Source organism: Aquila chrysaetos, chromosome Z, assembly GCF_900496995.4.
Source record: "Aquila chrysaetos chrysaetos chromosome Z, bAquChr1.4, whole genome shotgun sequence".
NCBI lineage: Eukaryota > Metazoa > Chordata > Aves > Accipitriformes > Accipitridae > Aquila > Aquila chrysaetos.
The window spans coordinates 29,968,102-30,256,459 of record NC_044030.1 but is presented as its reverse complement, the minus strand read 5'-3'; the positions used below and the strand labels follow the sequence as shown (position 1 = coordinate 30,256,459).

General features: G+C 42.1%; 6 protein-coding genes and 3 long non-coding RNA genes across 34 annotated transcripts; 4 read left to right on the top strand and 5 right to left on the bottom strand.

Annotated features, from left to right (window-relative positions):
* The first annotated feature begins 21,478 nt into the window (after positions 1 to 21,478).
* GNE (glucosamine (UDP-N-acetyl)-2-epimerase/N-acetylmannosamine kinase) lies at positions 21,479 to 55,659 on the top strand. Of its 14 annotated transcripts, none has more exons than XM_030004969.2 (12): positions 21,479 to 21,636; positions 35,899 to 36,107; positions 39,003 to 39,454; positions 40,595 to 40,747; positions 41,214 to 41,426; positions 42,123 to 42,210; positions 43,339 to 43,549; positions 47,075 to 47,204; positions 50,290 to 50,511; positions 51,501 to 51,683; positions 52,350 to 52,466; positions 53,196 to 55,659. In XM_030004969.2, the coding sequence occupies exons 1-12, from the start codon at positions 21,586 to 21,588 to the stop codon at positions 53,429 to 53,431; spliced, it is 2,265 nt and encodes a 754-aa protein (XP_029860829.1). In that variant the 5' UTR covers positions 21,479 to 21,585; the 3' UTR covers positions 53,432 to 55,659. The 14 variants fall into 14 exon arrangements, with proteins under 14 accessions (XP_029860829.1, XP_029860833.1, XP_040977034.1 ...); XM_041121100.1 differs by lacking the exon at positions 21,479 to 21,636 and adding an exon at positions 28,041 to 28,059; XM_041121101.1 differs by lacking the exon at positions 21,479 to 21,636 and adding an exon at positions 31,037 to 31,055.
* On the bottom strand, positions 32,187 to 76,260 carry CLTA (clathrin light chain A). Of its 10 annotated transcripts, none has more exons than XR_005931655.1 (7): positions 75,971 to 76,258; positions 68,608 to 68,645; positions 66,615 to 66,732; positions 65,524 to 65,635; positions 54,272 to 54,426; positions 33,756 to 33,846; positions 32,187 to 32,333 (listed from the first exon to the last, which is right to left on the bottom strand). XR_005931655.1 is itself a non-coding variant. In XM_030004977.2 (7 exons), the coding sequence occupies exons 1-7, from the start codon at positions 76,179 to 76,181 to the stop codon at positions 61,545 to 61,547; spliced, it is 741 nt and encodes a 246-aa protein (XP_029860837.1). In that variant the 5' UTR covers positions 76,182 to 76,253; the 3' UTR covers positions 61,272 to 61,544. The 10 variants fall into 10 exon arrangements, 9 of the variants coding, with proteins under 9 accessions (XP_040977040.1, XP_040977041.1, XP_040977039.1 ...); XM_030004977.2 differs by lacking the exons at positions 32,187 to 32,333; positions 33,756 to 33,846; positions 54,272 to 54,426 and adding exons at positions 61,272 to 61,716; positions 62,749 to 62,784; positions 64,046 to 64,099 and having other exon boundaries at positions 75,971 to 76,253; XM_041121106.1 differs by lacking the exon at positions 33,756 to 33,846.
* Positions 76,261 to 84,644: 8,384 nt separating this feature from the next.
* On the bottom strand, positions 84,645 to 86,039 carry CCIN (calicin). The gene is given in 3 exon segments (XM_030004976.1): positions 84,645 to 85,214; positions 85,217 to 85,656; positions 85,659 to 86,039. Coding segments are annotated over 3 exon segments (1,005 nt in total). The 5' UTR covers positions 86,005 to 86,039; the 3' UTR covers positions 84,645 to 84,995.
* Positions 86,040 to 96,639: 10,600 nt separating this feature from the next.
* On the top strand, positions 96,640 to 106,963 carry NANS (N-acetylneuraminate synthase). Its single transcript, XM_030004224.2, has 6 exons — positions 96,640 to 96,823; positions 98,023 to 98,238; positions 102,226 to 102,325; positions 102,586 to 102,740; positions 103,801 to 104,067; positions 105,188 to 106,963. The coding sequence occupies exons 1-6, from the start codon at positions 96,692 to 96,694 to the stop codon at positions 105,395 to 105,397; spliced, it is 1,080 nt and encodes a 359-aa protein (XP_029860084.1). The 5' UTR covers positions 96,640 to 96,691; the 3' UTR covers positions 105,398 to 106,963.
* Positions 106,964 to 107,728: 765 nt separating this feature from the next.
* TRIM14 (tripartite motif containing 14) lies at positions 107,729 to 121,937 on the bottom strand. The gene is made up of 6 exons (XM_030004223.2): positions 121,587 to 121,937; positions 116,943 to 117,038; positions 115,795 to 116,028; positions 114,176 to 114,338; positions 112,835 to 112,927; positions 107,729 to 108,581 (listed from the first exon to the last, which is right to left on the bottom strand). Exons 1-6 carry the CDS (start codon positions 121,770 to 121,772, stop codon positions 108,046 to 108,048), a joined length of 1,308 nt encoding a protein of 435 aa, XP_029860083.1. The 5' UTR covers positions 121,773 to 121,937; the 3' UTR covers positions 107,729 to 108,045.
* Positions 121,938 to 145,423: 23,486 nt separating this feature from the next.
* Positions 145,424 to 284,374, bottom strand: RNF38 (ring finger protein 38). The gene is given in 13 exon segments (XM_041121078.1): positions 145,424 to 147,065; positions 160,698 to 160,797; positions 162,672 to 162,793; positions 164,284 to 164,368; positions 165,931 to 166,037; positions 168,571 to 168,732; positions 170,641 to 170,811; positions 175,391 to 175,558; positions 177,859 to 178,072; positions 183,096 to 183,289; positions 211,433 to 211,503; positions 283,843 to 284,153; positions 284,155 to 284,374. Coding segments are annotated over 13 exon segments (1,986 nt in total). The 5' UTR covers positions 284,373 to 284,374; the 3' UTR covers positions 145,424 to 147,002.
* On the top strand, positions 206,122 to 223,988 carry LOC115336740. Of its 4 annotated transcripts, XR_005931647.1 has the most exons (4): positions 206,258 to 206,481; positions 206,761 to 207,182; positions 207,537 to 207,645; positions 212,031 to 214,864. It is a non-coding gene; the product is annotated as an uncharacterized LOC115336740 (long non-coding RNA). The 4 variants fall into 4 exon arrangements; XR_005931648.1 differs by lacking the exon at positions 212,031 to 214,864 and adding an exon at positions 223,480 to 223,988 and having other exon boundaries at positions 206,122 to 207,182; XR_005931646.1 differs by having other exon boundaries at positions 206,122 to 207,182.
* Positions 228,633 to 230,174, top strand: LOC121232709. The gene is made up of 3 exons (XR_005931649.1): positions 228,633 to 229,104; positions 229,902 to 229,907; positions 230,163 to 230,174. It is a non-coding gene; the product is annotated as an uncharacterized LOC121232709 (long non-coding RNA).
* Positions 263,819 to 266,578, bottom strand: LOC121232710. Its single transcript, XR_005931650.1, has 3 exons — positions 265,496 to 266,578; positions 265,309 to 265,312; positions 263,819 to 264,102 (listed from the first exon to the last, which is right to left on the bottom strand). It is a non-coding gene; the product is annotated as an uncharacterized LOC121232710 (long non-coding RNA).
* Positions 284,375 to 288,358: the final 3,984 nt, after the last annotated feature.

Below are 288,358 nucleotides of genomic sequence, written 5' to 3'. Positions count from 1 at the left end.
CTGAGTAGTTAGCTGGAAATTTCATGCTGCCTGCTATTGCACAATATTGGGAATGGATTTTGGCAAGGAAGGAAATATTCAATGCTGTGGACACGGCATAGAAGGCTGAGAAAAAAGGAACAGCAAGCCTTGCTTGAGTTTTTCTCTCTTTCAAAGGACTTCAGCCTTTCAGTGCATAAAACTGAAATCAGCATCAAGTATTTCTTGCAACATGCAGCATTTGTGGCAAACATGCTGCTGCTCTACTTCTAAGCGCTGTATGATGAAGTGTTTCACTGGACCTTCATTCCTAGGAAGGCAGGTAGATTTTCAGGGTACCCTGCTGTACTGACTTAGATATAAAATAGGAAGAAAAGCTATGAGAAACGCTTGACATTTCATATTTCATATTCATATATTCATCCCAGCTTGAGATGGAAAACATCATTTTGGAAGCCAGTTTTTGTTGGGTTTTTTAGTTTCTGTGGATTCTAAGCACTTTCCTGCAATACTGGTCTGCTTAGTCTTATTTCTTCAAAAGGACCCAGTCAAATAAAACTGATTCACATGGAAGGTCACAGCTTTTAGGTCAATTTTTATTCAGATTTGGTTTTCTTAAACTAAATATTGTTGAAACTAAAACAATTTAGTGGATCACTTTGACTCTTTAAAAATTATATTTCCCAGAGGGTATTACTCAAATGGAAATGTTCTATCCAGCTCTGGTCAGTGGTCTATCAGTAGAAAAAAAAGCCACAAGCAAAGGTATCTCTCTTCCTGTCTAGTCAACACACAGTGACATTCAGCTGGAAACCTAAGCCACCAAACATACTGATTTGATTCAGCAACATAACTGATTTCTTAAGGTGTATATGATTACAGAGGCTTCAGACACAACCTTAAGACAAAACCATGGGGAAGCATAGTTCAACAGAGAGGGTGATAACTGAAGTCTAGAAATGCAGGACATGCTCCTGGTGCGATCACTAACTTTTGGGGCAAATGGTTTAATCTCTCTATGGCTTGATGCCCCTCCTACTATTCCTCTTTTTTTTTTTTTTCTCTTTTGAATTGAAGCATTTTATGAAAAAGCTGGTTATGCATATTTATAGCAGCTGGTACAACAATGACAGACTACTGTTGCAGGCTTTCAGAAAAATATACTGTAGCATTGGAGATGTTCATAAGATCTCATAAATGATTTGCTGGACTTGGCTGTATAGGTGTGTTCCTGGAGAACTCCCAATTTGATTGCTAATCTGGTTTGGTGAAACCATACAAAATGCACAACTGATTTTGGAGACAGACTTCTTGGATCACTGTTTATTTGCTGCAAATTCAAAGACTTTACTGTTTTTCTTACTGCAGTATCCAATCCCAACATGTTCTGGTAGACTGGATGCAATCACAACCTACTGTGATAGAAAGGTTGCTTTGTCCCCTGTTACAATGCCTGGATTGCTAGTGCAGGATGGGTTTGCCATTACAGGAGGGAAAACTATTTCCAGATATTTCCCATTGCCTGTTGTTTGACTGCAGAAAGGCAGGGAGACAGGCAGTCTTTCAGCTGGAGTCTCCTGCTTATCAGGGAGGCCTTTGCTAAAATTTTCCCTTCCCAAGGAGAGCTGTCCAAGACAAGGGTCACAAAGAGAAACAGTCCACAGGCTCCAGCAGGGAGGTTCAACTCTGGCAATAAAGATTCTTCCATCCACATTCCAGGTTCTGTGATAACCGGAGTCTTGGTCTTAACCTCCGACAGAGAGACCTAAAATTTCCCACACACACACTGGGCAAAATTTTGAAGGGAATCCCACTTATATTCCTGGGGAAAAGCCCATTCCTACTCCTTCTAGACTGAAACATGAATAGGGTTGTCGCTGAAGAATGTAGGAGGAATGGAGGACAGGAGCAAAAGGTCAAAGAGTCTAGTACTTCTTCGATACCCCTGCTAGCCTCTGCCCACCATCCCTAGGCTGTGTCTGCAACAACATAGTACCCAGGGGATGATAAGTGAGTTATAGGAATGAGGCTTAACTTAGAAGAGTGGATTCCTGTCTCAGCTGATGTGAAAATGTACAAGAGAAAGCTGACACTATTCTCAAATTCCACTACAGACTAACAGCAGGGTTACCTCAGCTTTCTGTTCAGTGAATGCTGCGAATGTGGCCGGGTTTAGTTGTTTTTCACTACAGTCAAACCGGAATTTCTGCCCTATATATAAAAAGGAATGCTTTGTGCAGTCACTTGATTTGTGGTTTACACAGCCAACTTCTGAGGCACATTGCCCACTGAGCAGATAACTCAGGCTGTTCCAGGAGCCTGATGTGGAGCCTCAAATACACAGTTGTGTTGTCCCAGCAGTGGGTTTCGGTGCCTGGTGTGCAATGAGCCAATCTCCCACACAGAGGCAAGATATTGTTTATTACAAAGTTGCGCAAGTTTGGGTGCCCGGTCGTAACTCCATAAAGCTAGCACACCTCAGTATTCTCCAGAGTTCCTTTTATATACATTCTTATCAGTTGGTAGGTTTCCACAGACTTCTCTCTAATACCAACTGGTTAGTAATTTGCATACAGTTACACAATCTTCATTCTTACTATGCGTGCTCTATGAGTAAGGGTCTCTGTCTGGGCCAGGGTCTCCTGCCCAGTGGATGTGATTTTTAGTATTATAATAAGGGTAGTTCACTTAAGGATGCAGTTTAGCTAACTATCCAAAATTAAGTATGAACATGATAATTAGAATATGTATATTTGATGTATTTTCCAGGATGTTTCCTCTTCAAAGATAGCCAACTCCTGATTAGAAGTTCTCTAACTCATCGCTTCTAACAACCTCCGGGATGGTCATCCTGATCCTAGACATTGTGTACATATTTGGTTTTGTTAGTATGTGCAAAATCTAACTTCACTAAATTATTCATCAATTTTTATCCTTCTACTTGCTTAGATAAGTCAGTACTGTTTAAAGACAGAAGACCCAACTAACTATACTTGTAAACACTGTTTTTGCCCAAAGTCCCAGCTCCTGAAGTCACATCATCTGACTTGCTCCTTTTTATCCAAAAATGAAGGTTCTGACCTTCACAGTTGCAGAAAAAAACCTTGAAAAAAATGGCACCCAAAAGACTCAAAGACCCAAAGAAGACAGTAAGAAGGCAAAATATATTGCTTTATGATTTTAAGTAAATATCAGTATTTTTGAGTGCAGAGGACTGAAAATAATTTTCAAAGCAAAGAATTTAAAATTACTTTCCAAAATAACTGAAGTTTTCTGAACTCTTGGGGATTAGAGCTGCCCAGTTTTGCCCAGTTTCTTCTTAGTATGAACTGAATGTTAAATGCTACCAGGAAACTTTGTAAACTGACTCTCAGTTTATAGATAATGGTTTCTAAGGTGAATTTAGTGATATGCTTTGAACAGAATATGAGAATGAAGCACAGTTTAGATGCCCTTTTCAGAGTGCTTTAAAAGTCTGTCCTCTGCTGAATGACAGACTACAACCCATTCACAAGCTTTCAGCAATACAGTATTTTATGGCATGTGCTCTCTGGGTTAATTATCGGTATTGAATGTTCTTGGAGCATCTGATGTGTAAACCAATCCTAACACTAAAGAAGCATAAACTACACTGAAACTCTGAGTTAAATTATTCCCTGTCCCATCAGAAGGTAAAAAACTCTAAGACAGGCTTCCTACTGGACTTGAAGAAATGAGAACTAAGAGAATGGTGTTACTGACTGTAATCTCAAGTGCTTGAGATTACAACAGTGTGATTCTTTGCCAGCACTTGCAGGACAACAGCTGGCTTCTGAGACCGCAGCAGGGTTGCAAACCTCCTGCAGGTTTTCCACTGCAGGAGCATGCAGTATTTCTTGAAGGAATACCAGGGTGCTTGATGTACCTTTTGCCAGATCCAGCAATGACAGTGGAGCTCATTACAGCTCCTACATGACACTTCGCACTGTCTCCCTTGCCATGTTACCTGCTCCTTTGATTCACCAGCAGAGCTACTACTCCAGGACCACTCCCTCAATGGAGCAATCACAAAGAGCCAAGTTCATCTGTTTCACCAGTAAAACTTTCCAGCACTTGGTGCAAAAAAGCACAATGTTTCACACATCTGTTTCCCCTCAACAGTTCCTGGTTGCTACCTGTGAAAGTGTAACCAGCATTTAGCCAGGATTTGACTACAGGAGGAGGAAGGAAAGACCTGTGGGAGTATCCTGGCTGTGTACTACGAACCCTCTATCATTTTTCCAGTCTCAGCCACTGGAATTTTCTCAGACCTCCCACTGTCTCACTCTATAGCTTTGTCTCCTGGACAGCAAATCCTATGAGATAACTGCGTAGGTTTGGTTTGGTTAATCACACATGGTTCTTCTCACTGTTGAGAGGGAGCTTTTTATATGGCATCACCCTCCTTGAATTTAGAGAGACTAGAATATAGCTCTAGAAGCCAGATGTGCCATGCCAGGCAGGATTTTAGCAGCTGTTCCCAGAAGGAGCTCATGAATGTTTTCTTAAGCCCCAACTGAGAAGTGGAATGGAACAAAAAAATTCAACTGGCATTTTTTTGCAGAGAAAGGAAAATATTTCAGTGAAACAATTAATTTGCTCAATTGCAAATCTAACTGGTTAGCAATTTTTCTCCCCAAATGTCAGATATTCATGGTTCAAAACAAAAAAAAAAGTTTCCATTTTTAATCTGTAACAAGAATTCATTACTTTAGTTCAGCTGAATCTTAAACAAAAATGAGAGACCTGTTTTGCTTTTGACTGAAACTTTTTGTCCCTGAACAAAACTCTCAAGGGCTTTGCATGCTCAGCAAGACAGAAGTTTTTATTTGGTTGGTGAGCTTTCAGTCAACCTAAAATGAAAACATTTTTCAGCTTTGCTGACATATTAAAATAAAAATCTCTGTTGATTTGCAAGGATGAGTAGTCATTTTGCTATGAAATACTCTGTTTCTAGTAATGTACACCAATCCCAGGTCCACTGTGGTTGGTCGTATACAAGTCTGCAAGCTAAAAATAAATTATTTGCTCAGGAACTCTATTCTGCTAACTCCCGGAAATATTATGAGGACCTCAAAGGAGCTGGAGCAATTACAGTGAGGATCCAAGTGTGAACTGAAGACAGTCCAAATAAAAAAATCTCATCAAATGGCAAACCAGCCATACAAGAATTTATGAAATAATAGATGAAAAGGGAAAAATACATGCCCTGGAGCTTTAATGACATAGTCTCAGCCAGCTCTGAATACCCCATCAAGGTGTAATCCAGCCAACATGGGAAACAAGCAACATGCAACGCTTCCGTCTTCAGTCAGGACATGCCAACCTGGGTGTTTCCCAGGCACAGGCAGCCTGCTGCTGCATATGGCCCTTTGCTCTACTCGGATTGGCATGAGAGAGGACCTGTCACACTCCTGCCCTCCTACCCCCAGCACAGGCACAAGATGTGAGAGGGGACTGTTGCTTGTAGGCTGGCACAGGCAGGCTGACAGCTGAGGTGCTGCTGCCTGTCTAACATAGGCCTGAACACCATCTCACCTCTCTGCACAGCCAGGAAAAAGCTGACAAAGAGCCAGATTCAGAGCCGGAAATTACACTTAAACCTTTAAACAAATATTTGCACAGAAATAATGACCTTTAAAGACCAGTTAAGATGGGCTTGCATAGAAATTTGCATGCATGACCACCATCGATTTGAGAAACACATTTAGTTACCTTGTGTAAAACAGATGGTGTTCTCAGAACTACTGCATTGTGTTTATTTTTAACTCACAGAGTTCAATAATTGACTGGTCTGAGCTGGTGGTTAGAAGAGTGGAAAGCTTCCCTTCACTAACAGTAGCAATCAGGAGTATTAATTAAACATTCCAGAGACTGGAGCAGCATAGCCTGCTGAATACAGCAAGTACTGTAGAACCTGCTCTTCAGACAGCTGTGACTCTGACCTAGATCATCTTTGTAACAGTTGAACATTGCTTGGAGGTGGAAATGAACTGTACAAAATGTAGCATTTTGGGACCCTTTCACACTATTTCTAGACAATTAGTCATTGTCCCCATTGCCTCCTGCAGAAGAGCTAAGACTTTTCCTGCCAAGGTCCATATGTTATTTCATTCTCCTGTCCTCACTCTCTGGCCTATCCACATGACAGTGGCTCTGATATTGAGTCTGTTTGGTGTCTGAGGTAGGAGCTCTGCCCTGAATTTCCTATGTATACCTTGCACCACAGGACACCATCATCACCTTCAGAAATATAAGACCAGTAAAACCCAGAATGGAAAACAAATATAGCTCTACATTTACAAGTGGGACTGAATAATCAATGTGAAAAAGATAGGGGTAAGTACCCATCTGAAAACATCAAGGAAAATAAATTTTATGGAGGAGGAAACCATTTATTGCCTCAATGTATTGCAGTTTTTAGCACATGCTAAGCAAGCAAATGGCTCCACAGGCTTGAATGCAGGTTTTTTTTCATGAAGCACTCTGCTTTACTAAAAGATAAAGTGACAGTTCTTGTTTGCCAGTCCCAGTTCCTCAGGAGAGCTGAATTTATCACATATCTCCACAGTTCCATCACTGCTTTGCTCATTAACTGTCCTGGAAACAGTAGGAAGGTGCTGAGGAAAAAACCCAAGGCCTTACAGCCCATCAGCTCCAAGCACACATTGTTACACAGAGAAGCATCCTCCAAGCCCTGAACCAGTATCACTGCAGCTTTCCTGTTGTGCAGTGCTTGCAGCTGGAGATGGAACAAAACCTTGGACTGGCAGACCAAAGAAGCAGCATTAGAAAAATGCTTGAGTTAGTCCACTGTCAGTATGCAAGTGCCATAGCAAGCTGCACCTCCCAGCATACGAGGCTCTGAGCCTCATCATTCTGCCAATGAACAGAGCTGTTGTCCACCTAGACTGCATGATGTTTCTTCCATATCAGAAGTATATATGTCAGAGGTCCAAAGGTCCAGCATGTGGATTGTTATTGTTATCTTTCAGGTTAACATTTGCTTCATTCAAGCCTGGAACATATGAATAGGAAATGAGGATTAGTCACCCAGGGACACAAACAGAATAGGATCACAGAAATGCCAATCCCAGTCAGATTTTTTTATTATTATTGTTTTGAGTCCTTTTAAGTCTCATCTTTCTCCTTAACTTCAGACAACATTTCTCATATCCCAGTCCCAAGAGCTACAAATTCATTTTGCTGCTTCTTTAAAGTCCAAATTCAGACACCAAGTACCATGAGACTGCCACTTAGACTTCTAACACTGACAACACTGTGCTTCTCGGTGACTACCCTTGGAAGCAGCCCCTCACCATGCCCAACACAAATTTCCCCAATGTGAAAGACTCAGCTTGATTTAGGTGAACTTGCCTACAGCTTCCCTTGATACCTGGCCTTCCTGTCCATAACCTGTCCTTTGATCTTCTGGGGAGGCCATGTTTACCTTGATGTGTCATAATACCTATGTTGGCTTCAAATGCTGTACCCATAGCAGTGAGACAAAGAGATATGATGACCTCTCCCAGGAAGACCCCATTAGCCTATGTTGAGCTGTGTTCAGCCATGTCAAGAAAGAGGTAACAGTGCCAGAGCTAGCCAATTTAAGGGGGACTTGGCTTTCTCTAATTAAAATCACTTCTTCCTGGTCTCTTCATTGCTGCTGCAGATGAATTCTGGACATCTGTCTACAGCTCTTCTTGGTCCTTTCACAACTCAGCTCCACTTTGACTTCTTACATCCTGGCACAGTCTATTTGGCAAGACCTGAATAAAACACACCACGAAGCTTCACAGAGTGAGACAATGGAGCTGACGCATGTGAGTACTTCCCCTGTTGCTTTGCACCAGTTTTACTGCACTAAACCAGTTGTTGTGACTAGTTACAAAGCACTTCGTACTGACAGAGAAGTCCCCACCTTATCCTGTCACACAGCATTTCACAGAGGCAATCTTTCCCTGCAAAAGGCCATAGTAAGATGTTCATGGCCTTCCTAACTGTCCCTAAGCTTAGTCCATTATAGAATCACTGAAAGACTCCCTTGTTCTTGCAACTGTAGGTATGCAGACTTTCAGGATACAGCCACAGGTTTTCTCTGACAGTATCCTTAGATCATAGGGTCCTTGTGGTCTCAGGAAATGTATTTGTGTTTCTCCTCCCAAAAAGAAACTGGGCTCAAATTAACTGAAAGAGAGCAAGGGAAAGCAGAGAGAACCCCAGATACTTTATTTTTATTCTGTTATTCCCCAAAAAGGTAATAGAGGATTTTGACACATGTATTTTAGATTTTCTTAATTTCTAGAGGGAAAATCCCTCCTGATCTCTGTTAGAGGATGTAATACTCTCCTGACCCCTTCTGAAAGATGTACTGAAAGAGACACAGGTTAAAGAACAAACACAGCCTATCTTGATTAAGGTATTGATTGACTAACAACAAACATTCAGGTACAGATCAGCTGGGTCTCTGCTGAAAAGGAAAAGTCAGTCATTTTCTGTTGACATCTTTGGGGAAAATAAAACAAGTCCCTGGAGACTAGGTAAATAAAATATAAATAGAAGGAAGTTTCTAGTGTCAGTGGATCTAGGAGGTGGAAGGGAATGAAATCATTCCTTTTCACCTGTCTTGAAGAAGTAGCATTCATTTCTTTCCGACAAAAAGCTAGTATATCCTGCTCACATGGTCATGATTAATTATTTAAGCAAATTTGGGTTCAGGAGTGAATTATTTTTCCATTTGAAATGGAAGGGAACTATCAGGACTTGGAGGGGGGTGTTGCAGGGAGAAGAGTACAGCATCACCTGTAAAAGTGTGTGGAACAGTTCTTTGTGTTGAGTCTCCTGGGAGATTTATTCAACAGATGTCCCATTACCTTCAACAACTGAGAATCTTGGGCTTAGGTATTAAATGTTCTATGTTTATAAAAGTGTCTACAGGTATAAAATACTGCTATTAATTCTGACATGAGTGATATCATCTACCAATACATTCTTCCCTGTGAACACACTGATAAAATTGCATGAATAAAGGAATGTTATGCCCATACTTTCTTGTCTGTGGTTTTCAAAAGCCACATCCTACAGTCATCAAATGGCCTTAGGAGAAGAACCCCTAAGGACTGAGAAAGGCATACAGAATTAAATTTGTAAGGTGTTCACACACTGTAGCTTTTCAAAGCTCTCTCAAAGAAGAGAGGCCCAACAGTATAGCTAGAATGAAGATGAGTGAGCAACAACAGTCAGCAAAGTAGCAAGGTGTGGGTTCACTCCATACTGATTTCAATAGGGAATAAGTATATACTTAAATTCAAGTAGTTAAATTCAAAAGGCTTCTACTCATTCTGTCTGGCCAGCACAACTTGCACGTGCAAATGCCTACAGATGGGTGTCACAGTGATCTAGGGTTAGCTTAAATATGTCTCAACTGGGTCATATGTATTGGCTATGCCAAAGAACAACCACTTATGTAGTGGTAGTGGACATCCCAGGTCTGATGGAGAAGTGGCTGGAAGTTACCAGATCACCAGCAGCCAAAGCAGGACATCTGATCACAGCCCTGCCCTTTGACCTACTCACTCCTGAATGTTTGAGGCAGGTTCTGTGAGCTATTTTTGACTTGTTCTCAACTGTATTTTTCAAGAAGGGAAAGACTGGTCCATGTCAGCTATTATGTGCTACAGATTTTAGCCAAATACTGACAATCTTGCGTTGTTTGGGTGCTAGGCATGCCATTCTCACACAAGTATTACAGCTTTCTCTCCCTGACTGCAGATTTTTGCCATAGAGCAAAGCTGTGCTTATCCTTTGCTGCTCTTTCATTGAGAGAACTATGCCCCCTTAAGTTTTGCAGCTTAAACAGAGCCCTAAGAAAAGCCAGTCATATGCAAGGAGTACAAGCACAACACCACCACCCCCTGCGTTTTTCTCTATGCCATTAGACTGGCTACAGAATATATAGCAGCAGTTTGCTAAGCACAGTCCTGCTGTGGGACTACATACCCAAGAGGGTGGAGTTGGGGTTTGGTGTCAGAACTGTACCCCTTAGTTAAAACAACTATGTGACCTAAAGGGAAGAAGGAAGCAAAAGAAGTGCTGCTCACCATGCTCTGCCTCCTGCTGTGCCTTATCATGCCACACCTGAAAGTCCTCTGACACAGAGGAAGAGGCAACAGTGCACACAGGTGGTGCCAAGTCCCAGAGTCCTGCCAGCCTTCCTGCAGATTTGTTAATACTTTCCCTACCTTCAGCCAGGGCTGAAGTCCAGAATGACTGTACTGTCAATTTAACAGCCTCAGATCTCTCTGCTTCATGGCAAAGCTGGACATCACACAGTCAGCTTCTCAAATACACTGCAGTCTCTATGGATGGAGGAACGTCTTGGTTGAGTTAGATCCCAATTGGTTAGGTACTAGAGGGAAGGAGAGTTCTGAATCTCAATACCTTCCAATGCATATTCAAAAACCCCAGTGGTGTCTTTCTATATTTTAAGTGCCAAAGTAGCTTTAAAAAGTTGCCCTCCCTCAGCTAAAATTCAGCAAGACCTATCTGTTAAAAATGGCTTTCAAAACTAGGCTGAGAAGAATTCAGCTAGGCCTACTATGTGTTTCAGCACCTCAGACTTTCTTCACTGTGCATAACTTGCTCAAACAAAACCTTTCAGTCTGAAATGTTCTAGTCTACTCTCTCAAAGGTGATTTATTTTCCTCCATTATGATGTATTTCAGTTTGGCTGTTTTGGGGTCATTGAAATACAAAAAATAAAACATTTTCAAAAACTTTTCAGATACCAGAAAGCCCATACATGAGTAATTGCAAAACATATGAAGCACTAAAACTTTTCAATAGGTTTAGTGCCAGGAATGCTTGAAACTTTTGCAATCTACACATGCTTTCTTATCCTTTCTAGAAGTATGCATGATAATTATGAAGATGGACACCCTGGGGCACTGGGAAAAGAGTCTCTTCTGAAGGCTTAGAGCCAGATTTACCTCAGGACTCTCTGTGTTTGGGTCTGTACAGAAGTGAATGTCAGAGAAGCTTGGTGAAATCAATGAGGTAGGCCTTCACTGCAGAATTTGTGAAGAGGTGTCACATACCCTACATCTCTGCTTCCTAAACCCTCCGTCTACATGAGGCCTGCTGGCCTCACCTGAAGAAAGGAATCTGCTAGGGTCCTCACTTGGACTAAAAACCCAGTGAGGACAGACCATAAACCAGAATGTCCTTTAGACCCTTCCTGTCTCTCTGTGGCACAGATGCGTAAGATCTCCCTCAGCTCAGCAGCGCATAACCACAGAGCATCTCAGCTGCAGAGCTAGGGTTTCTTCAATTCTGCCTCAGGAACAGGTTACAGCAGAGGTTCTGAAGAGGACAATGAAAACACTGGACTGAAATGCTGCAATGAGGAGCTGTACTGTCAGTTTCTGACATAGGTCTGCACAGGAAGGACCCAGAAGGAAGCTTCAGACCAGCACCTCTATCAACAGAGCTCTGAAGTGCAGGAGTGTGCCAAAGAGCAGTATTAACAAAGCAGCACTCACAAATACCACCGGAGGGGTTCAGCTGTCTCACAGGCCTGGGCTTTTATTGCGATACCACATCTTGCTCTTGCAGCAAAAGTGATATGAGTGTATGACATGTTTACTCACAGAGCTGCACTGCTGCCAAAGCACTTTGCTGGTGCAGCATCCTGTAATCCGGGATGAGCAAAAGTGCTGAAGTAAGCAGAGACCTCACTTTTTCTTGAGATGAACTCAAAAAACCTATCCTTAATACATATGCAAGTTTTGTCTTTTCTTTGTAGAAGAGTGTCAGCCACACAGCTCATTGCAAATGCTTTTGCCAAGAACCAAAAGACCTGCTCTGTCCCCTGTTCATCTCAAACATAAAGTATGAACTCACCTTCAGGGCTGCTCTCACACAGTATAATCAGTGTTGCTCCCCTTGCATTTAATGCAAGAAGATGGCCCTGCCTTTCTGCCTTTAAAGGAAAACTTGCTTAATAAATACTCCTTTGAGTTTGGCTCTATTATATGTCCCCTTCTGCATGATGCCAGCAAATATGTCTACTCTATCCATTATATACAGGAAATCTGCATCATCTAGGGCTTGTTTTCTCACTCATAGATTTTCAAAGATCTGTTGGAGGTGTAGATCCAGTACATTTCAGATCCCACACATTTCAGATCCTCACTTAAACTCTGATGAGAGAATTAGGCCTTCTGTTTTGGGGACTGATCCAACAGTAAAAAATGGTCATGAAAGCAAGGCTGTCCTGTCAATCGTAGTTTGCACCGGGAAAAAGCCCAAATAAAAGATCTAAATTTCTCCACAGAGAAGAATCCAGTACAACGGTATCTGTTGCAGTAGCTTTCCATATTAGTCTAGCTTATAGTCAGAAACAGGCAGGATGAGATGGTAGGTGATCTAGGATGGAAAGATTGTGTGTCTGTAGGCAACAGTAGCACAATCCTGAAAATTTCCTCTCATCAATAAAGGGGGGTTTTCAGCACATCTCTGTCCTGGTTTGGCTGGGATAGAGTTAATTTTGTTTCTAGTAGCTGGTATAGCATTATGTTTTGGATTTAGTATGAGAATAATGTTGATAACATACTGATGTTTTTAGTTGTTTCTAAGTAGTGTTTATACTAAGTCAAGGATTTTTCAGGTTCTCATGCCCAGCCAGCAAGAAGGCTGGAGGGGCACAAGAAGTTGGGAGGGGACACAGCCAGGGCAGCTGACCCAAACTGGCCAATGGGGTATTCCATACCATGTGACATCACACCCGGTATATAAAGCTGGGGGAAGAAGAAGGAAGGGTGGGACATTTGGAGTTATGGCATTATGTCTTCCCAAGTAACCATTACCTATGATGGAGCCCTGATTTCCTGGAGATGGCTGAACACCTGCTTGCTGATGGGAAGTGGTGAATGAATTCCTTGTTCTGCTTTGCTTGAGCGCATGGCTTTTGCCTAAAATGTCCTTATCTCAATGTCTGAGTTTTCTCACTTTTTTACCCTTCTGATTCTGTCTCCCATCCCACCAGGGGGGAGTGAGCGAGCAGCTGTGTGGTGCTTAGTTGCCAGCTGGGGTTAAACCATGACAACCCCAAATCCCAAATGGACCCCAGGCCTAGACCCTCAGCTTAAAGACACCAGTGACCAAGCCTGATTTCAACTTTTTCTGTCAAAGTCTCCTGGCCCAGACCTCTCCAAAAGCATGAAGTCCCAGGCACTTGGCTCAGAGCCGCCAAGACTGTAATCTCCACCTTTGAAGTATCAAGCAGCAAGGCCCAGATCTATAAAGGAATTTAGGCTCCCAGAACTTTTCTACCTTGATACTTGAGGCCACATGTTTCAAATTGTCCCTTGCCACCATAAAAGCTAAAAAATGTATCTGGTCCTACAAGGATCCAAACTGCCAAACAATAGAATCAAAACCTGACCAAGAAAAAAAAATAAATGAATAAACAACACTGTAAAAAGTTCATGCTTGGGAAAAAACTGCAGGAATTTCTGCAATGTGTCATTTGACACACCAAATGAGCCAACATGTGTAAGTCAAATATCTTCTTCCTCTTCAACAGGATCCACATCCTGGCCCTGCCCTTCCAGAGATACAGCACTGAGTGGAACAGGTTTGCTCTGTGGAGAAGTTACTGCCAAGACACACTCAAGGAGTAATTCAGGCATTTAAACACAGATCTGATATCATTTTAGAGACCTTTAAGTATCCCTCATGGCTTTCAACTGCCAGTACCCGACCTGTAGGATCTTTTGCATGTCTTCAATACTTTACAACATCTATCAGAGAATTATAGAATGGCTGAGGTTGGAAGCAATCTCTGAAGGTCATCTGGTCCAACCCCCCTGTTCGATCAGGGCCACCTAAAGCTGGTTGCCAGGACCGTGTCCAGGTGGCTTTTGAAAATCTTGAAGGAGGGAGACTCCACCACCTCTCTGGGCAACCTGTGGCAATGCTCAGTCACCCCTACAGTAAAAAAGTGTTTCCTGATGTTTGGAGGGAACCTCTTGTGTCTCAATTTGTGCCCGTTGCCAGTCACTGGGCACCACTGAAAAAAGCCTGACTCCCTCTTCTTTACACTCTCCCATTAGATATTGGTGTACATTGATGAGATCTCCCCTGGGCCTTCTCTGAGAAAGTACCAGCTCTCTCAGCCTTTCTTCATATGAAAAATGCTCCAGGCTCTTAATGATCTTTGTGGTCCTTCGCTGGACTCTCTCGAGTAGCTCCATGTCTCTCTTGTACTGGGGAGCCCAGAACTCGACACAGTGCTCCAGGTGTGACCTTACCAGTGCTGAATAGAGGGGAAAGATCACTCTCTCAGCCTGCTGGCAACACTATTCCTAATGTAGCTCAGGATACCATCTGCCTACTTTGCCACAAGGGCACATTGCTGTTTCATGTTCAACTTGATGTCCACCAGGACCTCCCATCCTTTTCTGCAAAGCTCCTTCCCAGTCAGTTGGCCTCAAGCATATATTGGTGCAGGGGATTATTCCTCCCCAGGTGCAAGACTTTGCACTTCCCTTTGCTGAACTGTATGAGGTCAAGAAACTGCTAAACAGCAGCATGACCCTCTGGTGTATCAATCACTCCTCCAAGTTTGATGTCATCAGCAAACTTGCTGAGGGTCCACTCTATTCCATCATCATTAAGGAAGATGCTGAAACAGTATTGGACCCAGTATTGACCCCCGGGGTGCACCACTAGTTATTGGCCTCAAACTTCGTGCCACTGATCACTACCTTTTGGGCCTGGCCATTCAGCCAGATTTCAATCCACCTCACTGTCTGCTCATCAAGCCCACATGTCATCAGCTTCTCTGAGACATATGGGAGACAGTGTCAAAAGCCTTACCGAAGTCAAGGTAGGCAACCCGCTCTCCCCTCATCTACCAAACCAGTCATTTCATTATAGAAGGTTATCAGCTTCTTCATTAAGCAGGACTTCGTTTCTGTAAATCCATGTTGACTAATCCCTTCTTTCCAGGAATGAATAGTTTCCAGGATTAGTTGTTTCTCCACCCTTTCAGGAGTCAAGATGAGGCTAACTGGCCTGTAGTTCCCTGGGTACTCCTTCTTGCCTTCTTTGAAGACAGGAGTGACATTTGCTTTCCTCCAGTCCTCAGGAACCTCACTCAATTACCACAACCATTCAAAGACAATCGAGAGTGGCCTCACAATGACATCTGCCAGCTCCCTCAGCACTCATGGGTGCATCTCATCAGGGCTCATGGCCTTAGGTATGTCCAATTTACTTAAGTATTCCCTAACCTGAATCTCTTCTAACAAGAAGAGAACCAAGTCCTCCTTCCTTCAGACTTTCCCCTAGTCTCCTGGACATTTAAACAAATCCATTCTTATGGTGCTTGATAAGCAAACAGCCAAACTGAGGCCAAACCATTCCTTGCAAACAATGAGGAAGTCATTGTTTAGTGACAACAGACTGGGGGGTTGAAGCAGCAGGCCTGCTTTCTGACTGTTGGTAATGCATGAAAGGCATTTTCAGTCTCCTGTGACCAACTCTGGGCTCCCTGGTTTTTTATTTGGGACCAAAGCAAAAGTGTTTTGATTGTTCCCAAGTGCTGGGAACTGCACAAATCCACTGGCATCAATAACTTGGACACTTCTGTGCATGCACATAGAAGAAATAAGGACTTAATGTTAAACAGCTAGATTAGGAGAGTAGGGAGGGCTGTTGCCTGTCTATGCCTGTGTTTACTCAGTATGACACTTTCCAGATAGAGCTGGGAGGACGCTTGTTGCTAACTGTGGAGTGACCATCATTCTTCAGAGAAAAGACCCATGTGAATTTGGATCACTTTTTATCTGACAGGATCATGTTTTTTCTCTTGCCTATCTGCTATTAACCAAAAACCTGCACACCTCGATCCTTAGCTGTCCTCTGCTGTTCAGGTATTTTCAGCTGTGGAAGAAAACCTCACATTTCCCCTGCTCTGACCAAGGAGAGGGTCATACCAGAGCAGCTGGCTAAATCTTCCCAGGGCAACTTTCAAGCCTAGACATATGCTGCCACAGGGGTGAGCCACCTTCAGAGCAGGCACCTCTCTCAGACTTGGGACAGGAATGCTCAGTGCCTCTCACTGCTCTGTCAGGGAAGACCTGACAGGTAGCTCTGAGACCACCAGCCAGAACTCTGTCATGCTCAGATACCTGACCATGGTGCCCCCTTCATAAACAGCCAACTCTGTGAAGAACTGGGTTTTACTGGAAAGTACCGGATCTTAGCTGGTCCCCCTGCTAAACCCCATCACAGCAGTGAGGTAGAAGGCAGGTAAAGGTATCTTCCCCAAGTTTGGTTAAGGGCAGAGGTGTCTGAGAACCATCCTCTAACAGTGGTGTTCTCTCTGTAACAACCAAGTGCTCTTTTCTGCATGCTTTTTCTCACCAAAAATCATGGGCGAGCTGGCCTAACAGTCACATGGATCTGTTTCCTGAAAGATTAATTAGAACTCATGACTCCTGCATATGGTCACAGGCCTCCTCAGAGAACTTTGAAATCCACATGGCTTTCCTTAAGCTAATCACTCAACTCCCTCAAAATATTTGTTGCTCTCATTTGCCTTTTCTAGGACCAGAGCAAGAGTCAATCTGAGTCACCAAGTTATATGGGGATCTGCAATTTTCCCAGGTAAAAACCTGTAAGCAAAATGTGACCCTTTTTTTAGTACAGGACACCAGTTGGACCCTTCTTGTTTTCTAGGTAAACATCCCATGCCACCTCCAATGAAACCTAGCTCCAGCCTGCTTCCATACATATTTAGCTATACAAACCTAGTGTTCCCAGACTCCTGCTTCACAAAAATATAGCAGGGATTGTAGTTCAATGCTGTCTGAACAGTCAGAAGATAACCACTATTACAAATACTTCCTTGAACTCCACCTATGCAGGATCCTGCAGGTCCAGCAGAGCTTGAAACTTTTGAAATTAGAAAAGCAGGAGTAAACATGCTTTCTTCTGGCACTGCAGAGCTTGTGTACTAAACCATTACTCTCAGAACCTTATTACATATAGCCACATTACTGGGGTTACAACGGAGGACTTTTAGGCAAAACCTAACTGATGACTAAGATCTGATTTCACTGAGTGTTGGAACAGGCTGTGGACATGTAAATAAATGTGATGTTTTGCTCCTGGTAGCAGAGAGATGCTATCATATTTCAGATGCTATTGATTTTACTTTTAATGAGTTGTGGCTAACTAAATGTATTAACTATTCAACACACTGTATGCCACTAGCTATAGAAACTCAAGTGCCTTTACCATGTTAACACCCTTGGACTTTTGGATGGAGCTTTGATGTTTTTTTAAATATGAGAGAGATAATATTCATAATCCATTTGAATCTGAACAGAATACTGTGTCTTATTAAGCCTGCAAGCCTAGGGATTTTCCAAACAGAGATTTCCCATTTGCCTCCCTCTCAGCCCAGAGTCCCTACTGTTGTGGGCCCAGGATCCCCTTTCCACTCCTGTCAGACAGTCTAGCCCACCTCTTACATAGGGGATGAAAAGGGCCAGTGGAAGGCCTCAGCTAGCCTAAGGAGTCTGCAGCCCCTCACTGCAGTGATTGGTAGAAACCACCTCTTTTTCTGTCATTCTGGAAGTTCAGACCCTTCCTTTCTCCTTTGGTAACTTCACTGTCCTAATTGTTATACTGAATTCCTGCAGTGTTTGTAGTGACATTTTTGTAAGTGAGCCCGCATGAACTACATAATAGTGTCTGCTCTTTTCTGAGTGGATTTTGTTCACATGCCATTTTCACAGGAACAGCCTGGAGGCAAATAAAGGGACAAACAGGAGTGTAGAACAAGAAAAGCTAGTATAGCAAGGTTAATTGTTTAATCAGACATTGCTTGAAAAGTGCCTTCTATCCCGCCTTGCCCCAAAGCAGAGAGAAGTTAAGTATATCCTAGAAGGGGTCAGAGGAGTTAACAGTTACTCTCAACTTCCTGCAACACCAGCTCATGGCTCTGAATTCCCACACAGGACAGAAAACACCTTCTGCAAAACTTCCAGGTCCACATTTCAGTTTCCTCCATGGCCAATGCCTCCTCACTTCGGCAGGGCAGATGACTCCAGACTATAAACTGCAAAATGGAGATCAAGTGAACCTGTAAGATGTTGTTGAAAGTCCAGGCAAAATTAGCAGGGAAAGATTGGTGCTATCTGACTTCCAATAGGAAAAGCCGGTGGAGGAGTGTGGAGAACAGGCACAGATGTCTGAAGCCATCAGTGTATATCCTATACATCACTATACTATCCCTCATTTTAATATCCCATACAACTGTGCAAAGGCAAACCCTTTTTTTCTCCCTTCTCATTGCCAGACAGCCGGGCTGCTGTCAGCTGTGTGCCAGCTGCCCAACCTGGCCAGCAATGCAAGCAGCACAGTTTGAGTTCACCATGCAGCTTGTCCCTCAGAAGAACACCCCTCTTCACTGGGGTTATCTCCATCCACAAGCCACTGGTCTGATCAAATGTAGGGAAGAGGGGGAGGAATTGAAACTTCTGCCAAACTGATAAAAATTGATCAAAATGCTATTAAAAATGTAATAATTTTTTAGACTGTAGACTGAGTGGACATTGGGCAACAACATTTTACCAAGACTTTTTCCCTAAAGGAGAGGGCAGAAGTCAAGGCCAGATGTGGCACCTGAAAGTCTCATTTTGTGTGAGAAGATAGGCACTCAGTTAGACCCAAATAACTTGTACATCCTTAAGTGACTCACAAGCCCAGTCAAGATTAGGGAGAATACAGCCCTCTCCTATGTGTGTCATTTATGCAGAGAAGGAGTGGTGGACATATCACAGAAATTACCTGTTGCTACTCTGATCCAAGGGATAGTGAGGGAAGACTTTGTCAAAGGTTCACTTTATGCATCCCCCAGCCACCCTTCCTGCATAGCCTGACACTTCAGTGTTATCATGCCTATACAAATGTGTCTGTAGAGCCTGCCTGAGAGTAAGAGTGACCTTTCAGCTAGGGAAGCCGAGACAAAGGCACATAATGCTGAGCTGTTCATACAAGTTTGGTGCAGAGCCTTAAACACTTGAGGGTACTTTACTGCATCTCCAAAGCCTATGGTCGTGTTTTGCTGCATGCTGGGGAAAGTACCAGTACAGCTCATATGGTACAAGTGACCAGGACAAGAACACTTGACTGTCCCTACAAGCACTCAAGTGTGCTCATTTGTCTGAAGGTGTTAGGTTAGTTTTCAGAGCAGACTCAAGAATGTCTCAGACTGACATCCGGTACTCTGGGGCTCCTGCTTTTGCAGAGTTTCGGGAAAAGCAAAAGACAGAGACCTTATGCTGGAAGGTAAAGCTAACACGGAAGTGGCCCAGCAGACACAGTTCCTGGCAGACTTAAATTTTCCACAGTGCTACATAATAGAGTACTAAAGGAACAACTGAGTTAAATAAATGCACTTACATTAGCATTAATCCAAAACAAAGGTCCATCATTCTGGAAGTGGATTAATCATCAGGAGAGTAGGAAGTAAAGGTCCCATGCCAGACAAATGAATGACCAGTGAGATTTGGAGAAGCTGGGTGACAAATGTCTGCTAAAGTGGAAAAGTACAGAAAGAAGGGAATTGGGCTTGGGGAAGCCCAAGGGAATTGGGGCTTTTCTTTCTATGTAGTCCCAGGAAAAAAACAAGCTCCAACTCTAACGTTCTTTTTTGTCAACAATGGAGAAATTTTTAGAAGCCAGGTATCTGATACAGGGAAATTGAATACAGCTTGTTTTCTGAAATCTCCCACAACTGGCAAACATGTTTAAAAAACAGGTACCTGCATGTATGTTTATGTGTATGCACACACATATACACATGCATAATGCAGCCCTGGGAGACGAAAATCTGTTAAGTGAATGTTTCAAGGCTGAGAAGCAGTAAGAGCTGCAAAAACTTGTGTGGAGGATGTGACTTCAGTAGAACAGTGTAACACTTGTGGGTTTCAGATTACACTGCAGACAGAAAAAATGAGATTTTTCTGAGACAAAGCACAGAACAGCAAAAGAATTCACAGTTAAAATACATTGTGAAAGAAGACTCACGCAGATATGTAAATATGTGGAAAACAGGGAAAAAATATTGCAACATACGGTTCACAGCAAACTAACAAAGTATGTCCTTGTTCTCTGATTCTACAAGTGCCCACTCTTTTGAAGTCTTTTGTTGCTGCTTTATTGTGCTGCCTTTTCTTCTGATGCTTTATTTAGCAGCCTGCCTTGTAGATATATAACAGGATAAAATGGGCAGCTAGAAACACACTGTGCTAACAGAATGCAAAAAATTATAAACTGCCATGGCTATAAAGGGATGAATTAAAACATATCAGCATAGCATGTTGATCCCAAGTTAAGAAAAACTCTCAGCAATAAGTCATGGTCACTACTGTTGAATCGTTTGTGTATAGGCGTAAAACTGGTCACAGAGGAAGCGCCAATCAGTAAAATTTGCAGGTGCTGTGCAATGACCTGCTTACTGAGGTGCTATAAATTTATGTGTTAGATTGAATGTGTGTGTTTCAGGAAAAACAAGCAAGAAAGGACAGAATGGCTGGAGACAAGTAATTTCTCTGCAAACACTAAGGCCCACTTATCGGAAATCAAAAGACGGTTAGGAAAGAACTGCAAGTACCCCAAGATGACCCTGAAAGTCAGGGGTCACAGAGGTGCCTACAGCATCTCGGGGCCCTGTGTGAGAAGAGTGACTGCAGGGCTCCCTTGGGACAGGGCAAATATGCAGGCCTCAGGACCTGAAAGGGGTTAGAGGTACAGCTGCAAATAAGCCATAGGAAGACACAGCCTTGAAATGGTGTATGTGAAGGCAAGAAGCTGGAATCAGGCTTCTGAAGTTCTGGCTGCAGCTGTCTTCCCGACCTGTGCTTAGAAGACTTGTTTGTTTGATGCAGGTGCCATACACGCTTCCCGAGCTCCTTGCCTTGGGGACAGCTGCAGGTTCCTGTTGTTCTGAATGGATCTGGGTAGTCTTGGCAATGTTAAAAACACAAGGTGTCATTGATACTAGCTGGTAATATCCCCAGAGTAGGCTTAGCAGCAGTAAGGCTGCCTGCCTCTCCTAACGGCTGTGCGTGCACAGGCGCTACCCAGCAGGGAGATGGCTCCCTGAGACACAGCGGCACCCTCGGACGAAATACCGCCTTTTAGGTTTTAAGGCGGGGCACCCTAAGTTCAGACCCCCGCTTCCCACGTTGCCCGGCAGGACCTCTGCGAACGCAACGCTACAGCCGCGGCCCCCAGCACGCCTGGCGACTGCAGGCGCGACTCGGTGCGGGCTCGTCCCACAGCAGCCGGCAGTCCCGGCAGAAGGCCAGCAGCCCGCGCCCCTCCGGCGTCTTCCACCGCCGACCGCGGCCCCCGCCCCTCGGCGGGCAGAGGCGGTGCTTGCGGCGCGGGGCGGTCCCGGCGTGGCCCCGGCACCGGGTGCCGCTCCCGCGGCGGCCCGGCGGCCCCGGCTTGGTAGCGGCAGAGCCGCCGGGGAAGCGGCTCAGCGCCGTGTACCCGCCGGCCGCCATGGGGACCAACGCGCCGCCGCGCCGGGAGCCGCTCGCCCGCGGCCCCCACGTAAGTCCGCGGTTTCGCTCGCCGCCGGCGGGGGTCCCGAGGGGGGAAGGCCCGGCGGTGCGGGCGGGGCACCGCCTCCCGGCGTGCTCGCCGTGCAGGGGACTGCGGGAGCCGCCCTTCGTCGGTGGCTGTCCCCCAGGCGGGTGAGCGAGCCGGGGCCGCGGGCAGCGGCCCGGCGGCTCTTGCCCGCCCCGGGGGAGGCAGCGTTCCGCCGAGCCCGTGCCTGCAGGCGGCCCGAGCGAGGGCAGCCCTGCGGGGGAGGGCGAGCCGGCGCCCGGCGTGTAGTGATCCCCGGGAGGGAGCTGCCCTGCCCGCTCGGCGAGGGTGTCGCCGCAGGTGCTGTCTCCAGGGCCGACGCGGGACCGGTCTCCGTACCTCCGTTTCTCCTTCTGGCATGTGGGATTTGCGGCCGTGCTGGCTCATGTGCTGGGCATTTAGAAGTTCTCCGGAGAACGGTGCTAAATGATTGCCCGTTTGAGCCCATTCTCTCTGTATTCTCTTTTCATTATTCAGTCCATAGCAAGCTACGGGGAGCTGGTGACCTCCCCAAAGCTACCACTCTATCCCTTGTCACTGTGACTTCCTTGTCTATTATTCGGGAGATGAGAGATTAGGTTTGGATTCACCCATGTTGGGGTACCACCTGGAGGGTGGTCTCAGCAGGGGTTTAGGATTATTAATCAGTTTTATTTTGCTAATGTACCAGTGGCAATGAGGAATGGCCCCACCATGCCATGTGCTGTACAGGCAGAGTGGGAAGAAAGGCATGGACCCTCAAAGGATTCACATCCAAGCGGGATATGGACAGGGGTTGGGAGAAAAGACATGAATGCAGGCAGGGTAACAAGGGGGCTTGAGCACTGTGGGGTAATTTTTTAGGTAGGTTTTCTCAGAAGGCATTCAGCTAACAAGTGAGCACAACACTGAGGGAAAGGCAGGGGAGAGGCATACAGCAGGGAGAAGGACAGCAAGTCTAGAAGAGTTGGGAAGGTGGCACTGGAGAGAGGGCCGAAGAGCCAGCCAAGCCCCCTGAGGGTGGTCCTGATTCCTTGCCCCTTGGCCAGCACTCCCGCTGCAGAAAGTAGTTCTGCTGATGCTGTTGCCCCAGGCTGTTCACTTTGCCACCTGCAAAGCAGGTTTTGTGGCTGCCTGTCAGCTGTTTTAAGCTACCAGGGGATATGGCTCTCTGCATGCAGGATTAGTGTGGAAAAGGCATTGGAGGTGAAGTCTGCCAAAATACAAAACAAAAGGTGTGTGCCTATTATGCAAAGAAGACTTGCCCCATTTGAATCTGAATGTCTTACCATGTCAGCTGGAAATGCCTCTTTCTCTGAAGTGTTTCTTTACATATCCTCCCTTTCCTCTTGCCTCTCAGCCAGCTTTGAGTTCAGATTTGGCTGCAGGTCTCCATGAGATCTGGAGGTGCTGAGAAATACCATTGCCTTGGATATTCTCCAATGAAGGCATCCTTCTAGGACTCAGATTTAGGCTTTAAAGAAATGGATTTCCAACAAGCACTGAAAATATGTCTGTTTTCCTTATTTTTAAGTAAGAAGTTAAGTAACAACATTTTTTGCCCTCTTGTAGCAGTATTTCTTTATGGGCTCTAAGTCCAAATGTGACACCACTGTGTCAGTGCATCAGATGCTAAAGAGTAAACCAGCTTACGGACAGAAGTGAAAATTAACAAAGCTCCCCATTCATATTAAGGAAATCAAGGACACTGATGGAAACTATAGAATGTTTGCATGTCTCCCAAGGCTTTAAATTGGAATGTTAGTATACAAAAAATAAATGGACATTTTTACTTGAGAGGACTCTTCTGCTAGAAGATTTCTCACTGCTGCATTGCTTGTTTAGCATATCATACTTAACAAGTCTGCCTGCAGCCTGGAGAACTTCAGCTAGTAAGAAGGTTGGCAGCCCACACTAAGGGAATAATTAAGGAAAGGAGATTCCCATCAATGCTGTGCTGCTCAGGGAAAGGGTGGGTTTTTGGGTTATGTAAAACTGAGACTAGGGCAGAGTCAAGGATCCCTGTAATCTTTTCCATAAACCAGCATGATTTCATGTGGTAGGAGCCAATCATAGTGAATTTCCCACTAAGTACTTAGCTTTGAAAATATAAAACGTCCTTTGAAAATCCTGTTCAAATTAGATGCTTTTTCTTACAATTTAATTGTAAAAGATTGAGATGGATCATAGAACATTGTATAAGAAAATATAGGCATGAGAGCATGCTACACAATGTCAGTATTTCATGACTGCCTTTCAGAGATTCACAAGGAGGTTTCAGAAAGCACAAGAAAAGTAAGAGGGAGAGCCTCTCACAACATGGAGTCTCACTAGCCAAATGGCAGGGATATTCTGGCTGAGTTTCTAATAAATACTGCCTCAGCAGCCAGGCCAGTGAGAAAGTGATCTGTAACCACATGATTTTGAGTAACCTCCTACATCCTGGCACATAGAAGGCCTTGGGAAAATAGACTGCTAGTCTGTCAATGGTGTATGGTCTTTCCCAGAGGGACTCGGCATAGCCTGCAGACATGTCTGTTGAAGTTAGAACATCTATCGGGAGAGTTTCCCTTCCTGCAAAATCAGGGAATATTTTAGCAGTTGCTTTTATTTCTTTGTAATTCTGGACCATCTTTTATTAAAACATCCAGTACTAAATCAAAGCTTTAATAAAAAACCATGGATAGCAAATCCAGCTGAGAAAATTAGACTATCCTGAAAGTTAAGTCAGAATAACAGCTGACTCAGATGCTCTTCATATGACTTTTTTTTCCAGATAAGTGTCAAAAAGAAGGAAGGAAAGAAATAAATGGCCATTTAACATGTGGGGTTTTTTTTCTTTTCCTAAATGTCATCCTGAACTCTAAAGATTTGCTCTTCATTATTTATAAGGTCCTGGCTTCCTGTCCAAGTAAAGCACTTTTGCAGAAGGTTTGTTGGTTGAAGGCTTTCTATGCACTCTTTAGAGTTAGTACGTCTTTTAAAATTGTGTGTTTGTTTTTACTTTTCCTTGACTTTTGTTTCTTGCTTGGAAAAACAAAACTCTTTCTGGAGATTGCAGGTAATGAAAATAAGAGCTGTAGATACTCCAAACAAAAAATGAGGACATTTTATTCTTGACCAAGAATTAAAAACAAAGACATACTTTCATGTAATGCCTGATATAGAAAACACTGTGCTTTTGACTGGCATTTGTCCCTTCCATTACATCTCTGCAAGCTTCTTCAAATGAAAAATCTGAAATTGTTTCAGGAAATTATAATAGTTTAGGACTTAAGATTGCTCTAAAAGTCACATGATTAAAGAAGACATTTGAATAACTCAGCTAATGATACCTCGTGTGTTATAAGCTTCCAAGACAGGAGGATTTACCCTTTGCTTAATGAACAGCTACAGCTACACTTCTTTGCCCATTTTATATTCTCCGTCTCTCAAAATTTCCTCATCTCTCTTTGAAACTGTAAACTGACTATATGCTTTGTACAATAACCATCTTTACAATTACATTTTCTTCTTTCATCACATTTTTTGTCTTAGTGCAGTTAATAGCCAAAGTAGAAGTCCATAAACTACACACAAAACAAATTTTTAATACGTAAAAAGGTGGAAATACATGTTTACTATTATCATTCTTTAGTCCTGATGTTAGATCTCTACTTAACAGATATTTTTTGTTAAGTATTTAGTAGCATTAGTACCCCTTAAAATTAGAAATTAGGAATTACCAGTTAAGACATAATATTTCAAATATTTGTCAGCCAACAGTCACATTGAAAACACAGCTGCATGCAAGTAGGATGCCATGGAGCCTCAGAAGGGATAAGAAAGATGTAAAAAAGAGATACTAGTTGGACAAGAAGAGAAATAGGAACTCTAGACCTGTTCACAAGACAGGAGTTATTTATTAATAGTGGCCAGCCATTTTTTGGCATATTAATATTGCCAGCCATTTAACTTTCTTTTCAACACAGTATGTCAATTTTAAGTGGAAAAATTAGGCAGTCTTATCACCAGATGATCATTTCTGGCTCCTCCCCTCCTTTTCTCCCAGCTTCTGGCCTGTTCGACCTCCTGCTCCAAGACAGTACAGCTCTTGCACCTTTGTTAAAGCTCGCAAGCCTCCACAGACCCACACGCACAACTGCTCCTGCCTGGACAGACAACACAATCCACCCTTAGTCTCTTTGCACCCACTGAAAGGAAGATTGGATTGAGGGCAGAGGGCTGCATGGTGCACAGGAGAACACAAGATTAGAACCACAGCACTACTGGAACATGGTGATTTTGGTATCTTCCATCTTTAAAATTGCAATAATACAGAGGAATGAAGCAGAAATGATGTAGGTTTAGCTTCCACTGAAAGCTGGATAGAGAATTAAGCTCAGTCTTGCAAACTTGCCTCTTTTTTTATCACTCGTGATAAAAGCCCAAAGTGAGAAAGCTTAACAGAACTTGCTTTCTGGTCTTTCACATGAGAGCCATTTTCATCCATTGGCTGTTTCTTCTGCATGGTTTCCTCGACCAAGTATGAATAACAAAAAACTCTCCCACCTGTAGCTAAAGTGGAAACTGCGATCTGGTATTTGGCAGACTTACTCACTGTTCTTACCTCGTGATGACAGCTTCCAATCAAGTTGATTCCTCGCTGTCTTTTGTCCAACTAGAGACTCTGAGTATGTACAGCAGCTCTATTCATTCCTGTTTGAATGTACCCAAGCTGTTTTAAGTAAACCATGTTGTCTGCAAGGGGTTTAGAAGCATAGCACAGGCATCAGCACAGTAAGAAGAATTCCACCACAAGAATCACCCCAGCCTCGGCTGCCATTGTTGTTCAAGACCAACTGGTTTGAAGCCAGCTTATGTTGAACTGTGTCATATTCCCCAGTGGATGTTTGATGTGTGTCAACAATCAGCAATAGCAATCAAATTTACTCCACCAGGACTGAACAGGAGTGGAACTTCGGAAGAGACAGACAAACCATAACCTTAAAAGCTTCTAATCCAAGTAAAGAAAACAGACCCTTTTGAAGGATTAAACAGATCACACAAGCAGAGGGAATCACATGATGCCAGCAAAAAAGTGGGTCAGTTCCACTATTTTATTTTTAGAGAGAGGGAGTTGGAAAGAAAAGTTTTGTGTTTTTTTTCCAGCTGAAATTAAGATAAAGGCTCACATTGTTAGAGATTGAACAAACTGAAAGAAATCCTACTGAGGTTGCCAGCACTCTTTCCAGTGCTTTGCATGGGTTTCAGATGGATAGTATCTCACCCCCACAACCCTGAGTAAGGAATCCCCTAGAATGGAGGTTAGTTTTCATACCATACTTCTATCACATCCTACAACTCTACCTAGTTACTGGAAACTTGAATAAAATTTTATAGGATATAAGCAAATGCAATTATATTGTAATACACCAGACATCAGCATATGCCATATTTCCAATAAGAAGAGGCTGTTAATCTGTTATGGAACATTGGCAGCTCTAAAGAAAATCCTGTGATATTTTTTAGCTAATTCCTAGTTATTTCAATGAGATTCATAACTCTGCTTGTTACCTGGGGTTTTGATGCACCTGATTTTAACATAGAATCATAGAATCATTTAGGCTGGGAAAGACCCTTAAAAGCATTGAGCCCAACCATTAACCTAACACTGCCAAGTCCACCACTAAACCACATCCCTAAGCACCATGTCTACACATCTTTTAAATACCTCTAGGGATGGTGACTCAACCACTTACCTGGGCAGCCTGTTCCAATGCTTGATAACCCTTTCGGTGAAGAAATTTTTCCTAATACCCAATCTAACCCTCCCCCGGCGCAACTTGAGGCCATTTCCTTTTGTCCTGTCACTTGCTACTTGGGAGAAGAGACCGACACCCACCTCACTACAACCTCCTTTCAGGTAGTTGTAGAGCGCAGTACGGTCTCTGCTGGCCCTCCTTTTCTCTGGGCTAAACAACCCTAGTTCTCTCAGCCGCTCCTCATAAGACAGCTCCCTTCACCAGCTTCATTGCTCTTCTTTGGACACATATCCTCCTGGAGACAGGGAACAAATTTTCACATAGTCTTGGATTTCCTCTCCCTTGGCTGGGAATTCTGTGCCTAACAATCTTACCTACATACAGGTCCTCTTTTTGTGTTAGCATAAGACACCGAGCAAAGATGTGAGAGATCTATGTTGTGGTGAGGAGGGAATAAACACCCAAATTTCCCTTAGTATAGCATGTATGTTGTTGTCTTATCCTCCATCTCTTCTCTTTCTCTTAAACATCAGATATAAGCTGCAAGACCATGATGTGATACTGGCCTAGCTAACACACTGCTGTGGTTGCTTACAGTTACTATTAACTGCACAGCTCACCTGGTAGTTTTAACTGGGAATAACAAACAGGAAAATGCAGGAGGGTAATAACTTGTTATGTTTTCCCTACTGTGTCTGTCTGTTTATATTATATCATGTAGTATGCGTTACTTGGTCTTTTCCTGTAAGAATATATATTAATAATGAAGTGCATTCACAGGAGTTGAGCACTGCTGTCCCAGAATCTTCAAAAGTTATTAGTTTGGCAGTGTCAGAAGGACCTGCTCTTCTGAAAGCTCTATGATTCTTACCTTTAAAATTCACATTGCTTTCAAGTGGTTTAGGCTGGACAGTACAGAACTGACATGGACAGCTCCTTCTAGTTGCTTCTGAAAATCTTGGCCCAAGTTTTCACTTTCTTACACTCAGCAGCTGGTTTTGACGTAAATAAAATGGATGTAAATGAAGAGTTAGGGAAAGAAGTAGTTAAAGCTCCACCTCATGTAGATGTTGGTTTAAAAAGACATATTCCTTTGCTTTCAGGTGGGAAGGAGTAACACGGTGCATAGCCCTAGTGCAGAAGATCACAGTGCTACTGACTGTCCACAATCTCCTGGACACAGTCATGCACTGACAAACCCCTTGTTCACCTCATTCAGGATGGGTTTCCAAAGAGTCTGATCTTTGAGCCAGCTGCAAACCAAACCAGATGATCTCGGTCCTTCTGTTCAAATGTTAAACAGCATGACCTCTCTAGAAAGAAGTAAGCTCCTCACCTCGAGCATTTCCCAACCCTTTGTGTATTAATGTCTGTTTAGTCCCTGCACTGCTGCTACCATTTCTGCATAGCTTTTTGATGAGGAGAGGGCCAGTGAAATAATTGTAAACACTGAGACCCTACTCTTCTAATAAGCCCCAGTACTGCCTCAGGGCTTGGCAAGGACAAGAGGCCATCTTCATGGTGTCATTAGAGCTTTTGAGCAGCAAAGGGTAAGGCTGACTGGAGCAGGCAGATTATGGCCTGAGGCTTCTCCTCCCATCTCATCCTTCTGGATAGCATTTGTCTCTCTGCTGGAGAGACTTGGGGCAGGACTCAGTAACACAAGATAAATTTCATCCTATTTATGTAGTATGTGAGGTGTGTGGAGGAGAAATAGCCAAAAGAAGCATAAACTTTCCCCCTTCTTCTGCAGCTTGTGGTGCAAGATGCTGAAACACCATTAGAACATTTCTGGAAAAAAAACACATCAAGAGATGCACTGATGCTGTTGTAAGAATAATTAACTCTCAATGCAGTTGCTTCTAGCTATATAAGTACTAGCATAATTCAGAATTCATAAATATATACACACTCATACATACACTCATGCTCAAATATGATTCAGCCTCTTCCTCAGCATTTTGTTTCAGTGAAACCAGCTGTAGATATACTGGTGAGCTTATCATAACTGGAAAGCATTTACAGGAGACGATTCAAACTTTCTTATAACGACATTTCCAGAATGCACATAGGTTTTTAAGCAATGTGCAATATGCATAAAGAAAATCTAGTGATGCAGAGAACAATGAAAATAACTTAAGCGAGACATGAGTTTAGCCTAAGGTGCCTTCCAGTTGCTATTAGTACCTCTGGTCAGTATTTCAAGTTAAGATCCCTGGTAATTTGAGAAATGTGTGTGCTGCAATGTTCTCAAAACACTGAGGCTTTAAGGAGCTATGACTCATTGGACCACAGCTGCCTGAGGACTCTGAATGTCACCATAAGATGTTCTTTCCGTCTCTTTTGGGAAACAGTCAATTCAGAATTTTAAATTCCCAAGGGCAAGTCTTAAAGGTTTTTTACTTTACTTTTTAAATTACATTGCCATAATTCCTATTTAAGATCTTTTTTTAGTTGAAGACTTCAGTATTTGTTCCTCAAAGCCTTTCTAAACAAGTATGTGTAATGGCTAGAAAAGTCAACTTCCTCTCCCTAGTAAAGGACAGGAATGCAACCATTCCCATACCTTGCATCTGTTTTTTTTAGGTATGTCAGACACAGGAATCACTATTAAGACTAATTTTTCTGAGAAATAGAGGGCAAAAGCAGAAGGGATTTGAGACACCTCAGTTATTATATGATGAACAAAGATACAATTTGGACTGAAAAACTATGTCAGAGTGCAGGTACCAAACAGTTGAATGGGGCACAGGCTTGATGAGATGGATGGCCCTACCACATTAGACTGTCAGGTTTCAGCCACACAAATACGCAATCTATCAGAGAGAGAAAAATGGGTGAAGAATTCTCATTTTACTTGGATTGTGTGACACCTGCTACCAAAATGTTTTATTTAGCTGCTTCCACAGCAAAATATAGTGGGCATAGGTTGCTGTTGTTGCACATCATGCCTAGGGTATTGAACTGGGATCCAAGTCGCAGTAATCTCACTAATGAGAGACCACTTTGACCCCAAAACACATCCACTGTGAGAAAACAAGACACATCTCTTTTACAATGAACTGAAACACGCAGATGATCAACAATACTTGACAGCTGATTTAACAGCTTTCTTGATTTTGTCACATGCCAATGAACTCAACAGGATTTAAGGAAATGCAGGCATTCTTTGCTGATTTAACACCAAAGTCATAGAACTCTGCAGCACGAACAGAAACTCTGCATGACCTACAGGCAGGTGCTCTAACTGTAGAGGGCTATAGTTCCTCACAGCCTCCAAGATCAGGCAACCTCCGTATTCTTCCATGCATTGCTGTGGGCCGTGTCTGTTCCTGCTTTGCATCTTCTGCCAGCAACCTCACAGTTCATAGTTTTCAGACATCCCTCATTTTAAAAGCTCTTAACAGGATGGTGATCCCCACTGAAGCTGTAAGATCATTCGGCAGTTTTAACTGGGTTGCTCTGATGTGTGTTGCATCAGGTTATTCCATATATAAACAGAGAGTAAGAGGCTGTCCTGACGCAAGGATACAGTGGTTCCTTGTTACGAAGACAGGCCAGCGTGTGACCCTACAAGCTCAGCCCGTCGTTAGGGTGGCGTCCAGCTCGACGCTGCTCACAGCTCCTGCTCCGTCACTCTGCAGACAGCCACGGCAGGAGGTGCGCGGTGCGTGCCAGGCCACGACAGAAGGCCGCGGCCCCGCGACCGGCCCCGAGCCGCAGGGCGCGGGGGCAGCGAGGCGGTTCGCGGCGCTGGGGGACGCCAGCTCCTCAGCGGAGCCCGGCCGCCCCTCCCCCAGCCCTCGGCAGAGCGGTACCGCCCTGCCGGGGGTGGGGCCTTCGTGCTGGCTCGGCCGTGGAGGCGCTCGGCTTCAGCGCCGGCGCTGCGGCCTGGGCGCGGGGCGAGGCGGCCGCGGGGCGAGGTGACCGCGGGGCGAGGCCGCGCCGGCCTGGCCCGGCTTACGCGGGGTGTCTGGGCGGCCGGAGTGACCGGGGCCGCTCAGGCTGTGCTGCCGCGGTGGGGCGGGGCGCGGTGCGCGGCATCGGCTAACAGCCCGGGGCGGGTGGTGGCGGGAGCTCTGCGGAAGCGCCAGTGGCCGCGCCGGGGCGTCGTCGGGCGGGAAGAGCCGCGCCGGCGGTGGGGGGGGCTGTGTCGTGCGCTGCGGGCCGCGTAGGGTGGGGGTGGGCGCGCGCGCGCGCATGCGCCCGGGGCGCTGCTGTGAGGGTGGGTGTTGGGCGAAGCGGGCGGGGCGCGTGCACACGCGTGTGGCGGCGGCGGCGGCGACGGGTACGGGGTATGAGGCGGGTGGGCCCGCGCCGGGGGTGCGTGCAGGGGCCGGTTGCGGGGTTCGGCGGGAATGGCCTCGCCAGGGCACGAGTGCACGTGTGTGTCTTGGGGGGCTGCAGGGCTCTGTGATGCCCGCAAACGGAAAGGCGCGCGTGAGTCTTTTCCGGGGAAGATCGAATGATTCCACAAGCACACGGGCATATGCAAAGTGTAGAGATTGTAAAGAGGAGCGTTCGAGGCTCTGATTTTGAAAATCATTCCTTTAGAAATGTGAATGTAGACTATACAGGTGGTATCATTTTTCTGTGAAACACTGGTAAAGGGGTGTCTCACGCACTTGAGACTGCTAACAGAAATGGTAGCTACTTGGTTGCTGTAAAATCTGGCCCAGAATTCCCCACTCTTAAGCAGTCCTTCAACCTCTAATAGTCTAAAAGCCTTATGATGGGATACAGAGGAGCAGGAAACCAAAACAAGTAAAGATTAATTATTTCAAGTAGTCCTTCATGGAGCACTGTTTTATTTCTTTTCCTTTATGCTGAAGAGTAGTAGTCCCAGCAAGGTGGAAGAGGTGGACCTTGGAACAGGAAGATCCCAGACTAGAGAAGGCTGTGTAGATCAAACTCAGTATATCATCAAACACCTAGAAACTAAGAGGCAACTGTTAGTGATTAATTACTTAAAAGAATTTCAGTGAGCAGTTGCAGTCTAATCATCTCTTTTCAGAAAAACCTGTTAATAAATTCTAAAAAGACAGTGGTAACAAACTTCAAGTGATGTAGCTAGGACATTACAGCTCTGCTTGAAGGAATATACTGTTAATGGTTGAAGGGACTTTGCCATTACTTGTTGACAGTGAATGCTATCTGAAAATACAGAATTATTTTTGCATTTACAGGCTCAGAATAGGTCGGAGTCAAGATAGAATTCTGTCTGGTTTTAAACTGATGTAGTAATACATCACATGTTTCTTTAGAAATTACCATAGAACTTAAGCTGAAGAACAGTAAACTGGTTTAATTAGTAGTAAATTTCCCCATGTAGTTAACACTTACATTGGATTGTTATCAGTCCCTTAACTAGGGTAAATATTTCGGTTCTTCAGAAAAACGTGTGTTAAAACTGACAGCAATAGAGAAACTGTGTCGGCACCAAGGCCTCTGTGTGGCTTACTTGCAACTTTTTGGAACTGTTGTGTTACAGAGGTTTAAGGCAGTACTCAAAATAATTCTGCTTTGGGGCTTACTGAAACCTAATGTTAACAGAAGTTGAAATGCACAAATAGCACGAATTGCTTTTGGTTCTGGTCAGTTCATATGCCTTTGAAGTATCTCCACATCTATCTCCAAATTATTTCAGGAGACCATTATTGCAGCCAGTAGCAACTGTAATTAAATGTGATCTGTGTGGCCAGAAAGATGTGTGATCTAGCAATTCAATTCTGGTAGATCTGTAGTTGTGGTGAATCATGAGTTTTAATTTTTTTTACAACTTACTATTTTAGGAGATGGTATTTTCTGGATTTGGATTGAAGGGTTCTAGAATTTTAGACACTGCTTGAAGATCAAGGAGGACAGAAAACTATTCTGCTTCCTAAAAGCCTGCTTTGCATAAATGAAAAGATAACTGCTTAGTCAAAGGGGAAGTGATGGTTCTAGCTCAGGCAGGTAACTTGGGAGTAAGCAGACTTTGCGTAAGCTCACTTTGTCACTTACTTATTCTGTGCCCTTTTACTTTGGCTTCTTAGTTTACATAGTATAGAATATGTATGCAGCAGTGGCTGACTTGAAGAGTCTTGTGAGAAGTTTGCTCCTGATTATACTAACATTATTCATGCAGTTTCAAAGACAAGCTTATAGGGATGTCAGAAGTGGCCTTCACATCTTGAACATGATTTTATTTGAATTAGTAGCTGTTTTTACATATGCAGTGACAGGATGTCCTGCTCAGAACCATCTCCAAAAAGAGGTTGTTTTAGAAATGAGAAAGCAAGGGTTCTGTTAGATCTGTGTCTAGCTAATGTGGTTTCAGGTTTCATTCAGTGATACAGGATAATGTGCTCTCTGACCTACCTTTATACAGCATCTAAAATCCTGCAAAGTACTCTCTACATTTTCAACATGAGGTACTGAATTTCTTACATGCATTTAAAATATTTCAAGCCTGTTGGACAAAAAGAAAGACAAGATTAAATTTAAAAAGCCATCATATATTCACATAACTGCAGATGTTTTCAGCATGAAATAATTAATTTGCTTGAAGGATTATCATTTGACCCTTTGAAAGTGTAAAATGGTAATTAATTAACATGCTACTTTTGAAGTAAGGTTCAAATGAAGGGGCTCAATGTAAACCAAATAATATCTATTACTTTACGGCTGAATCCATAGAACTCAGCTTAATTTGTCATTACAGTACTGAAATGCTGAAATTCCAGGCTGTGTCTATTCTACTGAAGTTGGTTGGCATAGCCATAGAGCTGCTTTGCTCGAGAAAGTGAGAAATGCCATTTCTTATGAGCTTAGCCATGGCAGCCATCTTTGCTTTTTGCCACTTCAGTTTTATTCCGAAAGGTAGTGTAAACTGCTCTGTCAGGAATCATGGTTGTTGGAGTTAAACTAGAAGAAACATCACTGCCAGTCATAGTTTTGCAGAGCCATAAGAGATTGCAAGTGGAGAATAGAAATGTCTCTTACCTTTGACAACTTGGGATAGGTTCCTGATCACCCTAGCATTACTATTATACCAAAACATTGTTTCATTATGTGTTGATAAAACCTAAACTAATCTGTTTAAAAAAAACTTTGAAAAGTTGCTGAATTTTCTAAGTTTCATAAGAGTGGGATGTCACAATAGCCTTTCTTCTAAAAATTTACTGAAAACAATTAAACGTAATATAAACAGAGCATGAAACTGTATGTCAATATTGTCATGCTTGCATAGCAGCTGCTTAGAAAGAGCTTCCCTAGCTGTCAAAACCAGTAGAGAGATTTATACTGCTCTGAGTCAGAGATGAGCAATCCTTGTGCATTGATCTGGGAAAAGTTTACTTGCCATTAAACTGGAGTAAAAAAATCTGACATAACATTAGATTTAATACCAAAAGGGTGGTACTTACTTAAAATACAGTTATTTTCAGAAGGAGAACAACAAAAAACTTATAATAGCTGGTCTGATACCCTCTGCTACCAACTTTTGTTTGGAGGGAGAGGAAATTTGGGTTATTTTCAGGGAGTTATTGCTGTATCCTTTTTTAATAGGCTTTTCTTTATCTCTCAGATTTTTTTTCCAATTGCTAAATTAAAAACAAACAAACAAAAAACCCACAATAAAACCAGCAAGGCAAAATAGTAAACAGAGGATAGGTAAACTTGAAAAATTATTACATAGTTTAATTGGCTACTAAACAAGCTGCAAAATTGGATTAGAGAAAATATCTTGTTACAGTAACTGGTGATGTCACTTGTAAAAATATTGAATTTCTGTGGCATTTCAATTGTGAGAAACCCTTTATTTTTTTAATGGCCTCCAGACTGCCTGATGATAATCATCATCCTTATTTGTGTACTTGTCTCCAAAATTTGTTGTCTTATTGTAACCTAATATTGTATTATTGAATATCTTGATGTACTTTGGTCTGCGAAACAGTATGGAAAGGTTTAGAAGTCAATGTTTAACTCACTTTACCTCAACAAAGTGTGTTTAACAGATATGTAAACTGACTCGGGCAAAAACTTTCTCTTTTTGTACACAGAGTCTGTCAGTGGATGTATCTTTTAGCAGTTTGTTCCATTCTGTGGTTTTGGAATATGAGGTTTTTTTTTTTCTTTCATTGAATAAGGCACCAATAATTTTTTCAGAAAATACAGAACTTTCCATCTGAACAGGAAAAAGTCATTTTACTGTTTAATTACAGTTGAACTTCATAATACTTAAATATTGTTTATATAGAATTTGTATATATTATTTATAGAAATAGAGGTATTAAAATTAAGTGAGCTTTAACTAAAAAAAAAATTTTAAAAATCTGTCCTTTTCTAAATCTTCTCATGGTAGGTACTGTAAGGTATCAGGTATCTGTTATCAATGGTTGACTTAGTATGTGTCCACAGTTCTGGGCTGCACTTGTGTATGCTGTTCATGAAGTGTACCATTTACTTGCTATAAAGGTTATTTTAAATGCTGCTGCTTTTTTTTTTCCTCCTCTTATTTCAGGAAGTGTATTTCAAGAATCTTTCAAAACAGAAACAAAAGGAAGTAATGGAGAAGAATGGAAACAACCACAAACTTCGTGTTTGTGTTGCTACTTGCAACCGTGCTGATTATTCAAAATTAGCTCCCATTATGTTTGGTATTAAGGCAGAACCACAGTTCTTTGAGCTTGATGTCGTAGTACTTGGTTCCCACCTGATCGATGATTATGGGTAAGGTGAATTTTTCTGTCTCTGCCAATCTGTTTCTGGGGTGTTAGCAATAACATCATGGATGTTAGGTAACAAAATCCTTGTCGTGGTGAGTGTACACAACAAAATTTTTAATTTATTTTTTCAGATTTTATTGCATTTTGAAGCTGCTTCTGAGATTGCATATTTCTGGTATTTTTTACAACCAGTCTTGGAATTTTGGAAAGTTTTGTGTAAATGCTGTAATTGAGATCTTCAACAGGATCACAGACTGTATGAAGTGAGAAACTCAGTTCACTCAGATATCCATAAGAATCTGGTGATTATCGAGTGAAAATGTGCTACAGTTTTTAAATTTCACAGAGAAAAGATGATCTTCAGTCATTTGAAGTTGCGGTTCTTCTACTTTGCATAGTTATCGGAGAAAGTACTTACATACTCCATATCCCAGGGGAATACTGTTTGTTCTTAGTTCCAGGATTGTGGAGGAAGGAAAGGGTTGTTGTCTCTTTCTGACAAAATGAATAACTGATAGATATATTAGGTATGATTTGGCAGGAGAGATTAGGGTCCCCTCCATAACACCCTATAAGTAAGCAGTCAGATCACCTGCCTGGGAGGATGGAATGTCTTGCTCCAAATCCCTTCCTTTCAAAGGACTTCCCACATCCAGGGTGAATATTTTCCTATCTGCTGGGGAAAAGACAGAAGGAAACAGCATGCATATTCTTGCTGGTTGTTGGTTGGTTGGTTTAGTTAGGCTGCATTTACCAGATTGGGCCCGGTAAGTGACATAGGTGGGAAAACGCTTACTTGGCAAGTCAAAATTGGACTTTAGCATAAGGCTTGCAGCATATTAGCATCGTTGAACTTTTAGAAATGTTATGCATATCTTCAAGTAAAGACACTTTTTGGACTTCCCAGTGAGAAGTTGTGGCACTTTATAAGTTAGGGTATGAGGAAGTTATATCATCTCAAACTACTAAGATAGGAAGTTCCACTGCTGCCCATTCTCAGCGTAGTGCTCTCTTCCTTGCTTGGTACTGGACATTGTTTCCATCTAATAGTATTGCAAGGTGAATTCAACACCACAAAATTAACCTGATTTTAAAAAAAACAAACAAAAAACCCGATCAAGCTTCTTGCCAGGTTAGCTTGTTGAACTACATCCTGTCTGATTGGAGAAATAAGGTAATCCCATTTCATTTGCTGAAGAGGAGAAACATGGCCCTGATTTTTCTATAGTCCTGAACCCTTTGCTGACTTGTGCGAAGTAATATGAAATAGTACTTTTCCAATTCCAAGGTGTTTTAACACCTGTCTCTGTGATATAAATGATTTGTAATGCACAAAGCAGTGGAGATTTTGATCTGACAAATGTTGCTGCTGTTAGTTGCTTTGTGGTAAGTATTCTTGAACCTTGGTACTGCTTGGGGTTTTTTGGGGGACCCAGCCCTGCACTCCTTAATCTCAGGGATCCTAGAGAATTAGTGGGTCCTCAAAACATATGTGTTCTAGTGATTTGAGTAGGGTAATAAACAGTAACAGTATTCAAAGTATAGTGATCCAGCAAAATGTTTCTTACTGAAATGTTTGGAGGATAGTAGAAGAAACAGAACACCAAAAATGCGCAGTCTTGTTTGTTCCCTAGATTTTGACCTTTCAGAAGGAAAACAATGTAGGCAAGAAAGAGATGAAAGTTTTTCAAGATAAATGCACATAGTAGGGAAAAAGGGTCTATGAAGAATAATTGTAAACGGAGTTCAAAATGTAGTGCAGTTTATGCTATAACAATCTGGGCCACTTCAGTCACATGAAAAGAATTTGCCGTTTAAAAAAACCAAATTACCTGAGAAGCTACTTGTAGGAATATATCCTGTGTGTGTTACAGCAGTGAGTGGAATTGAATACATAGATAGGGTTTTCTTTAGTTACGCAGAATGGAGATTGCTTCTTTACTTGAGCTGGAGCACTTTCTAGTCATTGCTGTCTTTGCTCAGCTTGCAGATTGTGAGATTGTCATTTGCAGAACATGAGTAGCAGAGTGGGTTTAAGGAAAATTAAATCTGATTTAAATCAGTTTAGAAGTGTAGTCCTTTGAGTAAGACAGTGAATGTGTGAGATGGGTTGAAGACAAAATTGGAAAACTTCTGAGTTTTGTCTCTTACTCCAGACAGAGCATGCAGACTAGTTAGGTCACATTTAGTGAATGTGGAAGACAGGTAATCTTACACAGATGTGTCATCTTTTGTATTTCAAATATGTAACTGTAAACAATTACAATTCTCAGTATTCAAGGAATGTTTTAATTTTCTCATTATGAAATGAAGCTGGTAGTATGTGTGGAAAACCTTTTTTCTTTAGTGCAAAAGCCTGTTTCCTTTGAACTTAAGGCCTCTTTGTGCAGTGATTTCTCAAGTCTATGAGTATATAAGTCTTGACACAGCTCAAATACAGAATCCGAAAAATGGATGCTAGCTGCAGGATGTTTTCCTTGAACTTACAGGCCTCAGCTTTGCATCGTATCTGTTGTATTTGTACATTTGTCCAGCAAAGCCAATATATTGGTGAGGAGTTAACATACCTTTCCTGAAAGGAAATCATGCGGTATCTGTTCTCTGAAAGGCTCTGCAAACACATGAACAAAGAGTTTGATTTCTGAGGATTTCCAGAACACGTTCAGCAAAGCTCCTCATTAAAGGTGTCTAAAAAAACTTGATGCTTGGAATATGAGGGAAGATCTTCATGTGGATGGGAACATTGTTAAATTGTTAAAAACTAGTTTCCTCAGTGAAGGAGGTGTCATAAGCAGACCTTTGTTCAAACCCAGCTACTCCAATATGCCATTATTTTGTCAAGCTATGTTGCTGTAAAACCAAGTTGTATTTACTCTAACCCTTTTCTTTTTACTTTCAGTAATACCTATCGTATGATTGAACAAGATGATTTCGATATTCATACAAGATTGCACACCATTGTGAGAGGGGAGGATGAGGCAGCTATGGTGGAGTCAGTAGGCCTTGCATTAGTCAAGTTACCGGATGTCCTGAACCGCCTGAAACCTGACATAATGATAGTTCATGGGGACAGATTTGATGCTTTGGCCCTGGCCACATCTGCAGCCCTGATGAATATTCGCATTCTTCACATTGAAGGTGGAGAAGTCAGTGGGACCATTGATGACTCTATCAGACATGCTATAACCAAACTGGCCCATTACCATGTGTGCTGCACGAGGAGTGCAGAGCAGCATTTGATAGCCATGTGTGAAGACCATGACCGCATCCTTCTAGCAGGCTGTCCCTCATATGACAAGCTTCTCTCTGCCAAAAATAAGGACTACATGAGTATTATACGCATGTGGCTAGGTGAGCAGTCCACTTTTTATGTTTTTCATATGGCTTTCAACACTAGACAAACTCAGTAACTAGGTTATCAGTCTGTGGGATCTGTTGATCAGTGGCTCTGAGAAAAGTACAGGAAAGAAAGAGACAGCCTTCTTGCTAGTGAGTTTAAGTTCACTTAACTGGAGATTATTTTCCAGCATCCATCTGCTTCTTCTCAAAAAACTAGTATATTTGGTAGTTGTATCTAGTATTTCTTTCTTTCTACATTTTCTTTTTCTTTTGTTCTGTGTTCTACCATGTATAGCTGGAAAGCTACAAATCTGTCCTAGTAAACACATTTGGTCCTTTTGCCAAATCAAAAAAATAACTCCTTAAATGCATAATTTCTCTGAGCTGAACAACTTAAAAATAGAACAGTCTTACATGAAGTTATTTTGGTGTAAAGAATGTATTTAAATGGAATCAAAGCTGTTCAGGGCTAATCTATAAAAAAATCAAAGGTAATTTATATTATGAATGCACTGCAACAGGGCAACATGCGCCAAACTCTTTTGGTGTTTCATATTCATTGACTTACAAATAATTCATGTAAACAATGGGGTTTTGTGTTGCTTTTTATCTTTGACAAAGCAGTCTCCTATATGGCACATTAACCTGTGTAGTTGGAAGCTGGAATCTTCTTAGATCAGTAGGTGAATATTTTGCAGATAAACTTTTTTATCAAATGTACTAAAACAAGCATGACCGACTTTTTTAAAGCAATGGGAATTAAGTCTTTGCTTGAGGATGGACAACTGACAGAAAACTTGAGCAGCTTCAGGAGTTTCATATTACTCCAGGTTCACACTGGTGTGAGAACAGGCTCTTGACCCTAGTATAGTTTTGCAAAGCTTTAAATGTAGCCCTGCAAGTTAACAGTTTATTGGGGTTTAGGTAGTGGTCTCTAAAGTTATGAGACTTGCTTGGAGAGGCAAATAACAAGCTAGATCCTCCTGTTACTCCCTCAAGTTTTGTTGTAGCATTGAAATTCATGTGTTGGATACATGCCATTCAGTGCCTTGACTGTTCAGGCTTTCACATCAGTAGTTTCAAAAGTACGTCCTCCCTTCCTCTTACTATTCTATGCCAATAAAAAATTTTTCCTGGGCTTCATTTGGACAGGTGAAGATGTCAAAACCAGGGATTATATAGTTGCTCTTCAACATCCTGTAACCACAGATATTAAACATTCCATAAAGATGTTTGAGCTGACACTAGATGCACTCATCTCCTTCAACAAGAGAACACTTGTTCTGTTCCCTAATGTGGATGCAGGTGAGGAAAATACTTTCATGATACAGGGACACATAACAGATTGTCTTTAAAGCGTACATAGTTCTTATGGAGTGCTTTTATCCCAGAACCTCCAGCCAGATGGCAATAGCTGGATGGTCTCAGCATCACACATGCATCTCCTGCAGCTCCACGTTCACAGTGATGGAGGACATTTCAGCTTTGTAGTGTGGGGAGGAAGATGGAGGGAAACCATGTGACATCTAGAAGCAATATTAGTGCCTCTTAAATTAACTAAAAACTACAAAAATATTTTTGCAGTGGATTTTGGGATAAAACTTGGGCTTATGTGCCCAGCTCTGCAACTTAACACTGTGAGGAGAAAAAGAGAACAAAAACAACTCTGAGCTGGCAACTCAATGAACAGCTGTTAGCTTCTTTGCATGCTTGGACTTTCAGTTTAACAACAGAACTTCAATCATTTATTCTACTTCTTGTTTTTCTGTAGGAAGCAAAGAGATGGTTCGGGTGATGAGGAAGAAGGGCATTGAACATCATCCCAATTTTCGGGCAGTAAAGCATGTCCCATTTGACCAGTTCATTCAGCTAGTTGCTCATGCTGGTTGTATGATTGGTAACAGCAGTTGTGGTGTCAGAGAGGTGGGAGCATTTGGTACACCTGTCATTAACTTGGGGACACGTCAGACAGGAAGAGAAACAGGTACATGTTTGTTTAACTACTTTAATTTCTTCATGGTTCTGAGGTTTTTTTTCTCCCACAAGATAAAGTCAAATGAATGCTTGACAGAGGCTGTCTTGCAGTATCAGTGCAGCATAATTTTTGACCCATTTTAAAGCTTCACTGGCTATTCCTTTATTCTGTTAGTGCTGCTTGTGTGTTTTTATGTAATATAATGAGGCTTTTATCTATAGAAAAGTTGAAATATATCTCCATTTGCAGTGGATTCCATTTAGCAGAATAGGCAACTAATTGTCTTCCTTTATAGCTAGTTTGATGTTTGACATGTATTAAAATTTCACTTTAAAAAATACGAACTCTTCACCACTTCGGGTAGTAACTGTATTGTGGTATTTCACAGATAGGCAGATATGACACAAATAGCCATTTACCCCCTGGTTTCTTTTGTGCATTTTTTATTTAATAATAGAATTCTGTTGAAGGCTAATATTCTACTCTCTCGTGTTTTGTAATGCATGAAAGCATCTCATAGGAGTCACCATTGCTTTATTGGGAGGAAGGGGAGGCACATAAGTGATGAAGAGTGATGGCAATCTGGCTGGAGTCCTGCTCAGAGTTAAAAAAAAAAAATTATTTCTTAATTTCTAAAGCAGTTCTTATCCTCTAATGTATTTTGAGGAGCTGACCTGTCCTATTATGTTAAATTTTGTCATCTAGGTGAAAATGTTCTTCATGTTCGTGATGCTGATACACAGGACAAGATTCTGCATGCTCTACAGCTGCAGTTTGGTAAACAGTATCCATGGTAAGTACATTCGTATTGCTTCATTGGAGGGGATGTTAGAGCAGTAGAGTAAAAGGCATTTAGTCCTAAAGTGGTTCATCATATTTGATTGGACTGCCTTTAGTGCACTAATCTGACGTTACAAATTTTTCTTCATTTCCCGTATCTCATTCAGAATCATAGTGCAATGTCTGGTATGCAGATTAGTATTTGCAGAGCAAAATGTTACTAGTAATGTTTTGATATAACTACTACTTTAACATCCAACAGAAGGTCAAGAAGACAAAATTCATATGTTAGCTTAGACTAGCATGATTAAGAGAGCTTGTTCTATAGGAGCAGCACTGGGAGGACATCCTGTCTGCCTACATCTGACTTGTGCCTGAAGGGACACACTACTTCATAGCTGGATTGACCTCAGGCATGATACGTAGAGAGTTCTGAGTGCAAGTTTCCAGGGGAGCTGCAGGATTATAGCATGATGCTTTTTGTTATTCTTCAGCCATACAGTATTGACCCTCAATTATTTAATGTATAAGTTCTTAATAAGCTTCAAGAGATAGTATTTGTCTAATTAAAGTCAAGAATCAAAAGTGTATTTCTTAAGAACCTCAATAGAGTAATAAAAATGAATTCAGTAATACCAAATGTCTGACACCATGTATGATGGTATTATAAAACCGACATGTATGTTGAAAACTGATAGGAATGTACAGTTTATTATTACATAGTTGCTATCAGTGTGGTAAGTACATCTTGTCTGGACTTGAAGCACATACATAAACTTTCCATAATTTTGGAGCTTTATTATGTGGGTCCTTTCACTAAACTCTTAAATTTCTTTTTTTTTTTTTTTTTTTTTTTTTTTTTTTTTTTTTTTGGCATCAGTAGCTTTCCAGGTTTCTACATTCCATGTTCATATTCCAAAATAGAGCTAATGCCAAAGTTGCACTGTCTGTTGTGTGATCTTCAAACTAGTGACACTATCTACCATATCCCATGACAGACTCAAGTACTGCTCTGCAGTATTGTTACAGTAGCCATATCATCATTTTGTAATGACACATTGTTACAGCCTTCTGTCATATAAAGAAGTTTGTAGATTGCAGTGTTATTTCCAATTAAATTGATTTTTTTTCCATATTATAGCTCAAAAATATATGGAGATGGTAATGCTGTTCCAAGGATTTTGAAGTTCCTTAAATCTATTGACCTCAAAGAGCCATTGCAAAAGAAATTCTGTTTTCCTCCTGTCAAAGATAATATTTCTCAAGATATTGACCATATTCTAGAGACACAGAGTGCTCTGGCTGTGGATCTAGGCGGAACAAATCTCCGAGTAGCAATTGTCAGTATGAAGGTAAATATTCTATTGTGCTTTTAGATACTCTGCAAACTCCATTAGGCTTTGTGGTTCTGTTCCTACAGTGGAGATATGCGCTTATGACGCAAAAGAGCTCCAAAACAAAGCAGTCTTACTGGCTTTTGCTGTTGAGGGGTAAAGTAGATTTTTCTCATTTGTTGCACCTCTCATACAGTTTTGATACAACTTGCCTGCTGGCTTGCTGCTGTTAAACTAGCAAAGCCCGTTTGCTGGTCCATGGTCCTTGCTGCTCCCTGTCTGTGGGAAGTCATACAGACCTCGAAGAACAGGACAACTTTCAGATGTGTTGGTTCCCTGTAAAAGGTGACTCACTTCACCCTGCAGCTTTTTATATGTCAAGCAAAAAAGGGAAAGGCTCCAAGAGCACTTTTTTTTTACTTCCCTGCTGCCTTACACGGCCATGTTATGGACAGCCACGACCATTTTGAGAAACAACCAGCATCTAGCATAGCAGTTTACTGAGGGAGAGTGGTGGGTTCATGGTAGGTGGGTTCAGGGTACAGAAATTTGCATCTCTTCTACCAAAAGAAGAACAGACAGTAATAAAAAATTCTCAGTACCTTCCTGCATAGAAGCATAATCAGTAAGACAGTACTGAGCCTTAGCTGGAGCAGTGTTCGCAGTAATCCATCACACCACAGAGATGTAGACCAATTGGAGAGAGAATCAGGAGGAAAAACAATAATTATTACAGACATGGAAAACAGGGAAAAGTTGAAGAAACTAGAATTTAGACTAGAGAGGAGGAAACTGTCGCGGGGGGGGGGGGGGGGGGGGGAAGCCTTTAGATATGTAGAAGCCTCTTCCATGAAGAGAAAAAGCAGATTCCCTTGTGCCTGAGCAAGTAATAAAGTGTTAAAACAGTGGAAGGGAAAATTATTGTAAAGTTTTTCTTACTATCCAGCTTAGCTGTCAATACAAGAGAAGGCTAGAATAGATAGTCTGGAAGGGTATGGTGTCTTCATTGCCCAAATGGTAGGAACTGGTTTAAAAAGGTCTCTTAAAAACAGCTGAATTATCATTTGTTAATCTTGCATTGGAAAGGCTAGTGGATTTGAGTTTTATGATGATCTTCTAAAATTCCTATCAGGGTTTTTGGTTTGTTTGGTTTTTTTAAATTGTGTTGACTGTGTCCTTTCATGTATGAAGGAGGTGCTTGACGGTTTAATACCATCATCAGAATAAGTAGAATTTGATACATACACTAGAATTCATAGAGACTTTAGAATTTTGAGGCTGAAGTGCCTCTCTTCCTGTAAAAGTAACCCATTTGAAATAGGCTTGAGGTTACAGCCTTGTAAAGGCTGTATGGAGAGATGTTCAGGTTTAGGAATACTGCGTGATTTAATGGTCTCCATGCTTAGAAGTTCTTCAACACATTTCTCTGGTAATGGCACAGTAGGAAGCTTTCTTTTGCCTGTGTCATAGCATTAATAAGTATGCATTGCTTGCATAGCTCTGCCAGTCATAGACAACATATTACAAATATTTGACAGCTAACTTAGAAAGATGAAAGTTCATGCTTGGCAAACATAACAAAAACTGAAGTCTTAAAAAACAGCAGGTGAGGCTACCAAAACGGCATCAGTATCAGTCTGGTGCCAGATCACTTGCAAAGGCATCTTATAGTGAAACAAATAAATACATCCATGACTGTCAGCTGATTATCCAGATCAACAAAAACCCCACAAAATTTCTATTTAAACTTGTGAGCTTCAAGCTTATGGGATAAAAATTACTTGGTGATGGTGTAAAAATATTTGAAATAATTCTTATCCAGGTTGATAAATGAAAGGACAGTTAGGACTGAAGAATTTTAACTTGTTTAGATACCCATCTTCCTGTCTGCGGGAAAAAAACCCATAAAAATCCTAAACTCTGCAGCACTTTAAAGATGTGAATAAATCTCATGTTGAGAAGTCTTTGGCTTTTATTCTCAACAGCACTGGACAATTACTTCTAACATTACACTGCATACTTCCAGATAACTAGATCAGTTAGACAGAGTTACCCAGAAAGAAAAGTTGACAATAGAGAGATGAAGCGCTATGTAAATTGACCTGATATGGCCCAGAATTTTTGCATTCATTTAGAAGTATAGCTTTTTTCAAAGTAAAATTGACACCACATTTTCTGCCAACACAGCCTGGAAAAAAAATGAATTTTAAAAATCCTGTCCCATTTTGCAGAGTGTAGCTTGGGGTGGCATTTATGAAAGTTGAAATGTTAGCAAATCAGAGTGAAAAGGATCAGACTTTCATAATTAAAATTTACACAACAGATGTAAGCATTTAACAGGAAATGGCAGAGTTGAAGGTGTAGTTTTCTCTTCATGAAGAAAGTAAGTTGAGTTTTCAAAAGCTCCTTCTAAAAGCTGTTGTGTCTTCTGATAATGTTTGCTGCAGCCTTGTCTTCCAAAATAACTTCCTCTGATTCTCCTCCCCCTCCAAACCAAAAGCAAAGAGGAAACTAAACATAAAAATCCCTGAACCCTATTGCTGATGTGATGCTGAGATACTGGGATATAATACTCAAACCATTAATGTCTTGGAATTTTCTATGTTATTTTGGCAACAATGACTCAGCCATGTTGCATATAGACTGTCTTTGTTACTCCTTTTTGCTTAGTTGTATTAGTACAATGCCATTCTCCTAGATACCTTGTAGAGTACAGGGAATATAATAGGGAGAATAACATTGCTAAGAAGTTTCCTGGCCTAATCCTGCAATAGTAACATTACATTAAGATTAGTTCCTTAGTACTCACAGATTCAGGCATGCATAATGAATACTTTCATTACCACTGCATGGTTCCTAGGGTTGAAGATAATCCCTTCCTCCTGGACTGTCCCTCCCACATACAACATACATCACAGTGGATGGTCAGAAATACTTCAATTGACTCAGCAGTATAATTGCTTAGGAAAAAAGTGATTTCTGAAAGGACAGTAAATTTTGCATTGAAATTTCTACCATTTCGCTCTGGCTGACTCTCCTCCTGCTGGTAAAATAGCAGTGTCTGTGACACCACGCAAAACTTTCATGTAGTTAAATTAGAAACATTTTATTCTTAAAGCACTATGGGTTTTCTGTCCTTTTTAGCAATTGTTACTCTCTGAGTTTTTTTAACACTTTAGTACTGAGCTTAATAAGTGCATTGTGGTATCATGGTTTACTCCTAACAACAGTTTCAGTAGCTCCTGTGATATTTCCTTACAAAATCCATGTGTTCCTTAAAATACATATTTTATTTCAGACAAAGGAGGTTGATTACAGAAGCAGAATGTAATGCCTGATCTTGCAGACTTGTCCCCCAGAGTTGTCAGGAATCTTGCACAGAACAGCCCGTAGGACCAAGATCTAAGGCATGCATCTGTATTTTCTTTTGAAGAGAGAAGTTACGACTCTCTGTTTTCAAGTTGACCTGTACTTTAAATTGAAGAGAAATTTCATCATGAAGTACATTTCTGTGGGGCATGCTTTGTTGTTTTTAATTTCTAGGGTGAAATAGTTAAGAAGTATACCCAGCTCAACCCTAAAACTTACGAAGACAGACTAGAATTAATTCTAAAGATGTGTGTAGAGGCTGCATCAGAGGCAGTAAATGTGAACTGCAGAATTTTGGGAGTAGGTAAGTTAACAAATACTGACTTTGTCTTTTCATCTAAGTTTTTCAACATGAAATCACTACCGATTAATTTAAAATACCTTTCTAAAACAGATCTTGTGCCTTTTAAGCTCTTAAATTACATTCTTAACACAAAAACTTTTTAAAATGTCTGTGAAAATGAGAAGCTGACTATAAAGACTGAAGTTGCCCCAGGCCATAACAGCCATAAAAGCAGTCTGCTAAGTTACACCTAAACTATATCTAAAATGTGTGGTATATAGATTTTGTGGATTTTGAAGCTCCCTGAAGTCTCAGAATTGTGAATCAGATGCTTAGAGTATATTGAAACAACTGCAGCTGAGTCAAGTTTCCTCTACTGTTTGTAAGCCTTTCTTTACAGCCAGGATCAACTGTGCAGCAGCATCCTCAATTACACTGGGGCAGACTGAAAAGGCTAAAATGTTAGATTAAATATGCAGTTAACAGAGACAAAAGCAGCCTTTTTGTTGACTTCTGGTTTACTTACACTGTAATAGAGTTCTGAGTTAAACTGTGTGTTTATACCAGACAGGAATTCGTCAGTTTAATGATGACTGGGAGTTTTGGTCTTGGATATTACAGTTCTTTATGAAGTTGTCAATTAATGTGTCCCAGATTTTTAAGGAGGACATAAAATCCTCATTTTAGCTGAGAAATGCTCCAAAAGAAAAGTAGTTTGCTCCAGACCAAAACTTACTTGAATCACACAGTACAAAGTTCAAATTAACTTTTCTTCCTTTAAAAGTATTTTTCAAAACAATGTTAAATACACAAAGCCATAAGAAGAAATAAGTCAGACCCTCAAATCAAATCTTTTAGACTATCTGTTCAGTAATACACATGACTTAACCACCCAAATTATTTTATTGTGTCAAAACACTAAATCTTGAAAGCCTCATAGTTCCTGTAGAAAAGATGGTAAATTCTGCAGTAGTCACTATTGCAAGTGTCTCAGAACAGTTTAGTCAGCTACATTTATTAGGATAATGAAACCATAAACTGGTTTACAGAAGTTTATATATGGAGAAAAAAAAACTTTCCTTTTGTTTGTCATTTTACAAGAATTACATTCCTGTTTTTCTTCAGCCCCCTCCCTTCTGTGACTGATTGCTTACTGTTCAATTATTGAGTAATGAGGTGAAAAGTTGTGCTACAGAATAAGAAATTTCTTAACCTGGCTATTTTTGTTAGCTGCTCTTTGCCTCATTCAGACTCATAGTTTGAATCAGAATACTACCTGAAATTTAAAGTTCTCGTTAGACAATGACATATAATTCCTATGGGAATAATTAATGTATTAGATTGTAGTCATTTTCTTAAGGCTAATAATCATAACGTTGGAGAAGTTTTTGGAAGACTGAGCAGAAGGTCTAGACTTAATCCTGGACTTTTTATCAGTAACACTGGCCTTTTTCCAGCTATCATAGGTAAGGGTAAAAGTAATAACCATTGGAAATGAATGAGGAGAAAGAGCTACTAACAGAACAATGAAAAAGTGTTTTCCTCCTTTTAGTCCTGTAAACTGCTGTCAGCACACAACATACTAGCCACGTGAACATAATTGATTGAAGAACTCCCACTAATACAAAACAGGTTTGCAGGGTGATTAACAAGTAGGACTGACAAAAATAATTTTCAATATCTTTTTGTCTTCACCAAATAAGTCTAGATTGCAACAGCGCTGCAGTTAGTTTCAATTTTGTTATTTTTGTTGGGTTTTTTTTTTACTCAAAGCATTTATATTAAAAACAGCTTTCTGAAAATGAGGGGAAAGTATCAGGCCCAAAGAACACTAGCAGCTGTTACTGAAATTTTTTTTTTTTTTACTTTTACAAAACATAAATTTTAAGCCAAAGGAGACCCAGATCTATACAGACATGTTGCCTAGAGGTACTTGTGAGTGCTATCTATTTACTGCTATTAGGCAGTATTTATGTTACCTTTCTGGAGCTGACAGTAGAGAAAAGAGGATGAAGAGATAGCTTCTGCTAATTCCCATAGTCGTTTACATCAGTTACAGAATTATGGCATTTAGAAAAAGTAGACCTGTTAATCAGCTATTGTTGAGTTAGCAACTAAGTATTAAATCAGGTTTTGTTGTAATAAACATTTGGTTCTTAAAATCCTAGGGAGACCTTCAGAGATTGACATTGGGAATGTCATTTCCATTAGATACATGCTGAGAGGTTCTCAGATGATTTGGTCTTTACAAAGTGAGATTTTTTGCAGGTCTTACAGCTTTAATGTTCAAATTCAGCTGCTTGTCTTGTAGCTTTTGTGGCTGCTTTCTATTATAATGTTAACCCCAGGGCTCTTTTTTCTTTTTTTTTTTTTTTTTTTTTTCTTTAGACAAGTGACACAATTACATACTCTCTGTACAAGTAATAAATAAAATGTTCAAATTTTGTTGTCTACAGCTAAATAGCTCCATAATAGAGTGGCCTGCTTTTCAAAGGTCCTGACAGAGTCCATCAACTTTGGAAGCCTCTCCAGCTAGAGGAAACTGGTTTGGCTAATAGTGCCTATTATTAGCCATTATTCTGTTCAGCAGACAAATCTCTGAACAGAGTCTTGATTTTTCTGGAAAATAGTGTATTTTTAAGTAGAAATCACTACTCAAAGTTCAGTGATTATTTTTAGTCATTCTAAATCTTGAGAGTTACAGAAAATTTCAGGACACTTCTACTGTTCCAGGGTTTGAACAATTTATTTTGTACAGTTTGCTATTGTATGTCTTTCATAGATGACTAAAAAGAAACACAAGTATTAACTGATTTGCTGCAATCTTGCCTGAAGTAGGAGCATTAACTCTCTAACACTAACCATTACCCATCTAGTTAGTCTTAAGGTACTCGTACATTGTGATTAGAGCAATGGAGTTCTGTGAATTATTGTTACATGTCAGAAATTGCACTGCCAGTAATACTTAGAAATTTTTACTTTCATGCTCTGCTTCAAAGCCTAGTATTAGAAATAAAAATACTTGTCGTTGGAAAGATAAAAATAGATCTTAAAGTATTACACAGACTTAGTTTTGATTTTTCTCTCCTGTATTTCTGGGACTTAGGTATTTCCACAGGTGGACGGGTAAATCCCCGAGAAGGAATTGTGCTTCACTCTACAAAACTCATTCAGGAGTGGAGCTCTGTGGATCTCAGAACTCCAATATCTGATGCTCTGCACCTGCCAGTCTGGGTGGACAATGATGGAAACTGTGCTGCACTAGCAGAGAGGAAATTTGGTCATGGAAAAGGAATAGAAAATTTTGTAACACTCATTACTGGTACAGGTGGGTATGTTATAGTTCAATGAAACCCAAACTCAAAATACAAGCACTGTCAGTCAGAGGCTCAGCTGATCTTAAAAGCATAAACACCACTACTGTGCTTGGAAAATCCTAATATATTAGGTTCTTAAACCAAAAATCCTTTTGCCACTCTATTTGTTTCTTTTAGGGTGCTTTTTAATTTATTCAGGCAAATGAAACGTTTTGCATAGTATAAGCTTCTTGATAAAAGAAGTTCTGCTGATACAGATATGCAGGCAAACCATTTTTTCAAAATAAGGAAAATCTGAGCAACTTTAGCTGGAATAATTTTGCTTTTTTCAGCTTTATAGCTTAATTCTCTTCCAGCTGCAGAAATACAAGTCAGATCAGTATATGTATCTAGAAGATAAGCAACTGACTATGAGAGATGATGCTTATTACATCTCAAATGCAAATGTGGGGTAACTTTTCTTATTTGTTTTGTATATAGTCCTTTAGAATGGTGGCAGTAATAACTCCACCCAGGCTTTGGGAAGGGGCAGCAGAGGATTGCAGATTTAAGTGTCCTGGTTCTTTAGCACACGGGTTTAGCCATCTAAATACAGCATTAAAACATCTCCTCAGAAATGTAAAATTTTAAGGCCTCTTGAAAGGTTAGTTTTGTGCATAAAGAGCATGACTCGGGAGCTTAAAAGATCTGTCATAGCAGTTCAGTACCATCTGTAGGCTTTTTAAGAACGGAGAAGCATTACATACCGTTTTGATACATGTATGAATAGGAGGGAGCAATGAACTTGCTTATTAGGTGTGTTGAACAGAGAAGAGTTCTTCAATAACCAGTAATTTTTGGTTTCCAGTATAGAAGACCACTGATGCACATATTTTTCTTGTCTGTATTAGAATAAGCAAATGTCAATGTGCTGCAGAATTTGGGCCTCTAAAAACTGTATTTTATGTTTGGTTTTGTTTTGGGGGGGGGTTTAATCGTAGAAGTTTTCATATCTTTGCAGGAATTGGAGGTGGAATCATTCATCAACACGAATTGATCCATGGCAGTTCTTTCTGTGCTGCTGAGCTTGGGCATATTGTTGTATCTTTAGATGGACCAGAGTGCCTGTGTGGTAGCCAAGGATGTATAGAAGCATATGCCTCTGGAATAGCATTACAGAGAGAAGCTAAGAAACTGCATGATGGTATCTACGTACTTTATTTTTGAAAACACGATTAATAAATTGCACTATAAGAAGAAATTTGCAAAAATTATATTAAGAAAAATAGACCTGCCATCTTTTTCTAGGAGGAGACAAGAATAGGTGTGCAGGCAGCTAGATGGGATTCCTGTGTATGGCCAACCCATGAGCCCCCACAACCTGCATAGTACAATTCTTTTTCAGTGATGGCAATACCCAGGCAAGCCACATTTGGAACCACTGGTCTCAAAATTACTGGAAACATGTAGTATGGTTTAGTCTCTCCTCAAAAAGTGTGCTGTAAGGTAATCTGATGGGCATTCTGTGAAGTTTGGTTTCACAGTGATTTTCTTTCAGCAATAATTTCTCAGTCTCAGATTAAGTTTGAGAACACATATTTTATTTTATTAACTTTTGGGGCTGACAAGACTAGTGAATTACCATACTGTAACTGTTTGAGTTTGATGCCCTGCCTCTACAGTTCTCTGAATAATATGGATATGACCACTTTGGCTAAACTGAGGGTTGGACAGATTGCTCAGGTTTCAGGCTTCAGTATGAAAGTAAAAGAGATGTAAAGATCTTAACTGCCTGTTTGTCACCCTCCGTTTCTTGACTTACGCCATCACCATGTTTTTCTCTTGGCTTTCTTTCCTCCTCTTCAAACAGAGGATCTGCTTTTAGTAGAAGGAATGTCAATGAAGAAGGAGGAGGTTGTTAGCGCTGCACATCTCATTCAAGCAGCTAAACTTGGGAACACAAAAGCAGACAGCATTCTCAGAACAGGTGAGAACATAGCCCAAAAGGTGGAACCCTCCCATGATTATATTTTCGGGTATACAGAAATGGTAATGCACTGTAACACTACAAACACAACTCTACATGTTGAGGACCTCTCTATGTAAAAATTATTAATGGTAATGAAATGTTAAATATAAATGTTGGAGGAAATGTGAGCAGAAGTGTGTATTAAAAGTCTCTGTTCCAATAAATGAGAGGAGGAAAAGCTTCTGCAAAGATCAGCTTAAAAACAGTGAGGTCTCGACATTCTCATATTGGAAAATTTGGGGACATTTCTCTGTAGGCAAATGAATGGCTAGTCTGAGCAAGCAAAGGCAATTTACCTATTACTTTACATGGGATATTTTACTGTTTTACTAGCTTTAAATACAGTCCTCGTCCTCGTACATAGCTGATAGCACTAAGATGGTAAAGTAATGCTTTCCTATTTTCTCTTAGCTTACAAGTGTGGTAATGCATTGCTTTGTCTTTCACAGCCATATTATTGGATGATGCATTATAGTGCAATAAAATTGCCTTTTTTTTCTTCTACTTTTGAAAGAAAAATTAATGGCAAACTCATATTGTCTGATAATATAAACTCCAACCTGTCTGCTGTATGGAATAGAATGCTTTCCTGACAGTGTCATTTGCTGCTAACAGACCTATTTCAACTACTGATGCCTGGACTGCTTTGAGTATTCTACTTAATTTCTTTTTACTTTATCTTTTCAGCTGGGACAGCATTAGGCCTTGGAGTTGTGAACATTCTGCACACCATGAACCCCTCTCTTGTTATCCTTTCTGGAGTTCTAGCTAGCCACTATGTTAATGCTGTCAAAGATGTGATAAATCGACAGGCTCTGTCCTCTGTTAAAACTGTGGATGTGGTGGTCTCAAATCTAGCAGATCCTGCTCTTCTTGGAGCTGCTAGCCTGGTACTGGATTATACTACACGTAGAATATACTAGGTACCTAGAAGAATTATAGAAATGGACTATTCAAATTCCTAATGGGCGGAGGAAATACTTTGCCCCAAATTTTTCTTTGATGAGAGCAGCTGTTTAATCAGAATAGTGTTCTGAATAGTTAGTGACTACTTCAGCATTTCCTAATTGAGGTATTATCTTTTTGTACTTTTTCCTAAATTTCATCTGACTTCATAGGAACTGATGTGCAATTCTGTTGTGTTTAATCACCTCTGTTGGTAAGTCCATATGTCATTCTAAGTGTGGCTGAATTATTTATGAGCGTATCTTGATGTATGGTAGGGAATATGTGTATGGTGTGTCAAATTATAGCTAACACTTGGGGATCTGTATCTCATTTTGCATCTATGTGAAATGAGAGGTCTATAATGTGACCAGCTTTTCAGTTTCCAGGCTTCTACCTGCAAAGTAAATATGATGTAATCACCAGGTAGTAATTTCAGTGGGTGGAAATGAGGGAAGTTGCCTCTACAATCAAAAAGGCTGCATCTAGAAATTGTGGTTTGTGAAGGACTTGGTGGAGGCAGTTATTTATTACATCACCTTTAGAGAGCAGAGTCCCATTTTTTAGAAGCTTTGCATATGAAGGAGAAAGACTGTGGTCTAGTGAGCTTAGAGCCTGCAGAGCAGTCCAAACAAACTGACAAGTGTAGCAGTGAGCATCTTTGTCTTCTGGCTATGGCCAACAGTAAATTACTTTAATTTTATTGTTTGGGGTTTTCTCAAGGGACTTAGTCTACTATTTCATCTGTCAGATTAGCAGAGGGGATTGTTTATTCTTTGGTAGTCAGATGTGGCACATCTGATCATAAAGACTCTTACCTTTCAAGAAAACTCTTCCACTGCAGAGTGAGATAATGCATCTCCTCAGCAGTTTTGGTAGCTGCAGGTACATTGTTCTTGTCCTGCATTCACCATCACCTTGCAGGATGAAGTCAAATCCGAGCCTCATCCTCACCTTCAAGACATTCAGAAGCCTGGGAGCAAAGTATGTCACATACCAATGAAGGCTTGCCTAGGTAAACCATGATTTATGTTTCTTTAACTAGTCCTTCTTGATATATAGCTCTGTCTTTTTATCCAGCTGCTTTTTAGCACACTTCCAAGATACTGTAGTAATAACTATTTGACACAAGGAAAAATGGGAAAAACAGACCCATCTAACTGATCAGCTATCTCAGAAAGAAGATACCTGTGAAAGAAGAGTCACAAGACCATCCTCTGTCCTGCTTTTAATGGCCTATTTTAACATCTAACTCAGCCATTGATAATATTTGCAGAAGCCCGCCCAGTAAAGTACTAGTACAGGGGAACAAAAGGGGCTATTTCCACACTCAACCTTCTCCAACCAAAATGAAATGGCTTTCTGCAGTCACTGCCCTCTGCTGTACAATAATCGTGGACTGAATAGCTGTTAGTATAGTGAACCACACTACTGGTTAATTCTGGGCTATAATCTACACAAGTTGCCTTCACGTCATCCTCTCTTCTGCATGGAATGCTTACTGAGAACTCACATCTTCATAGCAAATTTTACAAACACCACCAGATCTCCTTCTTGATGTCTCCAGCCTCTATACCATAGTTTTTCTCAGAATCAGCAAATACTAGCTCTTAACCATTTGCAAAGTTGTAGTGAGCTTTATGTTCTTAGTTCCAGGGGTTCTTAGTTCCTTTTCCCATGTGTCTGTTTCCTTGGTGATTGCCACTAACTTCAATACTAGCAGTAGCTTCATGAGCACATCAAGGAGAAATGGACTTTGCTTTATGGTGATAGTAGGTCAGGTCAGGAGTAACAGTATTGAGGTTCTAACAGAGAGGAGCCCTGTCATTTGATCTTTCCATCCTATAGCATCACAAGGAATGCCTGACTAAAAGTGGGACCAGGCTTTTGCTTTCTAGACCTCCTGAAGCTCTATATTTTTGATATCATCTCAGACTCCAGATAAATTTTTCCCTAGCAGCTGAAAGGAGGGTACAGACATAGAGAAAACATGAAAGACTAAAACATATTTGAAAAGTTTTACTCTAAATGCTTAACATCTAGTCTTGTTAAGAAAATGGTTCTTCAGATGCTTCTGAAAATTTTTTCTGTCAACCAGACAAGAACCTGCTGCGTATGTGCAAATGGTGCCGAAGTCCTTGCAGTTTTCCCTGAGAAGTTTGTGGTCTTATAAAATCAGAAAGAATAAAAAGCATATTTAATAGCATAATAGTGATTTTGTTTGTTTGTTTTTCCTTCCTCCCCTGTTCAGAAACCTCCCTTACACTTCAGGCACTTTATTGTGGACCACAGGTTTTATAGATACTAGCTCCCAATTGTATCCAATCTGAGGGGAGCAAATATCAGATATTCACAGAATATCTGCAGTACTGTGCTATCTCGTTACTTGATGCTGGCCCTATGTCCTTTAGAGCAGCCCATACCATGAAAGTGAGGGGAAATCAGCCTTTATATCCATTACTGGGAGGGAAGAAAGGGAGTAAAAGAACACACCAACAGCTGAACTCTCTTTCCCTAGCTATTATCAGCATTTCAGAGCCTAAGGAAGCAGTGCATTCTCATTACCTGCATTCGCAGCATCAGCTAATATTATCTGTTGTAGGAGGAGGTTTGGTTTTGCAGTGGGCCTGGTGAGTGCATGCAGTATCATAACTGCTGAAGCCTTAGCAAGAATGGTACTGTCCATCCCTCTAAGCAGAACTGCATATGACACTCAAGAGCTTGGGCAGGAGGAGACCGCTCATGCACATGCGTGTGTATAATCAGCATTGCATGAGCAAGCACCAGCAATACTTAAACAGCAGAGTACCAAAAGGTTGGAAAGTGACTTAAAACTGGAGTTCTTAGCACTGTAGCTTATAATTCACATAACCAATGGAAGACCTCTGCCAGTCCCTATATTGTATTGCTCCTCATCCTTGTATCTGGTGGAAAAAGCCTGCTCTGCCTAAGCTTAGGAACCCAACCAGCCAGGACTTGGGACTGTGAGGAGGCCAGTTGAGTTTTGCTAGCTATCTTTTTACAGGTCATTGCTGATGCTTTGCAAGCCACATAGCTAATCTGTACAGCATCAAGGTTTGGAAGTTCTTTTTGGTCTCCTGAGCAGCAAGTTTAGTTATTCACTATTTTGAGTCTTTGATCTGCCATCCAGACGCTCAGAATTAAAAAATGCCTCAGGCGTTCTGGTGGTCTTGAAGCACTGTCCTTCCTCCGTTTAAGTGTATCAAAATCATCAGAAACTTGGACATACCACCAATGGAAGCAATGTCAAGTTTGTATCACAGAAACACATCTCGAACAGGAAGGTGCAGACAGAGTTTATAATTTGATCTCCATCAGTGAAATCTGATCACTGTGCCCCTTTCAAATGGTGTGGAGAGTTTACAGGCATTAGGGTAAAACATCTGGACTCTACACCCCTTGGACCATTCCAGATAATTGTGTTTGATAAACCATTTTCCAAAGGCACATTAGAACTAGTGCTTTGGCAGCTGAAGTATAGGTGCTAAAGCCATGTATTTAGTACAGTTGTTTTAGTCTGGCACAAAGCTATGTTTGTTTGCTTAAGCTGAAGGCAGATGCTTTGCACTGTGGGCACATAATATATTTTAGTAACAACTGAAAATGCCTGTGAGATTCTGAAGAAGACAGAGAAAGCCAGATTTTTCTTAAGCCTTGCTTAACTTTGCACATGCAGTTGTAGCACTTCTCAGTTGGTTCATTTGGTAAGTTCACACAAAACAAGATCAAACCATATACTTTGCTGCAGTGCCCAAACCACCTACTGCTTGTACATTGCAATTTGGTATAAAATCAAAGATTGCTTTTTCAGATTGAGCAAAGCAATGAGAAGACAAGTAATACAGCTTGTCATAACTGAGGGAAGCTTTGGGGTTCACAACTGTCCTTCTGACCTGACACAGATATCGATTATATCCTTAACAAATCACAAATTACCATTAGGTTGTTACTGCTAGCTGAAAAGAGCTTTGCATGCTTGAAAGCACACATTTTTCTCCATTAGTCTAAAAAGAGAACACATCTCCACACCACTTTTGCCTTGCTTGTACTATTAGACCACCATTGCTGTAACTCTGTATCTGCAGGTGTTCCAAATACTTCCAGCTTTTTTTACATGAAGTACATTACACAGAAATTCTAAATGCAAATAAAATGCCAAATTTGTGCTTAATTAAAGTGTATGAAGACAGCATTGAAAGAAAAATTTTGAAGAAATATCCTGATTTTTTTTCCAAAGGTTCCTTTATTTTTAATTTCAATTTCACAACCATGTGATAAGTATGGATACAGCACTTTTTTTAAAAAACTAGTAAGATTTTACCTTATCCATACCTCATGTCTTAGGCCAGGTAAATTTCCTACACATGGTAACCAGCTGCAACTGGTGAACAGCCAGGTGAAGCAAGAGATTAAATGTGTGCTTGTGACTGTAGCCAAAGGCATTACAACACTGTAATCATACATAATTGTCAGTGAAACTTGCATTACTGATGCAAGACTAATTAAACACTCCCCGGTTCAACAGTGTTGAGTAGGCCACCCTTTGTGGGACCAGAACATACCACATAGGCCATGCCCTACAAAGTCAGACCACAAAGGCCTGGATTGTCAGTAACCTTGTAACATCTGAGGATCCTGCAGATCTGCTGCAGCCCCAGGCACACCATGACCCAGTGCCATAGCATGCTCCTGCAGCACAACAGTTCTGCAGAGGAACAAGTTTGCCCACATCACAGCTGCTGCTGGAGGAATTCTTTTCTGGCAAAGATGACACCTGTCTTGTCCATTCTAAAACACAAGCCAGTAAACTATATCCTTCCATCTTTACCAGCTGCTCAGAAATAAGCAAGCCATAGCATGTTGGTTTATGGCTACTTAAAACTGTTACCCACTTTCCTCAGGCTTAGAGGATGAAGGTGCAGCACTGTCATTTTCGAATGAACCCATGATCATCTCTCCACCCCCCTTCTCAACAAACACTCATTATCATTTCAGACTGGCTGGGTGCTGGCTGCCACCTGATCACAAGCTAAACAAAGAAAGTTCTATACCAGGATGTATTCAGCAGGAGTCTGCAGCTTCTCTCAATGCTGCATGAGATCTTTGTGCATATGCACCTGGGGTTTTGTTTGAAGGATAAGAAGTGTCCACTTTTTTTCCAGATTCCACTAACTCAAGTTTTCTGCATCAGCTATATGTTATGGAGATAAGCAGTGTCAGTGGGAAGTTAAGGCCAGTAAACAGAGGAATGAGTATGCTCAACTAGGCCAGAAGCAGAGAATTGTCACATAAAGTCACGAAACTGACAGATGCTGACTCTGAAGGAAGAAAGTCAGTGTTCAGAAGCACAGACAAGGGCTCCAGCTGGCCCAAATAAAGCTGAGGATTCTTTTGCTCAGTGCCACAAGGTCTAAGTATCTAAAATAATTCTCAGACACAGAAAGTCTGAGCACTGGTGCGACCACTACTTAGCACTAGTGAGGCCACACCTGGAGTGCTGGGTTCAGTTCTGGGCTCCCCAGTACAAGAGAGACATGGACATGCTGGAGAGAATCCAACAAAGGGCCACAAAGATCATTAAGCAACTAGAGCATCTCTTCTATGCGGACAGGCTGGGAGAGCTGGGATTGTTCAGCCTGGAAAAGAAAAGGCTCAGGGGGATCTTATCAATGTATATAGAAGGAAGGGTGCAAAGAAGACAGAGCCAGGCTCTTTTAAGTGGTGCTCAGTGACAGGACCAGAGGCAGTGGGCACAAACTGAAACACAGGAGGTTCCTCCTGAACATCAGGAAACACTTCTTCACCATGAGCATGACTGAGCACTGGCACTGGTTGCCCAGAGACATGGCAGTCTCTCTCCTTGGAGATATTCAAAAGCTGACTGGATGTGGTCCTGGAAAACCAGCTCTAGATGGCCCTGCTTGAGCAGGGGTGATTGGACCAGATGACCTCCAGAGGTCCCTTCCGACCTCAGACTTTCTGTGATTCTGCAACAGCACTGATACAGGAGGTAAGAGGGAGCCTGTGAGCTAGCATGCTTGAATATAAAATTAAGGCAGAAGAAAGAATCTACAAAATCTCAGCACAAGATCTAGGAGGTAACCAAAACCTACAGAGCTGCTTAAGTGTTCCAGCTAGATGGTGTACACAAGAGAACTGGAGACACATGGTTAGCCCCTGCAAACCCAGCTTATAAAACACTGCTTTAACTTCTGTAACATTGCTTTCACCTTGAATTTGAGAGGCTTTGCCCATTTTCTTGGATTGCAGCTCAAAACCGTGCCCTTAGCACAGATAAAGTGTCCTATGAGATAGGACAGTGTCTTGATTAATCAGTTCCATAACTCAGTGTGCAGGAACCCCTCTAATCTGATCTTTCAAATTCCAGTAAATTGAAATTAACATTTTAAACATTGTGTATTTAATGCAGTGGAGTTTTCTTTATTCAATTACCAAACCATTTTAGAAGCCTTTGTTTGCAGAGCTTTGGGATGAGTAGAAGAAAGGAAGTTTCCAGTCAAGGTGCATGCATAATTGGGCAAGGCTACCACTGAGTATCACTATTCTATGGACTTGCTTTATGCTTCAGTCCTATTAAACTCACCTGTGGTATCCCTGTGCAGTTCAGAAAATATTTTCCTGCTTTAATCTTCCATGGAATTAAGCTTCCAGACCTGTAGTCTACTATCATTTTCATCACCACTTATCAGTAGCTTGTGAATACACTTGCAAACATGGGAATAGCTCCAGTCACTACAGACAACAGTAAGGTACACCTTAAGTATTGAAGCCCAACTGGCAACCATTTGTTCAATATCTTATTCACCAAAGGGACACAGCTGCTAGTAAGACAGTTGCTGTACAACAACTCCATGAGCATTAGTAAGTTTTAATCTGCATCTGCAGCCCTCTTCAAGCTGCTTGGACTAACCTTCCAGCTTGTACACAAAAGGTATTAAAGCAATTCTGCTACACACTAGTTAAGCTATTGTATCTTTGATAAAATGGTGAAATAATGTATGAGACTAAACAGACTATTCTTACAAGACAGACAGTTAAGGTAAGTCTTACCAAAGCAAAGCTAGAATACAGCCCCTGTGAATGCTGGGTGAGATTAGAGAGCCAAGGAAGCAGCAGAACAGAGATTTTCTGGATCAGTTTGTTTCAAATTTAACCACCTTGGCAGACAGAGCTCCAACCCAGTAGATGAGCAGCAGTAAGAGCAAGTCTTCCCTTCTCTCCAAATCTCCAGTCCACCACCCTGGTGGAAGAAAGCATCTGCAAGACTCGGTAAGGACAAGGACGCAGATCAAACACACCCAAACAGCCTCTGCACAACAGGACTTTGCATATGAAGCCAGTGTTGACTACATGACAAATAGAATATGCAGTAGAATATCAAAGGCTTTAACTACTCAGTGCCCTATAATGTATTTCTAGCCTAAGATCTCCAGCTGGAGTGACAGCAGAAAACCAGAGAACTGCTTACCTTCAGAAGGCAGTATCCTCAGTTCCACTGGAAGTGAGGTAAGCTCCTTAAGCCTGCTGCTCCAGTTTCCTAGAGCTTCTATCTTGTGTGATAAATTGGATAGGGAAGCAGTTTTTAAACTAAAGGTCTCAGGAGCTTATAGAGACAAGCAGGACAGCCTCTCAAGAGACCAGGAACGTTGCTGGCTGGTCAGTCACCAGCAAGGTGAAATCATTAGCAATTAAGAGAAATGTTTGCTCACACTGAATTCAAACACCCCTTGTCAAAAGGGAGAAGGAGACCTTCTTAATTAATCCAAAGTCAACACATTTTTCTGTTTAACAGATCTTTAATATCAGTAATGTGGGAAGTGACATCTCAGTGCATAATAGCACAGAGACTACAGTTTTGGAGGTTCTCCCATTTCAGACACAGAAAGGAAACATGAGGAAGAACATGCAATCAAACAATGATCAGCTCTAGATACATCATGAGGTTTGGTCCAAAAAAAACATTGAAACAATTAATCCAATTACTGCAAACATAGCTTCTCTGAGTAAGGTTAAGATATTGCATTTGTAGTGTTTCCATTGCGCTCTCCTTCAGCGAACCAGAGGAGCCTGCTTGAGTGAGATGAGAACTGAACGCATGCGGGACACATCTTTTGCCTGCTTACTAGACTTGGGATTAAAGTCACAGAGCTGAGCCACACGTTCCCACTCAGTGCCTGGAAAAATGTCTTCTGCATCATTCACAAAGGCTTCTTCAGCTGCCCTAAAAGCAATGCAATGCACCTTGCGTTAATGCCCAACATATAAGGCACTTCTTCCCTCTTACAGGATGCAGTTTCTTTCAGCATGTTTCATAAGAAATGTGACTTGACAGCTGCTTGTGAACATTATGGCTACTTAAGCTCCCACTGCCCCAACCCTGGAGATGAAAGTAGGTTGCAGTAGTATGCTATGCACAAGCAGTGTAGAGGATTGCTGTGTAAAATGTTGGAATACAGGTGTTTGGTTTTAAGAATAGTTATTGAGTCTTTGCCTAAGGAGTCAACACAAACTTCCAGGAAGTCAAATACTCCTACATAGGCATTTTATTTATGGACAAATGCTCAAGTCTTAACTAGCCTCTGCCACTTGATGGCTTCTGTTGGACACTTGCCAACTGGAAATTTACAACTCCCTGCAAGCATGTCTTAAAACAGATTCCATTTGAGGATTTAAATCAGCCCCAAGGCCTACAGGCCATCATAAAACTATCTGCTGATGATTCGCAATGCAGTAGTGAAGCAGCATGAATCAAAAGGAATTTAAGTCATTAATCACATGCTTGTGGGTGCTATAGACTAAAGCATGTCTTGGCAGAGGAGATGACTTGTTTGAGGTCAGCTCACAGGATAAACACATTTCCCCTGCTCTTCCCTGAGGAGACTCTAAGGAGGCTTTGTATATGACGTACAGGTTAGTGCCAGTGGCTTCCCAGCTGTATCATTTTGGCATTGCTATGCTGCCAACAGCATTGCTTTAATAGAGGGATAACACTGCAGCATCTGGTTTACATGAACTGTGGGGCTCTGGGAGCTGCCTGAGTGCAAGAGCAGTAAGCATCAAGAGATCAAACCAAATCCATCTACTCCAACAAGCAGTACAGAAAAAGCAGTGAAGATGACTCTCCCATGAGGGTTCAGCACTGTTCACAGGGATGGTAAGGTTACAGACACCACTGAAGACAAGGGTCACTACAACACTGCTACTTTATGTGACATGACGCTTTTAAGGGGCAGTGAAGATTTTTTTACTTAACTGTTCTAGGCTGTAGCAAGGATGATTTATGTTTGTGCTTAAAGGTGAAGAGAAGAAAAGAAACAAGGAGAGAAAGTTTAAGTCAGATACAGAAAATGAGAATGAGTTTAATGCAGATGATCAGCTGGCTGAGCATGCACTAATAGCTTAGCCTACATTCAGGAAACAGGCTTCCAATTTCATTCTGCAGCACTTAAACTGCACATTTGCATTGGATATATGAAAATAAGGGTTTTATTTGAAAAAAAAAAATCTATCAAAATCAACTCCAAAAGACTTCAGAAAAGTCAACCACCACCTGTAAATCCATCATTTCACAAGTCTTTGTTTACATCCATCTATAGTTAGGTAAAATTCCACACTGGACCTTCAGTATTAATGCACTCAAAGCCACACCATGGCTCACCAATACACCAATACACCTTCTAAAGGTGTCACCTTAGAATATGTGACATGGCCACATTCAATTCAAGTCTACAAATTAAGGAAAGAAATTAAGATACAAGAACAAGCCAATGAACACTGCAATCCTTCCACCCCACAGAAACTAGCATACTCTTTGGGGCTTGAAAGTCATGGCTATATTCTCATTGATCTATTAGGCTGGCAAAATGTCTACACAGAGCTGCTCCTAAATGTCTTCCCAGCAGCTAATGCTGATTTTCCAACACCACCCTCTTGTACTTTTCATCTGTTCTCTAACAGCATCCTACTTCTATATGCACACACGTCTTCTACCCTGTTTTATGGCAGGTGATTCCCTTCTACCTTCCTTGGCTTGTGGAGCTTTATGTGCAAGCATTGCTTGAATATTTTTCTGATTATGTAGGCAAATGAGCACCAATCAGGAGCTCAATGCATACTACAGAGAATGCAGAGTTAGACATTGTGTTTCTCTGTGGAAGTGACTAGGACTAAATACAGCACCCATGTGAGACTGCAGACGCTAACCCACATACCCAGCAAAGCATCTTGCTAAGCAGTGTTCACTGGCCTGAAGACAACTGTAAACCCCTACACCTAAAGGCTACTGAAGTCATTACCAAAATTCTAGTGCTATGTATACTACATGACTTAATCTGAAAGTGCTGGATGTTGTGCAGTGTATGGGATCCTTACAGGAAAACTGTACTTAATACTACAGATCAGAGTCAGTCTAAAAAGTAAAGGCTATTTACTTTTATTAGCTTATACTGCCCTGCAATATTCAGAAGTTACCTTCAGGCATTCAGCACTATTTCTGATCCTCCTCATTACCTAGTTGACTAGCAAACAGAATTAGTAGTTAAGCAACATACACATAACCAATCACATCAGCGAAGGGTTGTTTGTAGAAAGCTTCATCTGCCACCCTAGGTAGCAAGTAGTCCAACAGGCAGGCAAGCAGGCAGGAGAAAAGAGATAAGGATGAGAAGTACGGAACACAGCTGAAGGCAGTTTTAACAAGCACATTAGCCTTGTATCACCTAGGCTTACTGTAACAGGAAAGCAGCTACCACATGGAATGTATCAATTAAGCCATTGCCTCAGAGGGGCAACACAAAAGCTCTGCTACATCCTAGAAGTTGGGACCAGCTAGTTTAGGACTGGAGTCCCAGTGTTAGCATTGGGCTACTTCCAGTGGACAGAAACTATCATTAGAAGAGAGATCTCACCAGGCTGATGAGAATGCCAAACACTCCTTCTGCGCAACAATTGTTAAATGGACCCTGCTCCAGAATGCATACCCTGCACTCAAACACTGGCCACAATAAAAAGCTATGGGGTTTATCATGAGCTCTGGCCACCAACTAGAAGAGTGCCAATCCTGTTTCCCTTTCTTGGCCCAACCAAAAGACTGTACCTCAGTAAAGGAAGTGTCAAATCTGTAATTCTGTAGGAAGTATAGGCTCCTTTCTTCCTTTAGTAAGAAGTAGAGTCTACCTAGGACTCTACTTACTCAAGACAAACCTGCTGGCCATTTTGATAACAAAACTGGTGTTTCAAAAAAAACAACTCATCTCGAAGTCTGTGGGTTCCCAAAGTATAAAGCAGCCCTGATGATTACCTGGACAGAATTACACTGGTAACCCTAGGTCAGAAGTAGAGATCTAAGTGGTATTAAGACAGTAGTATCACATTTACCTTTATGTAGCTTGTAGTCAAAATTCCAAAGGGAACCTCTAAGAAAGTGTAAGAGCTTACTAAACCAGCAGCCCAGTCATTAGTTTCTGCCCCAGGGCCCATAATTAGTCAATTCAAGCCCAACATAGATACAAGTCATCATTTAGTTCTTCTCTAGCAGAACTGAGCCAGGTTATTTCTCAAACACTTCCAAAAGCAGCAGCCAAAGTTTTTAAGATATCTAATGAAATAACTTTTAGCAAAGACTAACTAGAAGGCCACTTCCATGTGTTCCAAAGATAGCAAGTAAGATTGCTAGTCTCAAGGTAGGTAATTACAGTCACTGAAGACCTGTGCAGCTAGAAGCATGCAAACAAGTGGGTAGATTAAAACTTTTTCTGGCCACATTCAAATTTTGTGTCTTAAGGAATCTTCAGCAATTTGGGTTCATTATCTTAATGCTTTCTGTTGCTATTCTTGGACATTTAATCTAGATTCTAAAAAAAACTTAAAAAGATAGTCTACCACTGGAGACCCATTTCTTAGTAGGAGAGGTTACTCTAATGATCTGAAGGACTAGTGCCTTAGGACATACTAGAAGTATTCTAACCTCCCTCCCCCATTACTTTCATATCCAGTACCACAACTCTTCAGATGGTTGGAGAAACCTTACCTGTTGCTGGCTTTTGTTTTCTGGAGCTTTTCATCTTGCCTTGCATACCACTCCTCCAACTCCTTTATTGCTTTCTCCTTCCATTCTGCTTCCTGCTTCCGTGAGTTGGCATCTGAAGATTTAAGAATTGATCTGTCAGTCATGTTTGTTGCAGCTGGATCTTGCTAACATTTCAGCTGATGACTGAGGGTGCACTCTAGTGCAAGACAGTTGCTTGATCTACTCAGATAAGGGTTAGGAGCTTTCCTGATTTAGGCCATGAGAGTTCTTAAATACCATGAACATTCAGAGGATTAGCTAAACAGAATGCCTGTGCTGCATAACTGGGACAGTCCACTTCAGTTTAGGGTAGGCATTTGTAGACTGATTCAGTAAGTCTGTTGGCCTGCAAACTGTTCAAAACCAGAAACAGTCACTTTGCAATGCTAGTGCTAGAACAAAGCTCAGTAAAGCCTCTGTGCTTAGACAAAGTTAGCCTGGTACTCAACATGTATCTGCTGTAACTAGCCCAGAAGAGGAGCAACAGGCTCAGCTCTATCCAGAATCACATTGTACAGAAGATTCTGTCCTAACAATTTCAAGCAAAGCCTCCTCCCTAATGTAAGTGGAAAGCATACCAGTTTGTAGGCTCTTAGAAGCTGTCCACAGGTAGGTATCACTGCATTTGACAACAGTATTTATTTTAGTTACTAGTACATTACTTAATTTAGCTATTAGATTAAGATCCATGTGACAGACAGCCTCAGCAATTACAAAATGAGCAATCTTTATCCTTTGAAAAAAGTGCTGATGGCCACAGTATTTATTCACTCTTTTCTACTGATAAAAGCTGTTCATGTTCTGTCAGCTTATTTGTAAGTAAAGGGCAGGACACATGAATACTCTTAAGGTTCAGAAAGCCACTTGCTTGCCCATTCCTACACCAGTATTAAGTCTGCTTACTGGAAGACTCATCCAGACTTGCTGCTCAAACTCAAGAAGCATGTTAGATTCCCAAGAGCCAGAAGCCATGGTTGAGAATTCTGCTGCTTAAGAAGCTGCCACTAAGTTACTCACAAGCAAGAACACTACTGCAACAAACACCCCCTTACCAAGTTGCTCCAGACGCTCCTTTTGTTCCTCTCTCCACTTACGAATACTCTCTGGTTCCGACTGCAGTCGATCTACTTGGGATATGGCAGCATAGGAGTCTATTGGACCATTACTCTCCTTAAAGGGAAGGAACAGTAATGTCATTTATACATGACAACTGAATATTTCAGATAACTGCCTGGAAGCTACATAAAATTAGACTATTTGAACTGAGCACATAACACATTTCCACCATTAACATGAAAAACATCTTGCCACAAACTACAGCAGGATTGAAGCAAATTAATACAGGACTGCCTTAGCAATCAATGAGCAAACACAAATTCAAGCTGACTGGGAAGTCAAACTGTGCCAGAGCTCTATGCCTGAAGAAGGCAGAAGACAATGCCTAGCACCTCACTATGCAGTTGTAGACCTAGAGAACATTCAGTTAATTTCACCTTAAATATTTGCTGTGAAAGTAATTTTATTTTTTTACTATTTTGTGCATAGGAGTTTAAAACGTTCTCTGTAACTTGTCTACTTCAGAGACATTTGCAAACTGAACTGATATTAAAAGCCAATGTCCTTTAAAGACATTACAGAATTTGTATTGCTGCGTGCAGCTTAGAACACAAGGGGTATTTCAACATTTAAGCATCAAAACAGTGTGAGTACTAGCATACTTTTTACTATACAATAGCTTAAAGACTTGCAATGAAAAAGGCTACGACAATACACCAGATTCGCAAAGCTAATGAATATTGTGCTATTTGCCACAGAGGATACTCCAAGTCCAACAACTTTTATTGGTTCACCCTACTATTAACACACCTAAGAAATATCACTCCTGACAGTACCACACAGATTGCAGCTAACAACAGATTCAGCTGCATCTTGCCCCTCTTTGGACCTCCTGTAGCCCTCAATGAAGGAATAATGCAAAGAGAAGGAGCTAGGATGGTGCAACAGCACCAGGCTTCACATTCAATCAAACCCAAAATGAATTGGCCAATTCCAGGGCCAAACTAGTCACAGGTACCTAAAACAACAGTTATATATAGCCCATTCAGTGTATTCTTCCTTATTAAGATGAAGTTCTATCAACCAAAGCAGCTGGTCACTTAGAATTAAAAACAGAAAAATCAAGATATTTCATCTACCTTCTGTTGTATAAGGAAGCACAAAGGGCCAGTAAGACACCATTTTCCCATCAATCTCACAGCAATGGTGAGGATATAAAAATGCTAGCAGCAGTGAAAGCTGTTTGTGTCTCCACAAAGCTCAGTGTTCACTTAAAACTCTATGGAGAAGTAGCTCATATGCTGCCCCCTTCCCAAGCATTCATTTAATCAGGGCTATCCAGCCAAATATGATACCAGGCCATGACAATGCCTTAACCAAGCTGGTGTGAAATTCAGTTACAACACAGGGATTGCCTCATGCCTCATTCCTCCCTGACACTAATAAAGCAAGTATCTCCTCCTTCCTTCATTACCATGGCTGACTAACATGCTTTCATACTATGATCGAGCTATTTAGCCAGCAGCTTAATTTCATGCAACTTTATATCCCTAAGAAGTGTATAATGTTTTCAGTCAGCTTCTTGTAAGACCAATCCTGGTAAGACAACCAGGACGCATGAATTATCCTTAAAGAATAAGTAATTCAGAAAACTTGGCTTTAAACTAGGTAGTCAGAGGATGCTTTCAGCTTATTAGCCAGTGGCAAGTCAACACTAAGTCATACAACAGAGCCTGTCAGTCTGCTTACAGTGGTTATGTCCTATTAAGTCATAATTCAAAATGGACTGCTACTTTAAGCTGCCTCTAAGTTCAGAGGAGGGGCATATTAAGAGCATTAACAGCTTTATGAGATAAGCTACCAGAATAGAAGTTCCTCCTCAGAGATGAGATAAAAGTACATTAGAGACAAGAAATGGGAAGTATTAGTCTAGATTAAAGTTCTCAGAGTAGAACAGCACATTCTAAGTACAGAATACTTCTGTCTTACCTGATAGACATCTCCATTAACCACTCCATCAACAGCACCTGTAAAGACGTGACTGTAGTTTAGCCATTTGAGAAAAGACAGAACAGCCAGATTTACTGATTTCAGTAAATTGTATGGAAAGCTTTACTAGAGTATCTAATGTGGAGTTATGCAAGAGTGTTACTTGATACCCTGCAGGGTCACCTCCCCATGTCTGCACTTTAACAGATAGGCACAACAAACCAAGTGAGCCATAATTCTGCAGAACCAGTAATATAAGGTCTTTTCTTCATCATAAGATCATGCTTCAGACTACACAAACAGCAGAGCTGATACTGCTGAGAAGCTGCTACAGACAGTCTTCTAAAGTTACTCCCACTTTCTCCTCCCTGTCTTAGAAGCTGACTACTTAACAACTGTTCAGAAGTTAAGAAGCGTGACTCTCACAGTTTTAGTCTCTACCTGAAAGATTAACAATCCTGCAGCCAACACTTAGTAATTCTTATCCTAGTTTGGTTACCTCCTAATTCCTAATCAGCTCAAAAGATATAGCTAACATTCCTAGCAAAGTCACCTTTCTGCTACCTTCTGCGATGACATGTTTGATAGCTTCTCACTTCAGCTGCAGCCTTATTCCCACTGAAGTGACACTGGCAGTAAAGCCTCAGGAACAGGATCATCTAGGAATCTTTGCCACAGAACCCTAAAATTTCACCTCATTAAAACACAGCCATAGGGAACATGTGTCAGTTGTGAAACAAACATTTGAGTTTGTGAAACTATTTAAATCTCCAGACTATGCAAAACATACCAAGATTTTCCAGAACTTCTAAATCTCAGCAAGGCATCTCTCTGGAACAGTGCTATGTAACATCTGCCTGTGTGATATAACAAGTCATGTTACTACCTTTGTCTCACCCATAATGCCACCATGGATAAGTTTATCACACAGAAGTGTTTCCACCATGTTAATACGCTCTTCAATGAAAGATACTGTACCAAAGTCACCCAATAGTAAGCAGAAAATCAAGTTATTTTGCACCACCTTCTTAAATAAGATAGAAAATTCACCTAAAACTAAGAGCACTGTGCTGCTGTATCCTCTATTTCTTCGTGGCTATGTATGCCCCAGTTTCACACTTGCAGTGTTAATGGCACACTGGAAGCTCTTCATACTCCTTTATCAGGGAACTAGGCAAGTATTAAGTCCGTATAACTGAGCCCTGAATAGCAATCATTAACTGTATTACGTAGAGGACTGTAAAGTCATCAGTTCAAACATGGTAGTTAAGTTGGAAGATACTAGTCTCCAAGAACATAGTTACTAACTTCAGTAGGGGAAGACTCAAGTTAATAAAAACTAGCTTTTCAGTTATGAGAACCTCATATTTTATAACTAGACTCCTATATCTGAAAGGTGGTAGCTACTTTGTCTAATTGCTACTCTTCCGCAAGTTACAGGAGCCAAAAAGAACTGGTTTGAGAGGCACGTAAAGCTAACAGCATCTGTCTGCTTCACAGCAGCTACCCTGCGCATCACTTAACATCAATCTGGATGCTCCCTCAAAGCGGGTTTGTAGACATCACTGCATATACACTGACTTGGGCAGTTACAGCTACAATTAACAGTTCTGCTAAATAGGTTTGTGAAGACTAAAGCTCACAAACAAAACATGCCTGCACTTCACTGTCCTTCAATTTAAGCCCATCTGCACCACAGACACATGCTGCAGCTGTTCACCTTCTTTTGACAGGGCTGGAATTAAAGCGAAGCCAGGGACTATAACTCATATTGACATTAACAGCTTGAATAAGCCAGCTGCCCACTCTGCTTACCTTGGAAGAGCAGAGAGCAATTCACACATTCAGACAATCAAACTGCAGACACAAATTTATTGCTAGAACACCCAAGAGAGGCTAGCCTTTAAATATATGTAGTTCTCACCTCCAGAAGGAAGGCAGTTGTTTCATGAGAGAGACTCCTTGGGTAGCACTGACTCACCACCTAGGTGAGAGGGCTAGTAAGTCTTGAACATTCTTCCAAGAACTGCGATAATACGATTAAGTTTTCTTGTTACACCAAAAAACATTCATTAAGGTCTTCACTACTCAGGCTGGTAGTCTGCTGAGGTAAAAGGAAGAACACCATTGCTGAGGGCTGCAGCCGAGATAAAACAGATGTGTTTGTCTTAGGGCCGCCTTTCTTCTGCATAGAAACAGCCACTAACTGGCACAGAGATCGGTGTTTCCAGAGGGCACCCGCATCAGAAGCATTAAAGATGTTAAAACAAACTTCCCATCTGTTTTGAGCTCCCTGGAACTGTGTTTAAGATGCAGTCAGCATGCTGACTGAGCATATTGCAAGCAGAAAAGGAAATGGCACTGTACCAGTATGCTGTCATATGGAAGGAAGTATGCTAACCAGAACAAGACCAACAGTCAAACATTCTTTCATTTCAGCTCTCCAGTCTCAGTGTTTGTGTAATTCAGTATGAAGTCTAGAACAACTATCTGCTTGCCAGCCTTCATATCAGTAATCAATGCTAGTTGTGTATCAGGTTTCTTTGTCCACAGAAACATGTAATTTAATGCCCAACTTCCCACAGAAAAAGCCTAAATACTGTTACTGCTATCTATCATCATGTTTTTATTGGCCATGAACAATAAGAGCTCTCTACTGGCTTCAGAGTCCATCCAATTCTATCACAGTATTGCACCTTGAAGGTCCTGAAGTTAACATTGCACATTTAGAACTATTCTAGTTAGTAATGATCCATATTCCTTGGTGTTTGCTTCTGAACTTAAGGTAAAGCTTTATTTCCAAGGATACTGTTGCAAAGAACACATCCAAACATCTACATTTCTGTAACACAACCTGACAATAAGTAATAATGAACTTCCAGCCAGCAACCCATTTAGTTTTTAGAGTCTGGAAGAGTTCAGAGAGGATAAGCCGTATCAGCTACCTTGCATTCACAGGAGAGAAACAACAGCCAAGCTTGGCAGAAACAGACAGCTAGAATCAGTGCCCTCCACATACACTACAGCTTACAAAAGAAAGGGCTGGGTAGCTTAAAGATAAATACAACAGTTTTGTCACTTCAGTCCTACAAGTCAACATATAGCTTCAGAGGCATATCACAATGATGATCAACTACATGCATTAATACTAGACTCAGTACTACTTGGCATAAAAGGAAGTTTGCTTAGCCTTGTTCACTAGCCGCTCTGAAAGTCTTACCTCAATGCAAAAGACAACAGCTATCAGAACAGTCAGAGGGAGCTCTTTTTTTGCACAGGTAGCTCTTCTAACACAAGTCTAACAGTTTCTTAACACATGGATTAGTTTCTCTTCAGGTCTTCCTACCCAGCTATGCTTTGCACAATGTCCTCATGCAGGAGAAATGGAGAAATGAACTTCAATATGACCATTCATAAAAGTACTTTTATGACCTACTTTCAACATCTCTTTTAAACAATAAGTACTCTACTTCTTCATTCCTACTTTGAGTAAACTCGTAGCAATAGTTAAAGCAACAGAAGAACATAACGAAGTTTAATATATTCTGGCATAAGGTTAAATAGCTTCATCACTCAAGGCCCAGTTTCCTATCCTTTTTCCCTTGGGCACAGATCATGCTTCCACTTCACCTATGTCTCATCCATAAGAGGATGAGAAGGAAGAAATCTCCTCCAAAGTTTTTGTTTAGATAGTTATGCAAGAAACTGAGGCAGAAATAGGTTTTCTAGCTATAATTCATTCTCACACCTGTGTGCAAAATAAAGGCAAGCAGGTCAGGAAGAGTGCTTCTTTCCTGTGTTTTAGTTCTAACCTGCTGTCATACCGAAACTCATTAGAATTCCCTTATTTTTAATATATTAAATAGGCTAGTACTAGAGCACATCTTCCTTTCTCTGCAATAATGCTGTGCCATAAAAGCTTCTGTAATTTCCCAATAGATATAGTATTCTCTTGTAAACAGAAAAACAGTTTTTTCTGCCATGAGCTTTATAACAATGCAATACCACTACGAGACAGCAAATACAAGTTAAACAGATACCATCCCTTTATTATACCTTTCTCAGTGCTACCTTATGGTGCTGTGAAGCCTCAAGATACTGGTTGCACAGCAAAACCCAGAACCATGGCCATTCAAATGATTAAGAAAAAATATCAATAGTCACAAACAAGTTAACTTTTTTTGTCTGTGGTCCTAACTAGAGCAGACAGGAAGAAAACAATTCTTTCCTAAATCATTTTCAAGTGAATTGATAATCAGTCCCTGAAAGGCTATTAAACGTGGTTTATGGACAAACTACCGAGCGCAATTAAGTTTCTTAATTGCTAGAAAGGCTCCTGAGCCTCTTCAGAAGTTGGAGAAACCTCATTCGTTCAAGTTCATATAAAAATGACAGAGCTTGAAACTGTGAAGGCAGTGTTTGAGACTAGACAGGCTACATTAAATCTGTGCGTATTTCCATGATTGTTAACATATAAAACTGCTTGTCTTTGAATGTAATTCTCCATAAGAAGCTACTTGACAAGCTGTCACAAGGTTTTTGTATTGACATAGAGGTTCTAGAAGCCACACACTTCAACCTGAACTCACTCTCTCCTGCTCAGAGGACATAGCAAGTCAACTGCTATAACCTGAAGACCTAGTACAAGTCAGACTGGAGAGAATTGAAGAATTTGAGTGTAAATAAATGCAGGCATTGATTTATCACCAGAATCTCATAAAAGACCAAGTTACTAATAACTAGGCAACAGCACTGTATTACTTCATTTATACAGTCCCTCCTGTTTTCTGAGTGAGACACATGAGCTTGGCAACATTCTGCCATTCCCCCCCCACTCACCCAGTATCCACCATTACTACAATTAACAGAAATATACACTAATATCAGTTTTTTGATATTGATATTAACAGTTCATGGAGTTCACTATTGTCCATGTATTTGTCTAATCTTTTTTTTAAGAGGCTGCAATTTAAAAACTGTTTGTTGTGTGAGACACCATGTTTCTTACAAATGTATTTCAGGAACTTGGTGACTCCTTCTCACAATATTTGAAGTTAACATCCTCAAACTTCAGTTGAGAGCTACCCGAGTTATGACTTTTGGCCCAGTCTTTAGAAAGAAAACTTATCCAACAGACCTGTAAATAAGGAGTTCAAAAAGGTTACAGTTAAAAAAAGTAAATCCACAAATCCCTGATCACAATGCTTACAGATTTACATAAGAATTTGTATTATTTCAAGAATAAATTTGCATCCACCTATTTAACATAATTACATAATTAACATAATTACATAACAGTTTAATGAACTAATATGGACTAGAGCTGTCTGCTATTTGTTAGGATACCAATGAGATAAGAAATCTCAAACACAAATGGCGACAGAAGTCATTAGATCATTTGTCATCATGCCTGAACCACTACATTTTGCACTGCTGCAGTCCGCACTTTTTAACAAGGAGGGAGCAAGTACAGGCTCCGACAGTCAACAAATGGATGTTCTGCTAAAAAATGGGACTACCAGAAGTCCACAAGCACAACCTGCTATGCCTATTTAACAGGCCAGAGAATAAATGCAATCCCGCTGCATACAAGCAAGGCAGATGACATACAGATCACTTCTAGACTTCCCAGATCCTTAGATCATATTACCATATTCATTATTTTATGACCTTCCTTCAAGAGAAAATTCTCCAATAACAGTTTTGCATTCCACGATAAGTCAACTTACACATCTTGAGAAAAAACTCTTGAAAAGCAGCTGAAGAACTACTTTTACATATCAAGCCAATCCAGAAGTATTTAACAAGTTGACTTTTTGACAAGGAATCACTCTGCAACAGCCACATTGCATGCATGTGGAGATGGTACGGATCTAGTTGGTTCTAGCACCTTGTGAGAAAGGCCAATGTCAGAACTTTCTCCAAAGAAATTAGTCCTCAAAGAGCTACTTTAATGTTCCAGAGTCTGTTTGGAATGTAAAGACCATATAAGGCATAATGCTTGTCTGAGGCTTCAGAAAGTAAGAGGGGAAGGGTCCACTGTGTCTGTTTCTGCACTATACATAAAATACGGAAGTCAAGTTATGTCTGATATCAAAACAGGATAGTGTTCTGATAACGATTATCCTCATTTCTAGTGCCTGAGCAAGTTACTCCCCTGTAAACACCCTTTTTACAGGAAGTATGTAGTCTGTATGTTTTGAACTTCATGAATGAGCTGATTCTAAGGGCTGCACTAAATAAGCACTGGAAGCAGCAGGTCTCCATTACTCAGTTTATCTAGTTTGGCTTTATTCCAAGAGATACTATGATTCTGCACACTCATACATAAGATATGCCAGTAATTTCAGAAATCAAGTTACATAGTGAAGACTTAATTCTAAAGATGTTCCAAGACTGAACTGGGGAGCAAAGTTATTCAACTTAGTCTGAAGAAGAGTGGCATCTTCCTGAAGTGACAAAGGAATATCACATGAGAGCAAATATGTTCCTATGGACCCAGTGACAAGTAAAGTCTTCCAAGAGCACTGAAACTTCAGTTAAGTGCAGCACCATCCTACATTCACAACTCCTTTCCACTTAGACTTCCACTAAAAACCCTAAACCTTTTGTAATCAGAAGTGTTCATTCAGAGCTGCTTTAGCTACTGTTAGACTAACTGAAAACATACTAAACTCCAGTTCCCAACATACATAGCCACCCTCCTCTGAATCTAACAGGGGGTTCTGCAGTGCCAGTTTTCTCACATTCAGTACAAAGGTTACCAAGGAACAAAGGCTAGAGGCTTAGTAAACATTAGCTCAACTGCTAGCATACTTTAAGACTAGGATCGCTGCCGCTGAAGATAGAAACACAAGTGGCAGGACACAACATACTGACTTATTCTGGTTTCAGTGAATCTTCGTTTCAGGCTGGCTCCGGGATTAGAAGGGATCAGTGTTACTCAGCAGTGTTCTCGATAGGCTACGCTTCGGCAAGCCTGGGCACCCAGGCGTCTTTAGCAGATATAAACACCACCCCATCTGAGGGAGCAGAGAGATAACTTACACGAGGCAGAACACACCCAGGACGACCAAGGCAGCACGCCTGCACGGCCCGGACCTGAAACCGGCACCGTCCCCGGGCAGGCAGGCCCGGCTCACAGGCGGCACGTGCTCCGGGCAGAAAGCGGAGGCGGGGGCCCCGCCGGCACCGCCACCTCCCGGCCGCGGGGCCTGCGAGGGAGAAGGGAAACTGCGAAGCCCCGCCAGGCCGAGACCGCTCTCCTCCCCGCCCCACCCGCCGGGCGCCGCGCCTCCCCTCGCGGGGCCCCGCCACCCGGGGAGGGGCGGCGGAGCGGGGCCCGCCACCCCTCCGCGCGTACCCGAGTCGGGGCCCTCCGGAACCTGCAGCGCCGACGGCACCTCGCCGCTGTCCAGGATGCTGTAGCCCTCGTCGTTCTCGATGCCCGCGATCTCGTTCTCCTGCTGCGCCAGGAAAGCGGCGGCAGGATCCTCCTCGGCGCCGTCCAGCGCCCCGTTATCGACGGCCGCCATCGGCTGCTGTTGACTACCGAAGAGCTCCAGGTCGGCCATGGGGACGGGAAGCAGCGGCGGCAGCACCGGGTCGCGAGCAGCTGCAGCTTCCGCACCTGCGCCTACGCCAGAAAACAGCGCGGAAGGGGAGGGCGCCCCGCCTATGCCAATGAGAGCCGAGCACCGCCCAGCGGCACAGCCAGTCAGCGAGCGGCGGCGGCGGGGCTAACGGGACTCTCCGCGTGATGCCTTGGCCTCGAGCCCACCAGCGCCAAGAGCGCGGTGGGGAGCGGGAGAAGGCGGGGCGGGGCGGCGGCCGGGCGGCGGGCCGGCACTCCAGCCCCTTTCTCCCGCCCGCAGACGGCGGCGCGCGCGCGGCGGGCGCCAGTGGGCGGCCACGCCGTGGGGCCCGGCCTCGGGCCCCGCCTCTTGCGCACGCAGCGGCCGGCTCGGCGGGCCCGTTCGGTACCGACAGGCCCCTGCTCCAGCCTCGGGCAGCGAGCAGCATTTGCCCTGCGGCAGGGACTGACTCTCCGTCGCCTGTCTGTCGCCACCCCGTCAAGTGAAGGCGTGCTGGCTTCCTGCCAAAGGACGTGCGCGCCTCTTGAATCCGGTGCAGACGAGATACTGACCCGGTGTAAAGGCCAGTGCCAGCCCAACATTGCGCCGTCGGCCTCTTGGAGGCAAATCTCAACCTGCAGAATAAGTCAGTAAAAACTTCAGCTGTGTTCTGTTGCGATTTTGTGGGGTTTCTCTCTGGTAATGGGAAGCTTAAATTACTGTAATTTCAAGTACCATATATTGACAAAAGTCTTTATTTGAAGGGCAGTGACTTCTGATACACGCAATTTTTTTTACAAAGTTACTTCGATCAGTTTCTGCATCTGGTTTATCATACAGAGCTGCAAATCCTTTATTGGCACAGTGGAGAGTAAGGGGAGGGAAAAATAATGATGCAGAAAAGAAAAAATTATGCTAGCAGCTCTTAAGTTAGCGCAGTTGCTGCAGGAGGTACTTGTTAGACTCCACTTACGTGTTGCCTGTAAGTCTGTGTGTATGTTTCATGGTATGTTAGAGGTGCGCCGCCCAGGCTTACCTTATAATCCTTTCAAACCTGTTTCAGAAAGTGACCAAATTCAGAGGAAAGCGTAACTCTGCAAGTCAGTTGTTCCCTATGTGAATTTAATATTGCGAGATAAAACACATGGTGAGTTACACATTCTTCCCTAGTGTCAACATCATTTGCTAAGGAAAAAAGAGCAAGCAAACTCATGACAGGTGACAGAAAGCTGACTTCACCTCATGTGCCTGGTTTCTCCTGTGAAAACTCAGAATCTGGCACAGCAGGAGGCTAGACTTCCCTGAATTTTGTCTTCTAGGAGAAACACAGCAAGGTTATTTATTTTAGATAATCTCCGGCAGCCACAGGAAAACTAAAGAATTAAGCATAACAGCAGTAAGCAGGCCCAAAATTCACAACAGAAGACTATAAAAATGAAACATTATCATGAAGTGTGTGCCATGCTCTCACAGAAGCTTAATGGCTTTGTCCCATAATTTCTTCTAACAACTCCTGTGTGCATTTTCAGCACTCTTCTTTCCTTCATGTAAACAAAAGTGGAATATCTCACTGCTTCCCTTTAACTGTGAATAGTGAATTTTGGAAGACAACCTAGTAACTTCCTCTTGCTCTTCTACTGCCTGAGCCCTGTGAGAGATTTCTGATGACTTAATGCCACAAACACAAATAGAATATTGGGATTTAAAATGAAAAGCAAATCTGGTTACTTGCATGTCGTAAAATTGCAGAATAGGGACAAAAGCATATGAAATGTAAGCAGATTTACAAGCTTGCAAATGGCCCAAGAAAATCGTCATCTGTGTACCATCTCTCCGCAGTCATCTGTGCTCCTTTTCTAAAGGCAGATGTCACTGCTTAGAGACCACTACAAAACATAAGAGTAGTAGCCCTCGTAATTCATCTACAGTGGCTTGTTGATGTGTCACACTGAGGAGAAGAGTTTATTACAGGAATATTACATGAATAAACCTTCATGGAAAGACTAAAGGGCAATCAGACTAGAGAAGACTTTCAGGGTGGTTCTGTTTCTCTCCATTCTTTGAAAGAGGATGACATATAATTCCAATTTCTAAATGTACGGAGATCTGTTTTAAAAGTAGTCTAAAAAGATGTTTTCAAGCATTTACAAAAATACGGGATTGCAGTTCTGCACTTCCAACATTAGGGAAATCATTGCAACAGAGTAGTGTGATTTTTACTGACTCCTTCAGAATGTTTTTGATTTAAGAAATTAAATATTTAGTAGAACAGATGTTTCCAGAGGAGAAAATTTAAATGCAAGTCCTTCCAACTCTCCGGAAGCATGCAGATGAGAAAGGCATTATACAACTGACATCTGGACATGAACCACATCTCAGGAAATCTCTCTGACTAGAACCTCATTGCACAAGAGCCAACAGTTAACAGCAATTAGAAGGCGATAGCACATAATGACTAGGGTCTGGTCCAGGTCCACTGAAATCAATTCAGAGGTTCCCCCAAGCTGCTGATGGCTAGGGACTTTCAAGCTATAGACAGAAGTTAACAAAAAACTAGCTTTTCAGTTATGAGAACCTCATATTTTATAACTAGACTCCTATATCTGAAAGGTGGTAGCTACTTTGTCTAATTGCTACTCTTCCGCAAATTACAGGAGCCAAAAAGAACTGGTTTGAGAGGCACGTAAAGCTAACAGCATCTGTCTGCTTCACAGCAGCTACCCTGCGCATCACTTAACATCAATCTGGATGCTCCCTCAAAGCGGGTTTGTAGACATCACTGCATATACACTGACTTGGGCAGTTACAGCTACAATTAACAGTTCTGCTAAATAGGTTTGTGAAGACTAAAGCTCACAAACAAAACATGCCTGCACTTCACTGTCCTTCAATTTAAGCCCATCTGCACCACAGACACATGCTGCAGCTGTTCACCTTCTTTTGACAGGGCTGGAATTAAAGCGAAGCCAGGGACTATAACTCATATTGACATTAACAGCTTGAATAAGCCAGCTGCCCACTCTGCTTACCTTGGAAGAGCAGAGAGCAATTCACACATTCAGACAATCAAACTGCAGACACAAATTTATTGCTAGAACACCCAAGAGAGGCTAGCCTTTAAATATATGTAGTTCTCACCTCCAGAAGGAAGGCAGTTGTTTCATGAGAGAGACTCCTTGGGTAGCACTGACTCACCACCTAGGTGTAGAGGGCTTGAAGGGTCTCACCCTTACTTCATATGCATATTGACAAACGTGTCTTCTGCTGCAAGGCCTCCAGTACCACAGCAAGCCAACACTGCTTTCAGTTTACCATGCTGATTAGTTGCCATGAGAATTTAACTGGATGGAGTAAAGAAGAGACACTGCTGATAATGTCTGCTGTTTTAAACACAAACGTCCCAATGTAAGAGGTGCATCTGCTTTCCAAAGGACACCCAGAAGTAGAACGTAAAGTAAGAAATGTACTTTCAGCTAATAGACATGTGGTGCAGTGCTACTGCTTCTTGTCACTGTTACGGCTTTATCTCTAATCATCACAGCAGTGCTGGTATTCAAGTAGAATCTGAATAAGCAGAGGATAGACATTGTCCCATGCCTAAGGGAAGCAGAGAGCTGCACAAAGATGAACAAAGCAGAGGGACAGACTGTCAGAGCAGAACAGTAGGAAATTATATGACAAGAGATCAGGGAGGAGTGGTATGAAGAGGCAGGTTTGCAAATATGGGGACAAGATACTTGAAATAATATGAATGACAGAAGAAGCAATACCATAAAGGTAAAGTCTTGGGAATATGAGATTGTGAAACCCTATTTTGAATGGATTGAGTTAGGCTAAAGAACCCACAGAAGGGAATGCAATGTAGGATTTTTTTATAAAGAATTAGACATTAAGGGTGGATTTTTTATCAAAAGAAGTGGCAGGTAAGTCACAGAATTGCTTAGGCTGATTAGTCCAACCTGCTTGCTCAAGCAGGGTCAGCAATAGCAGGCTTCCCAGGACTGTCACCAGTCTGGTTTTAAGTATTCTCCACAGATGAAGACTGTACAATCTCTCTGGACAACCTGTTCCAGTGTTTGACCACCCTCACAATAAAAAAGTGTTTTCTTGTGTTCAGATTGAATGTCCTTTTTTTATATATATTTTTTCTAATTTTAATTTGTGTCCATTGGCTGCTCTCCTGTCACTGGACACTACTGCCCTCTTCTCCATTTTCTCCCATCAGGTATTTATATACACTGATAAGATTCCCCTGAGCCATCATGTCTCCAAGCCAAACAGTCCCAGCTCTCTGCCTCTCCTCATATGAAACATGCTTCTGTCCCTTAATCATCCTTGTGGTCCTGCCCTGGACTTGCTCCAGTATGTCCACGTCTGTCTTGTTCTGTGGGCCCAAAACTGGATTCAGCACTCCAGATGTGCTGAGTACAGAGGAAGGATCACTTTCCTTGACATGCTGGCTATGGTCTTCCTAATGCAGCCCAGGGTGCTGTTGGCCTTCTTCATTGTGAGGGCATATTGCTGGTGGATGGTCAGCTTCTTGCTCCGAAGGACCCAAGGTCCTTCTTTGCAGAGCTACTCTCCAGCTGCTCAGTCCCCAGCGTGTATTGAAGAGTTATTCTTACCATAATGGAGTTATTCTTACCCCAGTGTAAGACTGCATTTCCCATTGTTGAACTTCATGAGATTCCTCTTTGCCCAATTCTTCAGCTTACCAAGGCCCCTCTGAGTGGCGGCACAACCCCCTGGTGTAACAGCCACTCCTCCTGGTTTTGTATCATCTGTGAACTTGCTGAAGCAGCACCTGCCCCATCATCCAGGTCATTAATGAAGTTAAACAGCATTGGCCCCAGTATCAATCCCTGAGGTATACCACTAGTGACTTGCTTCCAACTTGACTTTGTGCCACTTATCACAACCTCTGGGCCTGGTTGCTCAGCCAGTTTTCAATTCACCTCAGTGAATTGAACGCATTTATTTAACCCATAGTTTGTCAGCTTGTCTATTAGGATGTTGTGGAAGACAGTGTTAAAAGCCCTACTAAAGCCAAGGCAAACAACATCCTCTCCACTCATCCAACAAGCTAGCCAGCTCACTGTGGAAGGTTATCAGGTTGGTTAAGCATGACTTCCCCTTTGTAAATCCACTCTGACTACTCCTGATCACTTTCTTGTCCTTCCTGAGATTGGTGTCCAGGATTAGTTGCTTCATCGCCTTCCCAGGGATGCGCATGAAGCTGGTTGGCCTGTTGTTCCCTTGATCTTCTTTTTTGCCTTCCTGGAAGATAGGTGTGACACTTGCTCTCTTCTAGTCTTGAAGAACACTCCCAATTGCCATGGCCTTTCAAAGTTTATCAAGAGTGGCCTCCCAATGACATCAGTCAGCTTTCTCAGCACTCATGGGTGCAACCCAGGGACTTATGTATGTCATTTGTTTAAGTGCTCTCTAAACTGGTCTTCCTCCACCCAGAGTAAGTCTTCCTTGCTCCAGACTTTTTTTTTTTGTTGCAGAGCCTTAGGATTCCTGAAGGGTACAATCATTTGCTTACAGCAGACCTAATAAGGTGCTCCAAATTTATTTGTAATGCAAGGTGAATTGTCTGATTTAGGTACATACAAATCCAGTATAGCAATAGGTGTCTTTCTGATGGTGAAACAATAGCATGTGGCTCCCCACGGATCATATTTCCTTAGAAGCACAAGGAAAACTAGGACTGGCTTTTTGATGCCATTACTATTTGTTTTCTTGACAGCATCTGCTTTTCTGAAAGGAACAGGCAAAATCAGAGGAATGCACAGAGAAAAGCTACTCCTATAGCATGTTCCATTTCCATAAAGATGGTGAGGGTCAACATTTTTGTGCTGTTATTAGAGAGCTATATGAAATAAATAACAAGAGAGAATGTGCTTAAAGGGTCTATTTTTGCTCTTGGTACAAAACCCATTAATTATCAGGAAGAAGAAGCAATATGTAGAGACAGAAGAAAAAATTACTTATTTCTGGGCATTTCTGGAACACATTTGCAAGTCAGCTGATTGATTGCCATTTTCAGGTTTGTTTTGGGTTTGTGTGGCAGGGTTTTGGTAGCGGGGAAGGGGCTGCACAGATGGCTTCTGTGAGAAGCTGCCAGAAGCTTTGCTGGCTCCAAGTTGGACCCACCTCTGGCCAAGGCCGAGCCCATCAGCGACGGTGGTAGTGCCTCTGGGATAACATATTTAAGAAGGGGAACTTGCAGCAGAGAGGGGAGTGGGATGTGAGAGAAACCCCTCTGTACACAGCAAAGTCAGTGAAGAAGGAGGGGGAGGAGGTGTACCAGAGGAGGGGATGCCCCTGCAGCCCGTGGTGAGACAGCAGGCTGTCCCCCTGCAGCCCATGGAGGGGAGTGGGAGAGCAGATGCCCACCTGCAGCCCATGGAGGAGCCCATGCCAGAGCAGCTGTCTGCCTCCAAAGATGGCCGTGACTCCATGGGAAAGCCCATGCTGGAGCAGTCTGTGCCTGAAGGACTGCAGCCCACAGAAAGGACCCTGGAACGCTGGAGCAGTTCGTGAAGAACCGCAGCCTGTGGAAAGCACCAATGTTGGAGAAGTTCATGGAGGACTGTGGAGAGGGAGGGACCCCACACTGGAGCAGGGGAAGAGTGAGGAGTCCTCCCCGAGGAGGAAGGAGCAGCAGAGACAATGTGTGATGAACTGACCCCAATCCTCATTCCCCACTCCCCTGTGCCACTGCGGGGAGGAGGTAGAGAAAACTGGGAGTGGAGTTGAGCCTGGGAAGGAGGGAGGGGTGGGGGAAGTTGTTTTAAGATTTGGGTTTACTTCTTGTTATCCTTGTTTTGATTTGAATGTTAACAAATTAAATTTACTTTGTTTTTTCCCAAGTTGAGTCTGGTTTTTGCCCATGAACATAAGTGGTGAGTGATCCCTCCCTGTCCTTGTCTCGACCCACAAGCTTTTCTTTATATTTTCTCCTCCTCATCCCACCAGGGCTGGGGAGGAGGAGTGAGCAAGTGGCTTCATGGTGCTTTGTTACCGGCTGGGCTTCAACTGTGACAAGGTTCAAGGCTCATTACCAGGAGGAAAAAAAGTCTTACCATATAGAACAGCTGAAGCCTGTAAGAAGCCCCTTATCCCTCGCCTATTAAATTTGTTTAACCTACTCTTCTCTGGCAGCCATGTTAGCAAGGAAGATGACTGATGTCATTTTGAGGCCACTCAATCATCTTTGAAGGGTCATGGCAATTGGGAGAGTTCCTTGAGACTGGAAAAGAGTAATTGTTCTTCATATCTTCAAGAAAATGGTCAAGTTCACAGAAAAACCTTTTGTATTCTTCACTAGTGAAAGATAACACAGAAGTCCTGATTCTGCAAAGCAGTGATACGTATGTTTGACTTCATAGCTTCTTGTCCTTTGAGAATGCCTTGCATGTCAAGTTCTTCCATCCAGAGGAAGACTTGTCAGCCTGCCTGAGAGAACTGACCTGAGAGGATAACTTCCTAGCATGTCTGATCAAACTGACTGCAACTGTGCAGATAGTAAGCCCGTATCTTTCTGTTCTACGACCTCACTCTCATCTTTTCTGACATAACTGAAGGGACATATTTAATTTACAACAGAAATTGTAAATTTCCTCTAGACTGTAAGAAGTATTCAGTGAAAAATTTCCCTTCAATAGCATATAAAAAAATTCATTCACTAAATTGTTTTCCATTAAGTTTTCTGGACAATCTTTATTGTATCTTTCTTCTACAGATTGGATTCCCAAGGCTCCTTCTTCACAATGCACTCTCTGAGTCCTTCAGTATCACTGATGGTGAAACTTCTGTAACTCCTTATGTAGTAAATCTAATTAAAATATTAGCAAAGAATCAAATACTTATTCCATGGACTAAATTCCTGTTGTCTTCCTTAGAAACAGTAAAGCAGTGATATTTTCTTGGTATGATTTGTAGACACAAAAGCATGAGATGCAGAATGACTATTTCACCTTGCCCAAACGCAACACAAGTCACAAATGCCTGAGAAGAACCTGGCTGCACAGAACCAACTCATGCAAGAAAGCTACTACAAATAACTCTTTAATTTTGAGTCTATTTCTGTTGTAAGCTATTTTTCAAAGTGTGAAGTTTTTAAGTTGGTTTAATTGACCCTAAAATGAATGACAGCCACTTGAAATAAGGGGATTATTGAAGTACATGCTGAGTAGAAATCACAACTGTCCTGGTTTCAGCTGGGATAGAGATAATTTTCTTTCTAGTAGCTGGTATAGTGCTATGTTTTGGGTTCAGGATGAGAAGAATGTTGATGTTTTCAGTTGTTGCTAAGTAGAGTTTATACTAAGTCGAGGATTTTTCAGCTTCTCATGCCCAGCCAGCAAAAAGGCTGGAAGGGCACAAGAAGTTGGGAGGGGAAACAGCCAGGACAGCTGACCCCAACTGGCCAAAGGGGTATTCCATACCATGGGACATCATGCCCAGTATATAAACTCTTGCAAAGTAAGGAAGTCAAGTGAAGAAGGCTTTGGTACAAGTGAAAAGTCATTCTTTATTGACAAGGATTTTTCTTTTTACCTTTCCAAATTAATTGCAATTTTTAGAAGAACTTTGAAAGGTATTTTGACTGTATGGGAAACTGAATAGTCAAGAACTTCTGAAGGATCTGCCAGAATTTTCCCATTTCCCTTCTTTCTGGTGTAGTCAGAAGGTATTTGAACTGAGAGAATATTCCTGAGGTCGTCTTTCATCTGCATAAAAAATGCCTCCATACAGGAGGGACCTCCTTGTGGTCTCCAACTGAGCACACTGGATGCAACAAATCTAAAGTGCAGGTATTTGTAATATCACAACTAATTTGCTCACTTCTTTTTCTGCAAGCTCAGGATGTTTTCCTGTGGAAAAGACAACAACAGGTTTATGGTTGAATTCAATATGGAAGGTGAGGCATTGCACCATGTTCCCTGTCTGAGTGTCAAAGTAATCTACCATCTGAACGTATAGGAAGCACCCATTCAGTTGCCTTGTCACAAGATAAACTAACTTGACTTTTTTCCTTTGGTGATCAAGGCAGTAGCATCCATGGGAATGCTTATTTTCCCAATCAGAGTCCAGTTATCTTCCCTCCCATCATGGTACTTGCAAGTGTTAGAGACATATTTCCTCGCATCAGCACAATCCCCAAGGGTGTACACTACTCCTCCACAGGTCACCATTATGTGGAATACCAAACCTATAGGCAGTACCTCAGTGCAGGAATTGTCTTCTACGTCATGTCTCTGAGCTGTATTTGAGGTAGTGATCTGGTCTGTTATTCCTCCAGTGATACTAACTGCTAATGTTGCACTAGGAGGAGCTGCATTACATGGCATCTCTGTCAATTTCAGCCACATGTAAGCAAAACATGTAAGCTCAAAAGTATAAGCAAAACCCTCATCATCAAATCTTACATACTCTTTCTGGCCTCCTAAAATCATTAGAGTCAATTAATGGCCCCTTTCTCTGGAAAAGAAAGAAGTCTTCAAGCACGTTCCTGCTTCCTGTCACTCAAAATCATTTCCATCTGAGCCAGAGGGCCAGAATGACTGTTGAGCATCAGCATATCATGGCTGGTAGCCACTAGTGTGTTGGCTGAGACCCCAGGTAAGTGGATATAGGCAAAAATCTAGTTGGAATATGTTTATCTTTTGTCTTTCCTGAATTTCACTTATGAGATCAGGGCCAGAAAAGTCTGGTTCTCATTCTGCACATGGAGGTTGTCCTCCTTGAGGAGCCTACCACATATCTGACAGGGGCTGGGCATGAGTTCTGAAGTACCCACAAGTCCCTGCATTAGGCACTATTCACCACCTCTTTAAGCTTACACATATAGGCTATGAGCATGTAGATCAGGCAACTTTTCTCCACAAGGGAACTGAGAATAAAAACAGAGCTGTGAGCTTTCATGGAGTCACACTTGAACTACATTGCCACTTTCAGCAGTTCCTCCATTTTATTTTGATCTGTTGTTCCTTTTCTGTGAACTGCATCTTCCTACATTTAGTCTTGCAAGTCAAAGGCAGAGATGATAGTATGAGCTTTCAGACTCCAGTTGTTATGGTGAGATGAATGGTGTCATAAAATACAGCTGCTAGAACACAGTATACCATGGTTTACATGTATTGAAGTGTTGAGAGGAAAACTAATAGCTAGGACTATCTGTAAAGTTCTAGCATGACAATACAGAACAGGTCAAATAAGAGGTAGAAGAAAAATAAAATTAGGCCCTTTTCTCATGAATCTCCTTTCTCAACAGTCTGGAGTAAAACAACTAGAGCTGTATGTAGTGTCAGAGAAAATCAGCACTGCCCACAGTTGGGAGCACAGGTTGAACACTGACAAAAACAGGATATGGCGCAGCATTGGCAGGGACTGTGCATGCTGGCCTCCCAAGGAAGTAAATTTATTAGGTAATTGCTAGCAGGAAATACATCCTTTCTTCTGTTTGCCAAGTTATCTACCCAAGTATGGTACTTTTCCCAGGAAATATCAGGATTTTGAAAGGTCATATAGGACTCTAAAGATGCAGAACAAGGGCGACATCTGCTAGAATGCTATTTTGTACTGCCTTGCAACACTGACAAGTATCTTTAAGCAGTGGACAGAAATATGGCTAGTTTAAGCTGCTCAGACTATCTCATCTTTACCAGCCATCATATGCATGGCTCAAGAATGCCAGGTTCTTTTCTGAGGTAGGTGGTATGATCTCAGTCTCTCCCCTCCATGCTCATTCCATAGAGATATTTAACACAATACGTCCATAAAGAGCAGGCCAATTGACCTTCACCTCCAAGAGCAACGGTGCACAAGGATTTCTTTCCAAGGTGCTGGAAGCCTGAACTGTGTACCAGGACCTGAAGCTGTTGTTCACTGTGCCTTCTGATCTGTTGGAGAAAAGCAACTGGATCCAAATCCAAGATGTGCGTCTCACAATGGAAGTGAATGCAAATTGGTGAGAACTTTTGACTGAAGTCTACAAACCAACTGGGAATGGCTTTGGCTATGACCTCAGCCCACAGATAGCAGTGATAAGGCAGGTCTGAGGTCAAGCTGCGATGTCAGCCAGGCAGGCCAGGAGGCTGAGGTGTAGACTGGCACTCCTACAGCAGCACTGAGGCAGGACTGACAGTCCCCAACTAAGCTGACATGGGACTATAGGGCCCATGGACCCTGACACTAAGTATTTATTGTTTTGTGTGTCAGCCCAGGCTTTCTGCACCACATACTTTTCAACTGCTGCTCTGACAACAGATTTATTAACTTCTGTCCTATGGCTCTCCCTTGTGCCTTTTACGAGTGCAGAAGCTTTTTAAACTAATAATTTACTTTTACACACCTCTCAGCAAGGTGAGAGAGAATTATCCCCCCCCCCCCTCAATTTACAGACTGTACAGTCCTCCCTCCTCTGCCCCTACAGAGTAGAACTGAGGTACAGTCAGATTAGAGTGGACAGTGTCTCTTTACTCCCAGTGCCAATTTAGAGATACCAAAGACCAGGTATTTTATATATATCGCATTGGTTCAGCACACTTCTACTGATTTGTAGCTGCAAGAATTCAACACTTCTGTAAACTAAATCACAATGCCTTGAATAAGCCAGCCATAAGATAAAGAATACAAATGGACAGTTAGATGTGAAAAGCTTGTTTTAGTGATTTGCTCAGTATCACCCAGCAACTCGGCAGCAAATACATGGTGAATCAGAACTTACTCAATTTAGAGACCAGCTTTTCTCTTCCCTAAAGCTTTGATCACTGTCAGGCTGCTATCTTCTAAAACACAGAACGTACAGACTTTAGGACAGTCACCTCCACCACACTTGGTAGAGCCTGGGGCAAGATTCCTTTTGGGGGAGATATTTTGCTGACTGTTCTATAAGTATGCTAGAAGAGGCAAAAAAGATGACTGAAAAACAATCTTAAAAGTAGCAGCCCTTACCTTCTGAGGTTTTTATAGCCCTAAACATGTGCTTTGTGTCATAGCCCTAATCATGTGCATTGTCAAATCAAAAAGCAGTGTGTCCCAGTGATACGCACAGGGTTGGAACATACAGATCTGTGCTCCTTTGGTACAGGAAATAACTGAAGGAGAGGAGACAGTTATGCTGAAGAAGGGAGAAAATATGCTGATGGCAGGCCTCTGGTTAAATTCAAGATCTTTACCAATTTTGAATGTGTTCTAATGGATCACAGCCCCTCACCTGTGACTTTTTAGGAAAAAGATTTAACACCATCTGTTCTGTACCCTTCAGTGTCTCTCTCCTGTCTTTTTCTCATGCAGACTCCTTATTCCTAGTCCCATTTGTCTCATATTACTCATCGCACCAGGAAAAAGCTCTTTGAGTTTCATGGCTCAGTCCCCTCAGCTGCTGTTCCCAGCAGCATTTTTTATGAAACCAGTCTCCTTCAAGTTCCCTCGTGCCACACCTTTCAGTCCAGCTTCTTCAGCTCCTCAGCTCTTGCTTCATCCAATTCTCCCCAGTCCATTGACCCAGTATCAGCCAGTGCCACTCTTTATTCTCTTTATTCCCTAGTTTCTCCTTATATCTTTTCCCTTCTGAATCCCTTCCCATCTCTGTAACCCTTAATCACTGTTTGTCAGACACAGTTGTCTTGCTCACACTGTCCCAGCCACCCCATCCAAATACTTCATCCAGCTTCAGTCTCCCACTTCTTCCTTGTGGAAAACAGTTATTTAAACTCTACAAGATCTCGTGACAGGATAAGTCCATCCATTACTGCAATTTACTGAACTGCTAGCACATCTAGACTCATTCAAAATACACAGGCTGGCTTTCAAACATGCAAGAGAAAGTTGCACAGAGCAAAAGGGAAACATGCTGGTAATCTTGGCTAGTCAGAACTTGAGTGGAATCTTAAATTCAGATGCTGGGCTGAAATAGAGAAAATCTATGGAAAACAAATTCTTGCTGTCACCACAGGGAGGTATACTGCCTGTGACTGTTGTCTGGGTGGCCCAGTAAAAATGATAACCATCATTGCTAGTAATAAACCTAATGCTAGCCTTGCAAGCCACAGAACTGGTGGTCTGTTAGGCTTGTTACCAGCTTTTCCGAATTTGCAATGCAAACTGAAGCTTGGTACCTGGTGTCTTTTGTTAAGATGTGGAGTTTAAGTGTGGGATAATACCAGAGACCTTGAAAATATATGCATAGGCTGAAAACAGGCCACAAGGCTGCACACATCTCACTGGCAGTCAGCTTCTAGTTATTGAAGAATTATAACCTTAAGAGCTGGGAACACTGCTTTAGACATAACAAAGAGGACAAAGAAGCAGACAAACAACAAGATGAGGCAAATGGTGTGGCCAGGGGAAGTTACCGCTCACCAGCATTGCACAGCATATAGTCCAAGGAAAGGAGACCACAGACTTAAAATCCACTGAGAAACTCAAACATTTTATAAATGAACTAGATCTTGATATTCGAAAGGAATTGCTGCTGGCAAATTGTCATCAGCACTGGATCATCATGGAATTCTCTTTCTACAAACTATGTAGATGCAAGCATTACCTGCTTCAAGGACCATGACTCTTCAAAGGTCTTTTATCATGCCAGCCAAGCTCCAGGACTGTATAAAAGTCTGTTTGTATCTGACTGCATAAACTACATGCACTTCTTGTCTCAAGCTCTGTAATTGCTGAATAAAACACTACTGCATGTAAATTCAATTTGGCTAGTGTGATAACTGTCAGTGTGACAACTATCTCACTCTGATCAGGCCTGAAGTGGTCAGGCAATTGGACTAGAAGATTGTTGCAAGTCCCTTCCAACTGGAACTGTTCTGTTCTGTTCTATTCTATTCAAAGTGTACTTCTCATTATTGTGCACAAATATATCCATAAAATCCTCACTGTGACATGGCTGTCCCACTGAAATAAAAGACAAATCTCCAACAGAACCAGGGGTTTAGACATCACGCCGAGTTTCACAGAATACAATTTTGGAATTGGTTTGGCCACACCCTCATCAAGAAGTAAGTGGTAGGTAGTATAAAACTGCCTCAGTTGGAATAGTTCTCTCACTGTTCCACAGTTTCTGTACTTTTATTATTTGTTTATTGGTTTTGTGCTTTACATTAGAATTATATACGTATAGCTGCATATCCTCTTACCTCTAATTCTACTGCTTTAATACAGGATAAAGAAAAGCACAGGGAGTCACTCTAGACTATCATAGGCAAAATGGTATTCTGCCATTGTAAAATTGTTCCAGAAGTTAATTATTTATGTTCTGGAGGCATCTTTTTCCTGCTTCTTTACCTGATGGTTCAACAAGGAACTTGCTCCAAGGAAGAAGGGTGTGTCTGTTCTGTGGAGCTGGTGGTAAGCATTTTTGTAGGAAGAACCTAGAGCATGTAATGAACTTCTAGGAACAAGTTGAGGCTTTGGGCTGCAAGCTGTATTGTTTAGTTGGAGAAGTCTCATAGGCTAGTATATTAGAGTGTAAACTAAAATTCAGTGAGACATAGCACATTAGAGACTTACTTCAAATATTATAATTAAGAAATACTTTTTAAATGAACTGCTCTTTCGGGCAAAATGTCATAATTATTCTCAGGATTTATATGCATTCTATATTAAGGTTACACTCACAAGTTGCTTTGCACAGTCAGTAGTAAGTGTGAGATGTTTTAATAAATGGTTAGTTCATTTTTACAGTCTTGAAATTCAAGATTATGGTATGACTTTCAACCCTATAAAATTCCTGAAATTATATTATTATGGCCTATTATGGGGTATATTAGTAATACCTGCAACATACTTTTAACTTTTTATTCTTTCTCTAGACACTGTTCATAAACATAAAAAGTATATATTGCCCATTACACAAAATGTAACGATTTCCGTAGGGACTGTATTTTACTCAAATCTCTTTCTGTAACTGTGGTTCAGCACCCCTAAATAAGCTATACCTGCATTTGTATCCACCTGTGACTGTAGTCAATGTAATTGACCAGTAGAAATGCCTAATACAGCTTGAGTTATCATGAAACTTTCCTGGCTATGAAATAGCCTCCAAATTGACCTGTTTCTAGAGAACTGGTTGGTTTTGTATGGATACACATGTTCCTGCTTTTTATATTGTCTGCAGCACTTAAGCAGACAAAGCAAAAAATGGTATTTATACAGTGTCCTCTTCCCACCATTATTTACAGGTTTCACTGCTTTATAAAAGACAGCATTCAATCTGCATGTCACTTCAGCACTGATGTATCATGGTATGCTGCTCCTCAAGGCCATTTCTGGTTTGAAATTGAGACAATTTCTTAGGCTGTCTTTCACATAGTACTATACAGTTGAGACTGTGGTGGTTGTGTTCAAGTAGTCACTGCTACTGCAGTCTCAGGGAACAGCCAACACCAGCAAAAGCACTTACTACACTACTATAACTGCAGTTGTGCAAAGGACAGTATGTGGTGCTAATATTGTGTGTAGATGAGGCATTAAGACCCAATTGAGCTGCACCCCACAAAAAAGACATGTATCACAAAATCATAATAAATGCAATTACTGATTTTCAGTTCCATTAAAACCTCACAGACAGGTCCAGAATGTCAGAATTGTGCCTGTATGTCTGTCAGAGGATGATTTTGGAGTAAGATACCCTCAGAAGTGGCCTTTGTCAGAACGCAGAAGTATGTGTAAACTATTTTTAGTTCTCCAGCTCCTCCATATTGTCTAGCTGAGACATGGATTCAGGAGCGCTGAGAAAATGAGCTGAATCCCTGAACTTGCTGGTTTTTGAAGCGTACCAAAACACAAGGCTATGACACACATATTCAGGTCCTTGGAGACAGCAAACCTTACCCTGGTTTATTTGACCAGCAGATATAACTCTGCTAAATTAATGTTCCTCTTCTTGCCCATGAAGGTATTTTTAAGAGGAAATTTTGTTCCTTTTTTCCCACTTCAGTAAGTTTTTTAACCCCTTTGATTACCACAGTGCTGGTGGCCCTCTCTTTTCTTGAATCTCTTGTGAGATTTCTGATACATTTTTGCATCTGTGTAGAATGGGTGCAAATAAATGTGTTGTATACTTCTCTGGCCTTACCATGAGAAATCTAGATTTTAAAAACCAAGCTAGTTTTGTCTGACAGTGTTACAGCAAAGTGTTACAGTTTAATTTCCTCTGGGACCGTAAGTTTTCTTACAAAATTAATACATTGCCATCACTTGGAATACAAAGAGAAAGCAAGCAAGAGGATCCTGAATGTAAAAATATGGCAGAAATATTCAGCTTTCCAAAATACGTGCCAAAAAAATGCAAATTTCTCACCTTTCCTGCTTTGTGAGAGTAGAAGTGGGGTGGTTGTTTTTTTCACAATATTGGGACTTGCAGCAGCAGAACCGTTGAGACAGCTGCAGTCCTATGTTTTATGTCACCAGTGGAGACCTTCCTGATATTCTGTCTCATTTCCAAGTTTAACCTTACTCTGATCACCAGAAATCCACTGGTGTGGTCTCTTTTCATTCTAGGAGCCCAATACTTTCAGTCTTTGTGTGTTCTTTGGTCATATCAGGGATTAATGACTAGGGTGAACAGAAAGGACTGTAAGGACTCGCCTAACTTTCAGTGATTTTGATGGCTTAAAGTGAACTGGCATAACCAGTAATTTGAGCTTCTTACGTCACACAGTCAGCAGCTTCCAGTGGTGATAATTCCCTACCATCTACACATCTCCATCATAGCTGGAACATTATTTCTTAACTTCTGAGTTTTTTTTGATCAAGTCTACTCCACTAACACCTAGCTTTGAAGCTTTCCAGCAGCCTGTGTCAGGTAGCCACTACCCACTTTCCCTGTCCTTAATTCACCACCTGGATATTGCCTTTTAGTTATCAAAGAGGGGAATACCTCAACAATCTCAACAAGGACTGTTAATAACCTTCCAAATGTTCACTGTAAGGAATGCTCCATGGTAAATGATTTTATGTAGCTGGTTCCATGAGATGTGGCTGCTGTTGATTAACTCCCATGGGTGCTAGTAATGCTACTCTTAAGCATTTACAAATTATGTTTAGAGTCCAAGGGATTTTTCCAGTTTGGTTTTTTTTTTTTTTTTTACAGGCCTGTGGCTTTTTTAATCTTTCAAAGTATGGAAGAGATACTGCAGGAAGACAGAAAGTAAGCCATATATGCCCTGGAGGAAGGACAGGAGGGGGAATAACTAACCATGTGAATACCTCTGAAAGCAGAGTATTTCTTTCTTCAGAGCTGTTAACTCATCATTTTTCTCCAAAGATATACACTTGTATGAAAGAAAAAAAAAATGCGGTTAAAGTAAGTAAACAAGCAATTCAACATTTTCCAGTCTTATCAGGTTCAGCCAAGAGAAAACTGGAGGAAGGCAGAAATGGGGACAAATTATCACATTTTTTGAGATCACACTGATCTCTGGGTAGTCTCTGTCCACACAGCATAGCTTGGTTTGGTTTAACTCCTGACTGATAACATTATCTTAAAACAGATGGTTCTTGTTTTATTTTTATTGGAGTTAAAATGTAGTTACCCAATGGTTATGGTCAATAAACCACTACATGCAACAAATGCAAACAGACTGCTCATTAAGCTATTCTGTTAGTATAACTGACTCGCAGAACCTACTTGCAATTACACAGAAACTTGCTTCTCAAGTTTAACAACTAAATTTTTATTTCACACCTGCAAATTTTCATTACAATGTTCTTTATCCTTAAAGCTCTGGAAGAAGTTAACCATGACCATGGGCAAAATGTCACAGCTAAGTTAGAGGTAGTTCACGAGGAAAGCAAAGTTTCAGTGGAAAGAAGGGATATGCATGTAGCATTACTTAACATTGTTGTTACAATCTTTTTCTGTTATACAATGGTGTTTAGTTGAAACCACAGCAGTACATACTATTTTGAGTCAATTTTGCTTCAAGGGAAAAGGAATTAAGAATTTTTTACCCCCATACTCCATTTGATTGTTGTTAGAATTGTACACTTCTGTTTTATACTTTTTAATTATTTTTGTCTTACAAATAGTCTTACTGTGCTTATCTGTATATTTTAAGCCAAAATCAGAATACAGTCAGCTAGAACGTTCTGATCTATTCAATAATTTTGTTTGAAAAATTTTAGTATTTTTGCTGTCCATCTTCTTGAAAATGTGTAAAGCCTTAAAATTTTTCTCTGAACAGAAATACTAGTTTCCACAATGTGCACTTCTGCATAAGGAAAGAAAAAAATAAGCAGGTTAGATGAAGAATCTGTAATTAGTTTGGGGGTAAATATATTAAACAGCCTCTGCTAGGGGCAATTCCATCCAAGTATATCCAGCACAGTAACCTATGCAAATCCAGACCATGTTAATAAAATCAACATACTTCCCATCAGGAAAATAACCTGGTTTTTTTGCACGCCATAAACCAAGAAACTCACCTTGTTATATAAAGCGTGAAGCTGAAAAGGTATTATCGTGGTATAAGCCCAAATGGCAACAAAACACCATGAAGCCGCTTGCTCACCCCCCCCCCGCCCCGGTGGGATGAGGAGGAGAAAATATAAACAAAAGCTTGTGGGTCGAGACAAGGACAGGGATCATGCACTGATTATGATCATGGGCAAAAACCAGACTCAACTTGGGGAAAAAACAAAATCCATTTCATTTACTACCAATCAAATCAAAACAAGGATAATGGGAAGTAAAACCAAATGTTAAAACACCTTCCCTCCACCCCTCCCTCCCTCCCAGGCTCAACTCCACTCCCGCTTTTCTCTACCTCCTCCCCCTGCAGCGGTGCAAGGGGACAGGGAATGGGGGTTGGGGTCAGTTCATCACACATTGTCTCTGCTGCTCTGTCCTCCACAGGGGCAGGACTCCTCACTCTTCCCCTGCTCCAGTGTGGGGTCCCTCCCATGGGAGACAGTCCTCCATGAACTTCTCCAACATTGGTGCTTTCCACAGGCTGCAGTCCTTCACAAACTGCTCCAGCGTTCCAGGGTCCTTTCTGTGGGCTGCAGTCCTTCAGGCACAGACTGCTCCAGCATGAGCTTTCCCATGGAGTCACAGCCATCTTTGGGGGCAGACACCTGCTCTGGCGTGGGCTCCTCCATGGGCTGCAGGTGAGCATCTGCTCTCCCGCTCACCTCCAAGGGCTGCAAGGGGACAGCCTGCCGTCTCACCACGGGCTGCAGGGGCATCACCTCCTCCAGCGTACCTCCTCCCCCTCCTTCTTCACTGACCTTGCTGTCTGCAGAGGGGTTTCTCTCATATTCCAATCTCTTCCCCCACTACTGCTTCCCCTTCTTAAATCTGTTCTCCCAGAGGTGCTACCACCATCACTGATGGGCTCAGCCTTGGCCAGAGGCTGGTTGACTTGGAGCTGGGGGATCTTCTAGCAGCTTCTCACAGCAGCCACCCCTGTGGCCCCCTCCCCTATTACTCCCCCCCCCCCCCAATCCAAAACAGGTAAACTGAATAATTTCCAGGAATTTTTGCAACCATGTGGCCAGGTGTAATGTCAAACTTGTTTCTGCCGATGTATTTGAAGCTATTAAGTGAATGAAACACCAGCATTTGGGCACACAGTTTTCTGCCCATGCCGACCTGAGTGGGGCTTTGTGAAGATCCAGTAGATACCTGATGTGTAAGCAGGCCATAACGTATGCCACCCCTGTCCTGATCCAAACACACTGCTGCATGCTTTATGGTTTATTTTGGTGTGTCATTTAAAGTTTTGCCTAAACCAAGTTTTTCCTGTAAATCCTCTCTGTATCCGTGATTATCAAGGGTCTCTTAGGTAGGGGGCCCGGAGTTGGTTAGTGCTTCCTGGTAAACTGTGTTCTGCCACCACAGAAAACGCTTCTTTGAGAAGGCTGGAGATGTTCGTGCGGGCGCTTCGGGACCAAGGGATCTCTAGCAGGCCCTGCCCGGGGCAGGGTCACGGCCGGCCACCTCCCGCGCGGCAGCGAGGCGCCGACGGGGCGGGAGCCGCCAGCGGCTCCCTGTTACCGGCGCGGCGCTGAAAACCCCCGTCACCCCCGGGCACAGGGACCCGCCGGCCTGGCCCCCGCCGAGCGCCGCCCCCCGCCCCAGACGTGCCGGACTCGCTCTCGGCAGAACAGGCACGCGGTCCCCAGGCCCCCAGGGAAATCAGGACGGGGGCCAGACGACCCGTCGGCCTCGAGCACTCCCCTCCGCCCGCGGCCCTCCCGGCTCCCCCGCGCACACAGCGCCACGCAGCCGCCGGGCCGGGCCCGCCCCGCCGCGGCCTCCCCGGAGCACCGCCGCCCGCCCGGCGCCACCTGGCGGCCCCGCAGGCAGGAGCGCCGCCGCCCCGCCCGCCTCGCGGGAGGTGCCCAATGGGGACGGCGGCGGAGCCCGGCCCCGCCCACCGCAGCGCGGATTGGCTGCCCGCCACAGGCCGAGGCGGTGGCGCCGCCGGGGCTGGGGAGCGCCGGCGCAGTCGCGCGCGGGCGGCGGTGCGGCAGCCACCATGTCGCGGGAGTTCGAGCTGTGCCCCGGGCGCCGCGTGGGCGGCGAGCAGCCGTGCTTCATCATCGCGGAGATCGGGCAGAACCACCAGGGCGACCTGGCCACCGCCAAGCGTATGATCCGCATGGCCAAGGTGCGCGCGGGGCCGCTCTGCCTCCGGTGGGCGGGGAGGCGGGAGCGCGGCCAGGCTGGCGGGGCGCCACGGCGGGCGGGGCTGCCCCGTCTCCCGCGGCGCTTCCTTCTCCGCCGGGTGGGCAGGCCCGCCCGCTAGCTCGCTCGCTCCGGTGAGGCAGGCAGCGCGGTGCGGGTGAGCGGGAGGCCCGGGGCACCGGCGGGGCCCGGGAAAGCCGGGAGACGCTCCGGTCGGGGAGCATCGTCTCCGGGAGGTGGCACCGCGTGGGAGGAGTGGAGTGATTTACGGGAGGAATTTTTAAAATAAAGTAGCTGCAAGGAGACAGTCGGGGTGAGGGCCAGCAAAGCGGGTGCTGGCGTTGTCGCCCTCAGTCCGTGGCTCGCAGCCTGTGATCTCATCGTGTTTGCTTTTAGGAAGCCCCTACCTCGTTCACGGCACACGCACGTGCCATGGACGCAGACAAACACGGGCAGATTATATCGTCTCCGAGGGCTTACAGCGGTCCTCGAGTCATAAGCTAACTGTGAATTTGGGAAGAACCAAGTAACTCTCTGATGAGCCTCCAGTTTGATTGCATTATGGTTTTTTGAGGTAATACTTGTGTCATCCAGTAAGACAGCCAAGCTGTTTTAAAATTTGGTATAGTATATATTAGATACACTGTTCCTAACATAGTTAGAAAACGGTGTACCATTGTTAAAGGAGAAGTCAGGGCATAATGCATTCAGATCCGTGACTGTGGTAAAAGTGCAAAATAGCGTAGTGTGAGTTTAACTTCACCATTTATATCGCTTCATACAAATTTCAGATTCATAGTCCTTGTTCTACATAATCCTGTCACTTGTTTTCATGTAAAATTGTCCTGTGACAACTGAGCTTGGAAAACACCACAGAAATCGACTCTTCCAATAAGTGGCATGCATCGCAAGTGGCAGTTCAGTTTTGTAGTTTTAGTGCGATTTCTTTCTAGACTGCTGCTCTACTAAGTATACAGGCATTTTGAAAGAAAAAGGGCTCATGTGTGTGCAGGTCATCTGTCACTCTGTGTTTGTACCATTCCTGTGACTGCTGTGATGATAATGTGAAACTCCACTGCAAATGAGCACATTAATTGCACAGTCCTTGTGTTCCAACTAAGGATGAGTGCAGTTTCACTTGCACTTCCACTCCCACTCAGTGCGCACTAGCTTGTTTTGTAGGACTGCGGAGCAGACTGTGCTAAGTTCCAGAAGAGCGAACTGGAGTACAAATTCAACAAGAAAGCCTTAGAAAGGCCCTATACCTCTGAACACTCCTGGGGAAAGACCTATGGGGAGCACAAGCGCCACCTGGAGTTTAGTCATGACCAATATAGAGACCTAAAGAAATATGCAGAGGAGATTGGAATTTTCTTCACAGCTTCTGGCATGGATGAGGTATGTAAGTCATAGTGGAATGACAAGCAGAGTCCAGCTGTTGTGTCTATTGGTTATTACTTAGGTGCGATAGTTCTTACATAAAAAGAATACTAAATACATGCAGATGTTGAATTTCTAAATGAGGAAACTAGAGTAACTATACTTCTGCTACTTCACTTGTGCATCTGCAATGGTTGAGTAGATGGCTGAACATTTTGGAAGATCTGCCATGTATGCTGAGGTATTTATGCACAGTAAATCACATTGGAGACAGAGCCTCAGTTGAACTCCATGAACAATCACGGCTTTGAGTGTAGATCAAGACTGCAATCTGGCCATTATCTGGTGTTGTCTGGCATATTGGCTCCAAGCATTTCAAACCTGCCTATGTTGTAAACCAGATTCCTTTCTCAACTTAATCCCTATTATTTCCCTCTTTTTTTCCTTTCTGCTGTTTACTAGACCTCCACTGATGTTTCTAAGCAGCAGAAATGCTTATATTCCTTTTTCTTTTACTAATCTCAAGAAGAGGGTCTCCACCTTGCCCTGTCACTCCTGAAGCATTTACTGATTTTTGTCAGTGGGCTCTTGAACAGTCAGTCACCAGCTTGTAAAGTCCATGATGCTCATCTGCGGCTGTTCCCCCTTAAGAGATGTGTACTTTAACTCTTGCATGTTGCCTACCTCAAAATGATATTAGTTACAGTATTAACAAATGCAACCCACAATTGAAATGTGTAAGCTGGAAAACTGGGTAACGGTTAAACCTCAATATACATCAGAGATTACAGATTGTTTTACTTTTCTTTGTGGCCTAGAAAATACAGAGAACCAAACTGAAAGAGACCCTCCTGAATTAAGCTAACCACTCTTGCATAAGGCAAGCACAGCAATGACCCTGTCTTTCTGCAAGTAGCCTTATCGAGGATGGGACAAGGATGGGATTTATTTAATGTTTTAAGGTGATCTGTTCAGTGCCTCAGTCTCCCTACCACCAGAGAGAATTCCTGGTGTATCAGCTTAATCTCCTTTCTTGTAATTTTTTGTCCTGCCTCATCTGACATAAAAGTTCATACTTTTCTTGTATCTCCTCTCTGTGTATTTGAACACCATTATCACCTCTCTTTTCTGTTTTCCGTTCTCTGGACTAAGCAATTTCAATTCCTTCAACCTTTTTATGCTGTCTTTTCTAGTCCTCTGGCCATTCTCACTGCTTCTGTCAACTTACTGTCCTATTGAACAAAATCCTTGAATTGCTGTGCCCCAGCTGAGATGGTACAAGCACCAAATACCATAAAAAATTACTTCAGATGTCTGATAGACAAAAAGGTGTTTTGGATGTATTGCAATAGCCTGATGCCATGGACTCAGATCTGTGAAAAGAGGGTGCTGTGACATTTCTTTTATTGTTATCTTCATGTCTAGAAGACCTCCTGAACACCACCTACTCCTTTAAGAAAAGAATAATTAAATCCAGTAGTCTTGGACTTCTATATCTGGGATCTTAAAGGCCCATATACCTTTGGGGGGAAAAAAGCCCACACTCTGTTTGATGTTAAAACCTTCAGTTTTTAAAGGCTATAGTGCAATGCAGAACACCTTTCATATGCAGCAGCTAAGAACACTTTCCACCTCTGAGCACCCTCTTTTTCTCAAGATACTGTGCTCCTTTGTGTTTGGCCTCAGCAGCTAATTAACAGTACTGATACATGTTTGTGCCTTCTTTTTTGAACAGTAATCACATTACATAGCTCCTAGGATTTCTGGTGGCATTTCTGCACGACATGGTTTGGAACTTAGGGCAAACATTGCATAAATTGACGTAATGATTCCTAGAGACTACATTAACTTCTGTAAATTGAACATAATCTCTGGAACTCCAGCTGTGTTGAAGAGGTTAAATTGTGTGTTTAACTGTATGAGGAAATCAGTGAAGTGATGTGTGAAGTAAATGTAAAGGCTATGAATGAGTAACTCCTTTATCTACTCTGTTCCAGTATGTACTGGACATAAGACAGGATCCCATTGAACCACTCCCTTTAACGTCATCCCTATTATTTGAGATTACTTCCTGTTCCTTGAATCTCTTACAGAAAAGCTGCCAATTTTCAAGAGATATTTAGCTAATGAAGAGTGGCCTTAGATATGAGGTCTATCTGTCATATTTCATTTTGTGCAATCTCCTCAGATTAGATCTGTGGCTTTTTAATATAGTGTATTCATTGTCTTCGTGCACAATGCATCTTAGTGAATAAACTATATTAAAGAGATGTTACGCATCCTAGGTACAAGAAATTGAATCTGCATTATAATTATGATTAAAAAATTAGACCGAAAAAGATGCGATTCTCTTCTGGATGTTAGCACTCTTTTGCTGGCACCAAGTAAATTTTACTGCAACAGGGAATGAGCTGAAGAAATTAAAAGTGTTTGTGGGTGGTTGAAGGGGGACAAAGTTAGCTAACTATTTCGTTGTTTCCCCTGGATGTGAATGTGAATAGCTCTTGCCTGTGATAGGTTTGGGATTTTCTTCCTTAAAAGTACTAATTTTTAAAAGACCACTTACTGATGCAATACTGATTTTCATGGAGCCTCCAATAATTCCTCAATTCTCTTCAATATAGCACACAGATTTTTAGAAGGCGGCAGAGTATAATTAACATTTGAATAAACTGTTTTATAGTCTTTTCTTTGGCATATTTTATATTTATTTTCTAGTATCTCTCCTAGAAGCAAATCCATTTTGAATTTCCCTTTTTAGGCACTTACTTTTTTTCAGGTGTTTATTCAATATACAATTTTTCAGAGTAACAGATCTATTCAGGAAAACTACCTGTAGTTCTAAACACCCTGTCTGTGGTTTAGTATTTCTGACCTGCAGGAAGTATGTGGCAGGAAGACTGCCTGCATGCCTGCAGTACATTTCTTCTTCAACAGGTAAGCTCCCATCTACAGGTAGTTGCTCTCTCTGGTAGTGCCAAAAAACCCCCAAGAATGCTGTGGCCCACAAGCTCATCTTGAAGTTAGAGGAGCAGTGGAGCTCACCTGTACTAAGCAGCTGTACCTACAGCTGGCTTGACCAGCTATGGGTGGGAGACCAAAGAGACTGCCTTGAGACAGGGATCCCAGTCAAAAACCTGTGGAAAATCTGGTTTTGTAGTAGAAATACAAAAGAAGGCACCTCAATACTTCACCTGGAGGGAAGTGTCCTAGTTTCAGCTGGGATAGAGGTAACTGTCTTCCTACTAGCTGGTACGGTGCTATGTTTTGAGTTCAGTATGAGAAGAATGTTGATAACACTGATGTTTTCAGTTGTTGCTAAGTAGTGTTTAGTCTAAAGTCAAGGATTTTTCAGCTTCTCATGCCCAGCCAGTGAGAAAGCTGGAGGGGCACAAGAAGTTGGCACAGGACACAGCCAGGGCACCTGACCCAAACTGGCCAACGGGGTATTCCATACCATGTGATGTCACATCTAGTATAGGAACTGGGGTGTGGGGGAGGGGAATCGCTGCTCGGGGACTAACTGGGTGTTGATTGGCGGGTGGTGAGCAATTGCACTGCGCATCATTTGTACATTCCAATCCTTTTATGATTACTATTGTCATTTTATTAGTGTTATCATTATTAGTTTCTTCTTTTCTGTTCTATTAAGCCATTCTTATCTCAACCCACGGGTTTTGCTTCTCTTCCCGATTTTCTTCCCCATCCCACTGGGTGGCGGGGAGTGAGTGAGCAGCTGCGTGGTGCTTAGTTGCTGGCTGGGGTTAAACCACGACAGGAAGTCAGAAACTAATATCCACAAAATAGTAAATGTTATTTCAGAAGTGTATTTTGGGGAGAGGTATAGAGATAGATAGATAGATAGATAGATAGATAGAACCTATTTAATTAAGCTTTGGTTTTGCTTTGAAGGGTTGTTTATTTCCCAGCTTTCCCAGTGTTTATTTCCCACTTTGATCCAGCTGAAGTGGTGTGTTAAAATGCAGGGATTTCTCTTCCTTGTAGATGGCTGTGGAATTCCTACATGAACTGGATGTTCCATTTTTCAAAGTAGGATCAGGAGACACAAACAATTTTCCATATTTGGAAAAGACTGCAAAGAAAGGTAAGCATTTTCTTTCAAGCCATCTTGGTAAACATCACTGTGTCTCAGTAGATCAGTTATTAGATCTTTCCTGCAGTTGATTCTGGAAAAAAATCTAAAGTACCTTCAGTAGAAAATCACCCTCAGACTTGGAAGAAAAATGTTCACCCAGCTTCCTTTTCTAGTTTAACTGAATTAATTTACTTCAAGAACTTAATTGAATCTGGTGTAGCTTTCTTACCAACTTAGGACAAAACATGTGCATGTTTTCTAATGGTTAGGTCGCCCAATGGTGATTTCCAGTGGGATGCAGTCGATGAACACAATGCATAAGGTTTATCAGATCGTGAAGCCCATCAATCCAAACTTTTGCTTCCTGCAATGCACCAGTGCATACCCGCTTCAGCCAGAGGATGTCAATCTCCGTGTTATATCGGTCAGTGAATAACCCAGAGTGTGCCATGGGTAGGGTACCAGAGAAGGGCTATGCACTTTTCTTGAGATGTATTTCCAGATCTTAGGCATGCTGGAATTTGCTTCTGAGAAGTTAGAAGATGAATCATGTTCCTCTAATTCCTGCAAGTGTTGAAGTACAAATACCGATTGGATCCTCTTTTAGCAGAACTCAGCTTTGAGGGATATGATAAAGCATAGTACTGGAGTGTTCACAATTAAACAGAGGAAAATAGGACATGTGGTTAACAGGTTAACCCTGTGCTTTGTAGTGCAAAGAAAAATTATGTAGACTGTTACCATTAAGAAGGTGCACAGAATTGAGAACATAATTCTGAATAGGGGCTAGATCAGAAACTTTTGTTAAAAATGCTTCATGTGAGTATCAGAGCAATGAAGAAAATGGATTAGGCCCTTGTATAGTTTCCTTTGCTGAAAATATTACTTGGATATGCCTAACAATGATGCAAGAAAAGTTTCTCAAATTGGTTAGTGTTCAAGCACTTGCCTAGCTTTATGCACACGTAATATGTTATTTTTAGTAGAATAGCACATGGCTGCATTTAATTGCCTTTAGGATTGGGTGACTGTCCCCTATGTATGGCTGAAAGGATTGCTTCAGATTTTAAATATGGGGTTGAAGAAATCTGCTTTGGATACAGGTTAAGTTTGACCAGTCCACTGGGTTCTTGGATGAAAATAGAGCACTACTCTATTACTGTAACTTACAGTGATGCAGGCTTTGAAAACCTTGAAGAGTACAACTGAATTAAAAGGAAATGGGATTAAGAGAAGTTGTAGAATAGAACGTACCCCCTTTTCCTTGTCAGTATTGATAATCCTAGTGAAATTCTTAGAACATAACAGTTGGTAAAGCAGTGTGACTTGTTGACCATAAAAAAAATTCATTCTCAGCATAACCAACTGCTTGTTTTGTGGCACAGTAATTGTCCGTGGTTTTTATTGCAAATATCACTGTTAAATTTGCTTTATCTTTGAAATTGCTACCTTGGTAATTCAGACCAACTTTGTCATGATTCAAGGCGTATCAGTCAGCTTTTCCTGATATCCCCATTGGCTATTCGGGGCATGAAACTGGCATAGCCATTTCAGTGGCAGCTGTTGCTATGGGTGCTAAAGTAGTGGAACGCCATGTGACTCTTGACAAAACATGGAAAGGAAGTGACCACCAAGCATCCCTGGAGCCAAATGAACTGGCGGAGTTAGTGAAAGCCATCCGTACTGTGGAAAAAGCAATGGGTTCTCCAGTCAAACAACTCTTGCCCTGTGAAATGGCTTGCAATGAAAAGGTAACTTCTGCTTTTGATTCATGTACAGCCGAAACTCGTTTAGACCCATAGCTAATAACTCTATATTCAGAAAAATAGCTTGGTAATTGTTTATTGCAGCAGTGTTTCTGCCTCTGCACTCAAAAATTTATGCTGCTAAGTAGCAGCATGCAGTGTTTATGCTTAGTCCACTGTAACCACAGTGTAGACCTGTTGTTTTCTATAAACTGCTATTTCTGGCATTAACTAAGTTGAGTGAAATCCCAGAATCATTTAGGTTGGAAAAGACCCTTAAGATCATAGAGTCCAACCATTAACCTAACACTGCCAAGTCCACCACTAAACCACATCCCTAAGCAACACATCTACACATCTTTTAAATACCTGCAGGGCTAGTGACTCAACCACTTCCCTGGGCAGCCTGTTGCAGCACTTCATAACCCTTTTCAGTGAAGAAATTTTTCCTAATATCTGATCTAAACCTCCCCTGGCACAACTTGGTGTTATTTCCTTTTGTCCTATCACTTGTTACTTGGGAAAAGAGAGAGACACCCACCTTGCTACAACCTCCTTGAGGTAGAGAGCAGTAAGGTCTCCCCTGAGCCTCCCTTTTCTCCAGACTAAACAACCTCAGTTCCCTCAGCTGCTCCTCATAGGAGTTGTTCTCTAGACCCTCCACCAGCTTCACTGCTCTTCTCTGGACACGTTCCAACACCTCAACGTCTTTCCTGTAGTGAGGGGCCCAAAACTGAACGCAGCATTCAAGGTGCAGCCTCACCAGTGCCAAGTACAAAGCACTTAGTAATAGGAATAATAGGTCTCTCTGACTGTATATGAGCTGCTTTTCCACTAAGCTAGGACAGTAGTCAGTCTAATCAGATTACCTCCATTCTGATACTGAAAAATTCCAGTGAGCCATTATCCAATTTCAGAAAGGATCTGGATGTTCACAGCAGCCTAGTTACAATGAAGGGTTTCCATGCTAACTCAGCCTTCATTTGGAATAAGAAGTAATGGGGAGGGGAGTTCCACATGACCTGTTCCCAAGTAACTGCAGACTATTTTTAGCCATTTTTGGCATACTAAGCCTAGGAATGTGTTTGATTTAAACTTTTTTTTTTTTTTTTTTCCTCCCCTGTAGCTGGGCAAGTCTGTTGTGGCAAAAGTGACAATTCCTGAAGGTGCAGTACTGACACTTGACATGCTGACAGTGAAGGTGGGAGAGCCTAAGGGATTTCCCCCAGAAGCCATCTTCGATCTGGTGGGCCAGAAGGTTAAAAAAAATATCGAAGAAGATGAAACCATCACTGAGCAAGCAGTGGAAAATCACGTCAAAAACATGAAGTGCTAAACTGAAGCATTCCATTCCATATTTCATGATATAGTACTGCACTTCTACACAACATACTTAAGTATAGCGGCATGGTAGTTTAGAAGAAAGGGGTGTGATTATGAGGATCCAAGCAAGTTAGGTTTTCAGGTTCTCATTAGCAGAAAGTTTCTGAAGCAAGTGGATATAAATTATGAAGAGCTATATATTAGCTATATACTATTAGAAATTGTATAGCATTGTGTCTAGAAAATACCGTGCTCCTTCTTTCTCCATTCCACTTAACCTAGATTAATTTGGAGTTTTGCCCAATCTAAGACCACAGGCATCTGCTTTCCAGCTTCCCTTTTCTGGTAAGAATACAGTAAATCACAATAATTTTGTCTACACTTTGAATGGTTCTAACCCTGTATCTTTTGATGTTCCTCTCTTTTCTGCTGTTTTCCTCACTCCTATGATAACAGGATGCTAGTTGGAGTTGAATGCAGATAAGTCAAAGTTCACATACACTGAACAGAAAACTACACATGCAACCTGATGGATTTTTCTCAAGATTAAATCCTTAAGATAAGAAGTCTCAAGATAAAGCAGTGGGTTGCAGAATCTGCACTGTGGGGAAAATGAGCTCCTTGAGAAAGCTAGGTTCTCAAGAGACAGTACCAAGAAAGGAAGCAAACTGGGTATGTAGAAAGGTCCCATTTAAGGGACAAGAGAAAGAGCCTTTTTGTGAACTGAAAGGCAAGAGGGCAAGCCAGACAGATTAAGGGGTGAAAGTAGATCTGAGATGGATCAGTGGAAGTAAACTTAACCTATGCTTCAAAAAAAATGTCAAAAGCATCTATTGTGAGCTGAGTGAAGCCTAGGATCTTAAATCAATTCTGGAGTGCATTTAAGATACCTGTATTTGTACCTGGGGGCAACTTCTTAGGTAGGAAGCCAAATGCTGGTGAAGATTCAGCAGCTTTCTTCCTGTACTAACAAGCAAATACATTGGGATGGTTTTTTTCCCCTGACACTAGTGTTTGAGGCAGCCGAGTTGTCTAGATCACATCACTATGTTTCAGCATGATGGTCAGTGCTTGTCTTGTGTGCTCCGCTCTTGCACCACAGCTTCTCAATTGTCAAGTAAGAAATGCAATCCCACTCCTGTCAGCCTGCTGCTCTTCCCTTTGTCCAGGAGGGAGCCATGTGGCAGCAGCTGCAAACAGGTATCCCTCAATTAGCTTGGTGAGCACAGAACTGCTTTGGTGTTACTGATCTGCATTTTTCTGTGGTGCAGTCACATACCAGTGATGGTTATTTGGAACTTGCTACCTCTTGGTCATGAGTTGGTGAAGTATCTTGAATTTGGTGGTGGTGTTTCTGTACCTGTGCTCTGTTTAGTTCCAAAATGTTTACCATTCTGCAATTCTGAGGAAACTATTTGTATCTTCAACTGGGAAGCAGATTCTTTGAACCATGTGCTTGACCATGTATGAGCTCTGACTGATGCAGTATGCTTGCCTTACATTAAAAAACTACTTAATTGTTAAAAGATTTTTTTTTTTTTATTTCAAATCTGAAGAATAAATTTAGCTTATAAAACAAGCTGTTATTTCTGTGTTTAAGCCTATGGTCAGACCTTGCCTTTGCCAGCACCAGTGATGATTGCAGGGCCTTTAATATTTGAACATTGTAAGATTACCTGACCTGTTTCAAGTAGCAGTGGTTCTTCACTTCAGCCAGGCTGGTCCTAGAGGCTGCTGTAAACATAGGCTCCAAAAATTTCCAGGACTTTAATTAAGGTAGTGGGGGAAAAAAAAATATTATCCCTATAGAGAAACTTGTAGGCTGTCTCTCCTAGTTTTATGTGAGCATACCTTTATCCAGCTGCACTTAAAGAACCTTTGCAAATGGGACACAAAAATAAATTAAGCACAAGTCCCCCACTGACCTCATATTTTTATTGCACCTGTGGGTCCTCCAGGCATTTCATCTTTTGGGGTGGCACACAACTGTTTCTTATGCTTCCACTCTGTGTGGGAAGAATAGGGACACACAGAAGCCCAGTTCAGAGTCGCTGTCAGAAGTAAGACCAGCTAATGGCTATTAAGTGTGGCTACAGAAGTTTCTACTTCAGCTTTGTTGAAGGGACCTTTCCAATAGTCAGTGGCAGTCTTTGATTTTTCTGAGATGATACTTAAGTATGAGCTAGTTCACTTAGTGCATTTATTACCCAAATCTGACCTTGTTGACTACGATAATATGCAATATATGAACTTGAAGCTTGGACCAAACTAAACCTATTACTATCACAATTGCAGCCTCTCCAGCCAGATGAGCAGAGGGAGTTCATAAAAAAAGATGCCAATATCCAGGTTCAAATCTGAATTGTAATATGCTTCTTTCAACCAGACTTTTTCCATTTCACAAGTTGAAAAAAGTACAAAAATATTATATATGGCACTTTAGGTGGTACATGGACATGATTTATAAAAGCCAGATCGTCTTCCCCCATTGAAAAGACCATATACATTAGAAATTACAGTTGGTTTTCTTGAACTTAACTGTTATCTTCTACAAGCATCACAGTTACAGCTTTCACATGACAGAGATTAATTCATTGCATTCAGATTGCTAAAGTGGCTTTCACAGAAAAAGCATGAAATAGTAGGCTTTATTTTGCTTCATTATGTTAGTTTGCACATTCCAATGGACCCTTCCCAGAGCCTCACAGCTGGGTAAACTGGTTCTGTGAACTTGCAGCGGAAGGTGTGCAAATGAGCCATGCCATCAGTAACATTGTAGAATGAAAGGATTCCTGCTTCATAATCAAGAAAAACGCCAATGCGATCAGGATCATCTTCTACCAGGATCCGGATTCTCTCCCCCTTGTGAAATGCCCAGTATTCAAGATCAAATTTCTTAAGGCACCAAGATGCTCTATTCCAGCCCAGTCGACAGGTTTCAGAGTCTCCTTTCCTGCCAATGGAAGGGTAGGCTGCACCAATCCACCATCCTTCTCCAGCATGAAGCAGGTCAACTTCCCAGTAATGGCTCCCAGAGAGGAATGCATCTCTGCTTAGCACTTGCCATAATTTATCAAATCTCTGGGGACCACAAGGGTAAAATATCTTCCTCCAGTTACAGCTTACTACAAGACGGTCATCAGACAATTTCAGCCTTGGGTGAAGGCTGTCATATTCCCAGGCTGGTGATCTTGCATCTGCAGTCAAAACCATAAAAATACTTAGCAGATTTATCATGACCAAGCTATAAAAAACTTGCAAAGGAGGTCACAGCTGGCAGTGTCTTGGAACCTGCAGTTTTGCAAGGAAAAACCTGACAATTTTTAATAGAAAGCTGTAAGAGACTGTGTTGGACTATGTTTGTCTCGACATTGCTGACCATTTGCTAGCCTCAGCATCCTGTTGCTGTGGGAGAGTAGGCGCTGAAGGCCCTGATGAAACCACCATATCCGCCTGAAGCTAGCAGTCTCTGTGGAAATGGCTGGACTCTTCGGAAAAACTGCATACTCCTCCCTCGAAAAAGGAACTGAAAGGGACTGAAAAAGGAACTGAAAGGAACTGCAAGGGATTGAAAATCAGCACTTGGAACTGGGACTTTGTCATTGTCTGTCTGCTGGAACCTGGAACTTGGACCCCCATCACCTGCACTGAGACCGAGCCAACGGGACGTTGCTGGCTTCGTGGTGGTGGTGACTAGTCTTGCTGCATCTCTCCCATTTTCTTGCTTAGGACTGTCTCTTTTTCCTTTCTTCTTCCCTCTGTCCTGTCGCTATTACCAGTTGTTATAGGAAATAAAACTTGTAGGGTTGTACGGCATCTGACCTCGTTTGTGTCTTAATCTCACTCTTGGGATCGTTTAAGAACCCTCCCCGATATTGGATCGGGACAAAAGCACATCACTATTTATATGCACTGATGCTTTAACACTGCATAGGTTTTAAAGCAGGTCAGTAAAAGACAAGTATGTAAGAGTATATGCGTGGTTCACAAATCAGAAGATGAATACAGCTAGGTAGGGAACAAACACTGAGAGCTTCTGCTTTATGTGGAATAGTTGGACACTTCTGGTGGGATTACAGCTTAAGGGTTTTAAAGAGCAGTGGGGCGGACTCTTGGCTTGTGAGATCCCATTCCACTGAAATCACATTTGAAGATGGACTAGAGTGTTTCTCACAGAGGCACCACAGCTCTGGGCAGCAGCATCATGTACATTGCAAAGGAACAGCTTACCAGCTCCCAGAGGATTTATAGCAGTTCACCTAACCTGACATTTAGAAAAGAAAAATCACAGTCTGAAACTACACCCTAGAAATCACTGTCTTATTCAGCAGCAGCTTAGAGTAGTTTTACCAGGAAACAGCTGTCACAGGACTGGAAATCACAAAGCCAGAGGAAAAAAAAAAAACAGAACAAAACTATAATCAAATTAAACAAGTTTGAAATGACACAGGACAGGTCAAAAAGCTACAGGGTTTTTAAGATGAGATTCTTCTCTGAATATACTGTCCTACAACATTAAAACTGCTGCATGTCTCAGAAAAGTTTTCATAATATACTCTATATCAATAATTTACTGTGTTAGCATGTGTTTTCTGATTTCCTGTTCTATAAATAACCAAGATATTCCCTTTGAAAACAGAATCTGACATCCTTAAACAATTCCCTTCACTCTTCCTGTCAAGCCTGATAAAAATAGTGTCAGAGTTGGGTACCTAAAGGAACATACATTGTCATGAATTAGAGTACTTCAGAAAGTACTGGCAGTAAGATGTAAACTTAGTTTGTATCTTAAAACTATTCCAAAGAATGAGCACATCTATTTTTTCTTGTAAGTGAAGAAAACAAAGTATACAATACATCCAGCAATATTTGCAATAAAAACTGAGTCATATTTCACTCAGTTCATAGCTGGGCTTTTTGACTGAATGTAATTTTAATCTTAGTCTAAATAAACTTTGAAGCTTCAATGTTTTAAATGCCACGTGACAAATACATTTAATATCCTGAAGCTGCTTTTCAGAGTAACTAAACTTTCATTTAAAAAGTTAGGGAAACACATGTTTATAATATTTTAAAATCCAGACTGCTTTGGTTTCTCTGCAGTGTTGCATATCTGAACTACATTTGGCCCTGTGATCTCACAGATTACAGTCTTTCACTGTGCTTTACAGGCAGCATAGTACTAAGTGAACACAAGACAGGGCAACAGACCCCTTGAAACAAGAACTTCAGTATTTTCCTTGCTGTTCAGTGCTGAATTTAGAAATGAAAGGTAATTATACAGCAGGTTACTGTATGAGAGAAATCTGTCTTTGCCACTGCATTAATCTGTTGCTCATTTGACTTTGTTGCTATTTCCTCTCCTATGTTCTCACAGAGCACTCTCTCCCATAAATCAAGTAAGTCTAACCTAGGCTAGTTGGCATATTCGATAGTCTAAAGCCCAGAAGCTGTTTTCATTCAGGCTGGAATCCTCCCCTCTGCCATCAGAGCAATGCATAAATCACTCCATTCTCTGTTGGTCCTCTGTTACTCTCCCATGATTTCCTGCCATGAGCAGGGAAGGCTAAGTAAGGTTTCCCACAATTCGCTGTGAAAAGAGCACCACCACTGTGGCCTATTACAATGCCCACAAAGAAACAGACATCTCACATTAAGTGAGGGTCCATTCACAGCACAGTTAATTGCAACAAAGACTTGTGCTTTATACTTGTCTGTAATGTTTCAGAAAAGAAAGTAGTACACAATGGGGATGCTAAGTTTGTACAGAACACAGGTGACACTAAGACCAAAAGACATCTAAAGTAGAGAGGATTTAAAAGGCCTGGCTTCACTGTCTGCTTTTTCCAGTAACCACTTGAAAAGCTATGCAAGTAAGTAGTGATGTCTGTCAGTCAAATTTACCTGAAAAACCTAGATTTTCATGAAACACGTAACTACTAAATCTCAAGCAAATGGATATACTTGAATTGCTTTAAAAAAGCAGCAAAACCCCAAAGACCAAACTGATTTCAGGTGCTAATGTTTGGAAGCATAAATGTGAATTTGACTAGAAAAATAATGCAAAACAGGTAGAGTTGTTTGGATTACTGGAGGACTGCAATTCTTCCACTTTTCCCAAGTGATGAAAATTTTAAGTAACTTTAAGTCCTAATATTTATGACCAAGGTTTGTCAATTTCACTGGCCTATGAGCAGCTGCACATCTTTCTTAATGAGGTGGTTTGTCATATTTAGCTTTAACAGAGTTGAGAAATTGTCTTTTCAGCCCTTGAAGTGACTGGTCACAAGGGAAGCAAATACAGTGCTTTCTCCATGAATCCATCAAGAGGCAGCCTGAAGGAGATACAGAACGGCATTCATGAAACTCAGGAGCCTAGTTCACTGCCAGCCAAACACTGCTGCAGTGCTCTCTTAGTAGCAAGTGCTCAGTGGCACAGACTGGCTGTCCTAGCACCTTAACAGGTTCTGGTTACAAAGTGACTGACTTACGCCTGGATCCTGCAGCACAGAAATGATGCAAGTGGCAAAAGACCCATGACATCACTGCCAAGAAGACAGACTTTGCTCATTACATTCCTGATTTCTTAACACCTGCTGCATTTCCAAGTGCAACACCTGTTTGCTCATCTCCAGTTGAGATAACACTGCAACTTTTTCATTCCCAACAGGTTTGGACTTAAAAGCTCACTCAAGAGAGCACAGAAACAAGACAAAGTAACAACACTGAAAAACACCCATCTCAACACATCTCCCTATAGGTGCAGGGACAGTATGTAACCCACTCTACCAGCAGAGTGCTGGCCCTTGCCCTCCTTACTGAGTAACAGCCAGAAGTCAAGTGTCCACTTGGTCACAGTCATGGCCTCCACTGGGGTGGTTCCAGGCCGGAAAACAGACCTCCTCTTACAACAGGCTTTTGCCACCAGGTACCATGGTAATAGGGAACGTTACAGCTTTGAGATTAAAAACAGCTACAGTCCTCATCTGCTGCAGGCCACATGAACTGTCCATTAGCTTCCCATCAGAGAGATGGAACAATTGACTGTACATCTTTCCTACCAACACCTGAGAAAAGGATCATCTGTAGATTGACCTTTAACATATTACATGACGGACATAATTAAAGACAGACCACAATGATCTGGAGAATAGAAAAGTCTTCAAAAACTAAATTAGCCACTAGCTGATTGACACACTGGCAGTTCTGAATAAAAACAAAGGATCAAGATTTCACAGACAGAAAGTAAAATTTCTTTCCCAACCTGAGGTACAGAAAAGGGTAATGACTTTCAGGCAGTGCAGAGCACTTGTTCCTCACAAACACTGTAAACATCAGAACCCCTTTAAGATACCATTTTAAGATAGTGGCACCACACATTCATTGACTGTTTCAGTGACTGAGCCGTAAGTGTTCGGAGTGCTTCTAACTTTTGTTCGACCATACTTACATTTTAAGAAAAGCAACCGATCAACAGGAGACATGGTTTTCAACACCATTCCAGGCTCCTTCTTTGCAGTGGCATTCAGGCTACTGAAAACATCTGGGCAGAGATGAAAAGGGACAGTTTAGGGAGTCTGCCAGTGGAAGAACATGGCTGTACTATCAAGATTTTAAAAATAGAACACCATGGGCAATTTCGCTGGACAGGGTATTCGGGCTTTGCCTCTTTGGTGTGAATTCCACCCACGTCCTGGGGAGGGTCATACTGTCACACTCCATTTTCCAACTTTAGGGGACAAACTGTGTTACTTTTGCTGGGGAAGCTCTACTCACTCTGTACGCTTTCAACCCTAAGCTCTTTGGATAACTGGAGATGCTGGATCTCAGTGTTGCCAAGGAACCACACAATTGAGCATAACCCCAAGTAAGCACCTCCCATTCCTCAAAAAGCACCCCTCTATCAGAGGAGAACAGAGTCAGGCAGCTAAAGACAACTGCAGATGCTAGCTACAAAGCACCTGCACTGTACTGTAGCAATCCTCCACACATCCTGCAGTGGCCTTTCAGATCTGGTCTGACCATTTTCCCCAGCACCCTGCTATACTGTTCTTGGTGGCAACTCTCAGAAAGATTATTAAAAGGTAGCTGGGTGGAATGTGACAGCTGGTATTGCCCTGCTCACCTGTAACTCAACAAGTCGCAGGGTTTCCCCATGGTTATTTGGGTTTGTGACTCTGCATCCCATTAGGAAACTCCTTGCCTTAATCATGACAGAGGTCACTTAAGGATGAAATACCAGCTCAAAGACAAAAGGAGCTCCAAGCAGAACACATTGACCCACCTTTAAAGTAGCAAAAAAGAGAATTTTTCAGACTGCCTGAGACAGAAAGATCACCAGGTACATCAACTAGAAAAAGCTTTCCAATTTTACAGGTACCTGATGTTCCATGCCTGCCAGATGTCCTGCCAGAGCACCTACACCCAACAGTGACTGAAAGAAGAGAACACCTACGTTATGTAAGTGTGATGGTCTAGGGATATAAGCAAGGTAAGCTCTGCAGGAAGACGTAAGCTGCATTGAAGTAACTGATAGAGCTGGAAGAAAGCATCAGGCAAACTTTAAGACACAAAAGGCGATCTTCAGAGTTGAAAGGGAAACCTCTTACATTCTTAAATCACCACTGCTATAGCAACATTACACCAATGCTGTCAGAGAACAGTACCCATGCCTGAAAAGCTCCTGATGTCTTCAGCTGATTTGGTAAAAAGTCCTGCTCTTACTTACAGACCACACTTTATTTAAAAGGAGAGCAGGAGAAAGCAAAATTCACAGCACTCTCCCAGGTACCTTCTTTAAGCCGGGCTTCTAGTGGTTTCTGTAGAAAGGACTGAAGAGCTGTCACAAAGTGCTTATAATGGTTAAGGATGTGCTCAAACGAGAGAGGTATTGGATGCCATTGTTCTAACAGGCGCCTAGGCTCCTGCATCTCCTTCTCGATTTCTGTGTACGTCTGAGGGCAGAAAGCCAAATTCTCCAATTAGTAAAGACAGTGACACAAATGGACTGTTCCCTCCCAGCTCCCACACACCACAGAGCAAGGACAGCTCCATCACTAGGTAAACATGGGCCACAATAGACAAACCTTGCTGTGTTCAGCCTCCCTATTAGCTCATTAGCCAGCCCATTAGATCTTCCTGTCAGTGGAGTGAGGGGCTACCCCTGAGATGGAGAACCCAACAGTCATGGTTAAAACAGGGTCTGCCAGGACACTTGCAAGATGGGGATGAGTTTAACCTGGCTAGAACCCTTTGTGGGGAATACCAACAATGGGAAAATTAAACCACTAAGTTTTAAAAGCAATCTAAAGAATAAAATCCAACATTCCCCATAAAAAATCTCTCCCAAAACCACGAAGAGCAGCTTCCCATGTAGAGGTATGTTGCTAGCACACACAGCAGAGTGCCAGGGCCATATCACTCACAACAATGAAGACTCTCAAGTCTGCTAAGTTGCAAGGATGTAAAAATGCCTTCCTGTGAAGAATGGCATCCTTTGACTTGTGTCAGGGCATGAGCATATAGCAACACACCCTTCCCAAGGAAAGTGAAGAAGATCATTAGGAAAGAGAAGCTGACATTTATCTGTACACAAAACCAAAACCACTGCCCCCCCCCCCCCGACTGAATTAAGCGCTCAAGCTATCTGTACAAGATTCCGTTTATTTCACTGAAGGATCAAACTTATATATGTTTCAGCAAAGATCTAGAAAGAACTAATGGCATACAGCCAATACTACTAACACAGGAGCGCATATCTGGCTCAGCTGGGATGTTTGCCAGTCCTCAGAACAGTTAAAGATAAAAACATTCCATACACATACTCGTGACTGTCTTCAGCCACATCTTCCCAGGCCTACACAAGTCCATGCTCCAACCTGACCTTGTAAAACTAGTTCTTCAAAGGCTTGGCAAACATGCAGCACAACAAATTCTAACAGTTCACTCTTGAAAACAAATGCCAGGTGTTCCAAGCTGCTCCCACAGTAAAATGATGGCTGTTGCTCAGGGTGATTAGGATCTCTTGCGATTAAAGAAATGAGACAATTTAGCCTTCCTCCTTAGGTTCCCAAGAGGGCTGCCTTTTCTTAGACCTTCATATTACACTACACAAGGAAAGACCTGATACAGCGTTTGTCTTCAAGATTAAGAGACACGTATAACTCTGTTCCATATATGCTTAAAATTAACATGAATTTCATACAGACCTGAAATCAATGCCATAGCAAGAACACCTAACAGCTCAAAAATCGGGAACCAAACTGGTCCACCAAAATACCAACAAAAAGAAGATTAAAAATCAGTGAGAAGGATGCTGCTTACATACAGAAAGATCTACTGAGGTGATCAGTAGAGCAGTTTACCAGGGACTAGGAGGATAAGAGGTAGAAAGAGACCATACAATACCACCTCCAGCAACTGAACAGGATCACTATGCTGTTGTATTTGTCTGATTCGATGCGAGAAGGTCTCCAGGGCTGCAAGCTTTTCTCGACAGGACTCCAACTGCTTATCATGTGCTGCCAGGGCTTGTTGAGTCTTTTCATCAATGAAGTTTTTTGCCAGACTCTCCTCTTCGTGAAGTAGCAACAGGAGCTCACTCATATTGTCTGACAGCTGCCTTTTGCTCATAATGGCATGTGCCTATAGATGAAGCAGAAGAGTGTCCCCCCCATACTCAACAGACCATAAACATTTCAGGCATTTCTCTCCCAGGCTTTCAAAATTACATTTTGGTTGAATTTTACTGATTTGCTGCACCTCTTGAGAAACAAGTGTTCACCCCTTAAGGGAGTGCAGCCAGGATTTACCTACTGATATCCTGGGTGGAAAAGCTTGAGAGCAGATTCCAACATGCCTATTTATGTAGAAAACATTGTTTTCAGCTGGAGTGTAACAGGGTCAGGTACCAACTGCTACAACTAGCAGACCTGGTCCTTCGGTAGCAACACTTTGCCCCCTTTTAAAGCAAGCTAGGGACAGGGAGCTGCTAGAAAAAGAAAGCCTCCAAAACGAAGTGACATCAAACCGCAATGTCCCAAACCTCTACAGAGCTCCCTCCAGTTCTTACTAACATTTCTGTAACAGAGATGCTTAGAGATACGCTGTTTCATGCTCTATAAATGAGGAAGAGCTTAGCACACATTCCCATTCTTAAGACAGAATCAGTAGAACTGTTCTTGTGTTTATTTAACTCTGAAGTCAGAGTGTTCAATAATGCAGTTCAGTGCAATACAATATACATCAGTGAAGCCAGAATAACATATGCAGCTGGGGCTATTTACTACTCCTCTGCACAAAAATTTTAACATTGTTCTCCCAGAGATGTTTGGCTGATCTGAGAGTGAGGGCCAGGCCTTTGGAGACTCTTCCTTCTTCTCTCCCTTTGGCAGTAAATGTTGTGATGGATACAGGGAATACACTCTTTTCCTGAGAAGCAGTAGCTGCCTGGGTCTTTGAAGCTGCAGAGGAGCTACCAGGCTCTTTGAGCAACAGAGAAAGCAAAATGTCTCACCCTGGAAAATGACCATCCAGTGGAGAAGCAAACCACACTTTACCTTCAGATCATTAGCGGCCTGCTCTATGCTCCTTCTGTTACCAGCTTCTTGCTCTTTTCTCTCTTCTAGATCCTTCAAACACAATGCCATGAGTTCCTATACAGCAACAAAACCAAAATAAAACACTGTTTCATAACAACATCTGTAAAAGCCAGAATTCAGTATCCCGCTTGCTTTCCATATAGGGGAGTATGTCACTGAAACACTCAGTTTATGAGGCTTATTAAGGCCAGTAGTGATGAAACGTAAAGATTTCAGCATTTCACCTGCTCCTGGTGGTTATACTGGTAAGATTCGGAGAGCTGTGCAAATTAGTACCACCTTTATAAGGAACAGGCAAACCTATGGTGAAAAAAACCTTTTCATCTTTACATCTATGGCACTGTGCATTTCAAGACTACATGCTCGTGCATTTAGCAGCTGAAAGGCAGCTAACCAAGTACTTTTGATTCAGAGGATCAGTGGGAGGTTCTGCCTAAAGTCAAAATGCTTCCCAGTGTACAAAAGACCCATCAGAAATACCTCACCATCACTACAGTGATGCTGTAGTCTAAATGCCTGCAACAACAAATTCTATCAGCTTGGCTACTAATCACAGTATCTGTGATACTTGTGGCATGCCCTGAGATGCACTGAGCAGCACAGCACAGTTAATGTTCTGCTGTGTCTAGCCCCACAGTTTCTCACCCGCACCCCTCTGAAATCGGCTGTCCCCTGTCCAGCAGGATGAACAGTCTTGGTGCACTTGGTGATGCATTTATTTCATTAGTACCATGAAAGATCCAAGCAATGCTGGCCCATGCTCTCAGTGCACTAGTGTTATAACAGACCCTCTCAGTAAAAAACAGGTAAGCTAGCGCCAGAGCTGTAGCTGTTACCAGTGTCCTGTTCTGCAGCTGGGACCCAGTCAAGAGTACCTGCATGCAAATGAACCAGCTCACAGCAACATCCCCAGGTCAGCATGGCATTTAAACTCTGCAGGGTTGACTGAGCATAAGTGTTGCTTCATGGGCAACAGTTTGCATTTTTGACATTTGCCTCCTTTGAAAACACATGCAATTTTTCATTTGATTATGACAGAGACAGAAGAAAATGGGCTCCCAGCAAAAGCCAGAGACTCTGCATCTGGAAGTCCCTTGGCACAGGCACATCCATGCAAGCAGATAAATGTTCTTGCATGGAGCAAGATAGTCATGTTACGCCGTCCATTCCAGCCACAATTTTCTGGTCCCTGAAAGACCAGAAGAGTTCTGCACCACTTGAAGATTCAGGAGTTCTACTAGGTATCAGCCTTCCTCAATTTATCTTGCAGCCTAGACCTCATTCCTTTTCTCAAAGACTGACAAAGACCACAGAGCAAAACCCAGTCTTCCTTCCCTGCTAGTAGAAAACATCACCTCAGGCACTTACTCCCTCACAATGGTGATCACATGCGAATACTGGATGCCAACCCAAAGCATTTCTGGTTAAACATTACTTTCTTTACAGAGATAAACTAAAGAGCTGCTTCTTAGCAGTGGAGACACTGTGTCTGCAACACTGGCAGGCAACCCATGTCATTCACCCCGAAGAACCAACTCCAAAAACATTCCCTTAGGGATTGCCTGGATGCCCCAACTCACTTGAGTGAAAACACTGTAACAGCAAGGATTTCTGAGAGATGAGACTCCTAGCTCCAGTCAGGCTCACAGGACACGTATCAAGTGCACAGCACACTGATCCTATGTCCCACATTCAGGAGCACAGGGAGTGTCCTTCCAGATGATTTTATACAACCTTAGATCCAGGGATGAACCAGCTGATGGACCTCATGGACCCCGCACAATGGTTCTCGTCTCTTCTTAGCATCCACAGATAGGATTTGCTAAAAGCCCTGAGAAAGATTTTCGCATGCTGCCGGGCTGATGTCACATCACAAGGACTGCACAGAAAAACTGCTCCCAGCAAACAAAATCACTTAAGCCAGTAGATGTCAGCAAAGACTCCCTAGGGACAGTGTCACATGGGGACCCAAGTTCCTACCCTGCTCACCTCCTGTTTTGGCACAGAGACAAATAACTGGTTATCAACAGCATATGCTCCCTTGTGTCCGACTGACCCCCCAGGGAACCAGCAAAACTTGTCACTTTGTGCACTCTACCCTGGCTCAAATCAGGTTGCCACAGCACACCACCTGCATCCACACATTGCCCCAGTGTCATGAAGGGAATGCAAACACTGTAGTGAGTTCCCAGCTGCAAGAGGGATACTTTGGACGAAAGCACACCAGCAGGCTGGAACAGTGGTCTGAGCTGCCCTGACATCTTCAATGGCCTTTCCCCTGTTCTGCTGTTTGCTTGAAGCCTAGTGTACCGCCCTCTGCCCTTGTACTGCTCTCTAACATGAAGTGCAATAAAACGCCAGAGGAATTTAGCATGACCTGTGCATCTCCTCACAATCTGTGGTAACTAGGAAACTTCCTAGTAACACTGCTGCAAAATACCAGAGAAGGAGTGGGAAGGAGCTCTCTGAAATTGAGGTGGAAAAAATAAAACCTCCTGAACATCAAACCTCTGCGTTACTACTTCTTAAGCCTCCCAAGCTTAGCACCACAGCATGCAGGCCTCAGCAAGCCTTCTGGCAGGCTCTCTGGAGTAAAACAAAGCACAAGCAGGAAATACAGGGCAAGCTTGCAAAGCCTCCTGGGGCTGCTCAATGGACAGCTAAACTGGGATGAATAAAAAACACTTAGGGAAGAACCCCTGTGCTAGTTGTGGCTGGGACGGAGCTAATTTTCCTCTTAGTAGCTCGTATGGTGCTGCGTTATAGATGTGACTATACTGTGAGTGCACAAGATGTTGGGAGAGGACACAAGCAGGCAGATGACCCAAACTAAACAAAGAGATAGTCCATGCCATACAACATCATGCTCAGTAACAAAACAGAGAAGAGGGGATTTAGGTGGGTTAGCCATCTTTTGCTCAGGAACTGGCTGGGCACTGGCCTACCCGTGGGAGGTGGTGAGCCTTTGTATCACTTGTTTTGTTTTGTTCTCTTCCTCTCTTCTTCCACTTCTCCTTTGCTTATTATACTATTTTTATCTCACCCACGAGTTTTCTTGGTTTTACCCTTCCTTTCCTCTTCCCCTGTCCTACTGGGCAAGGGAGGGGGAGTGAGCAGGCAGCTGCGTGGTGCTTAGCTGCCCACCGGGATTAACCCACAACAAGCCCTGCTCCCCATCCCTAAGGACTTGTCAGAGAACAGGCTCTCTGCATGAAGACTGTTGTGGTTTAATCCCAGCCAGCAACTAAGCACCACGCTGCCAGTCACTCACTGCCCCCCCCCCCCCGCAGTGGGATGAGGGAGAAAATCAGAAAAAAAAAAGTAAAACACATGGGTTGAGATAAAGACAGTTTAATGGAACAGAAAGGAAGAAACTAGTAATGATAATAACAACAATAATAAAAGAATTGGAATATATAAAACAAGTGATGCACAATGCAATTGCTCACCACTCACCAACTGATGCCCAGTTAGTTCCAAGCAGCAATCTGCCCCCCAGCCCCACTCCCCCCAGTTCATATACTGGGCATGACATCACATGGTATGGAATACCCCACTGGCCAGTTTGGGTCAGCTGTCCTGGCTGTGTCCTCTCCCAACTTCTTGTGTCCCTCCAGCCTTCTTGCTGGCTGGGCATGAGAAGCTGAAAAATCCTTGACTTGGTATAAACACTACTTAGAAACAACTGAATACATCAGTGCATTATCAACATTCTTCTCATACTGAACCCAAAACATTATACCAGTTCCTAGAAAGAAAATTATTTCAGCCGAAACCAGGACAGGAGTCAGTGTGGTCTAGCAAGCTACAGCAACAGAGGAAGAGGATAAACAGAAATGGCATTTCCCCTGCCCCGGTGGCATCCATGTTTCTGTGAAAGGTACTTCCAGCCTGGCAATGAAAACAAGTCCCCATGGGCAACCAAGCTCCTCCGATACCCCACACAAGGTCTGAGGAGAAAATGCTGCTGCATGTGACCTGACAGTCAATGTCACCTCCCCACTGTCCCTTGATTTACACTCCTGTTATGCGCGCCCTTGGGGTGTGACTGGATAACTCTCTCCCTCTCATGCACAAACTACATCCCTGTGCAGTGACAGCACGCTGACCCCTGTCCATATGGGATTCACAAAGCACTTGCCCAAGTACCGAAACTTTGTTCTTCCAGCCAGTATGGCCTACAAAATTGATGTGACAAAACCTGAGGTCCACAAGCTGTTTATAAGGCAAGCAAAGCAAGGCCAAAGGCTGAAGATACTCAGCCTACTGCTGCCCACTGCACTAATACTCACAGCTGCCACCATCTCACCCTGGCCAAAGAAAACCCAGCTGCTCCAGTCCCAGAAATGAGGAAATAACCAGCACAACACACAACCAAATCAGGACTATCTTTGCTGCAGCTCCGTGCCCCGTGGCAGCCCCAGCTCCCGGTTATGCCCCCGTCCCGTCCCCCCGCCCCCCTGGAGCCCGTCTCGCAGAAAAAGTCCCCGCCGCGGCAAACCCGCAGCGAAGCTCGGCAGCCCCGGACACGCAGGGCTCCGCAGGAGGCGCGGGCCAGGCACGCCCCGGGGACATCGCCCGGCGCCCGTCCGCGGCGCTCACCTTCTTCTGGCGGACGGCGTGGGGCAGGAGGCAGGCGCGGTGTCCGCGGTGCGGGCCCAGGACCGGGCAGAGGGCGCAGACGCAGCGCTCACAGTCCTCGCAGAACAGCTCCAGCGGCCGCCCCGCGTGGACGCCGCACACCCGCGCCCCCTCCGGGGCCGAGGCCCACGGCACCCCCTGCGCCATGGCGGCCGCGGCGCCGGACGGGAGCCGGGGCGGGAGGGCGGGGCCGCCGCGCTTCGCCCGGCAAGCGGCGCCTGCGCGTGGGGCGGCGGGAGGCGTACCGTCCGCAGGTGCGCACGGGAGCTGCCGCCCGCGGCCGGCGGCCTCGCCCTGCCTCGTGCCCCCCGGGAGGGCGGCGGGGCGGGGCCGGCCCGCGTCACCCCCCGCCTGAGCGGCGGGTTGAGCCCCGGCTCGGCGGTTGGTGCCGGGCAGCAAATGCTGACGAGGACTGCGCCGGGGTGCCGGTGCGCATGGGGGGCGGGAGGGGCGGCGCCGGGGGAGCTGCACCGGCGGGCAGCCGCCTCTGCCTGGTACCCGGGTAGGCACAAATTTGACTGTTTTGTGGGATTTCAGCTGCGTCGATGAGGAGTGCCTTCGGTTTTGTAGCCCCGCAAAACACCTAAGCCGATCCAAAAACGGAACAGCTTGGCTTCCGGCTATGTGTTTTTCGCCATTTTTCAATTAGACGTCCTGTGTAACGTCTCATTCGTAGAAATAGAAAGGAAATGTTCACAGTTTTGCAAAGTTTGTATACTTACCTTCTTTGACCAAAACTCTGAGCTACATTCAACCAAATTCATAAAGGTTTTTTTAATTTGCTTGTTTCTGTGAATAAAAGCGATCCAGAATATTGACCAAAAAAAAAAAAAAAAAGGAAATGTGAAAAAATAGGAAGAGATTTTAAAACGAGCATTTTGGTGGAAAGTTGGCGAGTCACTATATGTATTAATACATGAGGATATGCGTTGTGGTTTAACTAAGGACCATGCAGCTGCTCACTCACTCATTCACCCCCTTCCCCCCCCGCGGTGGGTTGGGGAGGAGAGCTGGAAAAAAAGTAAAACTCGTGGCTTGAGATAAGAACAGTTTAATAATTGAAATAATAATAAAAAATAATTGTAATGAAAAGAAAGATAACAAAAAGAGAGAGAAGTAAAACCCAAGGAAAAACCAAGTGATGCACAATGCAGTTGTTCACCACCCGCTGACTGATGCCCAGCCAGTCCCTGAGCAGCGATCTGCCCCTCCCGGCCTGTCAACTTCCCCCAGCTTATATACTGAGCATGACGTTCTATGGTATGGAATATCCCTTTGGCTACTTCGGGTCAGCTGTCCTGGCTGTCCCAACTTCTTGTGCACCTGCTTGCTGGCAGAGCATAGGAAACTGAAAAAATCCTTAACTTAGGATAAGCGCTACTTAGCAGCAACTAAAACATCAGTGTGTTAGCAACATGATTCTCACACTAAATGTAAAATACACTGTACCAGCTACTAAGAAGAAAATTAACTCCATCCCAGCTGAAACCAGGACAATGTGGAGCATTGAGGAGCAAGAGCAGTCCCACTGAAAGCAGGTGGAATATCATATCTGCCAAAGAGCTGCTGAGATAATCAGGGATTTAGAAAGACTTTCTCCAAAAGTGCCTTTTATGGACCCTGTGCTAGAGTCATGAAATTATAAGGACTGTTAGGGATATTGACATCATTTGCTCTCACCACCCCACACAGAAAAGCGCTAGTGCCTGCTTTAAAATGAGTAAAGATGAGGATCTCAGAACCTCCATCACACCTTTTTCTGGTGTTTGACCATTCTCACAGTGACAACTTTTTCTAGTGTCAAATCAACATTTTCCATGTTACAGCTTGTGCCATGTTGTTTCACTGTGCCCTTCCAAGGAGAGTTGTGGACTCATCTTCTCTACTCCCACAAGGGAGTTGTAGACAGTGCTGAGTTCTCTGCTGGAGGCTGAATAAGCCTGGTACCTTCCATGTCTCTTTGGACATGCTGTGCTTCAGCTCCCTTACTGTTTTGGTGGCTTCTGCAAGAAGGTTTACTTAATGGAGTCAATGTGTATCTTGTCCAGGGAAGTGTGTGGCTGGTCTTCATCACCACAAGGCCACACTGTTGGAAGATACTCAGCCTAGGACCCTGTTTCCTTTTCTGGCAAAGTTGTTCCCTAGCCTGTTGGTGCCCAGCCTTAATCGTTGCAGAGTTACTTCATGGGTTGGATAAGCCCAGAGACCTGTCTTGACCTTTGTGAGGTTCATGCTGGTGCATTTCTGCAGCACTTCAGAGTTCCTCAGAAGAACGACCCTGCCTGCCACTCTATCATTCCTCCCTGCTCCACCCCATCCTGGTTTGTGATCACAGCAAACTTGCTGAGGGTATATTCCATCCTATTGCCCTGGTGTTGATAAGAACATTAAAGAGCACTGGGCTCAGCATTGATCTGTGAGGAATGGCACTAGTACCCAGCTACCATCTGGACTTTGTACATCTAATGACAGCACTTCGTGCCTAGCAGTCCAAGCAGTTTTCCATCCACTTCTAGTCTACCTATCCAAACAACGTCATCATTTTGTCTGTAAAGATTATTGAGGCTTATGATTTGCAGTGTTAGAATTTGCACGTTATTAGTGCCTGAGGCATTATTTCTCATTTCACATATGACTTTGCAAGTAAACTTACTGAGCTAGACTCTCTGGGCTTTTTTGTGGTTTTAATTGTTTACTTTAGAGGAGAGAGTTATAATAAAACTGAAATGTTCGTGTAAACACTAGTGGATAGTCAGATGCTGATATCGTGCACTAAAATCAGATGTACTTTCACCCCGGTACTTTACTGTCTAACACTGTGGGAAAATGCTGCTGCACTATGGTTGTGAGAGGTCAGAAGAGCAGGAGAGACCCTGCTCTTTGCATGCAGCTCTTGCATTCATCTTTCCGGAGGGAACCCCATTAAGCTTTCAAAACAGAGTTTAAATGCCTCAGAGTGTGCCTGGGGCTGTTGGCCAAGAAGAATTATCCTCCAGCACAGGCAGTGGAGAGAAGTAGAGTTAAATCAAGAAGAAAATAGGAAGTCATAATGTTTTCCTGCTTCAGCACCATCTCATTGTGAAAGGCAGTTGGGGAAGAGGGGTGGGGTGTGCTGGTGGGGTCAGAATGGGGCTGAGTCTTCACCTGTTACTTTTGAGGTGAAATGACACTTCTCTTCACTTTGCATCTCATAAGCCTTCTGCAAGCTGGGGGTGCATTTCTGCAAAGTTTGCGTGTGGAGCTGGCAGCATGCAACACAGAGAGACCTGGCTTTGGTTAAGCCATAGCATTCTCTATTTCTTTTATAGAAAATTCCTCATACAAACTCTGACTCCGTCTTTGTACTTGAGTGCAGGGGTGAAGGGGAAGAGTGAAGTCTGGTTTTATGTACAACTTACAGGTTCTGGTGAGGATCCGGACTTCTTTTGCAGCCACCTACAAAAAAAGCTGAATCACCTCTTTGGCAAAGACATTGAGGATCATAATTTGAAATGGCAGTTACACAACATATGTAGGCATTAAACAGCTTTGAATCCCTGCCACACAAGTGGTGAATGTTAAATACGGCTGAAGCCAAGAATCCTGTATCAAACTGGGGTGCTTTCAATGAAGCCACTCTTCCCTCTGGCTTGAGAAGAGAAAGAATTTTTACTGCAGAAATGAGAGTTTATTTTGTTTTGGTTTTCCTCAGGATTAACTGTTTGCAGAGGGATCATGCAGGGAAGACCTATTTTATTCTGGGTCAAGTGAACCTTCTGGAATCTCTTGCATGTATCTGTATATTTTAAGTAATCTAATTTTACAATAGATTAGAAAGTGTCTTAGAAGTGTTACATCAGTTCAATTTTCATGTTCAAGTTTTATTTTCCTGAAAAACAAATAAAATTTTGAAGTTCCTAATTTTACTGGCTCTGAATACTCTTTGTGTTTTAACATTTTCATTAAGAAAGTAAATGAAAGTAGGAATTCTTTTGTGGCTTAATTGCTCACTATTTCATTTAAAAATATGGAAAATTATTCTAGGCTATTAGAAACATATTGTTGTATACATTTCTTGCTAATTTTTAGCAAAATATACTCTCAAACATACTTTTCAAAATATACTTTCTGCAGCATTGTGGAAAGATAGCATGCATTAAAGAAGTGTTAGAATTATTTCAAACTGACATTATGAAGACTTTGTCATTCCTTGCAGTGTTACCGAGTTGGCTGTGTACTGGCAAATCCTTTCAACATACACGTTTTAAAAGACCAAAAAGTAAAGTATCCCTGACAAATAGGGATGAAGAAAAAGTGAAAGCACTCAATGCTTTTTATGCCTCAGTCTTCAATACTGATGATAGACTTTGGGCTGCCTGGACATCTGAGTTGGAGGACCATGACTGCAGGAACAGTGACTTTCCGTTTGTGGACACTGAAATTATAAGGGACCAGCTGTATCAGTTGAATGTTCCTAAGTCTATGGGGCCAGATGGGATTCATCCCAGAGTACTGAAGGAGCTAGTGGATGTTACAGCAGGACCCCTCTCATTATCTACCAAAGGTCTTGGGAGTCTGGCAAGGTCCCTGCTGACTGGAAGCTAGTCAGTGTTATTCCAATTTACAAGAAGGGCATGAGGGAACACCCAGGAAACTACAGACCCATTAGTCTAATCTCAGTACCTGGAAAAATTATGGAGAAGATCATACTGAGCGCTGTTGAGAGGCATTTAAAGGAGAATGCAATCATCAGGCACAGCCAACATGGGTTCACAAAGGGAAAGTCCTGTTTAATGAATTTGATATCCTTCTATGATAATGTCACCCACCTAGGGGATGAAGGGAAGGCAGTGGGTGTAGTTTTTCTGGATTTTGGTAAGGCTTTTGATACTGTGCTTCACAGCATCCTTCCGGACAAGTTATTCAACTGTGTGATAAGCAGATACATGGTGCACTGGGTGAAGAACTAGCTGAACAGCAGGGCTCAAAGTGCTGCAGTGAATGGGGCTACATCTGGCTGGCAACCAGTCACCAGCGGTGTTCCTCAGGGCTCAGTTCTAGGGACAGTCCGGTTCAATATTTTTATCAATGATCTGGAAGCAGGAGCTGAATGCACCATTAGCAAGTTTGCTGATGATACTAAACTGGGAGGTGCTGTTAACTCTCCTGAGGGAAAAGAGGCCTTGCAGAGGGATCTAGATAGATTGAAGCATTGGGCAATGATTAATGGGATGAAATTTAACAAGTCCAAATGCTGGATTCTGCACCTGGGATGGAGGAACGCCAGGCACAAGTAGACATTGGGAAAAGAGTGGCTGGAGAGCAGCCCTGCAGAAAGGGATCTGGGGGTGCTGGTTGGCAGCTGGCTCAGTATGAGTCAGCAGTGTGCCCTGGCAGCCAGGAGGGCAAACCGCATCCTGGGGTGCATCACAGCATAGCCAGCCGGTCAAAAGAGTTGATTGTCCCACCGTATTTAGTGATGGGGCGGCCTCACCTTGAGTCACTGTGTGCGGTTCTGGGCCCCACAATTTAAGAAGGATGTTAAGGCACTTGAATGCATCCAGAGGAGGGTAACAAAGATGGTGGAAGGGCTGGAAGGCATGTCCTGTGAGGATCACCTGAGGACTCTGGGTTTGTCTAGCTTGCAGAAAAGGAGGCTGAGGGGCGACCTCATTGCTCTCTGCAGCTTCCTAAGGAGGGGAAGTGGAGAGGGAGGTGCTGATCTCTCCTCCCTGGGATCCAGTGACAGGACACGTGGGAACGGTTCGAAGATGTGTCAGAGATGGTTCAGACATGACATTATGAAACATTTCTGTACCAAGAGGGTGGTCAAACACTGGAACAGGCTTCCTGGAGAGGTGATCGATGCCCCATGCCTGTCAGTGTTTAAGAGGCATTTATACAATGCCCTTAATAACATGCTTTAACTTTTGATCAGCCCGGAGGTGGTCAGGCAGTTGGACTTGATGATCATTGTAGATCCCTTCCAACTGAACTATTCTATTCTATTGTAAAGTAAGACATACACTTTGCCCAAGTAGTTTACTTTAGATAGAACTGCAATTAACTGTTGTGCTGCCATGGTTCAAGGACAGCAAGATCACTTTGGAGTTTGAAATACAGACAGGTGTCCCTAGAATTTAACTTGTTTGCACCTTTACAGAATCTCTGTATTTTCTTAGGTGAAAGGAAGAACTGCAAAACCTGACACACTAGAAGTTCAAGTCATCTTTCCCTTGCTCAAGCTGTAAAGGAAACAGTGAGGTCAAGGATACACATGCATTTTAAGTCTGATAGAGAATGGGAGGGGGGGGGGGAATCTAGAATTAATATAGGGCAATCCAATGATTATTATACATTATCACAGGCACCACATTAGAGTAAGCAAAGAAACAGCTATATATTCATTTACGTGAAGATATCAACAGCTGACTCAGCCACAAACCATTCAATTACCAAAAAAGAAAAGGAAAGTTATTTTCAAATTTCCATTTCTTGACAGCAGGTTTATTTCAGTTTTTAATTCAGTGACCAGTAAAAATCCCAAACTGGAGTGAGACACAGACTGATCTGAACAGGCACTCCATGTCATCAGCCTGTCATGTGGGGCTCTGCAGAGCAGTCACAGGGAGCTATCAGAGCCCCATGGCTGGCCTGGCACCCTCAGCTGAGATCCTCCACACACCCCAGCTTGTACAGTGAAAAATCTGCCCCAGGAAGCATTGCAGGCACCACTCCTGGCCAGATGGAGTCTGCATCCATTCTCACAAGCCCAAGCTGGATGTGTCTGACCCTCACTACATCTTTCCCTTACAGTGCTCTGCCTGGGGCCCTGCAGCCTTCTTACCCAGCAACACCCCCTGCTCTTGCCAGGGTCGTCCTGCACATTGAAGGCCCTGGACTGTAGCCTTGAGACATACCTTTGGATTGATGCTGGTCTTGGCCTACAGAACAGCCTGTATAAATGCCAGTGACACACTAGGGCTTGGGGAAAAGAGAAGACACTCGTGTCAGTTCTGGCTTCCCTTGTCAAAGAGCTCGCAAGACTGGTCATCTCAGCCTCAGAGGCCAAAACCCACCAAAGTCTGTGGCCACCAGAGCCAACAATACAGCAACAGCATCACGATAGTATATATCTATACCTTGAGTAGTATGTTTGATTAATGCTTGGATTTAGCTGTTACTGCTACACAAATAATCCTGCTTTTTAAAAATAGGTACAATCACCCTTTTCAGGAGAGCAGCCACAGCACCACATTTGCACAGTATCCTTAGAAGAACAATCTCATATGTGGTTCGGCCAAAGACAATTACTTTCAAATTAAGGGGGAGATTTTTGTAGTTCACTCTGCAAAAACAGAGGACTGTAGCTATACAGAGAAAGAAAATGCCCTGCTCCCTTTGGTCATGGTTAGAACAGTCCACTGCTGTGTCTCTTTCCAGGTAGGAAAGGTTAAGGAGGCTGTGAGTTTGCAAAAGGCATAGTCCCTCCTAAAAAGAAAAAGTTATCCTTGGGAAGATGCTTTCACACGGCAGGTCTAGCTCACCAAAGCAATGTGCGTGCTCTTGCTCCTCCAGTGTCAACAAGATGAAAAGCAACAGCTCCCTGTAAAGGGAGGAAACAAGCTGGACTTTGAAGTAAACGTGAAGAAACGTAGGAAGAAACATAAATGTGAAGAAACGTAGTGTGTCTAAATCCCAGAGAGGATCTAGGCTGCATATCCAGCATGGAGATTCTCAGATCAAGCAGGACTGATTTCATGTGGTTTGATTGGGACAAGACAGCTAGGAAGAGGCAGCAAGTTTCAATGTAAGCATACAGTCTGGATATGCAGCTGGGAGCGAGATTGCCACCTAGAGCTAGGAAATGTAGAATTTCTGTTTGGCATTGTTATCTGTGCATTTCACGTGCTCACTCTCCCTATCTTGTACTGATTTAATTTTGTTTTTCTCTTCCTTTTCTCCTATTATTGGGCTTCAGCCACAGAGTCTTTCTGTGACATGTTCTATTCGCTACAGACAACCCTGTAACTAGCAATAAGGGGAAGATTTTTTTTTTTTTTCCCCTGGATTATCTTTTCCCATGTACCTCTATTTATGACAACATTCTGATTTCGCTTTTTATTTTTCTACTTTGCTTGTCCACCAGGTTATTGATGCATCTGTTGCATCAACAAGACCGGCCTAGGACAGCCCAGCAAAGGTAGCATTGAAATCTACCTGCATTCACTAGGAACTGAGATTTTCTGAAAAACAGATGTTCTCTGTATCCTCTGTCCTTTGTTTATCCGTGATATTCTGCTGTTTATCAGTTCTTTGTATACTTGCTCAACACTGCCAATTGCAGAGCAGGTGCTTCTTGCCTTTCAGGATTGTCTTGCAGGGGCCAAAGTACAGCAGCTAGAGTTGCTACCCAAAAGGCAAATTATACATCTCAGAATATTTCCAGTGAAATGGAAATTGCCCCACTAAATTGTGGTAGATATGAGAAATGCACTCACGCTGAATTTCATGAATTTTACAAGTTTATTACAGAACAAAGGCAAACAGCGCTGGGCGCATGGTCAAAACCAGAGATGCACCGGTTATACCCGAACTCGCCTTTTTATACACTGTGTTTGTGGTGTTTCAGAGGGGTTATTTTAATATTTCGGGTATCTATTAACATCGCTCCACCCCAGACCACCCCCCACTTGCGTGCGTCTGTTGTGGTTCGGAGGGGCCTTCGGGGATCTGCAAGGGATGAAGTCAGTAGTCTTCCTCTGGCTGCACTTTTCACCCTGTCATTTTTCTCCAGTCACACTTTTCAATATTTTCACATTAAACTTCTGTTTTTCCTTTGTTTTTCTCATATCTTTCATGTCAAATAATCTTTGACCCCCAAAATGCTGTTCTCATGCTAACAAATCATTCCTTATCTTCTTACTTGTGTTCTCAGTTTTACTCATCCTTGAGTCCCTATGTCTGTTTTTCTGTGTTTTCACAAATCTACCTACACATCCTTTAATTACTTGAGTTACAGGATGTCTTATCTCATCAGAAGAAACTATATATTCTGCTTGTGCCCATTTATTGCCTACAAACTATAAAATACAATTGATGTCTGGAATATATTAACTACATATTTCCCATGTTAACGCCTAATTTAGTGGCAGTGAGGCAAACATCCTTTCAGGACATAGCTTATGCAGTAGTTAGGCAAATTTCCGCGTTCTCGTTTTGCGAAAGCCAATATACATTTCACAGTAGATAACAACCCACAGAGCAGCTTTTGGGAAGAAGAGTCCAGAAATATTAGCAGGTAAGTAGGTACCATTTACATACCACCTGAGGTGTAAGATGTTGTGAAGTACCATGCAATAATGGCAGCCACAGCTGCATATACGTAGGTCAGCCATACAGGGGAACAGTTCCTTGACTCACCAAGTAAGTTCAGGATGCAAACTCCTGCCTTGCTTCTATTCAAACACAAACCATTGCATCTACATCTTAACATGCCATAATTTAGATGCCCTGTCACTGAAATAATGCCTTTTATGTACAAATCACATGGAAACCATCCTTTCAAATGAAATAATATCCTCCTACACACCACTTTCCTTTTCACAGAGTCTGGCTTCCATGGATATTGGTACCTATGTGGCGGAAAGGAGGATGCCAAGCAAGACACCCTTCCTGTTTGAGCAGTGTGTCTTACACAGTCCATCTGCTGTCAACATTTGCAGTCCATTTTTGCCACAGTGACACTGTCCCTCTGCACAACCCCATCTGAGGGGAAAAGCACTCCCAGTCTTATTCACCTAATAGCAATGGCAGGACCAGTAATATCTCCGGGGTGGAAGGATACTACCTAATGTCATGGCTGTGCCACAAAGCTTCAGCAAGACTGTAAAATATTCAACACTTTCTGCAATGTTAATAGCATCCATGAATGTTATGTAGGTCTCTATGAAACAGCTTAGAGGTGGCAATCTCACCAGACTTCCCCCTGTTTACCAGCAGTACCATCTGGCAGCAAGGCAGAGCTGTCTGCACGGTTGCAGAGTCAACGAGGAGAGGAATTTGGCAGCAATATCATCCTTAGCTGTGTCTTCTCTGTGCTGTCATTGCCACAACTGACAGGAAATTGGTTCAGCTTGGCAATAACCTGTGATCCCTGCCACTACTGAGGGGGCAGCACACCATCCTGGGAGGGTGCAAGACAAAGGGGAGGAGGAGGAATGGTAGTATGTAGAACTCACTTTGCTGTTGAAGGTTTTGTGTTATGGAACTGCAGCTCGGAGTCACAGCCAGATGCACAGTGCAGTGGAGGGAATGCCCCCTCCATTTCCCCAGAAACCATTAGCTATTGAATTGCTACCATCTGTCTAGCTAGAACAGTCCCTAGGGAGGCCTTCCACTGGTTGAGGCATTTTGCCTCATGCACTGGATGCAGTGCATCAGAGGCTTGGTGTGTCTGTGTACAGTCTTCAGCCATCTTTTGGCTCATTTTTTTCTCTAGGTCCTAAAACAAGATCAAAATGGAAGAGTATCGTTACATTTCCCCTCTCCTACAGAGCCATCTACCTAGTAGTCCATGGACTGAGGGCAGAAATTCCAGCAGCCGAGATGTCATATATCAGCAACAGACCCAGCTGTGTTTCCGAAGCTCAGGGACACTGTGATCTGAGACACTTGATGCTGAGATTCTCCTTGGCATCAGTTCCTGCAAAATCCATCAGAAGCAAAATTATGGTCTCACTTCGGAGGGATCAACTGCAAAATCCCATTTCTGAGGCAATCCTCAGGAAGGCAGGCAGCCCAGGAGTGTTTGGTACTCATAGATTCCCAAGGAATATGCTCCTTAATCAGCATGAGCAAATCTTGTCTGTGCTCCAAATTTCTGATACCCTGAGAAAGATTTACCAAAGCAGATCATCAGTTCTTTTCTTAACAGATTAGGATAGATTATACCTTTCACTTCAGGCATGGAATTCTTGAAAAATAGCACTTCCACCTGCTCCCTCCGGATGAATTCAGCAGTTAACCTTTTCACAGTGACCCTTGGTTATCCTGAAGGCTTGTGCTTCTGGCTTTTCCCCCTGACCCAGTCCCCTGGGGTAAATTCAAGTCATGCAACAATTCTCTATTTGTTTCACTCTTCTATTAATAAATAGATGAAACTTGACTTGATGAGGACATTACACAAAAATGAGGGTATGGATAATTGGATGACTGTGAGAAACTGAAAGAGTTACTGTCTCAAACATTGTGGTAGGGCAAGTTCCGCGTAGCGACGAACTCTGCATGAACTCTACATAGCAGCAAACTCAGCCTAGCAAGGAGCCACAGGTGAGAAGCCGATCAGCACCGGACATCAGCAACAGAAGGGGGAGGCCGTGCCAGAGGGTGCGCAGCTCCCTGTTCTGATAATGCTGTTTTGGGTACGCTGAGCAGGGCAGCTCACCGTGCATGGCGAAAGATCACGTCTGCAGGGAGGGGGAAGCTACTCCCCAAACGACCCCCAGGCCCAAAGGCTCACAAACTGATCAAGACACCTAAGTAGCCTAATGAGTTCGAGTGCCCGCCCAAAGGAGGGGCAAGGATGATAAAAGGACACAAACTGAAGCGCCACGTGCGCAAGGCCGCCGGGACTGGACCCCTCGGCTGACTGGACCAACGCTGCACTCGCGGCTGGTGAAAACTTTTTCTCCTCCTGTCTTGTTCTCTCCTTCTTTTTCCTTTTCTCTCCTTATTCCCTGAATTGATGTATGTGGTTACCACGGGTTACTCGGGTTATGCCTTCCAAATTCAGTTTGCTTCTGTCATGAATAAAATGTTTAACTGGTCGTTTGGTGTCGTTTCACCTTAATTTAGCCCGAGGAAATTCCGAATTCAACACGACTCCCTGGTCTGTCCAGTCCGGGTTGTGACAGATGACCTACAAATACATTACTGTAATGAATGTTTGTGTTGTGTTCTCTCTGACTTTCTCAGCATATGGCATTGATACTGGTCAGTAAATATCAAACCCTACAAAAGTTATATGATTTCCTGTCCTTTCCTGTACTGTTAATGTACAGTACAGTTAATGACTGTGCATTGCAGAAGCTTACTAAATATTATGCTAACACCACTCATTTGGTGAACTGGTGATTCAAAGAAACTAACTCAATAGCTTGATTAACTATTAAGTAGGTATTCTTTATTGGCAGCGCTGGGTGCACGGGGGATCGCTCCACCTATCGTGCACACGTCGGGCCTAACTGTGCAGGTTAAGTACATGTTCTACATACATATTCACTAGATTTCCAAGAAATGTTATACATATTCATTAGTTTTCCGGGAAACTGTTAGCATATGCAAATGTCCTTTACGCAGGCGCATTGAAGGTCTCTGGTAGTCTTCAGGAGTCCTCTGGTGGTCTTCCATAGTATTCCTCACTTGTCCACTACTTGACCCTCCTCAGGTGATTCTGTGCAGTATGGTCCTTTACATGTTTTGAGACATCAATGCTTGATAGTGCTCTTATTATCTAAGTTTTCATTAGTGATGTAAACCCATATGGCTAGTTTAAGCTAAATTATCTACAAGGACGAGAACAAAGGCAGGAGTTCTATCTTTTCTGGCCCTATCTATTCAAGCAAGGCCTCTGCTTGTGCCTTCTCAACAAGATTGTAAATTCATCAAACATTTAATTAAGTTTTGTGATTGCTCATGGCTCCCTCTTGCTCATCACTCCCAAGTACCAGTCTTTGACAGGCTTAATCCTTGACAAACACCAATCCTTGGTATGTAAAGCTACAGAGAGATAATCAAGATATCATTAAGCAGTAAGCAGTTTGTTCTCTATATCACCAGACACCCCATTAATAATACAGACAGATGGTCTGGTGATAGAATTATTTTACTATGCGAGTGAGGAACCATCCAAGGCCAAAGTTCACATCTTTATTTCTTGATGCTGTATCATTTGTAGTTCTCAACTGCATTTACTCCTTTTGTGGCTAATGGATCATTCTCCATGTTGAAATCTTAAAAATGAAGGGCAATCATTTTCTTTCATGCTCTGCAACCTCCTTTCTTTGCTATGTTTCCTCAAATCTGCTGATGCTGCCTCAAGCTGCCATAGTGTACAGAGGAGGATGAAGGTCAGTTTGCAGTAAATGATTTTTTTTTAATTTGGCCTTTTGCTTTGGAAGGAAAATGACATAGCAAAATGTCATAAGGCCAGGCAAGATGGCTCATATCATGAAATCATACAGGCCCAAAGTGCTCCTGGCTCTCCATGTTGGACTAGATTTAGATAGAAAGGAAGCATATGTTGCGAAAGAGCAGTAATAACCCTCTGTACACAGAAGGAATATGGCCTATGATCAACAGCAGCTCAGCAAATTGCAGAGCAAGTTGTAACAGAACTAATACTTCAGATATTACAAACCACATGTTCTAGCAGCACCAGTATGCATAACTACCTCTTTCAATTAATGTGATTATATGAATTTTTAAAGAAATACTTACTAATCATTATGCAAAACTATCACAGCTAACTGTTAAGGGTCTTTTTTTTTTTTTTTAGATGGTAAGCTGTAGAAACACTGTGCCATGTATCTCATTTCATTGCTAGTTCGTTGCATGAAAAATTATTTCCATTCTTTGTTTTGAGTACAGTTCCTTCTCACTTCACTTGTTGGCCTCAGCTCTTGAATTGAGCAGTTTATCTTCAGTTATTGAACAAGACTATGTGATGGCCCAGGCTCCTAGTACTCAAATAAGCTCTGAATTACTTCTTAACTCCTCTCCCCATAATCCCCCTATAATCCCTTCTCCAAAAAAAAGCCAAACATCCTCCAAACCCTAGCAAACATGGTTGGGTGAACATGTTTCTCCTCGCCACACAAACTCAGTCCTGTCTAAAAGATTTAATCAGTTCCTGTACCTGAAAGGAGCTCAATTTTTTTTCCTTAATGCTGCACATTCTTACTCTGACATGCTTTTCTAAGCATGTCAGACAACCTCAGTTCAAGTGTTTTTACCTCATTTTCTATCTGTAACACCAGATGACTCAAAAACACTTGGATAACTATTTTCTTGACTGGATGCTTTTCATGCAGCAGTGACAGCTGGCTAATCTGCAGCAAGCTCACTCCCACTAGAAATGCTGGGTTCCACAAAGGCAGATCTCTATGTGCCTCTTAGAGATGAAGCTCCAGAGGGTGCAGCAGTTCTCTGGTGAGTCACTGTTTTCAATGCTGCAGTGTCAAACAGACTATTTTTGATAAAATGAAATAGACATTAGTACACGGTATGGTCTATTTCAGAGCAGTGAGAGCCTAAACCATCCACCTCACAACTTTCTCACTTGTGTGCTGGCTTTCTCTGGGATATTGTGCTTTTGCAGTGGGATCTTCCTGCAGGCCATCTTACCACCACCTTAAGTGTAGGGCACTCATGTATTGCTTCGCCCACTCTTCCCAGATCCTTTCATGTATATGAAAGGTCCTCCTGCTAGAATACACTTTTAACCTTTCTGCAAATGTCTGCGTGCCTGCCCCTCTGCATGCCTCAGGCACCTCACTTCTCAGTGTACATTCCTCTGGAGATGCAATGGAGTTCTAATGTTCTTGCACAGTGACTGTGCTTCAGCATTTCCTCCGACACTTAACCCACAGCCTGCCAGTACCAACTAAGCTCATGACAACACAGAGGACCCCAATTTGACTGGGTGCAGGCATCCCTCAGCATGGTCCTCCATGACAAATGTCCTGGGAGATACTCCATGAAGCTCCTTCTATCTCACTGTTTCTCTCCATAGATTTGACGCAGGTGCTTTAAGCCAAAGAAAGGAGGATACACTCAAAACTACACTTCCCCAAACCCTACCAGCTTCTTGCACATAAAAGCAGCAGCAGCAAATGTAAAAGCAACACCAATACAGAAAATCACCCTGTTTTCAGTTTGGAGCCATTTTAGCAAAGCTATTCAAATACCAATGTTATTACACATAAAAGAAGTTACTAAATCATACAGACAAACCAGTTTGACATCTTGGGTAATACTGCTGACCCAATACTGCCTTCTCAAGGCCACACCAGCAGACATTACTGTGACTCCAGGATGGATTGACATCAGTGAGTGGTGCTATTGAGGTTTATTGCTTCTTTTCTGCTACAGCATCACCATTTATGAAAGATCATTTGAGTATAAAGGCAGGGTAATTTTGCAAAACAGGAAATCAGTGGTTTGAGATATCTAGTTGGTAGTTAGTCCTGCTAGCTGGAGGAGTTATAGTTGCCTATGTTATTGTTGTATGCATAAAATAAAAAACTACAAATGCAGCTGAATATACTGGTGGGGAAGTTACTGGGATGTGTGTGTGCAAACTATTAACATGTCACATCTGAAATGTGAGAATAAATAAGGAAATAAGGGTAAGGTGAGGGAAAATGGCTGCAAGAAATGGGGGAGATTTTGGAAACATTATTGAAAAAGCCTTCTACTTCTTCCTGCTGTCTCTTTGCCAGACCGCCCAGTGGCAGCCTTAGTGGGCTTGGTGAATGCAGTAACCACAAATCTTTCCTGTAATCCTTGCTGCAAGGAGAAGGTTCACCATGTCTATCAAACATGGTACCTTCTTCCACCACAGTAGCTGAAATACCTGGTCAAATTGCGACAGCAAAATGAGCTACCGTGAGGCTATCTTTAGCTGGCAGTAAAACCTGAAATGAAGTGTACTAACTAGAAGCTTGGAGGGAAGGTTTATATGCTAGTAAGTCAACACAACATGCAACCAGGTAGCTTAACACTGCTTATCTGACACACAACATACCATCAGCCTCTGCTGTCCCCACTGGGCATCTGCACAGCTGTTACACTTAGACTCTTCTAGCAGTGCCAGGATGGTGCTTTACCTCTCCAAGTTTTCCATCAGCTCTTCATTTCGACATGAAAATCTGCCAGATTTGGTTCTAGGTACCAGAAGCCCAGTGGCACACGAGTTCTTTCAGAACAGGAAACTGCACTGTGAGACATAGTAGGGTTTAAGTGGCACAGTACAATCCACTGCAAAAGCCAGCACGTAAGACTGTGTTAGGCAGAACCTATTATTTTAGAACCGATGACTCACATTCTATTTGCATGTTTGAAAAAGCACAGAGCTTTGTGGATGCAGTAATTGACAAGGGAAGATGCTTATGCTGTTAAATAAAGTAATCTAAACTGACAAAGGTTAGCAAAGGCTAGAATTGGACAAAAGCTGTAGCAATGCCCCTGCCCCTGAAAAGCCAAGGCCATCTTTAGCATATGTAAGACTAAATAAGGAATAAGGAACTCCATCTGCATACCAGCATTCCTAAATCAGTTGATAAGCACTGTGGGCATGAAAAACATGAATCTGATGCAAGGAGATGCCACAGCTGAAGGTCACATGGTTGTATGGAGCACAGTGTGAGCTGTGGGGGAAGGAGGATTACAGCACACACAAGACTGAGAAGCTAGAGTTGTGGTCAGTAGTTGAAAGTAAGACAAGAGAAGAGGACCACAAAAACCCATATGGGATGCAGAATATGGAGGCAGTGATATGATTTACTAAAAACTAGTAACAGAAATTGTCGGCTAATTACTGAGACTACCAGAAGACTCACAAGCGGTGGTAAAGCAGGATCAGCAAAGACAGCCACTTTATAGGCTGAGGAAAAGAGTGAGATGCTGTGACACACAGGCGGTGGGAGGACAGAGCAGATCAGGAAAGGAAGATGTGAGGGCAACTCTGCTCTTCAGGCTAGGACTGGTGATGGCTCATGGAACCTGATTTGCAAAATATTTGGGTGCAGCAAATGTGGCTTTGCAAGTATCCAAGCTCACAGATAGATAACTTTCTCTTTTCTAGTGCAGATGTTGCCTTGACAATGATGATCTCTTCCAACTCTAACACATATGATTTCTCTATGAAGCTGAAATAACTCTTTTTGCTGGCTTTACAAATTGTTTTTTGAGAGTCTCAGCCAGTCCATAGATTGCAGGTTACCAGGAATGGGAACACCTTCACATATTTACTGGTTCTCCTCTTCTCATACTTCCATGACACAGTATGTGCTAAGTGTAGATCATGTCCTACAAAGGAGATGCACAAAGAGGCATGGCTGGGCTTTTTAGTCAAGCAGTTTACTGACGTAATTCATAGAACCGTTGGTTTGGGTTGGAAAGGGCCCTTCAAAGATTACCTACTCCAATCCCACTGCCATGGGCAGGGTCACTGGATCAGATTGCTCAAAGATTGCAACCTGACCTTGAACACTTGCAATGATGGGACATCCACAACTTCTCTGGGCAACTTGTTCCAGTGTCTCACAACCCTCATAGTAAAAAATTTCTTCCTTAGATCTAATCTAAATCACTTTCAGTTTAAAACCATTGCCCCTTGTCCTGTCACTACAGGCCTTGGTAAAAAGTCTCTGTTTTATAAACCCCCTTTAAGTATTGAAAGGCCACAATAAGGTCTCCCCAGAGCCTTCTCTTCTATAGGCTTAACAACATCAACACACTCAGCTTTTCTTCACAGGAGAGGTCTTCCAGCCCTCTGATCATTTCCGTGGCCCTCCTCTGGACCCACTTTAACAGGTCCATGTCTTTCTTTTGTACTGGGGACCCCAGAGCTGGATGCAGTGCTCCAGGTGGGGTCTCACAAGAGTGGAGTACAGAGCACATCCCTCAACCTGCTGGCCACGCTTCTTTTTATGCAACCCAGGACACGGTTGGCTTTCTGGGCTGCAAGCTGAGTTGCCAGCTCATACCTAATTTTTCATTAACCAGTATCACCAAGTCCTCTGCAGGGCTTCTTTCAAACCATTCACCCCCCAGCCTGTACTGATATTTGGGATTAGCCTCACCCAGATGCAGGACCTTGCACTTGGCCTTGTTGACCTTCAAGATGTTCACATGGGCCCACTCCTTAAGCCTGCCAAGGTCCCTCTGGATGGCATCCCTTCCTGCAAGCCTATCAATCAACTGCACCACTCAGCTTGGTGTCACCCGCAAACTTACTGGGGTTCCACTCAATCCCACTGTCTGTGGGGGGATATCAAATGAAGATATCAAATAGTACTGGTCCCAGTACTACTTGAGGGACACCACTCACTTCTGGTTTTCACTTGGACATTGAGCCATTGACTATAACTTTTTGGACATGGCCACCCAGTGAATTCCTTATCCATCAAATAGTACCTCCATCAAATCCTTCTCTCTCCAATTTAGCAGCAAGAATGTTGTGTGGGACTGTGTCAAAGGCTTTACAGAAGTCCAGATAGATGACATCTGTAGCTCTTCCCTTGTTCACTGATGCAGTCACTCCATTGTAGAAGGCCACTAGATCAGTAAGGCGTGACGTGCCCTTGGTGAAGCCATGTTGGCTGTCCCTAATCACCTCCCTGTTATCCATATGTTTTGATGGAACTTCCAGGAGGATCTGTTCCATCACCTTACTGGGCACTGAGGTGGGGCTGATGAAGGAACTGTGTGCAGGAAGAAGCTGGGACATACTCTACCCTGTGGAACCAGAAAGGCAATCTTTCCTCCACTCCTTTCTATACCTTCCTTGTACAATCCCATCACCAGTTGCCTCTCTGCCCTGTGATGGCTCCTCTGCATAACTCAATGCTGGCAGATACCAGAAAGCTGCCATTAACTACAGAAGGGGGCCTTAACTTGTTTGCTTTGGAAAGTTTATAGCATTCTTGAATCCTCCTCCTCAGTCTGAAAGTTAAAACAAATAGGTAAAAAGCCAGCAAGGGGGCTGATGCTGGAAGCAAGAAGCCTCCAGCAGAATCAACACTTGAGATCTACCAATGCTACTAAGCAATCACTGCCCATAGTTTGATATGGCAGTTCTTGATAAAACCTTGCAGGTTACCCAAGTGTCCAGCTTTGACAATAACTGAGACAGGTTGCTAGATGGCCCCTATTTTTGCTGACCTTGCTACAAGAGGATTGGACAAACAGATATTACAACCCAAGTTAAAAATCCTGTTTTGACAATGGCAACAAGGCTGCAAAATGATGACACAGAGCACGTAATATTTTTCAAACAGACACATACTTGCTCAGCCTACTACCCTATGGGTTCAGTAGCTGCATAGATGAGATAGGATATAGTAGCTTCTGATCAGTGCATTCCTGCTTATTGTATCTGCAAATACAGTAAGACTGGACTTATGGTGGTTACTGAGACCACAAGCTGGCCAGCTTGCAAGAAGTGGAGAGACTGTTTCCAACTAAGTACTGTATAAAGATATCCTTGGGAAACAAGACATAGGTTCATAAACACTATTTTTGCAAGGAACAGAGAGCTATATGTATTCCAAGGAAGGAAGTAGACAGATGTTGTGGAAGAAAAGAGCTTCACTGCTGGCCCAAATTAAGGACAACTGCTGGGTTACAAGGTACATGCTACTCATGGATTTATAGATTGTCTCGAGTTTGGCTTGGTTATTTGTTTCAGATTAAAGGGATTTAGATTTTGAAAGTGGCTGTGTTTGGGACAGCAAAAGAACAGTATACTCAACAGGAAACAAAGGCAGAAAATCTATAGATTGGGCAGTGAGAAGACTGTCTGGCAAGGCAAACAGTCTTGGCCCTTTGCCTATCAGTTGACAAGTATGTTTTCTGAGCCTTACTTCCCCACACAGAAGCTTCCAGTCAAACAGTCAAACATCATCATTTCTTTTGCATGGAAAGGTACAGCAGGAAGCTGACTAGGGATCAGGTATCTTTCTGCCAAAGGTCACCCTGTTGCAAAAACTGTGATACACTACAAAACACGTCCCTGCTATGGTACAAACTGCGCAGTCTGTACACATAGTGCATGGTGAGTTTAGATGAACCCTGTTGCAAAAAAGACTAGTTTTCTGTTGCTGGGATCACTGCCTAATTTAGCAGAGCTCATACGAATTACAGATTTGGCTGCTGCCTGGGTATAACCTGGTGCTCAGAATCTGACACAGGTTGCTGCTGCACCTCAGTTGTTTGCAGTACATACACACTGGCTGGTGCTGGCAAGGAATAGCAGAAGGAAATGGACAAAATCCTGGTGCAGAGGCAGCAGCTAAGCTTATGTCAGCTTTGCTTAGGTTCATCTGGTCACTAGTGGGGTTCTGCAGGGCTCAGTTTTAGGGCCAGTGCTCTTTAATGTTTTTCTAAATGATCTAGATACAGGAGTCAAATGTACATTAAATTAACTGATGATACTAAATAAGGAGGAGCTGTGGACTCCTTTGAGTGTAGAGAGGCCTTACAGAGAGATCTGGTTGGGCTAGAGAGCTGAGGAATCACCAATCCTATGAAATTTAACAAGAGCAAGTGCTAGATTCTCCACCTGGGAAGGGCTAATCCTGGTTATACCCTGTATATGTACAGGATGAGAAGCTGGAGAGCAGCCCCATGGAAAGAGATCTGGGGGTTTGGGTTGATGGCAAGTTGAGTATGAGTCAACAATGTGCCCTGGCAGCCAAAAGGGCTAACCGTGTCCCAGGGTGCATCAAGCACAGCGTAGCTATCTGGTCGAGGGAGGCGATTGTCCCACTCTACACTGCACTGGTGTGGCCCCACTTCGAGTACTGCGTGCAGTTTTGGGCACCTCAATATAAGAAGGACAGTAGACTATTAGAGTGTCCAGAAGACAGTGACCAAGATGGTGAAAGATTTTGAGGGCAAGACTTAGGAGAAGTGGCAGAGGTCACTTGGGTTTGTTCAGCTCGGAGAAGAGAAGGCTGATGGGTGCCCTCATCGCAGTCTACAACTTCCTCAAGGGTGGCAGCGGAGGGGACGTGCTGATCTCGTCTCTCTGGTGACCAGCGATAGGACATGAGGAAATGGAAAAATGGTCTTCACTGAGAGGGTCGTGGGTCACTGGAACAGACTCTGCAAGGAAGTGGTCACGGCACCAAGCCTGTCAGAGTTCAAGGAGTGTCTGGATGATGCTCTTAGTCATATGGTTTAGTTTTAGGTAGTCCTGCGAGGAGCAGGGAGTTGGACTCAATGATCCTTATGGGTGTCTTCCACCTCGAGATATTCTATGATCTTTACCAGGAAGCCCTGCTCTACTCTGAGGGCCTTGCTGATACAGGCTCTAAGCCAGTCACCACTACTTCTAAGTTCCACTACCATCACTGGCAGACCAATAGCTTAGCTTTGCAAGGGACTACTGGCAGCACTGTCCATTTTCAACAGTGTAATTAATAATTAACATCTGCTGTACAAAAGAGGGCAAACTAGTTGTTATCCAGGATTACAAATCCAAAAGACATGTATATAAATCTTTGCATACGGATTCTCAAAGCACCAATACATCTTCAAGTATGTTTGAGCACCAAGAACATTGCTATTGATGAAGCTATTAAATGCTCTGTGTGAATGACAACCTTTAAAATAATTACATAATTAAATAATTACATCTGTCAACTTAATTTACATCATCTCATTAAAAACAAAACCAAACAACTCTTTTTTTTTTTTTTTTTTTTTGTTTCACCATCAGCTTCTTGTGTGACCCTGGCTAATCAAACTCCTTATAATTCAGCTTCATCCTTAACTCAGGACGCCTTTTTTTACCACTCTTAGAGCACTGCCAAGTGTAACACATCTTCAGCTGACACACAGTGCAAATAGTATGTCTAAGGAGCACCTCCATCCCTGCATATTTTCTTTTGACTAAGTAACATCTTTAGAAAGCTGATGTTTTAGGCTTTGAGTTCTATGAATTACAGTTGTTTTACACTTTCAAAAATATGACACATTTCATATAATTTTCTTATGATCTCTCAACATAGATTAAAAAAAGTCTGTCATGCACTACAATTAAGGTGGCAAAACTTCCCCATACAACACTAGCATCTGTTGCCAATATCTAGAGTTGCATGATCACGCACAGAAATATGCAGAGTAACGAAAGGAAACAATGCACCTCTTTCTAAAAGAAAGAACAGGACAACTTGTGTAAGTGTACATCATACATTTATTACCGAACAACTCTCTCAACTCCAAAATTGGGCACAGGGATTAAAAATAAAAATTCATTGCACTACCTAGTAAAGCATTACTAGTAACTCTCATAAAAAATGTACAAATTTTGTTAAAAATTTATCAAGCCTTCAAATGATTTGGTTACAGATACAATACATTTAAAACTACATGTTAAATGATACAATAGCATATGATTTAAAGAAAACACTTGACAAAATATGATTCCAACAAAACCCATAAGCTTTCATAATCATTAGCAAATCTGAAACACAAGTAGCAAAATGAGGTAACAATGTACCAAAGAAAAAAACCACAGCTTTTACAAAGGCCCAAAGATAACTCAGTCAAAAATGTGTTTTCTACAATTAAAATTAGAAAGGTTGGTAAATCTCATCCCACATATTACACAATGGATTAACAGCTGTGAAATCACATTCAAAAGCTGCACAAAATGGCATATAACAAAAGGCTTTTTTTGTAAAGCAAGCCACAAAATGAGACATTGGAATTATCTGTAGGCCTTCATATCCACTAAAATGTCAAATTAAATTGACAGTTTATGCAAAAACACAGCAGTGCCAATATGATAAAGCAAACATACTACAGGTTTGGTTTTTTTTTTTTGGAGAAGAAGGAGCCAGGTGATGGCAGAAAGGCAATCAACATAAAAAAAGTCTTGTTAAATTCAGGTGCTGCCAGGCACCATGGCAGGCTGTGAAATTACACACAAATGTGCATAACACATGGCAGTTAACAGCTGAACATGAATCCCCCTCCCTTGACAGCCACAACAGAGAAGACTTGGTTGTCGCTTCTCTGAGCTGATTCAGAACATATGCAAGTGTGCTGTTTATACACACTAACCACAGGAAGCAAGTCCACATGTATTTGCAAGAGTCCCATGCAAACGAAAGAACCATTCCAGAAGAGATGAGCTGTAAGAGTGCAGCAATTAATTTCAGGATTTTACCAACTTAGACCCTCCATCTCCTAGATCTCCCACTGCTTCAGCGTTTTACTAGGGAGAAAGGGACATTACACATCAAGATTTCCCCAATTCTAGAAAGAGGACTACTTTCCCTTGGCTCCAGAAGGATGTGTCTTGTTCATTGCATCTAGTTTAGAAAAAGTACCCTCTTTACATGCTTTGAACTGAACACTGAGCAGAGTAGTGTTAGTTATGTTCAAATCTGTACACACAGGATTTTTTCTTTTGCAGTTACATAAAAGAGCCTAAGGTTTGCAAGACGTGGCATATGCTTTTTAAACACATGACTTTATTTGTTAAAAAAATAAATTTTATTACATGTAATTTAACCTGCTAGGTGTTATTGTGAGAAGCCTATTCTCTAACTACACTGGAAGAGAAAAGAAATTCTAGTATTTTGAAGTTGATGTACCAGCGGTTTTAGTTACTTAGTGTTCTTAAGTATTGATAGGTATGGAAAGACTCACTGTTTTTGAGAACTACCTGCATAACTAAACAGAGGGAAGACCATCTGAAATAGGGCAAAATTGTGCTTTTATTTTATCTGCACCAAGAGCTGTGACTGATGTGTAGAATCTTCAGAGGGAAATCAGCCTGGAGAACATCTAATGCTGTTTGAAATTATAACTGATACTAGAGCATAGCAGCATACAAAAGCATCAGAAATGATAAAGAATAAACTTAAAGCTGAGTCTGGCAGCAAGTTGCAGCAATACTGCTAACCGTGCCACCTGTGCTGCTGCAACCAAAGTAATGACACTGAATTTAGGAGAATAATTTTGTTGCAAAAAGTGCATCCTTTGAATAACTATGGTATATGCAGACCTAAATATTTTGCTAGAACATATCAAAGATGTTAACAGTCTGAATGTTATAAATGAAGCTTTTTTTTTTTTTTTAAATAGCCCAAATAAAACATTATTCAGAGCACTTGAATAGAGGTTACCACTTCCTATTTCACGGTACTGTTCTGGAAGGTGTTCCAATTTTCTCCTATAGTGGAGCTCTGCAAACTTGATTGCAAAAACCAAGGAAGTTCCTTCTTTGTATTACACTCATCATGAAATAAGGAAGGGCAAGAAGCAGCATCAGGGCAACTGAATTCTGCAGTTAGTGACCAAAAACCACCTTCTCTTGTGATAGAATGAAAAAAATCAGAAGTCCTACTTCTCTGAGAAAATGCTAAAAATTTTATTTTATTCATGAAGTTGCAGCAATAAAATTGTAACCTTTTACAAGTTATTTTAATTGTATACAAACTCCCTTGTAAATAACAAAGAATGTATGTGATTAAAACCAATGTTTATAAGCTAAAAGATTATGTCCTTAGCAAGTACAATGGCCAAAAGTGAAGAGCTCTTGCACAACACCCTCAGTGTCCTTTCTACTTCCTTTCATGGAAGAAGTATATAACTGGCAAACCCAGCTAGAAAAATTTAAAAGCAGAACAGAAAAGCATTGATACTCATATTAGCAACTGAAAGTGTTAATATTGCTAAATGATTTCTGTGATATTGCAACTTTACATTGATAAAATAACTTGTAAATCAGCCATTTAAAAATCCAGACTTTGTAACATATGCTAAAAACCCCAAGGTTACTCATGTATGAACAATCAATGCACTCTTTAGTGGTACACATTTAAAGCCTCCAATGAAGGGGAAGCATATCAGCTGTTTGAATAGTAGGTAGAAAGGTCTTTATACCTGTAAGTACATTGGGGAGGAAATACTAAATGTCTGTAATTGCTGCACCCATCGCATTCAGTGTGCAACTGCAAACACAAGGAAAGGAACCAGTGTACAGTACTAGTACTGTTTAAATAACACACAAGATTATACATTGCAGCATAATTATTACTACACACATACGTTCTTGGTACATGCTGGTATATAGGTTCTCAAACACACATGCACACTCACTCAGTCACAAGCACACGTCACACATCCTCTCACAAGCAAACACACATTTACACCATTCATTCCCACTCACAGTATCTGAAGGCTCTATATAAGGTAGATTGCTATATTGTTTGGAGCTACCACTTTTTTTTTCTTTCTTTTTCTTTTATATAAAAGCACATGCTAAAAGATCACGTCCACAGTAATCTCGCAGCAACACTCGGAATGATCACACAAAAACCAGGGAATGTTAGTGCACACACAAAATTAAGCTAAAAAAAAAAAAAAAAAAAAAAAAAATCTTTGGAGTTCCAATCACACTGTTAGTATAACAATCCCGTAACTGTGAAGACTAGTTATAAGCTTTATAATTGATTAAGTCACACAGTGCAAAGTAAGGTCCATTGACCCTTTTGTGTAAAGGGTAGGCTGGAAGCCACATGGGTAAGTTCAATAGATAGTTCATATATACATGTGACCAGGAACACCCAAACCAGATTTGTGCTCTTAGACTGGTCATTCTGAATCACGATGCACTTCCGAAGCATCAGCTCTACAAATTGGGCAGGTACGATTTGCCTGTAAAACCAGAAACAAAACACGGTTTACTGTACTGACAAATACACTGTTAAGGTAATGTGTATATGACACTGACACCTGTGAGTACTGAAAAGCAATTTAAGAGTACTGAAAATAAAAGAAGACAAAGTGTGCTTATGCCTTTTTTTAGTTTGTTTTGTTATGAGTGCTATGATAGGCTTGCCAATTCAAAACTGTGTTTACAAAAAAAAAAATTGTGCCTTTTATCTTTAAAGATAAAGTGAAACAGCAAACTAGGCTTCATCTAAGTGATGGTGCTTTTATTAATGCAGATTCATGGTTATAGTATATTGCAATCAAATGGATGCAACTAAGAAGCTGTACTGTGTGCTGCAGAGAAACCCACCAAAACCAGACTAGCAACCTTAGGCTACAAATAAACATCTTATATGAGGGTGTTATGTTGTCACAAGCTCTAATGACCAGGAATCACATCTCTTAATACACTGTTTATTCAGTTATTCTCACAGAAACCCATCACATAGACTTGGTCAAAGCTGAAAGCAGACCAGTGAAAGAGGGAAGGGCTTTTAGTAAAGAGAAAGGGGGCAGGGGGAAGAGAGACATGACCTGACAAAACAGGTATTCAAGTAACATACACAACCAGGTCTAAATTTAGCCCTTCAGTAAAGCACTCACTGAAAATACATCATGTGACCCTCTTACTTTTATAGCTTCCTTAAAAAGGTAAGACAGATGAGAAGTAACATTCCTTAAAGCTACTGGGAAAGTATTTCTGCCTTCTCATTCCCCTTTTCAAATAAAGGCTAATTTCATTGTAGTAAATGTTGAGAAAAAGCCCAAAACAAACATGTAACATCTATGCTAAAATATTTCCTTTCCAAAGGGTGGACTGAGGAGAACTCTTCCTGCCCCAATGTCTGTATTTCATGGTTCCCAGAACTGCAGACCAACCACTGTTGACTCCAAGTTTTTCTAAGGTAGCCAAATTTTTCAATGAAAATACAAGTGAGAGCATCAAGAAATGTGGCTCTGCAGGCCAGAGTTCAGAAATCATTGCCACAAATTTCAAATCCAAACAATAAATGCCAATGAAAGTAACATGCTATTACTGAAAAACTTAATTCAGTAATGCAAGTTAACATGAGGGTATATTTTTTCTGTCAATTACTACTGTTGTTATTACTGTTTTATAGTTTTTATCATAGTTATTGCTTCATAGTTTTTGTAAAGCATAGATTGGAGAATCAATTCAAAATTTATTTCTTGTTCTTTCACTAGCAGTTTTAAAATTACTTGAGGACAATGCCATTACTTGGTCACTACTTTGTATTTGCTTTATTCTAGATATAATTCAGCTAATATAATTTTTAAAATAAAAAGGCATGTTCTTCAAAATTCAATGGATTAATGAATCAGGAGGTATTTGCTTAGATAAATAATGAAGTATCTACCATTTGTAGCATGAAACAGAGCATTCGGTGGGAGTAACTTCTTGATAGGAATTGCAGAAATAAATCCCCTGTGCCCGGATAAAATGAATACTCATAGACACTGCAGCACTGCTTTTTAAGTTACTTTTCAAGATCCTGCATGAACATCTGTTTTAAATTTAGTTGCATTCTTGTGCCTTTCATGAAATTCATTCCCCATTCCTGGAATTTAACATTACTCTCTGGTGCAAAAAGAGGAGTAAGATGGACAAAATATTGTAATATTGACCTTCTAACTAGCCACTCTTTCAGGGAAACTTACTTTTTGTACTGTAAGCGAGAGCGAGCTGCACAATGAACTAACTGATTTATTTTTTTATATTTTATAGAAATTTACAGCTAAAGTGAACTGCAAGTAGAATAACAAATCTGTAGGGCTACTAGAATCCTCTAAAAAGCATTGCACTACTTTGGTGTTAGTCCATCAAACCCAAGTTAAACTATAGTTACAGTTTGTCTTTTCTCATACATAATACAGCATTTCCTATCAGAACATTAAATATAGAGGCAAGTTGTCCTTGTTATCTGGTTCTAAACACTCAGGGTGAAGACAGGTCATGTTTTCAAGCTGTCTTTTGGAATGATGACTGACTCTTACTTTACAAAACAACAGATTTCTTCTGTATTCATATTTGACTAAAGGACTTAGGATATTAAGAAATAACCAAATACTGTGAAATATGACAGTTGACAATACCATGAAAGGCAAAAGGATAATCTCCCTCTTGCTAATTCTGTTTCCTCCCCTGTATTACCTCTTCTCTCACAAATCTTTAACCTTGCTTAACCAGGGAAGTATAAATTAAAGTGGATGTTTTGGGTTTGTGTGGCAGGGTTTTGGTAGCGGTGGTGGGGGCTGCAGGGGTGGCTCCTGCGAGAAGCTGCCAGAAGCTTCCCTGGCTCCAAGTCGGACACGTCTTTGGCCAAGGCCAAGCCCATCAGCAACGGTGGTAGTGTCTCTGGGATAACATATTCAAGAAGGGGAACCTGCAGCAGAGAGGGGAGTGGGATGTCAGAGAAACCCCTCTGCAGACAGCAAGGTCAGTGAAGAAGGAGAGGGAGGAGGTGCGCCGGAGGAGGTGACGCCCCTGCAGCCCGTGGTGAGACGGCAGGCTGTCCCCTTGCAGCCCATGGAGGTGAATGGTGGAGCAGATGCCCACCTGCAGCCCGTGGAGGACTCCATGCCCCCAGAGATGGCTGTGACTCCATGGGAAAGCCCACACTGGAGCAGCCTGTGCCTGAAAGACTGCAGCCCACAGAAAGGACCCTGGAACGCTGGAGCAGTTTGTGAAGGACTGCAGCCCCTGGGAAGGACTCATACTGGAGAAGTTCATGGAGGACTGGGAGGGACCCCATGCTGGAGCAGTGAAAGAGTGAGGAGTCCTCCCCCTGAGGAGGAAGGAGCAGCAGAGACAATGTGTGACAAACTGACCACAACCCCCATTCCCCATCCCCCTGCGCTGCTGTGGGGAGGAGGTAGAGAAAATTGGGAGTGGAGTTGAGCCTGGGAAGCGGGGGGGGGGGGGGGGGGGGGGGGGAAGGTGTTTTAAGGTTTGTTTTTATTTCTCACTATCATACTCCAATTTGATTCGTAACAAATTAAATTGATTTTTTCCCCCAAGTCGAGTCTGTGTTGCTCATGACCATAACTGGTGAGTGATCCCTCACTGTCCTTGTCTTGATCTATGATCTTTTCTTTATATTTTTTCCTCCCCATCCCACCAGCTGCGGGGAGGAGTGAGCAAGCAGTGTAGTGGTGATTTGTGGCCGGTTGGGCTGAAACAATGACAGTGGGCAACCTCAGGCACTGTAAAAGAACATTTCCTCTCACTTGCTCACAATACCTAAAAAGGTGGTACTGTACATAGCATTATAGCAGCAGGGCAGATCAAACCTTCCATGCATAGACAAGCCACAGAACTTTCTCAGTTACCTTATTTTTGCTCCATCATCAGCAACAGGCAGTGAAAAATCAGATTGGATCACTAACCTCTTATTTAAATCTTTCACTAATAACATGGTGAAACTTAAAAGAATCAATGTCACTCCATAGTTCTAGAACTAGTTCTAGAAATATTCCTAGATAGCAAATACTTTCTTCAAAGAGAGAAGATTAAACCACTAAAACATAAGGACAACTCTTTGGTAACTCTTTGTTGTGGTTTAAGCCCACCCAGCAACTAGGCACCATACAGTGACCCGCTCATTTCCCCCAGCTCCCAGTGGGATAGGGAGGAGAAGTGAAAAAAGAGAAGTAAAACTCGTAGGTTGAGATAAGAATGATTTAATAACTGAAGTAAAATAAAATGTAATACTAACAATAATAAAAACCAGTAATAATTGTAATGAAAAGGAATGTAATAAAATAAAACAAAACAAAACAAAAAACAACGCCCCCCCCCCCTCAAAAGAAACCCCAAGAAAAGACAAGTGATGCACAATGCAATTGCTCACCACCTGCTGACCAATGCCTGAACAGCGATCCCAGCTCCTGACCAACTCCTCCCAGTTTATATGCCAAGCACAATGTTCTATGCTATGGAATATCCCTTTGGCTAGTTTGGGTCAGCTGTCCTGGCTGTGTTCCCTCCCAGCTTCTTGTGCACCTGCTTGCTGGCAGAGCATTGGAAACTGAAAAATCCTCAACTTGGGATAAGTGCTACTTAGCAACAACTATAACATCAGTGTGTTAGCAACATGATTCTCACACTAAATGCAAAACACAGCACTGTACCAGCTACTAAGAAGAAAGTTAACTCTTTCCCAGCCGAAACCAGGAAACTTTTCTCTTTTTTTACCTTGTGGAAAAAATTTACAAGCACTGAAAGCTACGATTTTTACCTTCGCTTGCAGAATTTCTTAACACAATGTTGGCTAGATGATGTGAGTTAAGTGGATGTGGACATAACTATGATATCAACATATAAAAGAAGTTGTCAAATACATAGAGGAATGGACAGAAGCAAAACTATAGCACAAAATATATTCCAGTTATCCTTACTTACAGTTGTTTGCTGCCTAACTGTAACCAAGTTTAGACAGAGGCTGTAACTAAAGTAGGCTGGTGTTACAGGTAATTTGTTATAGTTTGCAAAGCAAAATAATCTTTATTTCCATACACCATCTTTGTACCAGTGTAACTAAACCCACATGGTATAAATATATTGCCTTAGGAATCCTACACTACGATGATTTAACCTTGTCTAGCTTATTTTGCATCCAGCTCTGGAACACATGATGTCAGTACCAGCAGTTTTACTTGGGTATAACTGCACCCCCTTTAGGTTTAGATTGCATATCTTTCACCTCATTCCCCCACCTAGCCTACACTCTTATGTTCCTAAGAGTTCTTCTATGATAAGACAACCTTTAGAAAATACCACACTTGAAGACCTGTCAGAAAATACATAGTTTCTAAGCTGGGACAGGAACAACAGAAAAAGCTGTTTCACCACTACTACAGTACATACAAAATTATGAAAATAAAGACTAAACTAAATCTGCTTTTTTCACTTTGCTGTTCTGAATTTGACTGCCAGTTCATTACCAGTTGAAAGTACTAAATATAACTGTAGAACTGCCACACTGAGTCCCAAAAAAGCTTAATTCAACATACTTGTCTGACTCTTGAGACTAATGTCAGGTAAGAAAGAGTTTAAGAACAGGACAAGCATGCACGACACTTCCCTAACATGTTCTTCTAACTTCCAGCAATCTGCAGATCAGGGGCTCTGTGAATCAGAGGTATATTTTTTTGCATTAGTAGCCTGGAAAGAGCCATCTTTTTTAAAATCCATGTAATCAATTTAACCTATATAGAACTATAGCATCCACTGTCTCACAGGCTGTGTCAAACGATCTTAGTTCTTTTTTCATAAAAAGGAGTGAATACTACCCCTGGATACTCTGTCCACACCACAAATGACTTACAAAGTTTCATGCAGTGGAAAGACTTGACAAATCTAGTGTGAACTCTCCTCAAGCAGAGTAGGGGGACACTGAAGAATACCACTTGAATATATATGATCTACTCTTAATTTGCAGTTACTGAATAAAACAGCATACATCTAGCATACATATATTGATAATATTATCTGGGGTGTCTGTGTGTATGTGGCTTTTTAATCCAACAATAAAACAACTAGGTGTTTACATTCCTCTTGCTGATTCTCATGTACATGGATGGATTCAGATACTGAAGGACATCAGTTCTACTGAAAGTTATGAGCATTGCTGTGGAAACATTTACACTGGCCTTAGATTTTGTAGAAGCCTTAGACTACTGCGGGTATTGTAGCCGAAAAGCGATTTCATATCCCAGTTTTTAAAATCCTTCTCATTATTCTTGACATTGTGTTAGCCAAAAGAATGCTGTCAATATTAACTTGATTTCTTCATTCTCTGCCCTGAATATTTTAGTGTATGTCTAAGTGTATTGGGTCTGGCTGAGATGGAGTTAATAGTCCCCATAGGAGCCCTCATAGAACTGTGCTCTGCATTAGTAGCTAGAGAGGTGTTGATAACACACCAGTGTTTTGGCTACTGCTGAGCAGCACTGGCACAGCATCAAGGCTGTCTCCCCAACATTTTTGCCCCCTCCCTCAATGGCAGGCTGGGGCAGGGCAAGATCTTGGGAGGGGACATAACCAGGACAGCTGACCTAAACTAACCAAACAGATATTCCATACCATATGACGTCAGCCCAGATATAAAAGCTAAGTAAAGGGAGGCGGAAGGGAAGGCATTTTTTGTCTTCCGGAGCAACCACCACGCGTACTGAAGCCCTGCTTCCCAGGAAGTGGCCAGACATCGCCTGCTGATGGGAAGTAGAGAATAATATCATTTGTTTTTCTTTGCTTTCGCGCGCGACCTTTGCTTTCATTTTATTAAACTGTCCTTATCTTGACCCACGAGCCTTTTGTTATATTTTCTCCCCCCTGTCCAGCTAAGAAGGGGGAGTGATAGAGCGGCTTTGGTGGACACCTGGCACCCAGCCAGGGTCAACCCACCACAGTCCTTTTTGGCGCCCAACGTGGGGCAAGACAACGGCAGTTTTGCATTAAGCGTGCCTTAGCTAGTTATTAAGTGGCAAGCTCCTGTGCAGGTCACGGAGCTTGTTGGCTGCTTGCTTATCTCTATCTTGCTGAGTTTGGGAACATGGTAATGCAAATAATGGCTGTGTGCTTTGCCTTGGCACTGATGGTTTTTTTGTGCTGCGGGAGCTATCTTGTGGGGAGAATGAAGGAACTCGGGAACATGCTAATACAAATAATATCTATGTGCTTTGTCCTGGCACTGATGGCTTTGCTGTATTGTGGAAGCTATCTTGTGGAGGAGATGAGGGAACACATCTCCCTCTCCCTACCAGGCATTGATGTGAATGGTTTTATTATGCAGGCTCCTGAGGTCCTTGTTCACCCTTATGTGAGTTGTTCAATACTAATAATTAATACTGGTGGTGTATTATGGGTATTGTGGAATCTGGTCTCATCCTGGTATAAGAGAAGACAAGTTTCGGGTGAGGCAATACTGAAATGTGCCCTCAAGCGACCGGTCCCTGGGTGGCAGGGTATATGGAAGGATTTGGGCAGATTCCTAGGACGGTTATCACCTCCCATAATCTGGGACTTTACACCTGAACAGGCAAGTAACCCTGGCAAACTGGCGCGCCACCTGATAGAAGGGTGCCTTGCCTATCCCAATGAAAACCAGCAGCTTCTCGCACTGTACTGGGGCTTGGCCTATGCCTACCGAGCCATAGTTCAACACTCTCAGAGGACCATGGTTGAGGCAGGGACCCAGACTGCATCTGAGGACACCATGCTTGAGATAGGGACCCAAACAACAACAACCACCACAGTAATTGCCCCAGTAGTGAAAAGGAAACAATGGATAAGGAGATCAACAGGTCCATACCATCGATTAGTAAGGGAAGAAGAAGAAGAGGAAAGCCTTAATTTAGAACCTGGTCCTTCAATAAAGAAATTGGAGGAAGGAGTGAAGGAACTTAAACAGGAAGCGGAAACTACCCGGTCCCTGACGTCCTCAGAACTTCGGGACTTGCGGAAAGACTACAGCCGCCAGCCAGGTGAGCGGATCCCTGCCTGGCTGCTCCGATGCTGGGATAATGGGGCCGACAGTCAGCTACTGGAAGGCAAGGAAGCCCAACAGCTGGGATCCCTCGCTAGAAACCGGGGAATTGAAAGAGGAATTGGAAAAGAAGGAGCAATTTGCAGTCTCTGGAGCCGGCTCCTCTCAAGTGTGAGGGCAAGATATCCATTCAAGGAAGATCTTGTGAATTCCTCAGAAAAGTGGACTACCGCAGATGAAGGCATCCAGTACCTGAGAGAGTTAGCAGTGGTGGAAGTCATCTACAGTGATCTAGATGATGAGGAAGTCTCAAAAGATCCAGAGGATGTCCTGTGCACACGGGCCATGTGAAGAAAGGTGATTCAAGGTGCCCCAGCGTCGTATTCTAACAGCTTGGCAGCAATGTATTGCCTAGATATGGAAACACCAACTGTGGAGAAAGTGTCATCTTGGCTCCAAAACTTTGAAGAAAATCTCTGTGTCTCCTCATCCCTACAGGACAGTGCCTTGGCTGTTAGGGATGCTCCAAGAAATCAGTCCTCTCCTGCTCCGGTCAGAGGGAAAGGGAGCCCAAGGCGTATGCCACGTGGTATGCTCTGGTTCTTCCTGCGTGACCAAGGGGAGGACATGAGGAAGTGGGATGGTGAACCCACCTTTAAGTTGGAAGCCCGCGTACGTGAACTGAGAGGGAAGACAGCTGTTAAGAAGGGGTCACCCAAGAAGAAGGCTGTCAGTGTTGTTGCTGTAGAGGCCCAAGAAAGCAATCAGCGATCCTCCAGGCATAAAAGAACTGAAACCACCTCCCTTGATTCTGGTGAGGGGACTTCTGGTCTGGCACCGCAAGGGTCAGACAGTGAATACTCTGATGAGGAACAGCAATAGAGGGTCCCTGCCTTCGGCCAGGAGGAGGAAAGGGATGACCGGATATACTGGACTGTGTGGATTCGATGGCCTGGCACATCAGACCCACAGAAGTATAAGGTTTCGGTAGACACTGGTGCACAATGTACGCTGGTGCCATCAGGGTACAGGGGCACAGAACCCATCTGGATCTCTGGAGTGACAGGGGGATGCCAAGAATTGACTGTATTGGAGGCTGAAGTGAGCTTGACAGGGGACAAGTGGGAAAAGCACCCCATTGTGACCGGCCCAGAGGCCCCTTGTATCCTTGGCATAGACTACCTCAAGAGAGGGTACTTCAAGGACCCAAAGGGGTACCGATGGGCTTTTGCGATGGGCTTTTGGTGTAGCCACTGTAAACACAGAGAAGATCAAACAGCTATCTACCCTGCCTGGCCTCTCGGAAGATCCCTTCATTGTGGGATTGCTGCGAGTTGAAGAACAGCAGGTGCCAATCGCTACCAGGACGGTGCACCGCCGGCAATATCGGACAAACTGAGACTCCCTGGCTCCCATCCATGAGCTGATTCATCAACTAGAGAGCCAAGGAGTCATCAGCAAGACTCATTCACCTTTTAATAGTCCTATATGGCCAGTGCAAAAGTCTGATGGAGGGTGGAGGTTAACAGTAGATTATCGCGGCCTGAATGAAGTGACACCGCCACTGAGTGCTGCTGTACCAGACATGTTAGAGCTCCAATATGAACTGGCATCAAAGGCAGCCACGTGGTATGCTACAATTGATATTGCCAATGCATTTTTCTCCATTCCTTTGGCAGCAGAGTGCAGGCCACAGTTTGCTTTCACGTGGAGAGGTGTCCAATACACCTGGAATCGACTGCCCCAGGGGTGGAAGCACAGCCCTACCATTTGTCACGGACTAATCCAAACGGCACTGGAACAAGGCGATGCCCCTGAACATTTACAATACATAGATGACATCATCGTGTGGGGCAACGAGGCAGAAGAAGTGTTTGAGAAGGGAAAAAGAATAATTCAGTTTCTTCTGAAAGCTGGTTTCGCCATAAAGAAAAGCAAGGTCAAGGGACCTGCACAGGAGATTCAGTTCTTGGGAATAAAATGGCAGGATGGACGCCGTCATGTCCCTGTGGATGTGGTCAACAAGATAGCAACTATGTCTCCACCAGCTAACAAGAAGGAAACACAAGCTCTCCTAGGCCTTGTGGGGTTCTGGAGAATGCATATTCCAGGTTATAGTCAGCTTGTGAGCCCTCTCTATCGAGTAACGCGGAAAAAGAACTATTTTGAATGGGGCCCTGAACAACAACAAGCCTTTGAGCATATCAGACAGGAAATAGCTCGTGCAGTAGCTCTTGGGCCTGTCCGGACAGGACCAGATGTACAAAATGTACTCTACACTGCAGCTGGGGAGCATGGTCTCAACTGGAGCCTCTGGCAGAAAACTCCAGGAGAAACCCGAGGTCGACCATTAGGGTTTTGGAGCCGGGGGTACCGAGGATCAGAAGCCCACTACACCCCGACTGAAAAAGAAATACTAGCAGCATACGAGGGGGTTCGAGCCGCTTCCGAAGTTGTTGGTACAGAAGCGTATCTCCTCTTGGCACCACGATTGCCTGTGCTACACTGGATGTTCAAAGGAAACATCCCCTCTGCACATCATGCAACCAGCGCTACATGGAGTAAGTGGATAGCATTGATTACGCAACGGGCTCGACTGGGAAAATCTAACCGCCCAGGAATTCTGGAAGAGATCATGGACTGGCCAGAAGGCAGAGATTTTGGAGCAACGCCTGAGGAGGTACCTCGTGCCCAAGAGGCACCACCATATAATGAGTTATCAGAAGACGAAAGGTGTTATGCTTTGTTTACTGATGGATCCTGTCGTGTGGTAGGGAACCATCGAAAGTGGAAAGCTGCTGTGTGGAGTCCCACATGACAAGTCGTTGAGGCCACTGAAGGAGAAGGCGAGTCAAGTCAGTTTGCAGAAGTGAAAGCCATCCAACTAGCCCTAGACATTGCTGAACGAGAAAAGTGGCCGGTACTCTACCTCTATACCGACTCTTGGATGGTGGCTAATGCCTTATGGGGGTGGCTACAGCAATGGAAGAAGACCAATTGGCAACGCAGGGGTAAACCCATCTGGGCAGCAGCATTGTGGCAGGACATTGCTGCCCGTGTAGAACACATGACTTTAAAGGTACGTCATGTAGATGCTCACATGCCCAAAAGCCGTGCCACTGAAGAACATCGAAATAATGAACAGGTAGACAAGGCTGCCAAAATAGAAGTAGCTCAGGTGGACTTGGACTGGGAGCGTAAGGGTGAGCTATTTGTAGCTCGATGGGCCCATGAGACATCGGGACATCTAGGGAGAGATGCAACATATAGGTGGGCTCGTGATCGAGGGGTGGACCTGACCATGGAAGCCATCACACAGGCCACTCATGAATGTGAAACATGTGCTGCAATCAAACGAGCCACCAGAGTAAAGTCTCCCTGGAACAGAGGGCGCTGGCTGGGTTTTCGATATGGCGAGGCCTGGCAAATTGACTACATTGGACCACTGCCACGAACACGCCAAGGCAAGCGCTACATACTCACGATGGTGGAAGCAACTACTGGTTGGCTAGAAACGTACCCTGTAAACCATGCCACTGCCCGAAACACCATCTTAGGCCTCGAAAGGCAAATTTTATGGCGACATGGTACCCCAGAAAGAATTGAATCAGACAATGGGACTCATTTCCGAAATAACCTCATAAGCTCCTGGGCAAAGAAACATGGCATTGAGTGGGTGTACCACATACCCTATCACCCGCAAGCATCTGGAAAAATTGAGAGATATAATGGACTGTTGAAGACTATGTTGAGAGCGCTAGGCAACGGGACATGGAAGCATTGGGATACAAATTTAGCAGAAGCCACTTGGCTAGTTAACACCAGAGGATCTGCTAACCGTCCTGGTCCTGCCCAAACAAAACCCCTACATACTGTGGGAGGAGATAAGGTCCCCGTAGTGCACATGGGGAAGTGGCTGGGGAAGGCAGTGTGGATTTCTCCTCCCATGGGAAAAGGCAAACCCATTCGTGGGATCGTCTTTGCTCAGGGACCTGGGTGTACTTGGTGGGTAATGCGGAAGGATGGGGAGACCCAATGTGTGCCTCAAGGACATTTAACCTTGAGGGAAAAATAATCTGTGATGTGAGTTGTATGTTGTAGGAAGTAATGTAGCAGGAATGACCTGAACTGCAAAGGAGTGAACTTCGCAAGGAACCAGACAAGTGCATCGGTGACCCAAACCAAGCCGGTGTTGGTGCCCAACGATCGAACATACTGCTTCTCCTACCCTGACCACTCATCTTGATGGATGGGGCCCAAGTCATAACCTGTGTGTGAACATCTGGAGGAGTGGAAGATCTATCTCTTAAAGGACAGGGGATAGTAATTAATAAGAATGTATAAATCTGTATGTTGGGTATAAAAGTGGTTTAAGTATGTAGTTACAGTTGTAAGTGTTGGTAAGAAGGGATTTCAGTAATGAGAATTAAATACAATGGCATGGTTAGAAGACATCTGTATTAAATTATGTGGGACCTGAGCATGACGCAAATGGTATGGAATAAGGGGTGGAGATTGTATTGGGTCTGGCTGAGATGGAGTTAATAGTCCCCATAGGAGCCCTCATAGAACTGTGCTCTGCATTAGTAGCTAGAGAGGTGTTGATAACACACCAGTGTTTTGGCTGCTGCTGAGCAGCACTGGCACAGCATCAAGGCTGTCTCCCCAACATTTTTGCCCCCTCCCTCAATGGCAGGCTGGGGCAGGGCAAGATCTTGGGAGGGGACATAACCAGGACAGCTGACCTAAACTAACCAAACAGATATTCCATACCATATGACGTCAGCCCAGATATAAAAGCTAAGTAAAGGGAGGCGGAAGGGAAGGCATTTTTTGTCTTCCGGAGCAACCACCACGCGTACTGAAGCCCTGCTTCCCAGGAAGTGGCCAGACATCGCCTGCTGATGGGAAGTAGAGAATAATATCATTTGTTTTTCTTTGCTTTCGCGCGCGACCTTTGCTTTCATTTTATTAAACTGTCCTTATCTTGACCCACGAGCCTTTTGTTATATTTTCTCCCCCCTGTCCAGCTAAGAAGGGGGAGTGATAGAGCGGCTTTGGTGGACACCTGGCACCCAGCCAGGGTCAACCCACCACACTAAGATAGGCATTTTCTTGCTTTTATGAAGCCATAAAGGCAAGGGGGTTTAATTTCTTCTTCCAAAACAACAGACACCATCTGTAATTCTCTAGGGACTGTAACCTGTATTCAGGATCATTGCAGTTTGTTCCAATGCTCTACACAACAGGCTACACTCAGATTATATTAAAACTGAATAGAATAAAATGCCGAAAAAAGGTGAGGCAAGATGGGGATCAATACCCTGTTGGCAGTAGATCTGGCTAATGCAGCTTGTAGAGATGTCTGTGTATCACCATCTACTTATTTGTATTTCCTGTTCTTCACACCTTCTGTACTGCTATTATTTTCTCTGTCCTCTTACTGGGCTGCCCTGATTCTAGATACTTTCTTTTCTGCTCAGATTCTCTTGGAAGGGTATATCATGATTCTGTAAAAATGTAATTTCTATTTGTATCTATTACATTTCTATGTAAACGTATATATGCATACACATATGCGTACACACATTACACATTTTATTTGCCCCAGAACCTAACGTTAATAGCAAAGCAGGGGAGGAAGATATTAGTACTCATTCTTGCTATGCAGGATATGTAATAGTTAAAGCCACCATCATCAGAGAAACTCTAATTCATACTTCCTATATTATTAAGTTACATTTTGTTTTCAAGTCTTTTTTAATTTCACGTATTACTTGAATTCACAGCCATTGTTTCGTGCAAATGGAAAACACAGTAAGATCTGTCAATGGAAATAATTCTCTTCATATTCACTTTTCCTTGCACCAAAGAAACATCCTTCATCAATTACCAGAAAAATATTGTAAGTAGGCAGTGCTTCCACTCTGTTGGGATTTCTAGCCTAAACATCGGAAACATGAAACAAGATAAAATGAAGAACAGCAAAATACCTCCTCCCCCTCCCCCCAAACTACATAACTAATTCGCTATAAGATAGGAAGTTTATTTTATTTTTTTTTTTTACCTTCAGCCATTTGTCGACACATTTGGCATGGAACTCGTGGTTACAGGGCAAAACTCTAAGTAGCTGCCTTGACTCAAAATCACACATGCACACCACACACCTAAAAAAGACAACAAACTTCAAATGTATCTGCTATGTAAGAACAACAAATACATATTCCATACAAAACCTTACAGGTACGACTGCAACGTGGTAGCTCTTTTACTCCTTGGGTAGCTACAGTTACCTATATCTGTGGTTGAAGGTGTGTAGTGTCATAATGTAAACAGAAAATGACAAAAGCAATTCCGTGCTTTCAAATCACAAAGCAATTGCTCCTGCTCACAGGAGTTCACAGACCCAACCAATACAACAGAAGTTTAATCAAAATTAAAAACAATGGAGATCATGATCTATAAAGTTCACGCCCTACTGATACTGGCAAGTCACACTGAGGGTCACTGAAACTGGAATCTCAGGGGGAAATCCATACACTGAAGTTCAAACATTAGACAGCATTTGGTACTAAGTCACTTTAACTACCTTCATATCTATACTGCCCTTTCTACTTGGTTGTGGAGATCTTTCAAACACAGTAAGTTAACGGGTTTTAAAAATAGGAAGATGCACTCTTAAACCACTGACCAAGCTCTATCAGGAGCACTTGAAACTTCAACGCGTGAAACTATTTTAACATAGACTAAATTAAAACTTGACAATGTCACTTTAATATCTAGTACGCTGACTGAACAAAACCTAGAACACCTTTCGTTCATTTTAATTTTTTAAATACTGAGGAACTAAATTGAAACATAGTGAAATGATGTGAGACTAGATAGAGGTTTTAAAGTAAGGATAAATAGTATTTGTTCTGGAAAGCAATCCAAGAAAAAAAAGAAAATTAAACTATTTACTGACATGACTGCTTTTAAAGCCCTTCTGGCCTAGCTGAGGCTGCAAATTAAAGAAATTAAAATATAGCCACATAAATTAGAATCATAGAATCATTTAGGCTGGAAAAGACCTTCAAGATCATCGAGTCCAACCGTCAACCATGGCCACTAAACCATGTCCTGAAGTGCCTTGTCTACACGTTTTTTGAATACCTCCAGGGATGGTGACTCCACCACTTCTCTGGGCAGCCTGTTCCAATACCTGACAACTCTTTCAGTAAAGAAATTTTTCCTAATAACCAATCTAAACCTCCCCTGATGCAACTTGAGGTCATTTCCTCTTGTCCTATCTCCAGCCACCTGACAGAAGAGTCCAGCACCCACCTCACTACAACCCCCCTTCAGGTAGTTGTAGAGAGTGATAAGGTCTCCCCTCAGCCTCCTCTTCTCTAGACTAAACAGCCCCAGCTCCCTCAGCCGCTCGTCATAAGACTTGTGCTCCAGGCCCCTCACCAACTTGGTTGCCCTTCTCTGGACACGCTCCAGCACCTCAATGTCCTTCCTGTAGTGAGGGGCCCAAAACTGAACACAGCACTCAAGGTGCGGCCTCACCAGTGCCGAGTATGGGGGAGCAATCACCTCCCTGTTCCTGCTGGCCACACTATTTCTCATTCAGGCCAGGATGCGATTGGCCTTCTTGGCCACCTGGGCACACTGCTGGCTCATATCCAGCCGGCTGTCAACCAGCACCCCCAGGTCTTTCTCTGCCGGGCAGCTTTCCAGCCACCCCTCCCCAAGCCTGCAGCACTGCATGGGGTTGTTGTGACCCAAGTGCAGGACCCGGCACTTGGCCTTGTTGAACCTCATACAATTGACCTCGGCCCATCAATCCAGCCTGTTCAGATCCCTCTGCAGAGCCTTCCTACCCTCAGGCAGATCAAGCCTCCCTCCCAACTTGGTGTCATCTGCAAACTTACTGAGGGTGCACTCAATCCCCTCGTCCAGATCATTAATAAGGATATTAAACAGAACTGACCCCAATACTAAGCCCTGGGGAACACCACTTGAATTATGGACCTTTGAAAGAGACCATTGTACTTACAATGTCTGTTCTGACTGGTGGTTGTTTGGATTGAACCTGTAGGATGGAAGCTGTTCAATGTCTGCCTTTGTCAACCCTCGTGGTTTGGCTTCTCCCAGGCGTTCTGCCAAATTCAGCAGTGCCTGCAAAACATGGAAACTGGACATTTAAAAATTCACTGCTCAGAGAGGCTCTGGTTCCACTAGAGGTCAGGCTGACATTACATCTCACTACCCCAGCTGGTAGCACAAAACACCCTTCTACAGAGAAAAGTTTAGAACTTTAGTTCTTCCCTACAACACAAAACCCATGGAAAATCTGTCAGAATTCAATCATCTTTGTAATCATGTAAGATGTTCTCTTTGCAATTTCAAAACCTCCAGGACCCAACTTCCAATTAGTCCTGTGGCTGCATGCACAGCTTGGTAAGTATTTTGCTTCTGAAGGATCCCCTCACCCCACTATGAAATTAATAGTGCTGGTAACCAGAAAAAATCGTTAACAAGTTTGCTTCCTAAGAATATGTGAGTCTGGTCTTGTGAGAAATCAAGAATTTAATGGGACAGGTTCTGATTCCCACTCCACGTCTTGGGCTAGCTGAATTGAAATATAGACATTTTATCCTCAATCTGGAAAACAAATCCATACCATCAAACTTTAAGCACTTTTTTTGCTAAATTTTCTTTTCTTTTTCTATAAGCCAAGCATTGCAACTAAAAGCCTCTCATGTAAATAACTGGCACTCTGTCATGTATGTAACTTGCACTCCTTCACATGGGCCTAGGAAAAATATCACTACGAACATGATGGAGAATGAAGGCACAGTAAAGTTAAAAGACTTGGTGAAGGCTGCAAACAATTCTGGTCACAAAGAGATTTCTAATACTGTCAAACCTAGGGCCCAAATTCTCAGAAATAAGATGATGCTTCTTCTGGACTGGCACAGAAGTTATTACAGAAGTACCCATTGTTAAACTGAAAATGTGTAACTACACAGAGCTCTTAAGGGGAGCACAGGCAAAGAGATGCAAAAGTGAGGGTTGATGATGACTGTTTGGAAAGAAATCGAACGGAATCCAATAGCCTCAGAAACAGCAAAGACACAACAGCTAGGACTGCCCCATAATTATCTAGGACATTAAAGAGGGTTCTACATCTATAGATGTGAATTACTGTACCCTCCTGAGGACCAAGAAGAAAAGGCAGTAAGACAGTTTTATAAACACTACATTTAGATTAATTAATCCTATGACTTTAACACTATTCTGTGAAGTTAAGCATATAAACCCAGTAACTTACCCTGTTCTTTTGAAAGTGCTTCATTTCTGTTTGATATTTAAAATCAATTAAAATTCAAAGGAGAAGAGTAGCATGTAGAACATAAAAGCTGACCAATTTAATGATTACTAGCCTGGAAGGGTGGATTCTGGGAAAGAGCAATAGACAAAAAATAAAGCTAAGCACTTCTAATATCCAGTATTGCAAAAAAATCTGAAAGGACGGTTTCTGGATTCTGTCTTCACAGTCATTAAATTTATTCGAAAGGCAAAAGCAAGATTAAAAGCAAAATGTAGTAAAATTTTATGTATTGCTTGAGCTAACATCTGTTCTTTAAAGATAGTTGTACACCAACCTCATAGTTTTCTACCTCTCCGTCTTCCACATCCAACTCAAAGCTGAAAGCTGGTCCAACTGCAGGTGGCACTGGCAGCATTGATCTACCATGAGAGCAAACAATGATAAGGTTCAGCATCTTGCTGAAGAAAAGCACAGAAACATCTGGCAGAGGTAAAGTTACCTTATTGATCTCTCTCAAATCAGCAAGTTCTCAGAACTGGTAAAAATGTTAAGTTTGAAGTCAAGAATGAAAATTTGAAGTGAAATAGTCAAAGAAAAAAGCTAATTCTGCCACTTTTTGATACAGGGAGTGTTGCCTTTTTAATTGCATGCATATCTCAACTGATACTTCCAACCAGGCTCAGCATTATTATAAAAACTAATCTCTTTATTATCACAGATTATGGAGAGCTAAAACTGACAATGAATTGATGTTCTGTTTTCAAATATGTTTTATTTCTTTAAGTGGATAAAATATCAACAAACAAAAGGAACCCTAAGTTCACTTAGCTCTCCAATACAAAAGCCTTGAAACTTTTGTAAGCCTATAGTACACAATGTAGATAAACAGGATATGCTACTGGACCAACTTCCATACTGAAGGCAAGCACAAACTCACTTTGTCACATACTGTGATGTTGGTTAAAGCAGAATCTCTTCAGGGAGGCAAGAGAGATGTTTTTCTGTTTTTGTATTCAACAAGTGTTTTTACCACCCCAAGTTAGTACTATGGGTCAAAACTTAATGCACAGACATAGAAATCACAAATTCACAGCACTAAAATATACTAAAATCCCAGTCAAGTCATCAGGAATTACTGTGCCACATTGTGTCCTCAATGGACAGGCAAAAAGCTATGACATTACCCTAAGACTGTAAGATGCAAAGCTGAACAACTTCACTAGATCAGATTTCTGGTGCCATTTTCATGCCACGTTTGAAATTGCACAGCAAGAAAGTCCAGATCTGGTGCCAATGTGTGATTATTTCCTTGTCAATGTCACCTTTGCCACCAGAAAATAATCTTTGTTTTCCACACATTTCATACTTATTTCAAAAGAGAACACAGAAGAGTAATAAATCTCATGTCATGTACCCAAACTCTGCCACAGAGAGTCTACCATCACACACTGCAGAGAATTTCTAAATGTTAATTGTCCCACATCTTTTCCAGAAACGGCTAATGAGAGGCTGAACAGAAATTCAATAGCTGTAACAGATTAGCCGTTCAGCCAATAAAGAGTAACACATCACAGAAAGCTCCCACCCTTGTGTTTTGTAATTAAGAACCAAACCAAATGAATTTATTCCATAAGTGAAGACCCCTAGGATTTATCCTACAGTGTGACCATGCCTCTTTAAGAGTATCCAAGAATCAATTTTTAAAATTTGTTGAAGATTTTACAAAGAATTCTACTGTGCCTCAAAAAAATCTACAAAACTACATTGGACAAAATTGCTCACTTATATTTTTCCTTGCTCAAGGGTGTATGTTATTCAAAATAGGCTGAAAAATTTACATAGAAATGGAAGTTTTCCTCTTCTCTGGGACAGCTGAATCTGTTCTCTGGTAGAGTCCAACCATAAAAAGTGTCAAGACTCTTGTTGAAAGTCACGTGACTTCCCAATAGCCTACATGGAAGCAAATGTACTTTGAACTTACAGCACATAAGGTAATAGGCTGGGATGGTAAGGGTGTGGTGGTATTGGCTGCTGTGATCGGTATCTGCTGCGCCCTGTGAGTCTTCGAGGCATAAAAGGTGGGTAAGGCTGCAAGAAAGAAGAAAATAAGCTTCAACTGGAACTTGTGGAACTGGAACTTGTGTCCAGTTCTGCGCTCCCCAGCACAAAAGAAACATGGACACACTGGAGAGAGTCCAACGAAGGGCCACTAAGATGCGATTGGAGCATCTCATGTATAAGGAAAAGCTGAGAGAGCTGGGACTGTTCAGCCTGGAGGAGAGAAGGCTCAGGGGGATCTTATCAATGTACATAAATATCTGAAGGGAGGGTGCAAAGAAGACGGAGCCAGGCTCTTTTCAGTGGTGCCCAGTGACAGGACCAGAGGCAGTGGGCACAAACTGAAACACAGGAGGCTCCGTCTGAACATCAGGAAACACTTCTTTACCGTGAGGGTGACTGAGCACTGGCACAGGTTGCCCAGAGAGGTGGTGGAGTCTCCCTCCTCGGAGATATTCAAAAGCTGCCTGGACATGGTCCTGGGCAACCGGCTTTAGGTGGCCCTGCTTGAGCACGGGGGGTTGGACCAGATGACCTCCCTTCCAACCTCATCCAGTCTGTGAGTCTGTGATTCAACATTTTGGTTTTTTAATCACGAAATAAATATTGAAATCCACTTTCAATAAAGCATTATTAAAAAAATCCAGCCTCTGCTCAAATCCAAAAGAACCTCAGCCTCAATTTGAAATGATTCCCATTGATAAAACACAATCATACCATTCCATGTGAAAAAGTAGTAACACACAACAGAAATCATTGCAAGCTCTTGTGTGCTTAGTCTACGTGCAGGCTGGTTTGGAAAACCGGACTTGAACTGCTGACCCTCTTGTGAATATAAAAGCTCAGGCTTTAGGCCCAGTGGTTGAGTAAAGAGGCCTTTAAAAAAATAAAAGTCTTTAAAAGAAGATTTTTAAAAAATCTCTTTTTAAAAAAACACTTCTAAGCAGTGGTGTCTATTTACGTTTACGTTAAAGAAGGGTTGAAGCCTTTCAAATGTACATGGAGAGTTTAATCAGTACAATTTCTGCAGCTGGACAACACCTAAAGGACAGTCAAGCCTAAATCTTCAATCTGTTCTTTCCATGGATAAATCAGGGCTTTTTTGTCATACCTTTTTTCATTTCTATGCTGAGGTCTTTACTTGTACAATTAAATTTTCATTATAATTTTTCAAAATTCCGTGCATTACCTACTAAAATGGAGACATATGTGGTAAAAATTTCCACTTAAATGCAAATTGTATTTTTCTAGAAAATTTTATGAAGATTTAGCATTGCTTTATAAAAGACCATACTCATCAGCAATATACAACCCAGAACTGAAGCATCAGAGAGGACAAATGCTATGTAAACTGCAAAAAATGGTATTTTGTTCCTTATCTACTTTAAAGACTGAACTTGGAAATCAAGAAAGCCTCACTCCGACCAAAATGTTTGTGATTGTAATTCATCTAACAAGCATATTGAGTAAAATACAAGCAGTTTATGGAAGTTTTTAAGTGTCTTTGTCTCCAGAGTGACTCATAGTGCCTGAAAACTTAATTGAAAATCTGTACACCTTTAGTTTAACAAGATGAATATTTTTTTTTAAATGGTGGAGACTTATTTGAGCGTTTATAAAAACTGCAGCAAGCATTTAACTAGGTTGTGTGATTTCAAGAAGACTAATTAAAGAGAAGTTATCTGTATATTCTGTAGACACAGGCCCTAAAATTTAATTCTCATTTAAAATTTTGACTAACAACATGCCTCTAAAACCTTTTGTCAACTTGATGCACAGGTCAAACATTAAAAAAATTCAGAGCCTATACTTCACTTCTAGTTATTTCTTGAAGCATTACACAGACAGGAGAGGTTTTTTTAAAAAAAAACAATGCACACAAAACAACCACAACAACAAAAAAAATCTCAGGACTAATATAATTGCAGATTGAAGTGCACCACAAAGATCCTAGAGGTAGCACAGGTACTGGACACACCACAGAAACACAAAATTCAGCACAGACTTTATCCTGCAGCAGGTTTAATTTTTTTTGTGCTGCTGCAGTTGAACTGCCTGTAGATCCCCAGAAAGTTGGCTTAAGCAAGCTTGGCTGTCTTTATAACATGGTGTAGTTGAAATTATGGAAGCACTCTATACAACTGCTTGCCTGCAAATTGCAAACACTCTGGAAAAGAACTATTTTTAAAGCATTCTAGCTTTTCTGACTTGTGGAAACATAACATACGATGAAGAATTAGCTAAAAATGACAGCAGCTTTTCTGAACTGTACTAATTAATATTTGCAGTAGAAGTCCTGGACTGTGTGCTAACATGAAATGTTTTCTAAGTAACTGTTACAACACTCTGCAAATAATGTTATCAGAAATCATTCGCTGCTATCATTAAGTTACCCTTAACTTGATTAAAACAAGCTTAAAGAAAATACCACAGTAGGCAGCTATAGCCAATAATGGAATAAAACTGCAAGAAGTGCCACTTTTCAACAAAATGTACTATAGAATGAAGATCAAGAATGTTAATGTAGCACGAATGAGAATGTGGCACAGAAAACAATACTTACTACACCAAATGACACCTCCTGGTGTAAAGGATCGTGGGTTAAGAATTGGAGAGGAGCTGAGGGAGGCAATGTTGGTGGATGGGCTGGGGGAGGGTATGTAAAACCTCCTACAGGAAGATGTTCTCCAAGCAGTTCTACTTCATTTTCTATCCTTTGAAGTGGCTAAAAGAAAAAAAAAAAAAAGAAAAAAGAAAAAAGAAAAAAAAAAAAAAGGCTTTGTTGCAATAATAGAGATGCCATTTTTCCCCAATAAAGAACTGCAATCCCAGCTGTATGTTCTGAGCTGCTGTGGTCAATTTTATAGGGTAAAAAAAAAAAAAAAAAAAAAAAAAAAAAAAAAAGAAGAAAAAAAACAGAAAAAGAAAAGAAAAAGAAAAAATTACAGCTATAATTGTACCCAGTTTCACATAGTAACTCTGAACAATTCCTGTGTCATTAACACTACCAAAAAGCAAAGACAACACTACACATTTGATATAAATTCACCTTTTCCAGCTAGCCATGCTTATAGACCAGGAATTTATGCGATCTAGCAAATATAGAAGTGGCTGTAATTTCCTGTGTCTTGCATTTTTCAGGACAAATATTTGCTCTCCTTCTTGCCAGGCTGCTCTCACTGTACAACTATGCGAGAGAGAAAAATAAACAACCATAGACAAGAACTGAAATTGTGCCAGAAAATCTGCAAAGTGGAGAGGAAACATAGCGAATCCAGTGGATTAAACTGCTAACGATATTCAGTAATCAAGCAGATGCTTTCCTAGGTGGGTCATGCATGCAGTCCTACCACGAACACACAGTCCAGAGGTTTCAGAAGTGTGAGATTCCAGTTCAGTACTGTAATCTAGTCAACTGTATGTAGTACATCAGTCAGGCCCAAAAGTACTCAGGAAATAATCAGGAACTGTCATTGGTTCATTAGTACACCTTTCTGTTCTTGACACTGAATTCCACCATTTCAAGAAATTCAGCTAAGAAAGCCACCTTGTGGAACCAAAGGAATATTCTGTTTCCCTGTTATGCTGAGCAAACTTTAAACACAAGGTATTCTTAAAACACTAAGATACAAGCTCTTTGCCAGAGCTGAAAGTTGACAGGCAAGCCTAGTCAATAACCTAACTAAGCAACCCAAGCTATAAAACCTGAGCCCATACATTTTCTAAAGGAAAATCTTATAAAAATTACCACTAAAACCCATATTTTCCCAGTTGTTCTCCTATCATCATAACAAAGTGATTACAACCTTATCCACACCTGAGACATGGCATGGAGAAGTCTCAGCAGTGTTTGTAAGTAACAATGAAGCTGTTTTCTATTTCTGCATTAGTGAAATACTGGCATCTTCTAGTCAGAGGAGCAAACTAACGGACATGAGTATACAGTTAACTCCCCAGTAAGAGCTGTAGGCCAGAACTGAAAATCTAATTTCCCCCCAAATCCAAAACGTGGTTACATTTTCCCATGTTTGCATAGTCCCTATCACTAAGGCAAGTCTGCTTAAGCAGAAGGCATCAATAACTTTTGTAAGTGGGGAGAAAAAAAAAAAAAAAAAAAAAGGAGAAAGGGCAACTGTAGGCTCCTGAGTGTGTCTGGACGACCTAAGGTCATTATGTTCTAGGAAAAGCACTAGTCATTTAAAAATTAACTGAGAAGTAATACAACAGAAGCATGTAATGAAAATAACATTCTGTGCTTTCTTCTCTCTCTGCTAAGCTTTTCTCTGAGACCACTACTGCACTACACAACCTCCTCTGGATTTTCTTCTGCTTCCTGGGAAAGAAATACCTGAAGGAATAGTTGGTGAAGCAAATATACATCTTTTTCACAGAAGTAAAGCCCTATAGAGAAACAGCACAGACAACAACTGACAAAATCTGAAGAGAAACATGGTGAACTTTAAAATTATTTTTTCATCTTCACACTAGGTGGTTACAGACTTGCTAAGGAAACATAAGTGCAGAACTTACTACTTTAAACAAAATCATTCTGTTTCCTCAGTCAGCTATCAGCACTATTTGCCCATCCAGCCCCACCAATTCTACAGAGAGTGGGGTAAGAAGCATTACTTACCGACCGTGACTGCTGTGCTTGGAAAGGAACGAATTGTCCTGGAGGAGGCAAGTGAGGAGGGTGGTGTGGAGAGATATGAGGAGGATGCAAAAGGAATGGGTCACTAGAAATGAGGGGTGGAAATGCTGCATATGGTACAGGTAGGTGCTGGACTGAGCACGCCTGAAGCATCTGAAATAAAATGAAAACAACGTATTTTTGTATCTAGCACAAACATTCCCTATAGAACATTCTATATTTATTAGGGAAAGATATCATTAAAACAAAGCAGTTCTCTTGCCTCCTGGGAAAAGCCTCCAAAACGCACACATATAGCAACTCAATCAAATACACAAGGAACAGGGATTAGTACAGAACAAGCTCTGGAAGTCTTCTCATGAGGTCAGTGGCAGTCAGGGTTTTCAATACTCCAGGATTAGACAGACTCCTAAGTGATGAGCAGATACTGTTATCCTAGTTAATTTTATTCTTCCCACATATTACCTTCAAAATAACTTGCCAAAGCAATGGCCTTGCAAAAATTTTAAGCTCTAAATATTGCTGAGGGACTCCCAGCTGTCAGACTGTGCATTAAAACCTCTGTTGCCCCATATACTAAGAATAATTCATAAGCTCTGCTCAGTTCTGCACTTTGAGGGGAGCCCCATGCTCTAAAGGTGGCTCCCTAAGTGACAGATACTGTGGGAAATAGCCTTTTTTCTCTCCTCTTTGAAATTCCTCATACAAAAGCAACTTTGGGCACTAGAGTTTGAACACTGAAGTGATGAAGGTACTGCAGGGAATGTGCTTTGTGGAAGTGTTCAGTTTTACTTCTGACTCTAGATATGGAGCAGCAAGAAAACTGCATTCTCTTTTTCTTGCTCTTTGATCCATCATCAGAATGTCAGGCATTTCCGTTACTTTTTTGACAATTAAAAGAGCAATTAATAAGATACTTGTTATCAAATCTTATGAAGAAAGAGGACCCAGTTCTGATTTTTTTTTTTTCTTTTTAGTCATGTCGCACAACATATTGTGCATACTGACTATAATGGCATAAAATGGTAAAGAGATCTAGTTTAAAATCAGATTACATTAGTGGAAGTGCAACTATCGCCTCAATTCACTGTGATCATGACCAAACATAAATTTTTAACTGCACTGAAACAGTAGCAGATTAATTTGATCTGACTACTATTTTTTCTTAAATGCTGACTATTCTTCACCCTCAGCTACTGCATCTTTCTTCTAAAAACCAAATACAATAGGCAAGTGTTTTTATTGTTAAAAATATTTTTTAAATTGTATTTCACTGAATTGAAAACTGTTCTCTGAAGTAGTTGAAGATAAAGACACAGGTAGAACATCACACATTGTTCTTTAAAACAGGAGGTACTTTGGGGATCATGTTAAAATAGGTTTCATCCCATGATTCTGTATGATAAAGATTACCATAGCTCCAATATATGTTTGGAACGATCTGTGCTATGTCCATAGCACTTTTTAAGTTAGAGCAAATGAGGCTGCATTATCTTTCAAGTGGAAAGAAATGAAAATTACCTGTTTATTCATTCAGGCTTTTGGAAAACTTCTGCTGTTTGAACATATGCTTTCAAGAAGTTTTAAAACTGCTGAAGGTATTTCATAAATGACAATTGTTTATTTTATAGTTACATATGCAGTGAGAGAGACAAATACTGTGAAAGTAACAAAAGGATACTTGGAAGTTCACGGATGAAGCTGTGAAGCAAGCTGACATGCTGGAGGGCAAGGCTATCTTTCAGATGTATTTTTATAGGCTGGAGAAATTGGCTGGCAGGAACTGTGTGAAGTTCAACAAAAGCAAATATAAAGTCTGGCACTGGGAGAGAATAACCCCATGGAGCAGGACATTTTGAGACTGACTGGTTGGTGAGCAGATTTGCAGAAAAAAAAAGCTGGGTTCTGGTGGACACATCAAAGAGAGTACACAAGAGCTACAGTGCACTCCTGCAGTCAAAAAGGCCTACTGCACACTCAGTTGCATTACTAAGAATGTAACTAGCGTGTCCAGTGAAGTGATTCCGCCCCTCTATTTGGAACTCATGAAACTGTATCTCAAGTCCTGTGTCCAGTTTTGGCCTCCCCAGTGCCAAAGAAAGAACTGACATACTGAAATGAGTCCACTGAATGACAACATGATGACCAGGAGCTTGGAGCACACTGCATAAAAGAAGAGGCTGCAGAAGTGGATTTGTTATGCCTTAAAAAGAGAAAAATAAGCGAAGACCTTACCACTGTCTTCAGCTACTGCATGAGAGTAGACAGGCAGAACCTGACTCTTCCTCAAGGGGCAAAGTAAAAGGACAAGGACCAACGGGACCAAGTTGCAGCAAGGAGAATTCAATCAGATATACAGAAGAAATTCTTCACAAGGATAGTCAAACACTGGAGTGGAGGCTTAGAGGGGTTGTGAAATCTCCATCCTTGGAGACATGTACTGCTTGTAGCAGGTGACCATCAGATGACCTCCAGAGCCCACTCCTAACTTAAATCATTCCTCAGTTCTGTGACATAATAAAAGAAAGCATAAAGTCTGCCTGCTGATGTTACATATACTCAACCTTAATTCTTTATATTCATTTGTACTGCATCCCTTGTCTCAACACATTTGATTAACTGTTGTACATTCAGTCCAAACAACCTGTTAGAGCTTTACTGTATATGTATAGGACAGCTGCATTGCTGAATTATAAAACATTTTATGAATCGCACAGATAATATACCTGTTCAAAGCAGAGATTGTAAGTGTTGTTTGGATTTCCCTCAGCCCCAATATAGTTTCAGCTTTTTCTCTTTTCTTTTCTTAGGACATGTTGCTTTCTTGCCTTGCTGAATTTACTATGCAAGTATTGTTCCAATCTCTGGGTACCCAGCCTGAGATTGTGTCCTGGTTTCAGCTGGGATAGAGTTAACTGTCTTCCTAGTAGCTGGTACGGTGCTATGTTTTGAGTTCAGTATGAGAAGAATGTTGATAACACTGATGTTTTCAGCTGTTGGTCAGTAATGTTTAGTCTCAAGTCAAGGATTTTTCAGCTTCTCATGCCCAGCCAGTGAGAAAGCTGGAGGGGCACAAGAAGTTGGCACAGGACACAGCCAGGGCACCTGACCCAAACTGGCCAACGGGGTATTCCATACCATGTGACATCACATCTAGTATATAAACTGGGGGGGGGGGGGGGGGGGGGCAGGAATTGCCGCCCGGGGACTAACTGGGCATTGATCGGCAGGTGGTGAGCAATTGCACTGTGCATCATTTGTATATTCCAATCCTTTTATTATTACTGTTGTCATTTCATTAGTGTTATCATTATCATTATTAGTTTCTTCTTTTCTGTTCCATTAAACCGTTCTTATCTCAACCCACGGGTTTTGCTTCTTTTCCCGATTTTCTCCCCCATCCCACTGGGTGGGGGCGAAGTGAGCGAGCGGCTGCGTGGTGCTTAGTTGCTGACTGGGGTTAAACCACGACAGATTGCTTTGCTCCACTAACACCACCACTAAAAAGAAAAAAAAAGTTATCTCTCATCCTGCCTCAGGGATACACACTGACTCATGTAAAAGATTTTCACCAATTTGAAAGTAAGGGGAAATATTCCCCGCAAATATTCCAGATTGGCCAGCAGTATGCTGCAGACATTGTTGTCTCTCATAGGGATAAATGGCACCTGGACAAGATGAATGCAAATTACCCTTGCTCTTCAACGAGCAGCTTAAATAAATAGGTGGTCACATCAAGGGTTTTGTTTCAGTGTCATAGGCTTGTTCACGCCCTCAGGTCACAGAATGTGCAACAGGAAAGTTAAGTTACACATTGCTTGCAAATACACAGCTGGCAGAGACGAATGTTTATACCAACATTATAAATGGCTACTGGACACTATATATAGTATTTATGTATGATATTACAGATTTATACTAGAAAAAGGAGGGGAAAAAAAAGCTGTGACTCTTCCAACAGATTCTGCAACCTTTATTTGCACAGCTGAAACTTCTTGGGGTACACTTGTTCAGCTCTGGTGCCTGTTAACACTTAATGATGAAAATTCCACAGAATGGTAGCATCAGAATGCTATGACCTGGAAAGTGGTATCTCCTAGCTGATACATAAAAATTTCTAAGAAAACAGTTCAAGCTCTTTCAAATTTGAAGGTGGCAAATTAGCCAGTCAAGGCACTTTATTCTACTCCCAGAAAGGCACAGAGACATCATTATTAAAGAATATTCTGATTCATTTTATGAGACCATTCTGAGACAGAAGAGCCCTTTTCAGCTATTAGTGATCTTTCAGGACCTTATTACTTCTCAGAAGAAAACTGACTTCTGAGTATCAGACCTTTTTGTATGTATTCAATCCCTGAATAAGGTCTCTACTAAGTAAGATTTTTTTTCTAGGTGAGCTGCCGAATAAAAGCCTTAGAAAGCTTCCTCTTACTATCTGAAAGTATGTAGAATAGCTGCTGCTAAGAAATCAGTTCATAAACCAGCATTTAGTTTGAATTAAAAACCATCAGGACTCTAAACTATAAACAGTCATACTCTATAAAGACAGTACGCAAGTAGCATATGCTTACCAGCTCTAAGCCTACACTGCTATGCCACTACAATTTACCACAGGTGGAAAAAAAAATGGCTATTTCCAACACAATCAAAGCCACACAGACACTGAAGCTCTAAGGTGCCATTCCTGTGTCTAAGATTGAAGCTAGTGTAACTACAGATACCCACTTACTGGGGGAGGCACACTGCACACTGGAAGGTGCTGCCCACTGAAAACCACTGAGCACCCTGGGACCTGCTGTGTGCTGCAGGCTGGGATGTGCTGGCCTGTGCAAAGTGGTATTCCATGTGGAGCCACCGTTGTCACTGTGTATGAGACAGGAACTGTGCCCTGATGGATCTGCAGCAAAAGGAAAAAAAAATTAGTAACTTACTGTAAACTCTTAACAGTGTTGTACAGCATGATAAGTAAGATAACAAGCTTTTACCTACATATCAGAAAAAAAAATACATTCACAATGAAGGTGTAAAGGGAGGCACATGCTTGTAATTCCTGTTCTTTAAAATATTCTTCTCAATGGAACATTACTTATTGATTAACAGTTTCTAGGTAAGGCCAAGAGGGCTCTCTCAGCTTAAAATGTTAAAACTTCAAAGGCACCTTAAAGTCACTCAGAGGCATCTCAGAGTCTATTAAACCATAACCCCCCCTGCCCTGCCCAATACTAAGGTTAGTTCTTACAAAATAAGAAGGCAGTAACTCCCACATAAAAGCTAATATACAAGTAGCTAAAGAATTGTCCCATGTCTGAAGGGACTGATTCAATAATTCAGAGGCTTGTATCTTTAAAGAACAAGAAAATTGTGTAGATTTTCTTTCTTCCAAACAGACCAATCTCTTGATTCACTTTCAGACCAACACTCATGCTAAGTCTCCTAACCTAAATGTAACAGAACAGCTAACCAGAAAGCTGAAAAGTGAACATGATTATGAGGCAGCATGCCCTAAATATCCACATTTAGATAAGGAAACAGACCCACGTAACCCAATTTTCTAGCTAGTAATATTTCCTAGAATTTAGTCATCAAACTAAGATCCAAAGGTATTCTGGACCTACAAAAAACTTTTTTTGTTGTTTTTAAAAACACTAAACAAGAAATCTCTGATGCTCTAGTAAAACTGAAAAGGCTTAAGTGTCAGGGAGCATGGATTAATAAAAAGTAATTATTTCAAGGAAGCTCCCTCTTCCTTCATGATCTGCTAAAATGGAACCTGCTTGCTTAAAATGGAACAAGTAAGAAGAGCTCATTAGGAAGGTGAGAATGAATAAAGACAGCTAACCTACTGAACTGGTAGTGTACAGTCAGACACAGAGGCCAAAAGAGAACACAGAGCATGGAACAGAACTTAAAATCTCAACCTGTATATCACTAGTGACAGAAACCAGTCTCCCTCACACTGAATTTGACCCAGTTCTGGCTCAGGTACAAAAGTTGGGCATACAGTGCAATGCTGCATGTGATTCTGAAACGTTTACTGCTCAGAGCAATAATAAAAAATGACCTCTCAAAATGGTTATGTCCCTTAAGTCAAAAACATCACCATGGAAGATCTCAGTCTGGAACACCTGGGTTTATCCAGGTTTGTCGTGATGTAAGCTTGCAACATAAAGCAAGAGCACAATTTGAATTTTTGAGATGATGCAGCAGTAAAATTGTTCATCAAAATGTAAGGTTGTAAGATGGCTAGAATGGCGTTAGCTTCCACCCCTGTACTTGGTCCCAAATGCAAATACTTCCCTACTGAAAACTGCTCTGCACACGTAATACAACACACCAGTAGTATGCAGCTGCACTGAAAGCAAACCAGTTTTTAAGACGGGATGTTAGAGTTGCATTCTGTGTGGTGCAGTTTGAGAAGTGGACATCAGGATAACCAGTTATATTTTCCAGTTCATGACTATGTAGCAACTAATGTACTTGTGCTGCAGCCTGCTGACTTTAACAAAAAACAACACCAAAGGTTAGCTCAACATAACAAATTCTTTTACAAGTCCTCAGTTACAGAATTCTATACCAATTGTTGTGACACAGAGGAATTATTTACTTTCTGGAGCAGCCACATATCTCATTTTTTCATAGCATTTAAGGATGAGTTGATTAGGCTTGGATGGCTAATTTGGTTATGTGATGATACTATCATGAGTTCTGCTGTGATATAGGCAACCAATTATAGGCATTGTGAATTCTACTTCTAAATAATGTACTTTAACTACTTAGAGACTCCTAAGCTAAGAAGAGGTAGTTCACGTGAAATAGAACACATTCTTAATTATCATATCACAACTTTATCACATTAAATTAACTTCAGAAGCAAACCCCCTGCATTTCAAAGGTTTGAGCCAGAGGCCTACCAAACTATGCCAATACATGCATTGACAAATTGTTAAATATCAATCTTTATTAAAATTCTGGACTTTCTTTTTGTTTTTTCACTGCCTTCTGCAGCGCTCCATACGTGAATAACATTCAACAGGAAAAATGCTCTGTAAGAGGACAAATAGAATTTAGTGTTATGTGACCTTCATTGCCAACTAATTTGGGGAGGAGAAGGATCTTGAAGATTTGGGGGGGGGGGAAACCCAAACAAACAAACCCCACTTCTTCAACACCCTTCTGTTTGTACTCTAAAACTCTTACCTGATCATGAATGTCAACCATCACTGCATTCTGCTGTGGTGCGTGAGCAGCTGGGTGCAACATACGAGGAGATACGTTTGGTGGGTGAAAGGCTCGGGGCTCTTCTATTGCTTGCTGCTGCCCGTAGGAGAGATGGTGATAGTTTTCATCCTGGTTAATGGAATTATGTCTAGACAAACGATCTCTCCTTGTTCTCTGACGTCGAACAGGAGGACTGGAAATGCATTAAAAAAATTAGAGGTTACATATATGACACAAATCCTTCTCAATAACTAAAACCACAAGAGAATCAAGAATCAAGAAATTTTTTACACTGCAAAATTTCACCAGAACAGGTTTATTAGATTGGAATAAAACTTCTTACTGACAAAACTGCTAAAAGCCTGAAGAGATGACACTTTTTTCAGCATAAAAGTGCTTAATAGAGCATAGCTTAATGCTGTAAAGGAAACCAGGAGAAGAACTCTTATGTAAATATTAACCTGTTAAAAAAATGGCACTTGGATTGCCAAGACAAGCACTCAAAAGTCAAGACAGCAAACTTCAAGAGACTTCCGTGCATTTATTCTACGTAAAAATCCTTCATTACATGATCCAGGATACCAGGATCCTAGCCACAACCAGACCACAGAACGGTTGCTCACTTAGTGACAGCAGACAAAGCAGTAGACTCCTCTGAAGAAACAAATTAATTTTTCAGCTCTCACATGTTCACTATGTAACTGAGTGCCTCATAGAATTCTCTCCAGAAGATCCCAGGAAATTCTGATTGTGGTAATCTTTCTCTTTCAGAGTGGAGAACTGTTGTGTAGATTGATTTAGACCAGAGCATCTACTTCTTTTAGGCATCTGATCTACAGGCATAGGATTTGATTACGTATTCTTATATAATTGTGTGTATGTTCTGAGCAGAGCTGCTACTATCTTGAGCTGAGACTTCTGTAAATCAGAGACCAGCAGCTCAGGTTCAACACTCAGAAAATTACGCACACACAAGTAACAAACTTGCTGTTAGAAGTTTTGATCAAGTCACTTCTCATTTATTTGGAAGGGGAAAGAACTGAAAGCACAAAACCATCCCCTAGTACTTTCAGTACATGCCTTCCAGTCTTCACAATACATAAATTACAGGTCCCAGAGGCAACAGCAAATTAAAGCTACGTGGGACAAAATGGTTTCCTGCTTATGGAACAGGCTGAAGGAACCAAACTACAGAGAGCAGACAAGAAGGGTCTGTGACCATTAGAACATGTCCTCTCCTACAGTGCGTGCAAGAGAACTTGAGATTCTTCACTTTCACTACTCCCATTGCTATTACCAAATAAAAATAAAATAAACCTGACACCTGTTGGCAAAGCCCAGACATTCCTAAAGTTGAGTCCCAGACATTCCTAAAGTTGAGTCCAACTTTTGTGCTGTGTGAAACAGACATACTCTGGGGAATGGGACCATACTACCAGCTATTCAGATGCTACTGTGAGTATAGGATACAATGTCTCAAGCCACTATTTTTCTGCCCTACTTCACAGGAATGTTATGTCATTATTGCCTTTCTTACAACTGAAACAAATGCTAATTCACAACAGGTCAGACAGAAGGCATAATGCCAGACTGAAATACAGCATTCTTAAAACAAAAAAACCCCAGGCAACCAAAAAAATGCATAGTCTTCTTTATCTTTACAAATTACCATGTCTGAACACACAAGCTGTGTTTTCTTCTAAGCACTAAGAACCTACATTTACAGTCTTACTAATGTATTTGTCTTAATTCCAGTCTCCTTTCCCAGAGTTTTTTGTTGCACTCTCCATCTCTGTATTACTAGTATGATACACCTGTAATATGCTCATTAGATAAAACTGGTATATACGACTTCTAACCACAGAGCTATTGATGCAAAAGATGTTCTGGTTTTTGCAGTACTAAGGTTGCTTTAAAGTTGCTATTTCCTGCTACGAAACAGAAATGCTCGCAATACTTTAACACAAAATGTCTGTGCAAGGATTTTTGTTTGTAAAAGCTGCAGGAAGAGACGCAAGTTACAAAAGACAGCTTCAATGCTTTGGAAGAACAGAAATTCTCTAACTGCCACCAGCACTTAAACAAGGTAGCTTCTCATAAAACTACTCTTACCCCATCTTTGTTAAAAGGTCTGGCTTTACTTCCTATGAACCCAGGATTATGAGAAAGCACACCCAGCAAAAGCTGGCAGAACTTCTGGAGTGTTTTTCTAAATGAATGGAGCATCGTTCTCGGGAAAAAGCAAAACTGGATTTCTTCCTATGCGGAGTTATAAAGAAACTATACTTTTCATTCAGCAAAATTCAGAGCATCTGGATACATGGCTCTACATGATTCCTGAATTACTGGAAATTACTTCAGAAGAATTGTCCAGACATGGGTCTAAACTATTATTTAACATCAGTAATGAACTTGTGCTTGAAGTCTTTAAAAAATATGCACAAAAAACCTCCTCTGGTTCTACAGGCACAGTATAAACATGGTAAATGCCCCGTTAAACAAAGAGACAGGATGAAGTGGTGAAAAAAATTGCAGAAATTCCTACCCTCAGATAGGAACAGTCATCAAAAGGTATCCATAACTGCAGAGTTAGTATTTGCAGATCTTAGTGTTTTCTAAAAAGGGTGATTTCTTTGCAGTAACACATTCTTAAATCCCGTTAGTTCGGAATTATATTCAAGACAAGGAAGAAAGGAAGCACAGGTGAAAGGTGAGACACAGCAATAGTACAGGTCTCCCCATTTCACAATGACTGGTAAAGACAAATTGGAATGGCCTTCTCTGTTTCATACAGGCACGCATTATGCTTTTACATTCACAATTTATCTGTACTATAAGTAGCTGGACAAAACCAACATCTTTCTGCAAATTCATACCAGAAAGCTACCTTTCTAACACAGTATTTATTTGCTTACAATGAATCTGAAAAAACCCACAATGAATTAGGGCACTGTTGTGCTAGGCACCGTACAAAATCCCTGATACAAAGAGGTAAGGTCTACATAGTAACCCAGACAATGGAAAAAATCCAGATAATAAAAAACCAGCAGAGCCTGTGCCGACCAGCTAGAGTGAACTGGTAGGACAAAAGAGTTGATGCTCATGACATTGGGTCAGAGTGATGTCCACAATACACACACTTCAGAGGTTTTGTTTGCACTTGCCCTAGTCTGTTCCCTTGAGATGAATGACCATTTGCAACTGGAGTACACCTTTCATGTTAAAACCTCATTAACTCTAAGACCACTCTGTGATGGGAAGAGAGAAGACAAAGCAGGGAAAACAGGAAATTGTCTTCAAAAGCACATGCATAACCTCATCTAAAGCATTAATAACAGATGCACTCACAATGATCTTAAGGAATCAAGCTTTGATCCATGAGAGTGGTTATTAGTTCTGATACAGCTCCAGAGCATTCTAAGACTTCTGCAAAATAAGAGACATGTATGTGTTGTTCTCCCTAACAATCCTGTTTCAGGAGAGGAGATTGGGCACGGTACTATTCTGGAACTGACTTAGAGCCAGCTCAAATGCAACAGTGTACCCAAACCAAAAAATGCCAAGGGAAAACAAAAGTACAGGGAAACAAAGTACTGACACATTCAAATGTCCCTGATTAGAGGCAAAAGCAGGTGTTATTAACCAAGAGCAGGTGAGCTGGCCCTAGAAAGAGTAATGCTTTGTGTCCACAGTGCTGCAGCCAACAACAACTCTTGTCTGACTGAAGATGGCTCTGCACTGAGGTGTCTCTCCACTGGCAGCACAGTTTACTTGCAAGCCACAGGCCACTACCTTGGTTAACACCTGACTGCACTTGAATGTCAGGCACTTGTCCCAGGCACATTCATCTCCTACACCTCCCACTCTTCTCCTTCATCCCCCAGTATATCCAAATAGTCTAGATTCAGTATCTGGCCTCTGGCTTGTTAAGCACTCTGCTTACTCTGGAGGAGATGTTAATGAAGATTGCAAAGAAATCTGTGTAGGCTAGCTGGGCACCAAACAAAAATGGCCAAATGCAGCATATTCTAGGCATCTCAGTTCAAACCATTTTAAGGTAAAAAACACTTTGTGGACCAAATGCCTCTGTAGAGCATCCCTGTACCAAATTGTACAAAAGGCCTAATTTTCTGTCTTCACAATAACCCTGCAAATTCAAAGTTCAACCTCTTTCTTAAGTTTAACAAGCTGTTCCGAGAGCTGTGTATTTTGAATGCCACTGACTGAAAGCTTTCAGATTCATGGATCTAAAGCAATGATACAAAACTAGCATTTTTTCAAGTCTCTTGGCTCGAAACTACACCTGACTGATCATGGTTCACAAATTTGATTTGTGGAATCAGAAAAAAACCAGTTATATATTTTTTAAGTCTAATATTTTACATTCATGAAAAAGCAGACACTGCAATTTTAGTACAAACCAAGCCACAATACTTCCCAGAAGCAAAGAGAGGGACAGCGTGTTTTAACTTGCATTAGATGACTCAGCATTTTTGAAGCAGAATGTGAGGCAATGAAAGCTTTTGTTTTGGATAATTAGTTTAACTAGAATAGTAATGAAGTCTGTGGTTTTATGCCTTTCTATACTACCATCCACCCAAGCACCAGTTCGATGTGGTCATCCCATCTCTATTATTCCATGACCATTGGAACTTCTTCCAAAATCTCTGCTTTGAGAGGTTAATGAGCCACAAGCTAAAACCAGCGTGAAAATCTAACTCCTATTACATGTGAATCACCCACCCTGGCAACCATGTGACACTATGCTAACCTCCTCACTCTCCCCAGCCTGCACCCCTCATCTTTACTTAGACTGTTTTTATGTACGAAAATAATTGTGACTGCAGTGCAAATTATGGTACTGTATCTATAACTCTTAATATCTTTAAAAGTACCCCCATGAGAAAGGTTTTTCCTCACATTTTTCTAAATGCTTACTGCTCCACTGCAGAGTTAAAGAGAATCAGGCTCATAATTGAAAATGTTAATGACCATGCCTTTCCCCGAGCTGACTATTCATACAAATTATGGGATGATGCACCAACCTGAATTACTTCCAGTAACTTTTCAGTTACAAATACAATAATTTACAGCTCAAAGGAAATGTTAACATGTTTACCATGTGTGATCTAGTCAGTGCTGCCTGAAATACACCTCCCTTGAGCTCAAATCAGGAAGAGTAAGAAATTGTTCCCCAACCTACACAGCTTGCTTACCTCCTCCTGTTTCGTGCAGGTGTGTTGCATCGTTCCCCTGAGAAGTGGTGTTGGCTGGGCCGAACCAAAGGAGGCTGCCTATTTGATGTCATCTCCCATGGTCGCATTGGTGGTGATGGGGCTGGTGATGCTGCTGTATAGTCAAAGACTGAATGGGAAAGGCGTTGTCGCTTGGGACTAGGACTGTCTTCACTCTGTGCCAGTGCAAAAACAAAACAAAACAAAAACAAACCCCACGTCCAGATGAGTGAATTACAATCCATACTTTAGTATTGCTTTGCAGCTAGCATTGAGTGACTTACTGAAGACTGCACTAAAACACTGAAATTTAAACACCTGCAAGTAGTTGCCTCTTGTTATCTTTATAACACAGATTTGCGATGGCTCCCTAACCTGTAAAAGAATTACTACTAAATTATATTTTAGCAGCATTAAAACATAAAAATTCTAACATCCATGCAAAACCGAAACTGTATCAGAAAAGATGATAACTTGAAGAAAATAAGGCATAACTTATTTTACATCCCTCCTGCCCTAGCATTTATAGGCTATAGAAGCATGAAAAGATGTATAAGCACAGTCTTCACAACAATGGAATCCGTACTTGTCAGTACGCAGATGTCATACAGAGCTTGTGCTCCACATCACATCCCTTTCCTATCATGTCTGTACTTTCATAGCTAATCAGACATTTGCTCTGTACTGCAGCCTGTTTTAATTCTGCTAGCTCAGCACAGAGGTACTACATTCTTCTACTTATTAGTATAATAATGGTCATTGAAAAGTACTTACACATAACCTGAAAAAAACCTAATCACCAATCTGGTTAAGTCCATGTACTTCACTAAAATTCTGCAGGGACTACATAGTGCCTAAAGTTTTCAGTGCTAGTGATAGGAAGGCCATTTACTGCAAGTAATGTTCTCCCAATTGGCTCTGAAGACAAGTAACTACCTCTCCTCTTCATTGTGTGTCCATGCTATTGAATCATTAAATAGAGCTGTCATTCTTCTCAAAATTTCCCACACATCTCTGAATCCAGCAGCAAATGCAATAAACGTTCCTCCCCTTCACCCCACTATTCTGTCAAAATTGTAAGATGCCATGCTGTTAACAAGCATAACAACTGAGAATATAGAAAAATACAAGTTCTGCTCTAGAGCTCACCAACTGAACACACAAAACCTAAAAGCAACACATGAACTACTACACTGGATCCATCCCTGAGTCCAAATATCAGACAGACTTCTCTGACAGAACACTCCTGGTGCAAGCCAAATCCTAGTGTTTTGCTGCTCTCCAGCTTGTCCACTTACTCCATCACTTCTGTTTCAGTCCACGACAGCATTATTTCAAATTTGCATTTAATTGCAGATGGCTGATACAGAGAAAACTGAATTTGTCTGCAATGGTTTTGTATTCCTAAACTGCCCCTCCCAGAGTCTGGTAATCCACAGATTGTTAGAGGTCTTATTTCATATTTACTTGTAGACTAGGCTATGGACCTCTTCTGATTCTTAGCTTTACAGGTGCCTATCATTTTCTGAACACTGTCAGTTGCTTCTTGGTAGGTTACCATTGACATATTGTCCTCCAGTGTTCCTTCCAGTGCAAGCATGCTCTTTTTTTTAACACCTGAAGTTTTGTCCAGGTGTTTAAGAGTAAAAAGGTATTCTTCATCTCTTTTGACTTGTGGCCATTTCATTCCTTTTCAGCCCCATGCTTTCAAATATTTTAACACAAATTGCAGTTTTCCCCGACTGTACCTTATCTCAAGCAGTCACTAGTAATGATTAAGGAAGGAAAAAGGTCAAACCCAAACCAAACCAACAAAGAGCCCCACAAAAAAACCCAACCCAACGAAAGCATAAACATAAAGTAAATGGGGGTGTCCATTTCTAATTCTACATCTGTTAGGTGTAGAACTATTAGCGTGATTTCCTTAGGGAAACAGGCTGATGATGCATGTATTTGTTTGTTGCTCAATCTCTTTCGAACTCCTTAACCAACTGCACTTGAATTTTTAAGAGAAAAATAGGTCAAAAGACAGCTATGCACCTGAAGGTTCATGAAAGTAGATGTCCAGGCAAAGGGTGACTCTTCCAGAAGGCTGCCTGCCCTCAGGAGCTTAACACCAAAAAACTGGAAGAGATACCTGAGAAGTGCCTTGAGAGTAAAGCTTCTGTGAAAATATGTATTTTGTTAGATTTCAGAGAATCTTGGCAAAGGACAAATCATAAAGAAATTATGCTATATTTGTTCTGCCATTCAGAGTTGCTTATTTAATCTGTTTTACTGTTGTCATAGAATGAGCCAGAGAGAAGGATGATCTGTGGCCCAAGTTGGAGCTTTCAGGATAGCAGAATTTTTTACATCATGATGACTGAAGTCTATTCAAAGAGAAACACAGGTAATAAAAATGCAGGTAAATCAGGTATGCTGGGGTCTTGGGAGTGCAAAAGGAAAAGTCAAATGGAGGAAGGAAACACTGGGTTTAGTGAAGCTGGCAGAAAACAAAACACTGAAATAACAATATAACCACTGCTGTCCTGCTACATTGTATAGGTGCCTTTGGCTGGGGATCTCCCACTGCTACTGCCCTAATTGAAATCTGGCACCTTTCCCAAGCATTAACACTAATATAACCTGCCCGGTAGAAAGCAGTCTACTTTGGAAAAACAGTTCTTTCATTATTTTTCCTTTTGTACGTGGAGTGCACCACTTCAAAGACAGTGGAGGTGCAAACTGCTAAGTAGTTAGCCTTCATCATCACTCCAAATTACTAACTCACATAGCTATTTCAAACTTTATAATAAGTGCTAATTGCCCCCTGCACTAAGCAACAGCCATTTTCACTCAAAGTTGCTTCCCATTAGAAAGAAAATACAGATAAAATCAGTTTTGGATCTACATATAAGTATAGGTTTAAAAGGTAATTATGTCTTCTTCTGTAGTGAAAAAGAAGTAACCTGAAGCTAAGCCAAACTTATTTCCAAACAGATGTCACAAAAAAACCCCAACACAAATCTAAACTCAAAGAAGACTTGGACTTTTATCTTAGTTTTAATTAAGAAACCAATTCTCTTGTGATCATTGCAGCAAGCTAATACTAGAATGTGGGTAACTACAGAGAGCTAATGGCAGACACGTATCCTGTATAATTTGTTTTCATGTCATTTTCAATAAGCATGTGGACTAACTAGATTATTGCCAGTATAGTTTTGCAATCTCCATTATTATTGGTCATTAAGTTCAATACTTTATTTATGGAATATGATACTTTCAGCAATGACGGTAGCTCCCCAAGTCCCCAAACCACTCTAGTTGCATCTTGCTAATATTCAAAACATTCTCTGGGACTACTGCTGCTTTTTACAGCCATTATGCTATGTATTTTTCTCCTGCCCAACAGGCAACAAGAACAGAATGTCTGGTAGCTATCAAGAACGATGTATCTAGTTTTTAACTAACAAGGTAAAGGCACTACTTTATTTTAAATACTAATTCAATAAAAAGAGAATGATGAACAGAAATACAGATTACTCCATATTTAAAGGCAACAATACCAGAACAAAGGCATCAGATTGTTACTAGTAAAAGAAACAACTTATGTCAGTACACTAAAGCCGACAATCTCATCCCTAAAAGTTGGCATTTCACAGACACCCCCAGTGCAGTTTTGCCCTGTTCTCATCTGTGTACCATATAAACTCTCACAGAGTAATGGTAACAAAGGCGATTAAAGAGTATGCCCATTTGTAGAACATCCTTTAAAGGAAACATACTACTAAAAAAATTATAAAATTGTTTGTTATACTTCCATATATATTTCTTGCAGTAATTTGTTGTATGTTTTATCTAAATGTTGTTCTATTTTGTTTGGGAAAGACTAGATATTTTCACCAATACAACAGCCTTTGAGGTGTTTCTTTTCCATTCTCCTTTTCCAGTCAAATTATAAAGATCTCACACACACACACAGATGATCAACCACCACAGAAGGGAATTATTACCAAAGCAATTGCTGCCAATATCTGAAAATCACTCTATTTTCCAACCCTCTGCATACTCTCACTTAATGGCCCTGGGAAGTACAACAAGAAACTACTCCATATCCTCAATCTCAATTTTAGGGAATAAACTACATCTATCTTGCAGCCCATGAAAACCTTTATTTTAAAAGTAAACCAATACTCAAAGAGTATTTTCAAGCAGAGCCTTTTCCTTAGAAGGTTTTACACAATAAGTACAATCTGATGGGTATACCCTATATAATCCTACCAGGCTGACTGGAAATCTGCAGCTGCACGTTTCCTCTTCATGAATGCACAGTGAAAGACAATGACTTTTTTCCCATGGTACAAACTGGTAAACATGGAAATTTATAAGCATTTCCTAATTTAACTACAGGCATCTAATGGGCTAGTAAACTGAGCATTTTGCTTATCCTACCTGCAAAGGATCTATACACTCCAACAACAGTGATCTGATTTACACTCCCACATTTCTAATACTCTGATCATACCTACAGTAACAGTAAATTCTTGGGCTGAACAGACAGTAGTGTCCAAATGCACTGGCTTATTGATAGGCCAGGACTAAGCCCATTTAAAGCACATTATATAGCTCAGGTCTAGTAAGCTCTGGAAGAGCTGTGCCCCATGACCCTAGAACCAAGAAAAAGAACATCACTTATGTGACTGGATGGAGTCTTTGAGGCCCATATGGTCTTGTAAGCATTATGTCTTCTTCCATCTCACCCACAGAAAGCAGGAGAGGCAGAAGTTTAATTTAGGTGTGGCATTACAAGGTAGAGTTCACAAGCCAGTTCAGTGCAGAGCTATATTTAAGTAACCTGTTGCTCTTGGAAGTGCACTGTGCAGTGTAGCTGAGATTATTTGTCATCAGGTGTCTCCGCACCACATCATGTCCTGGGTAATGCATTTTTTTCCAATGTCTAACTAGTCACCTAATCTGTCATTACTCTCAACAGTGAAGAAATATGACAGATGTCATATCTTCACCAGTCTGTTCCTTGCAGAACTTCAACTAGCTCCAATGGAAATTGGTCAATGTCTAAAAAAAAAAATTTATTCTGACACCTTTTATGACAAAAAGTTAATATCTGGTAAAGGGGGAAGAAAGAAGTGGTTAATCCCACTGAAGAAAAGGTACATAAAACTCGACTGTTACGTACTGTAATAAACACATGCTTACTGACCAATGACAAAAATGTACATGCAATTATAAACTACTCCAGAATGGGTATTAGAGACAGAGCTTCTAGTCTTTACTGTAGTCTATATATCAGAGAAGTGGCACCACAAATCAAGCTGCAAAGAACACGAAAGTCTTGTTTCCAAACATGTTTTATTTCTGCTGCAAGACAACACCAGTGTATTTCCACAGAATTATTGTACATTAATTCTCTGTTAAAAGTCCTCTGCATAAACCAGCTCATAGACTGAGAGGATTTTCCTGTATTTGTCTAGGATTTACAAGCATCTTTTAAGCTACCAAAAAAGAAAACACATTGATTTTTTTTTAACATCTTTTTAAAAAGCAATAATAAAATCAACAGATAAAGTAAATGCAACAAATATCCCACATCTGCATTTCAGTAAACATGTAATACTCTGTTCTTCTCAAAATCTTACGTAAATATCACTCAGAAGCAGTTCACACAGAACGTTTTCAGGGACAGTGAGGTCAGTAATATGATGTAACCAATGTAATAAATTGTAACAATTATTACCTACTCGGATATTTTGACAGCCACAACCACTACAGTAACCGATTACTTCAAACTTTCAGTTTTCATGACCTCATGCCTTGAGGCATACATGTCACAGGCTATGTAGGTACATGTAGAGCGATGTAATGGACTGTTTTTATCAATTACCTAGATTAGCCCTGAGAAGAGTTAAGTGTACAATGATGCCCACAGATGTTTCTACATTAAAAAGTTGTGAATAATAAAGGTGGAGATTTCTTGAGGAAGCAAGCTTCGTAACAAAACCATTTATTTAGAAGAGAAAGATAGGCACCACCTCATGAAAAAAGATTTTTGAAAAAAATCAATGCTAGCATACTGGTATTATAACTTGGCAGTATTAAACAACAACTGCAATTTTCCAAGCAAGCAGAGCCTTCCTTTAGAAATCTACAGTTTTTCTGCATTCAGAATCGAAGCCCACAAGAGAAGCAGAAAACTGTACCAAAACATCCTCTACTCTTCAATTTTTACATTAATGATAAAATGTAACTAATACTTATTACTATGAACAAAGAAATAGTGTTTTATCTGTTGGCTTCTGTGTGTGACTGGGGTACTAATTAGAATACTGTTCTTACCTACCTACAACTGCATTTCATCCACTTTTACTGTGTGAAAAAGTTAGGTTTAATCTGATAGTAAATGAAAGACAACATAGGCCACAAAAGCTGAAGCATTAATTACACCATCTTTCTCTATGTGCTGCCAGGCACCAAAGACAAAGTAGATTCCTTTAGAGAGATAAATTAATCTTAGGTCTGTTTCCCCAGTCCTTGTTGGCAGTCTGCCAACTATTTACAAAAGCCAGCTATCTAGATCTGCAAGCAAATTTTGGTTAAAACACCTTCACAGAAACACTGCCTAGTATGTCATTTCCAGAGCTAAGTTGTCAGCCTGATTAATAGCAAAATTATCAGTCCCCTCAAATGCACTTTCAAAGAGCTTTTTGTTTCCTCTGCCAACTCCAAAACAAGCATTTCATTCCCATGTTTGGTCCACATATATATTAACTGTGTAAGAAATAAGGTTTGATCGTTATCTATCTATCATCAGCCTAAGGAAGTACTTTAGAGAAAGGTACTTGTAGTTAACAATGAGTAACAAGACTAGTTAGTTATACTACTTGCTGTTCTAGTGTATTGACAAGTCATCACTATGCTAACACATCTCATGATTTTTCATCATGGTGACAGAGCTCTTGAACCCCTGCACACTGGAGACTGTAAATATAAACATCAGATGCCAAAGCAATAAAGGAAGCAAATCTTTCTTTGAACAGCAAGGAAGAGAAACTCAAGGGATGTTATGTGAGCAGTGGGCACCTCCTCTGGTCCCAGGAATTCCTCCTGCCCAGTCCAGTGCGCCCAGGGAGCAGGGGGGTGGTGCTGTCTCCATCCCAGGCTGAGGGTCATGGCTGCTGCTTTCCTGTTTGCAGGTTCAACCAGTAGTAAAACTGAGCATGTATCCCAGGGACACAGCACACATAGGGCATTGACATGGCCTGTCACATGCACTGCCACAAATGAGGCACTGCCTTCAACAGTACCCACATACAGGATGCACATAAATACAAGCACTGACAGCCAAGCCCCCTTCTCCTCGTGGTCTGCCAAAGATGGAAGGTCACTAGTGCAGCACACACACAACACTCTCCAGGTTCAGAAGCACATGCCTGTTCGTGGATATCCCAAGTACCGTCACAGCCCCTCTGCCCACCTGGCACCCCTGCCGCAATCCCAGGCCCTGTTACCCACCTGACGGGTCCCCAACTTGCTGGCTGGTCCAGCTTGGCGGTCACTGCAGACAAACAGCACTCATACACCTGTCCCACAGGCACTCCACACTTGCAGGTCCCCCAAAACCAGAATTGACCTTTGGTCTGCCTGACACCCCAGTCTGGTCCCAAAGCCCAGCTTGCCAGCTGGTCCAGCTTGAAGATGGCCAGCAAATACACACCCCCTCCCCCCCCCCCCCCCCCCCTCCCCATGCACTGCAGCTTTGGGGAAGATAGAGACACTCACTCTCCACCAGCAGCTGGCACCAGGCACACAGGCTGAGACCTGAGGTCCCACTCCTCCCATCAACACTGAGACCCTCAATCACCTTGGTACCCCTAATAGCTTGCTTTGGGGACACACACCATTCCTCCTCCAGTGGCTGGCAGCCAAGACACTCACCCACCCCAGTAGCTGGTACTTAGACCCCACTTGCTCCAGTAACTGACGTAGGCCAGGGGTGCCCACATCCCTGGTCTGACTCCAGTAGCTGGCACCCAGTCCACTCAAACCAGTTCCCTCAGTAGCTGGCACTATGGATGTAAAGTCTGTAGGAGAACAACAAGATAATCCAGAGAGCTACAGGCCCTCCAACTCCTGACACCGAGACCCCCACTTACTTCCACTGCTGGCACTGCAGACCTGGTGGTGCCTAGACCTCCAGTGAGACTCCAGTTGCTGGCCGAGTCTCCACTCAAGCTGGTCTCACTTAAGTCTCTGCAGCACTCACACACATGGGATAGAGAGTGAGATTACACAGAGAGATAGTTACAAGAAGATCTAGTAAGATAGGACAGGCTGCAGTGATCAGGCACAGAGCTCGGCCAGATAAGCATAGACTGGCCACAGTTTACACATGATTGGCCCCTTTTCTGCCTGGCCCCATTTTGTCTCTTCCCGACTCCCTTCCCCTTCACATTGCCTCCTTGGCTGGCATGGTCCCATTGACGCTCAGGTTTGCATCCTTACCACTCACAAAGTCCTTGTTAGCATGCAGTTTCTCGATATCAGTTTCTGTGACTGACCAGGATTGTTTCTTGTCTTTGTCTCCATTAAGTTTGTCTGGTAGCTTTGTGTCTCTGTGTATTTTGTTTATGGCTTCCCCCTTTTCCTTATAATCCCATTTGAAGAGGTCTTTGATTAAACAATCTTTCTGAAATAAACATTGCCACATTCCACATAGCCTCATCAACTAGTGACTGACCAGGTTTGGTCCTTGTTACTGCCTCCCTTACTTTTCGTTGGTCAGGTTTGTGTCTCAGAATGTTCCTATTTATTCCCCCTTTTCTTATTATCCCCTTTTGGCACTGAAAAGGTCCTTGACCAGACACACATGAGCTGATGCTCTCTCCTTTCACATGCCCTTACAGAAATCACACAATTCTTCCACTAATGATACACAGAAAAACCTTAAGGATACTGTCAGACACTACAGTCCAGGAAGAGTGAGACAAAGACTGCCTCTGGAAACAGTAAAAACTATGGAGAATATGGAAAAAAAACCAACAGCCCCTCAACCCCTTGTCCTAAACAAGAATATTTAACAAAAATGAAAAGGGTGCATATAGGGTGCGAGAAGACTTTGTTACAGTAAACCAGGATAGTTCGCCTCCCCCATCTGAGTATGTAGAGTCCAGAGCACATTTTATCTCATTGACACAGTAACCCAGGATCCTTTGCTCCCACATCTGCACCTACTTTTACACAGGTGACAAGTATGCAGTCAGCTGTGGATCTCGGAATACGGACAACAGCAGCTGCACTACACTAGTGAGGTTGCTAATGAGCAAACAGGACATTGCATACGTATGATATGTTGATCGGCCAAGTTTTATTATCCACCCCTGCAGTGCTTTCCCTTGAGCTTCACTCCTGAGCAGGGCTCCACTGCTGTTGGGTCCCCATTTGATTGAATTGGCGTCCTGGGGCTCCCACTGCGGTAACGCTAGGCTTTCATTAAAGCCAAAGCTTTCACTTGCTGAGTGTTGTGCCTCGCCCCGAGGGATCTGCACCTACATTTTGCATAACAGTGGGGAAAAAAGAAACGGGAGGAAAAAAGTGTGATTGTATTAACTTTTAAGCTGACAGATGAAAAGCTCTTGGGGTTTACACATAAAGCTTGACATTTCCCTTAAATATACTCTTAAAATTCTAGCTCTAAATAAATCTAGAAAGGAGCTACTAAAAAAGAAGCAAATACGTGCAATAAATTAAGAGCCCTGTGCCACAAATAGCAAAAAAGTTATAGATTTTATGGAAAGATGGACTATTTCCAAGCCTAATGGCTGCACTTTTCCCATGACAAAATAAACAAAGATTATCCAGTTGGACACAGGGCTTCATGACAAAGGACTTGTCTATGTATAAAGATTTGCCAGCAGAATCATACTGCGATGACACACAGCTTTTACTAGCAAAAGCTCTTTAGAGGAACTTTAGCTGACAGAATAAACATCAGCAATAACAATCTTTTGCCAGTATAACTGGGTTTGCCCAAAGAGTTTTGCTGGCTTAGTCTCATTGGTTAATGTAGTGATCTTTTACATCCTGCCAACTGCGACCAAGTCCAGCAAGCGCACAAAACACTGCTTGCTCAACTTCCACAGTGTTACGTGGGCTTCAGAACCTTTGCTTCAACCCACCAGCATTCACATCACATTCTGCCTGTTCTCATGAATAAGAGAACATCTGGAACAGACACCATGACTTCTCTGGTAAGAGTGGAAAATTTTATGGTTGTTGATAATGAGTATGATCTGGTACAACAAAGTGGTAAAGTGGAGGTAAAGTGGGTACATGGTAAGAAATTAAAAATTCTAACATTGCTGTCCACAGCCTGCATCCTCCAGGCACCAAATTCAAACCCCAGAATGTAAACATTCAAGACAACTGCTTTAAATAACGCATCAGATCTTTTCTAAGTCCCATACAGATTTTACTGAAAAACATCACTTCCATTAATATTCAGAGCTGTTTCTTTCTAGCCAAGCTTTGATGTCTCCTGGTCACAACTCTGACAACTTGGAAACATGGCTGGCTGGGCACATACAACTTCCTGATGAAGGAACACTAATGTAATCTGAATTTAGTCTAATGAAAAATTGGTAAAGAAATACAGTCCTTTCCAAATCTGAAAGCTGGCTCAAACCAGGTGGCTGAAAGGAAGGCCAAAATGAGCCAATCTGTGGGGTAGGTTCAAAAGTCCTCTTGAGACAGTACCTGGAGACCTGTGTCCAGTTCTGGGCTCCCCAGCACAAGAGAAACATGGACATGCTGGAAGAATCCAATGAAGGGCCACAAAGATGATTAATCAATTAGAGCATCTCTCCTATGAGGAAAGGCTGAGAGAGCTGGGACTGTTCAGCCTGGAGAAGAGAAGGCTCAGGGGGGATCTCATCAATGCATACAAACAGCTGAAGGGAGGCTGCAAAGAGCACAGAGCCAGACTCTTTTCAGTGGTGCCCAGTGATAGGACAAGAGACAGTGGGCACAAACTGAAACACAGGAGGCTCCGTCTAAACATCAGGAAACTCTTCTTTACCATGAGGGTGACTGAGCACTGGCACAGGTTGCCCAGAGAGGTGGTGGAGTCTCCCTCCTTGGAGATATTCCAAAACTGACTGGACATGGTCCTGGGCACCTGGCTCTAGGTGGCTCTGCTTGAGCAGGGGAGGTTGGACCAGATGACCTGCAGAGGTCCCTTCCTACCTCAGCCAGTTTGTGATTCTGCAACAGCACAACAGAAAGCAGTAACTGATTTTCACTATATGCTAAACACTAGGCTTTCAGAAGCGTTCTCCTGTGAAAGAAGCAAAGCACAACTCAAATATTACTTTGGGGCAGAGCTCCAAGCGCTACCCTTGAGACACAAAGTACACCTGTGAGCATGTTCCCCACTGAACACCAGACACATCAGAGTATTTAAAATGGGATACCATTTCCCTCTGCACTTCAGAAGAGACTGCCAAGAATTAAGAAAATCAATATGAAACTAGTACTTGGGATGAAAATTCCACAAATAGAGATCAAGAAACACTAAGCATGACATAAACTGCTCCTATGGCTATAGCAAAGTGCACAGAAAAAACATAGTTGAGAAGAAACCCCCTCTTTACACCCTCTCTGTGGAATTAGAGAGAAAATATTCTCTTTCAATTCTTAGAGACAGAAGAGTCCTTAGTAAGGCACATCATTCTGAAAGGAAGCCTACAATGTTGTCTTGTCACCATGTGGTAAGAAAAAAACTAGTAACTGCATTTTAAAATGGAAACCAACTTACAATAACAATGTCAGATTGCCAGTATAAAATTTGCTGTAGCAGGTTTACATGTATCAGGTTTCTTAATAATTTCTGTGAATTAAAGATAGGGAAACAGCAAAAATTTACACAGTATTTAGTAAAAGGAACATAAGCTGTAGAATAAGTGGAACACTACCAAACATAGTACACAGAGGATAGAAGCCCGTCTAATTTTTTTGTTTCAAAGCTATAATGGTATATATATCAATTAGACTGTTTCTGTACCAAGAGCACTCATCAGTAATCTTTCTGGGCCATCCATAATTCACTCACGCTTAATAGGATTAATTCATTATTTACTGATGGCAAGCACAATGGCCAATATTGTTCTTCAGCAACCAAAACTGACAATGAATCCTCCATGCGAAGTGTTTCTGCAAAAGATTTGAGACATGCAAAAGCAACTTACATACAAATAGCATAGAATATATTCCATCAAATGCATCTCTTCATTTTACTTACGATGAAAACACATTAATAACCTGAATATTTAATTTTTTGTTTAATTGACAGGCTGACAGCCATTTCCAGGGTTTTCCCTGTATTAGTTCCTTCTCTGAAATGCAATTCTCATTTAACCAGGTGTTTAGGATACACAAGAAACAACATTAAGAGATGGCTAAGCCTAAACTTCTTAAGTTTCACACAGTAAATATTTTAAACAGTCTTAAGAATTTGATTCTTAGGTGTCAATTTCTCATACCAAATGCTGGAATATTTCTTTGCTGCATGTGAATTTAAAAAGCACAACATAAAAAAAAGTAAGAATCTTAGTGTCCTATTTGGGACACTGCAACACTCTCAATAGCAAGAAGAAATTAAGCAAACTGTGTTTAGCAGGACTACACCTTTCACATTTTCAAGTTCTACTGCTCATTCAAAAAGGAAAGTGCAACCCATATATCACATCTGAAGCATCTCCTTTTCTAATACTGAAGCAGGTTTAAGAATCAAGGAAACACACAGTCATCTCAAAGTTCTTCAAACTGAATTTATTAGTATTTGCTACTGCTTGCAGTATTTGCTGCATGCAAACAAGAATCCTTTGAAATATGAAAAGATTTTGCAATCATTTTTCAGAGAAATGAATCAAAGCAATTTCAATGCTGCTAAACTCACAAAAAAGGTAGTATTTATTTTTACATCACATCAAGGTGTTTTTTCCGAATAGGGATCGTTACCTCTCATAATCCAAAACACCAACCAAACTTCAGTAAGGGAAAAAAACTCAGCTATACCTCCCTCTCTAATTAAGAATAAAGTTGTTAGAAAAATATTAATTTTACTTTAAAATCCCAGTTTATGGTCTCAATTTTGAACTCAACTTTGTCAATGTTGTAGGTGATAATAAATGGAAAACAATTTGTGCTGTTTCTGCAGATGTTTCCTGCAGTTAACACATGATGGCAGCAAGCAAAACCCATTACATACATTTAGTATCTCACTGAATATTTGTAAGCTTTCTTTCTTAAAACTGGAACATTTAAAAATAAAACAACAAATAAAAACCCAACACATAGTACTTGTATCCAGCAAGATTTTTTTTTATATTTTCAGTTTATAATTTCCTACCAGTTCATCTCCAAATTGCCTACCAAGATCTGAATTAAAGCGTCCATGTTTTGACATCAACACCACCTAACACAACACAGAAAGTGCCATTTCAGGAGATGGTGCTAACAGCAGCTTCTTAGCATACACAGAGTCCCGAACTCCTATTTAGGTATGTAAATAAAACAGAAGATAAGTTTTTAATTAAAATCACAAATTTGTAGCTACAGAAAGAAGCTGATTTCCCTATATATAAGGCTGAAACACATTTAACTTTGTGTGTGTATCATTAAAATACGTTGATTACTATAAAGAAATTACTTTAAATGTCATAAAACATACTGAAATTGATATACTTAAAATGATGCCAGGGCAAGAGGAAAGTGGTGAAATCAAGACAAGGTGTTCAGATATAGCCACATTTCAAAAAGATCAAGTTTTCAATTTTAAAAATAATTCTACTCTTTCAGCTGATGGGACAAGAAGTCTGAAGAGAAGTCTGGCTCAAAGCTGTCTTCATACCAAGGTCTTCTCTATGTATAGTTTGAATGTACAGTATGTATTCACTATTGACTTTTCCATTTAGGCATGTGAACTAACATACAGGTACATCAACAGAGACAGGGTAATTAGACCATTATAAAACAAATCACACTCTTTCTACTTAAAGAACTTTTTCCCCACAATAAACTATATATATATGCACACACATACATAAAACACGATGTAAGTAAATGGACAAGGCAGCATTTGAGCACTGAAGACTGAAACTTCTTATCTGGGTAAATTAATGTTACGCTGACCGTATTTGTTGACAAAGAGTTAAAGAATATCCAAACACTGAACTAAGGCATACTGCTACCTAAGCACTCGAACTAGTATTTACAGAGGCATGAGCCAATTTTTGACAGAAGACTATATTTTAACCACCAATTAACATAGATGATTTAAATCAATCCTCCCAAAACTTCAGCCCGCAAAGAGATTACATTTACACTGGTATGTTACTTACGCTACTGTAATTGGTCACAAAGGCAAGTCAGCACTAGAAATTTGTTCCTAGGAAAAGAACTACTGGCATAATACCCCAACACATATTGTGGTAGAACATATTCACATTTGGCTTCCTTCACTGGCTTTGCCCCTCATCACAACACTGAGCTGCGTTAGCAAAAGATGTATGTCTCTGCTCAGCACACCATACTGTTAAAAATTTCTGTGTATAATGCAGTATTATGTGTTCTGAGAAACTGAGGGAAGCCAGGACCTAATGTCTTCAGGAATGTACCACAGTTTACTCTCTACATTCTTCCAGTCTCTCCATATTGCTGAAGTTTGAAGCCTCAACAAGTACTCTTAATCCATTTTAGAAACTACACAATGAATCCACAAAACAACCTACCTACCTAATTGGTATGGCCAAACTGTCGTGTTCTTCAACATACTGCAACATATACACACTGGTATTAGTGCAAAAAAAAAGTTGCCATAAAACTTACAGAATTGTACTTAAACACAGGCCTGAAAATTCAAAGAGGGCTGAGATACTTAATTCTAAGAATAAGACATTCTAAGTTCTACCTTTTTCAATTTCCTTCTTCTCTGGGGAGATCCCACAGAACAAGGGAGAAAACACATCCCACATGGCACAGTACAACTGCAGCTGCATGGTGTTTAGTTGCCAGCTGGGATTAAACCACAACAAGTATGTAACTGTCACAGAAGTCTCCAACACCAAAGTGTCAAGGCTCCTCTCACACTGTATTTTCAGTTCTCTGCTTCTCCCATTTCTGACACTTAATTTGTTCTTTCCTTCTTCCAGGCCATTTTCCACATAAAAGAAAATTTTCACAGCTGAAACAAATACAAAGGCTTTACTTTGTCAGTCATACAGTTTGGGACAAGTAAACTCTCTGTATCACCTACAAATGGCTGAACACAATGGTATGCCCACTGAGCATAACGTTATGGTTGGCATCTTGTTAACCAATTTCTTGTTAAAACTGATTTATTTACAGTGCAGAACACTTTTACAGTTTTACTATTTACAGTGCTTATACACTGCAGAACCACCCTTAACGACAGTACAAATCTAGGATTCCATTTAAGTGGTTGTTTACCTGAACTTTAGTAAAGCCTTTGACACCACTTCCCACAGCATTCTCCTGGAGGAACTGGCTGCTCACAGCTTGCTGTGCACTCTTTGCTGGGTAAACAACTGGCTGGATGGCTAGGCCCAAAGAGTTGTGGTGAATGGAGTTAAATCCAGTTGGTGGCTGGTCACAAGTGGAGTTCCCCAGGACTCAGTATTGGGGCCAGTTCTGTTTAACATCTTTATCAATGATCTAGACAAGAGGACCAAGTGCACCCTCAGTAAGTTTGCAGATGACACCAAGCTGGGTGGGAGTGTTGATATGTAGGGTAGGAAGGCTCTACAGAGGGATCTGGACAGTCTGGATTGATGGGCTGAGGCCAGTTTTGAGAGATGAACAAGGCCAAGTGCCAGGTCCTGCACCTGGGTTGTAACAAACCCAGGCAATGCCACAGGCTTGGGGAAGAGTGGCTGAAAAGCTGCCTGGTGGAAAAGGACCTTGGGGTGTTCGTCAGCAGCCGGCTGAATATGAGCCAGCAGTGTGCCCAGGTGGCCAAGAAGACCAATAGCATCCTGGCTTGTGTCAGAAATAGTGCGGCCAGCGGGAGGGACTAAGCCTGACACTGGTGAGGCCACACCTCAAATACTGTGTTCAGTTTTGGGCCCCTATTGTGGTTTAAGCCCAGCCAGCAACAAAGCACCATGAAGCCGCTCGCCCACTCCTCCCCCCCCCCGGCTCTGGTGGGATGAGGAGGAGAAAATATAAAGAAAAGCTCGTGGGTCGAGACAAGGACAGGGAGAGATCACTCACCACTTACGTTCACGGGCAAAAACCAGACTCAACTTGGGTGAAAACCAAAATCAATTTAATTTGTTACCATTCAAATCAAAACAAGGATAACAAGAAGTAAACCCAAATCTTAAAACAACTTCCCCCCACCCCTCCCTCCTTCCCAGCTCAACTCCACTCCCAATTTTCTCTACCTCCTCCCCACAGCAGCACAGGGGAACGGGGAATGGGGGTTGGGGTCAGTTCATCACACATTGTCTCTGCTGCTCCTTCCTCCTCAGGGGGAGGACTCCTCACTCTTCCCCTGCTCCACCGTGGGGTCCCTCCCACGGGAGACAGTCCTCCATGAACTACTCCAGCATGAGTCCTTCCCACAGGCTGCAATTCTTCATGAACTGCTCCAGCGTTCCAGGGTCCTTTCCATGGGCTGCAGTCCTTCAGGCACAGGCTGCTCCAGCGTGGGCTTTTCCATGGAATCACAGCCATCTTCAGGGGCATCCCCTTGCTCTGGCATGGGGTCCTTCACGGGCTGCAGGTGGGCATCTGCTCCCCTGCTCACCTCCATGGGCTGGGGGGGACAGCCTGCTGTCTCACCACGGGCTGCAGGGGCATCCCCTCCTCCTACGCACCTCCTCCCTCTCCTTCTTCACTGACCTTGCTGTCTGCAGAGGTGTTCCTCTCACATTCCAATCTCCTCCCCCTGCTGCAGGTTCCACTTCTTAAAAATGTTACCCCAAAGGTGCTACCACCATTGCTGATTGGCTTGGTCTTGGCCAGAAGTGGATCCGACTTGGAGCCGAGGAAGCTTCTGGCAGCTTCTCACAGGAGCCACCCCTGCAGCCCCTCCCCCACTACCAAAACCCTGCCACACAAACCCAAACCAGCCCCTCACTACAAGAAAGACACTGAGGTGCTAGAGCGTGTCCAAAGCAGAGCAACAAAGCTGGTGATGGGTCTAGAGAACAGGTCCTAGGAGGAGCAGCTGATGGAACTGGGGTTGTTTAGTCTGGAGGAAAGGAGGCTGAGGGGAGACCTCATCACTCTCTACAACTACCTGAAAGGAGGTTGTAGCGAGGTGGGTGTTGGTCTCCTTTCTCAAGTAATGAGTGAGATGATGAGAGGAAACAGTGTCAAATTGCACCATGGGAGGTTTAGATTGGATATTAGGAAAAATTTCTTTACTGAAAGGGTTGTCAAGCACTGGAACAGGCTGCCCAGGGAAGTGGTTGAGTCACCATCCCTGGAGATATTTAAAAGATGTGTAAACTCGGCACTTAGGGACATGGTTTAGTGGTGGACTTAGCAGTGTTAGGTTAATGGTTGGACTTGGTGATCTTAAGGGTCTTTTCCAACCTATATGATTCTATGATTCTTTTTAAAGCTCATCATATTTAGACTATACACTACATATTACAGAGTACTTGTTTTAAACCTACACAGGCCATTTCATTTTTACTAACAGCTTATATAAGTTAATAGAGTTGCTTTAAAAAGCTTTGGAAAAGAAAACAGTTCTCTGTTAGTTGGGAATTGAACACACCTTTTGCCCTCAGTAGCTTGTAGAACTTCATTTTTTGCATGTGTCAGACTCCCCACAGGCCCTGTGAACATATTAACTGCTGCAACAGCAGCTGGTTCCTCTGCCCCTACCAAACACACATATTGGGAGGCTGTCATCTGGACATGTATATAATCCTTGTAATTGGATGTAAGGGGTAGAGAAGTCAGTCCTCTTAGACAAATTATAGGAGACACCAAAACCAAGAAAGAATTGATATTTCCTGGTAAGTTAACCTAAAAGGAATATGAGAAAACACTGTAGGTCCTCAGCTTCAAGAAACAGCTCACACTTGTGTAGATCTTTTCATTTACTTTAGAAAATAGGATTATTCTCATGCAAAGTCAGAATAAGTTTTGTTAAAAAAAACAACCAACAAACCACGATACATATCAGATAATGTGTGAAGGAAAAAAAGCCTTATTCCCCCAAATGCACTCAAATAAGCATGGTTTGCTGGCTGACTTCTCAAACTTCATCCCACATTTTTACTAAGGAGAAAAAAAGACATGAGAATTTAAAGCATGCAAGAAATTCAGTGAGATATGTACTTCTTTTATACAGTCTCAAGCTCTGCCCTACGCTGAATGAAGTCACCATCACAGCTATGAACTGTTAAGTCACATTTCAACTACAGAGTTGAAACTAAACATCCAGAGAATACAAACACTACGGTAGGTCTCCGTATTTGAATTTGAGAAGAGTGCTCTGACTGTTCTCCGATACAGTAAGAAATCTGAAAATACAGAGAAAGAAAGTTTCACTTATGATCTCTAACCTATATTCAGTAGAGATTCACATACAAAATGACTAAATGCGTATTGGTCTTGCCAGGCTCTTTGTGTTCACATCTGAATCTTTTTCTCAAATCCATATTCATCCACTTGGAACTTTGCTACTCATATTTACAAGTTCCTTCCACAATGTTACTTAAAATGAATACCTGCTCCTACTCATTTATGTCTCCAACCGTTTCACTCCTCTCATTTTACATTCAGTTCCAATGTTTTCCCAACAGACTTACACACAGAGGACACCAAAACAAAAATGCCCTCCCTCAGTACTTGCCAAGAAAATAGTTTTAAATGTCTTTGCAAGAGACTGATTCCTAAGAATCACATTTTGAAAATGCAGCTCATCAAAAATATTCAGCACATCACAGCTTTTTAAAAGAACAATCCCAACACAGATCATCTAAAGAACCTGAATAAGGAAGAGAAGTTCTTAATTTTTGTCTACAGAGAAGGCTATCTCAAAGTTCTCACGAAGACTGCCTGACAGAGCATATGCTCAGCAGCACCATAAACTGTGCCATGAATGCTCTTATCCCTGCTCGCACAATGATTTACTCTTACTGCAATGTGAAAGAAAAATTTGGCCAGTTCTGTCAGAAACGAACAGAGCTGGCAAACACAGATCACAAGACTAAGATAAGAGGCTCTGGACAGAGGATAGGGTTGAGTTCATGCAATTGCCAAGCTGGCCTAGGAGAGAGGTGTTCACAGATTTGAGGGATAGGAACAAAATTGCAAGAATGACAAGATGAAAAGGCTACTTAAACAGAAAGCAAGAAAAATGCAGCATATGTAGTGGCGCTCACATGAAGTGCCACACTTTTTTTATAGTACCTGAGGTCGTAGTGGGAAATACAAAAAGCAATGTTACTGCAAGTGAACCAGGAGGAGTAAAAATTTCTGGGACAGCAAATCTGAAATGTGCTCACTGAGAACCAGGAACTGTGGACACTAAAAAGAAAAAGTCTCTATTCTTCTGAGAGAAGAAGAGGAAAGGCACCAGTCTTTTTACAGCTGGAATGCCTATAGAAGACACGAGGTGATGCAGATTTATACTGCTTAACTATTTTTCTATCAGATGAGGAACAGTTTCACTGCAATCCAGACAAACTTGTTGGACAGCAATCAACAAAATACTTGAGGTGCAAAAGGACTTCCTTTCTTTCTTTTCCCTTCCCACCGTTTTTAAAGAGCTGCTGCTGCTAACATTTTACTGCCATTGAAGACAAAAAAGCCCTAGCTTTCGCTGTTCTGACAAACAGAATCAGTAGAGGGCACCAAAAAGCAAAGGGAGTTTCAGTGATCTTTCAAAGAGCTTAGTAAAACAGGAAACTAAGCACTCCCAAGTGAAGCTGAAGAGTAAAAACCATGAAAATCATCCTGATAAATCAGAGACCTAGACAAGCTTTGCCCACAAGAGAATTTAAATATGCCATGTTAGATTATTTAACTTGATATAGATGCTTACATAGACAAGAAAACCATAAGCTGTATTTATGTATGAACTGGTTAAGTCAAACCTATCTTCCCAGAAGTTTCAAGAATCAGTCCTCCACAGTCAAAACAACTCTCTGACTAAAAATAGGAAAAGAAGAAATTTCACATCCTACCTGTACCCTTATTCCTACGTTTCAAATCCCTCTGGGTAGAGGTGGTGGTGGAGCTACATACAAAGACTACGTCAGAAAACCTTTAGAAGTCTAAGACTTGCTCTGTACAAAATCTCATTAGATTCACCAGGAATTTAGCCCACGTAGTTTCCATGGGCAAACATGTATGACAGCTCTGAAACGCAACAAGACTGCAATTTAAGTTTCAATTCAATAATAGGCCCGAAGAAGTAACTTGTCTTCGTAACTGCACCATTTTTTATACTCTAATAAAAGCTTGCATAGAGGCCTTTTAATTCTTAAAGGCTTTATTAAGAGTTGAAAAAGTAACTTGACTTCATCAACAACATCACTTTAAATCATATAAATTATCTTCCATTATGTCAATAAACCATATTGAGAAAATGTATTTACATAAGCTGATACAGAAACTTCACAAATCACAATAGCACTGATGCCACTGATGTCAGCTTCCAAGCCAAACCATATCTTTCACAAAAAGAGAAGACAATTATGTGCTGTAACTCCCACACCACTGCAGGTAGAAAGCATGGATGGATCAACTTGCAACTTCAATTTAGTATTTATTATACTTTTATTAAAAAAATTGAAGTGAACCAGCAAATAAAGTTTAACCTGCTCTATAAGTCAGGGAGATGACAAAGGAAGTTTCACATAGAAGAATATTGAGACGTCTTATTTATAAGACCCTTTTATTTATATACCACTTCTCTTCTTGCAATTACCACTCTTAACAAGTACTATCTGCTGGTAACAAATCCCCGGAAACCTGCTTCACACTGGTATTCTATGTACGCATAGGTTTTTTTCCTAGAGATCTGGTGATCAAAAACATTATCAACTTTCACTAACCATTATATCTGCCATGGCATCTATTTGCTCTCCTGTCTCGTACTTAATTCTCTAACGACTGCACCCTTCCTTTTTCTTACTGCACACGTAAGTATCCGTAGGGAGTTTTTTCCCCTCTTTCTCAGAACAAGAAAACCTCTAATACCACAGCTGCAGTACCCCCTTGAAGGGAAAAAGGGTTTGTATTTTTCATTCTTGTAGTGCTATGAAGCAGTTAAGGAGGCTGTTGGGCCAATAAATAGCAAAATCCCCAGGATATGGATAAATACCATAAATCTGGCAACTGAAAGCAAAGTAGTTGCCTCGGTGAATGGCATTTAAGAACAAGCACGTCAGCAACACCTAATCAAGTAGTAAGCAATACCTGAATAAGGCAGACTATTAGTAGTGTCATTCATTTTACCATTCCAGTTGCCTCACTATACATTTGAAGAACTTATTAGAACATTATGCATTTGCTCCAAATACTACTCTCAAAAATCTGTTTCCAAATCCAAATGCTATACATTCATAAACATTCTCATGACTTACAGTTCAATGAACTTCTGTGTAACTCATAAATAAATTAAATAACTTAAAAAGGATGTCTCCAGAAAACATCTCAACGCATAATCAGTTTTAAAATACACTTCTTGAGGAAACAAGAAGCATCCTTCTGGTCTCAAGTATAAAAAAAACCCCTTCATTCTATACAGGACTAGGAATTAATTTATATATACTGTAAAATATTAACAGAATGCCCTAAAATGTATGCTTGCTAACATCGATGCTTCCTTGAACAGTTGTTCTTTCTCAACTAACTTGAGAGGATTAAAGACATCTAGAAACTTCATGTTAGTTCGAGAATGGAAGTACAATCGGCTGTTTGGTGCTTCAGAAATATTTGCTACCTCCTTGCATGCAGCACATGGAACCTGCTTGTCGTCTCAGGAACACCACAAAGCAATTCAGTTCTGGAAAATCAGCTGATTTTTAGGTTCCAGTTCTACCTTTCACCACAGCAGATAAAGCAATTTTAACAGGTTCAGACGCTTATGTTCCCCGAATTAACCTCGCCGAGGTCTCGTCCACCTTCCTTGCAGGCTGCTGCGGGCACACGGGGCCGCTCAGGCTTCCCTGGGGCGACCTCACGCCCAGGCCGCGCGGTCTCCTTCACCCTCTACCTTTACGAACAGCAGCAGCCCAACAGAGCCGGGTCCTGCACGAAGCCGTCCCGGGGCGCCCTCTGCCCTACTGCCGGAAGATCGCTCCCTTCCCCACCTCGGCTGCCGGGCTCAACGCTGCCGAGTCGGGGGCACCAGGCGGTGCCGGTGAGGCCCCGCCCCGAGCGGGCCCACCGCTCTCCTCCACCCCTACCTGCCGTCCCCACACCGGTACCTGGGGCCGCGGGGCACGGCGGGGCCGCGCCCCCGCGTCTTCCGCGCGCCCCGCAGTCACCGTCAGGGCTGCCGTGCCGCCTTCTGTCGTGTGGGCCGGGGGGGTCCGCTGTTGCCGCCCGGGCCGCGCCTCGGCCGCCTGCCCGCGCGATCGCTTCCGGGAGCGTCGGCCCGGCGTCCCCCGCCCATCACAGGGCGAGTCCCCCGCGTGCCCCTCGGCCGTTCTGCGTCCGCGCCGCCGTCACTCGCTCCCGCGGCCCGCGACCGCCGCCGCCCGCCATATCCCGCTCCTCCGGGGCGCCGCGGCCTCGCGCGCACCCCGCCGTCGGCCGGTGACGTCACTCTTCAGTCGCCCCAGCCCCGCGAGACGGAAGGAGCTAGCCCCGCCCCACAGGCAGCGACGCGGGGCGTTCTTTGTTTGCACCTGGGAGCGGCGGGGGGGGCGGGGGGGGTCGGCCCGCATACGTCATCGCCACGGCCGGAAGACAAGGCGAGACAAGGCGAGGCGAGGCGAGGCGAGGCAGCCGACACACGCGCCGGCGGCGGCGGCGGCGGGACAACCCGGAACCCTTCAGCGCCTGCGCGCTGGCGTGAAAGCCGCTCTCCCCTTCCCCTGGTCAGCGGCCGGGGGCGGGGCGGCCCCGCCCCCTTTTAGTTTCGGTTTCTCGCTCCGCGCCCCTTCTCGCGCCCGCTGCCCGCGCAGCGGCGAGGCCGGAAGCAGGGCGCAGGTCGGTGCGCTCCCCCCAGCAGCGGGGGCTGCGCCTGCGCCGCGTCCCTTCCGGGGGCGGGGCCAGGCGGATTCCCGCTCCGACGGCGCCTCCCCGCCGCGACGCTGCTCCGCCCGTCACCGCTCTAAACGAAACGGAGCGAGCAGTCGCCGGCAGCTGGCGGGTAAGCCTGCGGGCGCGTGCGCGGCAGCGCGAGACTGAAGCGCCCGGCAGGAAGGAGCCCCGAGAGGCGGGCGGGAAGCCGGCCTGCGAGAGGTCCGCGCCTGGGGCGTACGTGCTGTCGCCACCGGCGGGGTACTCGCCGGAACAGGGGGGACTAGGGGCTCTCTTCTCAAAAACGAAGCATCATAAAAGCCATCGAGCTTCTCAACAACGGCCGCCTGCCGTCTGCTCAGCTCATACTTAGGGGCTCTGGATTTTCATCTGCCTTCGTGATACGCAGGAGGGGGTGAGACCGACTAGAAAAAAGTCAACAAAACCCACAGGAGCAACGTCACCTGACCTCTGATGAGTCATTAGAGAAACATGATCAGCCTTTTGCTACCAGTGCTACAGGGAGACTCTCTCTTGATGCAGAACTGCTCAGCAAAGGGAACAAATGAGGTATCGGAGAACTGATTTACTTAAGCTATTCCCCCTAAATAAGATGTCATCACCCTAACTATTTTCACCTATCAAAACTACCTCCATTCTCTCTACTTCAGTCTGATAATGTTTCCCCAAATGTGATCCAGGAAAGCAAAATAAACCATCTGCTGTAGATACAAAGAATTAATGCTCTAAAGGAGACAATTCACCAGGCATGAAAGTGGTTTAAAATTAGTAAATTATATTCTTGCAGCTGCCAGATGTGAAGTGAAAAAGGTATGAATCTACTCAGTACGAATAGGCAGAATTAACTAGGGGGAGGGGCAGACGACACACACCAAGAGGAATAAATTAGTGCTGTCCTAACTGGACAAGAATTTTTTCCAGTTTTGGAAGTGGAGGGGGGAAAAGAAACTCCTTCTAATAGTTCCATGTTTCTACATATTGTCCCCCACAAGAGGCGCATATAATCATATTTTATAGAGCACATAGAAATATGTGTGATGGTCCTTAAAATATCTGAATTCCTGATTAATTTTGAGTTCAGCTGTGGATGAGTCTGTTAGGCTTATCCTACCTAACTGCACCACCCAAAGAGGAAAACAAAGAACTGGATTTTTTTTTTTTTAGGATTAGAACTTGTAAAATACTTCCCCTCTTGTGAAAAACATCTTTTTGAAGAGTTGACAGCCCTCTGGATTACAGACTGAGGACTGGGTGCCCATCGAGACAGACAAACGTGAGTAAGTTCAGGAACAAGAAACTACGAAAGAAATGGAAGATGTACTAACTATAACTAAGAAATTCAAAGGTTAGAAATAGTGAATCAAATCATGTAGTTATGTATTTGGGTCATAAGTACCAAGCAAAAAGAAATTCCTTACATACTGTAAGAAAGAAGTCTAATAGGAATAATACTATGAAAGTAAAATAACTGAAAGTAAGTTAAAAAGGAGTAAAGCAGAAATAATAATTTAGAAATAATAGTAATTTCCAACCCCTTAATAGTAGTGAAAAAATGCCATTGGATTGCTCCCGCAGTGCTTTTATTTTTTAATTACTACTGGGTGGTCAATTTGGTTTTTAACTGCATGAGAACTAAGGAATAAGTAACTTGATGACATCTCTGAAAAGAGATGTCCCAGGAGTAGTTAAGAGTTGCATCTTTGGAGTTTCTTTTCAAATTGAGCAAGTGTCCTTTAATGAAAGTACACCACTAGTGAAACAACCACCCAAAGGACAAAAAGTATTTTTAAAGCTAAATAAACTGAATATGATTGAAAGGCTCTGCAGGATAATATACTTGCATCTATCTCTCTGTTTTACACTAGTAGGAAACCACTGCTTGGACATTAAAGCAAAGTAATATTCCAAGGAATAATAGTTCCTTGTTACAAATACCATTCCTTAAATGCTGTGCTTTGTAAAGAAATTTATTCTGTTCTGTTATTTAATATTTTAAGAATGACAATTCCAGCTTTAAGTATTTAATTCATTTAAAGATCATAGGTATTAAACACATACAGCATGTTACACTTCAAAGAAAAATCCAAGAAATTACAAACGTGTAAAAAGGGTCCCGTGACTCATGCACTGAGGCTTAAAAGCTCCCACCTCCAAAGCAGCAATTATTTTAAGATGTACCTCAGTTATAACAACTTTGCAACACCAGGTAAAATGGGAAATTTACTCTGTTATCTATGCTATACTAGATCTTTTTATAAAAGAAGAGGCAAAGTACTGGTTTTGGTGCTACAAAATAAAACGGGTTCTTGGTACGACCAATAATGCTCTCAACAATGACACATCCTTAATGCAGTGAGGCCACACATGAAAAATCTTAGACTTTGGTTTTCTGCTGATGTCACTGAACATGAATTCAAGTTCTCATGTGCCAAGTCAACAAAATCAAGTAATTGGGTTGGAAGCCGGGGAATTGTTTTCATTAAGGTTGCAACATTCCCTTAGCATGTGTGGTATAGAACTTTTGTCATGCTGTTGTCCAGGAAATGAAGGCTGGGCTTGTGGACAACCTACTGTAAAATCTATGCAGATTGCAAGTCAAATAATATCCTCTACATTTCTCCTGTAATGCAAAAACTGGTTACACACAGCCAGGCACAGAGTGGTAAATTATTTCACTGAAACATGCGTATTGAATAATCAAAGAGATGCCAAACTATTCTGAAGGCATGCTCTTCATAAAGTTTCTAGTATGAATACAAAAATGTCTAACAATTAATAAAAATTTTTAGATAAATGAATCAGTGAAATCGGGCATTTTACCTTTAAATGATACTCCTACCAAAATGAACAGATGCTGTCTCTTAGTAATGGCAGAATAAATCAGAACTCTCTTTTTCAAAGTAATTCACACTGGAAACTACAAACCAGTTCAAAAACTGACAGAAAAACACAGGCATATGTGAAATACAAGCAAAGAGTGGTAAAGAATTGCAACTGTACCCTAGTACTGTAACCAACTGCTTTAGGAAGCACTACTTATGATTAAAAAAAAAAAGTATATCCATATACACAAGCCCTTCAAAAAATTAAAAACCAGAACAACAGACATCCAGTCGGCCTATACCCCCCCCAGGGATACTAACTGAGCATTAGTGCTCTATCTTTTCTTTCAAAACAAGAGCACAGAGTTCAGTGGCATATCTGAGAAGAACACCGATGTCTGTTCTGAAGATTGTTCACCGTTTTGCCAAACAAGTGATCATTTTAATCAAGGGATCAACTAGAATTTCCTATAAAATGCAAGGCAAACAGCTTCATGTATTCTCACAGAAAAATAAAAGGTCCTACCAAATAAAACTGACTTTTGAGGAAAGACATATCTTTGAAATATACCTAAACGCATTCTTTCTGCTTTTTATACTAGCTCCACTTTAGTCAGCTCTTCAGTTGGGAATTCTCATTTGGTGCAGAATCCCACCATCCTGAAATACACAAAAAAGTAAAGTTGTGGCCCAGTTCCTCTATCAATGTGGAGGCAGGTAGTGTGCCAAACAACTCAAAAGGCTATGTACTCTTCTGAAATTTATACCATGTAAGCTGCCACACCCCTTCCTACTCCCTCCCCTCAAACCTGTGAAGCACCTAACAAACAGAATTTGCAACAAAACTTAAAACAGTTTTAATTACCCTGACATGAAATAAAACTAAGGGAAGACAATCAAACACAGAGGTGATCTTCCATGTAATGACAGAAAAGGAAGAATGTTAAAAGGGAACGCCAGTGTTTAGTTGGTGCACTTGGACGGCTCTGAAATGACATTTCCCCCACCTGCTCTTTACCCAAGAATCTTCCAGGAACAGAGGGCACAAGGACCCAAACGAAAGCAGTGAATACTATTGAAAATAGTTAACCAGTTAATCAACTGGAAACTTAAAATAATTTTGCCATGTTCTGGATAGCATGTTTGACTAATACCTGTAGGTTAAACCAGCCCCCAAATCTACGATGGTACCTAAAAATAAAATTAAATTTTTTAAAAAAGGAGGGAAAACAGAGTGAGGGGGAAAAAAAGAAAACAAGGCAGCAGAGCAGTAAAAGCAACTTGCACTGAAAACAAATCTAGCTCTAGGATAAGCTGGAACAACTATAAAATTAACTTGCTCCACAATTTCAAAACATGGATTTGTGCACTTACCAAAGCATTGCCATGCAGGTCGCATTCCACTTTCCAAGAAAGATCATTTAAAATTTGACAAATACATACCGTTTTCCAGGCACGTCAAGCCAAAAAGTTAGTTTACTATAAAGTGGCATACTTGCAAACAATGTAATACATGTTACATGTTGAACTAATGTTAATCAATTTGCATTATTTACAGACAGTGAGGCTTAAGGTAAAACCATAAACAATAACAGGAACATGAAAGCAAGTCTCACAAGCAGTTCAATGTCAAAACTTTTCCCTTCTGTATGCCACACTTACAGTACTGATCCAAATATCATTGAACATTTAACATCCAGCACTCTACTGCCTCAAAGCAAGCCAATCTGAGAATGTGTCAAAAAAAGGTTAGGAAAATGCTTGCACACTACTAGACAGGTTGGTATTTTAAGGCTGCAGCACTGAACAGAAGCTTCCTATCTATAAAATCTTAAGTCCCCTGCTCCAAAACAGGAAAATACAGCTACTGCAAAAAGCCTTTGAACACTTAGCTAGGCTCTAACCTCTGAAGTCAGAAGCAAGAAGACATCCTACCTTACCTAAAAAGTAGCAAAACTATTGCTTTCTTTGTTAACTGAGGGTGTCAATATGGCAAATCACAAGTGTTTAGAATACCAAAGGAATACAAGCAAAAATAAAAGCACAGTACTAAAGACAAATTTCTCCTTAACTGACTAAAGGATTGTCTTGAGTAAAATATATTTCTTAATATGCTAGAGACAGTTCAAACAGTAACTCTGAAAACTGACTACTATACCTGATTGTATAGTAAAAGCAATACATAAAAAACCCCAATGCATATGCATCTTGTGAAGGAAACATTTATGTAAGCCTCACCTTGTCACCGTCATCATTACAAATATGATCTTGATGGATTGAGTGGCATTGAAAGGATGTACCAATGCTACCTACAAGGGCGGGGGGGGGGGGGGGGGGGGGGGGAGAGAAAGAAAAAAAAACATTAAAATGATAACCCAATTCCCGTGAAAGCTAAAAATAAAGACAAATTTAGCAAACATTCTTTTTTCCCCACACAGAAGAGAGATTTAGTTGCCGAACAGCTATGTCTGACAAGTCATGCATGCAATTCTGGTAATGAAACAAGCATCAGAGACACATTTTGCACAGTCTACCAACAATGTCTTCACATATATATTTTTTCTAAACATTTAACAGAATAAAATTAGAACTAGTTCATCAGTCTAAACCAAACATATGCAGTGAAGTACATACACACATATACAAATAAGGAAAAGCTACACACTTCATGTTTAGGCAGTGGAGTCCTGTCCCATATCCTTTACTACAGAAAATTTCAGCACCCTGGGTAGCCACAGAACAGCAGTCTCTTTCCAGTGCTATGTTAAGAATAAGAGAGTGGAAAAATCCAAGGTCAAAGCAGAAAAGTTTTAACGATACCCCTTCTTGTTTACAGTGGAATTTCAGCCTGCATAAGGTCCTTCCACAGGTTTCTTTATGCCTAGGAAAAAAGGGACAGCACACCTCTACAGAGGCTTACCCCAGTCCTGAGACTTCTGGCCAAGGAGGAAGACAAAACTAATGTTTGACTCTATCCATACAGATTCTCAAACAGATTTACAGAACTCTTACTCACACTGTAAAGTTTTATTTAATGTGCTGTTACTTGCTCAGAAAGTACAGGAGTGGGGTAACTGCTATTGTTGAATTTATGCTTCCCTAAGATGACTTCTTCGTGCAAATACTGAGCAAACAATTCTTAAGAAGCGAGGAGAAAAGAAGACTCTGATTTGTAAAGCTACACCATTTCATGATTTTCCTTACAGAAGATCTACCTAGAACTTTTCTCCACAAGTTTCTTGTGGTCCTTCTGTTATAATTTTGAAATGTTAGTACTCCTATTCTGTAACATTTACAACAAATTCCCTGGAAAAAGTCTGTCATAAAGCTTTGCAGTCCATGTGTTGTTTTGGACCTGGACAGAACTGATCAAAGAAGATAATTGTTTAAGCAGCCAGCCAGCCATAGGCTGTTGTTGTTCAGACTTTTTTTTGTTTGTTTAAAATGTTGCTGGAGATCATGGTGCAGCAGAACTCTGGCTTCTGAGAATTCACCTGCACTTCTGCACTACTCTGCACTTCTGACAAGCCAGAGTTACCTTAAAGCCACCAACAAAGTTTAAGAAATAACGTACGGAGAAGAGAAAGAAGCAGTAAACTGAATACTGGAGAAGAAAAAGCAACAACAGACAGCTTGAGGGCCTTTTCTGATTGTAACACAATCAACAAGACACATAAAAACATGAAACTGATTTAGTTCTTTTCATAGTTCTTAGGCAAACATGAAAATTGATTTAGTTCTTTTCATTGAGGAGAGAAAAAAAATATTTAAAAAAATCACTTAACCTCCAACTGATAATTTTGGACAAAACACTACTTCCACTCTGCAAATTGATCAGTATACAGTCCAAGGCACAATCAACACTTTTGTCATAAAATTACACAAGGAATGCCAGTTAGGTTCCTTGGTGAAACTTTTGTCAATGCCGATGTAAAGACTGAATTCCTGAGTTCTTAGTGAGTTAGCTGGCTAGCTGGCGTGTTCACACAAAACTGTCAATTTAAAAAAAACCACAAACGCGCAAGCTGATTTTTGGACAATTATTCTTGTACCTAAAAAAAAAAAAAAAAAAAAAAAAAAATTATTTGGCCCCAAACACAGAACTTCATAAAATTAGCTTCTTTTTGACTTACCACTTCAGAAAAAAGAAGTTACTCTGCCATAGGGGTCATTGACTCTGGCTGTACTGGCTTGAACAGCAGCAGAGCGTGCTCATACTGTGTATTTTTGTAGGAAGGGAGAACAAAGAAGAAATCACTATATAGTTGAAATTTCAGGGTGAAAAGGGAAAAGAAGATCAGTTTTAAACTGTTCAAAACATGCAAAGTTCCCTTCCCATTTGATTTAGACTGGTACAAAACACAAGTGTTTTCACTAGGAACACCCATATGCTTTCTTGAAATTTGGAATCAATTCAAGCTGAAAGGGAAGCTAAAAATGTTATGGGGTAATGGGCAGAAAGATGTCAAGCCTTATCCTTAACACAGTGTTAGCCCAGAGGCAGAACTGAAGTAAAATATGACCTCTTGGATTAGTCTAAGATAAAAAAGACAGGCAGCAAATAATTAAAATAGTTCCGTTCTGCCAAATTACAACAAATACATATAAACTTGGTTTGGGCATCTATGCATTTGGATAATGAAAGAAATTTCCAGAGGTGGTGCAGAGCCTACGTCTAACCTCAACACCACCTAAAACGTGTTCTCTACTAAATTAAACTCATAAATGTGGACCTTGTGTTACAGGCTACATTATAGGCTTTATAAGAATAGTGATCACATACGCAATCACAATGGTAAATTGGCTTTGTTCTAGCTATAATGGATACCAGCAGCAGCAACACAGCTGCAATAGTACAGCTTTAAGTTAGTAAGTACAACATAGGACACCTGGGCAGCCCATTAGATTTCATGTTGCCATAGCTTCAATTCTAACATATCTACATTATCACGAAAAAAAGTAGCTTGGGTTTTATGTACATGTTTCAATCATACTCAACTGTTCTATAAACAGCGCCACAGACAACCAAATGCAGTTAGCACAGGGTACAGCAATGCTTTCTAAAAAAAAAAAAAAAATAATTAAAACCAGCGTCTTTCATGATCTTCATACCATATTTGTTTCTTTTCTGGTCAACTACTTACTAATACCCTACAGTACAATAGCAAGATATAAGACACAATCCCTTAACTGTCAAAAGTAAAGATTTTACAGACATCCTGGCTGCTTTGCACCAACTAGGTGGCTAATCTCACCAACAAGCTCACCAAAAGCAGCCTTGGAAAAGGGTTTCTTTGAAAGACAGCACTGATAATGCAGTCCCTTGAATGGGGCCAGCAGAGGTAACAGATCTGGGGACACCGACACAGAGGATTACCAGCTAAAGGCTCTGCGCCGCAACAGTGCAATCTATAATATTGAGTTATACAGACAGGAAATCCTATAGTTTGCCTGACTTTTTGAATTTTATTTAACCCCCCCCCCCCCCAAAACTGAGCAGTTTTTAATAATTATCATGTTCTTAAAGCATTTTCTTTCTGAGAAAGAGATTACACCGAGACAGACCTGAAGAAAGGTTAATCATCTTTCACCCACCTGCAAGGAAGATCAACAGTCAGAATCTGCATCACCAAACAGTTTTCCACTGTGGTTTAACAGGGAAACAATGCTGGAGGACTGCAAGGAACTATAAACCAATTTACATTGCCCTGACTGCAGGGAGTAGATAAAAACTCAGTTAAACTACCTTCATATCCCCAAATTTACACTGAATTTCAGACCAGCTCAAGACTAATTGCACCTTAGGGCTAGCAGATCCTAGGGCTATTACAAGCAAGGCTTTAATTCTGACTGAAGCATTACCTCTGCTACAAAGCTGACTGAGAGTGGGGAAAAATGCCAGTAAGACTCCTATGTAAGCAATAGAATGTGGCACGTGGGCCACTGCCCACAGCAAGTTCCCAAGTGCATTTCCTTGCTGCAGTGTTCAGGAGGTGCAACTATGAGGTCTAAGGCCCGTCATCAGCTCAAGCAACATCCCAGCCTGAACTCTCTCTCCTGGGATCCAAAGCAGTCTCCCTGCTGTGCAAGTAACAGGGCACTCTGTAACAGTCAGCTTGTTTACTCAGACTCACAGCTTCTAATACCTAGGTGACAAAACTGTAGCCTCAATTTACGCTGAGACACATCTAAAAGACCACAGGCATCCATGAAACATCAGATCAGCCACCCCTTCAGCATTAATAGTATCAGGACAGGGTACAGAGTAATGCCCTTCAAGTGATACACACATATGTGCTTGTGTGTATATATATGTGTGTGCGTGTGTACACACGTTATCTATATGTAGTACAGAGACACACAAAGTTTCAAAGACTCAAGGACAAACTTGAATTTGTCTTTTACCACTTTAAATGCAGTTAAATTATTTTTCACTCTGTTTTGGGGTTGTGTGGTAGGGTTTTGGTAGTGGGGGAGTGGCCGCAGGGGTGGATCCTGTGAGAAGCTGCTAGAAGCTGACCCAAACTGGCCAATGGGGTATTCCATACCATGTGATGTCACATCCAGTATAGGAACTGGGGGGAGTGGGGGCGGGGGGATTGCCGCTCAGGGACTAACTGGGTGTTGATCAGCGGGTGGTGAGCAATTGCACTGCACATCATTTGTACATTCCAATCCTTTTATTATTACTGTTGTCATTTCATTAGTGTTATCATTATCATTATTAGTTTCTTCTTTTTATATTCTATTAAACCGTTCTTATCTCAACCCATGAGTTTTACTTCTTTTCCTGATTTTTTCCCCCATCCCACTGGGCGGGGGGGGGAGTGAGTGAGTGGCTGCGTGGTGCTTAGTTGCTGGCTGGGGTTAAATCAGGACACATAATCAGAAGAGTTCTGGGGTAAGTATTAGATTTGCAGGCTAGAGTTTGCAAATTAGCAAATGCGTGGAAACAAAGTCTGAACTGGAGTGAGTTTAGACTGTTAATCAACCAGTCCCTTTAAAAAGCCTGTGAGTTGAGTAGAGTATATATATTCTGGTGAGATACAACCATGGATGGCCAGTCTACTTGAAAAGATGCAAGGAAAAGAATCAAGAGGTGTTCCAGGAGCCTAAACTTCCAAAAGAAAGTAACACAAACCACTCCTGCAGATGTCCATCATCTGCTAGTCAACAATACTCCTCTGTTTGCGACACACTATTTAGATTTTAGAAGTTCCTTCTAATTCAAAGAGTCTTTCAAACTGCAGTCAAGAAGTTACTTAACAGGTAAACAGAGTATTTTGCTATTACAATGAAAAGGTTAGAGGTGAGTTCAAGAAATGATACAGCTACTTGGGCTGGTCAAGTATGAGATGGCTACAAATTAACTGTATTATAGCACTTACCAATTTTTTTTTCTTCCTATGCATGCAACTCTGACCATGAAGAAGAAACATGTTGCATCTTGCCTGGGGGTTGCAGCTGTGCAAGCTGCATATAATGCATATTAGAATTGTCATTCTTCCCTCTTTTTGTCCACTCTTCTTTTTATAAATTCAAAAAATTTGAAATTCCCCAGGTTTCCCAGAGGTTTGCATTCATTTTAACTTCTGTTGTGGCAAGAATTTATTACATACTGGGAAGAGCTAATATTTTTCATTTCTGTGGTATGGCACACCATTGTTAACTTTTAAGCAACTCCTGAGCCTATAGTACACATATCTAAGAGGCTGTGGATGACATCCTAGCCAGGAAGCAGCCTAAAGTCACTAGACAAGAAAAAAAGTAAAATGCCTTCTAAACTTCTCTTCTCCCCTTCCTCGTGCTTCCTCTACCTGCCAAGAAATCCATGCTCTTGTTCAACTGCAGACAGCATAGCTCTGCTGGTGTTTTCTGACTTGTGGTCTCCCCTTCTACCCGCTCTCATCAGCCTCACGGGTAAACCTGCCAGCCCCTTCTTACCATAATGCCCAGCTGAGGGGTGCTGTCCTCAATTCCACATACCCAGTGAAAACTTTTCTTTTCTAAGCATCAGAAAACATGGTCAGAGTCTGCAAGAAAAGCTCCCGCAGCTTTTCCTTCAGCTATCAAGAAAACACACTGCATGCTTAATAATCAGCAGGAAATGGGATGAAAATGATACAAGTGTAAACTCACAATGAAATCTGGGTCCATGTTTATTTCATGTAAGTTACACAGACCTTCCAGTCACACTCCTGACTGAATGACACCTCTCAGATGTTTTAGGAGAACAGGAAAGAAACCTAAAGGAAAGACTTTGTATTTTAAAAACTTGATGTCTGATATATTTTTAACAATGGCAGAACTTAAAAAAAGGAACAAAGTTACTTTAATACAGCAAAAGGCCTGAATACTGAGGCAGGCCTCTAAGCTTCATAAACAGAGCTCATCTATAAATCAGTACTGAAGAAGGACCTTTTTATCATTTCTCTGTGTCTCTCTCTACAAGTCTGCATAAATACTTCAATACTTCAAACAAAGAACATCTGATTTAAATGTAATAATTTAAATTTACAAATACAAACTGGACTGCTTACTCCAGGAACTGTCCACAAAATGGCCCCCACAGTAGTGGTTGGAATATAACCCCATCTACACACTCTTTTCCTGTGCTTGCAAACAAGCTTATAATAATGGCCCCATCACCTCACAGAGGAAACCACTGTGGCCTAGCTGTTGCCCTCCTCCTTCTGCATTAACTTTAGCAGCTCCATCTTTTCTAGTGAAGAGTGGGAACAGCTACACTTCAGATGGACTGGTAACCCACAGGCTCGACCACACTGTTTCACCCCCTTTGTAGCAGTCTCACACAGGGAGAGGCCACTGCTTTGGTAGCCATCCAGCTTCACGCTGCATGGTCCAAATTTTGAAAGGATTTGCATATTTTTAATGTAAGCACATATCTGTGTGGAAATCTGAGTCACTTCCACACTAAAGTGTCTCAGGGATCCAACCCATCAGCAACATGCTTGCCCATGTACCCTAGATTTGCAGCTAAAGTCAGATATTAAGTACAACATCAGAAAATTTTTCCTCAACGAACAATGCAGTATTACTGGATAAGCAAAGGCTTTCAATGAGCATATAAGGTTTTATTGCCAAATTAATAAAATAATTTCCACACAAGATTTATATGCATAAACTATACTAACCAGCGTGCCTAGGGCAAATAACTGACATACAGTCAGGCTTCAAATAAAATGAAAATCTCTGCCAACATTTAAAGAATTCTTGAAATCAAAGGTGTTAGAGAATTCATGTCTACTTTTATAAATTCTGTCTCTATGCACTGTAAAACTCCCTACAAAAATGAAATTATCGTACATGAGAGACAGAGTTTTGGAACATTCTTCAACATTCAACTTTGTTATTTAAAAAAATATTGAAACACATCAGAAGTAAGTCCTTACTGTTAGCTTTTTTCATCTCAAACATTACTCAGATTCTATTTTGGATTTCATGCAAGTGCAAAACTAGTATTTTAAAATTTGTATTTTCATATCTTTACAGTGCACATACAAAAGCAAGGAACGTTTCCCCTAAGCTTATTGACAGCTGTACGCTTTGATCTGGGGATCAGTTTTTTACTGCTTATTCAAGTAGCACTTCAGCAAGAAGTCATCCAGGGAAAAATTTTACAGCAGCAATAATACCTTCAGGAAATTAGGTTAATGCAGAAGTACTATCACATGCATAAACATATTATCACTATTTTACCAGGACTCTTAGTACTCAAAATGTCAGGAGATGGAGTGTAGCTCATGAGACTACACAGCAAAGTGTCAACAAAATCTCTTAGCAGGTTGTTATACCTGGTTCGTAATAGTATGACAGACAAAAACCAACTATGTAAAGCAGTAAGGTAAAAGCACTATTTATGTCAAATAGGCTATTTAATTATAGGGTCAAAAGTAGGAAGTCACTTTCTATTCTGAGGACAACTTCTATGATCTGAGACTAAGAAGTGATTTTCCTAAAGTGATACCACAGAGGAAGTTCTAATCTGTTATTATAAGGCTATTCTAAAAAAAAACAAATGCTGCCACAACTATGCATCTATTAGCAGGTTTCTACTACCCCCCACAAACGGCATTTTAGTTTTCAATCAAGGCCTACTCCAAAATATAAATCTAAAAGCCAGTTCTTCAATTTGGATACAATGTGACACTGTTTATAACATCATTCCCATTTGCTTTGCCACTCCAGTGTAAAACTTCTATCATAAGTATTTAGTATACACTGTTTATAAATGGAAGCTGTTCAAAGATAAGTTTGATTACAGGATAGAGTTAGACCACTCCTTCTCTGTTATCTTTGTATCCTCCTGTCTCTGATGAACTGAGTTAATAAAAATCACATTGTTTCTTGCTATCTCATGCAAGTGTCAAACATGCAAGTAAATCGAGATTAGGAGACCATTTAAGAATTTTGCAACCGCAAGCCCTGCATCAGATGACTGCTCAAGTAGTCCCCAGGGACATTCACTGTCGTTTACATTCAATAGGGCACAAGCTAATTTCAAAGAATCATAAAATGGTTTGGATTTGAAAGGACCTTTAAAGATCATCTAGTCCACCCTCCCTGCCATGGGCTGCAACAGCTTTCATTAGATCAGGTTGCTCAAAGCACCATCCAACCTGACCTTGAACACTTCTAATGACAGGACACCCACACCTCTCTACAATACCCAAAACAGGGCAACCTGTTCCAGTGTTTCTCCACCCTCATTGTAAAAACTTTCTTCCTTATATCCTCCTTATATTCCTAAATCTACCCTCTTTCAGTTTAAAGCCATTGCCCCTTGTCCTATCACTACAGGCCTCAGTAAAAAGTCTCTCCCCATCTTTCCTACAAGCCCCCTTTTAAGTATTGAAAGGCTGCAATAAGATCACTCCAGAGCCTTCTCTTCTCTAGGCTTAACAACACCAACACACTCAGCCTTTCTTCACCGGAGAGGTCTTTCAGCCCTCTGATCATTTTTGTGGCCTTCCTCTGGACGCACTAACAGGTCCACGCCTCTCTTGTACCGGGACCCCAGAGCTGGATGCACTACTATAGGTCAGGTCTCATGAGAGCAGAGTATAGGGGAAGAATCACCTCCCTTGACCTGCTGGCCACACTTCTTTTTATGCAGCCCAGGATAGGATTGGCTTTCTGGGATGGAAGCACACACTGCTGGCTCATCCAATTTTTCATCCACCACTATCCCCCAAGTCCCTCTCTGCAGGGCTCCTTTCAATCCATTCAACCCCCAATGTGATATTGGGGATTGCTCCAACCCAGGTGCAGGACCTTCTGCTTGTTCCTGTTGAACTTCATGGCATCCACATTGGCCCACTCAAGCCTGTCAAGGTCTGTCTCGTTGGCATCCCTTCCCTCAAGCCTATCAACTGCACCACTCAACTTGGTGTCATCCACAAACTTGCTGAGGTTCCACTCAATCCTACTATGTCATTGATGAAGGTATTAAATAGTATTGGTCCCAGTATGGACCCCTGAGGGACACCACTTTGTTACTGGTTTCCACATGGGTGTTGAGCCAGAGGCCACCCATCAAATCTCTCCAATTTAGAGGCAAGAATGTTGTGTGGGACCATGCCAAAGGCTTTACAGAAGTCCAGGTAGATGACATCTGTACCTCTTCCCTTGTCCACTGATGCAGTCACTCCATTGTAGAAGGCCACTAGATGAGTAAGGCATGACTTGCCCTTGGTGAAGCCATGTTGGCTGTCTCTAATCACCTCACTGTCTTCCATAGGATTAGTCATAGCTTCCAGGAGGATCTGTTCCATCATCTTACCAGGCAGGGACGTGAGGCTGACTGGTCGGTAATTCCCAGGGTGCTCCTTTTTATCCTTTTTAAAAGGGTATTTGCAAAAGAAAGCAAAGAAATAAAAGTGCCTGTGGGATTACTGATAAAAAGATACACGAATCTGAACCACCTCAACTACTCCCTGGACATACAGAAATACCACCTAACACATATGCCAACCTTTGTGTGGGGATGGGAACAATTTTCCAAAAACCTCCTTATTCCCACAATCAGCTCATGTTTCTTAAGGGGCGATCTATCTATACATATGTTGTGCAGATCATTTCCATGCTGCTGGGGACAAGGTCTACAGATTCAGAAGAGGTTACTCTCACTGGACTTGGCAGTCAGGTGCTTGAACCAAATGTACAACACAAGAATCAGTTCCTCCTGTCTGAGCAGTATTGTCCTTAGATCTTCTCTCGTAACAAAATCATTCTGAGATTATTTTCTGAAGAATTGGTATCAACCTAAATTGCAGCTTCTACCTCTGCTGCTACAGCACAAAAACATACTTCCTCTTAGCTGCTGTATTACAGGACTCTTAGAAGACTTACCTATACAGAAAGTGATACTTGAGAGACAAAGGTTGATGCTTTGAGACACAGAGATTAAAGACAAGCAGTGTTTTATTTTCCATTCTCTTCTCTGCTACACATTAAGATTCACAGCTCCTACACTGCAATTATCTCTGATAGGTATCAAAAGGAATTCATAATTCATTAACAAACTAAAAAGAACCTCATTTTCTGGATTAAAAATCTGCAAAAGACTGACACTATTGCCAACACACTCTGAACAGCATCTCCAGTTTATGGTGTCTGGCCCCTGTGGCAGCTTTGCTTGGCAGTTAGTTACACAATCCCCCTGCTGCTCCCTGGTGGCTATTTCATCAGGTGTCCTCCTGCACAAGACCAGTAGAGAATGCTCTCACCCTGTGTATGCACATTTGATGCCGATCCAGAGTGAAGCATAACATTCATTTATACAGCTATATAGTGGGGTGAGAGCCACCACAGAAAATACTATCCAGGAGTCAAAACACAGCACTGCCTTTTCAGATAAAGCCTCTCCTCCAGGAAGTTCAGTATCCACCAGAAAGAAGGAAACTTTCTTCCTGTTCTTGTCAATTTACAAAAGGAAGCTAACAGCAGTACCATAAGCCCAAAAGATATCCAAACATAGTTACTTAAAAGCATATGCAAATAGGTATAAAAGGAAAGAAAACAAGTATTTCAATAACTCAAGGCTGACTTTTACTGAAAGTAAATCAATCCTAGAACACAAAAATAAAAATGGCAAGCCACGAAGCATTAAAAAAAAAAAATTAATCTTGTCATGGAATTCAGTTTTTATTATCAGCTGTGTGGAAGCTGAAGCAACCAACACAACTGCATTAAAAGCCAGGTATGAGCAAATAAGGGCACATGGATACCCTTCACACTGCTCTATTCCCATCCTTGCAGGACTTTATATTAATCGTTTTGAAGATTCAGCTGTCTTGAGTTTCTGAGTCTCCTGAAAGTTATTTTTCAAAAGCTACCTGAAATTTCAAGCCATTTGTTTCTCTCTATTTGTAACTAGACTATTAAACTGATTTTCTTGAAATTCGTCTTCTCTTGAGAATCTCATTTAAGACTCTGAAAAATCAAAGACTGCTTATACAAACTGTCTGGCAACTTCTTTTTGGATGCAATGAATAAAGTGCTTTCTTTGGCTTAAATTTATTGTCACCATTACAACATAAACTTGTTGTCATCATTACAACAAAAAACAAACAGAGAAGCACAACTTTAAACATTAAACTCTAAACCTTAGCTTGTTGCCTCCCTCCTGTTTCTTTCTGGCATCACCCACCAAACCCAGCATTAATTTACACAAAGAATTTTTTATTAAGAAAAAAAAAAAAAAAGAAAAAAAGCCTTAAAGCTTCCACACAGTCTAGCCTGGAGAAGAGAAAGCTTCAGTGGTAAAAATGTCGCAGTGCTGTCTGACTCATGCAGCCTTTAACACAGATAGGAAACAGCAATCCAGAGCATGCATTTATTACCAACTTTTTCCAGTTTCCTACTTTTATCATGAAACAATGTCAGCAAAATCCTGGAACCAAAATTTTAAATATACCTCTTTTTTTTTTTATTTTCACTGCATGTTCAATCTAGCCATAAAGCAAAAGGCAACCATGAGGCACTGCCTACTTAGGAACTGACCTTGCAAATACCTGTTTGAAACAGGATCAATTCCAAAAGCATGGTTAAAGGTGTATGATCAAGCCATCTCTAGGAAATTATTTCACGGGAAAGCCCAATCTCTCTCTAAAGACAGCTTATCTACTAAAATGGGAAAACCTAATACAATTAAAATTGGTCTCGGAGAGAAGCCAGAGAAGCCAAAGCAGTACTTTGTTACTGCGTATGAGCTTGTGACGGCCTGACGGAAGCACAGTTAATGTCTCAAACATTCCTTACAGAATTTTGGTAAAGACGACAGTTTCTATGGAAACACTGAGGCTGCACAAATGACAGGAAGATGCAGCTGGGAGAGAGGGCCCCATGGAAGTGAGACCGCACTTTTCTAAAGCCAAACTTCCCCATCTTGAGCAGCCCTGTGAAGAGCTGATACAGAAATCATCTTCATGATGCATGCGCCAAGAAGAAAGGTCAAACAATGGTCATGTCTGCAGGGAGGGAGAAGTTACTCCCCAAACGACCCCCAAGCCCACCGACCTGTTTCCCGAAGGTCCTGAAAGCACAAACTGCGCATGCACCAAAGTCAAGAAGATTCTAGATGCATAGACTGTGCATGACACCTAATAAGTCTAATGAGTTTGAGTGCCCGCCCGAAGGAGGGGCAAGGAGATTATAAAAGGGCCCCAGGGAGGCACGCCCTTCTGGAACTGGACCCCCTCAACTGGCTGGACCAATGCTGGACCCAGGACTGGTGAAATCTTTGTCTTCTCTCTCTCCCTCCCCTCTGCTGACCAAGTCTGGGACTAGGAGAGGATCCAGCCGCCCCTACACTCCTCTCTGAGGAGAAGTCTAGAAAGCAAGGGGGTCCACTCTGAACCTCGTGACTCAATGAAAAGGCTCTCCTTATTTTCTTCCCTGAAGTGATCCCCAAATAAGCAAGGCTTGTAGTATATGTTTGGTGACAGACATATGGTTAGCCCATGTTACACAGTTTACTGACGTAGTTTCATGCCAATTCTTCTTGCGAGCGAATAAAAGTTGTGTTTTGTGAGTTAAAGCATCCCTGGTGCTGTTTCACCTTAATCCTGACCTGGGAATTGGCGAACCTGAGTCATTGTCCTGAGAAATTGGGATGTGACAGAGCTTTCCACAACCCCCATCTCCCTGAAGCTGATTAAGTGCTTACTATTGCAACTTACATTAATAACCAGTAGGAGTGACTTGCCCAAACAAAATGAAGAAGTTAATATATATTTGACGGTCCAAGAAATAACTTTCTCTCTTCCTGTCCTTCTTGGTCTCACTCCAATTAGTAAGCATTTGTCCCAGTCTTTTTTCCAAGAAGGAACCATGTTAACGTTCAGCGTTTTATTTATGTCCCTTTCTTCTTATATGTGCAGAGTAAGGCCATTAGCAGCCAGAGACACCACACCGACTTTTTTAAAAATTAAAGGAAATATTTAGTAATATAGAGATTATAAACTAATAATAGAGAATACATAGTAATAATAGAGATTTCAGTTCCACAATATCACAGTTTTCCTCCCTTCCTAGATACATCATGTCTCAATCTGATAGGGTTTTCACAAAGAAAGAAACTTTCCAAGGAACCTCAACTTGCTTTATCACAAGCAGCAGTATCATTGTAATCAATGAGGCAAAGATGCTGAGAAAATAAGAGGCAAATTTGACATCTACACATCTGAATGTTTCTCTGGAAAACCAGGTTCTGCTTTTTTGGAGTACCATCCAGTAAGCAAATTACACCAAGCTTTACAGCACAGGAATTCTATGCTAATTTGTTGTGCCTCCCATGGGGACATGCTGCAATTTTTTCTGACTCTTTTTTTCTTCTCTGTCTTTTAAAACTAAGATGAACTACCACATACTTCGTCCCATCTTGGTATTCCTTTCCCAACTGCTCCCTTAATTACCTTTGCCTAGGCATCTCCACAGTTCCCAGCCCCTGTCACCATCTACATGCCACTTGCTCTTGTCCACGCTATGCTCATTTTCAAAACCTTCTTCCACACTGTCTGTTCTGAGGAGAAAGGACATAATCAGGTATACAAAGTTCCTAATTTTAGCTCCGGTGCAAATATTGGACACAGTTATTACAGTTGTAACCTGTAGTTAAAACTGCAAGTAAATCAGCCAGCAAACAGATATGCAGAAAACACCACGTTTGTTGTTTTCAATTTCCAGCATGTCTGAATTCTGATTTCTTTTTTGATTACTTTGATTTTTAAAGGCTCTTCTTTACTCTAATTGAAATGGATTTCCATGGGAATGGTAAGTCAGAACACTGGCACAAGAGTCCAGGCCTCTGCCAAGTTTCAAATCCCAAGAGCATGTTACGTAACTAGAAAATTTCTCATGAAGAATTATTCCAAGAGACTTTCCTAACCAGCCCAAATGCATTTCTGTCTGTCCTGGACCTCAGAGATAGCAGAGTATTTCTTCTGAAGTCTTCCCAAATGTTGCACTGGAAAAATTCCATCTAACATGTCACAATTTGGGAAAAAAGCTATGAAAAACTGAACGCTCTCTTCAGTTTTTCAGGGAACTATTGTACTCTTACCAGCACAGCTACCAGGGAATTAGACACATACTTCATCTACACAAAGAACTCCCTTTTCAAGTAACACCACTCCCTCATTTCTAGGACCTTCAACTTCTAATTCAATTTCAAAATTAAAAAAATCGAACAAATCACATTAAATTGTTTCCCTATCATACCTCACTGTATCTTTTTGAAAACGCAGCCAGTCAACAGTTAATGCAAATGCCACCAAACACCATGACCTGCTGCTCCAGTCTGTTCATCTCATCATAACATTTCTTCCTTTATTTTGAGGGCAGATAATTGGCTTTAAATTCTCCAGCAATACTAACAGACAGAAAACCCACTCTGAATACATGCTATAAAACCAACCATATGCCCTAGGATGGAGGTAAAAAGCTTCCAGGGCTAAGTAGGCTTCTTCTTCAGTGTCAGCAAAAACCCCACACTGCTCTACTGAATAGCAGTAAGGCAACTTTCCAGTATGGTTACATCAGTCACTATTTTTGCATGCTGTTGCCTTTTCTCTTTTAAAAATATAGAAATTCTTTGGCCTATCTTTCCTGCTTCCATAGGCTACCAAGTCTTACCAAGTTTATGAACTTCATTCAAATCTTCCCTTCTGATAATCCTTGCATCTTCAAAAACTCACCTAAGGTTCTTAACAAAGGTTCTTAAGGTTCTCAGCAGAAAAGAATCTTTTTTTTGGAAAGAGCACATCAAAAAAAGTAGCTCTGACTAACGTTCTTTTGTCCATTCTTAAACACACTATCAATTTAAGCAGCTAAAGACATGCAGAACTCAATATCTGACCTGTGATAAAGGAACACTGTTACAAAGAAGTCCAAGTTTTCATTTACCTCTTAGTTACTCAGAATTAGCTGCTTTAGGTGATTCTGAAATCACTGCTGTTAATATCTATCAGAAAGTTAATCTACCTTTCTGCCAAGTATCTATTCAAGCAACACAAACTGGGTTGCACCCATCCATCTATGTTAAAAATTTGGAATCAAATGGCCTAATCAAGATCGAAATCAGTAGGGTGGATAATACCAAGGCTCAAGGTAAGGTCCCTTTTGCTTCTGTAAAATATGCAGCATACAGGCAGATTCTCATTAATTCACAGCATACAGAAAGATTCTTCCATCTGGAGGTCTCCTGAGACTCAAATAGCCAAACAGCCCCACTTTTTGGACTGGACATTCACTTCCCAGTATTTCAAAAGATGAGATTACTCAGGAGTTCTCAAGAGACCATTTCCATTCCGAACCCTTTCATCATAAAGAAAAATGCAGAACAATGAAATTCCATAGTAATACATTACCCAAGAAAAATCAAGATGGACCAAAATAAAGATTGTATGCACAACCTTGATTGCACTGCCTGATCCAAGAAAGAGTCTTTGAGCATCACAAACTAGCAGGTAAAAAGACATAAATTTTAAATTAAGACACTGAATTTAAACACAATCAAAGCTATTTTAAAATGTACTTAAAATCAAAGCCTAAGTTGTCTAGAATGAAAAAAAAAAAAAGAAACAGTAATCGAGTATTTCAAATGTTATATGTTAGTCTTGAAGTTTTACGATCAGTCAAGCCTCTGGAAGTTCTTGACTAACCAAATGAAGTCAGAATTGTTTAGGGTGTTCTTTGAAAAGCTGAAGCCTTTTTTGCCTCTTTCAGTTGAAAAGAGAGTGATTTCTCTCAGTTTAATAGCTTACTTATTCAAAGTTAGGAAATCTATTATAAATTGTAGGAGAAACAGCCTAATTTTTATAGACTGGAAAAAGAAGGCAAAGTGCAAGTAAATACTAAGTCACTAGTTCTATAAATACTACATATTGAGAAAAAACAAATTTGCAACTCCCCCCAAGATTTTGTTTTCATTTTCCTAAGCTGTTTTATTCCCAGCACACTGACATATATAAACATATGTCTGCCTTTTAAGACTGTTTTAACAAGCTTGTTGTCCAAATTTAGTTTCATTATGTTCCTGTTCAACAGGAGCCCAGCATCAATTAAGAAGTAAAAAATAATCTTATCAAGGAAAAAAACCCAAAACACACATGCAATTTTCCAAAAGACTAAAACACAGAACACGAGAAGCCAACACTTAGTTGCTTACATAAATTGCTTAAGTGTGCCTGTAAGTTACCTCCTTTCCTCACAAAATTTAGCAAATGTACAAAAGATACGTTCAATCAGAAATATCATTAACTAGTAAGACTCAAGTTTTCTATAGATGAATGCTCCAAAGTTAAACTGAAAAACATAATTCAAAAAGGTATCCTACTGGGCAATCTGAATTAATTAAAACCAATCTAACCTGGTAGTTATGTGAAGATATTTTTGTGTGGTGGTCTAAGGGTTTTGTTTGAGGCTTTTTTCCCTCCCATTTAAAGGTGGACAGAAAGTGTGCACACATTGGTATTTGTTGTCAGATGTACACAAGAAATCTTCTAATTTCATTCCCCTATTTTTTACGCTTCCACTGCTTGTCAGTGCTAACGTGTTTCTCTACTAGTTTATGCATTTTTATATGCTGTTCTCTGTTCTGTAAGATACACTGGTAATTTAGCAATGGTATCAGAAATCTTAATTTCAACCAACTGAGTAACGCTCCTCAAGTACACCACGGGAAAAAGCCACTCATTACAGAGTAAGCTCACTTCTCCATTCCCTTTGCACCCTGACGCGTCCTCACAGCCACGCACGGCCGCGGTGTTCCACCCTCGGCCACGCGCACGGCGCAGGACCCAGCCCGAGGGCTACCTCCGCTCTGGACCGCCCCGCCCGGCAGCCACCAGGGGGCGCCCTCGGCCACGGGGGGACGTCGGCGGGGCGTTTGTTCGCAGCACCGCGGCAAGGCGGCCGTTCTTACCCTTCCGCGGGGGATGCGCCTGTCCCTCTGCACCCTGGCCGTGCCCCCCACCTCAGTCGGACCGAGTTTGACCGAGTTCACCAAAACCTCACTCACAACCGTTCGGAATTCAAAAGCAGCAAGATGCAAGGCACGCTGGCATAAACATACACGAAGTGAAAACAACAACAAAGTAAGGAACTTCGTATTTTGTCTTACGACAGCATTTATTTATAAGGTACGGGGCTGCAAAACCTAACTGGATCGTTTCTCTGAAATGTAAAGCAAATTGCTGATTTATTACTGGGGTGGGGTGGGTGCTGGAAGCCCAACCAGGTAACAAAAGACCTTTGAACAAAAGACCTCTGAAGAGACCTCAACGTAACTACTTTAAAGTGGCTACAGGTTGATTATTAAAGATGGTCCTGTTAAAATATTTAAATCTTTAAATGGGCCAAATGTTTAATCTGTAGATATTTGAAAAGTTTTCCAGTTATCAGCCTCCTCTCAGATACACTCATGGGCATATATACAAGTCCAGGCACCAGATACTTGCTGAGCCTTTCTTTGCTGCCTCATACCTCCTCCTAGAGCCGTCAGCACAGGCAGTCTGGGATGCATACGCTGACAAGAGTGATCTGTGATCAAGAATTTGTATAGAAAGTCCTGGACCTTGCTGCTACCTTCCTTCATCAGCCTCCCACAGACCTGCTTGGTGACTTCTCATGCTACAGCACAAATACCCCTCATCAAGCATCCATGCTCTTCCCAGACATCATTTAACTCTGTGCTTAGCAGTCGCCAACTGACCAAAAGGGACATCACCTGAAAAGCTGGCTTAACGTTACCAAGCTCAACTGTAAATGGGATTGTCTCAACTGGAGCAACTTCAACTGCAGCTGCCCCAGTCCAACACTCCAGTACAGGCAAAAGAGCATTTCTTTTTTTTTCCCCCTCTCTAACAACCTACCATACAAAGAGGTATCATGAGAAGGGTTACTTAAACTATTGTTTATTTTTTAAGCATCAAAAGTATGTTCAGTGTGAAATGTGTTCATCTGATTCGTGTCAATATAAACAATGCTAGGGCCGCATAATAAAATGTGACCCTCACTGTATATGTAATCTTTAACCATTTTGTCGGTCCTTGTATAACCACAGGCCAGGAGAAAACAGATGATATGTATATAGTTCTTTTTTGCCAGCCCAAATCCGGTTTTGTTGTTAACTGCACAGTGTTAAACAAAAGATCCTAGGGGAGAACTGAGGCATTTATCATAGTATTAAGTGAGGTTACGAACGGGGTGATCTTTAGTATGTATGAATAGAGGGTGTATTGAAGTGGCAGTGTGTAAACAATTTGTTATATGCATTTGTTGGGGGGGGGAGGTGTCTGTTGTGAACTTGCTGAGGTTTTGATGGCCACAGCTGGTGCTGTGCAGGGTGTCGCCTGTTGCACAGGATGTCTGCTGTCATGCCCGAGCAGCGAGGAGCTTGGTAGGAGATACATTGTATAGAAGACACCTCAGCCAATGAGGAGAGTTTGAGAAGTTTCTAGGAGAACTGAAGACCCCTCAGCCAATGAGGAGAGTTCGAGAAGTTTCTAGGAGAACTACTGCACTGCACAACCAGGAGGTGGAGAGTCTCTTGGAAGGACACGATGTAACTAATGTTAGACTATAAAAGAAGCTGGGTTGTTTTTCACAGTGTGCAGCTTGGTAGAGCAGAGAGTCCCGATGCACCCAGTGCTGTTTGCTTGCCTTTATTCATTTAATAAATTGTAAACTTTGATTGGAATCCTGTTTGAGACTAAATTCATTTATCACATTCAGTATAAGGAATATTTTTATCTCTGTCCTAAAGACTATATCCACTTTACGTCTATAACCTAGAGAAATTGGTTTCCCAATGCAGAACTGTCCCTTGATGTAATTAAAAGTCTTGTCACTTCATTATTCTTAGAAAAAATAAAGGGACAGAAAATCAAGCAGCTGCAAATCCTTCATTCACAAAATGTGTAGCACAGAGCTTCCCTGTGAACACTTCCCACTGCGGTTCCACTTGGCATGACAAGGAAACTAAAATGCCTAGTAAAACTAGGGGTATTATGGTTTATACTGGATGGGTTTACCAGATGTTAGGCAGAAGGCGAAGTGCCTTCAGCTACCAAACAAGTGAAATAAAATTCTAAATGCACTATACAGTGAGCTAACTTTTTCTTCCTTCTTTAAATGTGTGTGCTTCACTATACCCACCTGTTTGACAGTTTGTAAAACTTAGGGAGCTGCCTGAACACAGTGCGCAGTGTGACACAAATTACAGCTTTACTACTGTACCATCAGGCAACATGTATAAACATGAACAGATTTAAAAAAAAAATCACATACGATACTTGTTTCAAAAGCAAACCTAGGTTAAAGATAATTTTTATATATGAGACTGAGGCAGTTTTTACTGGCAGAATATGCTTTTGCCAATATAAACTGCCTTATAGTGCTGGGGACTTGGTTTCCTAATCATACCAGTAAACTCATACTAGCTAAACCCTGTCATACAACACCGCTACAACTCCCTACAAAACAAAGTCTCTTTGGTAGTCCTACTCAAGCTATTTCTCCACAACCTTGACTCTAAACCCCTCTTAAGAGTACATAAAGTTCACCTGCACTTTTCCAAAACTGTAGAAGCTAGCAAGCAAAACCAGAACTAGATACAGAGCTACCTACAATCATACAGTAAATATCTGCAGAATAGGCTTTTCTCAAAAACACCCTCTTGCAAAGTAATTCACAAATAGAAACTTCCTTTTAATCACCTGCCTGAATCACTGGGATCCCTGCACAATGTCTGCAGCAAGAGCTGAACAGAATGAAAAATAATCAGAAATGTGCACATGCTCACATGGCAGGAGATGCCGAGGAAGGCTAAGCTATGCTATTAGTCTCACTGAAATCAGCTGAGAGCACGAACAGGCAAACTGAAGTTGCCGAAGTCACAGCTCCGTTTTATCCAGCTATGACAAACTGTATGCATGTGCAGTCTGTTTCTGTGTTTGTGTGTTTATAGGGAAGCATTAAAATGTACTCAAATGGGTATAAAATAAATCCCTGTCCTGGTTTCAGCTGGGATAATTTTCTTCCTAGTAGCTGGTATAGTGCTGTGTTTTGAATTTAGTATGAGAATAATGTTGATAACACACGGATGTTTTAGTTGTTGCTAAGTAGTGCTTACCCTAAGTTGAGGATTTTTCAGTTTCCCATGCTCTGCCAGCAAGGAGGTGTACAAGAAGCTGGGAGAGAGCATGGTCAGGACAGCTGACCCGAACTAGCCAAAGGGATATTCCATACCATAGAACGTCATGCTCAGTATATAAACTGGGGGAGTTGGCTGGGAGGGGGGATGGCTGCTTGGGCATCAGTCAGTGGGTGGTGAGCAACTGCATTCTGCAACACTTGTTTTTCTTGGGTTTTATTTCTCCCTCTTTTTGCTATCTTCCTTTTCATTACTATTATTATTTTATTTCAATTATTAGACTGTTCTTATCTCAACCCACAAGTTTTATTTGTTTCTTTCTGATTCTCCTCCCCATCCCATGGTAGGGAGGGGGAAGGAGTGAGCGAACAGCTGTGTGGTGCTTAGTTGCTGGCTGGGGTTAAACCACAGCCATCCCCAAGATACTCTCTTGACACAAGTTTTAGTGTTAGTTAACAGTAAATGTTCAAGTGACATTTTAACACTGTGTACATATAATGGAAACAAATTAGATCACATTATGAATTAAAAACCCAGCAATTATTATACAAACAAAACATAGCTGTAGGAACCACAAAAGCCAGCCAAATCCACAAAACCTCTACTACCTGGGCTCTTTCAAATCAAAATGAAATCCTGTTTTTAAATTACAAAAGAAATAAAGAAACCAAACACTAGTGTTTCCTTGGGCTCTGGCCAGGAATGCCAAGTTCTATTGCCTGCAGTATATTTTCACCACAAAGTAATAAACTCTGCCATGGCTAAGGTTATAATGGCAGCAGCAATTTTTAACTACAGTACTAGTAATGGGAACAGCTTTTAACAGGTTTCATTAAACTATTAATTCTATTTTAACATCTGAGTTTAGTAACGAAACATTTTTCCTCTCCTCCTTTTTTTGAACAGCCTTAAAAAAAAAAACCAAAACCCAAACTACCAAACCCAACAAAAAACCCCAAAAAACCAAACCAACACAGCAAGATTTTGGCAAGGGAGGTATCAGTGGATGGAAAGTGCAGAAGGTAGCCAGCATGAACAGATGCAGAATTATTATCCTTTCCACTTACTTCTTTGCACGGCAACATCAGTGAAGACAATACATCAATTTTTTCAGTTAAATTACTTTTAGCTCACATTATCTCCAATTGAAAAGGGAGATTTTGTCCTACAGTTAAGTGAAGAATTGAGGGACAGCAGCAGCAAGTAAAGGACTCAGAGTGACAAGAACAAGAGGCACTTCAGGAGAAACATTACAGGCTGAAGGGATACCTGTCTGAAGCGTACATGCACAAACACATGCAGCCTGGGCGCAGATAGAAAGAACAAGAGCTCTGCATCCAGTCACAACACAACGTGATTGGAATAACTGAGACATGTCAGGACTGACCAAGTTGTGATGGACAGACAGATGCTCTTCAGGAAATGCAGACAAGGAAGATGAAGGGGTGGCTTCATGCAAAAGAGCAATTTGGATATATGGAGCTCTTTCAGGGGACAAGAGCTGGGTGAGAGCTTGTGGGTCCACATCAGAAAAGAGGCCGGTAAGCGTGTCATCGTGGCAGAAATGGCTTTCTTACAGACCTCCCTGTAGCACCCTAAACAACTTGAGGATTGCTCTTGATCACAGACCTGGTCCTTATGAATGACTTTAATCTCCTTGAGATCTGCTGGAAAGGCAAAAGAGCAGGTGGGAAGACACACTGTCAAGGAGATTTCTAGAAAATAGTATCTCCCCAATACAGGTACTGGATAGGCTAACCTGGGATGGTGCACAGCTAAGCACATCTGCTATTCACTAGCAGGGAAGTACTGATTAAGGACATAAAAATCACTGGCAGTCTCAGTAGTAGTGATCATGACATAGGGGAGTTCAAGATCCTGAGGGCAGAGAGGAAGAGTAGTACAATACAGACCATGGACTTTAGGAAAGCAGACTTGGGGAGTGGTAGGCGTGATCTCATTGGAAGCTGCAATGAAAGGTGAAGGATCACAAGAAAGCTGGCAGGTCTTTAAGGACATTGTCCAAGCACAGGAACAGTCCAGCCCAATACTCAGGAATTCAAGCAGATGTATCAGGAGACCAGCCCAGCCAAGGAAGGAACTCATGGTGGAACTCCACTGCAAAAAGGCAGCATACAGGAGTGTGAGAGACTGAAAGAGTTAATGTCTCAAACATTGTGGTGGGGCAAGTTCTGCTTAAAGACAAACCCTGCACAGCAAGGAGCCAAGGTGAAAAGCCCATCAGCTCAGACATCAGCAACAGGAGGGGGAGGGCGTGCTGGAGGGTCCGCAGCTCCCTGTTCTGATAAGCTGTTCTGATACAAAGATCAAACAATGGCCATGTCTGCAGGGAAGGAGAAGTTACTCCACAAATGACCCCCAAGCCCAAAGGCTCACAAATTGCTCATTAACCTGACGAGTTCGGGTGCCTGCCCGAAGGAGGAGCAAGGATGATAAAAGGACACAAACCGAAGCCCACCGGGACTGGACGCCTTGGCTGACTGGACACCTCAGCTGACTGAACCAACGCTCGACCCAGGACGGGTGAAATCTTTCTCTCTTCGTTTTTCTCTCTCTGTCTTCTTCTCTCATTCCTTTTCCTTTTCCACAAACCCTACACCTCATCTGTTTCAACATATAAACCGTTGACCAAGTCTGAGACTAAGAGTGGATCCAGCCGCCCCTAGACCATTCTCTGAGGAGGAGTCTGGAAAGCAAGGGGGTCTGCTCTGAACCTTGTGACTCAATGGGAGGGATCTCCTTATTCCCTGAATTGATATATATAGTTACACAGTTTACAGAAGTAGTCTTATGCCAATTTCTGTTGTGAGAAACCCTGCCACCTACTACCACACCTCCCCAGTTCAGTTTGCTTTTGTCACGAATAAAATGTTTAACTGATTGTTTGGTGTCGTTTCACCTTAATTTAGCCCGAGGGAATTTCGAATTAAACATGACTCCCTGGTCTGTCCAGTCTGGATCTTGACAAGGAGGTGAAAGCAAGGCTAGGCTACCGAGGAGGAATTTAGAAACATTGCCTGGGCATCCAGGAATGGTAGCAGGAAAGGCTAAGCTCAGCTGCAGGTCAGACCTGCAAGCATCATAAGGATAACAAGAAGAGCTTCTACTGCTACATTAATGGTAAAAGACTGAACAATGAAAATGTGGGACACTTACTGAATGGAGTGATTTAGTGACAACAGATACAGATAAGGCAGTGGTACTCAATGTCTTCTTTGCCTTTGTTTTTCACTAGCAAGGTCTTCCAGTGTCTGTTCTTATAGACAGGGTTCAAGGAGGGAAAGGATGGCCATCAGTTGATGATGACTTAGTCAGAAACTGCTTAACAGAACTTGATTCATAGCAGTCCATGGGATCAGACCTGCTATATCCAAGGGTACTGAGGAGAGAGATGGGCATTGCCATAGCAAGGCTGCTCTCTCTCACATTTGAAGTTATCATGGAGATCAGGGAGGTCCCTGAAGACTAGGAAAAAGCAAATGTTGCACCAGTCTTTTTAAAAGGAAAAAAAAAAAAAAAAAGGCCAAAAGGACAATTTGGGGAACTGCAGGATTGTCAGCCTCACTCAGATGCTCAGTGAAATCATGGAACAAGTGAGTTCTCTTTCAGCATGCTTCTGAACATACAAACTGAAAGGTGACAGTGAACAGTCAACATTTGCTCCTGCAGGCCTCTCTCTATTGCTAGTCACCAGGCACAAAGTTAATATGGGACCTCTTGCATATCTGTACCTGTAGTTGAAAGAAATTAAGTACATTGAGGGATGAGAGAGGAGGATGAACAGGAGTCAAAAGCACACATCTGTAATTGGAAATCTCCACTTAGGAGCCAACTATGCAAGTACAAATCCAGATCCTAAAGCTTACATACACTTTGAACACTTTTTTTAAGCAAACCTATAAAACAGCAATGAAATAAGTGAGACAAATATCCAGGAAAGACTATTTAGAGATACAAGTTTTATCACAAGCTTTAAAGCAAGAAGAACAGAAAAATCTCCATTGGAAGCTCAGACAAATCTCAAGTATTTAGAAAAGAAAATGCTCTTTTAATTGTAAAAAATGGAATATGAAACAATAATGTACTATCTGAGAGCCCACTGTAATTTGCAAAAAAAAATTCTATGCAGCTCGTCTGCCCTCTCACTATTGCCCCAAGCCACTGAAATCCGCCAACTACAAACATCCAAACTGCAACACATCTTCTAAACAGAAAGAAAGCGCTGTCCTTTTTAAACAGTGGCGTATTTGCAGATGTTCCTGAAAATTACTGTTGAAACTCCCTCTGGCAGCTGTAGGTAGCTCTGAAGAACTACTTATCATACTGGCTTAAATTCACTGACTGAAAACCCAGGCTCAGATCACTGAGAATCTGTGGTGCAACATCCCATCTAAAGTCTCTTCCCTCCGCCCACACCTAGGTCTGTTGTATCAAAGCACATTTCTAGAAGCACAGCAAAGTTTTCTGGAACTATGAAGGATTCTTTTACTGCAGTTTCAGAAGACTGATTCGAGGGGTGCTATGTGCACTTATTTGAGTTGTTTATGAAAGCTTAACTTAGCCCCGGAATACTGCTGTATTCAAGGCTTCACAAGAGTTCACAGCTGCAGCCAATGATGGCTGCCATCTTGGCATACACTGGAGACTGGTCTGTGGACTGTTAGAGCCAAGGTTATGACAAGCATCTCAGAGGCAGGCTTCAACAGATTTATATTCTCAGTGTGTTGGCCACAGACAGAGCCACAAACCATGCCAGTGTATGTTTCACAATGGACACTAAGAGAAGCCAGGTTAGGAGCCACAAAACATAAGGCAGCTTGGATACATCCCAGGTTTTTCTCTCATGGGAATATGATGATACTGCATGAACCTAGCATATGCCTTTCAAGCCACAAGGGGATTGAGAGGCCTAAAGAACTGATGCTACAACCAACATCTGCTGGCAAAAACATCCTGCCTAGGTGAAAGCTGAAACACTGGAGGTCAGGTTGACGTGATACCTTTTCACCAGCATGGCTATGTAGATCGGTTTGAAGTAGAGATGATCCTTACCTGAGGTAATTGGGCCAAACCCAACAGATAGAATGTATGCAGCAATACTAGCAAAACTGTTTGTCCTGGGTTCAGCTGGGATAGAGTTAATTTTTATAGGAACCTGGGAGGTGGGGGGGCATAGCCGGGGCAGCTGACCTGAACTAGCCAAGGAGCTATTCCATACCATGTGACATCATGCTCAGTATATACATGGGGAGTGGGCCGGGGGGGGGGTGCTCCTGCTCTCGACTTTTGGTGGGGGAAGTGGCGGAGCGTCGGGTCCCGGGTGGTTGAGCAGTTGCACTGTGCATCACTCTTTTCTGTATACTCTTTCATTAGTACCGTCGTTGTTGTTGTAACTTTTTTTGCGTTGTCCCAGTAAACTGCCCTTATCCCAACCCTCGAGGTTCCAGTTTTTTCTTCTTTTCTCTCCTCTGTCTCCCCCCTGTCCCACCGGAGGGGGCGGGAGGAGTGAGCGAGCGGCTGCGTGGTCCTTTGTTACCGGCTGGGCTGAAACCACGACAGTCCTTTTTGGCGCCCAACGTGGGGCACGAAGGGTTGAGATAACGACAGATCTGGCTAGAGTGTGTTGAAACAAATTTGTCATACGCATTCCTTATATTAGATAAATAGATGTTAGTCACAATGTTGATTAATTTGTTTACATGGTGGCGTTTTGTAAGTCCTTATATGCTCTATGTATTGCCTGTAGTTACGTTTCTCACCTCTGGGAGAGTGATTTGGATTATCATTTTGCTGTACTGGGCAATGTCGACTTGTGAAATGATTACATCACTGGTCATGAGGTTAAGCTGGTATCTGTATGAGGCAGTGATATCATTTCCATACTTTGGGCACCTTCTATCGGATTTTATTGGTAATTACACCCAATCCATGGGGAAGTCAGGGGGGATACTTCCCCCCATCCCTTCACCTCCCTTTTCTCCTTCCGACTAATTACAACAGCTTTTGAGAATTTTGAATATCCTTGGGATGCGCAAGCCAGTGTGCTGTTAGTGCTATGCCTCCTGAATATGTTTCAGGTCTTGTTTAGGGCTACAGAAAGGCTCTTTAAGAGTACCACCCAGAGATCTGCCCCAAAGCTGGATATTCATGGGTGGCACGGCATGTGGGAGGATATGGGCAGGTATCTAGAGAACGTCTCACCCCCAGTGGCTTGGAAGTTCACTCCCGAACAACTACAGAACCCTCATGAAGTGGTAGAATATTTGAAAGAAAAATGCTGTGGCTATTCCAAAGACGTACAACTCGCTGCACTGTGCTGGGCCCTGGCCAGTATCTACCAAACACTGCTGATATTAGGCAGCACCCTCAGGGAGAAAAGGGGGAAAAGATGGAAAACAGGGCAGCAGGCACCGTGGCTACCCCTACCCCGGCAACAGGCACCGTGGCTACCCCTACCCTGGCAACAGGCACTGTGGCTACCCCAATCGCAGTGACAGATACTGCAGCTAAACCAGAGAACCAACCTGTGCCAGTATCAGTCGCCCCTGTAAAGAAAAAGAAACACACAAAGAAATCAGTTCGCTCAGTGAGAGATGAAGATGAACCAGGGTCATCACGAGAACAGGAGGAAGAGGCAGAACCTGAAATAATCACCCGATCTCTATCCCTGAGTGAGTTGCGTGACATGCGAAAAGATTTTAGCCGCCACCCAGGTGAGCACATTGTTACCTGGCTGCTCCGATGCTGGGATAATGGGGCTAGTAGTGTGGAATTAGAGGGTAAGGAAGCCAAGCAGTTGGGATCTCTGTCTAGGGAAGGGGGCATCGACAAGGCGATTGGGAGAAAAACACAAGTCCTCAGCCTCTGGAGGCGACTTCTGTTAGGTGTAAAGGAAAGATACCCCTTCAAGGATGAAGTTACATGTCACCAAGGCAAGTGGACCACCATGGAGAGAGGTATCCAGTACCTGAGGGAATAAGCCGTGCTGGAGGTGATTTATAATGATCCAGAAAATGCGCAGTCACCCATAGACCCAGATGAAGTCCAATGCACACAACCCATGTGGCGGAAGTTTCTACGAAGTGCACCACCAACCTATGCCAACTCATTGACAGTAATGTCCTGGAAAGAAGGCCATGGACAAACGGTGGATGAATTGGCTGTCCAACTCCAGCAATACAAAGGAAGTCTCTCTTCCTCCCTACGGGCCTGTGTCTCGGCTGTAGAGGAATTGTCCCGAGAGTTCCAGCAATTCAAAGTGGATATGTCCTCCTCTCCACCTGTACAGGCCCGCATTGCAGCTATTGGGAGTAAGCATTCCTCTGCCCAAGAGAGAGGAGAGAGAAAGTACACACGACGGGCTAACCTGTGGTTTTACCTGCGTGACCATGGAGAGGACATGAGGAAGTGGGATGGAGAACCTACCTCAGTCCTGGATGCACGGGTACGGGAGTTGAGAGAAAAAGCAACCAGAAAAGAGGATTCTTCTTGGAAAACTGCTGCTCCAGTTTCCTGTGAGGAGTCCCCCAGATGCAGTAGATGGGCTGATCACATTTCTGATCCTCTTGAAGGGACTTCTGATTCACGTGTGCGAAAAGTGAGTAACGAATATTCTAACAGGATTAGAGGGGCCCTGCCTCCAGCCAGGTGGAGGAGAGGGACAACCGAGTCTACTGGACAGTGTGGATTCGATGGCCTGGCACATCAGACCCACAGGAATATAAGGCTCTAGTAGACACTGGTGCACAATGTACCCTAATGCCATCAAGTTATAAAGGGGCAGAACCCATCTGTATCTCTGGTGTGACAGGGGGATCCCAAGAGCTAACCGTATTAGAAGCTGAAATGAGTCTAACCGGGAATGACTGGCATAAACACCCCATTGTGACTGGCCCAGAGGCCCCATGCATCCTTGGTATAGATTATCTCAGGAGGGGGTATTTCAAGGACCCAAAAGGGTACCGTTGGGCTTTTGGTATAGCTGCATTGGAGACGGAGGAGATTGAACAGCTGTATACCCTGCCTGGTCTCTCTCAAGACCCTTCGGTTGTGGGGTTGCTGAAGGTTGAAGAACAACAGGTGCCAATTGCTACCACGACGGTGCACCGGCGGCAATATCGCACCAACCGAGATTCCCTGATCCCCATCCATAAGCTGATTTGCCAATTGGAGAGTCAAGGAGTGATCAGCAAGACTCACTCACCCTTTAATAGTCCCATATGGCCCGTGCGGAAATCTAATGGGGAATGGAGACTAACAGTAGATTATCGTGGGCTGAATGAAGTCACGCCACCGCTGAGCGCTGCTGTGCCAGATATGTTAGAGCTTCAATATGAACTGGAATCAAAGGCAGCCAAGTGGTATGCCACAATTGACATTGCTAATGCATTTTTTTCCATTCCTTTGGCAGCGGAGTGCAGGCCACAGTTTGCCTTTACTTGGAGGGGTGTCCAGTACACCTGGAATCGACTGCCCCAGGGGTGGAAACACAGCCCCACTATTTGCCATGGACTGATCCAGGCTGCACTGGAAAAAGGTGAAGCTCCAGAGCACCTGCAATACATTGATGACATCATCGTATGGGGCAACACAGCAGAAGAAGTTTTTGAGAAAGGGAAGAAAATAATCCAAATCCTTTTGAAGGCTGGTTTTGCCATAAAAGAAAGTAAGGTCAAGGGACCTGCACAGGAGATCCAGTTCTTAGGAGTAAAATGGCAAGACGGGCGTCGTCAGATCCCTATGGATGTGATCAACAAAATAGCAGCTATGTCCCCACCAACTAATAAAAAGGAAACACAAGCTTTCTTAGGTGTTGTGGGCTTTTGGAGAATGCATATTCCAAATTACAGTCAAATTGTAAGTCCTCTCTACCAAGTTACCCGGAAGAAGAATGATTTTAAATGGGGGCCTGAGCAATGACAAGCTTTTGAACAAATTAAGCGGGAGATTGTTCATGCAGTAGCTCTTGGGCCAGTCCGGGCAGGACAAGATGTTATAAATGTGCTCTACACTGCAGCTGGGGAGAATGGCCCTACCTGGAGCCTCTGGCAGAAAGCACCTGCAGAGACCCGAGGTTGACCCCTGGGGTTTTGGAGTTGGGGATACAGAGGATCCGAGGCTCGCTATACTCCAACTGAAAAAGAGATATTGGCAGCATATGAAGGAGTTCGAGCCGCCTCAGAAGTGGTTGGTACTGAAACACAGCTCTTCTTAGCACCCCTACTGCCAGTGCTGGGCTGGATGTTCAAAGGGAAGGTCTCCTCTACACATCATGCAACTGATGCCACGTGGAGTAAGTGGGTCACACTGATCACACAACGGGCTCGCATAGGAAACCCCAGTCGCCCAGGAATTGTGGAAGTGATCATGGGCTGGCCAGAAGGCAAAAATTTTGGAATGTCGCCAGAGGAGGAGGTGACACGGGCTGAAGAGGCCCCGCTGTATAATAAACTGCCAGAAAATGAGAGGCAATATGCTCTGTTCACTGATGGGTCCTGTTGCATTGTGGGAAAACATCAGAGGTGGAAGGCTGCTGTATGGAGTCCTACACGACTAGTCGCAGAAACTGCTGAAGGAGAAGGTGAATCGAGTCAGTTTGCAGAGGTGAAAGCCATCCAGCTAGCGTTAGACATTGCTGAAAGAGAGAAATGGCCAGTGCTCTATCTCTATACCGACTCATGGATGGTGGCAAATGCCCTATGGGGGTGGCTACAGCAATGGAAGAAGAGCAATTGGCAGCGCAGAGGTAAACTCATCTGGGCTGCCGCACTGTGGCAAGATATTGCTGTTCGGATAGAGAAGCTAGTGGTAAAAGTACGCCACGTAGATGCTCATGTACCCAAGAGTCGGGCCACTGAAGAACATCAAAACAACCAGCAGGCAGATCAGGCCGCCAAGATTGAAGTGTCTCACGTGGACCTGGACTGGCAACGTAGGGGTGAGCTATTTATGGCTCAGTGGGCCCATGACACCTTGGGCCATCAGGGAAGAGATGCAACATATAGGTGGGCTCGCGATCGAAGGGTGGACTTAACCATGGACACTATCGCACAGGTTATCCATGAATGTGAAACATGTGCTGCAATTAAGCAAGCCAAGCGACTGAAACCCCTGTCGTATGGAGGGCGATGGCTGAAATATAAACAGGGGGAGGCCTGGCAGATTGACTATATCACACTCCCACGAACCCGCCAAGGCAAGTGCCATGTGCTTACAATGGTGGAAGCAACCACTGGATGGCTGGAAACATATCCTGTGTCCCACGCCACTGCCCAGAACACTATCCTGGGCCTTGAAGAGAAAGTCTTATGGCAACACGGTACCCCAGAAAGAATCGAGTCAGACAACGGGACTTACTTCTGAAACAACCTCATAGACACCTGGGCCAAAGAACATGGCATTGAGTGGGTATATCACATCCCTTATCACGCACCAGCCTCCGGAAAAATCGAACGATACAATGGACTGCTGAAAACTACATTGAGAGCAATGGGGGGTGGAACTTTCAAACATTGGGATACACATTTAACAAAAGCCACCTGGTTAGTTAATACTAGAGGATCCACCAATTGGGCGGGCCCCGCCCAACCAAGACTTCCACATACTGTAGAAGGGGATAAAGTTCCTGTAGTGCACATGAGGAGTATGTTAGGAAAGACAGTCTGGGTTAGTCCTCCCTCACGCAGAGACAAACCCATCCAAGGGGTGGTTTTTGCTCAGGGACCTGGGTACACCTGGTGGGTGATGCAGAAGGATGGGGAAGTTCGATGTGTACCTCAGGGAGATTTGATTTTGGGAGAGAATAGCCAGTGAACTAGGCTGTATGATATTTAACTGCTAAATAACCTGCCAATGTATGTCATTGTATCTATAGTGTCTATATGCCATATCAAGGGTATTACTGTAAGAATTACCCAAATGACTGAAGAATGGACTTTGAAACTGAGCCAAGAACAACAGTGATAGAACTTGAACTGGCGCCCAGCAATTTCCTCAAGATCAACATCTTCGACCTGCAGACCAAGGGTGTGGGTTGCATCAAATGTACCATCCAGAAGTTCCAGAGACAGCATACAACAACCCAACACCTCACACCATCTCTCTTATCCTAAAGAAGTGTTACAACAGATGGAGCCCCAAAGTCACGAACTAAATAAAATTGATGGACACACTGGAGGGATAACCCATTGACTAAGGGAATACTATTTGTATGTGTGTGTGTGTGTGGGGGGGTCCATATACATATATATCTATATATAAGACAAGGAAAGTGGTAGTGGTTGATTGGAAAATGTAAGATCTGGGCATGATGTAAATGGTATAGAATAAGGGGTGGATAATGTCCTGGGTTCAGCTGGGATAGAGTTAATTTTTACAGGAACGTGGGAGGTGGGGGGGCATAGCCGGGGCAGCTGACCTGAACTAGCCAAGGAGCTATTCCATACCATGTGACATCATGCTCAGTATATACATGGGGAGTGGGCCGGGGGGAGGGCTCTCCTGCTCTCGACTTTCGGTGGGGGAAGTGACGGAGCGTCGGGTCCCAGGTGGTGAGCAGTTGCACTGTGCATCACTCTTTTCTGTATACTCTTTCATTAGTACCGTCGTTGTTGTTGTAACTTTTTTTGCGTTGTCCCAGTAAACTGCCCTTATCCCAACCCTCGAGGTTCCAGTTTTTTCTTCTTTTCTCTCCTCTGTCTCCCCCCTATCCCACCGGAGGGGGCGGGAGGAGTGAGCGAGCGGCTGCGTGGTCCTTTGTTACCGGCTGGGCTGAAACCACGACACTGTTTTACCACTATCTGACTTTTTTTTGCATAGACAAGCTTTGTCGTCACTGCAGCATTTGTCCAAGAAGCACTTTGCCATCTCAGCATACTAGAGTAGCCACTTTTGCCACGCACTCTAAGGGCGTTAGACATGGTGCCAGGTAACTCAGTAGATGCACAAACCAGCTGGACAAGGAGTGGCATAAGCAATAGGCCAGGAACAGGCATGCAGACTACAGGGTATCAGATTGGACACTAAAGACTGGATCCCACCATCCACCACCCAAATGACTAAGGCTGAGAAAGCATGCACATTATAGTTCACCTGCAAAACAGTGTGCAGAGGATGCCACAGCAACCACCTTATTAATGGCCCAAATAATCAGCAGGTGAGACTATCCCACTCACAGAAAGGAAGGCATCTGAACATGACAGCAATAAGAGGGGGCACAGCATAACGCTAGAGAGTTTCACACATTATGCCCTAGAAGAATGCAACAACTTCAGGAGTACATGTGTAGGGGCTTTCTCCGGTCAGATTCTCAGGTTACATGTTCAATGTAACAAAACTAAGTTCCTGTTATGTAGTACAGTGTCACTACCAAAGCACACCAGCGAATCTGAACTAACTTGGCCGAGTGAATGCATTATTTACTGTACTATCCTTCCTCATTTTTATGGAGAGGAAAGACTTGCTGCTCTGTGCAAGGACAGCATGAAAGCTAGTCTGAGAAAAGGCAGTATGTGATCTGGCAGAGTTGGAGACCAGAAAAGCAAATCCAAGGTTTGCACTTTAATCATTTCAATACCAACTGGAGGGGTGGCAGTGTGGGGAAAAGGAACCCACCCACCAAGCCCTGCCAAATAGTAAAACTGCAGTCAAGTTTGAGAATCATCTCCATATGAGCCAGAATGTTTTGGACTGCCTCCTCTTTGAGGCTTGACTTTGAGAAAGGAAAAATGGAGAACAAATGACAACAGCCATTTCTTCTTAAAAATATGGGTGAGCACATGGCTGCTTATCTTTTGTGGTTTTTTCCTCCCACTCTCCAAAGGTTGAAAGTAAATGTGGAAAAAAAAAAAAAGACCAGAAAAAGTGTGGAGGATATGTAGTAAAAAAATAAAATTTGGTATTCTGTCTCTCTCACACAGTCTGCATGGGACAATGAAGCTCACAAAGATGCTTTTTTTAGTAACTGTGACATGTAAAGAGATCTCCTGACGTATTCAATAGATCTAGCAAGAAAACCATGTTACCCTATGTAGGGCATGAGAATACTTTGTTATGGTAACCCAGGATAGTTTGCCTCCCCTGTCTGATTGGGGCCCCAAACACATCTTATCTTGTTGTTACTGTAACCTGGGACAGTTGGCTTCTTCCCATCCCATTTGAGCATGTAGATCCCAAGCACATTTTATCTCATTGTCACAGTAACCCAGGATCATTTGCTCCGACATCTGCACCTACTTTTGTACAGGTGCCAACGATGGCAGGCAGCTGCGGATCTTGGAATTCGGACAACAGCAGCACCTGCACTACATCAGTGAGGTCGCTAATGACCAAACCAGGACACACTGCACATGTACGATATGTTAAATCGGCACAAGTTTTATTATCCACCCCTGCGGTGCTTCCCCTTGAGCTTCACTCCTGAGCAGGGCACTGCTGCTTGGGTCCCCATATGATTGAATTGGCATCCCGGGGCTCCCACCGTCATAACGCTAGGCTTTCATTAAAGCCAAAGATTTCACTTGCCGAGTGTTGTGTCTAAGCCCTGAGGGATCCGCACCTGCTTTTCGCTCATAACAGGCTGATTAACTTAGTTTTTATACCTCATCCTCTTTGACCAAGTGCAAATAATTCTTTCATCATTACAAATGGAAGAAAGGAGGCCTGAGATGGGAGAGTTTTCCCTCATGTTATCATACATAGCACCAAAATAAAAACCTAGAAGCACAGTAGATCCAGGCACGGGTATATTGAAATGGATGTCAAAACTCAAAACTAAACCTCTGGGTACTCCAGCTGCAGTAGGCCAGGTACTACAAACCATTCTTACCATCCGGGCTTATGCAGAAAACCAGCTAACATTCAAACCTTAAAATGGCATGAGTAAAGCATTATATACTGGTAGAAAGAGAAAGGTCTTCCCCAGCCTTAAGCCATGACTACCACCCCCCCCCACACACCCACCCCCCCACCCCCACACCCACCCACACCCACACCCACACCCACACAATGCAGCCCAGCTTCCAAGTGAATGAGGAAGCATGAGAATGTAGCTACAAAAGAAGGAGAAAACAGAACGGAATGCAGTCTACACACAAAGTAAGGGCAGTCAAAGAGCTCATGTCGAGATGTAAAAACCCACTGAGAAAGCTACGCCTGCACCTTGAAGCAGGTTTCTGTCTCCCACGACTAGTCTAAAAAAGCATCTAGTATGTGACAGGAGCCTGAAGGAACATCTGGTTTTATGTAACAAGAAGTTCATTACCAGGTCTTGTTCCTAAAATGTTCTCTAGGGGATGCAGATCTGGAAATTCCTTCCCATATTAATATATGAAACAGATAACACAAAGTAAGTGAATGCAGCATCTCTACTACATCACACCCCAATTCCTTCTGCCTTCTGCAACCAGAACAAAACAGTCCCGTTTCCTTCTCTCTTGTTACCTTGGACCTAACCTAAATCAAACTGGTCCCTCTCTTTTCTCATCCCAACAGCCTTAAATAAGCATATCCATAGCCTCCATTTAGAATTTTATACTGCATCTTTATTTAATCTCGGGGGGAAAATACCCTCTTGCAATCGCCACTGAAGGGGATAAGAGTTCACAACCCTCATGATGCTCGGTGCTGTGTGTACAAGCAGCAGCCTCTATGTTGGCAGGCACCTTAAACTATCCCATTGATAACATCAGTAAAATGGTCCTACAGTAACACACCCATACTTGACACACAACCCGTGCAGCAAGCACACTGTAGTTTCTTTTAATTCCTGTTTCAAACCCAGAAAATGCCAGTAAAACAGATCTATACACTAGGGTCATGCTCCCCTTCATTTGAGTCAAGCACAAAGCTACTGATTTCATTACCTCTGTAGATAAGGAACAGCAAGAAAGGTTGACTCCTTGTCTTTTCAACAGTTAAATACATTTCAGCTATTAAGACTCACTGATCATACCTGAAGACAAAACATTCACATCATTTTAAGAAATGACACCCAATTTTCTACCTCATTAGAAAAGAATGAGTGAAAACACTACGAGGTTTTACGTGGGCACCTACACCAGCTGCTCAGCATGGTTTGTGACTGTACATTTAAGGAGGAAAACATCATTCTCCTTACTCTATTGATATATGAAAGAAACACACACAGAAGTCATCAGAAAAGATCTGTCAAAGTAGATGGAAGTAGTGAAAAGTAAGACCCCATACATCAATCATCATCACATACTTAAAGTAAACAAATGAGGAAAAATACTCCAAACTCTCCTGGGTGTTTTCTAAACTTGTTAATTTTAAATGTTACACATTAACAGTTCATATACAGTACAAAGAAATACAGCTTGTAAAGGTCACAGAAGTAACATCTGCGTTCTGCCTATATATCACAACAAAGGATACACACACTTAAAAACAAATAGGAAAGAGTCAAAAATCAGACTTAACAGTAGTGCAATGCGTAAGGATTTTGGGGAAAAAAGCTATCCTTTCTCAGGCTCTTTTAATGAAGAAGTCACATAGGTATGTGAGGGGTTTTTGTTTGGTTGGTTTTAGATTTTTTGTTTGTTTTGTTGTGGGGGGTGGGGGTTGGTTGTTTTTTTTTTCTTTTTTTTCCGTAACATTGACCCAAGTGGCAACTTTTGGACTACTAGACACGTAAGTAGTTCTACTGCTACAACATACCAAAATTGGCATCTTATTAATTCTACTTTACAGGCAAGGGCTATAATCACGTCAAAATTGCTAACTATGGTTTATGACTATGAATATAGATATTTCAAAACCGTGATTGGAGTCACTCACTGACTTGATGAGATACATTACCAATAGCCTGGACAAGGAGATGTAAAGATGTTAAACAGATCCCAGGATAGACCCCTGTGATATTATTATCTGGAGGCCAGTAGTGAGTATTACCCACTAATCACTACTTTCTGAGCTCAAACATCTAGTCAGTTTTTCACTCATCTAGTACTTTTTCACCCATCCAGACCTTACCATCCCAACCTGGATGCAAGGATGCCATGGGAGACCACAGCAATAGCCTTGCCAAGAATCAAGGCAGGTGACAGCCTCTACTCTCCCATCATCTACAGATAAAGTGATTTCATCACAGAAGACAATCTCAGGTTGGTGAAGCTTCATTTATCCCTTTCCTCCTTCATGTACCCAGAAATGACTTCCAAGAGGATTTATTCCACTCAGACCAATGTAGTCTACTTCTTTCAAAAATGAGGAATACTGTGCTGTTCTGTTTCTTTTCACAGCTCATTAAAGATCCAGCTCACAAGGAGAGAAGATACTCATTCTCCAGCCAAGGTGAGGGGGATGCTATAAATGTTTTATGAGACTTGCATGATAACAGAAGTAAACTTGCCATGTATAAATAATTTAAAAAAAAAAATTTGCTAAGGAGACTCCCCAACACTGCATTATAACTTCTAAGTCCTCCCACAACTTCACAGAATCTGTATTTGTTGGTATTGCAAGGTTTGTATCTTTTCTTGGTGTATCACGCAGAGCTTTAACATGACCTTGCTGTGCTTTAGTTTTCAATCTGCATTTAGAGAAGCGAACGCCTGCTTTTGGCCAGCAGACATTGTGAGTCAAGGAATTCACTCACAGCTTTAACTGCCTCTGGACAACAGAGGTCAGTCAACAGGGGTCAGTCTCCTGCACTGTACGCATCTAGAGTATATACCTAAAGTAACAGAAGTTGCTTTACTGGCACTCCGGGACTACTTAAAATCTCCTAATAAAAAAGCATCAGAGCTTACCACAAGGTCTACAAGCTGCCCAGAAGGCCCTTTGGGAGGTTGCTCACTAAACTGCTCTGTAATGAGTAAGAACTCCCTGTACAAGCAAAGATTGCTACAGTAAACACACACTTGACCCCTCCTAGTTTTTAGTTTGCATGGTCTCCAAAGAAAACTCAATAGTACATTGAACCACACAACTACTACTGTTAAACATATTTAACTTTTAGACAATTTTGAAAAAGGCTTCTGATATAGCTCAGCTTCTTCAAATCTCCATGCATTTTTCTTTTAAATGTGTTTTTTCCCCCGTAGAGCAACCCATTAATAAAAAGCAAGACTTCTAAGTAATGAGAACAATATATAACCCCGTGCCACCCCAGTACTCTTAACACATAAACCCACGGGATGGTTACCGGCCTCAGGAGAGTTCATTCAGCTATGATTTGAGCGACAACTAAAAGTATTTTTTCTCTTTTCTGCTAGATAGGAAACACAGGGGTGGGGGGGTGGGGAGGGGGCGCAGAGAACAAAAAGAGGACTTCAACCAAAAAAGCAAAGGCTTTAAGAGTTGCAAAATACTGCAGCTGGCATAGAATGAAAGCCCCCATACATTATTAGAGGGACACATGGAAGCCCATTACCGAGGTCAGCCATTTGGGCAGATAAAAAGCTGAAGAGCATTAAAGACAAGGAAACACAAAGCATGATTTGAGGGTCAGAAGTAGACCAGTTTACGAAAAATTCTCATTCAGCATTACTTAAATTGGAATCTGCCAATTAGACAAAATTGTTCAGTTTTCACAATGCTCCAGTGAGTTCCCTTGGTCTCCTACCACAGCAATCCCCCCTCCTTGGTGGACTGCCAGCCAGGTTCTCCAGGACTCTGGACCACAACACTCCCAGGCTGCGTCTCCTGGGCCACCCACAGGACTGCTCTGAGGCTCCCACCTATTCACAAACCCTGCAGTAATCAAATCCTCCATAAAACGCCAATCTCCCCCTCCTGAACGCATCCAGAGCCCTGATTAGGGAGCAAATGGACACAGTAACTACCACCTAAGTATGCCTATATTGTCATCCCTGTCTCCACATGCCTCAGAAATAAGAGCAAAAGTAAAGGAACGGGGAAAAAGAACACATACATAAAATTCCAAAGTGTGGTAATACAAACATACATAAAGTAAAAGGGAAACTCTGATGAGATATCTGTTAGGAACACTATCTGACTATCCTCTAGGGTGAGGATGACTGGGGACAGAAGGTTAGGTCAAAGGAAAACTTTCCCATTGATTCTGGAGGAGGACAAGTTGTTTTCATAAGGGGAGGGGGAATTTTTTTTTAATGGCGGGTAATACACTTTAAACTCCTATCCTTAGCTATTTTCCCCCTTAATTAAAAATATCCCATGGAACATAGAAAGTCCACAAAAACATTCCAACAGCAGAAGTCCATTTTACCTTTGGGAAACACTAAGAATTTCTGTGCTTGCATTCTAAAGCTACACTGGCGGCCCCCTAGGTTTTTTGGACACAGTCCCTTTCACTCCAGCAAAGATTTAGAGCATTAGAAAAGGCTTCTCCCTGACACAGAACAGTATCAGAAATACCTCTTAGGTAATGCAACCCAGAGTGGTGTTCTTCACATTCACTAACACTTCCTGAGCACTTCAGACATTAGAGTAACATTTTCCAAGACACAGACGCCGCCATTCAAAGAAGTGGAGGCTGGATTGGTAAGGAGCAATAAACACTGTACAAAAATTTGATCTCACTTAAATCCTTTAAATTATAATAGGACACACACAGGACTCCATCTGCAGCACTGTCTTTTTAAAGCTGCTATACTACAGCATTAGTGAGTCACTGCACAGCAGCTGCAATGTACAGGCCTGCAGTAGGCTGCTGGAAATTCCATGGCTTGATAAACCTGTTAGTGGATCTACCATGCAAAGGAGGGCACTGGCCATTAGAAACATTAACTGCTACACGCAAATCAAATAACCATGTATGTGACATGCTGGTGGCAGGAAATCCTCAGGGACCAGCCTTTGAGAGAGCTTCGTCAAGCCTCCCGCACTGCACTTGTGGTCAGCTGCAGCTCCAATTTAGCCAAATGGCAATTAACGTTGCTGAACTGTTGGTGCAAAATTCTGGTAGCATGTTGTTAGAGTGAGAGCTCAAAGAAAATATTGGTGCAACAGAATTTTGAACCATTTCAGTTTGCTTGACTTCAAAATCACACCACAGATTCTACTGTAGGATGTGAGCAGTTTGATATAAAACGTCAAAGCTGTTGCAAAACATGAACATTTGGTTTCTAAAAAGAATAAAATGCTTTAGACTACTTCTAACATAAACTCCACCCTCGCCAACTTTCCCAACATTTGAGTACATAAACCAAACAATATCAAGAAGTTACAGGTATATCACAAGGAAGCTGAAGTCCAACAACCACACACACCCCAAATCCCCCCCCGTGTTTTCTTTATGTCTTCTGAACAACTTTCAGAGTCAGAGCAGCTGCAATGGCCAGTTACCAAACACAGGGCCTCCAACAAATACTTTTGTTGGCAGCAATGCACAAAACAGCCAGGCCTGAAGTGACCAGCGGATTTCCACGGCACATGAAAAGTGTTCACCTTATTCAGTAACAGAACCTTCAGTAACCAAGGTGAATTTGTTATGATCTCTATGACTGAAGACCTTGTAGCTGTCGCAAAGTCTGATGTGGTTAATTTTTCTGAAGAACTCTCCTTTTTTGTAGGTACTCCTGCTGGTGTCCCAGGCTATCTCTGCAAGAATGTCCAGAGTTCAGTTCCTTATGAAAGCTCTGGTGAACAGGCTGCCCATGCCATCACCAGATAACAAACTGCTACACACACACACACACCACCACCCGCCCAATCACTTTTGCTGCTAAAACCTAAAAATCTTATGTATGGTATTTCACGAAAAGCTATGCAAAAAAGTGATAGTAACTAAAAACTGGCCCAACAGATCTTTTTGTCTTGTACATTTCTCTGCTATTTCTAGCCACATTTCCTTCATACTGAAGGGAGAAAGTTCTTGCAACATTAAGTGCTATCTCAGCACTGAATTAAAGAACAAATGAACAGATTTTCTTCAATGATCAGCAATTTATACTGCTGACACACCTGGATGCACACCTTGGTTAAACCACCTCATCTCTGCCACTCCAGAGGCAGAATATGCATTTTCACTTTATAGATTCATCAGAAATACCTCATTTTTAAAATAACTTGTTCCTTTTTTTCTTCCTACCTAAAAGCTACTATTTTCCACCCATAAAACTGAAGAGCTTTAAAATATCATAATCTCAACCTTGCAAAATTTCAGACCCAGATGCCACCTAGTTCTTAACAACCCAGAATGGGAAAGCAAGCATATCACCTTGCTTTCAAAAAGACTGTTGTAACCAACCAAGATACTTCTGCAATAAAGCCAGCTGTTGAACTAGCTAAAAGCCTGGAAGGTTTCTGTTGTCCCCAAAGGAGTAGTTCTCACTCTCACATCACTCCCTTTCTCTGCATGGAGTGGGAGTTTTTCCAGAGGGTTAAAAGTTAGGCTACACTTGCCTACTGACAAAGCTTTAGACGGATTATGCTCTTCAGCAACAGAAAAAGTTATTAACAGGGTGACAAATCCAGCCATTCAAATGAAAGCACACCTCTCACCTTCCTTTATAAAATTCATCTGATACGTTACAAGAGACAGTCAGGAAACAGTACTTCTGGTCTGTGAAAAGCTGTCAATTTTTATGTAAATTCCAAATTAGAACAGCAGTTGACATTCTGGGAAAAAAAATCCAAACCAAAAAGTTTCAATTTGTAACCAAATATATTACCAAGGTACAAATGGTTTAACAGAAATGTGTATTTGCTTCAGTTTTCCCTCTTCTTCAAAGAGCTGATTATGGGCAGATGCCTTCCACATCTGCCATTACAATCAAGCATATGGTTAGAGGCAGCAGAAGATGTTCTTCTGCAAGAGGGCTTCCACCTACAAAGCAGAAGTTGGGATGCTCTACCTAAACAGATCTTCATCTACAGCTTTCAACTGAAACTTAACAATATTTGATGATCACCTTCTGAAGTTAGTTTAAATCAATTTCTGGTCAAGTGTTTTTCTTTGAAATGACTTAAAAATCACCTCCAGGTATTAGAAGAGAAAGCACTTCTGGATGAAAGAGAACATTTACGGAGGGAGCAACTTCCCACTTAATGCTTCAGAGCAAAACGTTGACAGCCCTTTTAATGTGGAAGAAATGATCCATTATGATTGCTGATTACTATGGAAACAAGTCTTTGCTGTAAAAAAGACTAAAGAATCACAGAAGCACAGAATAGTTGAGGGTAGAAAGGGAAGGGAACTCTGGAGGTCATCTTGTCCAAGCCCCCTGCTCAAGCAGGACCACCTAGAGCAGGTTGCCCAGGATGACGTCCAGATGGCTTGTGAATGCCTCCAAGGTGAGAGACTCCAAAATCTCCCTGGGCAACCTGTGCCAAAGCTCCGTCACTCACTCTCACAGCCTCCTGATGTTCAGAGCGAACCTCCTGCGTTTCAGTTTGTGCTCACTACCTCTCATCCTCAATCCCACAACCAGAGTTGTCTCAACTGATGGCAATACAATTACATTCTCCTCCAAATTTCAGCTGGTTTGGTCACTTAGGATAGCATGTAACCCACAAATGAGGATGCAAGAACATAATAAACTGTCCGCTTGCTTTAGGGTGAGAATATATTGAGGCAGCAGAAAATGAATCTATTCCAAAACCACAGTGCTGTCTGTCTATTTGGAGAACAAGGAAGAAAATCTAGTTCTTTCTTTCAATGCGCATTTGCAACATTCCCAGCATATAGTCACATCAAAATATTATCTTCAGTATGAAGGGGAAAAGAAATATACAAAGAACTGTTCCCCAACTACACACATTCAGACAATCAAAAGCCCTGAATTTACAAAACATGCTTCTAATTCTGCTCAATTTAACCTTAGAAAAGTTCAATGCAACAACTAGTAATAACTATGCCTTAATTCTTTCTTCCTTCTAAAAAAAGCATAATTTGGGAGAAACTTGCTGACCTCACTGGGTTATAGTAAAAGTTCTGAATCCACAATTTTAAGCATGCAGAATCTATTAATCTTGGCATGTATGTGACAGAAATAGGAGGGTCTACAAGCTTGAACAACCATTGTTCATTAGAATTTGGAAACCTTATAAAGACCTTCCACAAAAAGCATGAAGACTGAGAAATGAGATCAGCTGCATGACGTTTTATCTGTTCCTGCTTGTTTGTTACAGCAGAAGTTTTCAGATGCTTAGCAATTAAATCAGCTTTAAGCAGAGGTCTGAGGTATTTGGATTTTATTTCGTCTTTTTTTTTTTTTAAAGACCATTCTAAAGATGTTTCTGTGCAAAGCTAGGTGCTCTGTCTGGATTCCATCGAACAAAGCAGGCTGAGAGATACACTACTTCCACAGTAGTTCTGCTTTGTAAGTGTGAGGAACTATTTGCAACTGGACAGCCTACATTCCTCTACAGTCTGCACATTTAATAGGCACTCTTAAGGTACATGGGAAATTCTGTGTTTTCTAAATGTTTTTCACACCTGCTAATTTAAAAGCTGATCAGCTGCTATGCAAATTGAGGCCAAATGACAAACCTGTGTCCCATTTACTCCTCCATGGGAGGCATAGGGGGAAGGAAGCAAGTGCATGTATGTCCAAGCCTAAGTGTCTGTACAGGAGACTAACACATCAACCTCTATACTTTCTAGCAAGGTTCTTACAGGTTTTCTGGTTTGTCTGTTCCCAAGGGGATGCAATGTTAGATGCATGACTTTTTGAAAAATAACTGAAAGCTTCTAGTGCTTAACTTCATTCAGAGGTCATTTTCACACACATGCAGCCCCAGCTCAAGAGGTCTGCCAGCAGGGTGGGTCAGAAAAGTGATAGAAAGGAAAAGAAAAAAACCCATCCCATTCAACCTGATACTAAGACTCTCACTGTTTAGTGAGAATCTTTCAGAACAAATCTTTCAGAACAAAACCTCCTCATTTGACAAAAACAAAAGGGGGGGAGGGCATGGTGTTCATGTGGGCACAATAAGAAAGATCAAATACGAACAATTTTAAGTCCAACTGCAAACAGCAACACCCTTTAAACATTTGTCTAAAGTATTAGCTCACGGATTTTACCTTTTATGGGGAGGGGGGAGTATCTCAGCTGAGAGTAAGCAGAAGTTTTTGAAAATACTGTAAATGTTTTGAAATTCCAGCTGAATCTTTTAAATGGCTCTAAAGCAGAATCACATTGCAAATGAGAAGTGAACTTTAGGAAATGGTTGAATTACTAGAGCTTGCATGACATTATTTTCAACGTCTCTGTATATTATGACAGTGTGAAAAGTCGTATTTTCTCCTGCATTCCTAACTCAGTTACACAGAACACTCGGCATAGAGAAGGATCATTCACCACTTTATTTTTGCCTCATGTTTCAAAGCACAAGTTGATGTTGCACTCAGTGCAAGCTGCTTGCTTCTCAACTTTGACAGTACTGTTTTCATTGATCTCAGCTGCAGTTAGCAATTGAACATCCAGAAGCAGCCAGGATCTGCAATAACCAGCTAACAGAACAGAAGACTAAAAGAGAGTAAAACCTTCTTAAGTACCTGCTAGGTAGCTAATTGTGTTCCAAACCCCAACTTTGGAAAGAGAATCTTACCTAATGGCTACACAAAGGTCTTGTCCTTCTGCCAAAACCTGTGCATCTTTCTGACCATAACCCTCTGCAGGACCAGGTGGTATGAATAAAAGAGCTCTGTCAACCCAGGAAATTAAAAAATTAATGCTGCTTCACTAGTTCTCATGCAGTCAAACTTAAAAGCTATACAGACTGTGTGCCTGTGGCCAGCAGGCAAGTCAGCAGCAGATTCTGGTAGGGGCACATGTGAGCATACTCATAACCTCATCAAACTTTCACTTGGAAGGTAAAAATTCTCGTACTAACCCTGCCACCCACTACCAGTTTCAACAGGTGAGATGCTACAGATTCTTAGTGAAACAGTTGTAAGAACATACATAACAAGGAAGGAAAGGCGGTACAGGATGTTTTTCTTAAGGTGTCCACACAAAGTGCCTGTGGAGTCTGAAAGCCTTCAAAATAATCAGGAGGCGACCCACCACTTTCAAACTCTGTAAGTAACTCTCTCATGAGATCTGTCAAAATATCAGCATAGAGATTGGGGAAAAAAGACTATGTACCATAGAAAAATGAAATACAAGCAGTCCACTGCTTTGCATGAAAGACCAGAAATTAAGCTTTTAGCTCCAAAACATTTTTACATTGCTATCAGAATGTTCCTGCCACCCTACAAAAATAATAGTTAAAAAATTGCTCTGATAAATTAAACAAAAAAACTCTCTGGACTAAAACTGTACATGCAATAAAATGGGGAAGACACAGGAAAAAATCTGCAATATTATAGTCAGATTTGACATAAATCTTAAAAGAAATTAAGAATAACTTTTGTGAATAAAAAAAAAGTTGTCTTAGTGCAGCAACAACAGACTATATGCAGAGGATCCAGTATCTAACATTGTAGTCAGGAGATTTGTATGTCAAGAACCCAGATATTCTGCATCTTGGTATCTTAAAGCACTTCAAAGGTTAGGCATCATCACGTGTAATAGTCTCTGCTTTAGCTGATAACTGTTTTATGACTTCAAGGCAAAAGTCACAAGAACAGTTCCCCAAAACATTCTGTTCAAGAAACACTGACAATCCACACAGTTACAGTTCATGTAGTTTTCCTTCAATGGTGAATAAATTAAAATTAAAAGATAAATTAAATAATTAAAAGATAGATAAATTCTTAAGCAACATTCACAGAACAGAAAAACAGGCATATAAGACCTACTAGTATGAACAATTTAGAAAAAAACTGACAATAGTTTAAGGAACAGTATAATTAACAAAGCATTTGGCTACTTCTTTAAGTGGTAATTATGAAATCTAAAATAAAACTACACTAGGTACTTCCAATTCATTTTCTACCAATGTATAACAGGAGTTTAACTACCCCCCCTGAAATTGACTAACTGCTTAACTGAGAAGAAAGAAACATGTTTTGAAATGCAAAATTTCAAATGGATCCTTTTACTCCTCCCTTTGTTACCAGTCTTCTTTCAACTTGTCTTTGAACTTCCTTGTTTCTGTTCCTACACTCTCTTTCTGAATTCTCCACCAAAAAGCTGTTCCTAAATTCTTTAGTTTCTTCAGCAGTGGTAGTCACCACAAAGAACAAATGCTTTTATCATAACAGCACCTTCTGCAAAGCTGCATCTCATTATATGGCAACTTCTGTACCTGTTCTCCAGACTCAAGTACCACATTACAATATACAACACTTAGAACAATTTGTTTGAAACGTCATTCCCTGAAGAACTTTGCAGTCTCACTAAAATCACAGCTTGAGTTCTCATAGAAGGGAAAGAGAATGCAAAACATCCTGCTGTTTCATGAAAGTTCACAATGTGTTTCATACTTAGGCTCTTGAGCTTACGATCCAAGACAAGCATACCTAGTTCAGAGAAAGCAAGGGGCACAATCCACTGAAACCATCACAAAGTCCAACTGCTACAGCATTTCCTTCCCGGAGTTATGTTTTCAGGGAAGTAGTCCAAGAGTTGTCATTAAAGTTGGACACTTTAAAAGCAGCAAAATGTATAAAACTGTACACCAGTCAACTAAGCCAGAAGAAAAGCGTCAATGCACTTCATATACTGAGGACTACTTCCACTCTTGCAATAGAGTGCCAGATGTAATCATGGTACCACGTCACTTACCACCCCTAAACTGTCATCCTCATCACCACTGCCAGGCAGGCTCTGAAATCATGACAGTGATAGTTACCCAGCCACAGCCTACCTTCTGACAGACAAGCAACCAAGCACAATTCTTCTGCCTCATCCCTCTCCTGTGCAAGGACAGGTTAATCGTCCAGCACTTCCCCAAAGTCTCTGGGAAGACAGGATGAAGTGCTGCCAATATAACCAGACTACCTCTGCACTTACTCCCCCAGGTTTCCCTATGATGTCACATTTCTGCTTGCACTCCTCACAAGATAACCTTGCAGGCAAGTTTTCAATACTGAGCACCTTGTAACAGTGTTATACTACAATACTGAAACAAGAATACACACTTTAAAGAGCTACTATTATGAAAGTACTGTTAAAACTGAAAGTAAGACAACAGTTAAAACTTTTCTGGTTTTTAACATAGTTTTGAATAGCATTGACACAACAGACAGCACAAATAATCTAATTGCATAGAATGCTTTGTAGTCTGTACAAATACTAACAATGCTGACTTGACTTGTACCATATGTGGCATCCTGTATGTCCTTGGACAGGAGGAATAGACAAGTTTCAAAGAGAAAAACTGAAAACTCAGAAGTCAGGACAGAGTTTAGTTATGTGAAACCCACAGACATAAATCAAATTAGGCTGCTGTAGAAATTTATGATGGGAACATGTCACAGAGTACTAAGTTTACATAACAGTATGAAAGTCAGTGATTAGACAGGGAAGAATGTCTCTGAAAACTACAGAAAAGACAAATCAGTAGAAATAGAAAAAGGTCAAGATGCGTAACGTAAGATAAGGAGGGCAACTTGCAAAAGTTCTAAAAAATCACCCAGAAGGAGCTTTGATATAGGAGGAACTGGAAAAAGCACAAAATGTACCTGGCGTGAGATAAAGATTATAACAATTAAATTGTTAAATAATATAACAAAGATTATAACAAATTGTAACAATTTCTGTGATGATCACACATCACAATATTTAACCTGCAGTCTCCTACGTTACACAAGATGTTTTAAAAGTTAAGACTGTAAAAGGACAAGAAGCTGCAGATGTTGCTCACAGGAGAAAAACAGCAGTAGAAAAAAGGGTCAGGTAACTGCTATAACACCGAAGAGCTGAACTGTGTTCATTAAACAGTCTTTTCTTACCCAGAACTGAGAAAATAAAAAGCTGTTCTGTTTGTATGGCTATAGCAAAAACTAAACCACAGCACAGAAGTTTCTTGAGCATTCTTGGAAGATCACCCTTTAAGCATGCAATGGTTCAGTACCATACATATTGCTTTAACTGTTCAATTTTCTTTCTCCCTTTATCTCAGATGTGCCAGAATTCTTTGCTACTATGACTAGATCTGCTATCCCATCCAACACAAGTACCAAAACATCTACATCTCTCACTGCACCACCTTTTTTTTTTTTTGAAAAAAATTTCTTTCACTCTGTCCTGGTTTCAGCTGGGATAGAGTTAATTGTCTTCCTAGTACCTGGTACAGTGCTATGTTTTGAGTTCAGTATGAGAACAATGTTGATAACACTGATGTCTTCAGTTATTGCTAAGTAGTGTTTAGACTAAAGTCAAGGATTTTTCAGCTTCTCATGCCCAGCCAGCGAGAAAGCTGGAGGGGTGCAAGAAGTTGGCACAGGACAGAGCCAGGGCACCTGACCCAAACTGGCCAACGGGGTATTCCATACCATGTGATGTCACATCTAGTATATAAACTGGGGGGAGTGGGGGCTGGGAATCGCTGCTCGGGGACTAACTGGGTGTCGATTGGCGGGTGGTGAGCAATTGCGCTGCACATCATTTGTACATTCCAATCCTTTTAATATTGCTGTTGTCATTTTATTAGTGTTATCATTATTAGTTTCTTTTTTTCTGTTCTATTAAACCATTCTTATCTCAACCCACGAGTTTTACTTCTTTTCCTGATTTTCTCCCCCATCCCACTGGGTGGGGGGGAGTGAGTGAGTGGCTGCGTGGTGCTTAGTTGCTGGCTGGGGTTAAACCACGACACACTCATCCTCCTTTCAGCCTGGGCATTACTGACTACCTGAGGCATATTGCAAAATAATGCAAGATTGATAACATGAAGTTAAACTTTCAGGCAGTAACTGAGGCCAACAAGCATGTTAATGATAATCTACATCTCACTGAAGACTTCTTTTTAATAGCAAGTATTAATGCTATCCAGACAGGACACTTCAGCTTCCTCATCTATCAGAAGACTCAAATATTCACTCATTTCTTAAGCTGGACAGCAAGCAGGTGTCATGTATCAGAAATCTCAGAACTCCAGGTAAAGCTTATCTGGGAAATATGAAGGACGTGGTTGCCACATTGATTAAGTACACCAACTTCCCAGGGTGAATCCTTTTGCCTTTTCTCTTCCCACCAGCTCAACTGCATATGCAAGATATGAATTCCATCTCTAGCATTTCCACTACTGCAAAAGCCCACAAAGGCTTAGCCCATCCTTTTGTGACACTGCCTCAATGATAAGTCAATATATTCACAAGAACATTGCCAGAACATGGTTTACTTTGCCTTTGAAAAACAGAGTTCTTAGAACAGGGAGACTGCCCACAGTGTGACACTACCACATTCAGTTACATTCAGGAGACTTTTCCTCAATAGCATTGTTTAAACCTTATTCTAGAAGTTTACACAGCTCTCAGATAATTACTGCATGGAAAGGATTCTTTTGTTCTCTGTTTAAAAGACAAACAAAGCAGACTTCAGACATACTTTTTGGTGTTGCTAATTTCAAGGAAGCAACAAGTTGGTTTAGCTAGTAGCCAGAACCCAAACTTCCCAAGCAGGTGCAAAAACAAGCTAAAATTGGAATACAGCAAACAGCTGGAAGCAGGCCTTGCAGCAAACCACTAGGTTTGTGCAGGCATTTTAAGATCTTCCAATCTCCATCCAACTCTAGTGAAATTACAGCTTTGTACACTCTGGCTTGACAGCAATCCCAGCAGTGGAATGTGGAGTGGACACATTCCCGATTCATAAGTCACCTTGAAGAAGCAGTGAGGGTTTACTATAAAAGCTTCCTAATCATTCATAGCAATTAAAATCAAGGCTGTTGACCAGAAATCCAGTTACTTACCATTTTAAAGAGAAAAAATGGTTTAAGTAATTTACTAAGTAAAAGCAGGGGGAGAGCCAAAAACTACCTTTAAGGAGATAAAAAGGGGAGCAAGAAGACAGAATCATGAGTGAAGTCAGAGGGAGCTGCCTCTGCTGCAGACCTCCGTCTCCTTTGCCAGGGCACTGCCTCCACATATCCAGAGCATCCTCAGGACCTGCTCTGTTCAGGAGCAAGCAGAGTAGCACACTGCCAGTAAAGCAAACATGGAAGACATGACCCAGCCAGCTCCACACAGGCATACCAACATGCTGGATGAAGCATAGGCAGAACTTTCAACTAAGGAGTGCTTATCCTCATCTAGCACAGTTTTGCAATAGTAGACAAGGTCTGAAAAGTTTCAAAGCAATCTTCATTTTCTAGTCTATTAAGATCAGTAACAGACACGACCTGGGGTCAAAGGGAAGATAAAACAGAATTATGACAGGATTTAACAAGAGCAGGTGAAGGGCAAATAAAGTGACAGACGAAATTCACTGCCAGTAACTACAAAAGAAGCCACACAAGGAGAAAAATAATCCCAGCTACACTTCTGGACCAAAAGCTTCCTTTTGCTTCCTGACCCTTAAAAGGAAATTGTCTCTTTGCAAAGCTTCTGATAGGAGTAACAGAGGAACATTCAGAATTAGCAGAAAAGGACTACAGAACAAGACTGAAAACGCTGTACACTCAGAGTTTGCCAGTACCTTGAAAACTGCATTCTTAACAGCCTGTAATTAGAGTCACAGAACAGTGATAAAGTAGAGCGGGGTCAGGGGAGGTGGGTGGGTTGGAGAAAACTTAGACTTGGACTCTTCAGCTTAGAAATTAGATGACTGAGTGAATATCATGAGTGCCACAAAGGCAGCAGACAAAGAAAAGTTACTCAATGTGCCTCAAAAAAAGTCCAGTCCACTGAACACAATGTGCCTGATACAACTTCCAGCTCAGAAAGTCCCTCACCAGGACTTTCTGAAGCTTGGGTCATATGATAGGATGAATTACTTAGCTTGTGCTTCACTCAAACTCCGTTCTTAAGCATCTACTGAGGGCCACGAGTAGCAACCAGGTATGATCTAGACTGACCTAGGACTAACCTGTACCCGACAAAATAAGAACAATTTGTTCCAAAACCACTGTTCACCTTCCACAAACATCCCTCCAGACTTTAAGTCCAGTTGTACATAGGTTCCAGGTTTTGGAAAGCACTTCAGTACCTTTGCATACAGTCAGTAAAGCTGCAAGACAGAACAGGACATCACCAGCAGGACCGACAGCAGTCCCTCTCAGTGTAGGACACCCGTTAACCGACATTGTGTGGCTTACTGGGCACAAGCAGTTTTCCACAACCCTAGCAGGCCTATCACAGACTGCTAAGTGCCTGAACAGGGCAAAGGAAACCTCCTGGCACAAAGCCAGATAGAATCTATGAGACACCTTCCCCCGACTTTGAAAGTAGTCTGCTTGATTACCAGTTTTTCTTTTTGCACTACCCATGCAGCACTTTGCAAAATACAGCCTTTCTGAGCACAACAGCAATGTAAGTAAAAAGATTCTGCCCCATTAAGCAATAAAGCACGGCATGTTACTTCCTGGTTTAGAAGCCAGGTACCAAGCCTATGACTTTCCTCAACACGACCAAGGGTCAGATGTTGATTTCTAGCAGGATACAAGGACTGAGGAAATTCTGAACTTTCTTTAGATTGCTGAACACTTAGCACATGACAGACTATTCTGTGCTCGGGTACCTGGAAACTGAAACTACAGGAAAGAACAGCAGATAAGGTTAAGGCTGGAGAAGCCGAGAGAGAAGAATGCAGCAAACAAAATATTATGTACATCCTCTGGAAGTGATGTCTTTGTTTCTCCTCCTCCTCAAGACACCCAGAGGTGATGGATGGTAAGATGAGTTGGAATGTAGGGGAACATTATTAGGAGTTAGGATCTGAGTACCAAGGAAATAAACAAGGGTATATGTGGCCAAGGCTGAACATTAGGAAAAAAGGAACTGAAGAGAACACCTCACAAACACAAGTTCAACCCAGGGACTAATAATAAAAGGTTCCCACTTCTGCCAATAATGGGATGTTACGACAAGTTCAAAGTATCCTTTAATAAGAACCCAAAACAGAGCCGCTCTCAATACAGTCTCTCAGAAGCCATTGGAAAGACTGGAATACCCTGCTTAATGCTCCTAATAGTCCTATGTCTAGATCTCCTTTCAAGAGCTACTTTGAGAGAGAAAAGCACAATCCAGATTTTATAACTCAAGTACTATCAGCAGCCTGCTTCAATAAGCCATTTAATATTAGTTCTCCTAGAGTCAAATGTCTAAGCTATGCTCCGGATTTCTAGACACAGATCCTCACTTACCTAACTCCCAACGTTTTCTACAATATGTTCGTAACAGAAGCAGCATCTTGTGATGGGAAACTCCCCCATTTTTTACAGGAAATTGTTTCTCTCCAATACTGGCAACCATACTACGAAGCTTATGAGAATGAACTCCAAGTTAAAAATAATGGTGATGCTAAAATGTTTTTAATGAAAGTCCAGCTGGAAAAAAAAAAAGTGTAGTCAGATGTTTAGTTCTGCAGGACAGGGTTAATACACTTCTGTGAAATGACAAAATGTTTTTGGGTGATAAGGGCAATTCAGGTTTTCTGCTTTTTACTTGATAAGAAAGAAAAGCTATCTAATATTCATCATATGCCTTGAACACAGTTTACATCATATTTGTGCATATCAAACATGAAGCAAAAAGCACCAAACATGTACTAGTACTGTAAGCACAGGAGGAAAGCACTAGGGCTACACGAGCAAACCATACAGCAGAGCCTGGTAAAAATTACATTCAGCAGCTGAGGTTGGCGTCTACCAGCCAGCAAGCTTATGCTTTGCAATATTGAGGGTTCGGAGGGAAGGATCAATAGGCTCAAAATGAGAGGCCTCTAGCTTCAGTCTCCTGAATAGTGAGGATTACTCAAAACTGCAGGTACAGAGTGGAAACCAAGCTATTCCTTTGATTCATGAACAAACTGAATCACATAAATAAAGGTAAAGTTCAAAAAAATATCTGCACATTGAGGCCACTGCATCTGTGCGTTTGCATTCAAATACAAATTCACTTTGCATTACTGTAGATCTGCGTGCAACAGAAAATAAAAGCTTTTCTTCCTGAAATAACAAGTTATTCTCTTTTTCTCCCTCTCCCAAGTTCCCAAGTATATGTTCCTCCATCATTGATGCTATCTCTATCATTATCTCCACGTGGGGAATTTTTTTAACAGCCAAAAGTATAAATAAATCAATGCCATCATTATTTATTTACTTTTACAAAGCACTTGCTTACTGTGTGGGTCTGTCCAAAATTTAATCTATATCCCAATATCCCAATCTATCTATATCCCAATAGCTCCCCAAAGACTATCAAAACAGATTACTAGTTACAGCAAATAATGTTTCAGATTATTGAAAAAATAAAAGAGCTCTATATTCAACATTGTAGCAGCCAGCAGCCCTCCCTCTTACTCAGTGCTCCTAGCAATCTACCCAACAGGTACAATGGATGAAGAGAGGCGGAAACAAACACTACCTAGAAGTTACTACACAGATTGAAAAGAAGTGGTTGCAACCTCTTTGCTTTCATTTCTTGATCCCATGTTAGGGCAGCACTGCCACTGAGGGAAACACTACCAGCCCTCCCACATACTGTAGGTATGCATCTGTAAGAACACCCAGTGAACCTGGACAAGGTATTTACCTCCATTAACACTAATGCTAGTTAAATTGCAGTGGTTCATTCATCCAACTTAGGAGCAAGGTGGTCAGACGCCAGGTGATAATGGGCATCTTTTTCTGCTATTCCAGCTGCAGCTTAAGCGTGCATGAAGTTATGACCTTAGAAACATGGTTAGTTTTTAGGACATTCCTTATACTATTTCTAGATAGCTAATAAAGGGGTGGATGCCTGATTCAGAGCTTCATGACATGAAGTAGAGAAAACATACACACACAAACCAAATGCTTTATGAACTCTGAAAAGACCAAAGCTGTCCTTATCTGCCTTTATGCGACCAATGCCAGTCAAACACTCAAAACCACAAACCAAAACAGCTCTTGCAGCATGTCCTGATTTCACCTTCCTCCCCTGTTTTGCCACAAAGGTCCCACAGCCTGACACTCAGTACAAAGAGACTGCCCACTGCTGAAACACTCCTAGCAATGGATGGAGAGATGGTGTTCTTTACTCTGAAGAGACTGTGCATCAGCATGGTAAAAGCTTCCTGGAGGGACCACCTACCTGAGAGTTCATGAAAAAGTCCCACACCCACTCATTCCAGTGAAAAATTGATCCCTTCAAATATATTTCATAAAATTTTCTTCAAACAATACCGATGTCTTGGATAAGCCACAGCACTCTGAAAAGGCTCAAAATGGGCCAATTTTCGCCATAGTACAAAATACAAGATGGGTCACCTAGAGCAACACCAACTGATCCTTACAAATACAAGAGTTCTTAATCATTTCTGCTTAGTATGCAAACTAAACACTACTCAGAAAGGAGCACTTCCTTACCCATGCACTCTTCCAGAGACATGGTTTCACTGATGAGCAAAGTTTATTACTCTCCATTCCTGCCAACAACCTTGCTGACCTCTGTCCTTACATGAAAACACGTAACAAAGCTCCCTCTGTCCTTGTGATGGATGTGACTGCCTTCTGAAGTTTACGCTGAACATCACAGCCATTGACATTTGACCACAAGATAGGTATTAGACAGATGCAATCCACTTAAAAGATTCTTGCAAAAATACACACAAAAATCTAGGTACTGCATTTACAAAAAAATAGACAAAGCGCAGCAATTTTATCAAATGACAAGAGCACTAGGTCACTTATAAGTAGCTTTTACTGCAAATCACAGATCAGTCTGAACACTACTGTTTACATTCCATTTATACAGCTGGATTATTTCTGCATCTTTCTTAGTCCTGCAGTTGCTTTCTGTCTGCTGTGTGGAAAAAAAAACCCCAACAAAACACAAACAAAACACCACCACCACAAAAACCCCACAACTTTCTGGAAGCCTTCTGGGCAAAGTTAAAAATCTGAAACCCCCAAAAGCTAAGCAAAAGAGATGATATATCAATCTCTCTCTATGTCAAAAGGTTTTGGTTTAGCATTTCATTTTGAATTTCATAATTTTATTTTCTTTACAATTCCACAGTTTTCCCCCATGGTAAACTTACAAGTGTATACAGTATCCTAAGATTTCTGACTAGTGAGTAATATAGAGAACATCAGTAGGATTCATAGCCTTTACCTAGATCCTTCTGTACATACACATTTCTTTATTCAAAATAATGGCTGCTGTGCAGCTCATTTTCAATTTTACATGCAAGCTATAGGATGAGGAACCCAGAAAAAACTGCCTTTGGGATCAAATACATTATCCTTTTCAGCTGTAGAACTTTTCTAGGCAGCAAACTGCTTAAGTCATAAGTAATTACACACAAAACAATACAAGGTGCTGAGCTCACTTTCCTCCCCTACATGAGCTTTTTCACCCAGCTCTTCATACACCTCACCTTGCCCCAGGACACCCTATGTAAAGTAGTTGTGTTTCCTTTTTCAAGCATCTGCCTTGGAGTTGTGATGAAATTACGAGCTTAGATTCCTTGTGCAGTCAAAGGAGAGATAAGCACATACAGATAAGCAATGTTTGTGTGCATTGGTTATCTGCGTAAATAATTCCAGATTTCTTTATTCCAGGCCACCTCGTATTGGGTTTACGTGGCAAGGTTTTGGTAGCTGAGGGCTACAGGGGTGGCTCCTGTGAGAAGCTGTCAGAAGCTTCCCTTATATCCAACAGAGCCAATGCCAGCTGGCTCCAAGATGGACCCGCTGCTGGCCAAGGCCGAGTCCATCAGCGACAGTTGTAGCGCCTCTGTGACAACATATTTAAGAAGGGGTAAAAACTGCTGTGCAACAGCAGCTAAGAGAGAAGAGCAAGGGAAGCAACTCTGCAGACCCCAAGGTCAGTGAAGAAGGAGGGGGAGGAGATGCTCCAGGCGCCGGAGCAGAGATTCCCCTGCAGCCCGTGGGGAAGACCATGGTGAGGCAGGCTGTCCCCCTGCAGTCCAGGGAGGTCCACGGTGGAGCAGATATCCCAGATATCCACCTTGCAGTCTGTGCAGGACCCCACACCAGAGCAGGTGGATGCCTGGAGGAGGCTGTGACCCCGTGGGAAGTCTGTGCTGGAGCAGGTTCCTGGCAGGACCTGTGGCGCCATGGAGAGGGGCCCACACTGGTGCAGGTCTTCTGGCAGGACTTGTGGCCCTACAGGGAACCCATGCTGGAGCAGTCTGCTCCTGAAGGACTGCACGTGTGGAAAGGTCCCATGCTGGAGCAGTTCGTGAAGAACTGCAGCCCGTGGGAAGGACCCATGCTGAAGAAGTTCGTGAAGGACTGTCTCCCGTGGGAGGGACCCCACGGTGGAGCAGGGGAAGAGTGAGGAGTCCTCTCCCTGAGGAGGAAGGAGCGGCAGAGACAAGGTGTGGCGAGCTGACCCCAACCCCCATCCCCTGTTCCCCTGCACTGCCGGGGGGAGGAGGTGGAGAGAACTGGGAGTGGGGTTGAGCCTGGGAGGGAGGGAGGGGTGGGGGGAAGGTGTTCTAAGCTTTGGTTTTATTATCCTACTCTTAACTTTTGATTAACAATGAATTAAATTAATTTCCCCAAGCTGAGTCTGTTTTGCCTGTGACCGTACTTACTCCTCCCCTGTCCAGTTGAGGAGGGGAAGTGATAGAGTGACTTTGGTGGGCACCTGTCATCCAGCCAAAGTTAACTCACCACAACATAATAACCTTCTTTCTCCACAGGATTTCATTTTAGTTTCCATAGTTTCTAATTTTTTATGTTCTGCACAAAAGAACTGCACTCTGGAATTTTCTTCATGTCTCCTAATTCAGTAATAGGCTACAGAAGTAATCAGCACACTTTTCTTTCTAATGGATTTCTTGATGTTTCCTTCTCTGTAGTTGCCAATTCTCAACTTCTGGTATTTTTTTCTTTGAACTTAAGGTATTTCATTTCCTAGTGGTCTTGCCTGGCTACTTATTACCGACTCTCACTCTGTTCCATCAGGAGTTCCCCCAGTCCCATCACACTCTTACCTTTCTCAAACAAGACCCAGCTCTCCCAAACACTCCTATTACCATAGCTCCTTGTGCTCCAACTGATACTCATGGTAACATCTGAAAGCAAAAGCAGCAACACAGATGCACGTCAGCCAGTACGAGTCACATATCCACATAGCTCAGCAGTTTTCAGTTGTTCATCTAGCAGCTTAGCAGCAAAAATACCCATTTCAATTCAAACTCTATCAGATACATGAAGACTTTGAGAAAGAGGGCGAGTTACTGCAGTTATACCCAGTCTATAAGGTCATTTTAAGTGACTAACTCCTTCTGATGGGGACTGCTATTACGAGTATCTTTATACAACTGAACAATTACCACTTTTGCTTTTAATGAAGGCACACCTGTACCCAATCCAGAACACAGGACTCTCAGATTTATACACAATGTATACACACAGATTTAAAAACATACATATAGTCTAGTTTACTTTTAAGGCATATTTCAGTTGAAGCCAAGATCTCATGAAATAGTGGGTAGAACTGGAAGAGAAGTATTTAAGTAGCCAGGTCACCCAGTCCCAATAACAAGTCATTAGCAAGTAGAGTTATATATCGTAGACAAAGTTCACAAAAAAGCCCATACAGTCTACAATGCATTCAACACACATAAAGCTACATTGCTGCAGAGCCAGTTACCTCCTCAGCAGTACCTCTTTTTACACCTTAAATAATGCACTGAGGCAATCAGAAGTCAAGGAACGTGACATCTTTTTAAGAGATACAGAGGTGACTGTTTTAGATATTGAGGTATGTAAGTTTGTGTGCCTGTCTGTGAGCATTCCCACATGCACAGGGTGTTTGTCTCCAGCAGCAAATGAACAATTGAAAATATGCAAGGCAAAAGAGTGTTAGAACCTAAGACACTGGATTTCTCACCAGTTGTGCATGTTTTGAACTCTCAGCCCTTGTTTGAGAGCATCAGTATGCTAATAACAGTAGTAACAGCAGTGGGAAAATAGAGAATATTCAACAGAAATGTAAATGTATATTTAAAGGAGAATTTGAATGAACAACAACCCTGTGACTTGTGAGATACCGATCTTTGTTTCAGCACACTACCCTTTTCTCAGGGCTGCTCCTACTTCAACAGCCTCTGGGTCATCTCCAAAAGCAAAAGGAAGCCTTCTAGTAGCCTCTCTATAGTAATGAAGATCAGCCACCGGACTTTTGGAAGTCTACAGGAATAGTATCTCTTGCCTCCCTGTTTCCAAATACATATCTCACAGTGCAAGAGCACATATGCTTCCTTTAATGTAGGCATAAACAAATGAAATCAACAAACACAGACCAATACACCACAGATCAATTCTCTTTTCATGATACTTGATTTGCAAAGTTGAAGCATGAGTGTTCGTGGTTGATGATAAGAATTATGCCTACACTTCTGGTGACAGTAAAGCAAATCTGCTCCTGAAAACCTATGTGCTTCTGCTCTATTTCACAATGTTTTCTGCAAAGTAACATCTGCATTGCCTAGGTGAGTAAACTTCAAATTTAAGTACTCACTACCAAAGCTTTTGCAACACAAAATATGCCATAGCCGGAGCAAAACTCCAGGAGTTCAGACATAACCAGAGATCAGCCAGCCACATTTCTTTTTTATATATATACACAAACCAAGATCCACTTTCCCTTCTTTTTGTGTCATTAATTAATAACAATAGCAGTTTGCTTCACATGCAAAAGCCTTCCTTGTTAACAACATAAAAACAAAGTTCTAAGCCCAATTTTGACAGCATTCATACAAAATCCTCACAGGGAATCCAAACAGTGGGAGCAAGACAGCGTTTTGTTTACCAGAGCTCAGAATCACTTTCACAGCCCGGAAACATGTCTCCCAGAGGTGTTTCTTCAACCTCAGCTTGCTAACAATATTTTCCATTGAGACCTCCGGATAGCCCTGGAGAAGAGATATCCACATGTCCTGGTTTCCTCTCTCCTAAGGCTACGCGACAGCGCTCTCATTTTGATGCCACTGCTCCTATGATGACAAAAACAGTTCCATTGGCCACAAGAATGCTGAACGTAATAATCTGCAAGAGGTGCAATTCAGCCCACCAAAGTATTTTGATTACACTTTGAAATTTGTTGCTTCAGCAATAGCCTTGAAAAGGACAAGCTTAATTGGGTTGGGAGGTAGGAAAAACAAGGAAAAAGCCTGGAAAGCCATGAGATCAAATCCAGGAAGCTCCAGCATGACTTGTCAAATGAGCTGACAGGAGCACAAAATTTTTGAACACAAGGAGCAACAAAACCAAGACAGCAAAAGCTAGGCACAGCAAGATAAAGGCATAAATCACAAATGTTCTGTAGGAAGTTGCCTCTTAATTTAATCACATGGACTGCCAGGACAAGGGGGCTGAAGTATTCCAAAAAGGTACCATGTGGGCCCACAACATGGCTGGAAATTTCTTTTCAATACCAAACATAACTGTTAGGAACTTTGAATTTCAAGCACCTCTGAGCTGGTGGTCTACATAAGAGAACAGGCAAGTATATTGGTAAGCAGTGATTCTCCAGGTGAACTATGACTATAACCCATGAATAATGGGTTATCAGGCCAAAATGTTCTTATCAATGACTTACCCTGTTTCTCAGAACAGGATAAATTCTCCCAGAATGAGCAATTCAAAGTCACTTTCATGTCTGAGAAGACCATCTTTACCACTTTAGCTATACTGATTAAGTTAGCACAGCATAACTTTCTAGCACAGACAAACCATAAGCCATAACTCCAAAGATACTGGATAATAAATACCAAACCGTGTCAGTACACAGACATTCAACAGAAGTCATCCCAACTGTACTAATGAGTATTTAAGTATTTTCATCTATTGGTCTCTATAGAGATGATAAAATCTTTAGTGGTTATTCTAGGCCCTCCCTCTACAGAGATGCAATAAAACTTAGCCAGCATTTCTTCTCCAAATTGTATAAATTCATGATCTTTAGAAGATTAAAATTAAAAATAGTTCAGTAGGCAATCATTATGGTATCTCTTTGCTGGACCATCTGCCTTAATTTTAAAATCCCTTGAGACAGAAAAGGCCTCCAAAACTAGACATGGTGCCTTGAAAACAAAGCTCTCCTATGGCCTTGTACAATCATAGAATGATTTCCTATGTCTTGCCTTCTGATGCAGACTATTAGACTTCTTTGCTACTCCTCTTTTTGTCACTGCTACACTTGAGAGAAAAAAACAAAAGGGTAAAACAGCAGAGAAGGGAGAAACACAGAGGTAAGGAAGAACTAAGCTACTAGAAACATTTGTCTCCTTGGGACATCAGTCCCAAACAGAAAATACAGCATCCAAAAAATAACTGATAGGAAACAAACACTTGACCTAACACAGAAACATAAATGTTAAAAGAATAATAAATGAAACAAATGGCAAAAGTCTTTGCTTTAAAATGTTTTAAGGCCACTTTTGCCCCAACCTAACTAGAGACTTGGAAACTCCAGAAATTTCTGGTATCTTTGCCACACAGCCTCTGTGCAGCTGGTTAATGAGATACAGATGACACTTCAGTTAATTCAAATTAAACAAGTCCACAACAGTATGGGCAACTCATTTACTTTGAAAAATCTCTTTTATGACACAGATGTTTTAAGAGCAATCCTCAAAAGAAATCAGTAGTTACATAAGCAGCAGAATTAATGAAAACTGGTTTTCATGGATTTTTGTTCTGTATTTTTATGTTCCCTCCCTGCAATAACCCAGTTCCCCTCTAAGTCCTTACAATTCCCATTCCCTGCAATTCCTTTGGTTTCCCTAGTCTCCCTTAATACCTCCTTAATACCCTCCATTCCTTCCTGTGTCCCTGTAAGAGAGACCATACACTGCAGCTGTTCGGAAGCAAATCACTGGCTAACTGCCCAGCAACTCTACCTATGTCCATGGGTCAGTAAGCCAAACAGAACAGCATCAACCCCCTTCATAGTGTTTTCTTCAGGGGGCAGACTAATTTAACTACTATTTAACCACTGATTTCATACAATTCTTTTTAAGAAATGGAAGAGCCTCCCTCAAGTCAGAAGCTATTTACACAGAAACAGGACTAAAAGAATAAGAGTGACAGCTTTACATAGAATGCCAACTTCACATTTACATGGGAAGGCCACCTGAGGAGGTCTTATACCACAGTTTTTCGCTCTTTGCCTACTTTTCTGCTGTGCTTATATTTTATGCTACTGACTGAATTCTTGTTTGTATCATTTATCCCTAAAAATACTATAGAAGATTTATGCTGTAGTAGATTCATCACATCATAAATACTGAATAGGTAAAAACTAACAGAAAAAAATGAAAATATATCAGTGAATATCTTTCATATTTTTTGTTTATTTGTACATATTTTACTCACATACCCTACAAGCTTCAAAAAAAACCCTCCCATCACTGAACATCACATCTCTCAATTCATTTATCTGGCACCTGCCAAGAAAGTGTACCGAGTATGACATCAAAGACAAGACTCAACATCCCCTAACACCTCTAAGACTGAAAAAAATAAAAGCTTTTGTCTGTCAGAAGAAAACAGACTGCTTATACATAAACCAGCAAGTAAGTAAGTTAGGAAGAAGGGTTGAGAGGCAGAAACATACCTCTGCTTTCAGCACTCCTTTAAATACAAACAGCTATTGATGCTTTACTCAAAAGTATTTATACTCAAAATATCCATTGCAAAAGGTATTTTTGGGTGTGTGTGGAGGAATTGTGTTAAGATGATCATGGTGAAAAAATCAAGGTTGGAAAAAAAAAAATATATCTCCCAAAACAGAGGTGACACTTGGATGCCTAAGCAAATTGAGTTCTCACCACCACTTCTGACCATGTGCAACTGAAACAGTCCCAAATTACTGTTACTTCTCTATTTACAGTGCCTGAAGCAGGCATCCCCAAGCCAAGGGTAACATGCCCACTACAGCACCATACAGAGTTATTCAGTTTGAAAGAGATTGCTGGAGGTCACTTAATCCAATTCCCCTGGTCAACCCAGGCCAATCTAGAGCAGGCTATCCAGCGCAGGCTCTCCAGCGCCTTGTTTGGCTAAATTTGTAATATCTTCAAAGTTGCAAATTCCATAATGTCCCCAGTTCTCTGCTCCAGTGCTTGACCACCTCTACGGTGAAAGAAATTCTTCTTAATATCTGACCAGAAATTCATGTGTTCCAGCCCGAGTCCTACTCCCTGCCTCTTGCCCTCACAGCATGGAAGAGCCTGGCTGCATCTTTTCTGCATCTACCCATGAGAGAAGGGGAGAGAGCATTGAGATCTCCCCTGAACCATCTCTTCACCAGGCTGTGCAACCCTGGTTCCCTCCACCTCTCCTCATAGGTCACATGCTCCAGCCCCTACACCATCGTTGTGTCCTCAAGCAAGCTCACTCCACCAAGTCAGTACCTGTCTGTTCAGCAGAGCTGCTACCCACCCTTTCAGCCCCCAGCCTGGCCTTTTGCACACCGTTATTCTGCCCCAGTGCAAGACTCTGCATTTGCCTTTGTTGAATGCCATGAGGTCCCCAATTCTGCAGGCTGTCAAGGTCCCTCTGAATAGCACACCTGCCCCCCAGCATACCAACAGGTCCCCACATTTATGGTGTAATCTGTGAACTAGCTGGAGGACCACTATTCCACCAGAAGGATATGTTGTTCAGTAATAGGAGGGTTTTTTTCAGGTTTATAAGGTGACACCATCCTAGTCACTGTTGTTGTATCATTTTTACCATATTTACCACTTTCATAGCTCTTCCCTAATCCCTCATGTTCACTATGCCATTTTTAAAAAAAAGTGGCCAAAATGCAACAAATCCTTTAAGTTATTTTTCCTCAGCGTTCAAATGCTTCATTATTAGCACCACTTATATCTCACTGCATAAAAGCAGGATCAATAAGACTTATGTCCCATCCCCTCCACGACTCCCCCCACCCTCCAAAACAAGAAACAAGAATATCCATTTTTCCAGACTAGGAGCTAACCAGCATATTATGAATTTACAGACTGGCTAAGCATTTTCTCCTGAGAACTCCAGTGTGCATTTCAGAATGTAACTGACTCAACCACCAAACTCAGGGTCATTCAGGATGACCAAATTATCCCACCCTTAGACTAATTTAAAATTAGGAAGAGAAAAATTAATTAATTAATTAATTAAAATTAATTAATTAATCCAAAACTGTTGCAGATTATTAGTTTAAACAAGGACTTATATACACACTTCTGTGGCTTAGCATCATGGATGACCAACCAAAATATTACACAGTCAGCAAGTGAAAGACCCTACAGGCACAAGAGACTGCCAATGTTTTAAAAATGAAATTAAGTTTTAATGAAGAAAGGAATATTTTTCTGGGTGCTTCTCCCTCACTTTTTTGTCCAACCCAACAGACACCTATGAACAACATCAAATGTATCCTGACTCCCACTTTCTTGAAATATGCCACTGCAGCATGTACCACAGTTTGCTGCTTTACTACTTTACAAGCACAGTCACAGATTTCTTAAGTTTCAACACACTTCGCACACCAGTGGTTAAAAGCCTTCACTCCCAAGCCTCCAAAACTCACAGGGAATTTCTGAAACTGCTCAGAAGTCTCACCTGTATCCAACCTCCAAAATCATCTGCAAAAGCAATTTTCAGATCATATCATAAACACTTCATGTAATCTTGCTCAAAACCACACACAAACCACAAGGATCGTACACTCCCAGGGTTTCTAAGACAAAAGGCTCAATAACCTATTACTATATCTGCACAAAAATTCTTTACAAAAGCTACTGCTTACTCCTGCTTGGGTTGCTGGCATATCAATTTACAAACAGGAAAAAAAGTGATGCCATGCAGAAGTTCCATACAGAAAGGCTGCACACACTAAAAATAGGCAGATAAACATGTTTTAAAGGGGAGTTAAAAAAAAAAAAATCACTTAAAAATGTTGACCTGTAGGCAGGGGAAGAAAAAAAAAAAACAAGCCACAATTCAGATCCTGCAAACATTTGCACATGCTCTTAACGAAAGCAGAAGTATCCACGTGCCTAAAACCCCAATCTTCACCAAGAACGAACCCAAGCAGATAGTAAACGTAAATCTCTAATGTTTTCACTTTGGAACCTGACCATATGCCAGGTACAAAGCAGCAAAAGATGAAGAGGGAAAAACTTTCAGCTGTGCTGAAAAAAAAACATGCAGCAAATGTCCTCAAACTATATGCTGCAGTTCCTTGGTGCTGGTTCAATCATACAGCACTCGTGCTGTTCCATGTATTCTCCAACAGACCCAACTGTTCTATATACACAGTTGATGTTACTAGCCATGCTTTGTGCTTTAGTAGCCACTCCCCAGGCTCTCATACAAATAGAAGTCATGTGAACAAATACTGTGTATGGCTTTTAGCAATTTTTAAACTATTTAAGGGTAGTCTTCCTAACAGGCAATTTTCCAGGTGTGCAGATTATGAAGTATTTTAAAAAGATTCACAGAATTCATACTTTACTCCTTAATATACAGACTGGCAGAAAATAAATAACATAACTAACAACCTTCATCCTGCCCTCCTTCCAAAAAAAATGTGTGCTGGAGCACAAATAAGTAGTATTACAGTAAAAAGTGCAAGTCCTTTATTCATAAGGGATACAAGAAACAATCATAAACACCCTCTAACAGTGTAAGTAATGTTCTTTTTGATATTGGCTGCATACCCTTGTGCTACAGTTGTGTACATTATACAAAAGAACAAAGATTCAATGAAAGACTTCAGTAAGTTCTTCCGATTATTTTTTTTTTTTTTTGGCAATTAAAGTGATGGAATATGTCTCCTTTTAAGATTATAATTTCCCATTTGGGATTGTCCCAGAAGCCGGTGACCAAGCCCAAATGCTTAGAGTTGTGAGCTCTGAAATGCTACAACATTTCATTGAAGGCTCATTATTATGACAGCCCATGTCCAAGAAAACCACGCCAGCTGCTGGACAATGCAGCAAGCAACATAGATTATCTGTGTGGATGCAGAACTGTCCTGGTTTCAGCTGGGATAGAGTTAATTGTCTTCCTAGTACCTGGTACAGTGCTATGTTTTTGAGTTAAATATGAGAAGAATGTTGGTAACACTGATGTTTTCAGCTGTTGCTAAGCAGTGTTTAGTCTAAAGTCAAGGATTTTTCAGCTTTTCATGCCCAGCCAGTGAGAAAGCTGGAGGGGCACAAGAAGTTGGCACAGGACACAGCCAGGGCAGCTGACCCAAACTGGCCAAAGAGGTATTCCATACCATGGGATGTCACATCTAGTATAGGAACTGGGGGGGGGGGGGGGAATCGCCGCTCGGGGACTAACTGGGCATTGATTGGCAGGTGGTAAGCAATTGCATTGTGCATAATTTGTATATTCCAATCCTTTTATTATTGTCATTTTATTAGTGTTATTATTATCATTAGTTTCCTCTTTTCTGTTCTATTAAACCGCTCTTATCTCAACCCACGAGTTTTACTTCTTTTCCCGATTTTCTCCTCCATCCCACTGCGGGGGGGGGGCGGGGGTAAGTGAGTGAGCGGCTGCGTGATGCTTAGTTGCTGACTGGGGTTAAACCATGACAAGAACCCCAGTCGTTACAAGAGAGATCAGGGAAACATCTTGACACGCTTTACCACCAACAGACTGATTACAGGTGTTATTTTTTCATACATCATGGCTGCAAAGGGCTTGCATGAGTGGGAGGATGCAGAGGCTCAATCTAAACACGATGCCAGTGATAGTGGGAACAGCAACCCAGGAGCTTAGAGCTAGGATGCCAGGCTCTCAACTAAGAAAGATCTAGGGAAGGGTGTTTTAAGAATGAACATTTGGAGCATGTGTGTGCATTTAAGAAGCTCAGAAAACAAAAATGCTGTAAACTGTGCTTGCTTAAAATACTTCTGAGAATACCTATGACTTATTATTTCAAAAACCACTTCCTGCATCTTTCCCTAAATAAAGTGAAGTACGCATTCTTTGTTGTACATTACACATCAAGTGACTTCCAGAAGGAAGCTTTATTTTAATTTTATTTATCAGAGAACAAGAACAACAGTATTTTTCCCCCCAAGAATGGAGAATCTTTTCCTCATTCAGGGAATTCTAACAACCAAGCATTTACAGCACTTCACACAAACAAAGAAGAAAAAAAAAGTTTAGAATAAGCATAGAAGAATGCAGTCAGAAGGTGTTAAAAAAACCCCACCACCCTGCACTAGACAAAAACCGCAACATACCAAACAAAACCCAGAAAAACAAAGGTGGGAGAAAGTAGCCCCATCATATTAGAATATTCATGCAAAGGGAGCTCCCACTGCAAACTTCATATGATGCTCTCTTGATATTTTGGTACTCTACCTTCTTGTTATCCCACCCACATCTTGCATCACATTGACAACTCTTATTAGATGACACACCTCCATCTGAACTTCTGATATGAAGCAGATGCCATATGAGACACCACTTAAAATACTTGAGGTGCAAGAACTAAGAAAAAAAGCTGCAGTGCTATTGGTTGAAAAAGATTTAAAACCTATTTTTCTCAGGACAAAAACATGGGGCAAAAAGATTCTGTGCACATGTAGGTATCATTTTGCCAAGATGAAGTGTGGGTGAAAAAAAGTGCTGTATAAGCAGCAAAACTAAATATAAAAAGTCAAGGAAAAAAACCCCAACTTTATTTTTTAATTGAGCACAGCTTTTCCAAGAATTTACAATGTTCACAGTCATGTTTATTAATATTCTTTAAAGCAATTTCTCATTTTAACCTTTTTGCAACAAGGCAAATATACTTAAACTGTGTTGAGAAGAATGTTGACTCTTCAGTCTCTACACCCACCTGAAAGCATGGGTCAAGCAGTGAGAATATGAAGCAGCAAAAGCACAAAACCCACTATGCGCCTAACTTCTTTTCTGTAGTAATTTCACCTTGGAAAGAAATAGCTCAAGGCTCAAATAGCACGTGATGTGCCTGGGATGCGAAATTCAGATGGATACGAAAATGCAAGTGTTGTAGCATTGTCATTAAATATAGAAAAATCATGCAGACATAAGAGGGAACTGTTAGGACATCAACAAAGCTAATACACACTCATACATATATATATATACACACACATATATGTGTATACCTGTAATTTTTCGTGGCATTTCTTTTCTTTGAACTGAGACCATACTGCACATTAAATCATCAATTACCTGTTATTAGTTACTTTAAATGAGATGAGACCATCAGTTTCAAAGCCAGACAAACTCTGTACTGTCAGACCTATATTGCTTTTCAGCTGCAAATCCATGCCACCTTCACTAATGCCTGTGGAGTGACACCAGTAGAAAAATCAACATACACTCATATCTAACACTTTCCCTCTTAATGAAAATTAATCTCACCCCCATTTTCTAGGCAATTAACAACTTTTAGCCAAGGCAGTAGTTAACAAAGGATGGGTGAGTTTACAAACCAAATCAATTGACAGCTACATTGCAGCTCTGTATTATGTTTTTCTGTGTAGCCACCCAAACTCATAGTCTTTCTGACAGCTGAAGGATCAGTTCCAGTAGGTCATCCAGTTCAAATAAACAGATACTGACAATAACTAGTATCTTGATGGATTAGACCAAAAGGATAATTTAGATTATTTCATAAGCAGATGTTGCAAAGCAGAGGATGCATTTCAAAATTAAATTCTTATCTCTGGTCTTTTTTCCTATTATTAAACTGTACTGTAAGGAAAATCTGGAATTTTTCATTTCTGTGCTCCTCCATATTTTATATTTGAAACATGCCAGTATAAGCGAGGATCAAGTTGTTCATAATGCAAGAACTACAATTAAGAGATCTGCATAGTAATATTATTTTAATAATTTTCCTTAAAATACATTTATCTCATTCTCACACTATCTTTAAATACTTATGTCAGGGGGAAAATATCAACATTTGCTAGCATTCACTTGAGCTGGTTGGTGCTGGCACCTAAAAAGCATACCTCCAAGATAACTTCATAGAGTGCATTTATGGCATAGAACAATTTCAGACCATAAAAGTATTGCTTCCAGTTCATATAAGAACTACATATTAATTTACCAAAGTGTCCTGGTTTCGGCTGGGACACAGTTAATTTTCTTAGTAGCTGGTACAGTGTGTTTTGCATTTAGTGGGAGAATAATATTGATAACACACTGATGTTTGAGTTGTTGCTAAGTAGCGCTTATCCTAAATTAAGAAGCTGGGAGGGAGCATGGCCAGGACACCTGATCCAAACTAGCCAAAGGGATATTGCATACCACAGAACATCATGCTCAGTATATAAACTGGGGGGAGCTGGCCAGGATGGGGGATCACTGCTTGAGCATTGGTCAGTGGGTGGTGAGCAACTGCATTGTGCGTACTTGTCTTTTCTTTTTTTACATCATATTCCTCTTCAATTATTATTGTTGTTATTATTATTATTATTATATTGTTATCATTGTTAGTATTATATTTTATTTTACTTCAGTTATTAAATCATTCTCATCTCAAGCCACGAGTTTTACTGTTTTTTTTCCAATTCCCCTCCCTATCCCACCAGGGGAGGGCAAGGAGTGAGCAAGTGGCTGTGTGGTTCCTAGTTGCTGGCTAGGGTTAAACCATGACGTAAAGAAAGTCAAAGTGAAATAAAAAATAAAGTGATAGAGTAGTCATCACAAAGAATGACTTAAAACAAATGTATGTTATCTGAAAATAAATGCAAATATACTTCCCTAGCAATTATTTCCCAAATTAATCCCATAAATACGCAAGTAATTTCTGTTGTAACTAACTTCTTGAAATAAACATTCAATGTATGTCTGCTAACATTAATTCCATGATTACTAGAATCTATTCAGAGTACAACTACTTTATGTAAAAAACAAAGCCTTCTGTCTTCCTTTATAATTCAAAACTAGCAAAACCAACACACCAACATTATAATAAATAATCCTGAGATACTAAAGGTAATTATAGTCTAGTGTCCAAAAGAGATTAGTTCTACCCAATAAACATGCACAGTATCAGGTTTACAATATTGTAGTAATTCTAACCAAGCGGTACCACCAAGCCACTTCTTTACTTAGGAACATTGCACTTTAACCGAATTAAAATAACAGTGCTGCAATACTAGTTTCCAGTTTGGGAGCTTTTCTGTTTGCTTGTTTTTAATTTATCAAAATCAATTGCAACTCTTGAAAATCATCCACACACTGAATGTGCTTCAGTTGTTGTTACTAAGAAGTTATCTTTCCATCTTGCTTTATTTTACACAGTTATAAAGCTGTGAAGGCATCACCGTGACATCAATCAGAAAACTCGCATCTATCTCCAGGCACGCCAGAATTAAGTATGACACTCACTGTAAAGCCACAGTAACTGCTTTCCAGTTTGAGAACAAAACCACACATACCACGCATAGATGGTATAACTATGGACAACTGCTAAAGGCACAAAAGCTTACATGTGTCGATATGAACATACAAGGAGTTTTAGCACTTATATTACAACTGCATAGCATATACAGCATTAGGCAGAATCACTATGAATTCAAACAGCTTTCTACTGCATTTAATCAGCGCTTTAGCACTATCTTTACAAGCAAGTCCATCCCCTCACATTCCACAGTTATGCATATGATTGAAAACTGGCACTGATCCTTTCATCAGCAGTTTCAGCTTCTCCAAACCGAAAGGCTTAGCAGATGCCTAGTTATCTGCCTAAATAAGCACCTCTCATTACTCCTCTTAACAATATTTTCTGATATGACTTAGCCTCATGTGCATCTTAGTAATTTTAAAGTTATTCTAAGTAAAGACTTTGCAACATAAGGAGGGCAAGCAATATTAATTAAATTTAGCAAAATTTACCAGATGACATCCAAATAGCTGATGTGCATAACAAAGATGTTTAAGAGAAAAGGTGCTTACACTAGTATCTTAAGTATACCACAGCCTTCAAGAGCCATTTTTCCTTTCCAAATGCTGCAAAACCTGAGAATGTTAATACAGACCTTACAAAAAACAGTGAACCTGAAAAGGTCTAAGAATTTCCTCTGCAGACACACTTTTCTCTTCCTAGCTGACAGTCTTGCCTCTAGGTGGGTTTCTCTTTTTTACTGAGGAGATGCATATATCCCAACGGAGGCAAAGAATTTTATGAAAGGTGAAGTGCCTCCTAAGATCAGGATCAATTTCCTGAATGAAACAAAGAATCAGCTCTTCAGTGCAGCATTTTCTGGTCCAATATTCTTTCACTAATTTGACAGCCATGAATAGAGAGTTTCTCTTCTGCTCACACATGCTGTTTGGGAGAAAAATACAGAAGAAACAACAACAACAAAAAAAGAAGAACCAGCCATCACTAAACATTCTTCTGCTGGGGGAAAAGAAATAGTAAACATTCTCTCCACCTTGCTTATAAACTACAGTAATTTCACTAACCCCTAATTTGAAGACCAGATCACAATACAGTTTTTTATCAAAAGTTAATATATTAGGACCACCAACAGGAGACTACTGCTATCAAGAGCACGATTAAGAGGATGCACAGCAAAACAATCCAAGTTCAGCCCTGATGTCAGAGTTTGGTGCATTTTTTCCTCTGGTGGCAAATATTTGGCAGATTTTCACAATGTCAGAATAACAGTCTTTCCCTTTGGAGGAAAAAAACCCACAATTCTCATCCCCAATCTAGAAAACTCCTGTATTTGTCTGTAAATTATGACATTTCTCTCAAAATTAGAAGATGAATCAGAGATCATACCACATTAAAACATTTTCTGTATTTTTCAGATCACAAACACAACAAACATTCACCTGCTACAGTGACTTAAGTATATTGTAAAACTTAAATGATTTAACTTGGGCATCTGCAAGAGCTCTTTTGAGCAAACTGCTTCTTACTATTCCAGTTACCGTTAAGCACAGGACTTTTAAGCACAGGATTTGTGCTAGTGAACACCAAAACTTCAGGACAACCCCAAAAAGCCCTTTTCTTTTTTGGAGAAGAAAAAGCTCAGCATTCCCTAATCCAATAGTAAGGTCTTTGTACATTAGGCCTATGATGAATTCATTACATAAGGGTTATAGTTCTTTTCTCCACAAAGATCTTCCAAATCATGGGCAATACAAAAGCTTTTATCTCCCAATAGTAGCATACTAGGTCAATTTGTCTATTGAACTTTTAAGAGCGTGGGAAGGTTAGGAAAGGTTTTGAGGTCAGGCTTTAAGATAAGGTCATTGTCTACACAAGAATGTCCAAGCAATTTTAAAAGAAAAAGTTGAAATACAGTTTCATCAGGTAAAACCTCCATTTCCAGATCACCTATACTGGAATAATATTTTTCTCCTATGTATTTTATTTGGAAGGCCCAAATACCAAGACAGGAGGGACTGATCTTCCCCATGTGCTCTGTGGTCTCAGCACACAGGAAAAGCTGGTTTTGAGCTATGTAATGCAATTCAAGGGTCAAATTCGAGTTCTTCCTCATCTTTCTGCATGGTAATCCTTCCATATGCTGTCAACAACAAATTTCAAGAGGAACTATAAAACCTACTATAGTATAGGTAGGTGTATAAGAGGTCTATAAAACCTACTTCATTTCAGAGTCAGATTTCCATCAGTATAAACACCCATACTGCAAACTCCTGTAAATCATCCACGTAAGTCCCCAAGACATGAGCAGCACTAAAAAAAAACATTCTAAGAAAAGTAGGTATCTCATTTCTTCATCCTCCAGGCCCAAAGAACGATGTCTTGTTTTCTGTCATTTTCCCATACCACTTCCTGATGACTAACTTCATATATATATATATATATATATAAACAGTTTAATTCTTGCTGCAATTCACAAACAACAGCCTAGGAAAACATCTAAGGCCCCAGTCCTGAGAGCACAGAGACACTCGTTTAAATTTAAGCATGTGGGAAACTCCAGTGCAGTCTTGAAAGTGGCTCTGGTGTTTTGACAACAAGCACACCAACCCACGTGTTGAGACCTCAGCCATGAAAAGATTGTGGCTCCAGGACAAGTGAACCACATGCCCCAAACCAGTTCCTCAGAGAGATCCTGCAGCAGGCAGTTTCTAACAGAAAACTCAAGAACACGTTTAAAGGGCAGCTGTTGAGGGCCCCAAAGGGACCCCTCAACCAGGGTTCCCACAGAGGCAGTCTGACTTTCAAAGCACTTCGGAGCTACATGCAGCAACCTCAGGTGGCGTGCCACTGTAAACCGTGGATCCCCACAGATACCGGCAGCCCGCTGCCGAGGGGCAGAGCCTGATTTAGGGACACGGACACGCACACATCACGCCCCCCACAAAACCTTTCTGGAGCGCGGCACAGCGGGCGCCCCGCAAAGCCCGAGGGCAGAAGCTACGGGCCGGGGGCCGCTGCAGGGAGGAGGGAGTGCCGGCAGGGCCGGCCAGGCCCCGGTGCTGCCCAGGGCACGCCGCACCAACGCCTCGCGTGAGAGGCGGCCGCCGCCGCCGCCAGGGAGAGCAAGCACCGACGCCCAGCGGAGCGCAACCCCTCCGGCTGCACCGACGGCCGACAGACGGGGCTGCAGGGCGGGGAAGGGCCGGCAGCGGTACGACGACCGGAGGCGAACACCCCCAGCCCCAGCAACCGCTGGCCGCCCGCGCTTCGCAACGTTGCATCCCAACCAGCGAGGAAAAAAGCCGTCGCCGCGCCGGCCACCGACGCGCAGGGGGCCCCGTACCCCGCGGCTGGCCGGGCGACGCACGGCCTGTCGGCAGCCGCCGCTCTGCTGTGGCCAGCGGGAGTTTCTCCTCTGTCCTGTACCACTGCTCACCCCCCACCGGGGGACGGACCCCCCGAGGCGGCCGCGACTTCGGGCGCTGCGGAGGACAACTTCCAGGCCCTCTGGGACGGCTGCGCTGCTGGGCGGGGGCGAGACGCCCCGAACTACTCCCCCTCCCGCGGGGCCCCCTTCCCGCTCACCTGGTGGCGGGCCTCTGGCGCCCGGGGCGGTGCGGGGTGCGCCGTGGCCGGCGGGGCTACCCCGGCCCTGGCTGCGTGCTCCTGGCTCCGGCAGGCTCGGCCCGTGGAGGGGCGGCGGCGGTGGCGGGCAGAGGGCGGGGGGCGGCGGCAAGCGAGCGGCACCGCCGCTCATGGCGAGTCCGGGGAAGCCGCAGCGGGAACGAGCGCGGGTGCGGGGGGGTGCGGGGAGGAGGCAGGCAGCCGAGGGGGAGGTGGAGGCGGCGGCGGCGGCCTCGGCAGCGGGGGAGGAGGCAGCGGAGGAGACGGGGGGGCGGCGGAGGGGAGGAGAAGGAAGGCAGGAAGGGGGCGGCGGAAGAAGCCACCCATCTGCCGTGCCGGCCCGCCTCGCCGGCCTGGCGGAGGGGCTGGGGCCGCTCGCCGCCGCTCTCCCCGACGCGCGGAGCGGCGCCGTTGTCCCGCCGGCGGGCGGGGGCGATGAAGCGGGCGTGGGACTGCGCTCCGCGGGGCGCTGATCGGGCGGCGACCGGCATCGCTCCCCGCTCCGGCCAGCCGGCGGCGCCCGCCTTCCCGAGAGCAGCACCGCCGCGGAGACGGAGGAGCGGTCAGCGCCAGCGGGGACACGTGGGCGCCATGGGGAGCTGCCAGCTGGGGCGCAGCCCTCAGCCGGGCAGCGGAGGCATGCTGCCTGCCCCGGGGAGAAGCTACCGGCGCCACCCGACTCGCTGCCGAGGAGGAAGTCTCCCCACCTACCTGCCTGCCTGCCTGCTTCCTCCCTCCCTCCCTCCGTCCCTCCCTCCGCCCCAGCGGCCGGGAGCGCTCAGCGCGCCGCCGGCGGCCCGGAGCCTGCCCGAGCCCGCTCGCCACAGCGCTGCCGCAAAGCGCGACGACCCGAGGCGAGCACACAAGCGCGGCAGCCAGCGGCCCTTTATTGTGTCGGTGCCCCCGCCGCCCCTTCGGCCAGGCGGGGGAGGGGGAGTGGGGCGCGCGCCGCGATCGGCCAGGCCCCCCGGGGCCCAGCGGGCCTCAGTCCGCCCCGAGCAGACCCTGCGCGCAGAGCCCGGAATCATCCTCGCCCGGTGTCGCGTTCCGTGTCTGCTGGGCGCGGGCGCCGCCGCGGGCCCTTCGCGTTGGTGGTGTGTGGGGGCCTCGTCGCCGCCGCGGCGGGCGGGCGGGGCGCCCGCCCTCTGCTGCGCGCTCCCTCCCGCCCACCGAAGCAGCACGGTGCTCCGGCGGGGGCGACCGCCCGGGGGGGAGGGGGCAAAGGTCGCCATCGATTGGACGGCCGGGCGATTGCAGGGGCTGCGCCCGGGCCCGGTGGCGCGCGGACGCTGCGCAGCGGCGGCCCAGAAGAGGGCGGCCTCGGGCGGGCGGGACTGCTGCGGGCCGGGAGAGCGGCGCTTTCTCTCCCGGCGCCGGCGCCGGGCGGTGAGGAGTATCCGGCCCGAACCGGTTTTGATAGGTGCGTGTGGGGACCGGGGACTGCCCCACGCTGCCGTCTGCTTGGAAGGCGTCAGCGGGGCGCCGTAGGTGCAGGCTGCTCACGGTACAGGGGCAAACTCCCTCCGCCTGCCGGTTTATGCCAAAAACCTCAGAAATGTCGGTAAACGCCTTAATTTGCCACGGGAATGACGGTTTGTTGCTTTGTTGTTAGATAAGCATTATGCGAGCTAGGCCATTTGTATGAGAAGACACCAGGAGTGCAACTAAGGATTTCTCTTGAAGTAATGATAATGTCCCTGTACATGTGTGCATGTGTCTCTGTGTTGAGCTAAACAGCTGTGTTTGCCAAGCCAATCCGGTTGGGTTTGGTTTTCAGGAAGAGTAAAATAATGGGGAAATTGATACATACATAGTCAAAGAAAAATCATTACTTCGCGAAATTTACTACCTAGAGTGATGCACTTGCTGTCATCATCAGAACAACAACAGTTCTATGAGATCTAAATGTGCGGACAGAGAATTCATTTCATTTTGCACATCACAGTAGTGCCACTTTCTCCTATGCAATGCTGTGAGTGGGAAAGGTTTCTGCAAATCATGCCTTTGCCAGGAATTACCCTGCTGTGCCAGCCTTTTCCCTCACTCCTTCATGTCATTTGATTGACCCTACCTAGTGTGGGGAAAGGTGGCCTTGACTCCCCAAAGGGCTAGCACCTTTGGGACTTGTAGCCTTCTGCTGACATGATTCGTGTGTCCCAGCAATTATATAAGACCATTCAAAGCCTTTCTCAATTTGTTTGCTTAAACTCTATAGAGCTAACCCCTCATGTCTCCAGCCCCAAATCAGGAAACAACCTCAACAACTCCTATCGTGTGATCCTGTGGAACACAAGGGTCTGAAGTACTTTCCTGTCATATCTTCTGCTTCACCTTTCCGAGGTGTCTGCACCTCTTTCATATTGCTGCTATTGGGCAAGCATATGCAGCCTGTATGAAGCTCCTGGCAGTACACAGATGGCAGAAAGAAATGAACAGAGCCACTATTGGCTTTATGATGATTCATTTTTCACTCACTTCCTGGGGGGAAGTCGCTTTAAAACTACTCCCATACTGAAGATATTACATAAGACAGCATTGTGGCACAGACTTCCTTTTTTGTGAGCCCTCCAAAACGTTGTAGATTTAAATACTGGAGGATTTTTTACTACGGGAAAAGGTGTGAAAACGGCATCAGGCCTTCAACTAAGACAATATTTCTAACTTTTTTTGCACCTAGATTATCTTCCAGAAATAAGCAAAGAAAATATATTTCTGCAGCATGAAACTACTTCAGCTATTAATCTAACATGCACTCCAGACTACAGGCTATCCAGAAGTTCAGGAAGGCTGTTTCTGTGCAGTATGGGTCAGCAGTCTTGCAGACATGTAACCTGACAGTTCTGGTGCATTGCACTTCATTTACTTCTGGAGCTGAGGAGTTCCATTTTCCTGTTGGTTCTAAATCTAAATCAAGTCTTTTCAAGATAATATCATTACAAGAGCTAGATCCAGGTTTTTTTTCCAAGTGTCTTTTAACTCAAGTTGGACGAGAAAAGGTGATACCTTTAGCCTGATACCTTATTAGGGTTATTTACCATATTTGGAAAATAGGCAAGCTTTTGGCAGTCTACAGAAAGACTTCTTCAGGTCTGCTTAAGGTCTTCAGGTACTTAAGATTTTCTTTCTTTAAGATTTAAAACAACTGGTATTTTAACTCATTTTTCCAAACAGGCACATACTGATGGATGGCCAGAGTTAAACTCATTGATAACTTTACATCAAACAGATCCAGGAAAAAGTTGTAACAAGTGATTTATACTTTTATTCTGTTTTAAAGTTTACAAACTTGAACTACTGCAATGATCAGAAAGCTACTGCACTCAGTATTGTAAACTTCTTTTCACTTAAGGTGAATTCAGGCCTCAGTGGTTTGAGTCAGAACAATCACTACAAGAACATCTGACACTGATGCAAGCTCTTTTGCAGACCAGGATTGCTTGTTTCTTCCAACCTTGTAACTAATTCTGCCTAAAAACCAACACAAAATTTGAGTCCAGATTTCCATATCTCCAAATGGTCTGCCAGAATCAGTCATACGGTATGATTTTCAGCGATCTTACTGTGGCCCAGTGTTGACAACAGTCAGATATATTGTTTTGTTAAAAATTGAACAAGTTAAACCTCCACTGTGCCCAAGGGATCTCTTAAAAACTGATAACAGCTGAAGTGGTGTTTAAGGCTTTGTGTAAGCTAGACTTTGCAATGGGATGATTTTTACCCTGAATCCTTCATTATCTCTGTTTTGTCCCCTCAGTGCTGCTGAAGTACCTGATTATGAGAAGGACATACAGAAAAGATGTACTGCAAGTAAGACTGACAAGATGGTAGTTAGTTGAAAAAACTAATTCAGCAGGGAGTTGTGTCAGATTTTTTAAAAGGATGCCTCTCTCAACAGAAAGATGATATGCGTATTTTAAAAGTGTTTTCTTTACTCCACAGGCAAATAAACATGTTCACGTGCAAATTTCTTGTAGAGGAAATGCACATCCAGCTTTCTGCAGACATTAATTTGTCTTTTAAGTAGTTGAGAAAGACATGTGAAATCAACAGGACTTAAAAATCTCATGGTTGAGTGCAACAGTACAGGTGGCGTACAAGATATTTCCACTGGCACTACATGGCTGCTGCATTTTCCCCATCTGCAGCAGTCTGCTGCTTATTGCAGGGGTAGCCTAAGTTGCCATTCATGAGTTGGAGGCCAGTCCTGTTAGATGTTAACTTTCTCCTGTGGGAGTCACTGGACACAGGACTTCTGCAAGAGTCCCTGGCTTAGCATCTGGCTAAGGACTGGATCTACTGGGACTAGAGTGAATCTGTTGTTGTAGCCACCACTGGGACATTGCTAACCTCATTGAAGAATGAGAAATGCAAAAGGCAGAAGATGGGACACATCTCTCAGGAAACAAACATTAGTGTTTGTAATACATGAAAATATATTCAGGTCCTCTATTCCTGCAGTAAAATAATGTTTTCCTAA

Excerpts from the sequence above, each read along its gene's own strand:
- GNE (XM_030004969.2), top strand. The coding sequence starts at position 21,586 with ATGGGGACCAACGCGCCGCCGCGCCGGGAGCCGCTCGCCCGCGGCCCC. Across the intron at positions 40,748-41,213 it reads GTTCCCTAATGTGGATGCAG|GAAGCAAAGAGATGGTTCGG; the intron begins GTGAGGAAAATA and ends GTTTTTCTGTAG. Across the intron at positions 47,205-50,289 it reads CTGCAGAATTTTGGGAGTAG|GTATTTCCACAGGTGGACGG; the intron begins GTAAGTTAACAA and ends TCTGGGACTTAG.
- CLTA (XM_041121104.1), bottom strand. The coding sequence starts at position 76,181 with ATGGCCGACCTGGAGCTCTTCGGTAGTCAACAGCAGCCGATGGCGGCC. Across the intron at positions 66,733-68,607 it reads TTAATGGAGATGTCTATCAG|GAGAGTAATGGTCCAATAGA; the intron begins GTAAGACAGAAG and ends CTTCCCTTTAAG. Across the intron at positions 54,427-65,523 it reads AAAACAAAAGCCAGCAACAG|GCTTCTGAATGTCTTGAAGG; the intron begins GTAAGGTTTCTC and ends CTTTGCTCCCAG.
- NANS (XM_030004224.2), top strand. The coding sequence starts at position 96,692 with ATGTCGCGGGAGTTCGAGCTGTGCCCCGGGCGCCGCGTGGGCGGCGAG. Across the intron at positions 96,824-98,022 it reads GTATGATCCGCATGGCCAAG|GACTGCGGAGCAGACTGTGC; the intron begins GTGCGCGCGGGG and ends CTTGTTTTGTAG. Across the intron at positions 102,326-102,585 it reads GGAAAAGACTGCAAAGAAAG|GTCGCCCAATGGTGATTTCC; the intron begins GTAAGCATTTTC and ends TCTAATGGTTAG.
- TRIM14 (XM_030004223.2), bottom strand. The coding sequence starts at position 121,772 with ATGGCGCAGGGGGTGCCGTGGGCCTCGGCCCCGGAGGGGGCGCGGGTG. Across the intron at positions 114,339-115,794 it reads ATCCTGTTCAGTTGCTGGAG|ACGTACACAGAAATCGAGAA; the intron begins GTGGTATTGTAT and ends TTCTGCCCTCAG. Across the intron at positions 112,928-114,175 it reads AGAAGCCCGGCTTAAAGAAG|ATGTTTTCAGTAGCCTGAAT; the intron begins GTACCTGGGAGA and ends ATCTCTGCCCAG.